Source organism: Aedes albopictus, chromosome 3 (assembly GCF_035046485.1).
Source record: "Aedes albopictus strain Foshan chromosome 3, AalbF5, whole genome shotgun sequence".
Classification (NCBI taxonomy): Eukaryota; Metazoa; Arthropoda; class Insecta; order Diptera; family Culicidae; genus Aedes; species Aedes albopictus.
In genome coordinates, this window is record NC_085138.1 from 213,754,554 (window position 1) to 214,042,911 (window position 288,358).

Genomic DNA, 288,358 nt, shown 5'->3' on the forward strand with positions numbered 1-288,358 from the left:
TAATTTTAGGTGATAGTGGTAGGCATATTGAGGGAAGTTGGTTCCTCCCAATAGGTGTTCGGTAATTTTAGGTGATAGTGGTAGGCATTCTGAGGGAAGTTGGTTCCTCCCAATAAGTGTTCGGTAATTTTAGGTGATGTTGGAGGGCATTCTGAGGGAAGTTGGTTCCTCCCAATAAGTGTTCGGTAATTTTAGGTGATATTGGGGGGCATTCTGAGGGAAGTTGGTTCCTCCCAATAAGTGTTCGGTAATTTTAGGTGATAGTGGTAGGCATATTGAGGGAAGTTGGTTCCTCCCAATAGGTGTTCGGTAATTTTAGGTGATAGTGGTAGGCATTCTGAGGGAAGTTGGTTCCTCCCAATAAGTGTTCGGTAATTTTTGGTGATATTGGAGGGCATTCTGAGGGAAGTTGGTTCCTCCCAATAAGTGTTCGGTAATTTTAGGTGATATTGGGGGGCATTCTGAGGGAAGTTGGTTCCTCCCAATAAGTGTTCGGTAATTTTAGGTGATAGTGGTAGGCATATTGAGGGAAGTTGGTTCCTCCCAATAGGTGTTCGGTAATTTTAGGTGATAGTGGGAGGCATTCTGAGGGACGTCGGTTCATCCCAATAAGTGTTCGGTAATTTTAGGTGATATTAGGGGGCATTCTGAGGGAAGTCGGTTCCTTTCAATAAGTGTTCGGTAATTTTAGGTGATAGTGGTAGGCATTCTGAGGGAAGTTGGTTCCTCCCAATAAGTGTTCGGTAATTTTAGGTGATATTGGGGGGCATTCTGAGGGAAGTTGGTTCCTCCCAATAAGTGTTCGGTAATTTTAGGTGATAGTGGTAGGCATATTGAGGGAAGTTGGTTCCTCCCAATAGGTGTTCGGTAATTTTAGGTGATAGTGGGAGGCATTCTGAGGGACGTCGGTTCATCCCAATAAGTGTTCGGTAATTTTAGGTGATATTAGGGGGCATTCTGAGGGAAGTCGGTTCCTTTCAATAAGTGTTCGGTAATTTTAGGTGAAATTAGGGGGCATTCTGAGGGAAGTCGGTTCCTCCCAATAAGTGTTCGGTAATTTTAGGTGATATTAATGGGCATTCTGAGGGAAGTCGGTTCCTCCCAATAAGTGTTCGGTAATTTTAGGTGAAATTAGGGGGCATTCTGAGGGAAGTCGGTTCCTCCCAATAAGTGTTCGGTAATTTTAGGTGATATTAATGGGCATTCTGAGGGAAGTCGGTTCCTCCCAATAAGTGTTCGGTAATTTTAGGTGATATAAGGGGCATTCTGAGGGAAGTTGGTTCCTCCCAATAAGTGTTCGGTAATTATAGGTGATAGTGGGAGGCATTCTTAGGGAAGTTGATTCCTCCCAATAAGTTTTCGGTAATTTTAGGTGATGGTGGTAGGCATTCTGAGGGAAGTTGGTTCCTCCCAATAGGTGTTCGGTAATTTTAGGTGTTAGTGGGAGGCATTCTGAGGGAAGTCGGTTCCTCCCAATAAGTGTTCGGTAATTTTAAGTGATATTGGGAGCCATTCTGAGGGACGTCGGTTCATCCCAATAAGTGTTCGGTAATTTTAGGTGATATTAGGGGGCATTCTGAGGGAAGTCGGTTCCTCCCAATAAGTGTTCGGTAATTTTAGGTGATATTGGGGGCCATCTGAGGGAAGTCGGTTCCTCCCAATAAGTGTTCGGTAATTTTAGGTGAAATTGGAGTGCATTCTGAGGGAAGTTGGTTCGTCCCAATAAGTGTTCGGTAATTTTAGGTGATATTAGGGGGCATTCTGAAGGAAGTCGGTTCCTCCCAATAAGTGTTCGGTAATTTTAGGTGATATTAGGGGGCATCCTGAGGGAAGTTTGTTCCTCCCAATAAGTGTTCGGTAATTTAAGGTGATATTGGGAGGCATTCTGAGGGACGTCGGTTCATCCCAATAAGTGTTCGGTAATTTTAGGTGATATTGGGGGGCATTCTGAGGGAAGTTGGTTTCTCCCAATAAGTGTTCGGTAATTTTAGGTGATATTAGGGGGCATTCTGAGGGAAGTCGGTTCCTCCCAATAAGTGTTCGGTAATTTTAGGTGATATTAGGGGGCATTCTGAGGGAAGTCGGTTCCTCCCAATAAGTGTTCGGTAATTTTAGGTGATATTGGGGGCCATCTGAGGGAAGTCGGTTCCTTCCAATAAGTGTTCGGTAATTTTAGGTGATAGTGGGAGGCATTCTTAGGGAAGTCGGTTCCTCCCAATTAGTGTTCGGTAATTTTAGGTGATATAAGGGGGCATACTGAGGGAAGTTGGTTCCTCCCAATAAGTGTTCGGTAATTTTAGGTGATATTGAGGGGCATTCTGAGGGAAGTTGGTTCCTCCCAATAAGTGTTCGGTAATTTTAGGTGATATTAGGGGGCATTCTGAGGGAAGTCGGTTCCTCCCAATAAGTGTTCGGTAATTTTAGGTGATATTAGGGGGCATTCTGAGGGAAGTCGGTTCCTCCCAATAAGTGTTCGGTAATTTTAGGTGATATTAGGGGGCATTCTGAGGGAAGTCGGTTCCTCCCAATAAGTGTTTGGTAATTTTAGGTGATATTGGGGGGCATTCTGAGGGAAGTCGGTTCCTCCCAATTAGTGTTCGGTAATTTTAGGTGATAGTTGGAAGCATTCTTAGGGAAGTTGGTTCCTCCCAATAAGTGTTCGGTAAGTTTAGGTGATAGTGGGAGGCATTCTGAGGGAAGTTGGCTCCTCCCAATAAGTGTTCGGTAATTTTAGGTGATATTAGGGGGCATTCTGAGGGAAGTCGGTTCCTCCCAATAAGTGTTCGGTAATTTTAGGTGATATTAGGGGGCGTTCTGAGGGAAGTCGGTTCCTCCCAATAAGTGTTCGGTAATTTTAGGTGATATTGGGGGCCATCTGAGGGAAGTCGGTTCCTTCCAATAAGTGTTCGGTAATTTTAGGTGATAGTGGGAGGCATTCTTAGGGAAGTCGGTTCCTCCCAATTAGTTTTCGGTAATTTTAGGTGATATTAGGGGGCATTCTGAGGGAAGTTGGTTCCTCCCAATAAATGTTCGGTAATTTTAGGTGATATTAGGGGCATTCTGAGGGAAGTTGGTTCCTCCCAATAAGTGTTCGGTAATTTTAGGTGATATTAGGGGGCATTCTGAGGGAAGTCGGTTCCTCCCAATAAGTGTTCGGTAATTTTAGGTGATATTGGGGGGCATTCTGAGGGAAGTCGGTTCCTTCCAATAAGTGTTCGGTAATTTTAGGTGATATTAGGGGGCATTCTGAGGGAAGTCGGTTCCTCCCAATAAGTGTTCGGTTATTTTAGGTGATAGTGGAAGGCATTCTGAGGGAAGTTGGTTCCTCCCAATAAGTGTTCGGTAATTTTAGGTGATAGTGGGAGGCATTCTGAGGGAAGTCGGTTCCTCCCAATAAGTGTTCGGTAATTTTAGGTGATAGTGGAAGGCATTCTGAGGGAAGTCGGTTCCTCCCAATAAGTGTTCGGTAATTTTAGGGGATATTAAAGGGCATTCTGAGGGAAGTCGGTTCCTCCCAATAAGTGTTCGGTAATTTTAGGTGATATTAGGGGGCATTCTGAGGGAAGTCGATTCCTCCCAATAAGTGTTCGGTAATTTTAGGTGATATTAATGGGCATTCTGAGGGAAGTCGGTTCCTTCCAATATGTGTTCGGTAATTTTAGGTGATATTAGGGAGCAATCTGAGGGAAGTCGGTTCCTCCCAATAAGTGTTCGGTAATATTAGGTGATATTAGGGGGCATTCTGAGGGAAGTCGGTTCCTCCCAATAAGTGTTCGGTAATTTTAGGTGATATTAGGGGGCATTCTGAGGGAAGTCGGTTCCTCCCAATAAGTGTACGGTAATTTTAGGTGATAGTGGGGGGCATTCTGAGGAAAGTTGGGTCCTCCCAATAAGTGTTCGGTAATTTTAGGTGATATTGGGAGGCATTCTGAGGGAAGTCGGTTCCTACTAATAAGTGTTCGGTAACTTTAGGTGATATTAGGGGGCATTCTGAGGGAAGTCGGTTTCTCCCAATAAGTGTTCGGTAATTTTAGGTGATATTAAGGGGAATTCTGAGGGAAATCGGTTCCTCCCAATAAGTGTTCGGTAATTTTAGGTGATATTGGGGGGCATTCTAAGGAAAGTTAGTTCCTCCCAATAAGTGTTCGGTAATTTTAGGTGATAGTGGTAGGTATTCTGAGGGAAGTCGGTTTCTTCCAATAAGTGTTCGGTAATTTTAGGTGATAGTGGGAGGCATTCTTAGGGAAGCTGATTCCTCCCAATAAGTGTTCGGTAATTTTAGGTGATACTGAGAGGCATTCTGAGGGAAGTCGGTTCCTCCCAATAAGTCTTCGGTAATTTTAAATGATATTAGGGGGCATTCTGAGGGAAATCGGTTCCTCCCAATAAGTGTTCGGTAATTTTAGGTGAAATTGGAGGGCATTCTTAGGGAAGTTGGTTCCTCCCAATAAGTGTTCGGTAATTTTAGGTGATAATGTGAGACATTCTGAGGGAAGTCGGTTTCTCCCAATAAGTGTTCGGTTATTTTAGGTGATAGTGGAAGGCATTCTGAGGGAAGTTGGTTCCTCCCAATAAGTGTTCGGTAATTTTAGGTGATAGTGGGAGGCATTCTGAGGGAAGTCGATGCCTCCCAATAAGTGTTCGGTAATTTTAGGTGATAGTGGAAGGCATTCTGAGGGAAGTCGGTTCCTCCCAATAAGTGTTCGGTAATTTTAGGTGATATTAGGGGGCATTCTGAGGGAAGTCGGTTCCTCCCAATAAGTGTTCGGTAATTTTAGGTGATATTAGGGGGCATTCTGGAGGAAGTCGGTTCCTCCCAATAAGTGTTCGGTAATTTAAGGTGATACAGTCGAACCTCCATGAGTCGATGTTCTTTGACTCGATATAAAAAGACACGGACACGTTTAGTACTTCCAGTGAACTATTCGTTCTTTGAAGGAAGCACGACACTAGACAACGGACTAGCATGCAACGCCCAGTGGCACAGCCGAAAACTTTTCCTGACAGCTGCGGCGGGAATCGAACCCGCGCTCCTAGCACGATGCGACTAAATGCTTGGTGACACTAGCCGCACGACCACGAAGCCACGATATCGACTCATGGAGGAAAATTTTTCCATACTGAAAAATAATTTCTGGGTTACTATGATGGTCCCCCTAAAAAGCTTTCCAAAGGATTTTTGTTCCACTACTCGATATTTCCTTGAGTCGATGGTCCCTTCAATATTGACTCATGGAGGTTTTACTGTAGTTGGAGGCATTCTTAGGGAAGTTGGTTCCTCCCAATAAGTGTTCGGTAATTTTAGGTGATAGTTGGAGGCATTCTTAGGGAAGTTGGTTCCTCCCAATAAGTGTTCGGTAAGTTTAGGTGATAGTGGGAGGCATTCTGAGGGAAGTTGGTTCCTCCCAAAAAGTGTTCGGTAAGTTTAGGTGATAGTGGGAGGCATTCTTAGGGAAGTTGGTTCCTCCCAATAAGTGTTCGATAATTTTAGGTGATAGTGGGAGGCATTCTGAAGGAAGTTGGTTCCTCCCAATAAGTGTTAGGTAATTTTAGGTGATATTGGAGGGCATTCTGAGGGAAGTTGGTTCCTTCCAATAAGTGTTCGGTAATTTTAGGTGATAGTGGGAGGCATTCTGAGGGAAGTTGGTTACTCCCAATAAGTGTTCGGTAATTTTAGGTGATATTGGGGTATATTTTGGGGGAAGTTGGATCCTCCCAATAAGTGTTCGGTAATTTTAGGTGATATTGGGGGACAGTCTGAGGGAAGTCGGTTCCTCCCAATAAGTGTTTGTTTTTTTTAGGTGATATTGGGGGGAATTCTGAGGGAAGTTGGGTCCTCTCAATAAGTGTTCGGTAATTTTAGGTGATATTGGGGGGGGGGGGGCATTCTGATGGAAGTCGGTTCCTCCCAAAAAGTGTACGGTAATTTTAGGTGATATTGGAGGACATTCTAAGGGAAGTTGGGTCCTCCCAATGAGTGTTTGAAAATTTTAGGTGATATTGGAGGGCATTCTTAGGAAAGTTGGGTCCTTCCAATGAGTTTTTGGTAATTTCAGGTGATATTAAGGGTCATCCTGAGGGAAGTTGGGTCTTCCCAATGAGTGTTAGGAAATTTTATGTGATACTGGAGGGCATCCTGAGTGAAGTTGGGTCCTCCCAATAAGTCTTCGGTAATTTTAGGCAATTTAGTGTTTGGAAATTTTAGGTGATATTGGAGGGCATTTTGAGGAAGGTTGAGTCCTCCCAATAAGTGTTCGGTAATTGGGAGGCATTCTGAGGAAGTTGGTTTCGATTTGACGATATGCGTACATTTTACATGCGCCTAAATGGAGGCATGCACGCATATGGCCTCAACTTTATCATCTTTTGCAACATCTTATATGATTACTGGTTGTCTGGGAAGTGGTTGGTAATTTTTGGTGATATTGGGAGCATCCTGAGGGAAGTTAGGTCCTCCCAATTGGTGTTTGAAAATTTTAGGCGATATTGAAGGACACCCTGAGGGAAGTTGAGTCCTCCCAATGGGTGTTTGAAAATTTTAAGTGTTTTTGAGAGGCATTCTGAGGGAAGTTGGGTCCTCCCAATGAGTGTTTGAAAATTTTAGGTTACATTGAGGGGCATTCTGAGGGAAGTTGAATCGACTCTATACCATTACCCGGAATGCCATTTACCATTTACCGCAATGTACCATTTACCGGAATGTTTAATTTACCGGAAACATATTTACCCTCAACCCTCAAGTAACACACTTGTCACAGAAGAGTCACGGTGGCGCAGAGTTTTGTTGCACAGAATTCATTGTGACTTACTTCTAGCAAGTAAGTATTCATATGATAAAAATAAGTTACAATGACAGCTGCGCAACAAACCCTGCGCCACCGTGACTCTTCTGTGACAAGTGTTTTACTTGAGAGATAATATGTTTCCGGTAAATTAAATATTCCGGTAAACGGGTTTCCGGTAAAAAGTACATTCCGGTGAATGGTACATTACCGTAAATGGTAAATGGCATTCCTGGTAATGGTTTTCCGGGTAATGGTATGAAATCGACCCAACTTCCCTCAGAACGCCCCTCAATGTCACCCAAAATTACCGAACACATATTGGGAGGAACCGACTTCCCTCAGAACGCCCCCCAATATCACCTAAAATTATCGAACACTTATTGGGAGGAACCCACTTCCCTCAGAATGCCCCCCAATATCACCTAAAATTATCGAACACTTATTGGGAGGACACAACTTCCCTCAGAATGCCCCCCACTATCACCTAAAATTACCGAACACTTATTAGTAGGAACCGACTTCCCTCAGAATGTCCCCCAATATAACCTAAAATTACCGAACACTTATTGGCAGGACCCAACTTCCTTCAGAATGCCTATCAATATCACCTAAAATTACCGAACATTTATTGGGAGGACCCAACTTCCCTAAGAATTCCCCCCAATATCACCTAAAATTACCGAACACTTATAGGAAGGAACCACCTTCCCTCAGAATGCCCCCTAATATCACCTAAAATTACCGAACACTTATTGGGAGGAACCAACTTCCCTCAGAATGCCCCCCAATATCACCTAAAATGACCGAACACTTATTGGGAGGACCCAACTTCTATCAATATCACCTAAAATTACCAAACATTTATTGGGAGGACCCAACTTCCCTAAGAATTCCCCCCAATATCACCTTAAATTACCGAACACTTATTGGGAGGAACCAACTTCCCTCAGAATGCCTCCCAATATCACCTAAAATTACCGAACACTCATTGGAAGGACCCAACTTCCCTCAGAATGCCCCCCAATATCACCTAAAATTACCGAACATTTATTGGGAGGATCCAACTTCCCTAAGAATTCCCCCCAATATCACCTAAAATTACCGAACACTTATAGGAAGGAACCGACTTCCCTCCGAATGCCCCCCAATATCACTAAAATTACCGAACACTTATTAGGAGGAACCAACTTCCCTCAGAATGCCCTCCAATATCACCTAAAATTACCGAACACTTATTGGGAGGAACCAACTTCCCTCAGAATGCCTCCCACTATCACCTAAAATTACCGAACACTTATTGGGAGGAACCAACTTCCCTCAGAATGCCCCCCAATATCACCTAAAATGACCGAACACTTATTGGGAGGACCCAACTTCTATCAATATCACCTAAAATTACCAAACATTTATTGGGAGGACCCAACTTCCCTAAGAATTCCCCCTAATATCACCTTAAATTACCGAACACTTATTGGGAGGAACCAACTTCCCTCCGAATGCCCCCCAATATCACTAAAATTACCGAACACTTATTAGGAGGAACCAACTTCCCTCAGAATGCCCTCCAATATCACCTAAAATTACCGAACACTTATTGGGAGGAACCAACTTCCCTCAGAATGCCCTCCAATATCACCTTAAATTACCGAACACTTATTGGGAAGAACCCACTTCCCTCAGAATGCCTCCCAATATCACCTAAAATTACCGAACACTCATTGGGAGGACCCAACTTCCCTCAGAATGCCCCCCAATATCACCTAAAATTACCGAACACTTATTGGGAGGAACCAACTTCCCTCAGAATGCCTCCCAATATCACCTAAAATTACCGAACACTTATTGGGAGGACCCAACTTCCCTCAGAATGCCCCCCACTATCACCTAAAATTACCGAACACTTATTAGTAGGAACCGACTTCCCTCAGAATGCCCCCCAATATCACCTAAAATTATCGAACACTTATTGGGAGGAACCCACTTCCCTCAGAATGCCTCCCACTATCACCTAAAATTACCGTACACTTATTAGGAGGAACCGACTTCCCTCAGAATGCCCTCCAATATCACCTAAAATAACCGAACACTTATTGGGAGGAACCAACTTCCCTCAGAATGCCCTCCAATATCACCTAAAATTACCGAACACTTATTGGGAGGAACCGACTTCCCTCAGAATGCCCCCTAATATCACCTAAAATTACCGAACACTTATTTGGAGGCATCGACTTCCCTCAGAATGCCCCCTAATATCACCTAAAATTACCGAACACTTATTTGGAGGCATCGACTTCCCTCAGAATGCCCCCTAATATCACCTAAAATTACCGAACACTTATTGGGAGTAACCGACTTCCCTCAGAATGCCCTCCAATATCTCCTTAAATTACCGAACACTTATTGGGAGGAACCAACTTTCCTCAGAATGCCTCCCACTATCACCTAAAATTACCGAACACTTATTGGGAGGAACCAACTTCCCTCAGAATGCCCTCCAATTTCACCTAAAATTACCGAACACTTATTGGGAGGAACCAACTTCCCTCAGAATGCCTCCCACTATCACCTAAAATTACCGAACACTTATTGGGAGGAACCTACTTCCCTCAGAATGCCTCCCACTATCACCTAAAATTACCGAACACTTATTGGGATGAACCAACGTCCCTCAGAATGCCTCCCACTATCACCTAAAATTACCGAACACTTATTGGGAGGAACCAACTTCCCTCAGATTGCCCTCCAATATCACCTGAAATTACCGAACACTTATTGGGAGGAACCAGCTTCCCTCAGAATGCCTACCACTATCACCTTAAATTACCGAACACCTATTGGGAGGAACCAACTTCCCTCAGTATGCCTACCACTATCACCTAAAATTACCGAACACTTATTGGGAGGAACCAACTTCCCTCAGAATGCCCCCCAATATCACCTAAAATTACCGAACACTTATTGGGAGGAACCAACTTCCCTCAGAATGCCCCCTAATATCACCTAAAATTACCGAACACTTATTGGGAGGAACCTACTTCCCTCAGAATGCCTCCCACTATCACCTAAAATTACCGAACACTTATTGGGAGGAACCAACTTCCCTCAGAATGCCCTCCAATTTCACATAAAATTACCGAACACTTATTGGGAGGAACCGATTTCCCTCAGAATGCCCCTCAATATCACCTAAAATTACCGAACACTTATTGGGAGGAACCGACTTCCCTCAGAATGCCTCCCACTATCACCTAAAATTACCGAACACTTATTGGGAAGAACCGACTTCCCGCAGAATGCCCCCTAATATCACCTAAAATTACCGAACACTTATTGGGAGGAACCCACTTTCTTCAGAATGCCCCCTAATATCACCTAAAATTACCGAACACTTATTGGGAGGAACCAACTTCCCTCAGAATGCCCTCCAATATCACCTGAAATTACCGAACACTTATTGGGAGGAACCAGCTTCCCTCAGAATGCCTACCACTATCACCTTAAATTACCGAACACCTATTGGGAGGAACCAACTTCCCTCAGTATGCCTACCACTATCACCTAAAATTACCGAACACTTATTGGGAGGAACCAACTTCCCTCAGAATGCCCCCCAATATCACCTAAAATTACCGAACACTTATTGGGAGGAACCAACTTCCCTCAGAATGCCCCTAATATCACCTAAAATTACCGAACACTTATTGGGAGGAACCTACTTCCCTCAGAATGCCTCCCACTATCACCTAAAATTACCGAACACTTATTGGGAGGAACCAACTTCCCTCAGAATGCCCTCCAATTTCACATAAAATTACCGAACACTTATTGGGAGGAACCGATTTCCCTCAGAATGCCCCTCAATATCACCTAAAATTACCGAACACTTATTGGGAGGAACCGACTTCCCGCAGAATGCCCCCTAATATCACCTAAAATTACCGAACACTTATTGGGAGGAACCCACTTTCTTCAGAATGCCCCCTAATATCACCTAAAATTACCGAACACTTATTGGGAGGAACCAACTTCCCTCAGAATGCCCCCTAATATCACCTAAAATTACCGAACACTTATTGGGAGGAACCGACTTCCCTCAGAATGCCCCCTAATATCACCTAAAATTAACGAACACTTATTGGGAGGAACCGACTTCCCTCAGAATGCCCCCTAATATCACCTAAAATTACCGAACACTTATTGGGAGGAACCTACTTCCCTCAGAATTCGCTCCAATATCACCTAAAATTACCGAACACTTATTGGGAGGAACCGACTTCCCTCAGAATGCCCCCTAATATCACCTAAAATTACCGAACACTTATTGGGAGGAACCGACTTCCCTCAGAATGCCTCCCACTATCACCTAAAATTAACGAACACTTATTGGGAGGAACGGACTTCCCTCAGAATGCCCTCCAACATCACCTAAAATTACCGAACACTTATTGGGGGGAACCGACTTCCCTCAGAATGCTCCCTAATATCACCTAAAATTACCGAACACTTATTGGGAGGAACCGACTTCCCTCAGAATGCCCCCTAATATCACCTAAAATTACCGAACACTTATTGGGAGGAACCTACTTCCCTCAGAATTCGCTCCAATATCACCTAAAATTACCGAACACTTATTGGGAGGAACCGACTTCCCTCAGAATGCCCCCTAATATCACCTAAAATTACCGAACACTTATTGGGAGGAACCGACTTCCCTCAGAATGCCTCCCACTATCACCTAAAATTAACGAACACTTATTGGGAGGAACGGACTTCCCTCAGAATGCCCTCCAACATCACCTAAAATTACCGAACACTTATTGGGAGGAACCGACTTCCCTCAGAATGCTCCCTAATATCACCTAAAATTACCGAACACTTATTGGGAGGAACCGACTTCCCTCAGAATGCCCCCTAATATCACCTAAAATTACCGAACACTTATTGGGAGGAACCAACTTCCCTAAGAATGCCTCCCACTATCACCTAAAATTACCGAACACTTATTGGGAGGAACCAACTTCCCTCAGAATGCCCCCTAATATCACATAAAATTACCGAACACTTATTGGGAGGAACCGACTTCCCTCAGAATGCCCCCTAATATCACCTAAAATTACCGAACACTTATTGGGAGGAACCAACTTCCCTAAGAATGCCTCCCACTATCACCTAAAATTACCGAACACTTATTGGGAGGAACCAACTTCCCTCAGAATGCCCCCTAATATCACATAAAATTACCGAACACTTATTGGGAGGAACCAACTTCCCTCAGAATGCCCCCTAATATCACCTAAAATTACCGAACACTTATTGGGAGGAACCGACTTCCCTCAGAATGCTCCCTAATATCACCTAAAATTACCGAACACTTATTGGGAGGAACCGACTTCCCTCAGAATGCCCCCTAATATCACCTAAAGTTACCGAACACTTATTGGGAGGAACCGACTTCCCTCAGAATGCCCCCTAATATCACCTAAAATTACCGAACACTTATTGGGAGGAACCAACTTCCCTCAGAATGCCCCCTAATATCACCTAAAATTACCGAACACTTATTGGGAGGAACCGACTTCCCTCAGAATGCCCCCTAATATCACCTAAAGTTACCGAACACTTATTGGGAGGAACCTACTTCCCTCAGAATGCCTCCCACTATCACCTAAAATTACCGAACACTTATTGGGAGGAACCAACTTCCCTCAGAATGCCCTCCAATTTCACATAAAATTACCGAACACTTATTGGGAGGAACCGATTTCCCTCAGAATGCCCCTCAATATCACCTAAAATTACCAAACACTTATTGGGAGGAACCGACTTCCCTCAGAATGCCTCCCACTATCACCTAAAATTACCGAACACTTATTGGGAAGAACCGACTTCCCGCAGAATGCCCCCTAATATCACCTAAAATTACCGAACACTTATTGGGAGGAACCCACTTTCTTCAGAATGCCCCCTAATATCACCTAAAATTACCGAACACTTATTGGGAGGAACCAACTTCCCTCAGAATGCCCCCTAATATCACCTAAAATTACCGAACACTTATTGGGAGGAACCGACTTCCCTCAGAATGCCCCCTAATATCACCTAAAATTAACGAACACTTATTGGGAGGAACCGACTTCCCTCAGAATGCCCCCTAATATCACCTAAAATTACCGAACACTTATTGGGAGGAACCTACTTCCCTCAGAATTCGCTCCAATATCACCTAAAATTACCGAACACTTATTGGGAGGAACCGACTTCCCTCAGAATGCTCCCTAATATCACCTAAAATTACCGAACACTTATTGGGAGGAACCGACTTCCCTCAGAATGCCCCCTAATATCACCTAAAATTACCGAACACTTATTGGGAGGAACCGACTTCCCTCAGAATGCCTCCCACTATCACCTAAAATTAACGAACACTTATTGGGAGGAACGGACTTCCCTCAGAATGCCCTCCAACATCACCTAAAATTACCGAACACTTATTGGGAGGAACCGACTTCCCTCAGAATGCTCCCTAATATCACCTAAAATTACCGAACACTTATTGGGAGGAACCGACTTCCCTCAGAATGCCCCCTAATATCACCTAAAATTACCGAACACTTATTGGGAGGAACCAACTTCCCTAAGAATGCCTCCCACTATCACCTAAAATTACCGAACACTTATTGGGAGGAACCAACTTCCCTCAGAATGCCCCCTAATATCACATAAAATTACCGAACACTTATTGGGAGGAACCGACTTCCCTCAGAATGCCCCCTAATATCACCTAAAATTACCGAACACTTATTGGGAGGAACCAACTTCCCTAAGAATGCCTCCCACTATCACCTAAAATTACCGAACACTTATTGGGAGGAACCAACTTCCCTCAGAATGCCCCCTAATATCACATAAAATTACCGAACACTTATTGGGAGGAACCAACTTCCCTCAGAATGCCCCCTAATATCACCTAAAATTACCGAACACTTATTGGGAGGAACCGACTTCCCTCAGAATGCTCTCTAATATCACCTAAAATTACCGAACACTTATTGGGAGGAACCGACTTCCCTCAGAATGCCCCCTAATATCACCTAAAGTTACCGAACACTTATTGGGAGGAACCGACTTCCCTCAGAATGCCCCCTAATATCACCTAAAGTTACCGAACACTTATTGGGAGGAACCTACTTCCCTCAGAATGCCTCCCACTATCACCTAAAATTACCGAACACTTATTGGGAGGAACCAACTTCCCTCAGAATGCCCTCCAATTTCACATAAAATTACCGAACACTTATTGGGAGGAACCGATTTCCCTCAGAATGCCCCTCAATATCACCTAAAATTACCGAACACTTATTGGGAGGAACCAACTTCCCTCAGAATGCCCTCCAATATCACCTAAAATTACCGAACACTTATTGGGAGGCATCGACTTCTCTCAGAATGCCCCCTAATATCACCTAAAATTACCGAACACTTATTGGGAGGAACCAACTTCCCTAAGAATGCCTCCCACTATCACCTAAAATTACCGAACACTTATTGGGAGGAACCAACTTCCCTCAGAATGCCCCCTAATATCACATAAAATTACCGAACACTTATTGGGAGGAACCAACTTCCCTCAGAATGCCCCCTAATATCACCTAAAATTACCGAACACTTATTGGGAGGAACCGACTTCCCTCAGAATGCCCCCTAATATCACCTAAAATTACCGAACACTTATTGGGAGGAACCAACTTCCCTAAGAATGCCTCCCACTATCACCTAAAATTACCGAACACTTATTGGGAGGAACCAACTTCCCTCAGAATGCCCCCTAATATCACATAAAATTACCGAACACTTATTGGGAGGAACCAACTTCCCTCAGAATGCCCCCTAATATCACCTAAAATTACCGAACACTTATTGGGAGGAACCGACTTCCCTCAGAATGCTCCCTAATATCACCTAAAATTACCGAACACTTATTGGGAGGAACCGACTTCCCTCAGAATGCCCCCTAATATCACCTAAAATTACCGAACACTTATTGGGAGGAATCGACTTCCCTCAAAATGCCTCCCACTATCACCTAAAATTACCGAACACTTATTGGGAGGAACCAACTTCCCTCAGAATGCCCTCCAATATCACCTAAAATTACCGAACACTTATTGGGAGGCATCGACTTCTCTCAGAATGCCCCCTAATTTGACGTGTGCGCCGAATATTTGGCGTAAAATCGGCGTGCATCGGCGTGGGGCTTCTCAAACAATTATAAACAAAGTAAACTACTTTTTAATGATTGGATTGCAACAAATGGACATCTAGCTATGTGCTGCTGCAGAAATTTTTTGGTTTTGATGATGGTAGCCTTTCTGAGAAGGGATACGCCGATCGGCGTGCGGTTTTCACGCCGCCGCCTCCGCCGTTTGCCACGCCGACACGCCGATGCTTCCTGGATCGGCTTCAAACAACATAACCATAAACTTTTTCCACCAGTGCATGGGTATAACCCCCCGTTTCCTATCCCCGTTTAAAAAATATAGTATTTTTGATTCTCGTTGGCTTGGGGAGCCGCACGCCGATTCACGCCGATTTCTCATCGGCGCGGCGCGGCGCGGCGGCGCACACCTCTACCCCTAATATCACCTAAAATTACCGAACACTTATTGGGAGGAACCAACTTCCCTCAGAATGCCTCCCACTATCACCTAAAATTAACGAACACTTATTGGGAGGAACGGACTTCTCTCAGAATGCCCTCCAACATCACCTAAAATTACCGAACACTTATTGGGAGGAACCAACTTCCCTAAGAATGCCTCCCACTATCACCTAAAATTACCGAACACTTATTGGGAGGAACCAACTTCCCTCAGAATGCCTCCCACTATCACCTAATATTACCGAACACTTATTGGGAGGAACCAACTTCCCTAAGAATGCCTCCCACTATCACCTAAAATTACCGAACACTTATTGGGAGGAACCAACTTCCCTCAGAATGCCCCCCAATATCACCTAAAATTACCGAACACTTATTGGGAGGAACCAACTTCCCTCAGAATGCCTCCCACTATCACCTAAAATTACCGAACACTTATTGGGAGGAACCGACTTCCCTCAGAATGCCTCCCACTATCACCTAAAATACGAACACTTATTGGGAGGAACGGACTTCTCTCAGAATGCCCTCCAACATCACCTAAAATTACCGAACACTTATTGGGAGGAACCGACTTCCCTCAGAATGCCCCCTAATATCACCTAAAAATACCGAACACTTATTGGGAGGAACCGACTTCTCTCAGAATGCCCCCTAATATCACCTAAAATTACCGAACACTTATTGGGAGGAACCAACTTCCCTCAGAATGCCCCCTAATATCACCTAAAATTACCGAACACTTATTGGGAGGAACCAACTTCCCTAAGAATGCCCCCTAATATCACCTAAAATTACCGAACACTTATTGGGAGGAACAAACTTCCCTCAGAATGCCCCCTAATATCACCTAAAATTACCGAACACTTATTGGGAGGAACCGACTTCTCTCAGAATGCCCCCTAATATCACCTAAAATTACCGAACACTTATTGGGAGGAACCGACTTCTCTCAGAATGCCCCCTAATATCACCTAAAATTACCAAACACTTATTGGGAGGAACCGACTTCCCTCAGAATGCCCCCTAATATCACCTAAAATTACCGAACACTTATTGGGAGGAACCAACTTCCCTAAGAATGCCCCCTAATATCACCTAAAATTACCGAACACTTATTGGGAGGAACAAACTTCCCTCAGAATGCCCCCTAATATCACCTAAAATTACCGAACACTTATTGGGAGGAACCAACTTCCCTAAGAATGCCCCCTAATATCACCTAAAATTACCGAACACTTATTGGGAGGAACAAACTTCCCTCAGAATGCCCCCTAATATCACCTAAAATTACCGAACACTTATTGGGAGGAACCGACTTCTCTCAGAATGCCCCCTAATATCACCTAAAATTACCGAACACTTATTGGGAGGAACCGACTTCTCTCAGAATGCCCCCTAATATCACCTAAAATTACCAAACACTTATTGGGAGGAACCGACTTCCCTCAGAATGCCCCCTAATATCACCTAAAATTACCGAACACTTATTGGGAGGAACCAACTTCCCTAAGAATGCCCCCTAATATCACCTAAAATTACCGAACACTTATTGGGAGGAACAAACTTCCCTCAGAATGCCCCCTAATATCACCTAAAATTACCGAACACTTATTGGGAGGAACCAACTTCCCTAAGAATGCCTCCCACTATCACCTAAAATTACCGAACACTTATTGGGAGGAACCAACTTCCCTCAGAATGCCTCCCACTATCACCTAATATTACCGAACACTTATTGGGAGGAACCGACTTCCCTCAGAATGCCTCCCACTATCACCTAAAATTAACGAACACTTATTGGGAGGAACGGACTTCTCTCAGAATGCCCTCCAACATCACCTAAAATTACCGAACACTTATTGGGAGGAACCAACTTCCCTAAGAATGCCCCCTAATATCACCTAAAATTACCGAACACTTATTGGGAGGAACAAACTTCCCTCAGAATGCCCCCTAATATCACCTAAAATTACCGAACACTTATTGGGAGGAACCGACTTCTCTCAGAATGCCCCCTAATATCACCTAAAATTACCGAACACTTATTGGGAGGAACCAACTTCCCTCAGAATGCCCCCTAATATCACCTAAAATTACCGAACACTTATTGGGAGGAACGGACTTCTCTCAGAATGCCCTCCAACATCACCTAAAATTACCGAACACTTATTGGGAGGAACCAACTTCCCTAAGAATGCCTCCCACTATCACCTAAAATTACCGAACACTTATTGGGAGGAACCAACTTCCCTCAGAATGCCTCCCACTATCACCTAAAATTAACGAACACTTATTGGGAGGAACGGACTTCTCTCAGAATGCCCTCCAACATCACCTAAAATTACCGAACACTTATTGGGAGGAACCAACTTCCCTAAGAATGCCCCCTAATATCACCTAAAATTACCGAACACTTATTGGGAGGAACAAACTTCCCTCAGAATGCCCCCTAATATCACCTAAAATTACCGAACACTTATTGGGAGGAACCAACTTCCCTAAGAATGCCTCCCACTATCACCTAAAATTACCGAACACTTATTGGGAGGAACCAACTTCCCTCAGAATGCCTCCCACTATCACCTAAAATACGAACACTTATTGGGAGGAACGGACTTCTCTCAGAATGCCCTCCAACATCACCTAAAATTACCGAACACTTATTGGGAGGAACCAACTTCCCTAAGAATGCCTCCCACTATCACCTAAAATTACCGAACACTTATTGGGAGGAACCAACTTCCCTCAGAATGCGTCCCACTATCACCTAAAATACGAACACTTATTGGGAGGAACGGACTTCTCTCAGAATGCCCTCCAACATCACCTAAAATTACCGAACACTTATTGGGAGGAACCGACTTCCCTCAGAATGCCCCCTAATATCACCTAAAAATACCGAACACTTATTGGGAGGAACCGACTTCTCTCAGAATGCCCCCTAATATCACCTAAAATTACCGAACACTTATTGGGAGGAACCAACTTCCCTCAGAATGCCCCCTAATATCACCTAAAATTACCGAACACTTATTGGGAGGAACCAACTTCCCTAAGAATGCCCCCTAATATCACCTAAAATTACCGAACACTTATTGGGAGGAACAAACTTCCCTCAGAATGCCCCCTAATATCACCTAAAATTACCGAACACTTATTGGGAGGAACCGACTTCTCTCAGAATGCCCCCTAATATCACCTAAAATTACCGAACACTTATTGGGAGGAACCGACTTCTCTCAGAATGCCCCCTAATATCACCTAAAATTACCAAACACTTATTGGGAGGAACCGACTTCCCTCAGAATGCCCCCTAATATCACCTAAAATTACCGAACACTTATTGGGAGGAACCAACTTCCCTAAGAATGCCCCCTAATATCACCTAAAATTACCGAACACTTATTGGGAGGAACAAACTTCCCTCAGAATGCCCCCTAATATCACCTAAAATTACCGAACACTTATTGGGAGGAACCAACTTCCCTAAGAATGCCTCCCACTATCACCTAAAATTACCGAACACTTATTGGGAGGAACCAACTTCCCTCAGAATGCCTCCCACTATCACCTAATATTACCGAACACTTATTGGGAGGAACCGACTTCCCTCAGAATGCCTCCCACTATCACCTAAAATTAACGAACACTTATTGGGAGGAACGGACTTCTCTCAGAATGCCCTCCAACATCACCTAAAATTACCGAACACTTATTGGGAGGAACCAACTTCCCTAAGAATGCCCCCTAATATCACCTAAAATTACCGAACACTTATTGGGAGGAACAAACTTCCCTCAGAATGCCCCCTAATATCACCTAAAATTACCGAACACTTATTGGGAGGAACCGACTTTCCTCAGAATGCCCCCTAATATCACCTAAAATTACCGAACACTTATTGGGAGGAACCAACTTCCCTAAGAATGCCCCCTAATATCACCTAAAATTACCGAACACTTATTGGGAGGAACAAACTTCCCTCAGAATGCCCCCTAATATCACCTAAAATTACCGAACACTTATTGGGAGGAACCGACTTCTCTCAGAATGCCCCCTAATATCACCTAAAATTACCAAACACTTATTGGGAGGAACCGACTTCCCTCAGAATGCCCCCTAATATCACCTAAAATTACCGAACACTTATTGGGAGGAACCGACTTCCCTCAGAATGCCCCCTAATATCACCTAAAATGACCGAACACTTATTGGGAGGAACCAACTTCCCTCAGAATGCTCCCCAATATTATCTTAAATTACCGAACATTTATTAAAAACCCCCAACTTCCCGCAATAATCCACCTTAATATCTCCCATTCATTCCTTAAATAGTACAGAACAGACTGTGTACCCGATGGTATGTAATGCCAGAAAAAAGAATAATCACAGCTTATTTAGCAAATTAGCTGTAATTATACAACACTAATAAATTAACACACATTAGTAATGGAATTATTCATTAAATTACTTTTTTAAAATCAATAAAATAATATCTGACTTCGTCAGCATAACCCCACCCCATCTGAATAGCACCGCAGTTCGACTGCGAGTGCAAGGAAACCCAACTCGGCAGAGGATTTTAAACACCACGCAGCTCGTCTTGCTCTCCGCGACCAACATTGGTATCGCTACTAGCATAGCAATGTTTTAAAAATCTTGCGCGCGTCCTTTCGCACGCAACCTCCGCATTGCTTTCCGCCATAGCGGAAATTCGATGCACCGCTTTGAACTGTGCGCATTCCCCACATCAACAATAACAGAGGCATGGTCATGGCTACAAACTTCTCCGGCTCTCCACCCGAACGACCAACTCGCCCAGATTGGTGCAATGTTTGTTATGCACGACCAAACATAACACCAATCAGGACCAGTTGGTTGGTTGTGTGGCAATGTTTGGCTATTCATGTGCGTTGCAAGAGTTTCGCTTGCCTGCTGGTGGGAGAGAAAACAGCAAGCACACGAACGGGAAGTGCTGCCAAAGCACGGTTCAATGAAATCGAGGCGATGTTTTTCGCAATTCGATGAGTTTCTTACCTAACTTTGAATTAATTATTGTGGCCAAACTACAAAAAATTCAATGTTGGTCCCAAAGAGAGTTTGGTAGAAAACAACATAAACAATCTTTTGTAGAATATCACTTTTCTACTTTACTACGTGTTTTTATTAAAAAACAACAAAAATACCTAAAAAAAGAGCATTTTTTTCTGCTTTTGCCGCAAACTTTCCAAAATTTAAGCATGTTAATCACTTTAGATCGAGTTTTTGTCCAAGAAGCATAACAGCACAATGGTTCACGCTTTCAATTCATGCAAAAAGATTGAGATTTTGATCAAAGATAGCTGAGATACATTTTTTTGAAGTTTTGCATGTTAAAAATCATAGAATTTTGAATAACTCACTTAGCAGTGATTTGCGACCCCATGTTCCTTGGGCACTTTTTCATGCCTCATTAAGACCTATCTGCCCCCAAATTATTTAAAGTCCGGAAACAAACACCCTGTATATTGTTATCGGTGTTAGGTGTTAGGGTTAGTTAAAAAAAATGGTTTCAATTTTTTTCTCCTCGGTGTGGGCGAGATTGTTACCCGCGGTTACAGTTTTGTGTACTTTTGTTGTTACGTGCATTTCACCCACCTACACCACTGTGTTTTGTATCATTTAATTTGCTTATTTCATAAATTTTTATTTGAAATTAGTTTTGTCCAAATGTAGGGAATTTAATTCGCACACATTGTATCGGTGAGGCATTTGACCCCAATCTCCCACCCCATTGCACACATTGAAAGCAGCAGCAGCAGCAGAAACTATCGAGTGCAGTGTGTGGTGTTTTTTGTTTTGATCGGGAGATCGTTACGAACCGCGAATGAAGTGTGGCGCGTTTTTGGTGACCGTTTTCCACCCGTGAAAAGTGCCATTTAGTGCCGTCCGGGAACGCGTTACGCCAATGGGAATAGTCCCAAAAGTATTTGGGAGTGATCGCGTGTCATCCCCGTCAAAGTGCCGGCCCGGTTCGTGAACGGTAGTGCAGTGCAAAAGTGCAGTGCTTGGGTGTAGGACCACCGCCATAGTGGGAAGCTAATCGTCAAGGATTATTCGCTTCCCGGCGGTATAGTCGAGTGTCCTGAAACCTACCGTCCTCGCTACACGGGCTCAGTCAGTAGAGCTAGTCTCGCCCGTGTAGCTAAACGTCAAGGAGGACGAAGACAGGTAGGTGTAAAGGGGCTCACCACCTGTGGTAGTTTACTGCGGTTATTACCAGGGCTGTCCACGGCGAGTGGACTAGCCAGGTGTTTTACACCACAGTCGCTAGGGGGATCCGACAAAGGAGCCCGCTCTTCCCCCCTAGCTAATTATCAAGGACCGTCGCTTCGGCGGCGTTTTATTGCCCAAGAAGAAGAAGTGTAGAAGAAGAAAGAAGAAAAAGAGAAGAAGCTCCGCATAGTCCGTGCGAGAGCGAAGCCAACGACGACCACCACCACCGTTTTGCAGCAAAGGGCCCCAACGAGCAACAGCAACGATCAGTGCGAAGAGGAGGACGGGGTAAAACGCACTTTGGTTAAAGTAGATTAAAAGTATTTAAAATTGCAAAATTATTTATTTTCCCATTTAATGCCATCCGAAGTCCTAATTTAGTGGAGGTACCCTGCTTTAGGCCGGCCTGTCGGGCAACAGCTGGTAAGGGCTGAAAGCCTCTCTCTCTCTCTCTTCTTGGCGTAACGTCCTCATTGGGACAAAGCCTGCTTCTCAACTTAGTGTTCTATGAGCATTTCCACAGTTATTAACTGAGAGCTTCCTCTGCCAATGACCATTTTTGCATGCGTATATCGTGTGGCAGGCACGAACATACTCTATGCCCAAGGAAGTCAAGGAAAGGCTGAAAGCCTCTCCTTACAGACATTATGTTTTGGGCTGGTGGTTCAAACACGTACGTGACCACATCATCGCACATGCAGTGTGACTGAATCCCCTACACGCACAAAATCATGTTGAGGTGAAATTTTGCATCGCCTATAATCGCCAAGCAAAGTAATCATTGAAATATTTTGTTTTCAATTTATTTTTGACAGCACAGGAGAAATAATTCGGAGTGAATTTTGGCTTCAGAATTTATCTCGGATAGCAATACTTTCCTCGTTTTAGGTAACGTAATCAAACGGACTACAACTGACAGCTGCATTTGAGCTTACACTTGATGTTGCTTTTTTCCTCTTCGCGAGTCTCGTCTCAGCTCCATGAGCCATTATACGAGACGTTTCGGATCAGCTGATCGCTCATTTCATGAATGAAAATTTGACAAGAGGTTGCGCCCAAGCCCGTGAGTGTTAATATCAATATCAACACTGTTGTCGTTTCGTAAAATAGACTATAGGTAGCCGATTTGACAGTTTGCGGGTCTCTGATATAACTCGTTGTGTTCTGTTCATTCTTGCCAGAGCGAGATCCTCGAACGTGAGCCTTCTCCACCCATCCATTGTGCCTGTCAATCTTCGCTGAAGGACCGTCCAAGCCGGGCCGACGCGAGTGCAGTCTTTATTATTCTTTATTCTTTATTTATTAATCTTTAAGTATCAACACAATACAATGCCGGGGCCCGTGGCGTAGTTGGTCACACGTTCGCTTCATATGCGGATGGTCATGGATTTGATTCCCAGCCCCGGCACGTGCAATTTTTCGTCAGATGCTTTTCCCCCGAGAGCAACTGACACTGACCCTCTTCTGAGCCCCATGGCTCAAACGGACCCGGATACCTGGACATCGGCGAACTGTTACTCATAATGGACTGAATCAGACTGAAAAGGAACAACGGCCATCCATCATCATCATTGTGCTCATCATTCTACTAGGTATAAAGTAGAAAAAGTGAAAGCAGCAGAAAGGCAACTGTTACGGAGGATACTGCCGTCGCTCTTTGTACCCCTCGATCTAGCAAAAACGCGTCGCTTCAATAAATGACCGATGTCATGACAGGTGTTTATGACACTTCGGTACGAACGGTAGAGGTCAAAAGCTTATCCGTCATGTGTCGACTACAACTAAAGCAGTCCATAATTGATTTTTCCATTAAATTACACTATTAATTGATTAGTATAAACTAAAACTGAATCCATGTTATCCAAAAATACCTTTTTGTAAGTACTACTGCATAAGACATGAATTACATAACTGAATTCCGAATTGATACTGAAAATATCTATTTGATTAGATTTGCATTCCACCGATAACGCCAGAAAGCTGCATGATTCAGCAAATTGACAGTTTAGGACCCATAAAGTAAGTGATACTTATATGATATGTGGAGTCAGAGGTTAACCTTGAATCCTTACAGTTTAGCTGGTCAGAGTAGTGATTAGGAACTGTTGGTATCAAATTAGGAGTGTGGACCAAATTTGTAAGTTAAGTTGAAAACTAATGGAACCCAAATAACTAATAAATTACTTAGCCTTTAGCGCATCAAACCACCAAAATCATCGGTGTTGCAGCTTAGAAGAATCCGAACTCTCTTACGCCAACAAATCTAAAAGAAATTTGACACTATGCCAAGGAGTACTCGCAGTGCACCCGGTGGAAAATCGGACTGCATGGCATGTAACAGGCCAGATACGTTGCGAATGGTGTCTTGCTGTCAATGCGGGACTTGGTGGCATTTTGAGTGCGTCAATGTAAACGACAGTATTGCCGAAACAGATCGTACGTTCTTTTGCCCAAAATGTCAAAAGCCTTCACCGACAATTCCGTCTCAACTGAAGCCTACGTCCGAAGCAAGCAGGAGAAAGGCCGTCAGTTTATCTGGAGTTTCGTCCACCTCCAGCATTAGAGCTAGGAGGGCTCGCCTACAGCTGGAAAAACTCGAGGCAGAGAAAGCTCTGATGGAGAGGCGTCTAGAGCAAGCACGTCGAGAACAACTAATTAGGCACGAGCAGGAGAAACGGATGCAGGAAGCTGAAATAGAGCAAGCGCGCTTAAAGATGGAGCAGGCCATAATCGAAGAAAATTTTCGCGTTAGAGAGGAGGAGTTGATGGAGGAAGAAAGTGACGGAAGGAGCGTTTCATCCGAGCAGAGCAGCATCAGCAAGGTGCAACAGTGGCAGAAAGAGCAACCCTATTCTGCACGGACTTCAACGATGACGGAAGCGGCGCCGACCACCGGCGGTTTGGTACATACTCAGGTAGCCCTCACAATTGGATCCGAAGGTAACATTGTAGACGAGGAATTAGAAGGTACGTCATTGAATCCATGCTATGTTGAGCCAGTTTTAGGAGGTATTATTGATAGGGCAGCTAGTATGTTAGGCACTATTCCCGAGGTAGATTCCCTTGCACGCAATAGTAATCCGGGCCCAAGCCGGGGCACTGCATTGCTATTAACCCTTAGTAAGCAATCAGATACGAATATCCTCCAAAACTCAAATAGTGTAAGCTTCCAACCGCCATGCCGCTCTTCGTTGGCAAACGCGAATTTGGCCGCGATTCGTTCTAATGCATCTCAGCGAGACGGTCGAAATGCAGCGTGTGTATCGAGTGGTGAAGTGCATTTAAGTGATGATCGAGTGAGTCAAGTTTCGGAGTGTGAAGTGCGGCCGCAGCGTCAGATTTCTGCAAATCCAGGAGCACCTTTACCACGTCCGCGACGAATGGGACCGGAAGCATCCTTCCCACGGCAACGAAGCAGTATTGTAGATCCGCCGAGGTTCCAACCGCAATCTTCGGTACTGTGGGCACCTCAAGCAAGTGCGATTGTAGGAGAACAGCGAATGCCGAATCACCCAGCTCCCATCGAGAATCAACCTTTCCAATCATGGGGGCCGACTCCGCAGCAGCTAGCTGCCCGACATGTGATGTCGAAGGAACTACCGACTTTCTCTGGTAACCCGGAAGACTGGCCACTTTTTATCAGTTCCTACAACAATACAACTCAAGCGTGTGGATACTCGGAAGCGGAGAATCTTGCCAGATTGCAGCGGAGCCTTAAGGGACATGCGTTGGAGTCAGTGCGTAGCCGCCTTTTGCTGCCGCAAGCGGTGCCTCACGTGATTGCCACACTGGAAACACTGTACGGTAGACCGGAGCTATTGATTCACACCCTTCTGCAGAAGGTCCGAGGAGTCCCTGCACCGAAGCACGATAGACTGGACACGCTCATCGGATTCGGAATGGCAGTGCAGAATCTTTGCGACCATTTGGAAGCCGGAGGTCAAGAAGCCCATCTTAACAACCCAATGCTTCTTTTCGAATTGGTGGAGAAGTTACCTGCCAATATGAAATTAGACTGGTCGTTATACAAGCAGCGATGTGGTGATGTGAATCTTCGCGAGTTTGCCCAGTATATGTCTACCCTGGTACGAGCCGCAACGGATGTGACCTTGCACTACGGTCCCCGAGCAATACAGCAGAACCGAGAAGGCAGACCTGAAAAAAGCGGTAGGGATAAACATTTCTGTGGTGCACATTCGACGGAAGATTCCCCAATGCCGAGAAGGAAGGATGCAGAAGAAGCGATGGGTAAACGAACAACCACATCCCCTTCAACACCAGCGTGCCTCATCTGCAAAGACCCAAAGCATCGAGTGAAGGAGTGCGCAGAGTTCACGAAAAGGAGTTTAGATGAACGATGGAAGGCTATTCAACATTTTGGATTGTGTCGAAATTGTCTCGGGGCGCATGGCCGCCGACCCTGCAAGCTTTTCAAGCGATGCGAAGTAGATGGTTGTCAGTTGAAACATCACCCGCTATTGCACTCAAAACTGGATAAACGAGATGTTAGACTGGACAGGAATGAGGATCAACCGCAAAGCTCGAGAGCTGTGACTAACTACCATTGCACGGGAAAAACTACGCTTTTTCGCATCATCACTGTGACGCTGTTTGGGAATAATCGAGCTGTTTCAGTATACGCTTTCCTAGATGACGGTTCGGAGCGGACACTGATCGAGGAAGAGATCATCAATGAACTTGGAGTTCAAGGCGAACATCTTCCTTTGTGCCTGCAATGGACTGCAAACGTAAAACGGACAGAAAGCGACTCCCAACAAGTCGCATTGCAAATATCCGGTGCCAACGGGCTGAAGCATACGTTGTCAGATGTCCGTACAGTTAGCCGATTGGACCTACCACAGCAATCATTAAACTATTCCAAGCTTACGGATGAGTTTCCGTATTTGCAAGGACTTCCGATACAAGACTACGACCATGCATTGCCTCGTATCTTAATTGGGAATGATAATGCTCACATAACTGCTACTCTCAAGTTGCGGGAAGGGCAACCTGGTGAACCCATAGCGGCAAAAACACGATTAGGATGGACGGTCTACGGGATTAATCCAGGAAATCCAGTTGATTCGGCTCACATCTACCACATTTGTGAATGCCGGAATGAAGACTCTCTCCATGAATTAGTAGCACAGTTCTTCAGTGTAGAAAGTTTAGGAATATCGACCGTCACTTGTCCGGAGCCAGAAGATATGCAGCGAGCCAATCGGATACTTCGGGATACTACCAAGCGGGTGGGAGCACGGTACGAGACCGGGCTTCTCTGGAAATTCGACAACTAGGAATTCCCGGATAGCTACCCGATGGCAATGAAACGGCTACAATGCTTGGAACGACGAATTCAGAGTGATCCGGTGATAGGTGAGAGCGTGAAAAGGCAGTTGGCGGAGTACACAATGAAAGGATATATTCACAAGGCAACGGAACATGAGCTGAGCGAAGCAGATCCACGTCATATTTGGTATTTACCTCTCGGCGTTGTTCTGAACCCTAAAAAGCCGTCAAAGATACGTATTTTCTGTGATGCTGCAGCCAAGGTGGATGGTATTTCATTGAATACATGCTCCTGAAAGGACCGGACCTACTCAACTCTCTGTTGGACGTTCTCTTCAGTTTTCGCGAAAAACGAATCTTTCTGCGCTGACCTGAAGGAAATGTTTCATCAGATACAGATACGGAAAGAGGATCGACAATCACAGCGCTTGCTCTGGCGCGAAGACCCAACATGTTCTCCGGAGGTATACCTGATGGACGTAGCTACGTTTGGAGCTACGTGCTCCCCATCATCGGCACAATTTGTTAAAAACTTAAACGCCACGGAGCATGCGAAGGAGTATCCAGTTGCAGCAATAGGGTCCTAAAATTAAAGACGAAATCTCGCTTATATTGAATAATACGATCAAGCATGATATTCTAATCGGAATTGTACTTTACTCGAACTTGAAAAACAAAGAAATAATGAGGGAATTCGAAATAAGTAAAATGGTAAATAGTTCTACTTTGACATTTGAGGTCAACCTTGTGTGACTGAGCTCGACATTTTTCGCACTGGGATTTCAAAAATGTTCCTATCTGACATACACGACGAAAAAAAATCATTCAAAGTATGTGTTATAAGCTAGGGACGAGACAAAAGGCTAAAAAATTAAAAATTATATATTTTCAACTACGGTTAATAAAAACGTCAAAAAATGAGTAAATATGTACTCTTGAACCATATATTGTGGTTTAAAGCAAGAATCCCGATAGGACTTTAGGAGCCTATTGCCATACACAAAAAACACTATGTGGATGATTATCTGGATAGCGCAGACAGCCTGGATGAAGCTGTGAAGATAGCAGAAGAAGTACGGTTCGCGCACTCAAGAGGTGGATTTCACTTAAGAAACTGGTTGTCAAACTCTAAAGAGTTTCTCGTACGGGTCGGGGAGCGCGACCCTGCATCTGGGAAAAATATACAACTGGCTACAGGAAGTTCAACGGAACGTGTTCTTGGACTCTTTTGGAGACCCGAAGGAGATGACTTTACATTTTCCACGGATTCCACCAGGCATGTGGTGCAACCGACTAAGCGTCAAGCGTTGAGTGTGGTCATGAGTACGTTCGACCCACTAGGATTTCTCGGATTCTTCCTAATCCATGGTAAAATCCTCATTCAAGAGTTGTGGAGAGCGAAAGTTTCATGAGATCAACAGGTACCGGAGGAGATACAAGAGCGTTGGGCTCGGTGGATGGAGTATTTTCAATGTCTGGATCAGATAAGCGTCCCGCGTTGTTACTTTCCATGGCATTCGGTCAAGGATGTCCGATCGCTGCAGCTTCAAGTTTTTGTAGACGCAAGTGAAGAGGCATTTGCTTGCGTGGCGTACCTGCGAGCAGAGATTGCGGATAGGGTTGAAGTAGCATTGGTGGCCAGTAAATCCAAAGTGGCTCCTCTTAAAGCTTTGTCTGTACCGAGACTGGAACTAATGGCGGCAGTGATTGGAGCACGTCTGCAAGAAACCATAACTAGTGGGCATTCATTCCGTATTGATCAAATCTATATTTGGAGCGATTCCAAGACAGTGCTTGCATGGATAAAATCTGATCATAGAAACTACCGTCAATTCGTGGCCTGTCGAGTAGGAGAGATACTTTCGAAGACAAAAACCGATCAGTGGCGGTGGATACCATCCAAGGAGAATGTTGCGGATGAAGCTACCAAATGGGGTAAGGGGCCCAGTTTTTCGCCGAGTAGTAGATGGTTTAGAGGCCCAGACTTCCTGTATCTGTCAGAGGAACACTGGCTAACGGATATCCAGCTGGAAAACGAACATACGAATGAAGAACTCCGTGCTTGCTTGGTGCACCGCGAAGCAATAGCTGAGCACTATGTGGATTGGAGACGTTTTTCGAAATGGACACGCTTGTGGCGTGCGACGGCGTACGTTCATCGTTTTGTACAAAACTTGAGACGAAAATTGGAGAAAACTCCGCTGGTTTTTAAACCGTTAACCCAAGACGAACTGGCCAGCGCGGAGACAACTATCTGGCGATGGGTGCAAAACGAGGTGTATCCGGACGAAGTGGTCATGCTTTCCAGAGCCCGCAGCGGGCCTAGGAGTTTCGGAAGTTTGGAACGAAGCAGCAAAATTCGTAAGCTGTCGCCGTTCATAGACGACGCCGGAATAATACGCATGGAGAGTCGAATAGCTGCAGCTACTTTTGCTTCGTTCGACACCCGTTACCCTATTATTTTGCCAAAAGATCATCTGGTAACTGAGCTGTTGATCGAGTGGTATCACCGAAAATATCTTCACGGGAATAAAGAAACCGTCGTGAATGAGGTGAGACAGCGTTTTCATGTACCTAATCTACGAACGGCGATACGCAAACAAAAAAAGAAGTGTACATGGTGTAAGTTGAAATTAGCTGTGCCAGCAATTCCACGGACGGCTCCGCTACCGGGAGCTAGATTGAAGGCTTTCGAACGACCTTTTTCGTATGTCGGAGTTGATTACTTTGGACCGGTAGCCGTTCGCGTAAATCGAAACAGCGTTAAAAGATGGATAGCTTTGTTTACGTGTCTCACCGTCCGTGCTATCCATCTGGAGGTCGTACACTCGCTCACCACTGAGTCCTGCAAGATGGCCTTCCGCAGATTTATAGCACGCAGGGGTGCGCCTGTAGAAATCTACAGCGATCGGGGAACCAACTTTGTCGGGTCCAGTAACGAACTACAACGGCAAAAGTGCGCAATAGACCATGAGCTCGCCGAAACTTTCACCAACGCGAAGACCAAGTGGATCTTCAACCCGCCCGCAGCCCCGCATATGGGCGGCGCGTGGGAACGGTTAGTGAGATCTGTGAAGACAGCTCTAGCGGCGATGTACACAGCTAGAGTTCCCAATGAAGAAACATTAGCAACGCTGGTAGCAGAAGCAGAAGGTATAGTGAACTCGAGGCCACTAACTTTCATTCCGCTCGAAGAGGAACAACAGGAAGCGTTAATCCCAAATCATTTCCTGCTGCTAAGCTCCAACGGTGTTGTTCAATCTCCAAGAACGATAACAGATTCTACTGAAGCTTGCAGAAACCAATGGAACCTCTGTCGCGTCATGGTGGACGCATTCTGGCGAAGATGTGTTCGAGAATACCTGCCAGATTTAACTCGCCGTACCAAGTGGTTCGAAGAGGTGCCACCCATCCAAACAGGCGATTTAGTAATCGTCGTAGAAGACAACGTGCGCAACGGGTGGATACGAGGACGGATCGCTGAGGTGATCCCAGGATGTGATGGCCGTATACGCCAGGCAACGATACAGACAGCTGCGGGGCTGATGCGACGACCGATTGCCAAGTTGGCTAAGTTGGACGTACAGAGAGGTAAGGCTGATCCAGGAGAGCCAGAACAGCTTACGGGTCGGGGAGATGTTACGGAGGATACTGCTGTCGCTCTTTGTACCCCTCGATCTAGCAAAAACGCGTCGCTTCAATAAATGATCGATGTCATGACAGGTGTTTATGACACTTCGGTACGAACGGTAGAGGTCAAAAGCTAATCCGTCATGTGTCGACTACAACTAAAGCAGTCCATAATTGATTTTTCCATTAAATTACACTATTAATTGATTAGTATAAACTAAAACTGAATTCGTGTTATCCAAAAATACCTTTTTGTAAGTACTACTGCATAAGACATGAATTACATAACTGAATTCCGAATTGATACTGAAAATATCTATTTGATTAGATTTGCATTCCACCGATAACGCCAGAAAGCTGCATGATTCAGCAAATTGACAGTTTAGGACCCATAAAGTAAGTGATACTTATATGATATGTGGAGTCAGAGGTTAACCTTGAATCCTTACAGTTTAGCTGGTCAGAGTAGTGATTAGGAACTGTTGGTATCAAATTAGGAGTGTGGACCAAATTTGTAAGTTAAGTTGAAAACTAATGGAACCCAAATAACTAATAAATTACTTAGCTTTTAGCGCATCAAACCGCCAAAATCATCGGTGTTGCAGCTTAGAAGAATCCGAACTCTCTTACGCCAACAGCAACCAGTTCGATAAAGTAGAATAGAATCTAGGCGCTGTACAAAAATGTAAGTGCAGCTGTCAATTGAAATTGCTCACGAAGTGCCCCAGTGGACAATAGAGCTGTAAATTAGGTTAAGTGATTAAGAATAAAAAAAACACAATACAATCAACTCCAAATGGTACAATACAACTTAAAACTAAAAATTAAACCATCTACATACATCTACATACATCTTAAAATTATCATAGCAACACTTAAAGTATACTTCTCGATATATATTTGAAAGTACATTAGAGAATTTCCTGCGCAACACATTTCGAGAAAGGGGAAAGTCGAATTCATTGGAGAATTGATTTAATACCCTACACATACACAAATAAGGCTCATTATGACTGTTGGCCTACCCCATTAGGCCAGCGCGCACATCTATAGACACGGTATCTACACTGTTCGTTACCACACGAGCGCTGCGATGGATGACATCGGAGCGACAGGTATACGACCTGTCACCGGGTGAGTCTACGAAGAGATGACAAAAACGAACTGTGTTATGCAGATGTGTAGTGATAAATCTCTCCCTAAAATTAGCTTATTTCTATTATGCCCCTTGAATTAAAACCTAAAATAAGTAAATTTTAAATACTATTTTCCCCATCCATAATTTCAACGCTGAATTGGTAAGCTTAGTTCCGTTAAAAGTGCTTTACATCAGTTCTAATATTGACTTGTATTAGGTAACCTAAATCACACAACATCTCCCTCCCATTGAATTTCGCCCAGAGCAACCAAATCACTATCGATCCCGGTAAGATAAACTGTAGAACATCTTCCAAAACAATTAATAGATCTGTAACAAAACTCGCCTAGATCACTACACATAAGGGAACTAAACGTAAGTAAAAATGATAATCAATTTAATTCACTGTTACCATATATTGGACTGCCTGTATGTTGCTAGACAGGGGTTCACAAAGCAATCTTCACGTAGCATTTGTTCAATATTGTTATCTATTCCTAAAATCAAATGATTGTAATTCTAAGATGATCCGTATTTCCCTTTAGGAAAATTATATTCTCTACGTTATTACCACAAACCGGATCGCGTGTTCTTATTTCACTTCCGGTGGAGAATCATAATTCCGGAAAATCCCTCACGTTGGACCAAATCCAACATCATATAATTTTCGTTTATTGGCGAGTAGAGCGTGATGCCTAGTCGCGGTGTTATCAAATCGGGTGCGAAGGGTGATAAGGGTGCGCAGCCGAAGGAAATATCAGTAAGTGGTCATAGTGCTGATGGCGGTGGTAGAAACGATGACATACCGGAAGTATTGATTATGGAAGATACTGTGGAAGGACACACGTGCAAGACGTGTCGAGGATCGGATTCTGAGCATATGGTTCAATGTGACAGATGCGATGGATGGTACCATTTCTCCTGTGTGGGCGTATCGGAAGAAGTTGGTGACAAGAGCTGGAGTTGCACTAACTGCGTTACCGCAAATTGGGTCCAGCGAACTAAGACAGCTTTGGAAGAAAGTGCCAGACAAGGAAACGAGAACCACGATCGAAGGTCAACTAGAGGCCAGCCAGTTGGAAACATCGCGACAAGCACCCGCGTCTAAAGACACTATATGCAAAGACACAAAATGTTCCAATTGGAATTCCAAATTTGCTGTCAATGTCATTCCAATCGAGCAGGAGACCTGTCAAACGCGCTTTAAAAGCATTGCTCGACAGCATCATCGTCATGACGCGACAATCATCATCAATAGATTTCGTGTCTTTAGCATACAGTGTCTTTACCCGCGTCAACCCAGTGATTCCTCCAACGGTATTCCAGAAGCCAATTTCATCTGAGCCAGTTCCAGCCTACAGCGATGGTGGTCAAATAGCTGTGCCGGGTGCAGCAGCCGAACAAGCCAAGCCTGACCGACAGCAGCAGCAATCAGCATCGTCAGCTGGTGGTATCGATGCAAGAAAAGTAGTTCCATTACGAGAAACAGAAAAAGCACTGTCAGAGATTTCCGTCTCTTCGTTGCAGAAGTCTGCAGTGCAGCGCGCAAAGTTACAGTTAATGCGACTGGAGGAAGAGCGACAGTTTCAGCAGCAGCAAGAAGAACGTCGACGAGCTGTGGAAGAGCGAGCAGCGCAGGAGCATCAACAGTATTTGGAGAGGAAGTATCACCTGCTGGAAGAAGTCGTGAGCGAGAAGGGAAGTCGGAGTCGCAGCGAGGCTTCGAGTCGGATCAACGATTGGGTTAAAGAGGCTAGCCAAGTACAACGGACAATCATGCCAGAGGTGGATAGTTCCAACGTGGGGCGTCGTCAAGCTCCTCGAAGTGGCGTAGAACCAGCCCAAGCTAGTGAGCCGTTCGGGGAAACTCGTATTCGATTTGAGGCCAGTGCCAACACGGGACCTTTCAATGCGCAGGCTGGTCAGCGATCCAGTCATTGCCCTCAGATTCAGCAGTCAGATCTTGAATTTGCCAGTCACTACAGGCATACAGGACAAACGATGCCGATGCATCCTTCCGGCCAGCAAGTCGGAATATCCTCGAGATACCCTCAGTCAAGTTTCATACCAGCGCCAGCTACGTTCAATACCAACAGGAGAGTCATATCGCAACAATCTGCGATTCTCAGGCCCCCCTTCAACTCTACTTCCTTCGACGGGCAAGTATTGGCTCCACCGGCGTGTTCTACTGGTTTTCACCCTCGGAATCCTCGGGATAGTGTCTGTGCATCAAACCACGGAATGTACGACGATGAGTTCCAGCTTTCACGCTCGCAAGTGGCAGTCAGACAAGCAGTTTCACGAGATCTACCGCCGTTTAATGGGAATCCGGAGGAGTGGCCAGAGTTCCTGTCGATGTACAACCGTACGACCGCGATGTGTGGATTCACCGACGAGGAAAACATAGACCGACTGCAGAAGAGCCTGAAAGGCAAAGCCTACGAGGCCGTCAAGAGCCGTCTGATACATCCAGAAATGTTCCGGGCATACTGTCTACCTTAACACTTATGTGGCCGGCAGGGTACCCGGGTACCTTTTTCAATTTCAAATCTCGATATTTTTATGGTTATTGAGACTAGGATGTTGAAACTCTGTTAGATCTTAGAACTCGTGAATATACATCTATTAATGGGGTTGACCGAATTTTAAAGTGAGGAGGGGCAGGGGGAGGGGCTCCTGCATTTTTTATTACGTGGAAGGCCGACAGGGTACCCGGGTACCCACGAAATTGAAATGATCATGTCTCCGTCAATTTTTCATCGATTTTGGAAATGTTTTAGCTCATTCAACTCAGAAACTCATCATCTATCGGAAAAATATTTGGTTGGACCGATCTAATCACCGTGGTTTTCAGAAAATCCATATTTTTGGGAGCATGTCCTTATACCATATTGAAACCCACATTGTTGAGGCTAGGATATCTTAAAGAGTTTATGGTCAACCATGGCCCCACGGAAAGCGTGTTCCGAAAACACAGTTTCAAAGTCAACACGTTTTATGATTCCAGGCCGGTCATATTATACGATGCTTGGTACCGAAATTGCTACTAACCTACCGAAAATCCCGTATATTGTATTGTATAAAAACATGGATCCGGAAATCCGGATTTTTCGGTACCTATGGTGATTGGACCGGTCCAACCAAATACGATCTCGATAGATAATGAGTTTCTGAGTTGAATGAGGCAAAAACTTTTAAAATCGGTGGAAAAATCGCTGAGATATGATTATTTTCATTTCGTGGGTACCCGGGTACCCTGCCGGCCTTCTACGGGTGTTTTTTTTTGCTGGCCACACTACGGTTAAAGATGCTGTTCGGACAACCCGAAGTCATCGTCCAATCGCTAATTGAAAAAATTAGCTCTCTACCAGCAATTCGCGAAGAAAGGCTAGACACTCTGGTCGATTTCGCTGTACACGTGCAAAACTTTTACGCTACAGTACACGCCTGTGGACTGCAGGAGTACATGTACAACATCTCGCTCCTTCATCAGTTGGTTGGCAAGCTACCTCCCTCGCTTAAACTCAATTGGGTGCAGCATCGACTAACGGTGCAAACGGTCGACCTGACGACCTTCAGTGGGTGGATCTAGCGGAGGCCGCAAGCGTCGTTACTTTTCCATCTCGAAAAATCTGCCCGAACTGAAACTCGAGGCACCAAGAAAGGAAATGGGTATCTTAACGCCCATTCCGAGACTCCGTCCGAAGATTGCAACGAGATTCCATCGACGAACCATATCGCAGAAAACAGAACGCCGCTGAGACCAGTTTGTCCAATCTGTACAGAGAATTGCAAATCCGCTGATAAGTGCAAACGATTCTTGGAGCTCTCCAGAGATTCACGATGGGCCGCTGTAAGAGAAATCGGATTTTGCCGTACCTGTCTCCGAGTGCATAAGGGAAGCTGCTTTGCCAAACCATGTGGCAGAAACGGGTGCGGCTTCCGACATCACGAGTTATTACACAGTGATTCTCCATAGAAGCCACAGATTTCCACAACCGAAAGTGCGAACACTGCGTCACCTCAACCTAGTCTGAATTCGCCCGACTGCAATACTCAGCGGACAGTTGTTAGCTCAGTCCTGTTCCGATACTTACCAGTTGTGTTGTACGGAAAAACAGGAACAGTGTATACATATGCCTTTATCGATGAGGGCTCTGAGCTTACTCTACTCGACCAAGAGATCGCCGACAAGCTGCAGTTGGAAGGTACCGAACGTCCGCTATGCTTGCGATGGACCGGCGGGACCGAACGATGTGAAACGAACTCCCGTATCTACAACCTTCAAATTGCTGGCGTAAAGGAAGGTAACAAACGCTTCGACCTGAACGATGTACGAACGGTAAAAGACTTGATGCTGCCGCAGCAAACGCTGGATATGGTCAGACTATCCGAGCAGTTCCAACATCTCCGAGGACTGCCTGTCGATTTGTACCGTGATATACGTCCTCGGATCTTGATAGGAACGAAGCATGCACATCTTGGTCTCGCGCTGAAAAACCGTGAAGGAGAATTTGGACAGCCCATTGCAGTCAAGTCACGTTTGGGATGGATGATTTGCGGTGGATCGGGACCAACTCGTGGAACAAACCTACTCCATTACAGTTTCCACATTTGTCCTTGTAACAATACAGAGGACGACGATCTGCACCAGGCGATGAAGAACTACTTCTCCTTTGACAGCCTTGGGCTAACCAAAACAAACCATCCGCATTTGCCCATCGAAGATCAGCGTGCGCTCTCTTTGCTGCAGTTACTCACCCGGCGAAAAGAAGAGCGCTTCGAATCCGGGCTGCTCTGACGGTACGACGATGTCCGTCTGTCGGACAGTCAATCTATGGCTATGCGCAGATTCGAATGTTTGAAAAAACTGATGGTAAAAGAACCGGAGCTGCAGGTGATTTTGCAAGCCGAGATCGCTGAATATACGGCAAAAGTATATATTCGAAAGCTCAGTGAGGAGGAAATCAACCGAAAGGTCCCTAAGCGGTGGTACCTACCCGTTTTTCCCGTAAACAACCCCAACAAACCTGGGAAGGTACGCATAGTATGGGACGCAGCGGCCAGCGCCCACGGAACATCACTAAACTCAGTTCTCTTAAAAGGGCCGGATATGTTGTGCTTAATGGGATTCAGGTTGGCAGTGATACCGGAAATAAAACGCGGAACACGCGAAATTACAGAAAAAGGTAACTTTGTTTATTTCGATAATGTTACATTGATTACGTTAGAAACACAACTGATCAAGTTTGACTAAAAAGGCGCGCACACCGCTGCGCTCGTGTTTTGGGTTGACAGCTCATCGCTTGGTGGGTTCGGCCGCTTAGGTCGAACAGACAGGGTTCGGATATTGCCTATCCCAACACCCCCGCTCAATGTCCGAAACGTGCCAACCCCAGGCTGGCTCGATGCTTCTGGAACGCACTTACTGGCAATCCTTTTGTCATAATATCCGTTACCTGCTCGCCGGTACGGATGTACTGAACCGCTATATTCCCCCGCTGAATCTCTTCACGGACGAACCGATGCCTAACGTCGACATGCTTCAAGCGACCGGTATCCCGTTCTTCTTCGACCACCTTAATCGTAGATTGATTGTCTTCGTGGTACACGACCGGATGCTCCGGCTCGACATCCAAATCTTTCAGTAGACGCTCCAGCCAAATTCCGTGACAAACAGCCGTGCTCAGGGCCACCAGCTCCGCTTCCGTGGAAGACAACGAGATGGTAGACTGCTTCCTGGTCAGCCAGCTAACAGTCGATCCATGAACTCGAAAAACGAATCCTGTAAGCGAACGCCTATCGACAGGGTCATTCGCCCAATCCGCATCGGCAAATGCTTCGATTACCGGTGCCGATTCCTCCGCCGAGAACACCAGTCCCAAATCCAGCGTTCCCCGAATGTATCGCAGCACTCTTTTCGCATGCACCCAGTGCACCTCTGAGGAACAGCTCTGGAACTGACTCAGGTAGCTAACCGCTGCACACAAGTCCGGTCTAGACGTCAGTGTCACGTACGTAAGACAACCGATTAGCTCTCGGTACGGTTTATCAGTACGCTCAGCTTCTTCCCCTTTCTTTAGTCGCAGACGACACTCAATGGGTGCGAGGTAGCCTTGCACTCATGCATGTTGAAACGTCGAAGCAAATTCTCCAGAAAACCTCGCTGACTGATCCGAAGAATCCGTCTCTCTAAGTCCCGGTCAATCCTCATGCCGAGAAACGCTTGAACCTCTCCTATATCCGTTATTTCGAACTCGTTTGCTAGGCACCGCTTCACCACCTCAACCGCCTTCAGCTGACGTCCAACCACGAGCAAGTCATCCACGTGCAATACCAGTATGACTTGGTTGCACCCGCGGCCTTTCACGTACAGGCACGGGTCGCTCGAACTCCGACGAAATCCCAATCTCTCGACGAAACTGTGGAATCTTGTATTCCAGGCTCTCGAGGCCTGTTTGAGGCCGTACAGTGACCTGTTGAGTCGGCATACCAGCTGCTTTCCACGCTCAAAGCCCTCCGGTTGGGTCATATATATCTCTTCCTCCAAATGCCCGTTTAGGAAGGCAGTTTTCACGTCCATTTGGTGCACTGCCATCCGCTGCTCGTTCGCTACCGCCAACACGACCCGAACGGTGTCCAACCGCGCAACGGGAGAATAGGTTTCGGCGTAGTCGAAACCTGCCTTCTGACTGAACCCGCGAGCCACAAGTCTGGCTTTGTAGCGGTCTTCCTCATCGCCTTCGTTGTGCTTCACCTTGAACAGCCACTTGCACGTAATGGGCACTCGCCCCTCTGGTAGCTTGACTAACGTCCACGTTTGGTTCCGCTCTAGGGAATCCATCTCTTCGCGAACAGCCGCTTGCCACTTATCCCAGTCCGGCCTTTTCTTCATTTCCGCCAGCGATGTTGGCAAGTTATCGACGAAGCTTGAGGCGTTCAACGCAAATCCCGTGTAGTTCATCTCGTACTCTTGATGCCATCCCGGCGGCTTCCGGTCCCGTCCAGACCGGCGAGCCGGCGACTCTGCCTCCGCTTGCTCTTCAGTCTCTTCTCGAATTGTCCTATCGGCACAACTGTCGTAGCTATCCTCCTCAGCGCTTTCATCCGAATCTGCTTCCGAATTGTCCTCGTCATCAGCATCTGCGGAAACGTTCTCCCTTACAGCTTCACTGTCTTCTTCGGAATCTTCCCGCATCACACGAATCCGAAAGTCTGCAGAACTGCACTGGGTATTCGGAATCTCTTCCGAACTCGCTTTGGAATCGTTCTCAACGAAAACAACGTCCCGCACTACAACGATCTTCTTCTGTTTAGGATCCCACACTCGGTATCCGCAGGGAGCGTACCCTACGAAAATCCCTTTCCAGGATTTCGCATCCAATTTTCTGCTACGTTCCTTGGGGATGTGCACGTGAACCGCCGCGCCGAATGCGCGCAGACCACGAACATTAGGTCGCCGACCTTCCCAAACTTCGTACGGTGTCTTCCGTTGACCGATCGCACTAGCAGGACTGCGATTCACCAGGAACGCTGCAGTCTGGATCGCAGGACCCCAGAACTCCTTCCCGATACCGCAGTCTTCGAGCATGGAACGAAGCTTTTCCACGAGCGTTCGGTTCATCCGCTCGCTCACACCGTTCTGCTCTGGAGAGTAGGGAACGGTGTACTCGAACTTGATCCCCTTCTGCTTGCAGAATCTTCGAAACTCGCGACCGACGTATTCGCCACCGTTATCGCAGCGCAATCGAGATATACGTTTACCGAACTTCGCACTTACTAACGCTTCGTATTCTCTGAAGTTTTCCAGTACTTCTTCTTTTGAGTTCATCAGAAATACGACCGTGAACCGACTGAAGTCGTCAACGAATGTCACGAAATACCTTTCGTCGTCAATGCCCACCTGCGTTACAGGGCCACAAACATCTGAGTGGACTAATTCCAGCACTCGCGTCGTTTGTCTGTCCTCGCACGCGAACGGTTTACGCGTTTGTTTACCGGCGAGACACGGTTCACACGCGAAATCACCACCGGACTTTTTCGAGCTAGCACTCATCCCATCGACCATCTCGTTATCGATCAGCACTTTCAAGTTTTTCGCACTTAAGTGTCCGTATCGACGATGCCACAACTCAAGTTCTTTTGGAACACAACCGCACGAATAGAGAACCGATTCGGTCGGCCTTTCCCGGTGAAAGTCCAGTTCATAGAGTTTACCGCGACGCTCGCCAACGGCGATCACTTCAGAATCCCGCTCGATACTAACGACACCATCCGCGAACACAACTTTTAGACCTGCCATTTCCATCTTCCGAACGGATAACAAGTTCACTCTCGCATCCGGGATGTATAGAACGTTTTTGAGTGTAATTGGAACAGACTTACCCCTCGCCACGGCGAACACATTCACCTCACCGTACTCTCGGGCGACGATGGACTCTCCTTCCTTTGCCACCGAGATGTGCATCGGCTCCTTTTCATCGGAACTAGTTTCGCAAATAGCTTCCGATCATTCGTCAGGTGCTCGGACGATCCAGAGTCGATTATCCAGCTCGTTCTGGGTAGTCTTCCATTCTCACTGCCGTGGAAACAAACACTCTTTTCGCTTTTCCCCAAATGCGCACTTGTTTTCTTCGGTTCGTTCTTCTTCGCACTGTAGTTTTTCTCCGGGCAATCGGCAATTTTGTGCCCTTCGCGATTGCAACCGAAGCACTTCCACTTAACACTCGTTTTCTTCTTCTTTTGCTGCTTCGTACCAGTGCCACTGAATGCGGCGGCTTCACCCGGTTCACGCGATCTTCCACTTTCACCACTGCGCTTGATTTCCTCATCAAGCAATCTGCACTTGACGAAATCCAACGACAGCTTGTCCTCCGGCATCGTCTCCAGGGCAGTAACAACGGTCGCAAATTCCGGACCGAGCGTCAAAAGCGAATAGCAGACAACATCGATGTCTTCCAATTTCGCTCCGGTCGACTTGTACTCCCGAACAATCCTCTCGAACGTGAGAAAGTGGTCTTGTAAACAACCACCGCCGTGTCGAAGTGTCAGCAGCTTCTTTTGCAGGTGGAGTCGGCTTGCAATGCTCTTTCGCTGGAAAACCCCTTCCAGCGCCTGCCAGATGGCTTTAGGTGATTCCTTATCCTGGATATACTCGAGCATATTGTCGTTGATCCGCGAAATCAGCAGCGACTTGCAGCGACGATCCTGTTTCGACCGCTTCTCGGCTGCTTTGGTCTTCGCCTCCCGGACGGCCACAGAGTCCTCTTCTTTCACGTTCATTTCCTCCACTTCCGCCTGCTCCAACGCGATGCACTCCTGCAGAAGCACCAACATCCGGAACTTCCATTGCGGATAGTTTGATCCGTTGAACTGTGGTACTCGAGCGACTTCTGCTTCCCGTTCCATTTTTGCGACTTCAGCTCACTTTTTACACTTTTCCGGCACTCGCGATCACTGGGCCCATAACCTAATGGGATTCAGGTTGGCAGTGATACCGGAAATAAAACGCGGAACACGCGAAATTACAGAAAAAGTAACTTTGTTTTATTTCTATAATGTTACATTGATTACGTTAGAAACACAACTGATCAAGTTTGACTAAAAAGGCGCGCACACCGCTGCGCTCGTGTTTTGGGTTGACAGCTCATCGCTTGGTGGGTTTGGCCGCTTAGGTCGAACAGACAGGGTTCGGATATTGCCTATCCCAACAGTGCTCTCTCCTCGCGATCCTTCTACAGTTTCGAGAGCGTCGCATCGGACTAACTGGTGACATTCGTGAAATGTTTTACCAGGTGTTGATTAGAGAAGAAGACCAACTCTGTCAGCGTTTCTTCTGGATGAGCGAACGTGGTGATACGGAGGTATATGCCATGCAGGTAATGACGTCCGGAGCTTGCTGCTCACCTACTACAGCGCAGTTCGTGAAGAATACCAACGCCGATAGATTTGTCAACGAATACCCAATAGCGCATCAAGTCATTACGAAGTCACACTACGTCGACGACATGCTTTCTAGTGTTGATACCGAGGAGCAAGCTATTCAGTTAGCCAAAGACGTGAGATACGTTCACCAGCAGGGCGGTTTTGAAATACGAAACTGGGTTAGCAACTCCAAAACCGTTCTCGCTGCTTTGCAAGGGGAGAATACCGACGAGAAATGCCTCGATATGTCCACTGAGCTAGCCACTGAAAAGGTATTAGGCATGTGGTGGAATACGAATGATGATGTCTTCATTTACAAAGATGGGGAGTCACTCCTAGCAGCCCAACGACGACCAACGAAGCGAGAAGTTCTGCGTGTCTTGATTGTAGAGAATAACGAATAATAAAACGACCATGAATATCAGTACGGAAATTGTCAGAGTATAATCCTTTAAATATTTCGGAGAAATTATCCCATCCACCTTGTCATAAAATTCCGCTGCGTTAGTTAAATGATGTGACTTATTTCCGCCTGAGAATCGCAAAAAAAACGTCGATAGGGGTTCTGTAAAAGTAAAGCTACCAACATCTGTCTGACGACATGCTATATGGAGAGCCAGTTGAAAAGACGAATATCTTCCCGACGACGTGCAAGCGATAGCGCAGCGAAACAAACATACCCTAACCATGTGAGAAAAGGCGGGGTTGTCGCTTCGGGACGATCATTCCCTGACAACGTGCAAGCAACAGCACGACAAGGCAAACATCCCCCGACCGTGTCAGAGGGGGCGTGGTTGCTGCTTCGGAACGAACATTTTCCGACAACGGGCAAGCGACCGACACCGCACCAAGCCAAACGTTCCTCGACCGTGTGGAAAAGGGCGTAGTCGCAGCACGGTACAAACATTCCCTGACTATGCGCAAGAAAGAAGAATAAATAAGCAGTGCCATTGCGAGCACAGCTCATTCGTGTTTCTGACGGCTTTACGAACGGGTCTCCAACAGAAGAGAAGCAGCTTCGGGACGACTTTTCCCCGACATTGACGAGCACAGCGGCACAGCAGCAGCACCCGGGACGACCATTCCCCGGCCGTGCAAGAAAGAGCACGGTGGCAGCATCGGGAGGAGTATCACCCGACTTCGTAATAAAAAGCGGTACTATTGCGAGCACAATTCATTCGTTTTCCGGACGGCGTAGCGAACGGGTCTCCAACAGCAGAAAAGCAGCATCGGGTCGATCATTCCCCGACATCGGCAAGCGCAGCGATAGCAATCGGGACGATTATTCCCCGACAGTGCGAGAGGACGTGGCGCATCGGACTCTAGCAGACATAGCAGCAGCAACATCGGGTCGATTTTCCCCAACTTGGTGACTGTCTGCATTTCCTAAAGCTACTTGCTTTCAAGGTAGTGTTGCAGTTAAAAAGATTGAGGGGCTAATCGACATTCAAAGAGTTATTCTACTGTTCCTAAAAGAGTTATTCGATTTTCATAAAGAGTTATTTAGGTGTTCATCCTAAAAGAAATTATTTTCCTCTAATAGAGTTATTCGGAAATCTTTCCGTTCACCACAAGTGCAGTTTGGCCGTGATGGACGATCACAGATTCGTCAGACCACCGACCGACCAATCATCCGAAAATCACGACATTGATGACCATCTTCGATCCACTAGGATTGATTTGCCATTTCCTCTCGTATCTGAAGATCCTGCTCCAAGATATCTGGCGATCTGGCATACAGTGGGACGAGGAGATAGCTAATGAAGAATACGAAAAGTGGCTCACATGGTTGAAAGTTCTTCCTCGCGTCGAAAACGTGCGGATTTCTAGGGGGCCGTTCATATACCACGTGGACAGCTTGGAGGGGGGAGGGGGTTAGCGGAAAGTCCACGATTGTCCACGGAGAGGGGGGTGGGGGTTCGTCAAATGTCCACGCACGCTATGTCTGAACTAACAGATTATAAAAATTGAATGTACATCGGGTTTCTTCCCACAGAATGTCAGAATTCATGCTATATTATCATATGCAGAAAGTTTCAAAATATTTCATCGGGGAAATTTTGATTTTTTCGCTTTTTTAGCTGTTTTTCATACAAATTTGCATGAAACTCTCATTTTCGGCCAATTTCTCTCCCATACAAAATGTATGGAAAAATTTTCACCGATAGAATATTTTAAAACCTTCTGCAAATGAAAATATAGCTTGAATGCTGATGTTTGATGAAAAGAAACCTGATGTACATTCATTTTTTATAATCTGCTGGTTCAGACATAGCGTGCCACGTGGACAACATTGACATATAAATTAGGAAACAAAAATCTACAAAGGAAACACATTATGTCACATTATTGATGGGATTCTCTTCAACAGTTCTTTCATACATTTTATTTTATTATACATTGTCTTTTAGTTGTAAGTTAGACCGATGCAAATATTTAATTTGTTTTATGTCATCCCCCCTTTAAAAAATCCCAAAATATTAAAGGGGCAAAAAAAAACATGGCGTCCCATGACTCCATTTTCAATAGAAATGTAAGTAAAAAGAAAATCGGGTTAAGTACGGTTCCTTTGAATTCCACTAAGAATTTGCATCCTTTGACAGATACGTATTTCGACCTCAACTGTAATGTCGTCTTCAGTGTCTTGTACTTGACTCGACTCAAATTAAATTAAAATTAAATTAAAATTAAATTAAAATTAAATTAAAATTAAATTAAAATTTAATTAAAATTTAATTAAAATTTAATTAAAATTTAATTAAAATTTAATTAAAATTTAATTAAAATTTAATTAAAATTTAATTAAAATTTAATTAAAATTTAATTAAAATTTAATTAAAATTTAATTAAAATTTAATTAAAATTTAATTAAAATTTAATTAAAATTTAATTAAAATTTAATTAAAATTTAATTAAAATTTAATTAAAATTTAATTAAAATTTAATTAAAATTTAATTAAAATTTAATTAAAATTTAATTAAAATTAAATTAAAATTTAATTAAAATTTAATTAAAATTTAATTAAAATTTAATTAAAATTTAATTAAAATTTAATTAAAATTTAATTAAAATTTAATTAAAATTTAATTAAAATTTAATTAAAATTTAATTAAAATTTAATTAAAATTTAATTAAAATTTAATTAAAATTTAATTAAAATTTAATTAAAATTTAATTAAAATTTAATTAAAATTTAATTAAAATTTAATTAAAATTAAATTAAAGTTAAATTAAAATTAAATTAAAATTAAATTAAAATTAAATTAAAATTAAATTAAAATTAAATTAAAATTAAATTAAAATTAAATTAAAATTAAATTAAAATTAAATTAAAATTAAATTAAAATTAAATTAAAATTAAATTAAAATTAAATTAAAATTAAATTAAAATTAAATTAAAATTAAATTAAAATTAAATTAAAATTAAATTAAAATTAAATTAAAATTAAATTAAAATTAAATTAAAATTAAATTAAAATTAAATTAAAATTAAATTAAAATTAAATTAAAATTAAATTAAAATTAAATTAAAATTAAATTAAAATTAAATTAAAATTAAATTAAAATTAAATTAAAATTAAATTAAAATTAAATTAAAATTAAATTAAAATTAAATTAAAATTAAATTAAAATTAAATTAAAATTAAATTAAAATTAAATTAAAATTAAATTAAAATTAAATTAAAATTAAATTAAAATTAAATTAAAATTAAATTAAAATTAAATTAAAATTAAATTAAAATTAAATTAAAATTAAATTAAAATTAAATTAAAATTAAATTAAAATTAAATTAAAATTAAATTAAAATTAAATTAAAATTAAATTAAAATTAAATTAAAATTAAATTAAAATTAAATTAAAATTAAATTAAAATTAAATTAAAATTAAATTAAAATTAAATTAAAATTAAATTAAAATTAAATTAAAATTAAATTAAAATTAAATTAAAATTAAATTAAAATTAAATTAAAATTAAATTAAAATTAAATTAAAATTAAATTAAAATTAAATTAAAATTAAATTAAAATTAAATTAAAATTAAATTAAAATTAAATTAAAATTAAATTAAAATTAAATTAAAATTAAATTAAAATTAAATTAAAATTAAATTAAAATTAAATTAAAATTAAATTAAAATTAAATTAAAATTAAATTAAAATTAAATTAAAATTAAATTAAAATTAAATTAAAATTAAATTAAAATTAAATTAAAATTAAATTAAAATTAAATTAAAATTAAATTAAAATTAAATTAAAATTAAATTAAAATTAAATTAAAATTAAATTAAAATTAAATTAAAATTAAATTAAAATTAAATTAAAATTAAATTAAAATTAAATTAAAATTAAATTAAAATTAAATTAAAATTAAATTAAAATTAAATTAAAATTAAATTAAAATTAAATTAAAATTAAATTAAAATTAAATTAAAATTAAATTAAAATTAAATTAAAATTAAATTAAAATTAAATTAAAATTAAATTAAAATTAAATTAAAATTAAATTAAAATTAAATTAAAATTAAATTAAAATTAAATTAAAATTAAATTAAAATTAAATTAAAATTAAATTAAAATTAAATTAAAATTAAATTAAAATTAAATTAAAATTAAATTAAAATTAAATTAAAATTAAATTAAAATTAAATTAAAATTAAATTAAAATTAAATTAAAATTAAATTAAAATTAAATTAAAATTAAATTAAAATTAAATTAAAATTAAATTAAAATTAAATTAAAATTAAATTAAAATTAAATTAAAATTAAATTAAAATTAAATTAAAATTAAATTAAAATTAAATTAAAATTAAATTAAAATTAAATTAAAATTAAATTAAAATTAAATTAAAATTAAATTAAAATTAAATTAAAATTAAATTAAAATTAAATTAAAATTAAATTAAAATTAAATTAAAATTAAATTAAAATTAAATTAAAATTAAATTAAAATTAAATTAAAATTAAATTAAAATTAAATTAAAATTAAATTAAAATTAAATTAAAATTAAATTAAAATTAAATTAAAATTAAATTAAAATTAAATTAAAATTAAATTAAAATTAAATTAAAATTAAATTAAAATTAAATTAAAATTAAATTAAAATTAAATTAAAATTAAATTAAAATTAAATTAAAATTAAATTAAAATTAAATTAAAATTAAATTAAAATTAAATTAAAATTAAATTAAAATTAAATTAAAATTAAATTAAAATTAAATTAAAATTAAATTAAAATTAAATTAAAATTAAATTAAAATTAAATTAAAATTAAATTAAAATTAAATTAAAATTAAATTAAAATTAAATTAAAATTAAATTAAAATTAAATTAAAATTAAATTAAAATTAAATTAAAATTAAATTAAAATTAAATTAAAATTAAATTAAAATTAAATTAAAATTAAATTAAAATTAAATTAAAATTAAATTAAAATTAAATTAAAATTAAATTAAAATTAAATTAAAATTAAATTAAAATTAAATTAAAATTAAATTAAAATTAAATTAAAATTAAATTAAAATTAAATTAAAATTAAATTAAAATTAAATTAAAATTAAATTAAAATTAAATTAAAATTAAATTAAAATTAAATTAAAATTAAATTAAAATTAAATTAAAATTAAATTAAAATTAAATTAAAATTAAATTAAAATTAAATTAAAATTAAATTAAAATTAAATTAAAATTAAATTAAAATTAAATTAAAATTAAATTAAAATTAAATTAAAATTAAATTAAAATTAAATTAAAATTAAATTAAAATTAAATTAAAATTAAATTAAAATTAAATTAAAATTAAATTAAAATTAAATTAAAATTAAATTAAAATTAAATTAAAATTAAATTAAAATTAAATTAAAATTAAATTAAAATTAAATTAAAATTAAATTAAAATTAAATTAAAATTAAATTAAAATTAAATTAAAATTAAATTAAAATTAAATTAAAATTAAATTAAAATTAAATTAAAATTAAATTAAAATTAAATTAAAATTAAATTAAAATTAAATTAAAATTAAATTAAAATTAAATTAAAATTAAATTAAAATTAAATTAAAATTAAATTAAAATTAAATTAAAATTAAATTAAAATTAAATTAAAATTAAATTAAAATTAAATTAAAATTAAATTAAAATTAAATTAAAATTAAATTAAAATTAAATTAAAATTAAATTAAAATTAAATTAAAATTAAATTAAAATTAAATTAAAATTAAATTAAAATTAAATTAAAATTAAATTAAAATTAAATTAAAATTAAATTAAAATTAAATTAAAATTAAATTAAAATTAAATTAAAATTAAATTAAAATTAAATTAAAATTAAATTAAAATTAAATTAAAATTAAATTAAAATTAAATTAAAATTAAATTAAAATTAAATTAAAATTAAATTAAAATTAAATTAAAATTAAATTAAAATTAAATTAAAATTAAATTAAAATTAAATTAAAATTAAATTAAAATTAAATTAAAATTAAATTAAAATTAAATTAAAATTAAATTAAAATTAAATTAAAATTAAATTAAAATTAAATTAAAATTAAATTAAAATTAAATTAAAATTAAATTAAAATTAAATTAAAATTAAATTAAAATTAAATTAAAATTAAATTAAAATTAAATTAAAATTAAATTAAAATTAAATTAAAATTAAATTAAAATTAAATTAAAATTAAATTAAAATTAAATTAAAATTAAATTAAAATTAAATTAAAATTAAATTAAAATTAAATTAAAATTAAATTAAAATTAAATTAAAATTAAATTAAAATTAAATTAAAATTAAATTAAAATTAAATTAAAATTAAATTAAAATTAAATTAAAATTAAATTAAAATTAAATTAAAATTAAATTAAAATTAAATTAAAATTAAATTAAAATTAAATTAAAATTAAATTAAAATTAAATTAAAATTAAATTAAAATTAAATTAAAATTAAATTAAAATTAAATTAAAATTAAATTAAAATTAAATTAAAATTAAATTAAAATTAAATTAAAATTAAATTAAAATTAAATTAAAATTAAATTAAAATTAAATTAAAATTAAATTAAAATTAAATTAAAATTAAATTAAAATTAAATTAAAATTAAATTAAAATTAAATTAAAATTAAATTAAAATTAAATTAAAATTAAATTAAAATTAAATTAAAATTAAATTAAAATTAAATTAAAATTAAATTAAAATTAAATTAAAATTAAATTAAAATTAAATTAAAATTAAATTAAAATTAAATTAAAATTAAATTAAAATTAAATTAAAATTAAATTAAAATTAAATTAAAATTAAATTAAAATTAAATTAAAATTAAATTAAAATTAAATTAAAATTAAATTAAAATTAAATTAAAATTAAATTAAAATTAAATTAAAATTAAATTAAAATTAAATTAAAATTAAATTAAAATTAAATTAAAATTAAATTAAAATTAAATTAAAATTAAATTAAAATTAAATTAAAATTAAATTAAAATTAAATTAAAATTAAATTAAAATTAAATTAAAATTAAATTAAAATTAAATTAAAATTAAATTAAAATTAAATTAAAATTAAATTAAAATTAAATTAAAATTAAATTAAAATTAAATTAAAATTAAATTAAAATTAAATTAAAATTAAATTAAAATTAAATTAAAATTAAATTAAAATTAAATTAAAATTAAATTAAAATTAAATTAAAATTAAATTAAAATTAAATTAAAATTAAATTAAAATTAAATTAAAATTAAATTAAAATTAAATTAAAATTAAATTAAAATTAAATTAAAATTAAATTAAAATTAAATTAAAATTAAATTAAAATTAAATTAAAATTAAATTAAATTTTTTTTTTTTTTTTTTTTTCAAAGTGATTACGGCGGTAGCACACTGTGCTTATGTTCTACACCGCACCCTTTCCCTACATTTGCTTCTAGGAGCCTCTATTTTTATTTCAACACACAGAAGTACGTAGGCGTGTGTGGCCCAAGTCGACACTGTTTTGGCCTGCGTTGAACAAAAATAGTTTTAATAAAAGTTTCCCCTTTTTTTCTTTTTGTCAATTGGTTTTTTGTAGTACATATGGTTCATGTATTTAGTTAGGTTCTTGTCAATTTGTCAGTTATTCGAATTAGATCTCCAAGGTAATAGTCAATTAAGTCATTCTGATCTGTTCTATCATAGCAACTTTAGTCTTTGCTTTATTGAAGTGTAGTTTTATTGGAAATATGCTGAATGTCGTTATTAAAAAGAGACGTCTGAAACTGTGTCCTGCTAGTTGTTCCGTCATGCACATACATCATGTCGTAATAATGCCTAGGAGATTAACAAAAACACGTGTGTTCGGTCAGATGTTCATTGCGTAGAAAGTCAAGGAAAATAGGTTTCTGTACTGTCAACCGGCGAAAAGCCTACGGGTGAATATTAAAAAATGAATAATAATTCTATCTAGCGCATTGTTTCCTATCGGCCACTATTTTAGTCTAGTCCCAACTTCAAGCTTTTTTTTCAATCTTAGCGTCAATTGTCTTCTAGATACTTCTAGATAGATTCATCGAATCAGTCGAACCCTATGTTAACCCTTTGGAGCCGGAGGGGTCATATATGACCCCGGCGATGAAACCGAGCATAACAAACGTGTTCGACACCAGCGAGGTTGCGTCGACAGCGGCGAAAAAAACCGGCTTCAAAAGGTTAAAATATAGTCGATTCTGTGTCAAATTGTTTTCTTGATTTCGCTAATCGTTTTCTCTGTGTTCATCTCCTGTGTCCTTAAATTGTCATCGGTCCAAAACCCACAGAAACATGTAACTGAACTTCTGATATTTTTCTGTTGGTGTCTTAACATCATCTAAGAAATAAACTAAAATACGCCAAGTTGGTCAGTTGATTGGAATAAAACAAAAATGCTTGTCAACTATTTTGTATTCATTCCCCTACAAATACTATGAAAAATATTCAAATTCGTTCAATTGTCCTATCAATCCTTCCTAGATAAACCATGTCATTTTCTCAAGCGTAGCCAAGAAATGTCAACCTAGTCATACACAAGTAACGTTATTCAGTTAATAAAAAGCAGTCAGTATTTGTCAAAAATGTCACGTCGAACGCATTGACGTCAACAATGCGTTTAAGTGTTCGCACGTTAGCTTCGAATCTATCAACACAATTAAGTGCTGCAAATCTCCTTCCCACTATTAATTCTTCGGTCGATTTTAATTGCTTTATTTAAAGAAAAATTGTAAGTGTAAAAATTCAAAAAAGAGACTATGACATTAATAAATTACTAATCAAAATCAACTGAGAAACGTGAGAAATAGAACCCAAACAACATTTTGAAGTCAGCTGGCTGTAAAAGGTTCCAAAACCTGTCACAAATCCTAAAATATCTTTATTAGGATTTGCAACGATCACCAAAACCTTCTCAAATCCAACCGACTTGGAACTGTTGCTTGGGAATAGACTCTACTAAGCCCCGGCGGTTCCTCCGTGTTTATCGAGTATGTCTGATGCATATGATCAGCCATACTCCATCTGCAGCAGCCGGTTCGTGATGAACCGTTGGAGGCGCATTAAAGTGTTAAAAAGGTGATATGTTTCACTAAAGAACACTACATTACAATAATCAAAATGAAACTCCTTCACTTTAATACCGTCAACCCCTGCGAACTTGGCCAGGGAAATTAAAATTAAATTAAATTAAAATTAAATTAAAATTAAATTAAAATTAAATTAAAATTAAATTAAAATTAAATTAAAATTAAATTAAAATTAAATTAAAATTAAATTAAAATTAAATTAAAATTAAATTAAAATTAAATTAAAATTAAATTAAAATTAAATTAAAATTAAATTAAAATTAAATTAAAATTAAATTAAAATTAAATTAAAATTAAATTAAAATTAAATTAAAATTAAATTAAAATTAAATTAAAATTAAATTAAAATTAAATTAAAATTAAATTAAAATTAAATTAAAATTAAATTAAAATTAAATTAAAATTAAATTAAAATTAAATTAAAATTAAATTAAAATTAAATTAAAATTAAATTAAAATTAAATTAAAATTAAATTAAAATTAAATTAAAATTAAATTAAAATTAAATTAAAATTAAATTAAAATTAAATTAAAATTAAATTAAAATTAAATTAAAATTAAATTAAAATTAAATTAAAATTAAATTAAAATTAAATTAAAATTAAATTAAAATTAAATTAAAATTAAATTAAAATTAAATTAAAATTAAATTAAAATTAAATTAAAATTAAATTAAAATTAAATTAAAATTAAATTAAAATTAAATTAAAATTAAATTAAAATTAAATTAAAATTAAATTAAAATTAAATTAAAATTAAATTAAAATTAAATTAAAATTAAATTAAAATTAAATTAAAATTAAATTAAAATTAAATTAAAATTAAATTAAAATTAAATTAAAATTAAATTAAAATTAAATTAAAATTAAATTAAAATTAAATTAAAATTAAATTAAAATTAAATTAAAATTAAATTAAAATTAAATTAAAATTAAATTAAAATTAAATTAAAATTAAATTAAAATTAAATTAAAATTAAATTAAAATTAAATTAAAATTAAATTAAAATTAAATTAAAATTAAATTAAAATTAAATTAAAATTAAATTAAAATTAAATTAAAATTAAATTAAAATTAAATTAAAATTAAATTAAAATTAAATTAAAATTAAATTAAAATTAAATTAAAATTAAATTAAAATTAAATTAAAATTAAATTAAAATTAAATTAAAATTAAATTAAAATTAAATTAAAATTAAATTAAAATTAAATTAAAATTAAATTAAAATTAAATTAAAATTAAATTAAAATTAAATTAAAATTAAATTAAAATTAAATTAAAATTAAATTAAAATTAAATTAAAATTAAATTAAAATTAAATTAAAATTAAATTAAAATTAAATTAAAATTAAATTAAAATTAAATTAAAATTAAATTAAAATTAAATTAAAATTAAATTAAAATTAAATTAAAATTAAATTAAAATTAAATTAAAATTAAATTAAAATTAAATTAAAATTAAATTAAAATTAAATTAAAATTAAATTAAAATTAAATTAAAATTAAATTAAAATTAAATTAAAATTAAATTAAAATTAAATTAAAATTAAATTAAAATTAAATTAAAATTAAATTAAAATTAAATTAAAATTAAATTAAAATTAAATTAAAATTAAATTAAAATTAAATTAAAATTAAATTAAAATTAAATTAAAATTAAATTAAAATTAAATTAAAATTAAATTAAAATTAAATTAAAATTAAATTAAAATTAAATTAAAATTAAATTAAAATTAAATTAAAATTAAATTAAAATTAAATTAAAATTAAATTAAAATTAAATTAAAATTAAATTAAAATTAAATTAAAATTAAATTAAAATTAAATTAAAATTAAATTAAAATTAAATTAAAATTAAATTAAAATTAAATTAAAATTAAATTAAAATTAAATTAAAATTAAATTAAAATTAAATTAAAATTAAATTAAAATTAAATTAAAATTAAATTAAAATTAAATTAAAATTAAATTAAAATTAAATTAAAATTAAATTAAAATTAAATTAAAATTAAATTAAAATTAAATTAAAATTAAATTAAAATTAAATTAAAATTAAATTAAAATTAAATTAAAATTAAATTAAAATTAAATTAAAATTAAATTAAAATTAAATTAAAATTAAATTAAAATTAAATTAAAATTAAATTAAAATTAAATTAAAATTAAATTAAAATTAAATTAAAATTAAATTAAAATTAAATTAAAATTAAATTAAAATTAAATTAAAATTAAATTAAAATTAAATTAAAATTAAATTAAAATTAAATTAAAATTTAATTAAAATTTAATTAAAATTAAATTAAAATTAAATTAAAATTAAATTAAAATTAAATTAAAATTAAATTAAAATTAAATTAAAATTAAATTAAAATTAAATTAAAATTAAATTAAAATTAAATTAAAATTAAATTAAAATTAAATTAAAATTAAATTAAAATTAAATTAAAATTAAATTAAAATTAAATTAAAATTAAATTAAAATTAAATTAAATTAAAATTAAATTAAAATTAAATTAAAATTAAATTAAAATTAAATTAAAATTAAATTAAAATTAAATTAAAATTAAATTAAAATTAAATTAAAATTAAATTAAAATTAAATTAAAATTAAAGTAAAATTTAATTAAAATTAAATAAAAATTTAATTAAAATTAAATTAAAATTAAATTAAAATTTAATTAAATTTAATTAAAATTTAATTAAAATTAAATTAAAATTTAATTAAAATTTATTTAAAATTTATTTAAAATTTGATCAAAATTTAATTAAAATTTAATTTAAATTTAATTAAAATTTAATTTAAATTTAATTGACATTAAATGAAAAATAAATCAAATTAAAAATAAAATGACTCACCGACACGTGGAGCCAAACTTAACGGAATCGCTCACTGTTTTGGAGATGACTGGTACCGGCGACGGTACGACGCGAACGAAACGGACTTAGTGGCCAGGAGCAGCGACGATTAACTGACAGTTTGGACAACGCAACGACGGAAATGGTTCCTACGGGTTTAACTATTGAGACGAGCAATTTTTTTCCTTTTTCTCGACCGACGATCGCGATTTTTAAGCTGCCGCAACGAACAAAGTGTTTTTCCACTGCCATTTGCTCAACTGTCAATGATGCGCGAAAAAATCGAACATTCAGCATAAATTCGGGGTTATGATTTATGCTCTCCAAAAATTTTCGATGAGCAACATAACTAACAAATGCCTAACATTGTCGAACGCCTAACTTCCTCCGTGCTGGGAAACGGTGTAGTTTTTCATCAGCTGTTTGTTCGCTTGATCGCGGTCGCGGTGTTTTTGGTTGGTTTTTGGTTTGCTCTTCTGATTCATTGTCTGGATTTAGCCTAGAGAGAAAATCCGCTACAACGTTATCCTTTCCTTGTTTGTATCGAATATCGCATTCCAATCCTTGCAATTTCAAACGCAAACGTGTGAGGACTGATGAAGTTTCTTTTAGATGCCATATTGAGATCAATGGTCTATGATCTGTGTAAACAATAAACCTCTGATTGTAGATATAATGACGGAAATAATTCACTGCCCATACTATGGCCAGTAATTCTTTCTCAATTGTATGATATTTTCGTTCTGCTCCAATAAGTCCCCTACTAGCGTAAGCTATGGGTCTGTCAATTGATTTTTCATTCGATAAAACTGCTCCAATAGCGTATTCACTGGCATCTGTCGTTAAAACAAATGTGTCCTTGTAATTTGGTCTCACTAGCAAAGAGTCAGACGTTAAAAAGTTTTTCAATTCTTCAAATGCTTTCTGGCACTCTGAGGTCCAGTTAAATTTTACATTTTTCTTCAATAGATCATTCAGAGGTTTTCGTTTTTCTGCAATTCCTGGTATAAACTTACCATAAAAGTTTACTGTTCCTAGGAATGATCGCACTCCTTTTACAGTTTTTGGTATTGCCATTTCTCGTATAGCCTTAATATTACCATCAAGCGGACGAATACCATTTTTATCAACTGTATGTCCTAAAAATATCAATTCGGTTTTCAAAATTTGGCATTTTGTTGGTTCAATTTTTAAATTATGTTTACGAAGAGCTTTCAAAACTTTAATCAGATTCTCGTTATGCTCTTGAATTGTTCTTCCAAAAACAATGATATCATCCAAATAAACGATTGCTTTAACATCTTCAATTTCAAATAAAACTGTGTTCATCATCTCTTGGGTCTATAGGAACTTGATAAAATCCTGATTTCAGATCAATTGTTGAAAAGTATTTGCTATCGCCTAGGCTATCTAATATTTCATTTATTTGTGGAATCGGATATACAAATGGTTTAGTTATCAAATTCAATGCCCTAAAATCTACCACGATTCTATGCTTTTTGTTTCTTTCTTTCGTCTAAATCTTTCTTTGGTATGCATAAAACAGGTGCATTCCAAGGACTTTTACTGGACCTAATAATCCCTTGCCGACGCATTTCTTCAATTTCCTCATTAATTTGTTTCTTTGTTGATTCAGGGAACCTATACTGCCTTTTATTTATTGGCACATTAGATGATGTTTCAATTTCGTGTACTGCTGCATCTGTTACTGTCAGGTGATCCCCTTTCAAATAAAATACATCACTATACCTTGCCATTATATTTTCCACTGCGTCGTAATTAGCGCTTTTCAAATGCTTCAAATCAATTGTATCTAGCAATTTTTCGATACGATTTTTACCTTGTATTTGTTCATAATTCAAATTATCTGTCAAACTTAGATCTTGGTTTGAATCTAAATCCTCCGGCGTATATTGATTCCCGACCTCTAAATTATTATTCCGACATCCATTATCATCATTTTCTTCATCAAAATGTTGATTTATACAATCCTTGTCCCCATAATACTTCCCATAACGGCACATATTGCATGAATATTCTCTATTTGGTACGATTGGCTGCGTAACTATTTCATCATTTATGACTTCATCAATATCAAAGTTTACTTGACAGCTTTTGTCATCGTTATCATATTGTATACAATTATTATTATTTTGCAGATCAGTCTGACAAGATTTTTCTGATGCCATTACGTGCTTTGTTGTTGCAATATTGTTAATATTATATTCTACATTATCTGGCTTGCGTAGGGCTATGTAATCAAAGTTGTGGCTAATATATAATGTGTGCTGTTTCAAAAATTCTGCTCCTATGATACCATGTACATTTAAGTGGTGAACTAAATAAAATTTTATCTTATACTTAGACTTCCCAATTATTAAACTAACTTCAGTAGATCCGAGCGTTCTTGTTTGACTTTCATTGAATCCCGAAATCAAAAACTTTTCAGATTCAGAATAATCTATGTCTGTTGCTCCGATTCTAGGGGCTGCATCCCATCTTAATATGTTTAGTTGTGAGCCTGTGTCTATCATGTAACTGATTTTTGTGTATGGTCTTTCTACAGTGGGGATATTTAACATAAATTGATTGTTGCCCGCCCAATGTATAAATACTTTTTCTTGTGTTGGAATGCATTTATCAAATTGAACCATTTGTTTTTGTGGTATGTTATAACTCTTTTTAATGTTCATGGGCATCATTTTCTTATTACTTGCAGCATATAAGCGCCTTTCTAAATTATTTTCTGATTGACGGAGTGATCGGACGCAATTAACGAACCTCCGGCTATTTAGTTTTTTCGTTCATTATAGTAAATGTTGTTGTTTTGAATTCCAATGTTGCGTTCATCAAAAGTTCTGTGGGTCCAATAAGGTGTTATTTCATTAAAACTTGTCTGGTAATCACCACGATAAATTTCTTGTTGTCCCAGATTTCTATAATTGTTGAAATTTCCCTCATGGACTATTTCGGACTGATTGAATCTAATTTTATCGTAATGAAAGTTGTGGTCGATAACTAGTGGATTACTGAATCTCTGTTCTTCATTTTGTTGCCTGTAAGATTCTGCAATGTGGGAATCCCTCAATCTCTGTTCGACGCGCTCTTGTTGTTCTATTTCGATGCATTCTTCTTGTAGGTAATCTACCAAATCCTCCAATGACTCTTCTTTCTTCGTTTTTGCAAAAAAATTCAAATTTCTATCTTTCAAGCCCGCTAGAAAATGTGTTCTTAAATGTCTTTGAGCATATGACTCAATTGGCTTCTTTAGTGGTGTTGAGATAATTCCATATTCTGAATCTGCATGCCAAACTGAGCCGAAATCCAAACTTTCATCTATTTTGGTGCCCGGGAACCTATTTAAAAATCAATTTGAAATTTGTATGGGAGCGATTTGTTGAATCACCCCTCGTCGCATTTTGTACTGAGCGGAGCTGTCAAGCAGTTGCCCGGCTGTCAAAAAGTGATTTCAAAAAATCTCTTTGAAATTGATTTTAGATACCAAAATAAAGTTCTAAAAATTTGAAAAAAATCATGGCGGCTCAGAAAAAGGTGCTCTTTTGTTTAAAAATAGAAAATCATTGAATTTTTCTTAATTTAAAAACCCAATTGTAGGATTTTTAATATAATCTTTTTCAAATTCATCAATATTTCTCTTAAATTGAAGAACGCCTTTTTTGTAACTTTTAAAACTTTCACACTTGCCTTGCTCAAGGGTCTCTATTTTATTAAACAGTTCTTCCAACTGTAAACTAATTCCGAATTCTTTTTGGAGATTATCTTTCACTTCATCCCAAGTATTTGCAAGAATGTTTTTAAATTTTAACGCTGCTGGGCCTTTAAGTTTGGACAGTGCAATTTGAATGAGTACGGTTTCTGCATTTTTCCTTTCACTAGCATCAGTTATCCGTTTTATGGGTTTCAAAAAACAATTTATTTGATATATGAAAGCATCTAATTCACACGCACTACCATGAAATTCTGGAATACACTGTATAGCAAAATTTATTGGAAATTCAAATCTAGCGTTGTTCGCTCCACTATTGCTGCCTATTTCATCCATTGTATTCGTGGTCATTTTTATGATATTTTTACTGATTTTTTTTTCAAATTAACACGACCTAATTGTTGCCGGTCTGCTGCATAGTTACAAAATTGTTTTTTTTTTCAACTTTTAATTGATTCCATTCTATTGTAATGCTAGTTTACAGCTGAAAATCATGTTTAGTGTAAAATTATGCCCTAAGTTCGAAAGCATAAGGGAAAAAAATACAGTAGAGCTGAACATATTTTCGATATCCCGTACAAAGCTGGCGATTTTGAATCAACATTGCTATAATTGATAAAGATTGAAAGAAAAATACAAATCTTGTTTTATTTATTGAATATTTTGCTACAACTTAAGGAGATTGTTCCCAAAACTCATCAATATCTAATCTGACGAGAAAAAAATAATCAGATATTCAAAACATATTACATTCAGCTTCCTATTATTGCAAAAAAGATATTTAAATTTGGTGAATTGTAACTTGAGATATTTGAATCTTAGTAAATTCTTTAAAAAAAACTTGGTTGCGATTGTCTCGTATAATAAAAAAAAAACTGTACTTCTTAGTTTTCTTATTTTAAACACGGTCTCAAAACCAGCACGTAATTATGCATCAATAATTTTAATCGTTAACAGAAGTCCGCGACTTTCCTTTGATTTTGTTAACTAGTGTTATTTGTTCGTATTTTTCATCCACTTGTTCTTCTTGAAATCATTATTCTTGTTATATTTTTCCATTATTAATTGAAAATCACTATGATTTCCTTTTTTTTATAAATTTTTGAATAACTGCTTTATTTTTCCCACAACAGTATTTTAATTAAAATGTTTTTGTTTATATCGTAAAAATTGTTCATCATTTCAAACCAACTCACAAAAAATTTAAACCATTTCAAAACACTTAATCATTTAAAAGATTAATACTCACGATACCAAATAATGCAGGCTGAATTATGTACACAGGTCCATACACAGGTTGTTGCGTTGCCATTTCCAATTCGGTGCTACTTTGTATTCCACTATCGCTTGCGCTGCCACGAATTTCATCTTTTTCATCCAATCTGTAACATTGTTTTCTTCTCAATTGTTCAAAATTGTTCAATGTTTATGGTTTGCACTGATTCTGACACTGATTTCTTCTTCCAGTCAGAAAATTGGCGTTCCGCTGTTCTAATTGTCGAACAGTTTTGCGCTGTCACCATATTGAACCGCCCTGTACCGTCCAGGGGCTGCATTAAACACTACACGGAATGTGATATCTTTCATTTCATAAGTTGGCGCCTTTGTATGATAGCGCTGAAAATGCATGCAATATTTTTCGAAAATTATGATGTTTTACGCCGCTTTTTTATAAATTGTCCCCTCTTACCATGTATATTAACGCGGTAATCTATGCCATCGGTAACCTACTTGAGCTTACGCAGGAATCCTGCTACACCGAAATATACTCCTCTCGCCAGGCGGTCGTTTTCTTCTCTAGCACTGTATACAACGGCTTCCTTGTCCCAATCATAAGCGAGAGCCGTTCCAGCGGCTGAACCATCTGGTCGTCCACGGATGGTTGATTATTCTGCTGCTGCCTTTCAATTTCCGTCATAACTTCTGTGAGGCTTTTGTCGGGTGGTCGATCGGCATCATTGGCCGAGGTTTTGCTGAAAACGAAAACGCTCTACGGCTGATGCTCTTGGCTGCGACCTTGGCAATCAATTGCGGGGGTCCCGGAATACCGAACCTTGCCCCTTCCAATCCGACTTTCTCGCTTCATCCGACACAGGCTTGCTCGGTGTGCACGGTGGAAATCCATTTTCGAACGGTTCCGTTATCACCTTGGCCACAATGCACGGATGATAGACGTATACAAGATTGCTCACACGTCCTCCCGGACCGTGCGTGGGTTGATGTTGGCGGAGAGTCTTGATTCTCAACAACTTGATTCCCCTTACATAAATCGACGTTGGGCCGGAGATGTCATTCAGGCGGGCAGCCAGATTATGCTCCTCCTTTGTCGAGCTGCTTTTCGGGATGTCACGTCACGTTCTGGGTTGGTGGTTTGCCGACAATTCAGAGGACATCCTGCCGGCGAAAATCGGAGATAAAATTTTGTTGCTGCTGCCGTTGGTTGATGTGAGTGGTAAGGCAGAGTAATACTGGATCTGGATACTGGAGTAATCCTGGATCCGTCACATTTTGTTGCAGCATATTTTGGTCACTGCCGGACTAGCTGCCGGATTAACCTGATTCGGAGCAGAATCCAAAATAACATTGTTGTGTCACCGTGCAAAGCGATCTCTCTGTTCTGATCCCGTGATGCCGTTGTAGAACTCAACCGGAATGTCGAGCTTTGACGGCAGCTCGCTTGGCGAGGGCGGAAATCTAAAACACTTAATATTAGCAAATGTTTCGAAACTTGAAATTGAGTTGAATTACCTGAATTACCTGAACCAGCAACGAATCTGCAGTCACCACCATGCAAACGCGCATTCGAACCTCGAACACGACCAGCGTCACCCGTCGGCCAGCGTTTGTTTTGTTTTTGCTTGAAAGATACACGCTTAAAAATGTTACATTAAAATATGTACGATTTACTTATTTTCGAATTGAAGTAAAAATTTACCAATAAATATTAAAAAATAAAATAATATAAATAAAAAATATTTTTCAATTATTTTACTACTTGTCTTTGATAAATAATGACAAAAACTACATCAATATTACTCTAAGGAAAGAGTACGTATGCAAATAGTATGTAAAACCAAAACTTAACAATTAAATCTAATGTTAATCTATTGTATGCCAATAGAAAGCACTGTAACAATGAAATCTAATGTTATTGTATTGTAATGCCTCAAGTTTGAAAAAGTACTCTACAATACATATACAATAGACATCATGGTTAACATAAGAATCTATTGTTTTTCAACCGTTTTTTCCATAGACTCAATGGTTTGTTTTTATACGGGTTCCGTTCATCTCTATGTAGAGGATTTCTAGCAGCCACTAGATCGTTCAGCTAACCCAAAGTATATAAATATGTACCAAGGTAAGAGATTCCCGTAAATGTCAAAAATGAGACTCACCAACACATCTGCGTTAGTTATGAAAAGTTGGTGTTTTTACACTAAAATGTCATTATTTCAGCAAAGTTTGTGAAGTTTTGTTAGTTTGGATGTTTCTAAATGCTGAAAAAATATGTTTAGAATCAATTAAAAAAAAATTGTTACCGATTTTCAAATAGCGATATTTTCTGTTTTATTGCATGGAGGTCACATTTAATCCAGTCAGATGCAATTAAATAATAGCTTCTAAGATGTGAGTGCTTAATTTCTTAAGAAAGTTTGCTAAATAGTGATGTGCCCATACAAATCAGCGCAAACTTCATAACTATTTTTTGCTTTTTTCCTTTTCTCACTAATCCGTGAATATTAGCGGGAATCTCTTACCTTGGTATTTAGATACTTTGCAGCTAACCGGGCGTAGCAATTCGCCTTGACGGAGGCTCTCTGAGAGAATTGGCTGTGCGTGAAAACAATTTTTTTAACATGGGAAAGGATAGGAGCTGCATTTTCAAATGCTTCTAATTCTTTATAGAAATTTTTTTGAGCAAAACGTTCTTAATGTTATCGAATGAGATTTTGATGCGCTATATTATAGACATAACATTGTGATTCAAAAACTTTTTGTCCAAAACCAGTTATAGTGTAGCAAATTGAAAGTATATTGCAAAACATTAACACTTTTTTCACTCTGAGGTCCCTAAAATATTTTAGAAGCATTTGAAAATGCAGCTCCTATCCTTTCCCATGTTAAAAAAAATTGATTTCACGCACAGCGCAATTCTCTCAGAGAGCCTCCGTCAAGGCGAATGATGATTTCCACGCCACCCTTGACCTTCTTGTTCTGCGCTTTCCGACCGCCACCACCGTACGGACAAATTGCTTTGATGTCCCGAATGGTACTTGAATACTTCCTCGATTTGCAGGGCCAGTTGGTACCATCACTAAAACGTTCGATCCGCCCCGGGCTTCGGCTTGATTTCCTCCAACATTCACGTACAGCCTGCACTAGGTTTGGAATCGGCGCCATCGGTGTGTCCGCATCCTCGAAGGTACGATCCACGACGATATTAGCGCATTTGCCCAAAAGTACACGCGGCAAATCACTGAGGAAAGGAACAGCCGCGTTTTATGCTCCCCTTTTACTCAATTCTTATGGGAGATAACATTGCGGCGTTTCCTCAAGTGCGGTTGTTCCTTTCCAAGAGGATTTGCCGCGTGGAATTTCGTGCAAAAGCGCGTTTGGAACATTACAAAGGCCGCGCGGTGTATCATATTCAGCAAACCAGTCAATATTAGAGCAACATTAACGGCGGCTACTATTCGAGCAACCCGCGCAGCGCTACCATTTTGACTTAACCACCCTTTTCCACACCGGTAGCAATCAAATTAGTCACCCCGATTCGTATCGGGAGGGTTGTCATATTCTCATTGCATTTTTAGCAGCGCAACTGTCGCGCTGTTATATTTGGTCACCCACCCATGGCGCTACTATTTTGCGAGCGCATCTAGCAGCGACCGGTAAAGTTTGCTGCAATGATGGAGGGCTGCCAAACGGGGTATAGAAGCGCACCGTTAAAGGTGCTCTTATCCGCGGCTCGAAACTCACCGTCACCAGAGAAAAGTGCAGTTTGACATTTCTGAATGTAAACATAAGAAGGGGTCCCAGATGTTGCTTATTTTCTGAGGTGAAAAAAGATCACCATTTCAGGGTTGCCAAAAACAACCAAAAACTACTTCGCATGATGATTTTTATTTAAAAACGTGGTGAGTTTCTCAGTTTTTGAAAAATTGTAAGAAAATCAGGATAGCATACAAAAAAATCTGAAAGCGGCAATTATCATCAAAAGCAATTGTCTTTCGAAGAAAAATATAAAAAAGGGGGTTAGGTCAGACGGGAATAGTCTTCAGAACGAGCTTCAGAATAGAATTCATACCAGGGGGAGCGACACTAGTTTTGCCAAGCCAAAAAAACCTCAACAAAAGCTGAAAAAAGCCCAAAAAAGTCGCTAAAACCTGCAAAAGTTTCGCGGGTTTTACCGGGTTTTTTTTCGAATTTTATCGGCTTTTTTTTGGAGTTTTTCGGCTTGGCAAAACTAGTGTCGCTCCCCCCGATTCATACCGAAATCTCGCCACGATAACTATGGCGGGGTAGCAATATTAGTTCACAACAACTACAATTATGTACCGGTTCAATTACCTGACACATCCGACGGCATCCAGGTATGCGCTGTAAAAATTCTACAAGTTGATATCGTTATAGTAGCCATATATCTGAGTCCATCGACAACAAATCAGGACTTCGAAGAAGACATCCAAAAGATTTTCGACGCTCTTAGAGGACATCAGAGGATACTGTTTGGAGGCGACGTTAACGCGCACCACTTCCTGTGGGGAAATGACGACTGCGACAGAAAGGGTACCATTTTTGCCGACGCGTTGGAGGGAAGTGATTTGATCCTACTCAACAGTGGAGAAAATACGTTCATTTCAATTCAACTGAATAGAAAGCCGAGTGCGATAGACGTTACGTTGTGTTCCCCTAGTTTGTACAACGATGCGGAATGGAGGGTCCTAGACTATGGCATATGTAGTCACCACATGGCCATAGAGGTCTCAATAGGAACGAGTTTACAGTCGAGACCGAAATACATATACAACATGAAGAAAATAGGAGATACAATGAGTGCTCTCACGGCAGAAGAAGTAAGTACGATATTGCATCTGAATCAAAACGTGAAAAGGGCGCATAGGGAAAATAAGAAAAAAGACTGTCGGACACCAAAACCATGGTGGTCGGAGGAAGTGGATGCGGCCTGGAAGCAAAAGACAGAGGCGAGGAGGAATTTCAACTCAACATCGAGCCAGGAGAACCTATTGGAATACAAAAGAAAAGCTGCTATTTTTCAAAGATTAAAAAGGGAGGAAACTAAAAAGAAATTTGATGAATTTCCAAAGGAGATCACACCTTTTACTAGTTCTAGGGAATTATGGGCCAAGGTAGGTCGCCTGACAGGGAAAAGAGTGAGACGTAAGGAGACTAACCTACTAGAGGACGACCGGGCGGCAGTAGAAGCTTTTTTGGATACACATTTCGGGCCAAACGACCCATCACCGTATGTTGAAACACTACCTATGGCGCATGACGATATTCTGACTATGGAAAAGTGGAATTCCATACTGGCGGGGAAAAGAAGATCAGCACCAGGCGAAGATCGAATCACATACGAGATGCTGAGTAAGCTAAACCCAGAAGTGAATAAAAACATAATTGGAGAACTCAATGCTATGTAGATGCGAGGATGTATTGAAGACCACCTAAAAATCATCAAAATTGTAGCGATTTCTAAGCCAGGAAAAGATCAAGCGACGCCTGAGGGAAAGAGACCCATATCTCTGGTTCCCACTTTAACTAAAGTGGTGAACACAGCAGTTCTAGAACGATTAAAAGAACAAATAGAAGAAGAGCACCTCTTACCAGAAACATCTTTCGGTTTCCGAAAGGGAACATCCACAACGACCTGTTTAGCATATGTTCTGAATTCCATAAAGCGGAATAAACGTGATAAGTTGCTAACAGCTATGATTTTCATAGATCTGAGCAATGCGTTCAATACCGTCGACTATAGCATACTAGTGAATATGCTGTACGAACGTAAAATTTCACCAGATTTGGTTACCTGGATTAACAGTTTCCTAACGAATCGCAAAATCAATTTCCACATGAGAAATGAAACTGTGTCACGCTGGGTTAACAATGGTTTACCTCAAGGGGACGTACTTTCGCCAACTCTATTTACCATGTACTCGACACCTCTACATGAAATACAAGACGATGACGTGGAGCTCGTCCAATACGCCGATGATTTCGGAATACTAGTAACGGCTAAGGATCTAACAGAGCTGAATAACAAAGCACAGCATAGCGTTGACAACTTCATCGAAATTGCAGAAAGGTTGAAGCTGAAAATCAACGAGTCGAAGACCAAGCCACTCCAGAATAGCAACAATGTACTGAAAATATTCATCAACGGAGTAAAACTGGAAACAGTTCGGACTTATCCGTACCTTGGAATCACCATGGATCGCTACTTGAGTTTCGGACCACATGCTAGAGAGCTTCAGAAGAAGGTAGTGGAAAGGACGAATATGCTGAAAGTGTTATCCGGTATTAGGAAAGGAGCTCATCCATCTACTATGGTACAAATTCACAAGGCTTTAGTGAGGAGCACGATCGAGTACGGAAGCGTTATCCACTGTAACGCTAGCAAAACAAACAGGAAAAAACTTGCCACCACCAACAATGTATCCCTTAGAAGAGCTACTGGTTGTACTCGATCAACGCCCTTGAATGCTCTAGCAGCAATATCAGGGGAAGAGCCAATCGAAATGCGACACGAGTATGTGGCAGCGAAGGAAATAGCGCGATGTTTTGAAAGAAACAACGTAGTAGCGGAACAACTAAGAAAGCTGAATGCCCCTCCAGACGAAGAATCCATGGGAAAATATACGTACCTAGAAAGAACATACTTCCAATACCAGGAAATGTTTGACAAAATTATGCCTACAACTAGGACCAACCAAATTGAAGAGGTACAAATACATGCTTGCCTAGACGGAATGGTTGGTAGCAAAGTGAGCAATAATCCTGCAAGCTTGAAACGTATGGTTCTATTCCTGTTAAATGGTCCATACAAGGGAAAACAAAGAATCTACACGGATGCATCCAAAAGCGGAACCAATTGTGCGGTAGGCATATACGTGGAAGGAAGCAGGAGAAGACTGTACTATAAACTAGAAGAGGAAACAAGCATAACCTCGGCGGAAATAATAGCGATGAATCACATCGATGCAAATGGAATGGGCAACGTTGTTCTACTCACCGACTCAAGGGCTGCATGCGACATGCTGGAGAACGTCCAAGAGCAAATGCGGGGGTCAGAAATACTTGTGGAGATACTCAATCTGGCAAGTAGGTGAAAACAACTTTTCAATGGGTGCCAAGCCACGTATCAATATACGGAAACGAAGTAGCCGACGAGCTGCAAAACTTGGACTCACGAGCGAGGAATCTGCGGTCTACAGCAACAAATATCACAAGCACGGTACTACGTCATAAATCCTATTCGTTTTGCATAGCTCAGTTTAAACGCACACATTCAGCGCACCACGCAGTTCGCCCTGGCTACGGCAAACGCTCTCACTTCGCCCGTTATGCATCGTTGCTCAGAGAGATTGATTCTCTAGCAACCCCGTCTGAAGCATACTCAGCAACTGCTATCGCTGCAACGCTGCGAAGGGTGGAACCCACAACATGTTTGTCATTCCAGGCATGACATGCTATATGGTTCGTATCACCTTGGGAAGGGTGACTCCAGAAAGCGGTTCAAGTGATTGTCTCGTGATGGTCGCGATTGTTCGCAAGACTGGATACAACCAAAGTTCAACCAACCTCCTTGGTATACGAAAGTTGACATGCCAGGTGCGGACATCAGGCTCACAAATCGACTAATGACCGGTCACGATTTCACCAAGTTTTGGCTGGGTAGAATGAAACTTGTAGACAGCGAAGAATGCGAAGCCCCGGAAACTGCTGAACACACGATATTACACTGTCCTGTTTACGGCCATATACGATCTAACTTTAGTTTTAAACTCAAATTTAGAAGTTTAGTTGAGCTTTATCAGACAAAACAAATAGAACTTTACAAGGAAGTCATCAAATTCGTACATCAATCAAAATTAAAGCAAAGCTATGACAGAGAAAAATGACTCAGAACAAAAACAAAGTGCTTTGCGGTTCTGAACCGTTTCGATGGGAAACAAACTGCAACTGGTCATATGGTTTGTGCTACCGGGCCAAAAACAGAAGCTGGATCGATGACAGCTTCGAACGAGAAGGAAGAAGAAGACGAAGAAGTGAGGGAATGCTTGCTGCCCGTGCAGAGCAATCTAGGGTATTTTAGCCAATAGTGGACCCCTTACCTATAGTGGACCCCCTTATATTTTTCCTAATTTTCCTGCTTAAATCTGTTTTTACCGGTGAACTTCCATCGGGAGACGATGGATCATGTTCCTAGCCAGTAGTTACAAGTGGTGGAGCTACGCTGGAAAGCAATAATTTGATTTTTTGAACAAATTTGTAAATGTAAACAAATCTGGGGGACCACTATTGGTTAAATCCAAGGGGGTCCACTATTGTCTCCGTTTTAACATGGTAAGAGAATACGATTTATCCTATAGTGGACCCCAACAATCCTATAGTGGACCCCGGGGGGACCACTATAGGATAATTTGAGCCAGATTTGAAATGATTATTTTATGGGAAATATAGGGTGGTTTGGTAAGGTTTTTGTGTGCAATGTGCTGGAAAGACATAGAACTTGCTGTGCAAACGTTGACAGGGGCAATTTAATTGGAATATCATACTGTTTCAACGATCAGAACCATTTTAAGCAACTAAGGGGTCCACTATTGGTTAAAATACCCTAACTTTCCGAATGATTCTAGAAATATTTGTAATCTCTTCATTAAATCTGTGAACACCGTTGTAAAACGACCCGGAATCCGTTTCGGTCGGTGTTGCGCCATCCGGATGATGAGACTCCTCTCAAAGTTCTGATATTTTTTTTAGTGGTAATTGTAATTGTAATTTTTATTGAAAACGATAACCAGTTAGTTTACACTTTTTATCGGGTCAAGGAAACTGTCGGAGGAAACTAGTAAAACGTTGGAAAGACATAAAATTTACAAAAACTACTTGAACTTGAAAATAATTGAAATTGAAAAGCTACATGGACAAAGTTACACAAAAAAAAGTTAAACTATCAAAAATGGTTGCAATACTTCTAAACTAATCTTTTAACAGTTGCTTTGAAGGACGTCAACGTTGGTTTCATCTTTGCTTCGAGTGGTAGGCCATTCCAGCAGGAGACACCGTATATCAGCAAACTCTTCCCGCTTGACGTTGTGTGGCGAGGGACGATGAAGGAGCGGGTACGTTCCTGGCGTCCTTGCTGCATGTGGTCCATGATGTAACTGGGTAATTGATTGAAATAGGCCTGTCGCATTATGCAACAGATCCGCAGCTTGTAATTAGATGGCAAATCGTGTCCCAAAATTGAACACCGGACGGCTTCGGTTGAGTCTCTACGACGAAGACCGTGCACAAACCGTAGCGTTGACTTGAAGCATCGATGTAGTCGATCCTTAAGGGAAACTGTAAGACCAGGATAATACACAGCATCGCAGTACGTGAAGATGGGCATTATCACCGACTGCACAAGTTTCATCCTGGTCGGCATGGAGAGCACAGGAGCAAAGCGACGAAGTGTTCGCAGGGTGTTGTAGGTTTTCTGTATTACACCGTTAACTTGGTGGGTCCACGACAGATTGTTGTCTAATTCCAATCCCAAATTCGTTACTTTGTTCGAGACTGGTATGATTTCTCCGCAAAACACGATGTTTGTTTGGGGGGTTACGACTCCGGTCCTGCTAAAAATAATTGCCTGCGTTTTTTTAGGATTTGGTGACAAACAGTTCGCCTCAACCCATGTGAAGATTGATCGAAGATCTTCGTTGATGGAATTCACAAGTCGTTCGACTTCCGAGGATGGACCGGAAACATAAACTTGCAAATCCTCCGCGTATAGGTGGTATCTACATCTTAATGTTGACGGAAGGCTGTTTATGTAAAGGCTAAAAAGCAGTGCACTTAGTGATGACCCCTGGGGAGTGCCATCAAGTACATCGCGCTCGGCCGATACAGCATTTCCCAAACGGACCGATTGTTTCCGTCGCGCGAGGAATGAAGATACCAAATCGCAGGCTGCCTGAGAAAACTGGAACTCGTTCCGCAATTTAGTTTCGAGGATCAGGTGATTAACGCAATTAAATGCCAGAGAAAAATCGACAAGAACCATAACCGTACAGAAGCTGTCATCGAAATTACTGTATATGTCATGAACGACTTTTGTCAAAGCAGTCGTCGTACTGAATCCTTTTCGATATGCAGACTGAAATCTAGCCAACAGCGGAGCGTTCGGGTTATCGATGTGGTCAGTTATTTGCACCAAGAGGATTTTTTCCAGCACCTTTGAGATTGCTGGAAGGACGCTGATTGGTCGAAAATCTTTCGGTTGGACGGGACTGGAGACTTTTGGAATTGGTGTAATCATCGCCTTTTTCCAATTTTCAGGAAACGATTAGTGGTGCATCAACAGAAAGTTTTTTTTTTGTGTTTAAAGCGTAATAAGTGACGTGAAAGTTCGACAGTTTATTGTTTTTTTCCACATGTTTTTGATAGTTTTCCGATTGCCAATGTTGTGTGATAGAAATAATTTTATTTTCATTGTGTCGCACGCTCTGTCCAAAGGGAAGTATTATGAAAATCGAATGTACCTCAAATGTTATTCCCTAGGATCATAGTTTTGGACCTCTAGTTTCAGAATCTGTGCGGTTTAAAATATTTCATCTTGGGTTTTTTGATATTTTTGATTTTTTTTCCTATTTTCCCATACAAATATCAAAAAAAGTCATTTTAAGGCCAATTTCGTCCCATATAAAAATGTATGAAAAAAAACCCAAGATGTATTATTTTAAACCACACATTATCTGAATCTAGAGGTCCAAAAATATGGTTCTAGCGAATAAATTTTGAGGTACATTCACTTTTCATAATACTTCCCTTTGGACATAGCGTGTGTCGTCAGGGTGCGTAGGTTTATATCGATGAGCAATTATCGCCAAGCAGTGTCGATGGAGCAATCCACTACAATAACTACAGGAAACAGTTGTGTGGAGATTTTTATTCTGGGGCATCGGAAGGATTTGGGTGATATTGTTTTGATTCTTTTCCTAACAAAATATACTTGATAAGTTCCGGTTTTGAAGACGATGTAGGAACCAGAGGAAATTTTGTTTTGTCAGTGCTACGTGTCTTCAATCATTTTGGTAATCTAAAACAGTAACAAAGATATTGCCAGGAATTATTGTGACGATACGGAAAACAACAAAAGAAAGTTATCCGCGGTTTCTCGTTGCGAGAAGCAACAATCACATACCAATTCGAGGACTACAAACTGGATTGCAGAAGCAAATGGGTGAGATCTTTCCTATATTCATTGTTTAATATTCAATATTCGTACATATTCTATTACATACATTACATCCGGAGCGTTTGGTACGGTATGTCCACGCATCCTTCCTCCCCTGTAGATTCGAGAATTGCTTCGACGAAAGAAAAAAAATCGTTCAAAACTCGAGGCACTTCGGAGAATCATCTTTGCGGCAAATACAATGCAGTAGGCCTGGCCACTTTGACGCTTGTGACATATCTTTGATATGCTGCAAGCCTCAATATTGACAAGAAAAGTAAATGGGCCTAATCTTACCTAATAACTTTCCAGGATGCTTTCTCGTACTGGCTGCGTTTGTATTAGATTAGATTAGAACATACAATTATATTGGTTACCATACTGCCGGTGGACGCATAAATGTCACATGTGCAAAAACAGACAATCGAGAAAATCGCGTTTAACCCTCTCCTTCCCACGACTTTGAACGACTATTTCTATGCCAAGAAAGCGTTTCCGAAAAAAGTGCTTGAACAAAAGTTATTGCAAATTGGCCAAATTTTTCGAAATCAACATAAAAAATTTTAGTTGTAAATCAATAGCATTTTGATTGTTTATCAATAGTTCCACTATTGAAACAAGTAGTTGGGAGTTGGGTTTACCTAATGAGATTGCAATCATATTTTAAAAACTATTGCATCATATTTATCTAATTTTGTTTGTCTCGAGTTCGTCGAAAATTGATGGTGCTCTAGAGCAACCATGGGAAGTAGAGGGTTAAAGTTCGAAAAAGTAAATTGTCTCAACTATGAAGTATAAATACCGGATCGTGTAACATCAACCAATTTTGAATTTGAGGACTATTTTTCCTTTTAAAGCGATTTAAAAATTTCATAGGTTTTCCAATGAAACGTGACACTTATGCGTCCACTTTTCAGAATGTGACAAATCGGCGTTGCATTTTTTCAACAATTTTCGGAACAAACTGCCTATTTATATTTCCCTATTTGGTAGTACACCATGATACATGGTCATGGGCTGCAAAATCTCAATATTGCCAAAAATGCACATGTGACAATTATGCTTCCATCGGCAGCATAATCCGAAGAGAAAATCGATGAAGAGGAATCGATCAACCTGTATACTAAGCTTGAGAAGTCAATTAGGTCTTTCTTCAAATAAAAAATACTGATTTACATTATGTGAAGTTTATTTTTGCAATCTATCCTTTAAATTAATTTTAAATAATTATGTCGTATGTTTCTTCTCAATGTTTTAGTGTTAGAATTAACTTTACATAAGTCATCATGTAGATTAATTTGTTATAACGTGTATGTTATGTTTTCAGTTTATAATGTTGTTTAGTTTATCGCGTTGGCTTTACCATTTTATTTCTTTTTATTCTTACTGTAACCCCTTGGTGGTGTGACCGGTCGACCTGAATTTATGCCACCGTACTGGAATTTGCGTTTGTCAGCTGGTTTTAGAATTTGGAAAGAACACATCAACGTATCGTCTACGGACATCATTGCACCTGGAAAAAAATAATGTAATGTAAGCACACAATTTTCATAAACTTTTTTCTTCGATGTAGCATTAGGTACATTACCTGCATTATCAAATTCACCACAATAGTTGGGTGCAGAAAAGAGGGTTACTAGTTGACGCTTAGCAAAAAATTCATAACCATCTTCGACGACTTGATGAGCCCGACAAATTAGATCGAAGTCATGTTTAGATAAAAATTTGCCGACGATCTGAAATAAATAGAATAGGTATTGAAAACTAAACTTATTTTTACAATTAATGGGTTTCCATTGAAAAATTCATGGGTTTCGCCATTGAAAAAAAAAACACTTTGCACTTTTATTTATCAAATAAATTTCCAAATGACACGCTGAACATATACAGATTTTTCATATTTTTGTAGTGAATATAAAACCTCAAACGAAGCTGCATATGAAAGCCTTATGCTATGTTCAGACTACGCCGTTGTATTTATCATGATACAAGCGGTTTTGGTGATACAAGGCCAATATCATGTTTCTGGAACGTAATACAGCCATACATTTTTGACACCTCCAATATCACCTTCCCGAACGTGATATTCCGAATATCATGATACAACTGCTCGAATTTTCTACTCGAACGATGATTTTCTGGCAACCCTGTACGGATTTGACAGCAATCGCTTTCAAACTTTTTGTTTTTGTTTATCATTTTGTTGTCGCAAAATCGTAAAAAAACTGGTGTGGAAGTGACGATTCTACAGAAGTTTTTCGGATCGAATGTTCCGACCTCGGTTCCGAAGGTGGCCCCATAAAAGGAACCAATTGATAGGGAATCAACTACGAGTAGTATGACTCCGAACCAGTTAGAACATTCATCTCGTAGGAACCGCCCCCAGGAAGCTCGCAGTAGTGGACTCACGGGGAAGGAAAGAAATCGACGTGACCGAACGTTTCCATGTCAATATACGACCACCAGCAAGAACGGAATTCCCGGAGGATCTTCAACTGGCATGCAGCTGCACCGGGTAAGTTGTGCGACCTACCCGCTAATCAACCGACGATAACCACGGATGATGTTTTCTTCCAGAACACTTCCTGTTTTCAACACGGAATCGTTCAATCTTCGATTTGTGGAGAAGCTGGAACTTGGTATATTATACGATGCGATGGTGGTCCGTGGCAGCAGATTACCCAACAGCAAAACGCTGGCTAAATTTAGGACATTTATTCGGTGCTTGATGCAGAATTAAGCTGCTGTTTGTAGTTATGAAGAAGTTATTTCAAGGGATATTGGAATTGTGAACAAAGATAAGTTGAATACTATTGACGTTATGATTTATTACTAGATCATTACAGATTCGTCCGAGCTATCTACCAATAATTTTTAGGTCCATTTCTAAGGAGTTTCTCCATTATCTCCAAAAAATCCTTTCTCCGAAAATTCCTCCAGAGATTATTATTTTTTTTTTATCTTTATTATCGAGACTTTCAGCCCGAGGCTGGTTCGTCTCCGAAGTTGAGTCAATACAAATACCGTAAAACGGGGCGAATAGAAACACCTTCCAGCATACTTAGGCAAGTATCTCTGGAACCGTGTGTAATAAAGTCAGTTGCAAGGGTCTTAACTTTGGGTCCCTCCTCCCTCTTTAATTGCTGTAATTAGGATTCAAAACTAATTTTGATTTCGTTAACTTATTTGAAAAAAGGTTGCTTGTTTCTATTCGCCCCGCAATGGGGCGAATAGAAACAGCTTTAAACAATTTTCGATATTTTTTATAATTTCAAGACAGAAATAACTTTTAATTCAATTAAAACTCTAACACTAGATTATAATAATTCACCTAGTGAAGAAAAAAATGTTGAATGTCGAAAAATACTTTAGTCTGTTAATACATACCAAATCGATAAAACGCAATTTAAATGGCGGAAGTTTTTTTGCCTCCAAATCGATACTTTGATTTTAAAAATTTTCACAAAAAAATTAACGGAATTATCATCTCAAAAAAGGTTTATTGAAACACTAGTAGCATCCAACTAGCTAATAAAATTAAGTGTTGATGAATTTTAAAACATAATTGCCATCTTTTTTTACAATAAGTTATTTGTTTCTATTCGCCCCATTGTTTCTATTCACCCCGTTTTACGGTAACAAATTGTTGAGTCTATTTATGTTTACTTAATAACAGTTCAATTTTTTTCGCCTGTCTTCGGGACATCCGTTCTCGTTTATCGTTCCAAGCTTTGATAGCTTCTGTAGTCGCAACCTTGAAATCAAGCACCTCCAGATCGCTCTCGCTTTCACTTTCCTGTTGAACCTCCAGTTCCCCTATATAGCTGCGATTGCTCTGCATATCATCATCAACGGTGATTATACTGCCGTCGTCGCTCTCATCGACCGTCTCCGCTTTCTTTTTCTCCTGTGGCGAATTTTATCAGAATTTCTTTCAAACAATTGCTTCTGAAGTTCCCTTAAGGATTTTTTCAACGACTCTTTCAAAGATTCCTTCAAGGATTGCTTCCAAAATTCCTTCAAGGATTCCTTCAGGAATTCCTTCAAGGATTCCTTTAGGGAATTTTCCAATCATTCCTTTAGGATCTCCTTCAAGGATTCTTTAGGGAAATTTTGAAGTGATTCCTTCCGGAATTCCTTCATTAATTCTTTTAAGGATTCCATGGGGGATTCCTTCAACATTCAAGGATTATATAAAGAAATTCTTCCAATATTGCTCCTGGAGTTCCTTTAAGGATTCTTTCAAGAACTCTTTCAGGAATTCCTTCAAGGATGTCATCAGAGATTCCTTCTGGTATTCCTTTTAAGATTTCATAAGGTATTTCTTCAAGGTTTCGTTCAGGAACTCCTTCAAAGATTCCTTCAGGAATTTCTTTAAGTATTCCTTTAGGAATTCTTTCAAGGATTCTTTCTCGATTTCATTCAGGGATTTCTTTAGGAATATCCTCAAGGATTCCTTCAGGAATTCTCTCAAGGAATTCTTCAAATATTCCTTCAAGGATTCCTCCAAGTATTCCTTCAGGAGTTCCTTCAAGGATTTTTACAGGATTTCTTCAGCAGTTCCTTCAAGGATTTTTCCAGGAATTCCTTCAAGGATTCCTTCAAGTATTTCTTCATGAGTTTTTTTTTTAATGATTCCTTCGGGAATTCTTCCAAGGATTCATTCATTAAATCCTTCAATGATCCCTTCAGGTATTCCTTTAAGGATTCCTTCGGGAATTCCTCCAAGGATTCCTTAGGGAATTCATCCAAGGATTCCTTCAGGAATTCCTCCAAGGATTCCTTCAGGAATTCCGCCAAGGATTCCTTTAGGAATTCCTCCAAGGATTCCTTTAGGAATTCCTCCAAAGATTCCTTCAGGAATTCCTCCAAAGATTCCTTCAGGAATTCCTTCAAGGATTCCTTCAGGAATTCCTTCAAGGATTCCTTCAGGAATTCCTTCAAGGATTCCTTCAGGAATTCCTTCAAGGATTCCTTCAGGAATTCCTTCAAGGATTCCTTCAGGAATTCCTTCAAGGATTCCTTCAGGAATTCCTTCAAGGATTCCTTCAGGAATTCCTTCAAGGATTCCTTCAGGAATTCCTTCAAGGATTCCTTCAGGAATTCCTTCAAGGATTCCTTCAGGAATTCCTTCAAGGATTCCTTCAGGAATTCCTTCAAGGATTCCTTCTGGAATTCCTTCAAGGATTCCTTCTGGAATTCCTTCAAGGCTTCCTTCAGGAATTCCTTCAAGGATTCCTTCAGGAATTCCTTCAAGGATTCCTTCAGGAATTCCTTCAAGGATTCCTTCAGGAATTCCTTCAAGGATTCCTTCAGGAATTCCTTCAAGGATTCCTTCAGGAATTCCTTCAAGGATTCCTTCAGGAATTCCTTCAAGGATTCCTTCAGGAATTCCTTCAAGGATTCCTTCAGGAATTCCTTCAAGGATTCCTTCAGGAATTCCTTCAAGGATTCCTTCAGGAATTCCTTCAAGGATTCCTTCAGGAATTCCTTCAAGGATTCCTTCAGGAATTCCTTCAAGGATTCCTTCAGGAATTCCTTCAAGGATTCCTTCAGGAATTCCTTCAAGGATTCCTTCAGGAATTCCTTCAAGGATTCCTTCAGGAATTCCTTCAAGGATTCCTTCAGGAATTCCTTCAAGGATTCCTTCTGGAATTCCTTCAAGGATTCCTTCAGGAATTCCTTCAAGGATTCCTTCAGGAATTCCTTCAAGGATTCCTTCAGGAATTCCTTCAAGGATTCCTTCAGGAATTCCTTCAGGAATTCCTTCAAGGATTCCTTCAGGAATTCCTTCAGGAATTCCTTCAAGGATTCCTTCAGGAATTTCTTCAAGGATTCCTTCAGGAATTTCTTCAAGGATTCCTTCAGGAATTCCTTCAAGGATTCCTTCAGGAATTCCTTCAAGGATTCCTTCTGGAATTCCTTCAAGGATTCCTTCTGGAATTCCTTCAAGGATTCCTTCAGGAATTCCTTCAAGAATTCCTTCAAGGATTCCTTCAGAAATTCCTTCAAAAATTTCTTTAGCATTTTTCTCAAGTATTCCTTTTCATCAGAGATTTTTCCGAGGATTTCTTTGGGAAATCCGTCACGGATTCTTTTGGGTATTCCTTCCAGGATTTTCTCTAAAAATTCCTTAAAGAATTCCTGCAGGTATTCCTCCTGAATGAAATACTGAAGGAATCTCTGAAACAACTCCTGGATGAATCCTTGAAAGAATTCCTGGAGAAATCTTTGAAGGAATTTCTGAAAAAATCATTCAAGGAATTCCTGAAAAATATCCTGAAAGAATCCTATAGGATTCTTTAGAATGAATTCCTGAAAGAATCTTTGAAGGAATTCTCGAAGAATTCCTGAAGAAATCCTTGAAGGAATATCTTAAGGAATTCTTCAAGGAGCTGCAGAAGGATTTCTTGAAGAAATTCCTTGAAAGAATCCTTTAAGGAACTCTAGTAGAAATCTTTGAAGGAATTCTTGATAGAATCCTTGAAGGAATTCCTGAAGCAATCCTTAAAAGAATTACTGAAGGAACTGTTAAAGGAATTTCTGAAGAAATCCTTGAAGGAATCCTTGAAGGAATTCCAGAAATAATCCTTGAAGATATTCCTTAAGGAATCCTAGAAGGAGTTTCTGAAGAAATCCTTAAAGAAATTCCTGGTCGAATCCTTGAAGAAATTACTGAAGGGATTATTAAACGAATTCCTGAAGGAATCCTCTAAGGAATCCTTGAAGGGATTCTTGAAGGAATCCTCGAAGGAATTCTAAAAATTCCTTAAGGATTTTCTGACGAAATCCTTGAAGGAATCCCTGAAGAAAATCCTGAAGGAATCCTTGAGAGAATTTCTGAAGGAATCCCTGAAAAAAATCCTGAAGGAAATCTATTAGAAATTCCTGATAGAATGCTTGAAGATTACTCTTGGGATTCCTCTGGAGTTCCCTCTGGGGATTCCATCGGGAGTTCCCTTTGGGGATTCCTTCGCGGATTCCTTCAGGAATTCCTTCGCAGATTCCTTCAGGAATTCCTTCAAAGATTCCTTCAAAGATTCCTTCAGGAATTCCTTCAAGGATTCCTTCAGGAATTCCTTCAAGGATTCCTTCAGGAATTCCTTCAAGGATTCCTTCAGGAATTCCTTCAAGGATTCCTTCAGGAATTCCTTCAAGGATTCCTTCAGGAATTCCTTCAAGGATTCCTTCAGGAATTCCCTCAAGGATTCCTTCAGGAATTCCTTCAAGGATTCCTTCAGGAATTCCTTCAAGGATTCCTTCAAGGATTCCTTCGGGAATTCCTTCAAGGATTCCTTCAGGAATTCCCTCAAGGATTCCTTCTGGAATTCCTTCAGGGATTCCTTCAAGGATTCCTTCAGGGATTCCTTCAAGGATTTCTTCAGGGATTCCTTCAAGGATTCCTTCAAGGAATTCCTTCAGGAATTCCTTTAAGAATTCCTTCAGGAATTCCATCAAGGATTCCTTCAGGAATTCCTTCAAGGATTACTTCAGGAATTCCTTCAAGGATTCCTTCAGGAATTCTTTCAAGGATTGCTTCAGGAATTCCTTCAATGATTCCTTCAGGAATTCCTTCAAAAATTTCTTTAGCATTTTTCTCAAGTATTCCTTTTGTTCAGAGATTCTTCCGAGGATTTCTCTGGGAAATCCCTCACGGATTTGTGATGGAATCCTTGAAGGAATTCCTGAAGGAATCCTTGAAAGAAATCCTGAAGAAATCCTTGAAGTAATTCCTGAAGAAATCCTTGAAGGAATTCCTGAAGTAGTTCTTGAAAGAATATATGAAGGAATCCTTTAACGAATTCTTGACGGAATCCTTGAAAGAATTCCTCAAGAATCCTTAAAGAAATTCTTGAACGAGTCCTTGATGGAATTCCTGAAAGAGTCTTTGAAGGAATTCCTGAAGGAATTCTTGAAGGAATTCCTGAAGAAATCCTTGAAGGAATTCCTGAAGGAATCCTTGAAAAAATCCTGAAAGAATCCTATAGGATTCTAAAGAATGAATTCCTGGAGGAATCTTTGAAGGAATTCTCGAAGAATTTCTGAAGAAATCCTTGAAGGAATATCTTAAGGAATTCTTCAAGGAGCTGCAGAATGATTTCTTGAAGAAATTCCTTAAAAGAATCCTTCAAGGAACTCTAGTAGAAATCTTTGAAGGAATTCTTGATAGAATCCTTGAAGGAATTCCTGAAGCAATCCTTAAAAGAATTACTGAAGGAATTGTTAAAGGAATTTCTGAAGAAATCCTTGAAGGAATTCCAGAAATAATCCTTGAAGAAATTCCTTAAGAAATCCTTGAAGGAGTTTATGAAGAAATCCTTAAAGAAATTCCTGGTCGAATCCTTGAAGAAATTTTTGAAGGGATTATTAAACGAATTCCTGAAGGAATCCTTAAAGGAATCCTTGAAGGGATTCTTGAAGGAATCCTCGAAGGAATTCTAGAAATTCCTTAAGGATTTTCTGACGAAACCCTTGAAGGAATCCCTGAAGAAAATCCTGAAGGAATCCTTGAGAGAATTTCTGAAGGAATCCATGAAGAAATTCCTGAAGGAAATCTTGAAGAAATTCCTGATAGAACACTTGAAGATTCCTCTGGAGTTCCCTCTGGGGATTCCATCGGGAGTTCCCTTTGGGGATTCAAACAGAAGTTCCCTTTGGGGATTCCTCTGGAGATTCCACCGGATGATCCCTCTGGGAATGCTTCCGGAAATTCCCTTTGGGGATTCCTCCGAGAGTGTTCCTCCTGAAGGAATCCCCAAAGGGAACTTCTGGAGGAATCACCAGAGAAAACTTCTGGAGGAACTACTGAAGGAATTCTCAGATGGAACTTCTGGTCATTTGGAGGAATCCCCAGAGGAATCCTCAGAGAAAACTCCTGGAGGAATTCCCCAAAGTGAACTTCTGAACGAACCCTCAGAAGGGACTCCTGGAGGAATCTCCAGAAGGAATTACTGAAACACGAAAACAAAGAATTTCTTCTGGGAATCCATCAGAAATTTATCCCGGGGATTCCACCAGAAACTCCTTCCGAGGATTCCTCCAGGAATTCTTTGTTTTCGAGGATCCCTCTAGGAGTTCCGCGGCAATTGCTCCTGGAATTTCCTGGGAATTCCGGAAGGAACTCCTGGAGGAATCCCGGAAGGAACTCCTGGAGGAATCCCGGAAGGGACTCCTGGAGGAATCCCGGAAGGGACTCCTGGAGGAATCCCGGAAGGAACTCCTGGAGGAATCCCGGAAGGAACTCCTGGAGGAATCTCGGAAGGAACTCCTGGAGGAATCCCGGAAGGAACTCCTGGAGGAATCCCGGAAGGAACTCCTGGAGGAATCCCGGAAGGAACTCCTGGAGGAATCCCGGACGGAACTCCTGGAGGAATCCCGGACGGAACTCCTGGAGGAATCCCGGACGGAACTCCTGGAGGAATCCCGGACGGAACTCCTGGAGGAATCCCGGACGGAACTCCTGGAGGAATCCCGGACGGAACTCCTGGAGGAATCCCGGACGGAACTCCTGGAGGAATCCCGGACGGAACTCCTGGAGGAATCCCGGACGGAACTCCTGGAGGAATCCCGGACGGAACTCCTGGAGGAATCCCGGACGGAACTCCTGGAGGAATCCCGGACGGAACTCCTGGAGGAATCCCGGACGGAACTCCTGGAGGAATCCCGGACGGAACTCCTGGAGGAATCCCGGACGGAACTCCTGGAGGAATCCCGGACGGAACTCCTGGAGGAATCCCGGACGGAACTCCTGGAGGAATCCCGGACGGAACTCCTGGAGGAATCCCGGACGGAACTCCTGGAGGAATCCCGGACGGAACTCCTGGAGGAATCCCGGACGGAACTCCTGGAGGAATCCCGGACGGAACTCCTGGAGGAATCCCGGACGGAACTCCTGGAGGAATCCCGGACGGAACTCCTGGAGGAATCCCGGACGGAACTCCTGGAGGAATCCCGGACGGAACTCCTGGAGGAATCCCGGACGGAACTCCTGGAGGAATCCCGGACGGAACTCCTGGAGGAATCCCGGACGGAACTCCTGGAGGAATCCCGGACGGAACTCCTGGAGGAATCCCGGACGGAACTCCTGGAGGAATCCCGGACGGAACTCCTGGAGGAATCCCGGACGGAACTCCTGGAGGAATCCCGGACGGAACTTCTGGAGGAATCCCGGACGGAACTCCTGGAGGAATCCCGGACGGAACTCCTGGAGGAATCCCGGACGGAACTCCTGGAGGAATCCCGGACGGAACTCCTGGAGGAATCCCAAAAGGGAACTCCTTTAGGAATCCCTGGTGGAATCTCCGAAAACAAAGAATTCCTAGTGGAATCCTCGGAAGAAATTTCTGGCGGAATCTCCGGGATAAATTCCTGATGGCTTCCCCGAAGGAATTCCTGGCGGAGTAACCAGAAGGAATTTCTGACGAAATCCTCGGAAGGAATTGCTGGTGAAATCCCCGGAAGTAATTTCTGGTGGAATACCCGAAGACATTCTTGAAGGAATCCCCGATGGATTTCCTGATAGATTCCCCGAATGAAATTCCTAGTGGAATCCCCTTAAGTATTTCATGGTGGAATCCCCGAATGAATGCCTGGTGGAATCCCAGGAAGGAATTCCCTGAAGGAAACCCTGGTGGAATCCCCGAATGGAATTCCTGGCGAAATCATCGGAAGGAATCTTTGGTGAAATCCCCGGACGGAACTTTTGGTGGAATCCACGGAAGCAATTCCTGGAAGAGATTTTAGAAGGAATCCCCGTATGGAATTTCTATGGGTATTTCCTGAAGGAATCTACGGAAAGAATTTCTGAGGAATCCCCAGAAGGAGTTATTTGAGGAATTCAAGGGAGTATGAACAGCATTTCTGGAAGAATCCTCCTGAATTCTAGACAGAAGCAGTTATTTCCAGGATCCAAGGAATAGATGAACAGCAATCTATTATACCGCTCGCGTTTGTGAACATGCTGGGCAACCGAGTGGGGATTTAAAATCTTTGACCAAATTTCCTTGTCGTTCTTCTGGATGCTGCGGTGTGATCCTATCGGAGTTCAATCGATATGTTCCGACGTAGTTTCCGGGTTGCAGGTTCTTCGATGCCTGCAGACGAAGAATCAGATCGTTTTTGATCACCAAAACACGAAATAAAGTAAAAAGAAAGAAGCTTTGTAAACATGTTTACATTCTAATACCACCTGTTAAGCAATATTACCAAACATCCAGTGTGAACGGTTTCGTGATATTGGAATATCACGTTGCTTGTATCATGTTATAACTTCGTAGTCTGAACAAGGCATAACGAAGACTTTCTACATGGCGAGTGGCTTCGTTCAGGAGCGCTCGCAATTCCTTGTGCGTCTCGGAGGTCATCTTCCTGAGGGACAGCAACCCACGGATGTGAGTCTCCACGATGACACGTTGATTCTCGAAGCGGTCGGTCAAAATATCCCAAGCGTAGTCATAGTCACCATCGCTAAGGACCTTCGTATCCAGTGCACCAGCTGCCTCGCCGATGAGCGCCTTGTCGAGGTGATAGAGCTTTATGGCGTCACTATCCCCCGAGTTGTCCATGAGATCTTGGAAGATCGCCTTGAACTTGGGCCAGGCGGCGTAGGTCCCATCGAACGTCGGAATCGGCGCCTTCAGTGGTTGTTGCTGGATAATCACTTGAGGCGCTGCTGAACTTACCGGAGTTGCTGAAGAACTCGCTGTTTTCGCTGCCAAAATCAGTGCTTCGACAACGTTGGAGGCGGCGTAGTACATGTCTTCGTAGTCTCCATACTCTTTCTCTTGTTCCTCGATCGCTTTATCCGGTACTAGTCCCACTATCTGGGTGTGGATTTGGCTGAACTCGGCGTCGGTAGCGGAGAGCTTTTTGGAAAGCACGCTCAGTTGGGCCAAGCCGATTTCCTGGTTACTGGCCAGTGTACGGCTAATCCTCACCAGCTTCATTTTCACTTGGGCACGCTGCCGAACGGCTTTCTCAAACTCCTTCCTTGTTGCGTCATCCATTGCCGTTTCCCACTCAGCAAAGCCGTGGAACGACGCAGTAGAACTAGCAACGGATGCGGATTCTGGAACCACTTCTTGGTGCTGCTGATCAGCACTGTCGTTTTCTTTTTGCTGCAACCGGGTCACCGGCATTTATCACTGTTTATTTCTTCGCGCTCTTCTTACTCGGGATTGCGCGCAGTTGGTCACTATCGGACGTGTTTCGAGATTGGTTTTGTCGCGACCGCGCACTGCACCAACTTGTGCAAACTTTTCGCAAACGCACTCGAAATCACTCGCGACGATGTTTTTGCGGTTTACTGTTTAGTCCAAACTTTTTTTCTGCTCGGGCACTCACAGCAGCAGCAATGTTTTCATTTGGTCCACTTTCCACTTTGGTCCAACCCCCCCGTAACTTGACAGATGAGCTCAGTTTCGCGTACCTACTTGCAAATCGCAGATGTCGCTACTGTTCGTAAACAACGGGTCCATCCTTCACTGGCGCAACAATTTTTGTCCATGCGAAAACATCTTTTTGTTTCCTGGTGAGTGGAAGCCAACAAGAGGCTAGCGTTTCGTATCAAAAGGACGTATTCAACAGAAGCGCAAAAACTAATGTTCATTAAATTGAAATTATATTTTGATTTTTCTTTTTGTTGTAAGAAATGTAATAAAAGCACATGTTTAAACGGTCTTCCATATTAATTGGTGACTGCGCATGCTAGACCAAACTGATGATCAAACTCGAAAAAAAAAACATCTGCAGATGATTATTTTTAACTTCCATTTTGGCTTGGCCACGAGATATGTAGCTGTAAAATGTTAACATAAGTAACCTAATTTATTACTTGCTGGTGCTTAATAATCGCACTAGAAGAAAACATGAGTTTCTTATTAATTTTATGAAAGCCGACTATTTTGTCTTTACTTGTTTTATAGATATAAATTTCGCTTCTAATAAACAAATTCATCATGCCGCACCTAATTTGCATTTATCTACCACAAAAAAAGCGGAAATAACAAATAAAAGTTTCTGTTTAATATTTCAATATATTTTGTTCGGTTTGTTATTGGCGGTTTTCGTCCTTTTCTAAAGTAGCCCTTGCCGCTTTGAATCTGACAGTACCACCCGGACCAAAATTTTTAGGTACGCTGACGTTGTTCGGCAGCTGTCAAGAAGCTCCCGGGTTGCTTTGGTCCAACCAAGCGTAGCTCGTCTCGTGTTCGTCAAACACGCACAATCATGCACAGCGTCTGTTTCACCACGGAGGATGCCGACGACGCGGGCGGTCGATGGCTCGATCCAGGCAGGATCGTCACACTTTTCCCCTGCGCCACTCGGGCGGCGGCACAGTTGAGGGATTTTCTTTGGGAATTACCACGCGGATGGTGGTGCGACTCAGGCAGAATCGTCTTCACTTTCACTACACTTTTCTTGGCGGATTTGCCACTCGGGCGGCGGCACAATCCAAGGGAATTTCACGGGGTGATCTTGTGGGATTCACCGCTCGGTCGGCGGTCGAATCCGGGCAAAATCTTCACGGGAAATCACTTCACACACTGATGATCCGGTTCGGAACGGACCAGATGTTCGAGCCCAGCGGTGTGGATCGAAAAGCAGCGGACTGTATGGTCAATTTTGCGGGGGCAAACACGGCGGAACACTTCGCGACGGGAGGATCACTCTCGCGGAAGGGGATTTGGCAAGGGCCAACTTTTCTAGGGTGGAGAAAACCAGAACACGGAACGGCTACGCTTACACATTAGATTTATTTCTCTTCTTCACTTCTACATTAATTTTGTAATTTTAACTTTCACTGCTGCGGCTGTGACGCGACCGATCGGTAGTGCGGTTGAAACTTGTCTTTTTACAACCGTTGCGGCTGCTGTTGGTTGGAGGTCGGTGAGGAAAACGAAGCGACATACGTTCGCTGTGTCGAACTGAGTAGCGGACGCGTGGGTGTAGGGTTTTCATGTTTGCTTGCTTGTAGTGGTTCTCGCTTCCGTCGGGAGACGGAACAAAAACTAACATTTTTTGAAGTGGATAATTTTTCTTCGTGAGCACTCTTATGCAATAGATTCTAAATAGACTTTAAAAGGATACATGTATCAAAAAACTAAACTTTTTTGACATCTTGCCAGGTAAAGTTGGCAAAAACCTTAGGGTGTCCATATTGCCCCGCCTACCAAGCATATAAACCATAATTGAAAGCGTTTGCCGTGTACTGAGTACACGACGCGACCGCTCGTGTAACATTTTTTGATGCGACTGATGGAGGGTTAATCTATTCTGGGTACCTGGGCACTGTGGGATTCAAGGAAACGAAAAGGCGGATTTTTTGGCAAGACTTGGATCTTCAAAACCTTTCCTAGGTCCAGAACCATTTTGTGGGGCCTCAGAATGTACCCTCAAACTAGAACTGAAAAACTGGGAAAAGAATATGATAGAAGAAGTTTGAAAAAACACGGTAATAGCACGATAATCTAAAAGATTTATATCTTCAAACAAAAACATTACTCGAAACCTTCTGAGTTTGTCTAAAAAAGATCTGAATACTTTTTTGTGGTTTAGTAACAACAGGTCACTGCTCAAGCAAATACTTTTTAAAACTACTAGGAATATTGGAAGATGACACTTGTCGATTCTGTAGAAGTTGCAAGGAAGATTCGGGGCATTTATTGTGTAACTGTGATGCACTTTTCCATAATGGCTAGTTTCCACCTGGTAAGTACTGTGTAAAAAGATAGGACAAGTAATGGTCACGTAAAACTTTTGCAATCAAAATTACTTAAGCGTTCGCAAGTGTTAAGTAATTTGCAGCCAGAAAGATTTGCCAACAGATGGCACTGTCATGCGATGCTGTCAGTCATGTTGTTAATTTTCCGTACAGAATAATATGTCGATGTTCCGTGAGTTAAAGTGGCATTTCTCTTTCGTTTTTGTTTCTTCTTTCGTACCAAAGACATCAGGGTGCATTAAGCTGTTAGTACACAGGGGCCTTAGGCATGTAGTACACAGCGTCAGATATTTTATTTATTTATTTGATTGCGGAAAACGCAATGGGTTCGGCAATGGAATGCGGAAGCACTGCGGTACGTACTAAAAAAATCTGCAAGTATGCCGCTGCTGCATAGGCGCCAACTTGTGACGTAGTTGGGGGGTCGAAGCTCTCCAAAATTGGACAAAATTCAACTTTTTTTAGTCCAATGCACTAGTTTTCACGTGAATATGCCTGAATAAGATGAATTGCATCGATATTTTCCGCATTCGATTGATTTTGAAAGGCCTTGCCCCCCAACTACGTTACAAGTTGGCGCGTATGCGCGGCAAAACACAATGAGCACGGATATCCTGCGGTTAATTTCAGAACAACTCCAGCTCGGTGAATATGTTTGTTTCCTGGAAGAAAGGAATTATGTGAGAATCTGCAGCATTGCTCTTGCTCTGTTTTGCTCTATCAAAAGAAATCTGAGGTTTTCTAGTTCTCGAAAATTCCTAAAAGAGTTCTCTCAGGAGTTTCCCGATATTTCCGCTAGAATGTCCCCCAGGAGTTCACGGAAATTCAACTAGAAGTTCTCCTCCAGTTCTTTCTCCAGGAGATTATCAGGAATTCTTCGGGATTTTCCCGGATATTTTCGTGGGAGTTCCCCGGAAATTTCTCCAGGAGTGTTCCGGAAATTCCTCCAGGGATTCCCCCGGGAAATCATCCAGAAATTATCAGGTTCCACTTCCAGGAAACCCCCAATAAAACTTCCGGGAGTTCCCCGGGAATGCCTCCAGAAGTTCCCTGTTAATTCCTTCAGGTGTTTGCCGGAAATATATCCAGGAGTTCCCCGTGAATTCTTGTAGGAGTTCCCCGGGATATTCTGCAGAAATTCCCTTGGAATTCCCCAATGAGTTTCCAAGAAATTCCTCCAGGAGTTTCCCACGAACTCATCTAAAATTACCTCGGAAATTCCACCAGAAGTTCACCAATAATTCCACCAGGAATTTTCCGGGAGTTCCTCTGAAATTCCCGTGCAATTCTTCCAGAATTCCTACAGGACTTTCCGAGAGGGATTCCTGGAGGAATTTCCCGGAGGAATCCCCGAAGGAATTTATGGAGCAATCATCAGAGCATCTTCTGGAGCAAATCTCTTCAGAGATTTCTCCAATAATTCCTTCGGAGATTCTTCCAAAAAATCCTCGGGAGATTCCTTCGGAAATTCTTTCGGAGATTCCTCCGGAAATTCTTCCAGACATTTCTCCGGGAATTCCTCCAGAGATTTCTCCGGGAATTCCTCTGGAGATTCCTTCGGGAATTCTTCCGAAGATTCCTCCGGAAGTTTCTCCGGAGATTCCTCCAGAAATTCCTCCAGAAATTCCTCCGCGGATTCCTCCAGAAATCCCTCCAGAGATTCTTCCAGGAATTCCTCATCAAGGAATACCTCCGGGGATTCTTCCTGGAATTTCTCCGGAGATTTCTCCCGGAATTCCTCCAATTCTGGAGATTCCTCCAGGAATTACTTCGGAGATTCCTTCAGGAATTCCTCCCAGAGATTCTTCCGAGGAATCCTCGGAGGAATTCCTGGACCTCCGGAGGAATGCCGGAAGAATCTCCGGAGGAATTTTTGGAGCAATTTTTGGAGGAATCTCCGGAGGAATCCCTGGAGGAATCTTCGGAGGAATTTCTTGAGGAATCTTTAGAGGAATTATTGGAGAAATCTCACTGATGCCACTCCTGGTGTTATCTTTAAAGAAAATCCTGGAGTAATACCAGAAGAAACTAGAGGAGGAACCCAAAAATTTACTCCTAGAGGAGATTGTCGTGACCACGGAAACCATATCTACTACAGAGATCTAGAAGGAGGTTCTGGAGGAATCCCGAAAGATGTTGCTGAAGGAAGGATTTTCTCTGCGAAATCCCAGAGAAAAACCTTCGTGCGGAATGCCAGAAGATTCATCACAATGAATCCTTCGTGAATCTTCATAAAATTTCCCATGAAGCTTTGTCCCAGTATTTCTTCAACAACTCCATAAAGTAACCGCCAGAGTCCCTGCAGAATTCCTTCCATCGTAGTCCGAACGCCCAAATTGCAGATTTTTTTAATGAGTATCTAAACTTAGTTCTCTCTGTAATACCATTAAAAGTTCCCCCAGAATTCCAGCGCAATGTCTCGTAATCAGAATTTTCCCTGGAAAGCTTCACAACTCCGTTGGAATCTCACTATCTGGATTTTCCCCAGAAGCCCACTCAAAAGTTTTAATTTGAATCATTTTCCCTACACGCGCGCAAAATAGTACATTTAAATTTCAATAACATTTCCTGAGGAAAAGAACGAAATTTCTCTAAGTCCAAATCGTAAACAACCTGGTGGCCTTTTCTTCACATCCTTCTTACAGCATCGTTTCGTTAAAATGCTGTCAGTTAAACAAATGTCAAAATTACTTACGAAAAAAGGTAAAATTTTACTTGAGCGCTCTACTTGGCAACAGGAAACTTAGCTTAAGAGTGTAATACAACCATACAATAAAAAGCATTTAGGTATAAACTTTTTCGCCATGACAAGGTGGCACAATCTTTGTTTGCAAACTGAGACTTCTTTCTTGTCTAACTCCAGGGTTTCCACTGTTTAAGAAAATTCCATGTAAACTCACATCATATATCGCATTTGACGAATGCTTGCATGAATCCATAAAATTTCCCCCGAGAATGTTTAAGGACAAACGTCTTGAAATCCCGATTCAACAGTGCATCAGAACTTCAAACGCACAAATCTCAAGAAGCAAGCTTCACACAACAGTGCATTTCATTATTCCGTTCTTTCTCACTAGTAACAAGCTTGAATTAAGAAGATCAGGTGCGCTGGTTTTGTCTACGAAGAGATTTGTGCCCTCGAAATCGTGAGTAGGTGCCAAATTCGGCCATTGTGGCGGCCATTGTGGGATTCTAACAAGTCTGTCCTTAAAACAAGTGGTTAGTCCGGTCGAACTATCAGATCAAAAATTCAAAAATCGTAAATCAGCCTTCAAAGTTCATAAACTAACTTGTTGAGTCGTAATTACATTCACCGGATTGCTAGAAACATAGAATATCCTAATTATAACTATGATGGCATTTATATGATGTTTGTTTAATAATTATATATTCAAAACTTAGTGTTGAAATGTCTGCGCAGAATTAGAACCACCGTTTAATATCGGTTCCTAATTCTGCGCACATAAGAAGAACAAGAAGATTAAAAAAAGAAGAAGAAAACTCAATTGTTTTTTGCCGATTCTGATTCCTCGAAGACAGCAGTACATGATGCGCATGGAAAAGTAGACATTTTCTTCATTATTTATGTCGCAAAATGCTTCAGCTCATGAGGCAACTTTTACGCAGCTTCGCTAACGGACACAGATTTCAGGCAATTTCCAGTACTTGAAACACAATTTTATTTTTTTTACATAATAATGGTTATTAGTTTGAAATTTTTTTCTTCACAAACTTTTTCACTACTATTGACACAATATTCAAAAAATATATTTGAAGCTAATATTGAACTAGCGTCCATGATTTTATGGTACATTTGAGAAAGTGCGCCGAATTAGGGACTGCGCAGAATTAGGGCCGGTCACGGTACCCCGGACAGACATGTGATACGAGTATGATTCCTGTACAACGGTACGCAGTGTCAAGAAAATTCTAACAAGACTGACTTGAACTGAGAGAATTTTTTAGTATGGCACTCATTTCAAGCGCAATTGTACAGTGATTCTTGTATCACATGTGTGTCATAAGTATTATAGGCAAGGATTTTAACATTATAGTGTTATTACGAGCAAATATCTATTTCTTATACGGTATATGTAACAAATTAAGGTAAAAATGTATACATACATACATATCCATAAAAATATTCTACAATGGTTCAAACGTTTAATTACCATTGTACACAGTTGCATGTTGATCTTTAAACCTATCTTGAAAGTTCACAAACTGTTAGTTGCGTTGCTATAAAATGTTTTGTTTTTGACAGATTTGTGAAAATTGTGCAGCACTTGTTTTACGATGAATAACGTTTTAAAAGTGATGTGCAAAATTTACAGAGAAAACGCATATTCTTCTGATGTTGTTCAGTGTACAAGATACTAAAGACTCAACTGACCACGTTTTTCTTTGCAAACGGTTGGAGGGATCCATCCCAATGGCTGTTCCTAATTATTCGCTTCAAAGGCTCTTCATTCATGCGGTATGAGAAGGGCTTTCATCATTATTCCAATACTATGTAATGGAATAGAAGTGAACATATATGCAGTTTTAATGCCAACAATTCTAAATATTTTTAATGAAGAAGGGAAAAAGTATCATTGTTTTCCTTTTGGCATTCAAAAACCCAACAATGTTCCTTCTTTTTAAACAATATTCTTCTTAAAATTAAGGCAATTAGTAAATTTTTTTAAATTAAAACTGCTTACATTTTCAACATAGATTCTCCCTTCTTTTCTACATAGACTGTTCTTCCGAATTGCACTTTTCAGGAAATTATGGGCATTATTACAACCACCGGTGTTAAATTGCTGTTATATTTATTAGGGTGAGGCGGGGCAAGATGGGTCACCTAAGGATGGATCACCATAACTTTGTAAACACAAATCGTATTGGTTTGTATTCGTTCGCTACTCTTTAATACACTACTTAGCTATGCTAAAAGTCGATAAAAAGTTCATTAAATACAAAATCTGATGTTAAACAAGCACTTTTAAAAAGTGATCGATTTTGCGCCGTGAAAAAAGTGCGGGGCAAGATGGGTCACCTTTTAAGTATTTCACATTTTCTCAACGAAAAACGTCAAAATATAAGATTTGTTCCGCATTCATATATGCTCCATATCCATACTGAGTAAACAAGAGCTACTAGTAAACATTTTATAAATTTATTTGGTATATAAAAACCTTTAAGATTTGAGTGGTCCTAAGGCGACTTGAAAATCGATGTTTTCACTAAAAAAAAAATCATAATTTTATGTTATAATTTTGAGCGTTCATTCCGCTTGATTGAAGTCATTTATGAGATAGTCTTGTAATAAAAAATAAATAACTTTTGAATTGTAATTGTAATTGTAATTGCTCAGTCCACACCCAGGCCGACAACTGTCAGCCCATCTGCTTGTAGGCAGATGTGGACCTACTAAGCCTCCCCCGTTAACATGTCCTACACCGAATTAGCACGCTTCTTTGTTTGATCACGAAAAGTATCGGTTCTTGTTGGCACCACGAGTGTGCATCTTTCTCTGTAGAGTAAAGATACATTTAAGCCCCGAGACCTGACAGCAATCAAGCTGATCACAAGGTTGTGCCTTTGCCCAGGGAACATAATCAAAACATGAGTAATGCGCCCGAAAATGGCACTGACCCATCTTGCCCCGCGACCCATCTTGCCCCGCCCCACCCTATATATTTTTTAAAATTTCTAAACACCTGTGCTTGTGGTGCCGATTGTAACTATAGATAGTAGAGTAAACATAGATCCGTGTTGATGAATCCGTTGTATCCAAACGAACTGTCAAAATCTGTATCCAAACGAGCATGATGTCACGATTTGGACAACATCAATGGAGCGCATGACGTCATATTCAATCGTCGCACTCTTGAAAATTACTACTTACACGCTTGAAACATTTTAGTCAACGGTGTCCGCGGATCTAAGGATTGTATCGGAAATTAACTATAAACGTTCACAATTGCCTGAAAAATAATCTGTTCGAAATAAACATAATTTTATTTTTGGAGATACTATATAAATCCCTTAAATAACGAATGGCAGTTCTGATTTTCAAAAAATAATCATTTAACTTGGACTTTTATCTAAAAGTTTGCACATATGTTTTTAAAATTTTGGACACCTCCTAAAATTTTAAAATTGCGAAAACTGTGGGAAAATATTCAATTTTTTCTCTTATTTTTGCGCAAACATATTCTTTTCCAGAATGCTCATGATATAGGAAAAAAAAATTATCAAGAAAAATTCCCTTCGCAGTTTAGGGCAATTCTTAAAAATGAAAAAAGGCCATTTTTCGAGGAACCCTTTTTTTATGCGTCTTTAAAGAACGATTACGCAAATAAAAAAATACATAAAGTTGAAAATTTGCATTTTTTTCGATTGGGTATGTATTTAAATCTATTGAAGAGGTAGTTTTTCCAGAGAACGGAATTTTATAACCTCTGAAGATATTTAAAACAGAGCGTCAAAGTTCGACCAAAAAGTAGATGTTTTTTGGGATAGACCATGTTGGAGGGTTTTCTATCCAAAATAAGAATTTTAACAGTCGGTTTTGAGTGATATGCTATGTGTACATAACTGCTAGTAATAATCATTATTTTCCAGATTTTTCCCCGTACAAATTTTTTTCGCTACAAATGTTTGAAACGTTAAAAAAAATTAAAAAAATGCAGTTTGTACAGATTGTTATTTTGTGTGGTATACTCATAGAACCATATTTTCAATAATACTAAACATATTCCAAATTTCTTCAAGCTTTTCTTAACTTAACTATATTGTGAAGATTTCATAGAAGAACCGAAATGGAAAGACCAACCGTGCGTCGAGATAGAGCATTTTGAATGTTTATAGTTAATTTCCGATACAGTCCTTATGTTTACTCTACTATCTATAATTGTAACTAGCCTAAACATTGTAACTCGAAAGAACAGCCTATGTAGAAAAGAAGGGAAAATCTATGTCGAAAAAGTAAGCAGTTGTGATGCCGATAATTTCCTGAAAAGTGCAATTCGAAAGAACAACCTATGCAGCAAAGAAGAAAAAGTCTGTTGAAAATGAAAGCAGTTATAATTCCAATAATTGTACCAATTGCCTAAATTCTAAAAAAAAAGCTTGTTAAAAAAAAGGAACAGTGTTGGGTTTTTGAATGCCGCAAGGAAAACAATGTCACCACAGACAAACAGACGTAACACTTCGAACATTTTTCGATTTAAATTTTAGTCTCGGAAATAGGTTCGCTTAGTTCTAAAAGGACTGAATTTGGCCAATCATCAACTAGGTGGCAGTAGTGAGCAAACGTCAAACTCAAACAAAAACTATGCGAGCGCCGCGAATTGGCAGTTGGTCAACTCTCAAATTTTCAAATAAACCGTTAAATCGATGTACGATGTCATTTGCTGTCTGCGGTTTCTAGCAAATCGTCTTCGTAGTCCAACTTCACCATCTTCTGCTACAATTGCTTCGTCGCTTTCTTAAATTCGGCTCTGTCATTACCAATGTCCTTCCAATTTCAACGAACATTCGTCCATATCCACCTCTTGTCTACCGCTGGATTTCCACGTGAAATAAGGTCTTTCAACTTTTTTCCCGGGACTAATCTGCTTTATGCATGCTTCCTTTCCTGACACTTCGGAGCACGTCTTGGACATGGCTGAGTACAAACAATGCTCATCTCCAGCGATATTTTTTACCAGCATCGCACCACCGTCGTACTGCATTACTTCCATTTTCACTGCTATCCCTGCTTATTGCTATCACTCATGATACTCAGATACATGAAAATATAAAAGAAATATTAGTAGCGCTTTTGGTGATACTTTCACGACGGCCATTCAGAATGGTTCAACGGATGCAGATGCGAAGATCATCCCTGCTGACTAGCAGCGTTCATCAAACTCAGTTGAAGATAAAACTTCAAATATACGAACACGAAGAGCAACAAATAGACGAACGCGAATATTCTAAAAAAAAAGAATGATCTTCCATCCGATCTTCAAGTGATCCTCACAAGCAACATCTTTCGTTCAGGCACTTTTGAATGTCCGTATGCAACTTGTTCTCACAAGAAATCTGCCTCGTCCAAGTTGGCAGAACGCGCCCATACCCCTTTCTGAACCGAAGGGCAGGGTACTTGTTAGTATTAACTACTATGTACTACTACTTCTACTACTACTGGTACTTACTATAACACCTACTTATGATTAACTACAGCAGATCACAGCCGCTAAAATTGTGACTGCCACTGTTTAACCCTAAAAGGGATACCTGGGGTCCATTGGACCCCAGGCGCCTTTCAGAGCTCGTCTTTGATGGAACACACTCAGCGAGGTGACGAAACTGAGGCCATGAAGGTATCCCTTTTAGGGTTAAATTAAACAGTGCAATGAGTGATTGTTAGCTTCCCAGCCTTTTTAGTAAGGTACCCCGGGGCAAGTGGGACCTAAAAAAATGCTAATTTGGTTTTGTCATGCCAAAAGTTTCAGAACACAAATTCTTTAATAATTCCAATGGACCCAAAAGACGTTGCTGGTATATTTGTACTTATTAACGTGCATTAAAACTGTTTCAAAATTTTTACATTCCATATATTATGCATATAAAGAAAAATGTAGCAGATCTTCACTTACTGCGTTTCACGGGGCAAGTGGGACCTATTCAGAGTTTTTATTCAAAGGGCTTAATATAAGTTGCAACAAATAAGGTAACATAAATCATAAATCTCTTACATGAATGGCTATGTTTAGAGATTAAAATAAGAAGAGGTTTATGGTACTATGCATAAATTACGTAACACATAACAAATCGCCGGGGGGAATTGAATCAACTCTAGCAGCTCATGCAAAATAAATTGATTTTTTTATACAAAAAGCGCCGTAAAGTGAAGAGACAAAAGATTTCGAAACTTGCTCTCTATATTATATACAGGGGATGGCCAGAATGTTTGGGATAGGCAACTTTTTTTCTCCCACAAAAAAATTCAACATGCTGTAACTTTTCATAGAGTGCATCAAAAATTCTCAAATTTTGACTGTTTGTCAACCTATTATATTTGCATCATTGGTACAAATTTGGGCTCGATTGATTATTTTTTCGCGAAGTTAGAACCGTTCGGGTAAAACACTATTATTTAGACAACTAATTTTTGAACTGTCATATTTCGGAAACCAGTGAACCGAATTGAATGATTTTTCTAACGTTTATCAACAATATATTGAAACTCAATACGACGTTATGAAATGTTATATTTTCTCACGGCGAATTAAGTTATACCGGATTGAAATTTTTACCCATATAGAGGAAAATAAGTCAAATTTACAATACCACCCAAAAATTACTAAATGTGTTCTTCCTTTAATCTTAATAGGCTCTAATATATCGGATTAGAGATAACTTGAGAACAGAAATGGAAAATCTTTGGATATCAACACTAAAATTTATTGACATTGACGTAAAAAAAATACATTTTTTCGAGGAAAATCCAAAAAGTGTCAATCCATGATAACTTTTTTCAACGTTTAAAAAGTACCTATGTTTTAATAGTTTGTGAAGCATTTACATATTGTTAGTGTACGTTCAAAATTTCATTCAATTCGGTTCGCTGGTTTCCGAGATATGACACCTCAAAAATGAGTTGTCTGAAAAATAGTGTTTTACGCGAACGGTTCTAACTTTGCGAAATATTAATCAATCGAGCCCAAATTTGTACCAATGATGCACACATAATAGGTTGACAAGCAGTCAAAATTTGAGATTTTTTGATGCGCTCTATGAAAAGTTATAGCTTGTTGAACTTTTTTGTGAGAGAAAAAAAAGTTACCTATCCCAAACATTTTGGCCATCCCCTGTAGTTGATGATTCTCACCACTAGTAAATCTGGGGTTTCGAGATTTTCAGTAATATCTTCTCCCTTACATAATCTTACGATCATTAAACAATGTTTTTTTTTTAATCATGAATTTTGAAAAGGCCATTTCCCTATTTTAATTTTTTATGGACGGTTCCCGAATGCTCAAAAGAATGCATTATGTAGCGTTAAGTGAAACAAAAAATGGAAGATATTTAGAGAAAACAAAAAAATACATGCTTTTGATTTTTTTGTTTTACCCAAGGTTTTACCATTTTTAACAAGAAGTTCATCATCTAAATAGAGGTAATAAAGTATAATTCAACAATAGATTACTTAACGCGTCAATTTTTATTGACTTTCGAGCTGGACAAGGCGAGATGAACCCATAAAATTGTGTTTGTTTATTTTCATAGGTCCCACTTGCCCCAGATAGCGAAATGCACTGGGGCAAGTGAGAGCAAATCAAGCGTATAAATATAATGCGAAAGGCAATGGTATGATTACTAGGATTTGATTTTAGTTTAATTTAATAAAATTATGCCATAACTCTAAACCGAAATATTTTTAAACTCTATTCCATTACTATATTTAATCTTTCTTACTTATCAAGAACTATAAAGACTAAAAATTGCAAAACCTGCGAACGAATTAATTAACTTCATTCATATCATTCATTTATTTAGTATTACATCAAATTCAAGATAAAACTGAATCAACAATATTTCTCCATACGGTTCGTGGCTGCCGCTCTCCATCCTCTGTCGCGCCCGATACTCGCCAAGTCACGCTCCACCTGGTCCGCCCACCGTGCTCTCTGCGCTCCACTCCTTCTTGTGCCAACCGGATCAGTTGCAAACACCAGCTTTGCAGGGTTGTTGTCCGGCATTCTTGCAACATGCCCTGCCCACCGTATCCTTCCGGCTTTGGCCACCTTCTGGATGCTGGGTTCGCCGTAAAGTGCAGCGAGCTCGTGGTTCATTCTTCTCCGCTACACACCGTTCTCCTGCACACCACTGAAGATCGTCCTTAGCACGCGTCGCTCGAAAACTCCGAGTGCTTGCAGGTCCTCCTCGAGCATGGTCCATGTCTCGTGCCCGTAGAGGATTACCGGTCTTATTAGCGTTTTGTACATGGCGCATTTGGTGCGTGGGTGAATCTTTTTCGACCGCAGTTTATTCTGGAGCCCGTAGTAGGCCCGACTTCCGCTGATGATGCGCCTCCGAATTTCACGGCTCACGTTGTTGTCAGCCGTCAGTAAGTAACATTACTGGGTCTGGGTCAGTAAGTAACATTACTGGGTCTGGGTAGTAACATTACTACCCAGACGGATCCGATCGTTTTTGGTTCTACCTACCAGCATGTACTTTGTTTTTGAGGCATTCACCACCAGTCCGACCTTTGCTGCTTTGCGTTTCAGGCGGGTGTACAGCTCTGCCACCGTTCCAAATGTTCTGGCAATAATGTCCATGTCGTCCGCAAAGCACACAAATTGTCCGGATTTTGTGAAAATCGTTCCCCGGCTGTTGAGCCTGGCTCGTCGCATCACACTTTCCAGAGCGATGTTGAAAAGTAGGCATGAGAGTCCATCACCTTGTCGTTGTTCCCTGGCGAGATTCGAATGAACTGGATAGTTCACCCGAAACCCTTACGCAGTTTTGCACACCGTCCATCGTTGCTTTAACCAGTCTAGTCAGCATCCCAGGAAAGCCGTTTTCGTCCATGATTCTCCATAGCTCTGCGCGGTCGATACTGTCGTATGCCGCTTTGAAGTCGATGAACAGGTGATGCGTTGGGACCTGGTATTCACGGCATTTCTGGAGGATTTGCCGTACAGTAAAGATCTGGTCCGTTGTCGACCGGCCGTCGATGAAGCCGGCTTGATAACTTCCCACGAACTCATTTGTTTTAGGTGACAGCAAGGATGGGAACACTCACTTGCAAAGAGTTACACTCACTTGCTATTTTCTCAGCTCAGAAACCTTCAATCAAAAAACGATGCATGGACGACTTTTATCTTGAGGTTTTGTCTAAAAGTTTGCCGAACAGAGTAGGGGTCGCCAAGCATGGGAAAACTCATTCGCTCACCCGAATGCCAACGATGCAAAATAGCAAAAAGAATGCCAACAACCCAATGCTGAGTGACAGCACGGCGCACTAGGAACGAACGCAACCCGAACGGCTCGCCACCGACGCCACCGAAGCGAATCAGGAGAGAAATAAATAGAGTGCGATATGAATCAGCTTGCATCGGTGTCAAGAGCGTTCGCTCTCTCAACTACCGAGTGGCATTCAGCTGATTGAATCAAAACGCACTCACTGATTCAATTCCCAGTACTGAATGCTTCCACTGAACGCCAAATGAACGTTCCAAAATGAATGCTCTCGCACCCGATTCAGAACGCAAACATTCGTTCAATCTTGGTTCGTTCGCCTTCGGCACTCAGATTCGGTAGCGATTCATTCGGCCGTCGTTGCTTGCGTCGCTCGGTGCTCGGCGATTAGAAAGAATGGGCAATGAAAGTGGAAAGATTTTGCTTGGCTGGGGTAGAAGCACACTCGCATCAGATTGTGCGTGGATGTGAGGGATACGCAATAAATTAATGATTTTTTTCCATCCTTGGGGGTCGCACACGCATATTAAAGTCGTGACAGAGCTGTGAAAGCGACTCTCCACGAGGTGAGTGTAATTTACAATCACCTCGTGGAGAGTTGCCTTCACAGCTCCCTCACGACTTTGGTATGCGTGTGCGACTCCTACTCCATTCGGCAAACTTTTAGACAAAACCACAAGGCAAAAGTCGTCCATACATCGTTTTTAGATTGAACGCTTCTGAGCTGAGAAAATAGCAAGTGAGTGTAACTCTTTGCAAGTGAGTGTTCCCATCCCTGGATGACAGACGACGGAAGATGATCTGGGATAGCACTTTGTAGGCAGCATTCAAAATAGTGATCGACCTAAAGTTCTCACATTCCAAATGGTCGCCATTCTTGTGAATGGGGCAGATTACCCCTTCCTTCCACTCCTCCGGTAGCTGTTCGGTTTCCCAGATCCTGACTATCAGCCGATGCAGACAGGTGGCCAACTTTTCTGGGCCCATCTTGATGAATTCAGCTGCGATACCATCCTTACCAGCTGCTTTGTTGGTTTTGAGCTGGTGAATGGCATCCTTAACTTCCCTCAGCGTGGGAGTTGGTTCATTTCCGTCCTCCGCTGGACTGGCGTCGTCGTTTCCTCCGTTGCCGTGGGCTCCCGTGCCTACGTTCTCCACGCCGTTCAGGTGCTGATCGAAGTGCTGCTTCCACCTTTCGATCACCTCACGTCCGTCCGTCAAGAGGCCTCCGTCTTTATCCCTGCATATTTCGGCTCGCGGCACGAAGCCGTTGCGGGATGCTTTGAGCTTCTGATAGAACTTCCGTGTTTCTTGGGAACGGCACAGCAGTTCCATTTCTTCACACTCCGCTTCTTCCAGGCGGCGCTTTTTCCCCCGAAAGAGGCGGGTCTGCTGTTTCCGCTTCTGTTTGTAACGTTCCACGTTCTGTCGAGTCCCTTGCTGCAGCATTACCGCCCTCGCTGCATTCTTCTCCTCCAAAACCGTTCTGCACTCTTCGTCGAACCATTCGTTCCGTCGATTCCGTTTCACGTACCCGATGGTGCTCCCGGCTGCGTCGTTAATGGCTGCTTTCACTGAACTCCAGCAGTCCTCTAGAGGGGCCTCATCGAGCTCGCCCTCGTCTGGCAACGCGGCCTCGAGATTCTGCGCGTATTCTGAGGCGACATCCGGTTGCTTCAGTCGCTCTAGGTTGTACCGTGGCGGTCGCCGGTACCGTACATTGTTGATGGAGAGTTTTGGGCGCAGTTTGACCATCACCAGATAGTGGTCGGAGTCGATGTTGGCGCCACGATAGGTCCTGACGTCGATAATATCGGAGAAATGCCGTCCGTCAATCAGAACGTGGTCGATTTAGGATTCCGTCTGCTGTGGTGATCTCCTGGTGTAACGATAAGGAAGGCTGTGTTGGAAAAAGGTGCTACGTATGGCCATATTTTTGGAGGCGGCGAAATCAATGAGTCGTAGGCCGTTTTCGTTCGTCTGCTGGTGGGCGCTGAACTTACCAATCGTCGGTCTGAATTCCTCCTCCTGGCCTACCTGAGCGTTCAAATCACCTATGATGATCTTGACGTCGTGGCTTGGGCAGCGATCGTACTCGCGTTCGAGCTGCGCGTAAAATGCGTCCTTGTCATCATCAGTACTTCCGGGCTGTGCACGTTTATTATGCTGAAGTTGAAGAATCGGCCTTTGATCCTCAACCTGCACATTCTTTCGTCGATCGGCCACCAACCGATCACGCGCCTCTGCATATCACCCATCACGATGAAAGCTGTTCCCGGCTCGCGTGTGTGGCCGCAGCTCTGGTAGATGGTATGATTACCTCTAAACGTTCGCACCATGGATCCTGTCCAACACACCTCCTGCAGCGCTACGATGCTGAACCGCGGTCCTTCAGTAGATCGGCGAGTATGCGGGTGCTCCCAATGAAGTTGAGAGATCGGCAGTTCCACGTACCGAGTTTCCAATCGCAAGTCCTTTTTGTTCGCTGGGGTCGTTGCCGTTGGTCTCGGTTCGTATTATTCTGTTGCTGATTTTCCGTTACAATGGTTTTTTACGGCTGGCTCGTAGGGCCTGACACCAACCCCCTATTTTCCGGAGGACCATACTGCCCCGATTCGCACAACAGTCCCATGTGAATAGGAACCCCAGCAAACATGGGACTGTTATGCGAATAGGGGCAGCATAGTGCACAGTTGAGCTTAGAGTCCTTCCCTGGCACTCGGACGTAGATCAGCCGCCCCTAACATGGGGATCAGACGCTGTTGTGAGCCGCTACTCCTGGAGAACAGACGCTCAGGTTTACCGAAGCAACCCCCCCATCCCTGTTAGCCTACGACCAAAGTTCCCACCGGGGTTGGCTACCCGATCTTCCTTAAGGTTGCTCATAGTTTCCGGCCGGTACCGCGTGGAGGTTGGGATAGGAGTGAATTAATTAATTAACTATTAAAATCGATTTCCACTATCTGACGACGCTTGATATCGGCACACCCCTACTATCAGTAAATGAATATTGCACGTGAATACATGACTTATGAACCATTTACATATGAAGCGCCCTGTACCGTCCAGGGGCAGCATTAAACACTACACGGAATGTGATATCTTTCATTTCAGTACAGTCCGACACAGTTTTAATAAACTATATTGAAGTATCACAAACCATCACTTATATTACAACGATTCACTTGTTCTTATATTACCTTAACATTTTCTTCACCGAACTACTAGAGACACTTCCAGCTTCTTCTTGATCCGACTACTAAGTCCTACCTGCAGCCTTTTATTTGGACAGTATCTAGAGGTGTCCCACATGGGAGCTCAAGACTTATCCGATGTGCTGCCTGCGTTAACGTTGTCACCGAACTCTCGACAACTGACTGTTCTCTACGAACTGTCTTCACTGACTGCCCCGACTGAAGCCAAAGCCTCCGTATTTATAGCCTAAATTTCCTAGCAATACCCGAACCAGCTTGGGCGTGTCTAAAATTCCTACGATCATTCTCGTCTTGCCGAAGATATCATGATAATTCCTAACAATGCCCGAACCAACTTGGGCGTATCCAAAACCCTACCAAATGAAAATACTAATAAGTCCAAAACCTAGACCTCTACCTATCCTACTTGTCCTCATCGTGATTAAAATCCTTCTCTTCTTGAAAACATCACGACTCTTCTATCTTGGGCGTATCCCAAGCCCTACCAAGAATATTAATACCAACGAAAAACTTAAATCTCCTAACCACGCCTGACTTGGGCGTGTTCGCACAAAACCTACTGAGAATCTTTACACCAAGGCCTACATCTTCTAGCCCCGCCTCACTTGAGCGTATACAAGGCTTGGGTGTGTGAAAGAATTGAACCAACCATCGACGTCATTATCATTCTCCCCATCATCATCATCGTCTTTGGAGTTTGGCACCAAATTCTCCAAAACAAAGCACCCGCTTTGTTATTGAAGTGTGCCTTACTTGGGCACAGTGAACCCTAGCCGAGCACCGGGCGCGGATGTTGGTTGAAATTATACCCCCACATTCTTTTCTTTCAGTTTACTCGAAGTCAAAACAAATCGAGTGCAAAACAAGTCCGGCGCCGTATGCCGCCAATCATTCTTTCGGGTTCATTACCCATCGTTGTCCCAAGCGTAATTGAAATTGCATCACACCGACCGGACCCAACGTGTACGATCATGAACAACGTATCGTTGCGCGATCGTTGCCCCGGCCGACCATCCGTCCGTCGTCACATGAGCGATGATTCATAAAACCAGGTCAGTAATGTATGGTGCGATTTTTCTAGCTGCCGAAATTTTGCGCGTTAGTTGCGATGGGCATTGATATTGGCGTAAATTAAAATTCAAGCACCCGGGCAGCCGTTCTTATGGGAGTGTAGGGTGAAATGCACTTTTATCATTTGAAATAAATTTTAATATCGGAGTGTGTGGGATATTTAGGTCTATGCATGCCCTCCCACTCAGCGGAGTTTGAACGTGTATAAAAATCACGTTCAAATGTAAGTATGTGGGTAAAATGTATCCCCCGTAAAAAAAAAACTCAGCATTTAAATGATGATGCTAACGATGATTGTTAATATATAATCTGAAATTGCTATACTAATCTTCATCTTCCCTGTAAGTGTCTCAAAATGTTTTAAGTTACAGTTTTTCAACTTCCAAAAGAATCGTAAATTTACCGCATTAACTTCCTTACATTCTTCCTCAAGAGATTGACTTCATTGGTACTCGCTGCTGCTCCTCTTGATTCGTCGTAGGGGTTGTTCGTCTGCCTGATATGTGCCTCTGCTTGTTAAACGCCCAGATCAATTGGTTAGTATCACGTCTCAGATGAGTGGTATCGTTGCTTCTCTGTTGTACTGGTTTGTCTTGAAGATGATGTAGTTGATTCTGTTGATGTCGTCTCCTATGGTGACGTGACCATGAGGTTTTGGTATCCGGATATTACCTCGGTTGAATCGTATTTCCCTGCTGGTAATTTCCGCGCTGTCGTTTGCATACAGAAGAACTAGTTTTACTGTTGCTTTCTGTTGTTTCTCGAAAAAGTGTCTTCCGAACTGGATTGTTTATCATTGTCGTTTACGGTGTTGTGGTTGATTAATTATCGCCCTCCTTCTGAATTTTGTTGGTATTGGATCAATCTCAATAGTGATGCGAATATTGTTGTCTTTGACCTGGTGCAAATTGTGGAACTGTTGCACACTCTTTAAAGAGTTTGTAATTAGTTGACTTAAATTCTAAAGCTTTCGATTATGTCGAAATGTTGCATTCCTGATTATGGTTACTGTTAATTGTTGTTGTATGAAGCACAGAGTAAGTGCTTTTTCAATGGTGAATGTAATGCGGTTGGTGAACATTACATTATGTCGGTTAATTTGGGAAACTTTGAAGACGTCCTTCTCTCATCATATGTCTGTATGAATTGTTGTTGTTGTTGTTTTGTTGTTGTTGTCGTTGTTGTTGTAGTTTTTCCCGATGCTCTGCATTGTGTTGGTTCATATTAGCAGATTCGCAGATGTACAATAATATTTGTCTCGATGTGCCACCCGAGTTGACCTTGAATCGTCTCCGGTGAAAAATTATGTTCGCTGAATTCTCTCCTCCGCCATACCAGCACCTTTGACCTTCAACTTTCCATCCGATCTGTTATTCCTCGTCATCGTACCAATTGGCTGTGGTACGTTTTCATAGAGGTACCGTTGAACTGCTCCTCTGATTGCTCTCGCCAGGTGTTGCCTTCTCGTCTTGTCCTCCCGCGTCATCTCTCGAGGAAGTTGTATTTAAATTCTATCGAAACCATCGATTTATAAAATATTGATCTACCATGGCAAACTGAACTTTTAGTCTTCATGTTATTATTATTTGTGTTTCTTGTATGTGCAAAATATAACCTTTACAATAGTATTTATAAAAAACTGCGAAAAAACATTAATCATGCTCTGTTACCGTTACTTTCCTTAATAGTCATAAACTGTTATTTTTTTTTTTACTCAAAAACCCGTAAAATATTAAAATGTGAGTTGTAGCAATGGAAAGCTTCTGTAGGGTCACTATAAACATCTGTATTACCAATTCCAAAAAATCTCACTACAGAATTCTCTCCAGTGTGTTTTTTTTTTCAATTCCTGTTTGCTCCGTTTCCTTTCGCAGGCTCGGCTTGATCGCCTCATTGCTACGACTTCTCCCCCTTACCGAATAAGGCTTTTGGATGGATACCTGTAACGAGACTTAGATCTTGTGTTTAATTCATGATTTGATAAAATATAAATATATTTATGTTTATTTCTAGTTTTTGCTTCTTGACGCAACCTAATGATTCCGAATCTATAAATATTACTTCATTTTTTTATTCACATATTATTATTTTTCTTTTTTTTCAAATTAGTTATTCATTCACCATTCACACTCAACATTCACAAGCATCCTGGGGGGCCCTCCCTTGTCCTCATCATTCAATTTTCATCCGATCTCGTATATACTTTCTAAATTGTTATGTGACATGACCATATTATATAGGAGCGTCCTCCGTAGTTTCATTAGGGTCTAAATTGTTTCTAAATTGTTTTTTTTTTTTTCAATCCGTTTTGCTTTATCGTTTCAGAGAATAATCGTTCGTTTGTTGTCATTGATTCTTTTTATTATTAATACTCTCAATCAACAATTTATGTCTTTTGTTTGTTTGCTCAAACCTCATTTATTATGTATTACATATGTATTAACGTTAAATAGAGCTGCTTCTTTATTCAAGAATCTCTCAAGTTATTATTTTTCTTCTTATACATTCCCCGCTATTGTTACCCGATATACCCCAATGATATTTCCCCTTTCAAGATTACTTTTTATTTCCCATCATATTATTCCCAATATATCAATTCTTCATTCCCAATTTCTATATACTCTTTTCAATTAATCATTTTGCTTAGTTATGTTTACTCCTCCCAAATTACCCCTTTTCAGCTCTTCGGTACATTCAAATCGTTCTTGCATTCAAACTCATGCCGAATTGATGGACGCATTTTTGTTATAATTCAGCTGTACAAAATTTCCCGAAAACTTATTTTCATTATCCTGATTCATTCATCATTATCATTTCTTTATGTCTCTTCATATTCTCATAAAATTTATTTATTTATTTATTGCTATTATCATTATTTTTTTATTTCATTTTTTTTTATCAATTCCTTTTGAGTTGTTACGATATAATTTCAATTAAGGTAATTCGTATGCTCTCCAATCGTTAACCGTTTTGTTGTGAACCTTACTACAGTTATATGTGATAATTGTTTATTTAATATAATAATTCAATTAATATTCCTAGCTATCCTACGCAAGCCTCTATCTTAACATATTATTCCTATGGTATTTTTTTTAACAACATATTTAGTAACTAATATTTACAAAAAATCATTCGTAATAAGGAAATAATTGGTTTTTCAATATTTACATCAATTTATACATTGACGACTACGCATAGCTAATCAATCATTATACTTTTTTAACCTATTATTGTGGACTTTTTCAAATTTGTTCCCATTTTTAATGATTGTGGTTTGTTCGCTGGGTAGGTCAACTACTGCGTATGGGCCTCTCCATTTACTTTGAAGTTTTTGACCTGTTCCTGTTGGGATTGCTTGTACTAAAACCAACTCGCCCCACATAGGTTGCCATTCTTCGGTTTTCTTATCATAAATAATTTTACGTTTCTCTTTCGAAATAATCAAATTTCTTTTGGCGTTTTCATGCAAATTTTTAAGAATTTGTTTCATTTCGCAAAAATAGTCATTATATGTTAGATCTGAATCTGTTGGAGTGTATATAGAGGTCCTTGCCTTTCTTCCATATAAAAGTTCGAACGGACTGTAGCTTGTTGAGCTATTATTTGTAGTATTGTATTCAAAGGTAAAATAATCAAGATGTTGGTCCCATTGTTGCGGGTTTTCTCCAACAAATTGTCGCAAATATGTTTTCAATTCTCTGTTTGATCGTTCTACTAGATTTGCTTGTGGGTGATAAGCACTTGTATTGATTTTTTTGATTTTCAAAATTTTGCATGCGTGTTTAAAAAATTTGCTCATGAAATTTGCTCCTTGGTCTGTCACCAGTTCCAACGGAGTACCGAATTTACAAATGAATTTTTCGACAAAAGTTTTGGATACAGTCTCCGCTTCTTGATTGTCCATTGGAGCTACTACCAAAAATCTTGTAAGGTCGTCCTGCATGACCAGCGCGTATTTGTTGCCCCATTCGGATTCTGGGAGAACAACAATGTCCATATATAATTTTTCAAATGGCTCGGATGACGTTGTAGTTACTTTTAACGGAATTCTGTTGGATTTACAAATTTTATTTTTCTGGCATGAATCACATTGTTTTACGTAATTCTCGATGTCTCTTCTCATGTTTTTCCAATTAAAAATAAGACCAATGCGTTTCCGCATTCGCCTTGCTCCAACATGTCCGCCTAAAGGAGCATCATGGAACTCTCGAAGAATTGTTTCGATATCTTCATTACGTACTTCAGTGCATTCCGAATCTGCGTTATAAAGGCTTAACGTAATTTGATTTTTCAAAGCTAAAAATTGAATCATCTCAAGTACTTCAAATTGTTTAATCTTTCTGAACGAAATCAAATGAATATTTTTGGACGCTGTTATCGGCGCTTTATTTTGATTGAAGCAGTTGCTAAGTTTGTAAAAGAATGTTTTGGTATTAATCATTGAATTACTTTTGCCTTCCACAATAATTCCGAATAAATTACTATCTGGAATAGAAACAACTCCATCTTCGCAAAAATCTTTCAGTCCATGGGGTAAATCAATAATTTTTTTGAAATTTCATTAAATGCTGATCTGCTATTCAAAATTACAATGTTACAATCCGCATCTGCACTTTTCAAATTCCTAGAAATTTTCAATCGATTTATATCAGTCGGATTATTCTTGGACATCTCTAAAAATTCATCATATGCGCTTGCCGCAAATGTGTCATTAGTATGTGTGTTATTGCATAAATCGAAAACGTCGGCCATAATGGATTCCTCAACTTCAGCCTCGTCCGATATCGCACTCGTACTTGCTGGAGGTATATTTGACACCTTGTTTATGCCTCGTAGGTCGGAACCCGTGCAATTATTATTTACGCTATCATTCATATAGGTCATCTTTTGCGTTTTTGTTTTGGTTCCCTCGCTTTCATGGTCCCGGTCAGCGATCGCGCCCCCGTTATTGTCGCCAGAAACGGTGTAGTTTTTCATCAGCTGTTTGTTCGCTTGATCGCGGTCGCGGTGTTTTTTGTTGGATACGTTTTCTTGTTCTGCTCTTTTCGTTTGCTGTCGGGTGACCACAGCAATTAATTTCGACCTTGCGGTTTTAATTTCATCGGCTGGATTACTCTGCTCTTCTGATTCATTGTCTGGATTTAGCCTAGAGAGAAAATCCGCTACAACGTTATCCTTTCCTTGTTTGTATCGAATATCGCATTCCAATCCTTGCAATTTCAAACGCAAACGTGTGAGGACTGATGAAGTTTCTTTTAGATGCCATATTGAGATCAATGGTCTATGATCTGTGTAAACAATAAACCTCTGATTGTAGATATAATGACGGAAATAATTCACTGCCCATACTATGGCCAGTAATTCTTTCTCAATTGTATAATATTTTCGTTCTGCTCCAATAAGTCCCCTACTAGCGTAAGCTATGGGTCTGTCAATTGATTTTTCATTCGATAAAACTGCTCCAATAGCGTATTCACTGGCATCTGTCGTTAAAACAAATGTGTCCTTGTAATTTGGTCTCACTAGCAAAGAGTCAGACGTTAAAAAGTTTTTCAATTCTTCAAATGCTTTCTGGCACTCTGGGGTCCAGTTAAATTTTACATTTTTCTTCAATAGATCATTCAGAGGTTTTCGTTTTTCTGCAATTCCTGGTATAAACTTACCATAAAAGTTTACTGTTCCTAGGAATGATCGCACTCCTTTTACAGTTTTTGGTATTGCCATTTCTCGTATAGCCTTAATATTACCATCAAGCGGACGAATACCATTTTTATCAACTGTATGTCCTAAAAATTTCAATTCGGTTTTCAAAATTTGGCATTTTGTTGGTTCAATTTTTAAATTATGTTTACGAAGAGCTTTCAAAACTTTAATCAGATTCTCGTTATGCTCTTGAATTGTTCTTCCAAAAACAATGATATCATCCAAATAAACGATTGCTTTAACATCTTCAATTTCAAATAAAACTGTGTTCATCAGTCTTTGAAAAGTCGAGGGACTGTTTCTAAGCCCCATAGGCATTCTCGTGAATTCAAAATGACCTTTGGGTGTAGAAAATGCAGTTTTTGCAGCATCTCTTGGGTCTATAGGAACTTGATAAAATCCGGATTTCAGATCAATTGTTGAAAAGTATTTGCTATCGCCTAGGCTATCCAATATTTCATTTATTTGTGGAATCGGATATACAAATGGTTTAGTTATCAAATTCAATGCCCTAAAATCTACCACAATTCTATGCTTTTTGTTTCCTTCTTCGTCTAAATCTTTCTTTGGTATGCATAAAACAGGTGCATTCCAAGGACTTTTACTGGGCCTAATAATCCCTTGCCGACGCATTTCTTCAATTTCCTCATTAATTTGTTTCTTTGTTGATTCAGGGAACCTATACTGCCTTTTATTTATTGGCACATTAGTCGTTGTTTCAATTTCATGTACTGCTGCATCTGTTACTGTCAGGTGATCCCCTTTCAAATAAAATACATCACAATATCTTGCCATTATATTTTCCATTGCGTCGTAATTAGCGCTTTTCAAATGCTTCAAATCAATTGTATCTAGCAATTTTTCGATACGATTTTTACCTTGTATTTGTTCATAATTCAAATTATCTATCAAGCTTAGATCTTGGTTTGAATCTAAATCCTCCGGCGTATATTGATTCCCGGCCTCTACATTCTTATTGTAACATCCATTATTATAATATTCTTCATCAAAATGTTGATTTATGCATTCCTCGTCTTCATAATACTTCTCATAAAGGCACATATTGCATGAATAATCTTTTTTCGGTACGATTGGCTGTGTAACTATTTCATCATGTATGACTTCATCAATATCAAAATTTACTTGACAGCTTTTGTCATTGTTATCATATTGTATACAATTACTATTATCTTGTAGATCAGTCTGACAAGATTTATCTGATACCATTACGTACTTTGTTGTTGTAATATTGTTAATATTATATTCTACACTATCTGGCTTGCGTAGGGCTATGTAATCAAAGTTCTGGCTAATATATAATGTATGCTGTTTCAAAAATTCTGCTCCTATGATACCATGTACATTTAAGTGGTGAACTAAATAAAATTTTATCTTATACTTAGACTTCCCAATTATTAAACTAACTTCAGTAGATCCGAGCGTTCTTGTTTGACTTCCATTGAATCCCGAAATCAAAAACTTTTCAGATTCAGAATAATCTATGTCTGTTGCTCCGATTCTAGGGGCTGCATCCCATCTTAATATGTTTAGTTGTGAGCCTGTGTCTATCATGTAATTGATTTTTGTGTATGGTCTTTCTACAGTGGGTATATTTAACATAAATTGATTATTGCCCGTCCAATGTATAAATACTTTTTCTTGTGCTGGAATGCATTTATCAAATTGAACCATTTGTTTTTGTGGTATGTTATAACTCTTATTTATGTTCATGGGCATCATTTTCTTATTACTTGCAGCATATAAGCGCCTTTCTAAACTATTTTCTGATTGACGGAGTGATCGGACGCAATTAACGAACCTCCGGTTATTTAGTTTTTTCGCTCATCATAGCAAATGTTATTGTTTTGAATTCCCATGTTGCGTTCATCAAAATTTCTGTTGGTCCAATAAGGCATCTGGTAATCACCACGATAAATTTCTTGTTGTCCTAGATATCTATAATTGTTAAAATCTTTTTCATAACCTATTTTGCTCTGGTTGAATCTACTTTTATCGTAATGGAAGTTGTGATCAATACATTGTGGATTACTGAATTTCTGTTTTTCATTTTGTTGCCTGTAAAATTCTGCAGTGTGGGAATCCCTCAATCTCTGCTCGATGCGTTCTTGTTGTTCCACATCGATGCATTCTTCTTGTAGGTAATCTAGCAAATCTTCCAATGAGTCTTCTTTTTTCGTTTTTGCGAAAATTTTCAAATTTATATCTTCCAATCCCGCTAGAAAATGTATTCTTAAATGTCTTTGAGCGTATGACTCAATTGTAGGATCTTTAATATAATCTTTTTCGAATTCATCAATATTCCTCTTAAGTTGAAGAACGCGATCTTTGTAGTTTTTAAAACTTTCACACTTGCCTTGTTCAAGGGTCTCTATTTTATTAAACAGTTCTTCCAAATGTAAACTAATTCCGAATTCTTTTTGGAGATTATCTTTCACTTTATCCCAAGTATTTGCAAGAATGTTTTTAAATTTTAACGCTGCTGGGCCTTTAAGTTTAGACAGTGCAATTTGAATGAGTACGGTTTCTGCATTTTTCCTTTCACTAGCATCAGTTATCCGTTTTATGGGTTTCAAAAAACAATTTATTTGATATATGAAAGCATCTAATTCACATGCACTACCATGAAATTCTGGAATACACTGTATAGCAAAATTTATTGGAAATTCAAATCTAGCGTTGTTCGCTCCACTATTGTTGCCTATTTCATCCATTGTATTAGTGGTCATTTTTATGTTGATATTTTTACTGATTTTTTTTTTCAAATTAACACGACCTTATTATCGCCGGTCTGCTGCATATTTACAAAATTATTATTATTATTTTGTTTTGATTGATTCCATTCCATTGTAATGCTAGCTTACATCTGAAAATCATGTTTAGTGTAAAATTATGCCCTAAGTTCGAAAGCATAAGGGAAAAAAATACAGTAGAGCTGAAAATATTTTCGATATCCCGTACAAAGCTGGCGATTTTGAATCAACATTGCTATAACTGATAAAGATTTTTTTTTTTGAAAGAAAAATGCAAATCTTGTTTTATTTATTGAATATTTTGCTACAATTTAAGGAGATTGTTCCCAACACTCATCAATATCTAATCTGACGAGAAAAAAAAATAATTAGATATTCAAAACATATTACATTCAGCTTCCTATTATTCCTAAAAAGATATTTAAATTTGGTGAATTGTAACTTGAGATATTTAAATTTTAGTAAATTCTAAAAAAAACTTGGTTGCGATTGTCTCGTATAATAAAAAAAACTGTACTTCTTAGTTTTCTTATTTTAAACACGGTCTCAAAATCAGCACGTAATTATGCATCAATAATTTTAATCGTTAACAGAAGTCCGCGACTTTCCTTTGATTTTGTTAACTAGTGTTTGTTTGTATTTTTGTGTTTGTTCGTATTTTTCATCCACTTGTTCTTCTTGAAATCATTATTCTTGTTATATTTTTCCATTATTTATTGAAAATCAGTATGATTTCCTTTTTTTTAATAAATTTTTGAATAACTTCTTTATTTTTCCCACAACAGTATTTCAATTAAAATGTTTTTGTATAAATCGTAAAAAAAATTTTTATCATTTCAAACCAACTCACAAAAAATTTAAACCATCTCAAAACACTTAATCATTTAAAAGGTTAATACTCACGATACCATCAAATAATGCAGGCTGAATGATGTCCATTGGTCCAGACACTCGGTTCCATACACAGGTTGTAGCGTTGCCATTTCCAATTCGGTGCTACGTTGTATTCCACTATCACTTGCGCTGCCACGAATTTCATCTTTTCCATCCAGTCTGTAACATTGTTTTCTTCTCAATTGTTCAAAACTGTTCAATGTTCATGGTTTGCACTGATTCTGACACTGATTTCTTCTTCCAGTCAGAAAATTGGCGTTCCGCTGTTCTAATTGTCGAACAGTTTTGCGCTGTCACCATATTGAAGCGCCCTGTACCGTCCAGGGGCAGCATTAAACACTACACGGAATGTGATATCTTTCATTTCAGTACAGTCCGACACAGTTTTAATAAACTATATTGAAGTATCACAAACCATCACTTATATTACAACGATTCACTTGTTCTTATATTACCTTAACATTTTCTTCACCGAACTACTAGAGACACTTCCAGCTTCTTCTTGATCCGACTACTAAGTCCTACCTGCAGCCTTTTATTTGGACAGTATCTAGAGGTGTCCCACATGGGAGCTCAAGACTTATCCGATGTGCTGCCTGCGTTAACGTTGTCACCGAACTCTCGACAACTGACTGTTCTCTACGAACTGTCTTCACTGACTGCCCCGACTGAAGCCAAAGCCTCCGTATTTATAGCCTAAATTTCCTAGCAATACCCGAACCAGCTTGGGCGTGTCTAAAATTCCTACGATCATTCTCGTCTTGCCGAAGATATCATGATAATTCCTAACAATGCCCGAACCAACTTGGGCGTATCCAAAACCCTACCAAATGAAAATACTAATAAGTCCAAAACCTAGACCTCTACCTATCCTACTTGTCCTCATCGTGATTAAAATCCTTCTCTTCTTGAAAACATCACGACTCTTCTATCTTGGGCGTATCCCAAGCCCTACCAAGAATATTAATACCAACGAAAAACTTAAATCTCCTAACCACGCCTGACTTGGGCGTGTTCGCACAAAACCTACTGAGAATCTTTACACCAAGGCCTACATCTTCTAGCCCCGCCTCACTTGAGCGTATACAAGGCTTGGGTGTGTGAAAGAATTGAACCAACCATCGACGTCATTATCATTCTCCCCATCATCATCATCGTCTTTGGAGTTTGGCACCAAATTCTCCAAAACAAAGCACCCGCTTTGTTATTGAAGTGTGCCTTACTTGGGCACAGTGAACCCTAGCCGAGCACCGGGCGCGGATGTTGGTTGAAATTATACCCCCACATTCTTTTCTTTCAGTTTACTCGAAGTCAAAACAAATCGAGTGCAAAACAAGTCCGGCGCCGTATGCCGCCAATCATTCTTTCGGGTTCATTACCCATCGTTGTCCCAAGCGTAATTGAAATTGCATCACACCGACCGGACCCAACGTGTACGATCATGAACAACGTATCGTTGCGCGATCGTTGCCCCGGCCGACCATCCGTCCGTCGTCACATGAGCGATGATTCATAAAACCAGGTCAGTAATGTATGGTGCGATTTTTCTAGCTGCCGAAATTTTGCGCGTTAGTTGCGATGGGCATTGATATTGGCGTAAATTAAAATTCAAGCACCCGGGCAGCCGTTCTTATGGGAGTGTAGGGTGAAATGCACTTTTATCATTTGAAATAAATTTTAATATCGGAGTGTGTGGGATATTTAGGTCTATGCACATATTATGTAACACTAGTACTGACAATTTCAGGCCTCTCTCTCCTCCATGTAACAGATTTTGTATAGAAATTAGTAGAAAAATGTATGAACCCTAGCAATATGGCAGGCTCCCTCTGTCTACAATGTGGCGTAGTTTGTGAACAGTCCTTTATTTGGATTTTCCAGTGGTCAAAGTTAGGTACGATTCAAATGTGACGTCCGCCATTTTTCAGGATTTTTAGACCCTCGCCTCCTCTTGTCACGCTTTATCGCTTACATAATACATGGAGCATCACACTTTCTCAGACACTCCCCCCAACGATGGACGTCATTTTTGAATGACCCCTTATTGTCCTACCAGTAACGGTTACTTCATTCACCGGGAAGTTGTTTGTATTCCACGGTAAAGGCACGGTGTAGGCACGGTAAAGGCTGGGTATGCTGCGCAATTCAGATCCCATTGTGATCCACTAGCCTCTGCCCAGCAACTCCTATCCCTACCTCCACGCGGTACCGGCCGGAAACTATGAGCAACCTTAGGGAAGATCGGGTAACCAACCCCGGTGGGAACTTTGGTCGTAGGCTGACAGGGAAGGGGGGGTTTGCTTCGGCAAACCTGAGCGTCTGTTCTCCAGGAGGAGCGGCTCACAACAGCGTCTGATCCCCATGTTAGGGGCGGCTGATCTACGTCCGAGTGCCAGGGAAGGACTCTAAGCTCAACTGTGCACTATGGTCCTCCGGAAAGTAGGGGGTTGGTGTCAGGCCCTACGAGCCAGCCGTAAAAAACCATTGTAACGGAAAATCAGCAACAGAATAATACGAACCGAGACCAACGGCAACGACCCCAGCGAACAAAAAGGACTTGCGATTGGAAACTCGGTACGTGGAACTGCCGATCTCTCAACTTCATTGGGAGCACCCGCATACTCGCCGATCTACTGAAGGACCGCGGGTTTGGCATCGTAGCGCTGCAGGAGGTGTGTTGGACAGGATCCATGGTGCGAACGTTTAGAGGTAATCATACCATCTACCAGAGCTGCGGCAACACACGCGAGCTGGGAACAGCTTTCATCGTGATGGGTGATATGCAGAGGCGCGTGATCGGTTGGTGGCCGATCGACGAAAGAATGTGCAGGTTGAGGATCAAGGGCCGATTCTTCAACTTCAGCATAATAAACGTGCACAGCCCACACTCCGGAAGTACTGATGATGACAAGGACGCATTTTACGCGCAGCTCGAACGCGAGTACGATCGCTGCCCAAGTCACGACGTCAAGATCATCATAGGTGATTTGAACGCTCAGGTAGGCCAGGAGGAGGAATTCAGACCGACGATTGGTAAGTTCAGCGCCCACCAGCAGACGAACGAAAACGGCCTACGACTCATTGATTTCGCCGCCTCCAAAAATATGGCCATACGTAGCACCTTTTTCCAACACAGCCTCCCTTATCGTTACACCTGGAGATCACCACAGCAGACGGAATCCCAAATCGACCACGTTCTGATTGACGGACGGCACTTCTCCGACATTATCGACGTCAGGACCTATCGTGGCGCCAACATCGACTCCGACCACTATCTGGTGATGGTCAAACTGCGCCCAAAACTCTCCGTCATCAACAATGTACGGTACCGGCGACCGCCACGGTACAACCTAGAGCGACTGAAGCAACCGGATGTCGCCTCAACATACGCGCAGAATCTCGAAGCCGCGTTGCCAGACGAGGGCGAGCTCGATGAGGCCCCTCTAGAGGACTGCTGGAGTACAGTGAAAGCAGCCATCAACGACGCAGCCGAGAGCACCATCGGGTACGTGGAACGGAATCGACGGAACGAATGGTTTGACGAAGAGTGCAGAACGGTTTTGGAGGAGAAGAACGCAGCGAGGGCGGTAATGCTGCAGCAAGGGACTCGACAGAACGTGGAACGTTACAAACAGAAGCGGAAACAGCAGACCCGCCTCTTTCGGGAGAAAAAGCGCCGCCTGGAAGAAGCGGAGTGTGAAGAAATGGAACTGCTGTGCCGTTCCCAAGAAACACGGAAGTTCTATCAGAAGCTCAACGCATCCCGCAACGGCTTCGTGCCGCGAGCCGAAATATGCAGGGATAAAGACGGAGGCCTCTTGACGGATGGACGTGAGGTGATCGAAAGGTGGAAGCAGCACTTCGATCAGCACCTGAACGGCGTGGAGAACGTAGGCACGGGAGCCCACGGCAACGGAAGGAACGACGACGCCAGTGCAGCGGAGGACGGAAATGAACCAACTCCCACGCTGAGGGAAGTTAAGGATGCCATTCACCAGCTCAAAACCAACAAAGCAGCTGGTAAGGATGGTATCGCAGCTGAACTCATCAAGATGGGCCCAGAAAAGTTGGCCACCTGTCTGCATCGGCTGATAGTCAGGATCTGGGAAACCGAACAGCTACCGGAGGAGTGGAAGGAAGGGGTAATCTGCCCCATTCACAAGAAAGGCGACCATTTGGAATGTGAGAACTTCAGGGCGATCACTATTTTGAATGCTGCCTACAAAGTGCTATCCCAGATCATCTTCCGTCGTCTGTCACCTAAAACAAATGAGTTCGTGGGAAGTTATCAAGCCGGCTTCATCGACGGCCGGTCGACAACGGACCAGATCTTTACCGTACGGCAAATCCTCCAGAAATGCCGTGAATACCAGGTCCCAACGCACCACCTGTTCATCGACTTCAAAGCGGCATACGATAGTATCGACCGCGCAGAGCTATGGAGAATCATGGACGAAAACGGCTTTCCTGGGAAGCTGACTAGACTGATTAAAGCAACGATGGACGGTGTGCAAAACTGCGTAAGGGTTTCGGGTGAACTATCTAGTTCATTCGAATCTCGCCGGGGACTGCGACAAGGTGATGGACTCTCATGCCTACTCTTCAACATCGCTCTGGAAGGTGTGATGCGACGAGCCGGGCTCAACAGCCGGGGAACGATTTTCACAAAATCCGGTCAATTTGTGTGCTTTGCGGACGACATGGACATTATCGCTAGAACATTTGGAACGGTGGCAGAACTGTACACCCGCCTGAAACGCGAAGCAGCAAAGGTCGGACTGGTGGTGAATGCCTCAAAAACAAAGTACATGCTGGTAGGCGGAACCGAAAACGACCGGATCCGTCTGGGTAGGAATGTTACGATAGACGGGGATACTTTCGAGGTGGTGGAGGAATTCGTCTACCTCGGATCCTTACTGACGGCTGACAACAACGTGAGCCGTGAAATTCGGAGGCGCATCATCAGCGGAAGTCGGGCCTACTACGGGCTCCAGAAGAAACTGCGGTCGAAAAAGATTCACCCACGCACCAAATGCACCATGTACAAAACGCTTATAAGACCGGTGATCCTCTACGGGCACGAGGAGGACCTACAAGCACTCGGAGTTTTCGAGCGACGCGTGCTAAGAACGATCTTCGGCGGTGTGCAGGAGAACGGTGTGTGGCGGAGAAGAATGAACCACGAGCTCGCTGCACTTTACGGCGAACCCAGCATCCAGAAGGTGGCCAAAGCCGGAAGGATACGGTGGGCAGGGCATGTTGCAAGAATGCCGGACAACAACCCTGCAAAGCTGGTGTTTGCAACAGATCCGGTTGGCACAAGAAGGCGTGGAGCGCAGAGAGCACGATGGGCGGACCAGGTGGAGCGTGACTTGGCGAGCATTGGGCGCGACCGAGGATGGAGAGCGGCAGCCACAAACCGAGTATTGTGGCGTACTATTGTTGATTATGTCTTGTCTTAATGATGTTGAACAAATAAATGTATGTATGTATGTTGTTTGTATTCCTCGCGTTTAGTTTCATACAGGCGTATCTACAATGATCGATTTCTCTTCGTCGATTTTCTCTTCGGATTATTCCGAAAAATACGACCAATATTCGGATGATCTCTCTGTATATTCCGGTGAAGGACGACTAGGACTAGCATCTAAAACAACAAAAACAATCAAAAATGATTTGCAGGCCAAGTTATTTGCCAAAGAGAAAATCGATGAAATCAATCATTGTAGATACGCCCGTATGATACTGAGCTCGAGATTTGATCTTACGGAGCCACGTTTTGCATGATGGCCACTGAATAATCCCTCCTGAAGATATTTTGGATTGTTCACACGGTAGTATGAAACGCAAACGAATTCAAGAATCCCTCGGTTCCCCCTTTCTTCTAGGACAAAGTATGCTTTAATGATGATCAATTAAGGACACACTTTCTGAGCATCTTTAGTTTAATGTCAAAGCATTGAATAATAGTATTTTTGATGACTTTTTGTGTTATTCAGAGCATGCGCAAAGTTTGGCACACCATGCGCAAAGTTAGGAACAATCGAAGATTTTGTGCGCAAAGTTAAGAACAATTATTTATTTGGTTAATATTATTACTTTTTCATTAGTGCAGATTCAAAGCAGGGCCATAAGCTTATCGTGTGAGGAAGTTGTTCATGAAATATTTGGTTTGTTTGTATTTTTTAGAACGACACGAAGTTTGATTTTTTTAATTGCGCAAAGTTTGGTGCGTACACGATAATCACTGAAGAATAATTATATTGTAAATATGTAATGACGCATTTTTCAGGCCAGCGGATTTCAACTATAAAAATAATTATAATGAATATAATAATACTTACATCAACGCCAAAAGTAAAACTGACCCCACGATCGTTTTCACCATATCCATTGGTATCCTTGTCTGGGTCGGACCAAAGAAGATCACAAAGTAATCCTTGGTCTGGGACATCCGTCGGTCTCATGATACGACGAATCTGTTCCATCGATTGAAGATCAGGACTAAGCCCGCCGTGACAGCAGAAAATCTTCTCGTCCACAATTGCTGCCACTGGTAAACAATTGAAGCAATCGGTGAATGTTTTCCACATCTTAATATTGTAACGCCGCTTGCATTCATCATAGAACCTAAAACGTAAAAAATATTACGCGTTGCAAGAAAAACTATGATTCCTGGAAAATTTAAACCCATACCCATTCGTAGGGATATTTTCCTGGACACCAACCATAAAAGACCAAGGAATTGGCATCCCTATCCCACACGCTATGTCCAAAAGGAAGTATTATGAAAAATGAATGTACCTTAAATGTTATTCCCTAGGATCATAGGTTTGGACCTCTGGTTTCAGAATCTATGCGGGTTAAAATATTTCATCTTGGGTTTTTAGATATTTTTGTTTTTGTTTTTTTCCTATTTTCCCATACAAATGTCGAAAAAAGTCATTTTAAGGTCAAATTTATCTCATACAAAAATGTATGGAACAAAAACCCAAGATAGATGATTTTAAATCGCACATATTCTGAATCTAGAGGTCCAAAAATACGGTTCTAGCAAAAAAAATTGAGGTACATTCACTTTTCATAATACTTTCCTTAGGACATAGCGTGAACGGGTCTGTGTCATTTGGCATAAAGTCATTTGGCATAAGGCCGTTTGGCATAAGGTCACTTGGCATAAAGCCATTTGGCATAACGGTCATTTGGCATAATAAAGAAGGGTGCATGCCAAGTGACCTTATGCCAAACGACCTTATGCCAAATGTCCCGCTCCCATTGAAAACAGAACAATATTATTATTGAAAACAGAACAATACATAGGCAGTCGGGTGCCTGAAACTTTTGCTAGTCTTGGTAAGGTGGTATGAACTAGGGGAAGACGGGGTAAGACGGCCACCCTAACCCAAAAAAATCATAACCTAAACTGACAATGAATTAGACTAGTTTCAACAAAGCCAATGGGGCAATATGAGCACCTCATGAAAAACACATAAAATCTAGTAATTTCTGCAAATTTACCTTGCAGATCTAACACCGGCTTGATATCCCTTTCGGGACGAACCAGCACAATCGTGCTGTTTTTCGGCAGTGGTTTTACACATTTTTTTCAATTGTTTTTTCCTCAAAATATGTGATGTAAATATTTTTTTTGATCGAGTTATTACTCTAACTTGTATTTCTGAGCCTCAGCTTTGGTTGGAATTGTTTATGAAAAACGCCACAATAAGTTAAATAAAATGTAAACAATCACCCTAGAAGTTGAAAAAGTTGTATCTGTCGTATTTTTACAAATATTTGTTTAATCCAGGTATGCAGAGATAAAAATCGATAGAAAAAGAGTAGTTCTGCAAAATGGCGAAGAAAAAGTGGCGCTTTGTTGAAAAGCACAGATATCTGGGTGGTCAAAGTGGGACCAGCACAATTGTGCTATTCCGTCCCCAAGGCGGTCCAAGTTCCACCGAAAATTGCCTATTCTTTGGCGTTTTATGGTAGGGTTTCGAACTACTTCGGCACCCGCGTCAATTCCCGGCACCTCACAGCAAAACAAATCAAAATATCACTTGCCGCATATTTTCCAAACACCCTTCCGTAGGTAATCGTCTCCCGCAACCTTTTCGCAACGGAATCCACAGTCAATGAGCTACACTTTCACTCTGAAGCCGCACAAGTGCTCAAAACAAATATTACTCGCAGACGGATGCACTTCGGCAGCACAAAGATGGGTGCCCAAGTGATTTTCCATTTGATTTTGCTGGAAGTTCGGCACTGATGCCGAGAATTGGTGCTGGACTAGGTGCAGTAAACTCGTTCAAAATCAACTTTCCGGCAGAAAATCTTCACAACAATCACTGTTAACAACAAGTTCAATCAATAAGGTATCTGATTCAGACGGAAGAAGTGGTTGAAAACAGTCGTTTCGTTGTGAATTTAGGTTCTAAATAATTTTGCTTACATGTTGTGCCGGGAATAGGGCAAAAAACCCTATAGAAGATTGATTTGAATTATTAAATCACTACAAAGTGATAGTTTGTAAAAACTTAGACGTATAATTTCATTTCAAGGAACACGATATCAGCTTGTACGAGTTTTTTAAAGAACTTTGAATACTTGGGTGAATAGTGTTACTTGGTTGGAACAGGGACTTGCTGTTCTTATTATCTTCTTCTTATTCACTTTTATGATTTGAATACCCTGTCAAGCTGATCTCGTGTTCCTAGATTTAAAATTTGACGTCTAAATTTCTACAAGCTAACATTTTGCAGTGATTTAACAATTACAATCAGTTTTGGCCCATAGTGCCTCGGTGCATTAACGCGTTTTTTGATCTCGTATAAAAAAATCAATTAATTAGTGTCCCCGGTGTGTCCGCCAACAACCTGGGGAAGGAGAAGGCTACTAAGCCGCCTCCGCGGCCAGGCGATGGACACGGGTCCTCGCAGATCGTGATTCGGATGAACTACGGCTCGAAAAAGATCCGCAAACAACAGAAGGAATCCGTGATGAAGCCTCCGGTTGCTGATAAAGTTGCGCATCGCCGCCGCAGGAATTCGTTCGGCGGATTGCCGTCAACAGTTGACCAGTGCAGTGTACAGTTGCCGCTGACCCAGCAGGAGGGCTGTTCCGGAATGTTTTCGACGTCGAACCAGTTTGCGCTGCTTTCCGATGACGATGATGAGGATATCAACAATGGCGATGGCGATGCTTCTGCCACTGCACAGTGGGCTAGAGAGTGTACTAGTGGTGATGCAAATAGTAACGGTGTGAAAAGTTCGGTTTCAAAAGTGAGATGCCCGCCGATCTTCGTATACGGTTCTAGTGTTCCGACACTCAATCGAATTATTTCTACGACGACAGTGGCGAAAAGTAACTATCACCTGCGGGTGAAGAAAAATAACATTCAGATTAAAGTGAAAACTAAGCCACACTTTACTGAAATAGTGAACACTCTGGAAGCTTCGCGAACTCAGTTCTACACGCACGGAACCAGTGACCAAGTTCCTGTGAAGATAGTTCTCTCTGGCCTGCCGGTGTTTCCGGTTGAAGAAGTGACGCAAGAGCTTGCGGCAGTGAATGTTCGTCCGGCCAGTGTCCGTCAACTAGCAACATCGAAACACGGTGATTACGCACTATACCTGCTACAGTTTTCGAATGGAACCGTGAAACTACAGGACCTCCAAAAAGTTACTTCCCTGTTCAACGTCATTGTGTGGTGGAGGTACTATTCTAAAAAGAAGGCCGACGTCGTGCAGTGTTTTCGGTGCCAGCAATACGGACATGGGATGCGAAATTGCCATCTGGAGGCAAAATGCGTCAAGTGTGGCGAACGTCACCAAACGTCGGAATGCACTCTTCCAGGAAGGAGCGCTTCCGCTGTCAGCGAGGACCGCTCGTTAATCCGCTGTGCAAACTGCAGTCAGAACCACACAGCAAGTTTCAAGGGTTGCCCTATGCGCCTCAAGTATTTGCAGGAGTTGAAGGCCAAAAAGAGGACGAGACCGGTCCTCGGGAACAACCGTGCGAAGGTTTCCACAGTACCTGTATCTGCTCCCAGAGGAGCGAGTGGTGACATCAGCCAACTGCTAGGCAGCATAACAAACCCTAACGTTTCGTACTCCCAGATCGTCCAGGGTAACTCGCAGCCCGGGTCCCCCAATTTGTTCACCGTGGAGGAGTTTATGTGTCTTGCTCGTGAGCTGTTCCACAGTCTCTCGAACTGCCAATCCAAGGCAATGCAATTTCTTGCTCTCAGCGAACTAATCATCAAATACGTCTACAATGGCCACCCGTGGATCGCACAAATTGGTGAATTGGAACTGCCGTTCCATCCGGAACAAGACTGTGGAATGTTTTCACTTTCTTGAAACCCACGAAATAGACATCGCTGTAATCACGGAAACGTGGCTGCAGCTCAACAACTCATTGTACCACGAAAACTACTCTGTTGTTAGAGCGGATCGAGACTCACCGGAAGCCACCCGAGGGGGAGGAGTAGCAATTCTGGTGAGGAAAGGAATCTCTTACTCCATACTGGAAAATTCGGCGCGGGCAATCGAAACAGTCGGGATCTTGGTCAGGGTAGATCCAACACCCGTGAGCATTATAGCAGTCTACTATCCTGGCTCTAATCAGAGGGCAGCGCTCTGTCAATACAGAAGAGATATCCACCAGCTCATCAACACCGACGAACCCTTCTTTCTAGTGGGAGATATGAATGCGCGGCACAGGATGTGGAACTGTGCTAGGGCCAACAAAGCAGGACGTATCTTGCAACAAGTCTATGAGTCCACGGATATCTACATTCACGTTCCTGATACTCCCACCCGCTACCCGTCTGGTCGAGGAAAGCCAGCAACCTTAGATCTGGTGATCTCGAACAACCGGATACAAATGTCGAGGCCAGTATCGCATGCCGAATTATCGTCGGACCACTTGCCCGCAACCTTTACTATCGATGCTGACATTCCAGTACTTCCGGCGGGAAGGCTCATCCGCTGCTACGACAAAGCGAACTGGAGTACCTTCGCTCGAAGGATTGATCAAGTCATCGACCTCACAGCAGGTTGGCTGAACAATCTAGATCGTCCGGAGAAAATCGATGAGGCCATCGACAAAGTCACCGACATCGTCAGGGCGGCTGAGGAAGCAGCTGTCCCAACACGAAGGATTTTGCCAAAGAAAAAGGACATCCCCGACGAGCTGAAACTTCTGATTCGGCTGAGAAATGTGCGCCGAAGGCAGTTCATTCGCAGACGGGATCCACTGATTGGTGCGGTGGTCAACCATTTGAATAACGTCATCAGCGTTAAAAGCGCAGAACACCGTTACAGGGACTTCGGTTCGATGGTGAAAAATCTGGACAACGGCAGCAACAAATTCTGGAAGCTAACCCGCAGCCTCCGAAATACGGTCAAGTACAGCCCACCGCTCAACGTCGATGAAAATCTGATTGTGAGTCCATCACAGAAATCCGAAGCGCTTGCAAGGGCGTTTGCAACTGCTCACAACAACGAGGAGCCGGGAGATCCTGAAACTTCGGCTGCAGTGGAAAATGCACTCGTCCAGATCCGTGCTGCAAGCTCTCCAGTGCCTCACGCTGCTCTGGTAAAGCCGAAAGAGGTGAAGTCAATCATCCGAACGCTAAAAAATCGGAAATCTCCCGGGCAGGATGGCATTCGAAATATCTGCCTTAAGCGCTTGCCAAGAAAAGGGCTGGTGGTGCTGACGAAAATCTTCAACGCATGCCTGGTCCTGAGTTACTTCCCAATTAGATGGAAACACGCCAACGTGATAGCTATCCCGAAAGCGAACAAGGATATCACCAATCCAGGTAACTACCGACCGATAAGCCTCCTAAGCAGCCTGAGCAAAGTGCTCGAAAGGGTAATCCTCGCCCGTTTGAACCGTCACCTGGAGACAGTGCAATGCATTCCACCCGAGCAGTTCGGCTTCAAAACGGGGCACTCAACGGTGCATCAACTCGCTCGCATAACGCAAAAAGTGAAGCGCGGGTTCCACACGGGAAAGTCGACTGGTATGGTTCTCCTGGATGTCGAAAAAGCCTACGACTCGGTTTGGCAGGAAGCCGTGATTTTCAAGCTCTTCCGCTCGAATCTACCTCTCTACCTAGTTAAGATCGTTCAGTCCTTCCTTTCGAACCGATCTTTCTCGGTAACGGTAAATGGTGAATACTCCCGTGCCCACAACATTCCGTTTGGCGTGCCCCAAGGTTCAGTGCTAAGCCCGACTCTTTACAACGTCCTTACCTCTGACGTACTGATGGTCGATGGCGTAACATACGCATTTTTTGCGGATGACACCGCTTTCCTGGCGTCAGACAAAGACCCGCACATCGTCGTCACTCACCTACAAGCGGCAATGAACAACCTTGAGGAATTTCAACGCAAATGGCGGATCAAGCTCAACGCGGGGAAAACACAGTCCATCTACTTCACCAGGAGACGAGTCGCTCGTCACCTCCCACGTCGATCAATCATGGTCAACGGCCAGCAAACTACGTGGGATGACGAAGTAAAGTATTTGGGAGTGATTTTTGACCAGAAGCTCAAGTTCGATAAGCACGTAAACTACATCGCTGGAAAGGTGGATCGGTCGACCAAAGCCCTATACTCTTTGCTGAGTCGCCGATCGAAGCTGCGCGTGAAGAACAAGCTGTTGGTGGTCAAGTGTATCATCCGGCCAATGCTAATCTATGCGTCCGCGGTTTGGGGCAACTGCGCCAAATCGCACCGTAAACGACTACAGGTGAAGCAGAACAAGCTGCTCAAGATGGTCTACAACCTGAACCCGTGGTATCCGACCGATGATCTCCACAAGCTGGCTGGTGTCGATACAATTGACGCAAGCATCGAACGTGCTACAAGATCCTTTAGGACTTCCTGTGCGATGTCCGCAAATCCGCTCATCGAAGCACTCCACCTTCAACATCTGTGATATTAGCGTTAAGAATCATGAAATCTAGGGTTTTTTCAATCTTAAACTCGTTTTCCCTAAAAAAGCTACTCGTAGCTAGCAATTTCTAAATGTTGTACATACGTCTCTATTATTGAAATTGAATTGTTCTCAGTTGTAAGGTTATCCAAATCTCTGAATTGTTAATGTTAAGTTCTTTCTTTAAAATAGTGTTATTGACTACAGAAAAATAAATTGAATTGAATTGAATTAAAAAAAAAATTACAATAAATCTTCTGTACCATAAAACGCCTAAAAGTAGGCAATTTTTAGCAATTACTTAGAGAACATCGACCGGCTTGAGGACGGACCAGCACAATTGTACTGGTCCTAATTTGACCCCAAAAAGTGCATAGGTGGATAAAGTAGCCGAATTAAAGAAAATTTTATTCTAGAGATCGTTAAGTTTATAAGTTTGACATAATCATTCTTTTATGGTCCGTCACGAAAGGGATATTGAAGCGATTGAGACGTTAGAACGATGTACCGTGCCATGCCCTAATACCGTGACCTTAAGAATGCTCTTCACTTCAAAGAGCCCTGTAAAAATCAATTATTCGTGTTTCTTGATTTTTCAAACGCTATATTATTGGTTATTCTGTATATTATGTATAATAAATATAATTAATAATATTCCAAATGTTTAAACCATTGTTAAAAACAAAATGGTAAAACATAGCATTGTGCCTAATACCGTGTATGTGACCCGCGTACATTGGTGGTCCTTTGAATCATCACTATATCAATCATACTAAGTTCATACTTAAAAGAATCTGTGCGTTAAACGTTGCCTAGAGGTTTGTACAATAGATTCATAAAGTAAAAAAGTATCAATAATATTTTCAGCTTGCAGTTTTAGCCGAAACACGGTATTTGGAACACAAAAGGAACCATGCCCTAATACCGTGTATTGGTACTTCGCACTCACATTTTGTGAATATTTTTAATTGCTTGTTTTTGTAAATATGTGCCAAATGTATTACGCCTAACTTAAGAAGGTTTAATATGCTAATGATTGAATTAGTTACTTAGTTAAAAAAATAATACACTTAGTAAAATATTTGAGTTTTTTGTCAAATACACGGTATTAGGAGGCACACGGTATTAGGGCATGGCACGGTATTGGAAGTTTACATTAAATTAGAAAACTAATTTTCAAAAACATTGGCCAAATTACCCCGACGAGCGCAGACGATAAACACCACATAAGATTCATCTTGTTTTAATACCTTAGATTAGATAGCTTTTAAACTTATTTATTTTCTATATATTTCAAGTTGATACTATCGGATTTGATGCACAATGATGCATATCAAGTTTGTATTTCATTATGTGGGATGAATTCTTCTTCAAAAATCGAGTGCTCATATTACCCCGTCGGTTCAAAATCGACCCAAAAACACAGCTTTTTCCAAAAATCTTTCATTGACATGTAAACACAATTTAACTAAAATTTTCACATCAATATACAGTATGCGGCAGGAAAAAATGCGAAAGTGTTTTTCAACTTCAAACCTCATTTTCGTCCATTTGACATTAATCAATCTATGTTTCAACGTTCCATGATCTATAATATGCTAGTTTTTGAAAAGTTAATTAAAAATTTTCCCATTTTGGTCACTAACCTTTACAGGGCGGCGCCTGAAGATGAAGACAACCAGAATTTTCAAACCGAAGAAAATCGCACAGGTCGCTAAATTTCGCATCTGATAAAACAAATTTTTTGATTTTCTCTACAATATCATCAAATATATGTAGGGTAGGGCGGGGCAAGATGAGCACCCTAAGGGTCACGTTGAGTTTATTGGAAGATCACAATTTTTCAAAGTACCTCTCAGTTGTTCTTTCCTATATCATGTTTTCTACCACCCATAAACATGGCAGGGTTCAAAATGCACAAGGTTTTTTTTTGACTAAACAAAAAAGATGTTTTATGGTCAGTCCGAACATGCTGCGGGGTAAGACGAGCACCCCTACGGGGCCAGAAGAGCACTTCATTAAAATCTTAATATTTTAACAATAAATTGGCCACACAGTGATTGATATAGTAAATCTTGTTTATAGCTATGGTATCACGATCTAAAATGATCAGTTTCTTTTTCGAATATTGAAAAAAATGTAGTTATAATACTTTATACAAAATGTCCCGAAAACCAATAAACGATTATTAAGTGGCTTATTTTTTTAAATTTGCGCAACTAAATAGTTCTAGAGGATACGAAAACTTGTGTTCGGCACAGTTCGGCACTATTGACTGGATTACAATAATTTCAAAATATTTTCTATATTCCCATCAGGGGTGCTCAACTTGCCCCACTATAGGGTAATAACTTATATTGAATAAATTTTCATGTTTGTTTTTAGAAAATATTTTCTATTGTAAGTTAAAATGCTTTGCAGTAAGCTAGTAATTTTGGCTGATAACCAGAATTACGGTAAAAAATATATTGTGACATAAAAACCTTATTTCATTCTGATGATTTCTTATAAGAAAATGCTCAAAATCCATGCTAATGACTAATTTGACGATATTTTTCAATTAGTTCGTTATGAAGTACCTTATATCAGGTTCACAAACAGGATGAACTTTATTCTAATGGATTATGAAGTTGTTTGGACAAAAATCACCATAAAAGTAGTAAAACAGAGGGGTGCTCATCTTGCCCCGGGGGCCATCTTCCCCGTCCTACCCTACTTATTTCATCTGGTATGTGAAACTACATGGCTCTGGATCAGTGTGGTCTGGTTGTTCATCGAATTTGAGCTAATTTTGTTACTGTTATAGTCATTTTGTTTAATGACCATTGGGCGCGCAGTTTATTGATATCCGCTTATTAGGCCTACATTATTTTTTTTTTGGAAAGGTTCCTAGCGGCACGCCGACGGACGTAGAAACCTCTCCCATCACTGTGCGCACAAGCGTCTCGCGTTTGCGCGGACAACGACAGTTCACTAGGCCTTTGGATAGGATAGAGAACGTAATCCTTCAGAAGCAGTTCACCAGCCGTGCACGGAACATGTCGTCCAGTAAGACACTGTTGTGTACTGACTCCGAAGGTTACGGTAGAAGGTGTGAAAGTTTCGGTTTTGTCATATCGTCGATTTTGTATTTGTTTTGTTTTTGTCATGTCAAGGTTTAATGAATGTTATTGTTCAAATTTATGTTGTGCCCTATAATTCAGTAATCTTTGGTGTGCCTATGATCTGTTAGATAGTCGATGTGTTTGTTATGTCCATTTTCGTTGATCCTCATTTTAGTATTGTTTTTATTATCTTTGAAAGTTGTCTTTCGTCCACATCCCCCTAGCACTATCAGCATCGGTCCAAATAAGTCCATATTAAAGAAAACCTTTCATACACTTAGTCGAAAAATGTAAAAATATCTAATTTGTCATAAATAGTCTACGTTAGTCAAAGTCGAAGTAGTCAGTTTTTGTCGATTTCGACTTGATCACACGTTAGCTTCGAATCTATAAGCAAGCACTGTTAAATGCTGCACTTCCCACTATTAGTTTCTTAGTTATTTTAAATTGATATTGAAAATTATAGAGAAAATTGAATCACGAAAGCACATCAAATATTGAGAACTATGTATTAGCAAATTGAATACGCGAGATACTACTAATTATTTCATATTTGAATTAAATTTGTATTTGTATAGTGTATTTGTTAAAATTAACCGAATAGTGGGAAGCCCAGGAAACAGTTCAAAGTCTGCTGACTCAAAAAAGATTCCGAGACTCGTCACAAAACACAAAAAAAATGCATTATGATTCACAACGACTCTCGAAACCTTACCAGACTCAATCGACCGGAACTGTTTACTGGGTATAGAAACTACTAGGCCCCAGCAGGTCCCTCCTGTTTATCGAGCATTTCTGATAAATCAGCCATACTCCATCTGTAGCAGCCGGTTCGCAATGAACCGTTGGAGGCGCATTTAAGTGTTAAAGGTGATATTTTCATTACAAGAATTACAATTAACATCCTTCACTTTAATACCGTCGAACCCTGTGATCTTGGCCAGGGCTTATTAGGCCTACATTATCACATGTTAAACATCAAATGTGTTCATTTTTATTTTTCAGTGCTAGAATATAGATTATAGACATTGAGTGATACACTGTCATGAAAAAATAGTCATATATATCCCATATTTAGCGTGTAATAGTGCCTTGAACTTTTCGCATTTTTTCCTGCCGCACCCTGTAGTTAAGTATTATCAAAATCATTAAGGGCATACGATGTGCGGATGTTTAAACCTTGCTTTCTGCATCTTTTATTGACTTTTCCTTAAGGTGGCCAAATTACCCCGGTTTACCCTATAATTTTTTTAAAGTGTTGGGCATGCAAGAAAATTATTTTTCGATTCGTGCTGTTGAAACTTTTATAATTTTGAGCCATTTGAAAATGTGATTAAAAAGCACTTTTTTTTACGACGGGGTAAGACGGCCCACCAGCGGGGTAAGAAGGATCATCACTATTTTTTTAAATAATAGTGATTAGAAATGTTTGAATTCCATACGTTGAAATAAGATATGACTCCCTTAAGTCCCTCACATGGAAAATTGGTTTACATAATTTTCCGGGGCTTACCATTTATTATTTTTATTGGGGTATCGCAAATATGGATACTCACTCAAACACCCATTTACATCACAAAAATGTTGTTTCTGGTTACGTCCAGCGCAAACAACGCAAATATGAGTTTATTTATGTGAAATGGCATATTTGCAACAAACAATTTTCGATAAATTGGGTGCAGCCATATTATTCAATGATCTGGGGGGTGGCCGTCTTACCCCGTTCGAGGTGGTCGCTTTTACCCCGCTTGGGCAGATTTTACTTATGAGGCTAGTTCATAAGGATTTTTGTTTTGAATCTCAATCCGGTTCCTCTTGTTTTGTTAACATTCCTGGTAAGTTATGAACGGGTTACTTTTTTGGTTTGAAAACGTTATTCCGAATCAAAATCCTTAAGGTTATATGCGACAAAATTAAATCAAATACATCATCATGGAGCAAAACCTTTGTTTTGTTTATTTGTTTTGAAAATTTCAATATAAACATTGCACAAAATGGCTCAAAATGACAAATATGTTTTACTAGAACACAGTACTAGGTGAAAGTTTATTATTTAAACGGCATTTTCATGGAGAACTGCAGGTGGTCCGTCTTACCCCGCTTAACCTTCTTACCCCGTCTTCCCCTACCAACCGATCTGTTTAAAAGTTCAGGTCGTACGGCAGATGTTTCACGCATACGATGTATTCGTTCAATACATAGCCTTCATACCTAATTTCTCCTTCTATAAATTTTCACACTCTTTTGCAACCTAGCGAATACTATTGTAGTGTCTACCTAATGGTTGTGTGTATAGGATATCTACCTACATGAAATACTATTCATTGCAGTACCTAAATGTCTAGGTATGATTCATTATGTTTACCTAAGGTAGTATAAATACGGGTGGTAATTGGACCACACAGCAGAGACTGCACAAGCCTTGGACTTGTCAACATCTTTAATATTCTTCTTTTGAAGGATATAAAAGTGGCGACGAGGATCAAGGAACGTGTAATTTCTTTTGAGTTATTCCGAAATGATTTCCTTTCGGTTTTCAAGTTGTTGTAATAACAAATTGTTATTTTTGTGGAGAACGGAATTGTTCTTTTATGCTAGAATTGCCATTATGTTGTGAACAGAATGTTCTTTTTGCCCGATGTTGCATTGACGAAATTGTCTTTTTGTTTTGGTAATAACGAAATGTTATTTTTTGTGGTGAACGAAATTGTTCTTTAGTGACGTCATATGTTATGTTTTGGTGAATGGATTTGTGTTATTTGTACTTTTTTTGGTAAAGTTGCCGATGTTGGGATAGCGAAATCGTCTTTTTGTTTTTGTAGTTTTGTTAGCGAACAGATATGTTCTTTGAAAGTGACGGATTCGTCAGTTTATTTGTGCCATCATTATTTTGGTGATGACTTTCTGATTTTTCTAAAGGGGAAAGGACTGTAGTGTCTACCTAATGGTTGTGTGTATAGGATATCTACCTACATGAAATACTATTCATTACAGTACCTAAATGTCTAGGTATGATTCATTATGTTTACCTAAGGTAGTATAAATACGGGTGGTAATTGGACCACACAGCAGAGACTGCACAAGCCTTGGACTTGTCAACATCTTTAATATTCTTCTTTTGAAGGATATAAAAACTATCATTATCTAATATTTCATTATCCACTTTGATCTCTACTCTCTTACACTCTGAGTAGAAAATTATCGATAATTAACTATTGATAAGTGTAAATGGCACTACATCTTGGTAGTCTTAAAATCCACTGGATCAATAAACAAAATATTAAAGACTTACCCATAGATTCTGTTGATACTGGCGCATTCGTGGTTTCCTCTAAGCAAAAAAAAGTTTTCTGGATATTTAATTTTATACGCAAGCAGCAAGCATATAGTTTCCAATGATTGCTTTCCTCTGTCAACGTAATCGCCCAGGAAGAGATAGTTTGATTCTGGTGGAAAACTACCATATTCGAAAAGACGCAGCAGATCGTAATACTGACCATGTATATCACCTGAAAGTTAAAAAACATGTAATATTAAAAATATATAAGTAAATAAGGTTCTACTAGCGGTGAGAAGAGGATACCGCATCATACAATGAGGGTGTTACGGATCATTCGCTTCATTTCATCTCTTTTCAATGTATATTTTATTTTTCTTTGAATGCTAAGTAAGCTCATTGGAAAATTTATGTTTTGACATACTGTTTTCTGCTTCAGGGGGTTGTGGGGCAAGATGGCCACCCTAAGCTTAGGAGCTTAGGAAGCATATACTTTCATTAGAATATGAAGAAAATCGCGTTAAGTACTGTTCCTTTGAATTCCACTAAGAATTCTTCTTTCTCGCGATTTTCTTTTTATTTACAGATATTCCCCTAACAAGCCCAGGTTAACCTTCACATACCCGCCCTCCGACAGCTCATTTTCAAAATCCTGGCATTTCGTCAGTTTTCATCCTATTTTTTCGAAGTCGCCCTTAATCGATCATAAATTGGTGCAAGTTTATTACATCCTAGTGGTCATGTAATATCCGGAACCATTCCGGAGATATTCCGGATTGTACTGGGGTCAGAGGATGGTGGAGGGGTCTGTTTTGTCAAAGACTAAAAGTGATTATTTCGTGTGTTATTGTGTTTGAGAGGCTCCCGCGGAATGGCACAAATGTCCCAAATGGAGGATAACGTGCCTCTGGAGCCGGCCTTCTGATAGTCATTCGAAATCATGAAGTTTGATATGTCGCACGACATGTTTTGGATGAAAATCAGAAGTGTCCCCAATGAGGCCCCCGCGGAACCTGCCACGGTGGTCCGGATGGGTCAACTTTTTCAAATCTGATTATCACAGTTGTGTTTCATTGTTTGCAATGAAAATTCAGCTGAAAATCGATTGTTCAAACACAATAACACACGAAATAATCATTTTTAGCCATTTCGGCACCTTTCCTGACCCCAGTACAATCCGGAATATCTCCGAAATGGTTCCGGATATTGCATGACCACTTGGGTGTAACAAACTTGCACCAATGAATTACCTACATCGGCTGTTTTCCTACTCTTCGCATCTACCAATGTGGCGCTAGCTTCTATGCGCGAAAAATCGCTAAAAGTAAATCGCAAAAAAATTGTATGGCAAATAGCCTCTAAAGGCTAATTTATCGAAGTGGAATACATTATTCGAAAAAATATTTGGTAGTGGTTGTGCACAATGGTGACCACTGTTAGGCCTACCAATTATTTTTTCAGGAAAAGCATTCTATTTCAAGTAATTCAAGTTTAGATGCCTTTCACCATACAAAATAAAATGGATTTACTCCTGCTGATCAACTGTGGGCGTGCGCCAAGCGGGTAGTCCATTTAAGATCGATTGAGGACGACTTCAAAAAATTGGATGAAAATTGACGAAATGCCAGCATTTTGAAAATGAGATGTGGGGGATCGGGTACGTGAAGGTTAATCATCATTAGAATATTTTTTTTTGCTAGGTTTCTAGCTACACTCTGAATAGAGTTGAAACCTCTACACTAGACCCGAAGATAGAAAAGAGTACGTAATCTTTCAGAAGCAGTTTGCCAGCCGTACGCGGAAAATGATATCCATTAAGACACTGTTGCAACTGACTCAGAAAATTACGGTAGAAGATTGGAAAGTTTACAATTGGTCAGTCAGTCAGGATTTGCCTATGTAGTGTTATGGTCACACGGTTTGTGTTTGTCTCCTTGTTTAATTTTGTGGTATGGTTAAATATGTTTTTCTCCTCGTTAAGTCAGTTGTCGTATGTTGTTTTTTTTCATCGAATCAATCGAACCCTGTATGTTAAAATATAGTCGATCCTGTGTCAAATTGTTTTCTTGATTTGGCTAATCGTTTTCTACTTGTGTTCATCTCTTGTGTCCTTAACCCTCTCTTTCCCATGGTAGCACAGGTGATCCACTAATTTGCACTGTTCATACATACATGCTGATAAGGCTAGACATAGTAGGAAACGCAGAAAACAACAACGCGCCCGCATAAACAGTCAACAGCTCGCGAAAAAAACCAACAACAATAAGCCACACTTGGGAACGGACAAGGAACTACTGGCCACCGCAAAAACTCAATTTTCCGTTCCACCTTCTTCAATCGATCACCCGATTGCAGGCCTCTCGGTGCCAAAACCCATCAGCTTCAGAAAGGGTGAAATCATAAACCCATACCGAGCAGAGAAGCAGATGCATCCTACCAACAACATCGCATCACTACCAACGGGAAATGCTACACCTTCATTATCACTTCAAGGACCGAATCAGCAAAACCAACAACAGCAACAACCTCAAAACCAAGCCTTATGCAGCAGTGAAACCCGGTTCGATTTGGACCCAATGCGACCTCCCATCGTGCGACTCACTGAGCAATCTACGGAGGGTGACGGTCGATTCTTGAAAGCACGTTTACGCGACCCTAAAATAATGGGCATCGTTCGGCTGTTCCTAGCTTATATGAAGGATCAGCCTGCGACAGTCTGTGTGGAAGGATTGACCCCGACTAGCATTCGAATGTTGCTGGCATCTGAAGGTCTACCGACGGATCCTCAACATCTTCTTCGCATCTTTAGTGATGTGCACCAGGAGTATGGATTGGACCCTACGGCAGCCATGGCGGATCTGCAGTCATACCGGCAGTACCTATCAAGCGAGCGTACCCATCGACTGCAGCAACTGCGCGAGAGTGCAAACAAGTTCAGCTCTCCTTCGCCTTTTCGCAAGTAACGACGCTTTCTTCTCCCGAAGAAATAAGTAGCATATCATCAACCGACGAACTTCCGGAAACTTGTTCGCATTTTAAACAGAATGTGATCGAAGTTTTGATATATTGTCAAAATTTCAATCGCATGAAAAGCCCAGCCAAAATGAAGGAAATTTATAAAAACATACTAAGCTCATCCTTCTCGGCTATTCTGGGAACTGAAACGAGCTGGGATGAAAGTGTAAAAAGCGAGGAAGTTTTCGGAAGCAGCTATAATGTATTTAGAGACGACCGTAATTTTCTGGAGTCTCAGAAAAAGTCTGGCGGTGGAGTTTTAATTGCTATTTCGGCAAATTATAATTCTGAATTAATAAGCACTTCAAAATTCAAAACGTTTGAGCATATCTGGGTGAAATCACACATAGCAGGTGAAACGCACGTGTTTGCCTCAGTGTATTTTCCTCCAGACCATGCTCATAAAAGCACATACGAAAGTTTTTTCCAATGTGCTGAACAAATTTTATCACAGCTTCCTCCTGAGGTTAAAGTTCACATCTATGGAGACTTTAATCAACGCCATGCAGACTTCATTCTGGACTCAGAAAATGAAAGCATCTTACTCCCAGTCGTTGGGGATAATGAAACATTGCAGTTTATTTTTGAAAAATCCGCAATTTTAGGACTGAACCAAATTAATCACATTAAAAACCAACAGAACTGCTATCTGGACTTTTTATTAACAAATATTAACGAAGATTTCTGTGTGACCGAATCATTAACTCCATTGTGGAAAAATGAGGCTTTCCATACAGCAATCGAATATTCTTTATTCATACATAAAAACCAAAGACCCAACGACTGTGAATACGAGGAAATCTTTGAATACCAATTGGCGAACTATAAAAATATTAAACGTAGGTTAAGTAGTGTGAATTGGCAAGTAGTTTTAAGAAACGAAGGAAATGTCGATACTGCTGTAGACGTATTTTACAAAATTTTATCGGAAATAATTATCCAAGAAATTCCTTCAAGGAAAAAACGTCGTAGCAGAAATTTAAAAAACCCAATCTGGTATAATAGACAGATAAAAAATTTGAAGAACCGCAAACAAAAAGCCCATAAAAATTACAAGACACACAATACCAATGAAAATCTAGCAAATTATTTGGATATATGCGAGCAACTGAACTTAGCCATCAGTAATGCATTTGAAGAATATAATTCAAAAACTGAAAGCGAAATAAAGTCCTGTCCAAAGAACTTCTTCAACTACGTAAAATCCAAATTAAAATCTGACAATTTTCCATCCGTTATGCATCTTGATGAATCTGTTGGTGATAACTCGGAAAAAATTTGCAATCCTTTTGCAAATTTCTTCCAAGAAATCTATACAACATTTTCTGAAGAAGATCGTGACCGCGATTATTTTGCATTTTACCCAGAATTCCCTAGGGACATTGGCGTAAACCAACTCCAAGTGCAGGATATTTTACATGCTCTTAAGAATCTAGACGCCTCAAAAGGTCCTGGTCCTGACGGGATCCCCCCAGTATTCATGAAAACTTTAGCACAGGAACTGACTGCTCCTTTGTTTTGGCTTTTTAATATGTCGCTGGAATCTGGTAATTTCCCAAAACTATGGAAAAGCTCTTTTCTAGTACCTATTTTCAAATCTGGCCGAAAATCAGACGTACGTAATTATCGTGGTATAGCCATTATCTCTTGCATTCCGAAACTTTTCGAGGCAATTGTCAACGAAAAGCTATTTCTCCAAACCAAAAACAGAATTACTGATATGCAACACGGCTTCTTCAAAGGTCGGTCGACCTCAACAAATTTACTGCAATTCATAGACTATTCATTAAACGCAATGGATAATGGAAACCACGTGGAAGCTCTCTACACGGACTTTAGTAAGGCATTTGATCGCATTGACATACCAATGCTACTTTTCAAACTACAAAAAAACGGAATTGAGCCAATTCTCCTGAAATGGATTGAATCATATCTAACTGACCGTCAACAAATAATTAAATTCAATGGAAACAAGTCAAACCCAATTCAAGTCACTTCAGGTGTCCCCCAAGGCTCTCATTTAGGACCTCTTCTCTTTATTATGTATGTAAACGACATTTCCTTCATTTTAAACAAATTAAAAGTTCTAATTTATGCCGATGACATGAAGCTCTTTCTGGAGATACGAAATGAAGAAGACATCAATGTATTCCACAATGAAATTCACATATTCTACGTATGGTGCAAAAAAAGCCTTTTAGAATTAAATGTAAAAAAATGCAACTTAATATCATTTAGCAGAAAAAGAACAACACCAAACATTTCAGTTGCATTAGGAAATCAAAATGTGGAAAAATGTGAAAGAGTAAGAGACTTAGGAGTAATCTTAGACTCTAAGCTTACTTTCGTAGACCACTACAACACAATAATTCACAGGGCTAATAACATGCTAGGGTTTATTAAGCGTTTCTGCTACAACTTTAATGACCCATACACAATCAAAACTCTGTATATTGCATATGTAAGATCAATACTGGAATATTGCAGCATTGTATGGTCTCCTTTTTCAATCACGCACGAAGAAAGATTAGAATCAGTACAAAAACAATTTATATTATATGCTCTTCGTAAATTAGGTTGGACTTCATTTCCACTTCCATCATATGAAGCACGCTGCAAGCTTATCGACATACAAACATTGAAAGAGCGGCGTGAAATTGCAATGGTTTCTTTTGTTAACGATATCGTTTCACAACGTATTGATTCAACAAAAATCTTATCCTCATTAAATTTTTACATACCTTCTCGGCAACTACGAAATCGAAACATATTCATAACAAACCACCGTAGAACAAACTACGCCAAATTTGGGCCTCTTAATCGAATGATGGACATTTATAATCAACACTGCGAAACCATTGACTTTACAATGTCTCGGCATAACCTTAGAAAATACTTTTACAGTCTTCGAAGTCCCAACACCTAAAAACATTATAAATACACTACCTATCCTAATTTAATTTTTTAATATTTTTTATGTATTTCTTAGACTAAACTATAGCATTAAGAAACAAAAAATATGTATATGTAAATGTACTAGTCTACGTCGGTTGACGAAATAAATAAATAAATAAATACAAACACAGTATAAGTTAGATCATTTCCATTTTTTCGTCAGATGTTTGTATATGTTTATTGAACTATTATGCCAAGTTTGGTTTTTTTTTATTTTAATTCAAACAATATTTGAATATTCAATATTCCCAAACATGAACATTATTTTCAGCGGAAAAAAAATACTAGCATGCCCTAACAGTATGTATATTAGCACAATAAAATACCGTTTCACAAACAAGTTGACGATAAAACACTAATTTTATGAACAAACATGTGGATCATCAGTGATCCATTAGGAACATAACGACATTTTTATCCTTCCTGATCTAACCTGTTCCTTGTTAAAATGTTTGTTTACATCTAAGACATTTGCCATTATTAACAGTGTTTCATGTAAAAATGTCATTATTTCATATAATGTAATCTATTTAGCGCCGGCAATAAGTCGCAAATGAATCCAGGAGGGTTTATATGGTACGAGGAGAATCCAGATTCGAAGCGAACCATGTCCGAATAACTACTTATGATAACTGCAAGAAGTTCGACAAGTTTCATTAAGTTTTACAGAAGGGCTAGATAAGAATTTCGAGATAAATTAAAGGTGTAATAGACGATTTATAAATATATAGTTTGAAAAAAAAAATAAACAAATTAAAAACAAAATTTATATATGTGCCTTCAGTGCATCCATCTTCCCAATGGATCACAGGTGATCCACCTCAAATATTAAATTTTTCATTTCTAACGATATTTTGGAGCAAAACTATACATCTTTTGTTCCAGTGATTTGTTTAGAAACCATTTTATCTATTTTTAAATGTCAAAAAACCTTGTGGGAAAGAAAGGGTTAAGCACTTTGAGTGCAGGCATCGTCGTGAAAGATATAATAACCACCCAAGTAATAGAACTAGCTGAATAACAGTTTCTTAACCCTCATGCAGTCGCGTCTTTGATTACCTGCAGCAACGCCGCGCTCACGCTGTGTACCACATGCGTGCATTTTTCGTGGTGCGTGTACTCAGTACACGACGCGACCACTCCCGGGTTAAGCTAAAGTTTGCGTAGGAGAAGTTTGTTCCACTCTTGTACAACAAAAATGTTTGTTGGGCATTTAACGCGTTATCGAGCTCCACGAGTCTGAAAACCACATATCCGATCCAAATTGCGACATGCAAATATAATTTTCCACGTTTAGTACCTTCCATAGCCCGTAGGGTCTAGCTGCAACGATCGATTTTCCAAACTACCAAGAAATATGATCAATAGTTGAATGATCTCTTGGTAAAGTCCTGGTATGACTAGGAAAACTACAGTATTTTGAACAACAACAATAGGGTATTTAAACACTGTCAAAAGTACGACTCCATCAAGGCGCAGCATTGGTAAAGTTAACTTTTTTCACTGCTCCATAGAAATACAAACGAGCCATTTCTGTACAGAAAAGTAAATTCTCTTCCAGATGCGTCTACAACACATTATACGATCAAATAGAGGAGCTTTAATCCGATGAATGTCAGCATGGGCATCAAGAATGATGATATTAAAAGCCATTGTCAAAAGAAAATAACAACCACCAGGGAAAAATATAAGTTAACTTTGAGGATGGAAAATTAAAATTATGATGTTAAACGATTTCGGTGTCGTTACAATGAGGGAGCATTCAAATTCTTCTATAGATGTATTATGTTTCCAGTTCAAAACCGAATTAGCGACATTTTTTCTTTTACTTCCGCTGCTTTTGCCTTGCGTTATACACTATGTCGGAAGTGGGGCGCTGTATAGAATACCAGGTGTACAATACAGCGCCCCACTTCCGACATTATGTTTAACGCAAGGCAAAAGCAGCGCAAGTAAAAGAAAAAATGTCGCTAATTCGGTTTTGAACTGGAAACATAATATTCCTAAATGTCATCTAATGTTTTGTTGGCGTATATTTTAAATCGATTAAGGTACTCCGGGGCAAGTGGGACCTAAAAAAGTGCTAGTTTGATTTTGCCATGCCAAAAAATTCTGAACATTAATTATTTTATAATTTCAATAGTTCTAAAAGACATTGTTGGTATATTTCTTCATATTAACGGGCATTAAAACTGTTTCAAATTTCTTAAATTCTATATATCATGCATATAAAGAAAAGTGTAGCAGATCTTCATTTACTCTATTTCACGGGGAAAGTGAGACCTATTCGAAATGTTTGTACATATGGCTAAATATAGTTGCTGCTTGTAAGGTAGCATAAGTATAAATATGACATATGTCATATGACATATGTATATACAATAACTATGTTCAGAAATTTGTGTTCGAAGAGTTTTGTGGTACCGTGCAAAAATTACGTAACACATATAATAAAGAATTACTGAGAAAATAAGATAATTGACCTCTAGCAGCTCGTGCAAAACCAATTGATTTTTTTACACAAAAAGCGCCATAATGTTAAATGATGGAAGATTTCAAAACTTGCTTTTCATATTACATAGATGACGAATCTCACCAAAGGATGTTTCAACAAGATATACAGATGTTATGTTTTCTCTTACATAATTTTACGATCATTAAATAAAGATTTTTTGAAATCGTGAAATTTGAATAGGTCGTTTTCCTATTTTTTTATACTTTATGGACGGTTCCTTAACACTCAGAAAAACTCTTTTTGCAGTGAATAACGAAGAAGGAATAGAATAATAAACGAAAATGTGAAAAATATATGGTTTCGAAAAAAAAAACATGTTTTACTTCACCAATTTAAACAATAGTTCATCATCAAAATAGAAGTATTTAAGTATAATTCAACGATTGATTACTTAAGATTCCGATTTTTACTTCACTTTTGTGTCAATTTCGACTAATATTGAAGAAAGCGAGATCAAACTATGAAATTGTGTTTGTTTACCCTCATAGGTCTCACTGGCCCCAGACGCTGAAATGCACTGGGGCAAGTGAGAGCAGTTAACTAAAGGTAATAAATGAAAATAAATTACGGCATTTTCGCTTGAAATAATTTGCAAGCACTCCAAATATTATCCTGAAACCGGAAAAGTTTGACTTTATCTGTTATTCTATTTTTAAACGACGAATGTAGTAGAGTACGTTAATCTCACTTAGTGAATTGAAAATGATATATGAACAACAATAACATATATGGTCTCTTTATGGTAAAAACAATAAGTGTTTTTGTATTCAAAGTATCTGTTGGTGTGATAACTATGTTTTCCTCGAAGAACGTTTGCCCTAAAAATAGATAATAATAAAAATAATAGCTGTAGGTCTCACTTGCCCCGGGGTACCTTATATATTAACAAAAAACTTCAACACCTCTAAGATCTTTTTCAAGAAATGTCGCATTGAACGGTAAACTAAAATTGATCAAAATACATTTATTGACTTTTTCTGACAACAGGTGGTGCTGAAATCATTCACTAACGGTGTCTCTAGTAATCCTACATTATAGAGATCTGCGGAGGCGGCCATTGTAAGCCAATCGTGCAGAAAGAACTGTCAAAGTGTGAGCCAAATGAACAGGCTGATCGTTCGTAAGAAGGCGTCGATTGAACGGTATTGCAATCCGAGCTAAATAAATTAAAATTATTTATTTTTAATATCGAGAAATTGACGGTATATGTAAGTTTAGTAAAAAGATAGAATTTAATTAATTCTGCTTTCAAAAGCTCAAGCTTATGACGAAACTTTTGTTGCTGCACTTCTCGAAAAAACTTTCATTGCTGCTTCTTGCTTCAGTTCTGCCGATATGTTTAGCTTAACACTTTACAATAAATTTCAGATTTCATCGATTGCTCCGCTATTTTTTTTTTTTCAAAATTTAAAAAAAAAATCTATTATAATTAGAAAATGTAAACAAAACAACTTGAACCACTACGAAGTCACGCACAAAGTTTGAACATCTAGCTTTGCAGCAAGTCTTGGCAGCTGATGTAAACAAAATGAACAGAGTTGCCGAATCGACATACATATGTAACTTCCGCTTATCTCTATGTAGAGGATTTCTAGTTGTACGTAAAAACATGAAGTGACCTATATTGTTAATATAGTATATTTGGTGTGGATGTGTTTTTTTTATTTTAAATTGATTTTTTTTTTCGGATCGCCAACTTTTTCACTCGTTTTACGCGATCTTGTTTTATTTTTTTTAGATATGATATGTTTTTTGTTGTTGTTTAACGAGATTTTTTGTGTTTTTTTTTTCTTTTTTTTTTTTGTTTATTTTTTATTTCTCGAATCGCCATTTTTTTTCTCGCGTTTATTTAAACATTTATTGCAAAGTTCCGATGACCCGGGAGGGATCGGTTCTGCTTGTGCCCTGCACTCAGCCGAAACATACTTATGTATTTATACAATAAATAGAAAAAAATATCCTTTGATTTTATTTTTGTTCAACTCGTTTTACGTGATTTTTTAAATAAATTGAGATTTTTTTTTCGTTGCTTTCGCATTTTTGAGCTTGAGCTAGAACTTGATTGACCGCCCGTACATGCTACTCCAGTATCGCCAGACTAGAAATCCTCTACATAGAGATGAGCGGAAGTTACATACCTAGATTGAGTTTAAATAAGGGCGAAAGTAACATGAGAGAGTTCTCTTCATCGACTCTCTCTTCTGCAAATTAAAGTGACAAGATGCAAATTCAATCGAACTTTTTTACACTTAGACGCTAGATTGCATCACAACCTAGCGATTTATGACCAAAAAGTGCAGCCATTCTTGCATCTTGTCACTTTAATTTGAAGAAGAGAGAGTCGATGAAGAGAACTCTCTCATGTTACTTTCGCCCTTATTTAAACTCAATCTAGATACATCGATTCGGTAACGCTGCTTGTTTTGTTTACAACAGCTGCCAACACTTGCTACAAAGCTAGATGTTTAAACTTTGTGCGTGACTTCGTTGTGGTTCAAGTTGTTTTGTTTACATTTTCTAATTACGGTAGAATTTTTTTTTTCAAAATTTTGTTGAAATAGCGAAGCAATCGAAGAAATCTGAAATTCAATGCAAAAGTGTTACGCTAATCACATACATATGCCGCCAATATCTCGATATTAAAAATAAATAATTTTAATTTATTTAGTTCCGATTGCAATAACGTCCGAACGACGCCTTCCTACGAACGATAAGCATGTTCATTTGGCTCAAACTTTGATAGTTCTCTCTGCACGATTGGCTCACAATGGCCGCCTCCGCAGATCTCTATAATGTAGGATTACTACGCCAGACCAGCTACACTCACACAAGGAACCAATGAGATATCTGCCGAGGACTAGCAGGCATCTTCAGTGTGTGAGCGTTGGTGATCTTCTGTTTTTTAGGCGACAATGGCGCCTGCTACGTCAGGTTGCAGGTCAAATTCATGCGGATGTCGGAGTGTTGGTGGGACTTGGTTGATAGAAGGTTCACACATTGGTGTGTGGATACTAGGGTAAGGTGATGGAATTGTGTGTTTTTATTATTCTGGAGATGTGCGACACAGTTCGCTTGATTACATAACTTGTAGGCGTTATCTAACAGGATTGAGACACTGTGCTGTGAAAGTTTGGAAGGAAGGGAAACGGCTTTTTCGACCCGTTTCTGTTCTAGCGATGGCTATGAACATGTGAATATAGGGGAATCAACGTATTTTGGACACAGCGTTATGCCTACATGAGTTAGAAAGCAGAGAGAAAGTATATAGAAAGATACAAAGTAGCAGGAAAGGGACGGGCCAGGGATTGAACCCAGGACCTTCTGCATATAAATCAAAAGCGGTAGCCACTAGACCACCAAGCCCGTCGTTTTTTCGTTGTTTTCGCTTTTTTTTTATGTAAATTGAGTTTTTTTTTCTCGGATCGCCAACTTTTTTTTTCACGCATTTCAAATATTTATTGTATTGTTCCGATGACCCTGGAGGGATCGGTTCTGCTTGGGCCTCTCACTGAGCAGAAACATAATTATTTAATTGTAATTGTAATTTGTTTATTTATTCTTAACGATAACCTGTTGGTGAGTACCTTATATCAGGTCAAGGAAGCAACTGTTATAATAATTTAGTACATTAGGAGGAATAGATTAACTGAATTACTGACTACTAAAACAAAACAAATAAAAACAAAAAGAAAAGAGCAAAATACAAAATGAACATTGAATTTGACTACAAAGACATTTTACAACTTAAACTAGATTTTTCATGGCAGTTTTAAAGGATGATATTGTTGGTTTTTGTTTCAGCTCGAGCGATAGACCATTCCAGCAGGTAGCACCATATACTAACAGGCTTTTTCCACTTGATGTTGTGTGTCGGGGGATAATAAAACAACGAGTCCGTTCTAGTTGTCCACGCTGTAGATGCTGTAGAATGTACTCAGGTTGTTCATTGTAGTAGGCCTGCCTCATAAACGCGCAGATACGTAGCTGGTAGTTGAACGGCAAGTCATGTCCAAGGATCGAGTTTCTTACTGCTGCAGTTGAATCCCTACGTCGCAAGTTGAACACAAACCTCACAGCCGATTTGTAGCACCTATGAAGTTGTTCTTTAAGGCTAACTGCAAGCCCGGGATAATATACAACATCGGCGTATGTGAAGACGGGTACGATTACGGCTTGAACCAGCTTTTTCCGCGTGGGCAATGAAAGCACTGGAGCGAATCTACGAAACGTACGCAAGATGTTGTAAGTTTTCCTTACCACGTCGTTAACTTGGTGGGTCCATGATAAGTTATTATCTAGCTGCAATCCGAGGTTTGTCACATTGGTGGACAAAGGCACTATTTCACCGCAAAACGTAATAGCAGTAGTGGGAGTAACAGTCCCAGCTTTGCTAAAAATTATAGCTTGGGTCTTCTTTGGATTAGGAGACAACCTGTTTATGCTAGCCCAGTTGTTTATTGCCTCGAGGTCTTCGTTGATTGATTGGACGAGTGCGCCGACGTCACTTGCCGGTCCGGAAATGTATATTTGAAGGTCGTCGGCATAAAGATGATGGCTACATGTCAGAGATGACGGCAAGCTGTTAATGTACATGCTGAACAGTAAAGCGCTCAAACATGACCCCTGCGGTGTACCGTCAACGACATCACGTTCTTCGGACATCCCGTCATGCATTCGAACAGATTGTCTCCTGCGTTCCAAAAACGATGATATCAGGCTACAGGCAGCTTGGGAGAAACGGAATTCATCACGGAGTTTTGCTTTCAAGATCCGATGGTTTACACAGTTGAATGCCAGGGAAAAGTCGACTAGCACCATAACTGTGCAATGATTTCTGCTAAAACCGTCGTAGATATCGTGGACTACCTTCCCTAGGGCAGTGGTCGTACTGTATCCTTTACGATATCCCGATTGAAACCTTGCTAAGAGTGGGGAAGTAGGATTGTTGATGTGCTCTGTGATTTGTCCAAGCAAAATCTTCTCCAGTATCTTCGAAATTGCCGGTAGGACACTGATAGGCCGGAAGTTTTTAAGTTGGGTAGGATTACAAACTTTGGGGATCGGTGTAATAATCGCTTTTTTCCAGCAGGGCGGAAAGGACTTGGAGTCGATGATCGAATTGAAAAGATGGCAAAGTGTGGGTAGTATGTAAGGACATAGGAGCTTAATAAAGGAGATCGATATACAATCTGAGCCAGTAGCGTTAGTATCGATTTCATAGATTTTATGACAGATTTCTTCCACGTTCGTGTGACGAAAGTCGAAACGTGGCTCTCCACGATCAACAGCAGTACGATGGGGTGGTTCAGTCAGTGTATCAAACCGTGTTCCATTTTGTAGCTGCCTGTGGCCTTCACTGAAGAAAACATTTAGTTCGTCAGGGTTGATATTTTCTGCAGGTGTCCCTTTTTTCGGATTGTTGTGAACCCCTTCTCTCCTTAAGTTGCTCCATAGCTTCTTCGCTGGCAAGGTATGGTTGAAATGCATCTCGGCATACCGCTTTTTTGCTGTGTAGATAAGAGAGTTCGCCCTGTCTCTCTTCATGGTGTAGTCCAACCACTGGTTATCTCCACGAATCCTGTTTGGGTTGCGTGAATACAGAGTGTACGCCAAATTTCTGATTTCGATCGCTCGTTTGATTTCTTCCGTTATCCAGGGTGTTTGTTTATCCCGTACCACCAGCGTACGCTCCGGAGCATGATGTTGTAACAGGGGTTTCAGCTCAGACGTCAGGAATTCGGCTTTGGTCGACGCATCCTCAGCAGCATAGAAAGGCCCCCAATCCTTCGCTTGAAAATCCGCTTGTAGCCGGAGAGGGTCGATGGCTTGCATGTTTCGTACTTTGATGGTTTGGGGACTTGGTCGGCGTATCCTCATGTTGGCTAGAAGGTGACCACTTCGTGATCGGAAATTGTGTTTGCAGTCGATGTTTTTGATTTGATCACGTTTTCCGGTGAGTCTACAATCAGCAGGTCTATTGTCGTCGCAGTGTTTTCGGTTATACGTGTGGGGCCTGTTGGTAGAATCGTGAGATTGAACGTTGAGTTTATGCGGTTTAGTGCTGTTAGATTTAACGATGGTTGGGAAGACTTGACGTTGATGTTGAAGTCCCCTACAATGAACAGCTTGTCGAATCCGAAGTCCAGCAAATCGATAAGAACTTTTTCGTAAACCTGACTGAAATGAGGATTTGTGCAAAGCGGATTGTAAAAAGACACTACGCAGATGTTTAGCTCGTTGACCCTGAATTGGATTGCAAGAAATTCTATCCTAAGGCTAACGGGAATCGCCGGATCGAAGACAGATTTGGCAACTAGTGTGGCTTTTATACCCTTGCGAACGTAAATTCCAATTCCACCACAGGCTCTTGTTCCACCTCTTCTCCATGGTAGTGAATGCCGGACGAAATTGTAGGCGGGGATGCGTACAGGACCGACCGGACTAGACGATTTAAGCTTGGTTTCAGTTTCAGTAATTTATTTATAAACAATAAATAGAAAAAAAATCTCTTTTGATTGCCGGCTTTCAAAAGATTAAATTTTACCCAAGTAAACAACCAATGCCGTGGGTCCATCGCCAGCTTTTCAGGCGAATCCTTGACCTACATAACACAACTCCCAACCACCCACTCCGTAGTAATTATGGGAGTGTCGGAGGCCCTATCCCAAGTTACGGTAAAGATGGGCGTGGCCGGGAATAATGACATTTGTGCTTTTGGTATTCTTGCATAAGATTGGAGCAAAGTTAACTCCCCGGTCTTGTTCCGAAAAGCAATCCGAGCAAGATTAGTAAAAGGTACATGAAAGTTGTTAGTATCCAATCTTAATCTACGATGAAGTATACCGTAACTACGCTAACGCTAACTATGGGGTTGCGGCAAAAAAAAAAACTCAAATTTGGGTAGTTTGGCGGCTCCGTGCATACATTTTCAGGTCAGACCAGTTTTGTAATTGTAATTTTTATAAACGTAATTTTAACGTAAATTTAATTAGTAAATTTTCATATTTTGGAAGAAACTATGTAAATGCGTCTTGTTTGAAAATTAATCATTTCAGAGATTATAACAAATGTCTACTTACCGCATATTTTAAGAGGCGCTTCCAATTCCAGCAGAATCGGTTGAGATAAAAATATTTCCCGAGATTTTAGGCACAAGCCTCTTATCTCATTTTCCGATAGTTGAACGTTTTTTCCTGGTCTTGCACCACGAACTGAAATAAAGCACAATATAAACATACTAGAAAAACAGATGAACGATCAAGGTATGAATTCTCATCCAATGTTGAGTAATACACTGTCGTTCGTATTTATGTGCGACTTAATATTTTACTAGCTTCATTTTTTTTTCGCCCCAAATTACAGATTCAATAATTAAGTCGTAAAATAAAATCCACATATTTATCTAACGCAGGTTATAACCAAAATGATTTTTCTAAATTAGTAGCTTTACCTTCTAACAGCATAGCAATCAAATGATCGATGTTTAATGCGTCTGGATCCGACATTTTGTAGAATGGGATTTTTCACTTTTGATATTCACTCGACAAACTACTTCTTCTTCCGTTATTTTTTCTTCATACACACAATTTTCTTCTTTCAGACTTTCAAATCCGGCACGCGTCAATCCGAGAAATCTAAATTTAAGGAATTAAATAATCTTTAACACGGTGACTCAGGCGGTTGCTGTCTAACGAAAATCGAACGATATTTTTTGATTTTTACCAATCGTCGAGGTATAAGCAGCTACCACTCAGCAACGCGAATTTTTCTTTGGTAGGAAAAACTGCGATAGACACCAGCGTTGCCATCATCACAAAATTTTGAGCTGAAGCGTAATTGCAAATGGACGGACATTTGCACGGAAAAATGAAATTGCCCAGGTATTTATTTTTCATAAGCGCCAGTCACACGATGCATTATTCTGGAGCTCGATTTGAAGATTTGAATAGGTCGTATGTACATTTCTCGGATACTTATTCAAAACGACGTATCAACATAGGATTTGCGTATATTATACGTCGTTTTGAAAAAGTATCCGAGATTTGTCGATATAAAATTCGATCAGTTTATTTTAGTTAATGTAGCAATAGAGAAGATATTTTGGAGACTTTTAATGATGGAACGGATAGCCTGTTTTGTGATGATTCTACTGTATGTATCAACTTTGTTCAATTTCAACGGTTTATTTTATGCTATTATAAGCGAATCCAACTGATCGAATTTTTAATCGACAAAAGCACATACGACCTTTTCAAATCGAGCTCCAGTAAAAATTCGATCAGTTGTGTTGGAAACGTTTGTTCAGACTAAAGACACTGTATGCTAAAGACACGAAATCTGATGATTGTTGCTATTGATGATGATTGTCGCGTCATGACGATGATGCTGTCCAGCAATGCTTTTAAAGCGCGTTTGACAGGTCTCCTGCTCGATTGGAATGACATTGACAGCAAATTTGGAATTCCAATTGGAACATTTCGTGTCTTTGCATATAGTGTCTTTAGTTCAGACTCCTCAGAGAAATACGCACTTATGTCGGTGTAGTAATTCTTGAAGCTGCAAAGGGTACTCTCTAAAATAAAAGCTCTCATTTTTGAGTAGCGCCCATGCCGCACAGGGACTGTGTTGGAAACACACATTTTTTTAAATTGCTCGTACGCTCAGATTTTTGCAAAATATCAATATTTTTCGATATTTGAAGGTGGTTTATAAACCCAGTGAGGAAACGATGTCGAAATTATTGCAAAATACATGCTCATGTGAGCGTACGAGCAATTTAAAAAAAATGTGTGTTTCCAACACAGTCATGTGCGGCATGGATGTTTACTAAAAATGTGCAGGCCGAACACATTTTTGAGCGTAGCCGTTTTTGCGTGTATTTTATTTTAAAAAACGATAATGAGCCTCTGTACGAATTTGCCCTGTCCTGCTCACTCCCACAGAAAATTTGAAAACAGCGCGCACAGTAAAAGTCACATTTGACTTTTACTGTGCGCGCTGTTATCAAATTTTCTGTGGGAGTGAGCAGTACACCAGATTCGTGCAGAGGCTCATTCAGTCGGTAATTATGTCACACGACTTACAAATTGGTCCTTCTACGCAATGTTGCTGAACACTGATGAAACATGCGAAGGGCGATGAATATTGCTTCGCCATGTACAAGTGAACTGCGAGTGAACAGGTTTGCCAATGCTTGAGCTTTGTTCGTCATCAACAAAGCGTCGTCGTCGCTCGTTATGACTGAAAAAAAAAACTTCATCGCCCGAAGACATGATTGCTTCGATGCATCATGCGTGCTCTTCGCGAAGATCAGAAAACCATTCGCACGAGCAGCTTCGTGAACGGCACCCGCTGCACGGCGTTCTAGCTAACATGGTACCCTGGTACCTGCTAAATAAAAATGGTCATATTTTTGCCATTTTATCGCCGATTTTAGCAATCTTGGGCTAATTCGATTCAAAAGATCACCTTCTACTGAGTGCGGGAGCCGGAGCGGTCACCGAGGATTGCGGAAAATCCGGATTTCGGCGTAGAATTTTAACGCCTGATGCCAGGTCTTTCCCAACCAGATTAGCCGCAACGCAACTGTCAAAATGCACTCGCAACGAAGAGGACGATTGAAGGAGTGAGCACCATGAACGAATGGAAGTCGCATGTGGTCTGCACAAATGATCAACTTCCTTCCTCGTTCACTGCTCCCATTGACTTGCTAAAGTGTTCTTCGCGAAGCATAAATTAAAAAACGAATGCTTGTGAATAATGGATCGCGAAGATGCAAAAATGAATGCTCGCGAGGAAGATCCAACGCAACATTGCTTCTACGTGTACTGAATCCAACAAATAACTTCTAGCTGGCGTGCGATTGTGATCTACCTAAATTTCCAAACTAAATTAACAAACTGTAGGGAAAATAAGATTATGGGTAACTTACAGTTCAAGCAGAAATAAAACTGACTGACTGCGCACTAAACGGATAGAAATAATTAAACTGTAACTGCTACAACTCATTTAGCTGGGACTACTAATTCAAGTGATTGGCACCTTTCATTAACTAGAAATTCAGTATCCAGAACGTTGACAATGACACAGCAACTCTTTCGCATCGTTTTCTTCATCTGATGTTGTGGGGTATGAACAAAACTGAGTAGCATTCACCATGCGTGTATTTCCCCTAGCAAGCATCAGTGACAGCCAGCACCATGACGGGGTCGTCGTCAGTGTGATGCTGCCTCATTGAAGAGTGGACTGTTGGCGGAGCAAGTCGCCATCACCGTGAGGTTCCATATTATGCCAAGTGATTCTACTGCAGTTTGCTAAGATGGCTGGGAACGGATTGTTCCAGTGAGTTGCTCGGTATTCACATTGGCGATCCTGCCAGGAGTGCATCATAATCAATAACAAGTTAATCATAAAATAGGTAGAATCACTTGGCATAAAAACAGTGAGAGAAAACAAATCGTTTTGGTGTGTGAAGTGTGTGGTGGTGCTGCCAGTGAAGTGGGTGTTGCAATTCTGCGGTTCCTGACGAATGCTAGAGCGCGGAAAGTTTTTGTTTGTCCAACCGCGTTCTGTTTTAGCCTTGGTTCTAGCACAAACACATGAACAAAGGCGCGGTGACGTGGTTGATTTTTGTTGTCGACTGGTAGCACGCTGTGGATAGGTGGTCGGTCGATGATTGCATGCATGTTTCTTCATGTTCTTGCTCGGCATGGATGGTCGCGCTTTCGTTGAATCCTCGGATCGTACATGCTCGTGTTGTCGCTCGGTTGAACGGTAAATGCAAACGGGTTTATGTGCATGATGGTAGAGGTGTTTGACTATTGTGAATGTTGCCGTAAAATACTCGCGGCGTTGGTTGGTTGGGTTGGTTTTTGCTCGGGTTTTTGGTTGAGCAAATTAATGGCGTGTCGAACCGCCGAAAATTTTTCTGCATAAGGAATATGCAGGGACGTGTAATGAAAACCGTCCAAGGAAACGGCATTTTTTTTAGATAACCGCCGAAAATTATTCTGCATAAAGAAAATGCAAGGACGTGTAATGAAAACCGTCCAAGGTAAAGGCGTTGTTGGATAACCGCCGACAATTTTTCTGCATAAGGAAAATGCAGGGACGTGTAATGAAAACCGTCCAAGGAAACGGCATTTTTAGATAACCGCCGAAAATTATTCTGCATAAAGAAAATGCAGGGACGTGTAGTGGAAACCGTCCAAGGTAAAGGCGTTGTTGGATAACCGCCGACAATTTTTCTGCATAAGGAAAATGCAGGGGCGTGTAATGAAAACCGTCCAAGGAAACGGCATTTTTGGATAACCGCCGAAAATTATTCTGCATAAAGAAAATGCAGGGACGTGTAGTGAAACCCGTCCAAGGCAAAGGCGTTGTTGGATAACCGCCGAAAATTTTTCTGCATGAGGAAAATACAGGGACATGAAATGAAATCCGTCCAAGGAAATGGCGTTATTGAAAAACTGCCGAAAATTGTTTGCATCAGGAAAATGCAGCGATGTGTAAAGAAACCCGTCTAAGGAAATGGCGTTGCATGATAACTGCCGAAAGCTGTGCGTGAGGAAAATGCAGGGACGTGTAATGAAAACTGCCCATAAAAATTGCATATCGTAAAACAGTTTAAAATTCGAAGTACGCAATGAAAACATATCTACTGAAAATATGTTGTAGAACCTCTTTCGAACTTGTTTTGTAGAATCTATTTTCGTATAATGAAGGACATTTGTGTGTTATATATGGTCCATCTGTACCATCACATTGAAACATTGAAAATGGAGTTGTATGATATACGGAATTTTTAGTCTGATAAATCTCAAATTCGTTAATCTCTTGTTTTTTTTTATTTTTTGACATATTGACCGTCCAGTTCCAAACTGTTCACGACCGTTTGAAACAGTCGACGTTTCAAACGGTCGGTGAACGGTCGCTGACGGATTTGACAGCAAAAACGAGCGATAAAGATTTCGCGCGCAAACGCGTATCTAAAAACATTCAATTGGTGAAACAAGGACAGCTGATCGGGCGCCAACTGATTCTTTGATCAGCTGTTGCCGGCAGCCAAGCCGCCAGCTTTTTGGCGCGGAAGTCAGGGGGTGTTCAGATGCAATGTTTATCAATGAATAAATTTATGAGGATATTTTTTCCGCGATAAATGTTGTGTATTTTCTAAAATAAGGTATAGTAAAGGCAATTTACCCAATAACCAAGGTAATTACCTATGTTTGAAGTTCTTGAAGACCTGAATGTTTGAAATAATGATGTGCTCGAAACTAATTTGCTGATTGATCGATTTCTATAGAATACATCGAGAATCCCCTCGATATTCGACGACTGTTCTGAACAGTTTCACAAACAGTCGGGATAATCCAACTTTGAACTGAATACACAATAACCCGTGAAAATCAATATCATCATCAACTTACCACATTAAATACATTGTTGTCACTTCGTGAAATGGCTCATACCTGTTAATAAGGCAACCCATGAGACAGATGCGATCATCAGATCTTTACCCAAATTCAGCGAATCTGGGTTTTCGGGTTACCCGGATTTTGACAACTGCTAACAACATAAAAATCCGGGTCGAATCGACCCAGTCGATGGGTAGTTTCAGGTTAGCGTGTAGGCTAACTTTTTGTCTTACTTTTGGCTAATAATCTAAAATTAGACAGATATGACACACTTTTGTTAGACATGTTGCAAATTCGAAACATTGGGGACTATACGAAGGTGATGATTTTGTTTGCGGTTTTCTGTGAGAAAGTGAAGGAGGGAAGATTTTTTGCTTTTTTTTCACTCATACTCCCATAAGAAACCCCGTAGGAAGAAAGAGTGTTTCCCGGCTCATCAACCTTCGTAGTCCCCAATGTTGTTAGTCTAACATTAGACTAACGTTAGACTAGTAATCCTACATTACACGCTAAGATCAGTTTACCTTTTTTCCAAAAAGTGCACAACCGCAAATATGCGTAAATGATACTCAAATATAGGTAAACAAGACTCAAATTTGGGTAATGTGTACCCAAATATGAGTAATCGTAACCCAAATATGGGTAAATATTACCCATAAATGCGAATGTGCACTTTTCCAAAATATGAGTTTTATTTACCCATATTTGCGTAAAGTTTACGCAAATTTGAGTAAAATTTACCCATATTTTAGAAAAATAAGTAAACTGACCTTAGCACACTGGGAAAAAAATCTTCATTCCTTCTATGTGTCCGGGGCATGGATTTTTGCAATAGGGGTAAACAAATGTTTTCCATTAGTGCGACTCATACTTTTGATGAGGCACCATACAGCAGCGACTCATACAATTTAGAGCACATACTATTCATGTGCTAATTTGCCTGCGTAATCGGGTATTGGTTGCATATACTTTGGATGTGGTTTGGCACATGGATATTTGCCATTAAGTATGGGGCAATTTTCCTGAGTGCATGTATAGAGATCTGCGGAGGCGGCCATAGTCTATTTTACGAGCCGATTTTATGAATGAATTTTGACAGAAGGTAGCGTCCAATAACCCGTGAAAATCAATATCATCATCAACATTGTTGTCACTTCGTAAAATGGCTCCTTGTGAGCCAATCCAGTGTTGCCACATTTAAATCTGTATTTTGCCTTTCAAAAATCTTTATTATCTGTATCACCATTTTTTGTCAAAAATCTGTATGAAATCTGTAATATTTCGCGAAAAATCTGTTTGAAATTCTGTAAGTTTCTGAAAAATCTGTATAATCTGTATCATTTCCAAAAATCTGTATATATTAGTATACAGAATTCTGTATGAAAAGCTGCAAGAAAATCTGCATGATTACAGAAAAATCTGTATATGTGGCATCCCTGAGCCAATCGTGCAGAGAGAACTGTCAAAGTGTGAGCCAAATGTACATGCTTATCCCAGCACGGAGGAAGTTAGGCATTAGACACTGTTAGGCATTTGTCTCGGCATTTGTTAGATATGTTGCTAATCGAAAATTTTCGGAGAGCATAAAACATAACCCGAATTTATGCTGAATGTTCGATTTTTTCGTGCATCGTTGACAGTTTAAAAAAACTTTGTTGAATGCAGCAGTAATAAAAATCGCGTCCATCGGTCGACAAAATAAAATAAAATACGCGTCTCAATTAGTACACTGGGAAAAAAATCTTCATTCCTTCTATGTGTCCGGGGCATGGATTTTTGCAATAGGGGTAAACAAATGTTTTCCATTAGTGCGACTCATACTTTTGATGAGGCACCATACAGCAGCGACTCATACAATTTAGAGCACATACTATTCATGTGCTAATTTGCCTGCGTAATCGGGTATTGGTTGCATATACTTTGGATGTGGTTTGGCACATGGATATTTGCCATTAAGTATGGGGCAATTTTCCTGAGTGTACTATTTCAGTACTTCCGTCGTCCGATCCGTTCCGCCAGCTGCCCTCGTCGCTGCTGCTTGTCCGGTTTGTCGTCGCCGGGACCAGAGTCATCACCAAAACAGTGTCCGATTACGGTAAGTTGTCGTCGTTGTTTGGCCTCGTTGTGTCGGTTGAGTCACCGTTTGTTCCCGGATCTGACCTCGTTGTCGCCGCTGCTGCTATTGTTCACTTCCAAAAGAAAAACATCCAGTCAAAGACGGTCGTGCGTGTCTCTGTGGTAAGGTGTCAAAGAGGTTTAATTTTTTTGCTGCTTAATTTAAGTGTTGTAAGAAATCGATTGAAGTGCATCGGAAATTCTTTTGGTGGTGTTAAGCTAAATATTTCTAGAATTTGCGTAATCTTTATGTATGTATTCCTCAATCGAAAGCTCCTAAGTGAAAAGTTGAGTTCGGTATTTAGTTTTGACCATGGAAGTGATGGTTACCAGTCGATGCATCATAGATGGCATTGATTCCAAAAAGAAGCGCTCCAAGTTGAATCGGAAACGGAATTCCTGGTTCCTGGTTTATATTTAACCTTCTTGGTGTAATTCTAATTAATTTATTTAAATTATTTTGAGATTTTATTTATGTTAAGAATTGTTGTCGTAAGATCACAGTTATTTATTGCAATTATTTTTTAAATTTATTTATATTAAGAATTGTTGTCGTAAGATCACAGTTCTTACACACTTAAATTTGATTCTTGAGCTCGGCAGAAAATTTTGCTGATCTTGAACGGCAATGTACGATTTTGCCGATATTTCGGCAATCAAAACAGCTTTACTGAGATTTACCAAACAAATTTGCTGAGATATCAGCAAACCATCTTCAAGTTGCAAAGTTTGACAGATCTATTTGCTGAGAAAATCAGCAAACAAATAAAATGCTGAAATCAGTAATGTTCTTTACCGAGTTCTCGGCATTTATTCCATGCATTGCCGAATTTCAGTAATAAATAGAGCTGTCAATTTGGATTGCACCATCGGAACCAAATTCTGCAGAACTTGAAGTGGCAGAATCAAATGTGTCTTCGCTAAGATTTTCACTTAATTTATTCGCGGAAATATACGGCTGCCTTTACCAACCAGTTAAAGGAAAACGGGAAATTGTAAGAAAGGAAGAAATTGTTTATACGTAAGTAGATGAATGTTCTAATCTGATTTTTTTATTGCAGAACGAAAGAAGTTGTGTTGAGAGACCTGGTGCATGTAGTGTTTGACCTGAACCTTTTGGACAATGATGACGAATTCCGGTGTGGTACAGTGGCAATAAAAGAATAAATTTCACAATTTACGCCTTAGTCAAGCAATAAATATGATGAAAATGTTTGATTTTATTACTTTTTCATTGAATCTAATATTGTTCATGTTCTTTTTCTTCTTCTTTTCTAAACGCAATCAAAACAAATAAAAACTGCCGAGATTCAGTAATTTGGTTTACTGAGAATCTCGGCAAAAAAGTAACAGCTGCCAGTTTTGCGATTGCCGAGATCCCGGTAAATTCATTTTTTGCTGAGATGATTGCCGAGCACTCGGCGGTGCCAATCTCGGCAAATTATTTGCCGAGATTCGGCGAAAAAATCTTAGTGTGTAGGAAACTCCTTGGTGTGATTCATATAAATTTATTTAAATTATTTTGAGATTTTATTTATGTTAAGAATTGTTGTCGAAGGATCACAGTTATTTATTGCAATTGTTTTAGAAATTTATTTATGTTAAGAATTGTTGTCGTAAGATCACAGTTCAAAGGAAACTCCTTGGTGTGATTCTGATAAATTTATTTAAATAATTTTGAGATTTTATTTATGTTAAGAATTGTTGTCGTAAGATCACAGTTCTTAGGATACTTCTTGGCATGATTCTGATTAATTTATTTAAATTATTTTGAGTTTTGATTTATGTTAAGAATTGTTGTCGCAAGATCACAGTTATGTATTGCAATTATTTTTGAAATTTATTTATGTTAAGAATTGTTGTCGTGAGATCACAGTTCTTAGAAAACTCCCTGAAGCAATTTTTATTAATTTACTAGCTGACCCGGCAAACCTTGTATTGCCCATTTTAATTTTTGCTCATGCACTACGTCTCATTTTTTTAATTTTCTGAACTTATTCTACATATGAACGGTGGCTATGAGCTTATTGGCTGATTTTTTTATGTGAAGGCCCACTCTTCCATATCAGTCAATTTTAAAAGAAGGAAAAATCTCAGAATAAGAATGTCGTTTGGTGGTTTGATTGCTAATCAATTCTTTATCAATGTGACTTAAAGGGACAAATCGTATATGACTGTAACAGTTCAACTGCCATAAACTTACTCAACAGTGCCACTCTAAAGAAAAACCTTCGATAAACAGAAGGAAACATTTAGATATGCTGTAAATTGTACACACTTAAATTTGATTCTTGAGCTCGGCAGAAAATTTTGCTGATCTTGAACGGCAATGTACGATTTTGCCGATATTTCGGCAATCAAAACAGCTTTACTGAGATTTACCAAACAAATTTGCTGAGATATCAGCAAACCATCTTCAAGTTGCAAAGTTTGACAGATCTATTTGCTGAGAAAATCAGCAAACAAATAAAATGCTGAAATCAGTAATGTTCTTTACCGAGTTCTCGGCATTTATTCCATGCATTGCCGAATTTCAGTAATAAATAGAGCTGTCAATTTGGATTGCACCATCGGAACCAAATTCTGCAGAACTTGAAGTGGCAGAATCAAATGTGTCTTCGCTAAGATTTTCACTTAATTTATTCGCGGAAATATACGGCTGCCTTTACCAACCAGTTAAAGGAAAACGGGAAATTGTAAGAAAGGAAGAAATTGTTTATACGTAAGTAGATGAATGTTCTAATCTGATTTTTTTATTGCAGAACGAAAGAAGTTGTGTTGAGAGACCTGGTGCATGTAGTGTTTGACCTGAACCTTTTGGACAATGATGACGAATTCCGGTGTGGTACAGTGGCAATAAAAGAATAAATTTCACAATTTACGCCTTAGTCAAGCAATAAATATGATGAAAATGTTTGATTTTATTACTTTTTCATTGAATCTAATATTGTTCATGTTCTTTTTCTTCTTCTTTTCTAAACGCAATCAAAACAAATAAAAACTGCCGAGATTCAGTAATTTGGTTTACTGAGAATCTCGGCAAAAAAGTAACAGCTGCCAGTTTTGCGATTGCCGAGATCCCGGTAAATTCATTTTTTGCTGAGATGATTGCCGAGCACTCGGCGGTGCCAATCTCGGCAAATTATTTGCCGAGATTCGGCGAAAAAATCTTAGTGTGTAGCAGTTGGTCCGTAAAGAAAACGGGACTTGAAGGAACAGCCTATTACTAAAAGAACGAAACACCTGTGATGGAGTGAGCATTATAAGCAGCAGGAAGTCCATTCTGTGTGACAAAGATGGCATGGTGATCATTATGCCTGTGGATTCAATGAACATTCGACCTGATGTCCATTCGAGCTATTCTTCATTCGACTCTATGAACTTCGGCCTAATAACCGTCGGCCGTACACTTTTTCCTAGTTATGCAAACATTTATATTTCATTTGTATGAGAACCTTCTCCACCCTCTGGATGGACTCATAATATCACAGCCATTTCATGCCTTCAAAAATGTCCACATGCCAAATTTAGTTCATTTTGCGCATATAATGCAGACAATTTTGTTTCATTAGGGTGGTGAGGTGCTGCTCCCAGATAAAGCAGGGGTTTACCTTTACTCACTACCATAGAAACATTTCTGGTCTTCAAAAAACTTTCACATTTTGACTAAGAATAAGTTCAAACTTCTATCAGAGCATCCGTATTACCTGAAAACACACAGTTTGTGTTAAATTGTCTGAAATAATTTAATCTTTTGTCTTTTTTTTTCTTGAATGCCCATTCCTTCACAGTAGAGTATACGAAAGAATTACCTATTTTTGAAAGATGGAAAAATCTCAGATGTTATAAGCAGCATAAGTATCAGGAAGTACACCTGTGTCACAATGCGGGAATGATGATCATTTTGCCTGATGGTATTTTGGTTCAATGACCATTCTGCCTAATGTCCATTCGGGATATTGTTCATTCGGCTGCATGACGTTCGGCCTAATGGTATTTTGCTTTTGTTATTCCTGAACGAATTACTGGATTAATTTCCGCAAGAATTCCTGAGGAAATTTTTGCAGGAGTTCCTGGGATAATTCTTGGTTTAGTTGTTAAAGGAATTCCTTGAGGAGTCCAATAATCAAATTCTGAAGAAATGCCTGAATGAATCCCTGATGGAATCTCTATGAAAATACCTGGAGGAACTCCTGGAGCAATGCCCGCAGGTATTCTCAAAAGAATTCCTTGAGGAATTCCAAGAGCGATCCCTAGAGGATTTTCTAGAGAAGCTCCTGAAGGAATGCCTGGAGACATGCTTGTGCGAATTCTTGTAGGAATATCTAGAAAAATTCCTTGAGAAATCACTGGAGGAACGTCTGGAGGAATTTCTGGAGGATTTTCTTGCTGAATCGCTGGAAAACTTTCAGGTAGAATCCCTGGAGGAATCCTTTAATGAATTTCTGGAGAAATTCCTCGAGGATTCCCTAGTAGAATTTCTACAGTAATTTCATGACGTATCTCTAGACAAATATCTGGAGGAATCACTGGCGGAATTCCTCGAGGAATCCTTGAGAAATCTCCAGAGGAACTGCTTAAGAAATCCCTGCAGAAATTCCATTAGGAACTTCCAGAGGAATTTCTGGAGGAATTCCTGGAAAAATTCTTGGAGGAATATCTAGAAGAATTATTTTAGGAATCATCGGAGGAATTCCTGGAGGAATCTTTGGAAGAATCTTTAGAGGAATTTCTGGAATACCTGGATCAATTCCTGAAGGAATTCCTGGAGGAAATGCTGGTGGGATTCCTGGAGGGATCCCTTGAACCAATTCCTTGAGAAATCTCTAGAGGAATACCTGGAGGAGAAATTTGTAGAAAAATTCTTCAAGGAAACCCTGTAAGAATTGCCTCAGGAATTCCTTGAAAAAACTCCTGGAGAATTACTGAAGAAATTCTTGAAAGATTTTCAAAAAGAAATCCCCTGAGGATTTTGTGAATCAATTCGCGGGGTAATTCCTTGAGGTGTTCTTGGTGGCAATCCTGGAGGAAATGCTTTCATGAAATCCAGAATTCCTGAGGTAACTTCTGCAGGGATTCCTGGTGGAATTCTTAAAGGTATTCCTGGAGGAGTCTAAAAGAATTCCTAGAGGAATTCCTAAAAGAATTCGTAGAGAAATTCATAGAGCAATTCCTAGAGGAACTCCTGAAGGAATGTCTGGAGGGCTTCTGAAGGAATTCCAGTAGACATACTTGAGAGAATTTCTGGGAAAACTAGCGAAATTCCTTGAGCTATCTTCTATGGAACTCCTGGAGGAATCTCTAGAGAAATCTCTAGAGGAATTTTTGGAAGATTTTCTTGAGGAATCACTGGAGAATTTTCAGGTACAATCCCTGGAGAAATACTTGGACAAATCCCTGAAAGATTTCCTGGAGGAGTTCCTGGATGAGCCCCTGGTGGAATCTCTAAAGGAATTGCCAGATGTATACGGCTAGAGGAATATCTGGAGTAATTTCTAGAGGAATCTCTAGCGGACTTTATAGAGGAATTCCTGGACGAATTCCTGTAGGTATATAGACGAATCCCTGAAGGAATTCACAGAGGAACCCTGGAACAACTCCTGAATTTCTGAAAGAATCCCAAGAAAAGTGCTTTAAGTCATTTTTAAAATACTCCCGAAAGTTGTTCCTGAAAAATTCACAGAAAGAATTCCCAGGTGAATTTCTGAAGAAACCCCATGAGGAATTCTTTAGGGAATCAAATGAGAGTTTTCTTAGTGAATTCCTGGAAAAATTTCTTTAGAAATCGCAGGATATAAAAATCTGAAGAAATCCATGTCTGCAATAATTTCTAGACGAATTATTGAAGTTACAATTGAATGGATTCCTTAAAGATTTTTTAACAAAATGTTTAAGGAATTTCTGGATCTAAAGATATCTAAATTCCCTCCTTTGGACAAATCCCCAAAGAAATGTCTGGTGTAATCCCTAGATGCATTCTTGAAGGAATCTCTGGGTGAATCCAGTCATTTTCATTCTTCAAAACTGCAATCCAGATTTGCATATTCGCATATCGGGCGACTATACCGCTTAACAGTAATTTCAAGTCAGGTCCCCTGGGCCCCCTCCACAAAAAATCATCCGGTTTTTTCGGGTCGTAGTATCCTCAGAAACCTGCCGGTTAGTGGCTGCTCTTTCAAGCCAGTTGCCCCAGCCCCCAGTCTTCCCGGGCATGTTTCCTTGGGACAAAAACGGCACACCACGGGAGTCAGAAACCACGGCCTTTCCTCGGTGGCTATCGACGCCAACCTTGCCAGCCATCATCGTTGTCGGCTCGCCGTTGGCTCCCCGCCGTTGTTCACGACCCACGCTGCCCGCTGCCAAGCACCCGGTCATTCCAGGCCTGGTTCTTCGGGACGAATCCGTCGTCACACCACTTGCGTGAGTAACCCCTGGCCTTTCCGCTGTTGCTATCGGGGCCCACCTGGCCAGCCACTTCCTTTTTTGTTCCATCATTTGTATTTTCAATTCAAATTTGTCAATTGTCACTGGACTGCGGTCACTGAAGCACCGCACTCTAGATTGGTTTAGTCTGCGACCGTGTTGAAATTCTCTTTCAGCTCATTTCCGGTTCATTCCTTTGGGAGCCCCCCGTTCCCGAGACCGGAGAGGTCCCGCACCAAGCTAAGAACCTTCCCCGGTCCCAACAGTACCCACATACAAAATTTCACACCGATCGGTTCAGTAGTTTCCGAATGCATAGCGGTCAGACAGACAGACAGACAGACAGACAGACAGACAGACCGACAGACAGACAGACAGACAGACAGAAATTCATTTTTATATATATAGATTCATGTAATATTGTTGTCGTAATATCCCAGTTCTAAGGCAACTCCTTGGAGCAGTTTTGATTAATTCATTGAAGTAATTTTTGCAATTTTATTCATGTTAAATATTTTTGTCGCAAGATCACAGTTCTGTGGGAACTCCTTGGCGTGATTCTGATAAATTTATTTAAATTATTTTGAGATTTTATTTATGTTAAGAATTGTTGTCGTAAGATCACAGTTATTTATTGCAATTATTTTTGAAATTTATTTATGTTAAGAATTATTCTCGAAAGATCACAGGTCTTAGGAAACTTCTTGGCGTGATTCGGATTAATTCATTTAAATTATTTTGAGATTTGATTTATGTTAAGAATTGTTGTCGCAAGATCACAGTTCACTATGGCAGATCAGGCGGCCAAAAATCGAAAAACCTTTTCGCTTACATTGTCTTGTCCAGGTAACCAATCAATAGCAAACATATTCACTAAGAGATTTCCAAAATATTAGCGCAAAACAAGTTCTAAACGCAAAGATATAGGGTGTCTAAGTCAAAATATTGAAGAAAATATGTATTTTTTGGTGAAAAACGAGAATATCTTCAAATTGGTTTAACTTTTTTTCTACCCAAGATATTTTAAATCGTTTACCCTCATTCTCAAGAATATAAAAAAAGCTTTCTAATGAGTACATTTTGATGGACAATTTTTTACTTAAAGTATGCATGTATGACAATTGTATGAAAATGTTTGTATTACCAAGAAAAAAGGTTTTTTTTACACATTAAGTACTTTTTTTGTCCCAAGTTGTCCCAGGCTGTGGATCACGTTAAAGCATAGTTTCAGATGTGTGCTTTCATATCCTGAAGAATTTAGCTGCACATACTTGCACTTTTTTTAGTTAGAGCAGTTTGAATATTTTAACATTTTTATTGTTTTTTCGTACGATTTCGAGTTGATACTGTTTCATACTAAACAGTATATTGTTATTACTCATTCAACGGTGTTCATATATGGACATAGTAATATTACATATGAAACAATGTAATTCATGTGCTCATTACAAAATTTACACATAAAAATAACCACAAGATTCTAACATCTTATAGTATGTGAAAGGTGTGTATTATAGTAATTTTATGCTATAAAGAAAAAAATATTCCACTTTAATATAATCCAATCTCAGTAAGCGGTAATATGACGTTACCATGGAAACGACATTTATTATGATTTTTTATTGTAAACTTTCTCCTGTCAAATACATATTGCCATTTCTTGTTCGGTTCAATAATATGGATACAAATAATATTCTCTAGTGTTTCGTGAACAAAATTCATACCATTCAGGAAACTGTTGATTCATCTCACAAGTAAGCAATTATTGTTAGGGAGGATTCAAATATTACGTCCATCGTTTTTCGGGATTTCTAGGCCCCCCCTTCCCCCTCTGTCACGCAATTTTTCTATACTCAATACACGTGCTGTCACACTTTTCTGGACCCCCCCCCCTCCCCCAAATGTTGGACGTAATTTTTGAACGTTCCCTTATAATAGCTGCATATAATAAATAAATTTCGTAATTTTAACAGGTCAGCCATTAAATATCAAACTTTTCATTTGTGAATTAGTCACGTAAGTACAAAACTCATAATTTGGAATTCGTTTAACTTCACCACCTTGTAAATTGTGAAAAATAATGTATTACACAATTCTTTATATGATACCGAAAAGGGTACCGTAAACCGGGGTCAAATTGATCTCTGGGTCGAAATTGATCAGACGTTTTTCAATTAGATCAAGCACTTTTTACATAGTTTACTTCCAAATATCGTGTTGTAGGAATCCTATGTTTAATGATATATGTAAGGAAACTATTTAAAAGATACTTTTTCTAACGGAAAAACGACTGATCAATTTCAACCCGGAGATCAATTTGACCCCGGTTTACGGTAATCCGTATTCGTCCTTTGCGTAATGAAAAACAAAGACATTGCAGATCTTCTAGATTGTCGTCTGGATTGTAATACAAATGTCCAAAATATATTCAAATATTTATTAGTGATAAATATCCCATCAAAGAAGAACAATATCTGCGTCTCACCCATAAAATAACCAAGTTCGAAAGTAAATTTCGATCCAAATGGGAAACAGTACATCGTGTGAAAGATAGATTCAATTCCAAGTTCGAAAGCTGGCTAAAAGCAGATTTTTGCTTGACTGAATTTATCAAAAATGAACAGAGTGCATCAGAGCTCAATGTTAAACGTGGAAGACCAACGAAATCGTTCATGGACTCTTCAGTGAGAAGCAAGCGACGCAAGATAGACGAAGAAAAAATCGACCCAAAAGTCGATTCCACTGAAAAGGCATTACTTATAGCTCGAAGAACAGCTTACAATCGGCGAGATTTGAATCTTGTCAAAGTTATTGGACTCGTGCTGAAAAATCAAGACCAAGCCTCAAGAATGTTCCTGCAGTTATCGGATGTGAAAGAAATGATGACTCCTGAAGAGGCTTTGGAGTTTTTTTTATTGATGTAGGTTTTAGTAAAGCAGGGTATACCAGAACACATAGGGAATGCCCTTCAAGATTTCCTTGCTATGATGTAATTGCGAAGACCAAAAAGCTATGTGCCCCTCCGGCCGAGTTCATTGAAGAATCTTCATCAAAAATAAGGGTTCAACTGCAAGCGCTTGTAAACCACACTGCTAGAAGAATTGTAAAAATGATCGAAACAGATATAGCCGAACACCTGGATTCAAATGACTTGGAAGCTACAGATTTGACTCTTTTGTGTAGTTGGGGAATAGATGGATCGACTGGGTATTCCCAATATCACCAAGCTTTGCCTGAAGGGTGTCAGGACGATTCCGATATTTTTTCTTGCACTATTACTCCAATCCAGCTATGCATAACCGAGGACAAGAAACATATTCTTTGGTATAACCCTATGCCTCAGAGTATCAGATTTTGCAGACCCATTTTCTTGGATTTTGTGAAAGAAAGTAAGCATATAATACTGAAGACAAAATGCGAGATCGAGAATGAAATTTTGGAACTGAATCCTGTAAAAATCATCGTTGTCGGTGACAAATACATTCGTGTTCAATTTAAATTCGTGTTGAGCATGATTGATGGAAAGGTTTTGAGTTACATCACGTAAACATCTTTATTGCAAAACTGTCCAATCTGTGGAGCCACACCTAACGTAATGAGCGATCGAAGGAAATTTGAAGAAGGCTACACTTCAAAAGAAGCGTCCCTCCATTATGGAATTTCGCCACTTCACGCTTGGCTGCGGTTTTTCGGGTGCCTTCTGCATATTGCATACAGAATGGATTTCAAGCAATGGCAGGTATAGTATATAAAATAGTTTATTAAATTAAAAACGTTTTGGTTATTTAGCTCTCTTTTTGCTTTTGCTATATTTTAATGGCAGGTTACCAAACCATTGAAGGAGATGTATTCACAAAGGAAGAAATACATTACAGCTCAACTCTATGAAAAGTTTGGGATTCGCGTAGATCAACCTAGAGCAGGTGGATCTGGAACCAGCACTACAGGAAACGTTTGCCGCCGTGCTTTCTCGAACACTAAACTTTTGGCGAGTATTTTGTGCATCGACGAGGGATTAGTTGAGAGATTTGTTAATATTCTCATAACCATTAACTGTCAGGACCCGGTCAATCCAGAAGCGTTCGATCACTACTGCAAAGAAACGTACCGACTTTATCTAAATCTTTATAATTGGTATAAGATTCCGGCCACGGTACATAAAGTTCTTGCTCACGCCGGAGAAATAATAATTCATTCTCCGGCTCCTCTCGGTATCCTGGCAGAGGAGGCAGCTGAATGCCAGCATAAACAATTGAAGAAATATCGCACCCACCATGCAAGGAAACGATCACGAGTCGAAAACTTACACGATGTATTTATCCGTGCGATGAACGAATCTGACCCATACGTTAGTTCTATTTGGATAGCTAACAGACGACAGAAAAGAGTATGTTTAGATTACCCTGAAGTGGTTAAGGGATTTCTAGTATTCAAAGAACAACCTTTGAATACTACGGAAGATGATGAACACACTAATGTGTTGGAAGAGATGTTAGATCATGTCGATGAGGTGGATGAAGATTTCGACATTGATTATGGTTTGATGCAAAGTGATGATACTAAATCAAAATGATTATATTTTTGAATTGTGTTGAAGTTTTGTTAAAACTTGAACACAGTTTTGGTTTGGTTTGTAGATAATGATTCTGTATTTCATTTGTCAAGTCGTTACAAGTGGTCAATGTTCTATATCGATATGGCTAATTCAACTTTATAGTTCAATATGATTAATATGCTAATCTAACAGAATTACTTGCAACACTGAATTCAAATAGGATGTCACCAGAACATTTGTAGGGTTTCACGTACAACATTGTATGCAAGCTCCCATTGGATCACGTTGGGCATTATAGGAAATGTCATGTTGTACGTCATTGATCCGTCAATGCCGGATTGTTGTTGTTTTGATGTAATCTGGTCGTCGCGATTGCCTCACGATAAGTACGTGATATTTTAACATCTCCCCACAATCCGGACATTAAGGATATTTAGCAGTTTCCTATGCTGAGCAACTGGAAGTGCCTTGGTGAATGCGTCCGCTGGTTGGTCTACCGTTGAGATGTATTCCACCTTCAGCTTCTTGTTCCTGACGAGTTCCCTGATGAACATGTACTTCAGATCAAGGTGTTTCATCCGTTGGTGACTTCGAGGCTCTTCAGTGTATTTGATGCATGGAATATTGTCCTCCATGATTATGAATGAAGTGTTATCCACACCCAGTTCATTCAGAAGGTTTGTTAGCCACAATCCTTCTTTAGCAGCTTGACAGAGTGAAATTAATTCAGCTTCTGTTGACGACAAACTAACCGTTTGCTGTCTTCTGGTTGACCAAGACACAAGATTGCCGAAAATAAGAAAAGAATATCCAGAAATTGATTTCCTATCATCCTTATCATTGGCGAAATCGGCATCAGCAAAGCCCAATAAAACGTTTGCATTTTCTCTTTTGCTGTACACGATTTTTGTGTGCATGGTTCCTCGCAAATAACGCAAAATGCGTTTCAATCCAGTCCAATGCGCATTTGAAGGTGAAGCTTGGTATTTGCTAAGTATGCTTACTGCTGCACAAATATCAGGACGCGATACTAATGCCAGATATTGCAAACAACCAAGTAACTCTTTAAATGGATGTGATGTTAATTCATCATCATTTGACTTAGCCCATCGTACGTTTGGATCTAGCGGAGTGTTAACTGGATTAGATTCGAACATTCCAAATCTTCTCGAGATTTTCTCAACATAACCTGCTTGAGAAATTTCCATGAATTGATTTTGCATATCTCGGTGAATGTCCATACCCAAGAAATGACTGACTTCTTCTAAATCTTTCATTTGGAACAACTTTCCAAGTTCAGATTTTATCCAGTTTAGTTGTGATAATTGTTTTCCAACAATAAGTATATCGTCTACATACAAAATTAAAATCAATCCTTTTGCTTGTGACTTATACACACAACAATCACTCTTCAATGGAACAAAACCCAGCTTTCTTATTTCATCATTGAATTTCTTGTTCCATGATCTGCTAGCTTGCTTTAAACCATACAAACTCTTTTGTAGTCGTACGATTTGAGAATTGCCTATCTCATCGTTTGGAAGTTTCATGAAGATTGTTTCCTCTAAATCTCCATAGAGAAAAGCAGTCTTCACATCCATTTGATGAATCAACAATCCATTCTCATTAGCGAGTGACAGAACTGTCCGAACGCTTTCCATTTTAGCTACTGGCGCAAACGTGTCCTGGTAATCAAAGCCAGGTCTTTGAGAGCAACCTTTTGCAACCAACCGTGCTTTGTAGCGGCCATCATCTTTCACCGAAAAAACCCATTTCGAATGAATAGCCTTTTGATTACTTGGTAAGCAGTTTACCACTGCCCAAGTTTTATTTTCATGAAGAGACTTCAATTCTTCATCGATGGCGGATTTCCAGTTCTTCCAGTCTTCCCGTTTCTTTAATTCGGCTACCGTTTCTGGAACATCTTCGTTGAACGGTGCAGAAGCCATCTTGGCTGAACTTGGTTGAAATCTTTGTGGAACTCTCCTCTCCCGTGCGCCACGTCTAAGTTCTGGTTGCTGCTGATCGGTGTCCTCCTCCTCAGCATCAGTAAACTCCTCCTCAGATGTCTCGACATGGTTTACTGCTTCTTCTTCTCCCTTAGGCTCAGGAAGCTCTTGTTCATCATCTTCAGTGGGCTGATTCTCATCATCAACGCTAGGTCCAACTTGATTTTCTTCTTCCTGAATGTCAATGTCTTCTTCCTCACAGTGTTTCAATTCCTTTACAATAATGGGGAGGTTGATATTTTCCGCCATTGTATTACTGCAAACATTTGATTCGTCAAAAACAACATTTCTGGATAGGTATTTCAATTACTCGGTTGTTTTTATTCCACAACCGATATCCATTATTCGCATAACCTACGAATGTTAACCGTTTCGTTTTGGAATCAAGTTTGTGACGTCTCTCTTTTGGAATTTGCTTATACGCATGGCTACCAAACATCCTCAGATTACTGATGTTTGGTTTTCTGCCATTCCACATTTCAAATGGCGTCTTGAATTCAACAAGAGCATTTGTCGGAGACCTGTTAGTTACGTACGCGGCCACATACAGTGCTTCTTCCCACATTTCTTTCGCTAGTGCGCTCTGATGGAGTAAAGCTCGAACCTTCCCCATTAGCGTTCGATTAATCCTCTCACTCACTCAGTTTTACTGGGGAGTGTAAGGTACAGTGAAGATCATTCGAATACCTTTGCTTCTACAGTAGTCTTGAAAATCCTTGCCTAGGTATTCTCTTCCGTTATCGCCACGGGGGTGCTACGGTGATCTGATTTTGTTGCCGCTTATCATGCGCAACCAGTGCTTACTAATACCAACATTCACTCAATACAGCAGCGGGAGAAAATAACGAAAAACGCACTTTGGCGAACAAAGTTTGCGAAAAGAGGTGTTGTGTGTCTTTTCACAAGCAATTCCCGCTCTACCACTCTACTGTAGGAACTCTACCTATACATCGACACTCTGAAATTGAAAATAATCAACTGATGCCGCATTATCATGATCAACACTTTTACGAGATCTAATGTGATGTAAGCGTATTGCAACGATATCCCTCGTAATAAGGTAAACATTCAAATTTCACGACTGCGTTGGTGAATACCCGTATAAAAACAAACCATTGAGTCTATGGGAAAAACGGTTGAAAAACAATAGATTCTTATGTTAACCATGATGTCTATTGTATATGTATTGTAGAGTACTTTTTCAAACTTGAGGCATTACAATACAATAACATTAGATTTTATTGTTACAGTGCTTTCTATTGGCATACAATAGATTAACATTAGATTTAATTGTTAAGTTTTGGTTTTACATACTATTTGCATACGTACTCTTTCCTTAGAGTAATATTGATGTAGTTTTTGTCATTATTTATCAAAGACAAGTAGTAAAATAATTGAAAAATATTTTTTATTTATATTATTTTATTTTTTAATATTTATTGGTAAATTTTTACTTCAATTCGAAAATAAGTAAATCGTACATATTTTAATGTAACATTTTTAAGCGTGTATCTTTCAAGCAAAAACAAAACAAACGCTGGCCGACGGGTGACGCTGGTCGTGTTCGAGGTTCGAATGCGCGTTTGCATGGTGGTGACTGCAGATTCGTTGCTGGTTCAGGTAATTCAGGTAATTCAGCTCAATTTCAAGTTTCGAAACATTTGCTAATATTAAGTGTTTTAGATTTCCGCCCTCGCCATGCGAGCTGCCGTCAAAGCTCGACATTCCGGTTGAGTTCTACAACGGCATCACGGGATCAGAACAGAGAGATCGCTTTGCACGGTGGCACAACAATGTTATTTTGGATTCTGCTCCGAATCAGGTTAATCCGGCAGCTAGTCCGGCAGTGACCAAAATATGCTGCAACAAAATGTGACGGATCCAGGTGTTATACATTGATTGCCATACCTACTATTATACAACATTGATACTTTGTAAAACACCCTACCTTACACACTACAATACATTGTACCCAACTGTCAGAAGTAAATAAACGAGCGGAGAGTAAAAAACGTGTTTCACCTCGTCCGAAAACTAAAGTCCGCGTTTCGCGATTTGCTTCGTCTTCGTCGTCTCAGCGCTAGTGTTCCGCCCTGCTGTCGCCCCGTTACAACAGTTGGCGAACGAGGATGGTCGACAATGCTGCTGCTGGTGGCGGTGGAAATGTTCCACCAATTGCTGTTGCTGCTGCCGGAGGGAATCTGCCACCAAATTTCCACATCGATGCCTATGACCGGAAGAAAACACGTTGGTCTCGATGGGTGGAAAGGCTCGAGACGGCGTTTACCATTTACGGCGTAGTAGATGGTGACCTTCGACGGAACCTGCTTCTACATCTGATGGGTTCCGAAACATATGAGACGTTGTGCGACAAGATTGCTCCGGATAACCCCCGCACGAAGACCTTCCAAGTGATAGTGGACACCCTCGAACAGCACTTCAACCCAAGGCCACTGGAAATAAGCGAAAATTTCCGGTTCAAGTGCCGACGCCAGGGGGACAAGGATGCCCTCTCCCCGGACGAAACCATCGACGAATATCTAGTGGCCCTCCGTCGCATCGCCGTTACCTGCAACTTCGGCAACTACCTGGACACGGCACTGAGGAACCAACTCGTGTTTGGCTTGCGGCGGAATGACATTCGAGGACGTCTTCTGGAACACAGGCAACTGACGCTGCAGGATGCCCGGGATATTGCGGTCGGCATGGAGCTGTCCCAGAAAGGCGGCGCAGAGATTGCCGGCTCTCTTGCGAAATCGGAGGTAAATGCTGTCCAACACCGACGAGGTAAGGCGTACGATAAGAATGTGGGGGGGAAATCTCCGACAGCTGGCAAATCCACGGGAGAGAAGTTCTGCTTCCGGTGCGGCGACAAATCGCACCTGGCTAAAGCATGCAAACATCAAAATACTGTGTGTTCCTATTGCCACACCAAAGGACACCTTGAGAGGGTTTGTATGAGGAAGTCGTCGGCGAGCAAGGCTTCCGCTGGGAAGTCCGATACTAAATCTGGGGCAGTGAAAGCGATCGATCAGCGATGTGATTCTACAGAGGACATCGATGCGGGCGAGGTTATGTATGGCGAAATTTGTACCCTGAATGGTTCCAGAGCGGCGAAGTTGTGGCTGACCCTGGTGCTGAACGGTGTTCCGATACGGTTCGAGATCGACACTGGCAGCCCCGTGAGCATCATCAGCGCGCAGCTTTTCCAACAGTACTTCAAGGAATGCCAACTTCGGAAGTGTTCTTTGAATCTCGTTAGCTACTGCGATACCAACATTCGTGTATTGGGAGTCCTGGAAGTGACCGTCGATTGCCGCGGGATGCGAGCCACATTGCCGTTGTACGTGGTGGATTCTTCGAAGCATCCGCTACTCGGAAGAGAGTGGCTCAAAGTGCTGAACGTCAACTGGAACGCGATCCTGAAGAAGGAAGCTGCAGTGAACGTCATTGACCAGCCGGTCGGTTCCCGCGATACTGCTGAGCAGCTGAAGCAGATTTTTGCGAAGTATGCGTCGGTCTTCGAGGATTCTATGGGGAAAATTGCAGCCGTTCAAGCGAAGCTGAACTTGAAGCCGAATGCCCAACCTGTATTTCTGAAAGCCAGGAAGGTCCCGTTCAACTTGCGAGCCACAGTGGACAAGGAGCTGGACAAACTGGAATCCGAAGGTGTGCTTACGAAGGTGAGCCACAGTAACTGGGCCACGCCGATCGTGCCAGTGAAGAAAGCTGATAACCGTGTTCGAATTTGCGGGGATTATAAGCAAACAGTGAATCCTCAACTGAAGGTTGATCAGCACCCCCTACCAACGATAGATGAGTTGTTTGCGTCACTGGCGGGTGGTCAGAAGTTCACTAAAATTGACCTTGTGCAGGCATATCTCCAGATGGAGGTTGCGGAGGAGGATCGAGAGATGCTAACGTTATCTACACACCGTGGGCTCTACCGTCCGAACCGTTTGATGTACGGTGTAGCATCTGCTCCGGCGATTTGGCAGCGCCAAATTGAAACGATCCTGCAAGGCATTGAAGGTGTCACTGTCTTCCTCGATGACATCAAGGTCACCGGGCCTACCGATGCGATCCACTTGCAAAGGCTCGAAGAGGTCATGCGCAGGTTGAGCTACTACGGCATACGCGTCAACCGGAAGAAATGCGAGTTCTTCACCGACCAGATTGAGTACTGTGGATATCAAATTGATCATGAAGGAATACACAAGGTCCAGCAGAAAGTTGATGCGATTGTCAACATGCCGCGTCCGAAGAACAAGGATGAAGTACGCTCCCTTGTTGGACTCGTCAACTACTACGGCCGCTTCTACGAGAACCTCAGCACAGTGCTGTACCCGTTGAATAACCTTCTGAAGAACGAAGTCCCATTCGTCTGGACCAAAGACTGCGAGAAGTCGTTCCGGACCGTGAAGGAACAAATGCAGAAGGAAAACTGTCTTGTGCACTATTCGCCTGACTTGCCACTAGTGTTGGCCACCGACGCGTCTCCCTATGGCGTGGGGGCTGTTCTGAGCCATGTTTTCCCGGACGGCACCGAGCACCCCATACAGTTTGCTTCACAAACCTTGAATCGTACCCAGCAACGGTACATGCAGGTGGACAAGGAGGCCTACGCTATCGTGTTCGGAGTGAGGAAGTTCTTCCAATACCTCTACGGTCGGAAATTCGTCTTGATAACCGACAACCAGGCGATTTCGAAGATATTCAACGAAAACAAGGGTCTACCAGTGATGTCTGCACTTCGTATGCAGCATTACGCTACATATTTGCAATCCTTTGACTACGAGATACGCTTCCGAAAGTCGGCGGATCATGCGAATGCGGATGCCCTTTCTCGAATGCCGCTGCAAACCACGGATCCTGAGAACGTGATTGAGGAGTGCGACGTAGTGGAGATCAACCAAATAGAGACTTTGCCGTTAACCGCGGCGGAGCTTGCTGAGGCAACAGCTGCGGATAAGTCTGTGACCATGCTGATCCAGGGACTCAAGCACGGACAGAGCGTCGACGGAAAGCACCGATTCGGAATCGATCAAGCAGAGTTCTCGCTACAAAAAGGATGTCTTCTACGTGGTATTCGTGTCTACGTCCCAGCAGTGTTTCGCAAGCGAGTGCTAGCAGAGCTGCATGCCACACACTTCGGCTCATCCAGAACAAAGTCGCTTGCCAGGGGATACTGTTGGTGGAACGGTATGGACAAGGAGATAGAGGAGATGATTGCCAGCTGCGCTGAATGTCAGTCAGTTCGGCCGATGCCCGAAAAAGTTCAGCCTCATCATTGGGAACATGCGACAGAGCCGTTCCAACGCGTCCATGCGGACTTCGCCGGTCCGTATCTGGACTGCTATTTCTTCATCCTGATTGATGCCTACACAAAGTGGCCAGAAATCAGAGTCTGCCGATCCATCACCGCAGAAAATACAGAAAGCATGTGTCGCGACATATTCAGCACATTCGGCATTCCCGCAGTATTTGTCAGCGACCATGGAGTGCAGTTCACAGCAACATCATTCCAGACATTCCTGAAACAGAATGGCATCGTACACAAGATGGGAGCTCCATATCATCCCGCCACAAACGGACAGGCGGAACGCTATGTTCAAACATTCAAGCAAAAACTCAAGGCCCTCCAGTGTCCGAAATCCCAGCTGAACGTAGAGTTGTCGAAGATCCTGTTGACGTACCGCAAAACCATACATCCAGTGACCGGTCAGTCGCCATCCATGATGATGTTTGGCCGCCAAATACGTTCGCGACTGGACTTGATGCTGCCGAGAAGCACCGAAGAAACGCCTTCAACATCGACGCCACGGGAATTAGAAGCAGGTGACCGAGTTCGCGTACGTGATTTTCTCACCAGCAATAAATGGCAATTCGGCAGCGTGACTTCGAAGCTTGGTACCCTACGCTACGCGGTGAAGCTCGACGATGGAAGAATCTGGGAGAGGCACATCGATCACATCGTGAAGGTCGGTGCAGCTCTAAGATCACCAACAAGCAACGAAACATCAGCGAGTGAACCTCATCGTGTTGAACGCTATTCATCGACAGCAATGACGACTGCGGAGCCATCTGCCATTGCTCCACCTTCTCCGGCACAGGAGACGGCTGGTGCTGAACCGGTGTTTCTTGATCGAACTGGTTCGGTGAGCGATGGACCTCCACGACCAACAGATCAGCCGATGCAACCGGAGATGTCGCAAGGTGCCGCACATGGTGCCGAATCATCGAGAGCAGAAAACGTACCGCCTCTACGGCGTTCTACAAGAATAATAAAACCTCCCCAAAGACTTAATCTCTAATTTTTTGAATTGTATCCTTGTTTGCATTTTTGACAAAGGGGAGAGATGTTATACATTGATTGCCATACCTACTATTATACAACATTGATACTTTGTAAAACACCCTACCTTACACACTACAATACATTGTACCCAACTGTCAGAAGTAAATAAACGAGCGGAGAGTAAAAAACGTGTTTCACCTCGTCCGAAAACTAAAGTCCGCGTTTCGCGATTTGCTTCGTCTTCGTCGTCTCAGCGCTAGTGTTCCGCCCTGCTGTCGCCCCGTTACAACACCAGGATTACTCCAGTATCCAGACCCAGTATTACTCTGCCTTACCACTCACATCAACCAACGGCAGCAGCAACAAAATTTTATCTCCGATTTTCGCCGGCAGGATGTCCTCTGAATTGTCGGCAAACCACCAACCCAGAACGTGACGTGACATCCCGAAAAGCAGCTCGACAAAGGAGGAGCATAATCTGGCTGCCCGCCTGAATGACATCTCCGGCCCAACGTCGATTTATGTAAGGGGAATCAAGTTGTTGAGAATCAAGACTCTCCGCCAACATCAACCCACGCACGGTCCGGGAGGACGTGTGAGCAATCTTGTATACGTCTATCATCCGTGCATTGTGGCCAAGGTGATAACGGAACCGTTCGAAAATGGATTTCCACCGTGCACACCGAGCAAGCCTGTGTCGGATGAAGCGAGAAAGTCGGATTGGAAGGGGCAAGGTTCGGTATTCCGGGACCCCCGCAATTGATTGCCAAGGTCGCAGCCAAGAGCATCAGCCGTAGAGCGTTTTCGTTTTCAGCAAAACCTCGGCCAATGATGCCGATCAACCACCCGACAAAAGCCTCACAGAAGTTATGACGGAAATTGAAAGGCAGCAGCAGAATAATCAACCATCCGTGGACGACCAGATGGTTCAGCCGCTGGAACGGCTCTCGCTTATGATTGGGACAAGGAAGCCGTTGTATACAGTTCTAGAGAAGAAAACGACCGCCTGGCGAGAGGAGTATATTTCGGTGTAGCAGGATTCCTGCGGTAAGCTCAAGTAGGTTACCGATGGCATAGATTACCGCGTTAATATACATGGTAAGAGGGGACAATTTATAAAAAAGCGGCGTAAAACATAATAATTTTCGAAAAATATTGCATGCATTTTCAGCGCTATCATACAAAGGCGCCAACTTATGATGTTTAGTTGGAGGATAGGAGGGGGTGGGGCTGGTATGGAGGCGGAGGTTTTTCCAAAGCAGATTTTCGTAATTATAGACCACTTCACGGCGAAATTCTATCTCTTTTGCTCCTTCAGAGAGTTTAAAAACAACAGGACCAGTACCTGTCAAATTTGACAGGTGTTAGTCCTGTTGTTTTCTAATTTCCCGTAGGAGAAAAAGAGAGCGATTTCTTGATGACGTCACCGTGCAATAGGGCACTGCATGAAATTCTCTCCTTCTCTTTCACTCTTACAGGAATTTTGTAAACAACAAGGCCAAGAAACGTCAAAATCCCATACACAATCAAAACAGTGCAGTGCCCTATGGGCAATTGGGTTGTTTAGGTGTACATATTATCATCGCAACACCAAATCGAAGTCGGCGAAGTAATTTGAATCAATTATTATTGCGCATCATAAAACTTATTAATAGCTACAACATGCACTAATCCGAATCGATTTGCGACTCATAAAAGAAGGTACTTTTACTGAAATTGGTAATCTCTTGCATTTGGACTAAGATTTGGACACTATAGTCTGAAAGGTCTTCTAATATAGGGTCGCTCTTTAAACCTGTAACACATAACATTCGTTGAATGAACTATTTAATTCAAAGTAGCCGTATGCTATATGTTTCAGGCTTTAGTCTAAGTTAGTGTAGTTTTTGATTGTAGAAAAATAATGGTTAAGCACGCTGTAATGTTACTTTTGTACCTCATCACCCACTAAGTGCAACTACACACTAAGATCAGCTCGGTATTTTCCCCATCTTTTTACTGAGTTCTCAACAGCAGATTTAACTCGGTACGCTCGGTTATTTATTTTGCGGATATTCTGTAAATGAGTTACCGAGCTCAGCTCACAAACTGTCAAAAGTAACTGAAGCACGGTAAATATCGTTACTGGTGAACGGTAAATACGATTACCGAGTGTACCGAAATAAATCTGCTGTTGAAAACTCAGTAAAAAGATGGAAAAAATACTGAACTCAGTGAAAAAATTACTGAGCTGGAACATCTGAATCTTAGTGTGTACATTAGTGGTCTAACAACACTTAGCGCGCTGGGCACGGTTCCATCATGCCGCTTATAGTGCTGCCACATATAATGCTTAGTCTGCTAAACCCAGTTATCTGGCTGGTGGGGCATGGGAGCCTAAGCTTCAACCATTAATGCAATTAAACGCTGCTTGAACTATGACATGAGCGATCCGAATATTTGAAGTTCTATTCGAACTATATAGAAGCTTGTGTATAGTCAAAATTTAACGAACCTCATCTATGTAATTATTTGTGCGTCATTTTGGAGATAAGAGTCTTAAAATGACACACATTTATTATTGGATAGGGATCAAGATTAGAATCATCTTTTGTATTTAAACTCGTCGGACGATCTTCTAATACAGGTTCAAGCTGTTGTGTATCGAGTATTTTTAAGTGCTACAACAATGGTTAAGCACGCTGTAATGTTACTTTTGTACCTCATCACCCACTAAATGCAACTACATTAGTGGACTAATAACGCTTAGCGCGCTTAGGCACGGTTCCAACATGCCACTTATAGTGTTGCCACATATAATGCTTAGTCTGCTAAACCCAGTTATCTGGCTGGTGGGGCATGGGAGCCCAATCTTCAACCATCAATGCAATTAAACATTACTCGATTTGCAACATGACTGATCCAAATATTCGATAATTGTTCGATCTGTATTTTTAAAATGTAGTCTAAAATATACAAGCTTCTAGTCCAAATTCATAATGATAGTTCAAAAACAAACAATTTCCAACCTATTGGATTCAACGTAAAAATAGGGCAAAACGGTATGTTCTGTATCATAATAGAAAACAATTGAATTTAACGTGGAGTCAGTAACAAAGTCACTGCTCAAAGCAATACGTTCCCCGTACAATTCACTGTTAAGAACAATTTTAAAACATAAGAATCTTCTGTATCACAATATAAAACATTACTAAAACAATTGAATTCATTGTCAAAAAAAAAAACATAACAAACCTAGTTACAAACAGTATGTTCTGCTTCACATTAGAAAACAATTCCAAAACAATAGAATCAAATGTGGAATTAGTGATAAAATCACTGCTCAAAACAATACGTTTCACTGTTTGCAACAATTCAAAAACATAAGAATCTTCTGTATCACAATAGAAAACAATTCCCAAACCATTGAATCAAACGTGGAACCAGCAATAAAATCACTATACAAAACAATACGTTTACCGTGCATTTCACTGTTTGAGACAATTCGAAAACGTAAGAATCTTCTGTATCACAAAAGAAAACAATACTCAAACAATTGAATTCATTGTAAACACAGTACAAACTGTACGTTTTGCTTCATATTAGAAAACAATTCCAAAACAATAGAATCAAATGTGGAACCAGTGATAAAATCACTGCTCAAAACAATACGTTTACCGTACATTTCACTGTTCGAAACAGTTCGAAAACATAAGAATCTTCTGTATCACAATAGAAAACTATTCGAAACCCATTGAATCTAATGTTAAATCTCAGTTCAAAACAGAATGTTCTTGGCATATTTAACTGTTCAAAACAATACAAATACATAAAAATCTATGGTAATTTCATTCCACGTATCGGCATTAACAACATTTCATTAACATTAGAATTTTCTGTTTTGCGAAAAAAGTTGTATGGAAAAAAGTCTTTTTTTTGTATTGTTACGATACTTAACAACCTATACAATTCAATGTGAAATGCTTATTCACATTTGATTCTATTGTTAGAAACATTTGATTCTATTGTTTTTCTATTGTTATTTTAACATTGAATTCTATTGTAAGAGCATTGTTTTCAATGGTAATGTTACATTTGAATCCTATATTTTTCTATTGTATTTTTTATCCGGGTATTTTGGCTGGAGCATAAATTTATGCTCCACGTAAGGAGGCACAATCCAACCTGTCAAAATCCATAATGAAAAAATAGGTTGCCGTCCTCTTGGTTATCGCAACGCATTTTAGACAACTTTTGACCAAAGTGAGCTGTTGCCATTGCTTCATATTCTTTGAAACGATCAAATACGTCACTTTTTCTTTTGAGAAGATAAACTACTGTGAAATGGGTAAAATCATCGGTAAAAGTTACAAAATACCGATTTCCGTCGTAGGTGGATTTCTCCATGTACCCGCATACATCTGTATGCACAAGTTCAAGTGGCCTACTTGATCTTGGTAATTGCATATCAAGAAACTTCTTGCATGACTGTTTGCCCGCTAAACAACTTTCGCAAACTTCATGTTGCTTAACCAAGTCTTTTGATGGATAATCTATTCCATCAACCATGTTGTTTTTGAGTAGTTTTTCTAGCCCAGAAAAACTCAAATGACCGAGTCGTTTATGCCAATCGGTTAGACTCAGCTTTCTTTGACTAAACAACGCTGCTGGGTCGACAGTATGCTCCAAAAACATATCAACGCAAAACAGACCATTTTCATCTCTTCCCTCAGCGATAACCTCGCCTTTATTCTCAATCCGAACCTCACCATCCTGAAAAGTGACCCTTTTCCCCATGGAATTAATCTTTCTAACTGAAAGGAGGTTTTCTTCTAAATTGGGAATAAAAAGAACGTCGTACAATTCAATACGTTTTATTTTTCTATTTCCAACGATCGATTTCAAAGTTACCTTTCCTTTCTTCACAGCCTGTAAAGTCTCCCCCGACTTTGCTGTGCTGATGGTAACCGGTGTTGCCAGCTTCACCGCATTCTGCAACAATTTCTCATCGTTCACCATGTGACTCGAAGCTCCAGAGTCCACAGCAAACGAAACCTTGCGAGATTCTCTTTTATTTGCGATTCCCGCTAGCAACGCATGACCATGCGAGCGAGAATAATGTTTCTTCTTCTGCTGCTGCTTCTTCAAGGTAGGACATTTGTTCTTGTAGTGTCCCGTTCTTCCACAGGCATAGCATTCGATGTCCCTTTTGTTCGATTTTAGCGCCACGTCTGGCACTGCTGGCTCATCGTCGATCTCCATTGTTTCACTTTGTTCGTCATCTAATTTCATACCATCATAAATGTTTTGAATAATAACCCGCATAACCATGAACCATACTAGTACTGTTCACCATACTGTTCACAACTGTTTATTACAGTATCTCAACAGTATAGCATAGCACCCAAAATAACAATAAACCAACAGTGTGATAAACGGTTTCAACAGTGTGATAGATGGTTATCGAGCAAATTACAGTATGGGGAATAGGCGGTTAAGTTATGTTACAATAAAAAAATGCGCGTTTTCTCGAACAAAATTTTTCAATTACAGTTTGTCAAAAGGTCAATATACTGTCCATTTTTTGCTCAGTTTACTGTTCAGCAGACCGTTCTAAAACAGTTGACCTATAAAATCGTTGAAACATGCAATGTGTGTATAATGACATCTTTACAGTGCATTATGGTGCCACAGTCTTTTAATATATAGTTCTCATATAATTGTACTAGTTATCTAACAGTACGTAGCACAGTTCTTTTACGTTTGTACTATTATTGAAAAATAAAACAATCATTGTTTAATTCTATTTATTATTTTATTATCAACAACAACATATATTAAGGGTTCCTCTACATTCACATTTAATTTTTTTTAATTACTTTCTCGACCAACTATTTCACCGCCTACCCCGCCCTGGCTAGTAATCCTACATTATAGAGATCTGCGGAGGCGGCCATTGTAAGCCAATCGTGCAGAAAGAACTGTCAAAGTGTGAGCCAAATGAACAGGCTGATCGTTCGTAAGAAGGCGTCGATTGAACGGTATTGCAATCCGAACTAAATAAATTAAAATTATTTATTTTTAATATCGAGAAATTGACGGTATATGTAAGTTTAGTAAAAAGATAGAATTTAATTAATTCTGTTTTCAAAAGCTCAAGCTTATGACGAAACTTTTGTTGCTGCACTTCTCGAAAAAACTTTCATTGCTGCTTCTTGCTTCATTTCTGCCGATATGTTTAGCTTAACACTTTGCAATAAATTTCAGATTTCATCGATTGCTCCGCTATTTTTTTCAAAATTTTGAAAAAAAAAATCTACCATAATTAGAAAATGTAAACAAAACAACTTGAACCACTACGAAGTCACGCACAAAGTTTGAACATCTAGCTTTGCAGCAAGTGTTGGCAGCTGATGTAAACAAAATGAACAGCGTTGCCGAATCGACATATGTAACTTCCGCTTATCTCTATGTAGAGGATTTCTAGCCCTGGCTAAACAAATTAACACTATTTCCTCGACTATTTACATAATTTATCACTCACTTCAAACCGTGCCTGGAAATCAACTGAAAGTTTTTGCTTTTACCGTACGTTGAACTGCATCGACTGCTACATATGCATGTGTATCCTCGTGTCCCTTGGTCCAATTTGAGTCCTGCAATTTTCTCCACCAACTCGCAAAAACATCGTTACGTTCCTCTAGCTGGGGTGGTGGGCTCAAACTATTTAAAGTGATTTGCAAATTTTTCAGCGGGGGCCACAGCATCATCTCCTATAGCTCTCGGATCACACCGTTGTCGTCGTCGTTGATTCGATCCATTCCATTTCTGGGTGTCGGAAAAGATTCGCGTTCAACTAATGATTGCATGGGTCCATGGGTGAAGAAAAGGGGTCGAATGACGCTTCGATTCTTAACAGGAACTGCGGATACTGCTTGATGGAGATGTGTTCTACAAATAATTTGTATGTTACTCAATAGATAAATAGCCAAAACATTAAATAATACGCTTACCGATCGTTCTGGCTGGTGGATGGAGGCAGTAGCGGCATCGAACTTAGCTGGTTCGCTTGTAAGCTACCGGACGGCACTAACGCCGGTCATCTCGGTGGACACTCTACTGTAGGGAATACCTAATCGCTACCGGTTACAGGTGTGACAACAATTAAAAGAACATGCCGTACATTAAATAGATTCTAAACCAAAAGTGATGAAAACTAAACTCAATTTGGCAATGTTTGTTTTTGTGTTTTGACCGACAACGTTAAAAAAATCGCACACAAACACTGTTACGTTGAACTGTTTGTCAAATTGTCGAACTAATGTAATATACTGTGACATACACATGTGTTAGTGTGTTGCGCAAAAATGAGCCTAAACCGCTTGGCAAACAGTCAATGTATATTGCAACTATTTCTCGCGAGTTCTCACCCCTATACTAAAGACACTGTATGCTAAAGACACGAAATCTGATGATTGTTGCTATTGATGATGATTGTCGCGTGATGACGATGATGCTGTCGAGCAATGCTTTTAAAGTGCGTTTGACAGGTCTCCTGCTCGATTGGAATGACATTGACAGCAAATTTGGAATTCCAATTGGAACATTTCGTGTCTTTGCATATAGTGTCTTTACCCTATACAATCCAACAAAATGTGGACATTATGACATATTGTAACTGCTTGGTATAAATGGCTCAAACAGTAATTTACAATTAAAAGCGTAAGGCTTCATATTGTTCAACATAAAAGCAACTATATGTGACGAACTAACCCTACCAGGTAGAAGAAATTTATTGTTTGCATATAGTGTCTTTACCCTATACAATCCAACAAAATGTGGACATTATGACATATTGTAACTGCTTGGTATAAATGGCTCAAACAGTAATTTACAATTAAAAGCGTAAGGCTTCATATTGTTCAACATAAAAGCAACTATATGTGACGAACTAACCCTACCAGGTAGAAGAAATTTATTGTTTGCAATGTATGACATACTGTATATTTCTATGCGGGAAATGACAATTCATTCTTAATTTTGATTTTGTTGATTCCCCGGTAAAAAAAGGAAAAATCGTAAAAAAAAACTACTGAAACTCTCCGTATGCAAAAAAAAAACAAAAAAAAAAGTTTACTGATTACTCGGCATTCCCGTTACAAAGTATTCAGCATTTTTTTTGACGAACAGCTCAGTAATTTTTGACATTTTGACAAGCATAGCATATTACCGAGTAATCGGTAGTTGATATCTATTACCGAGGTGACTACCGAGAGCTCAGCTGTTGAGAATTCGGTAATTCGATAACCGAGCCCGGTAATAAAAGCTTAGTGTGCAACGACGCAAAAAGTTCATCCACGGTTGGTAGCGGATGTCTGTCCACAACCAGGTTTGGATTGACCGTTTGTTTATAGTCCCCGCAAATCCGCACACGGCCTTGGGACTTTTTCACCGGGACGATTGGAGTGGCCCAGTTGCTTTGGTTCACCTTCGTCAGCACTCCTTCCGCTTCGAGCTTGTCCAATTCGTCCTCCACCGTCTTCTGCAAGTTGAAGGGAATCTTCCTCGCCTTCAGGAACACCGGCCTGGCATTGTTCTTCAACGGTAGGCTGGCCTGGAAACTGCAAATTTTCCCGATGGAGTCGTCGAACACTTTCGGGAATCTTCCCAAAACCTCCTTCAGCGCAGCAGCACGGGTTAAAGTAGCATTTGTAATCTCGTTGACCGCATCCGGATTCTGGAGTACACTGTTCCAATCGACCGGAATAGCATTTAGCCACTCGCGCCCGAGAAGTGGATGTTTGTCGGAGTCCACGACGTATAACGGTAACGTAACCTGTCCACTTCCGTATTCGACACTCGCATCGATTATCCCCAGTACGTCGATACTGGTACCGCAATAGCTCACAAGGTTTGTGGTGCAACCACGCATTCGCGATTCGGAAAAGTATCTGTCCCGGCACTTCGCACTCACGATACTAACCGGCGATCCAGTGTCCACTTCGAACCGAATGTTCTTTCCGTTCACTCGCATGTCCAACCAGAATCGCGCACTACCGAGTTTAGTGTCCACGGTACACACTTCCCGCACTTGTGTACTTTCGCAATCGTCACCGTGACCGGATTGGTGCAAATAGTTCGCTTGCGCCGCATTCGTTTTGTTCCCGGCACGGCTCGCGTCCGACCTCCCGGAGGCGGATCTCTTCATACACACTTTCGCAAGATGTCCTTTCAGTTTGCAGAACGAACACACGGTATCGTTGTGCCTGCACGTATTTGCAAAGTGCGTCTTTTCCCCACAGCGAAAACAAGAAAAATCGCTTGCACTTTGTTCCACTTTAGTAAAAGACTTTCGCCCAGCGTTTATTTTGTTATGCTTCTCTTTTTTATACCTTTCAATCCAGTCGATCGGTGCACGGCGTTTACCTCCTGCTTGCCGAGGTTCCCCTCGATTTACGCACCTCCTTTCCGGGAAAGCTCCATACTCACGGCTATGTCCCGGGCATCTTGGAGTGACAGCTGCCTCCTCTCTAGCAGCCGGCTTCGGATGTCATTCCGATTGATACCGAAGACCAACTGGTTCCGAAGGGCCGTTTCGAGGTATGCGCCAAAGTTACAGGTGACGGCGATGCGCCGCAATGCCACCAAATACTCATCGACTGTCTCATCGGGCGAAGCCGCATTCGAATCGCCTTGCCGGCGGCACTTGAAACGGAAATTTTCACTAATTTCCAACGGCTGGGGGTTGAAGAATCCTTCCAGGGCATCGACGATCTCGGCATACGTCTTCTGTCGGGAAGTGTCTGGCGCAATCTTGTCGCAGGCGATGTCGTACGTTTCCGATCCCATATGATGCAGAAGCAGGTTTTTCTGCATCGCCGGGTCGACAACTCCGTAGATGGCAAAAGCATTTTCCAGCCGCTCCACCCACCGCATCCACTTCAACTTCTTCTTGTCGAAGGGATCAATGGCAAAGTTTGGTGGCAGAGCTCCAGCAGCAGCGACAGCCGCCGGCACGATTGCACCGGCAATTCCTCCTCCTGCAGCAGCACTTCGACCAGGATTTTCCGCGTTCGCCATCCTCGTCGCCAGAACTGTTGTGACTGGCCGAATAATTAACACAACAGCTAATTGATTTACAACTTAACTATTTATTTATTACTCAACGTTAACAAATTAGTTTGTATGGAAAACTGAGCACATGCTCTCGCGCGCGGGGAAGCAAGAATGAAACGTCAAAATAGCGCGGAGCAAGGTGTATGTGTTTTGAGGTATGAACAAGGTATGGTAGGGTATGTAAGGTAGTAATAATAGCAAAGGTATAACAACAATCTTTAAAAAATAGTTAGCTTTGTTTTCAATGAATTAAATGCTTTGGCTGTTTTCCTACTTACCGCATCGACCAATGTGTCGCTAGCTTCTATGCGCGAAAAATCGCTAAAAGTATTGTGATTTTACTTCGAAGATGAATTCCAAGGGAATTTGCTTGAGCTGGTTGGGAATCGCCGTTTAATTTCAAGGGGCGTTTCAATGCGTTCTTGTAAAATTATAAGGGGGACTCACTCTCTCTCTCTTCTTGGCGTAACGCCCTCACTGGGACAAAGCCTGCTTCTCAGCTTAGTGTTCTATGAGCACTTCCACAGCTATTAACTGAGAGCTTCCTCTGCCAATGACCATTTTGCATGTGTATCGTGTGGCAGGCACGAAGATACTCTATTCCCAAGGAAGTCAAGGAAATTTCCTTTACGAAAAGATCCTGGATCGACCGGGAATCGAACCCGCCACTCTCAGCATGGTCATGCTAAATACCCGTGCGTTTACCGCCTCGGCTATATGGGCCCTCACTAAACAGATTAAATAGACCATTCCCGTCGAAATTTTTTATGTGCTCTACGGCTTTCTGTCAATTTATTGACCAAACTTCCCCAAAGAACCCCTATGTTTTGAAGCCTCTAACTATTGAAAAATAGCAAAAACTCGGCGAAGCTCTATTTTACACCGCTTTCCCCTTTAGTTTTTATGTTGGTGAAAGTGCGTTTGATCCCGTCCTCCCCCCTCTGACGTTTCTCCTCTGAGGTGAATTTAGCGTCAGCTGTTTGGTCTGGCTGGATGTCAGTTTTGCTTTGTTTTGGTAGCGGCATTCCGGTGCGCCTGACCAGATTGGCAAAAAAATACAAAAAAAACAATATTGTAATTGTAATTGTAATTTATTATCATAAACGTAAGCCTGGCGGTATAACCACCGACGAACCGACGTGACAGCTAGAACAAACAAATTCAAATTTGTTGTCCTCGACGCCATGATGAAAAATAGCCGAACACTACCGCCTTCTCTGTAACGGTTCGCGTTGATTTGATAGCTTGACCCCAAACCCCTGTGTTTTCATATAGGAAAAGGTTCGTGTCTGCGCTGATTTGACAGAAGCGTTCGCTCGCTTCACTGGTCGACCGTTAAATTTAGGGGGGACACTTTTGAAACACCACTGTCACGTCGGTTCGTCGGTGGTATAACCATTAATCAGGTCAAGGAAATTTTTATAGAATCATTTCGAAATTGTTATTTATTGTAAAATGTGAAGACCATCAAAAATTGCATCAAAAGTTTCTCCGAAATATAATCCAATCGATTTTGTGTAAGTATGATTAGGCAGTTTTCAAACGGTGTACTCTAAACATGTTCTGTGAATCTTCACCAGATACGCAATGCTTATGACCAAGCCAACACCGGTTACAACGGTTCGATCTGCTGAAGGCCCACCCAAGGCCAGAGCCATCGTCATTGCCGCACAAATGCCGAAAAGCGAAGTCATTTCATTCGCCAGTGACGTCGGTCCAGAAAGAGGAAACACCACGTAGCCGGAGCAACACCGAGGTATTCGGATCGGTTCTTAATTAAATCATCGACAACCTGCCGGAAACAGTTCCTCGAGGATTTGTTTTTCGCTCTGACCCATGGCCAATCTCGAAGGGTTGTCCCCGATGTATGTTCCGGAGTAGAATGTTCCCAAGATCCCGCGGATACAGGATCCGGTTGGGGTGGAGCTGTTCGGTGGGCAAGACGGGGATAAGCCGGCTGGAGGAGATAAGAAGAGAAGGGAGAAGGAGAAGGGTATACTGTTGCTGAGTTCGCGGGTTCGCGAGTAGTTTCAAGACAGTTGGAAACGAGCAAACAGACGGCTATGCTTCCGTTGCGTCAAAAGTTGACCACTCCAAAGTCAAATAGCTCGGTGTAGTAAAAATTGTTCCTCCACCTGTGGCGGACATATGGACGACGAAGAAGGCGACACTCGGCAGCATCGGAAGAATGGACACTCCGGGCGAAGAGAACTTGGACATCGATCAAACCCTATCAAACATCTTTCGTCAAAGCAGAAAAGGATCTGACTCGACTAGAAACAGCGGTGCCTGCAGAAAAAAATCGCTACCAAAGTATATGGAACCATCCCCGATGCTGGCCAAGGACACGCAGGACGCTGGTACCACCGGTGCGAAACCGCTATCCCAGGACGAAATCATCCCGATCGAAGAAACGCAACCGAAAAAGGAAGATTTGTTAATGAAGGACATTCGGCCATTCGACGATCGGTGCTTATCGTAATGGAGCCACCGCCCAAGCGGGAAGTGAAACAGCAAGATACCTTCTTTAGCAAATCGGACTACAATGTGTTTCAGAAGCCCACGATATAAGCACCTGTGGTGCAGGCGGACGCTAAACCACGTCGCTTCACATTGACTGCACGAGACAGTTGAAATTTCTGCTGAACTGTGGCCATCCGTTGGATGAGGACAGCAGTAAGCTACCTCTAAACTGCAGCGAGTGTCGACTGGGCACAGTTGCATGATACTCCGCCCGGGTTCTGGAATGCAGAGTCCACTCCGACCGGAGCCATTTAATTTAGTGGTGAACGTATGCAGAGCCGTAGTGTGATTCAACAGCTCCCTTGGCGAACGCTTAGTTTAGCGCTCCATTAGCTATAGTTTTTCTGTATTTACAAACCGTGTCACAAATAACAATTATGTAGTAAAACCCAATTTATTATCGTTTGATGCATCTTTTATACTCATGTTCATGTTTCTTAAATTGAACACAAATTAATCAGAAAAAAAGAAAGGCACGTGTTTCAAAAATTTAAACATTTCATCTATGACAAATTTCGATGAAGGTTCAATCTCAAGTTTTCGGAAATGTATTCAAAAGTTCTACTAATCTGGGACCATTTGGGCAAGGGGACCTATTTTGAGCATTTGCTGTTATAACTTATAACTCAGTCAATTTCAAACCGATTGACTTGAATTTTTGAACATTGCTAGATACTGCACATATCTGATCGTGTCCCAAAAAGCAAGTGCCCAAAATAGGTCTCCCTGCCGAAATGGTCCCATACCCTATTATGCTTTTGGTTGAAATCCAAAGTAACCTGGGGGCTGTCCATTTATGACGTAGGTTTTTTTTCGATTTTAGGCACCTCCCCCATTGTAAGGTTTTTTTTTTGTTCGAGCGCTTAAATATTAGTGATGTACCGAATATTCGGCCGGCCGAATATTCGGGCCGAATATCAGCCTTTTTTCGATTTTGCCGAATATTTGTTTAGCCGAATATTAAATATATTATTCGACCGAATATGCCGAATAGGCCGAATAATGACTAAACATAGCAACAACACGCTGAATCAAGAATTCCATTAATTGTAAAGTGGATTTTCGGGGCATTTTATTTGAGAAAAGCTACCTTTTCTGTGATGTAAAAACGTTTCTGAAGATCATGGCTGTTAAATTGTACTTCCTTGTAAACGATCTTGCCATCCATAATAATTTCATGAGATTTTTAATAAGAAAATCGGCCGAATATCTGACCAACTATTCGGCCGAATATTCGTTTCGCCGAATAATAAAATTTGAAATATTCGGTATTCGGCCGAAGGCCGAATAGTACTATTCGGTACATCACTATTAAATATTTAAATATTTTTTTATGACGCATAAGATTTCTCAAACCCCCTCCCCCTATACACCCTTACGTAATTAAAGGACGGACCCTGGAGTGTGAAAATGGAGTTTTTACCCACTTTTATGTGTCGCAACTCGATTCGGATGAGTGCGCATATTCATAAGCTTAACTAGGTCATAGGTCTAGGGAGGGCCAAGGCCATGTCGATATAGATTTTTCATTCTATAAGGTTACTTATCGCTTCAATCTGGTGATTTTTTTCCGTAACTTATTCTGGAGGGGCCAGGCTCCCCCTGGCCACTTCCTATCTACGCCAATGTGCATATTGTAGGGTAGAAGCTTCAGTGTTGGTCAGCCCGGAGTTTTGGCCATAGTGCGCTATTCGGCCTGTTACAATCTAAATCGACATGAATTTATTTTTTTTACTAGTAGATTCTAATATAATATGATGATTATAGCTGTGAAAACTTGTGTGAAAACCATGCATTTTGATTAAAAACTGGAAGAAAAAAATAATTTTCCTTAAAAAATTAGCTCCCATATATCTATTTTGGCCAGGGTGCTTCTAATTTGGCCACTCCCATAAGAAATATACGTGATTGGCCAAAATAGAAACCAAAGCTGAGAATATGGCCAAAACTGCGGCAATGCTTCTATTTTGGCCAGTGCCAAATACACAAATCAAGTATTAGCTTGATTTCTGTATTTTTCTAATAAAGTATAGATCGAAACCTTTCATTTGACACATTGGTAGTTTACATTGGATTATCTATATATATAAAAATGCAGTGGCATACGTGAGATCGCGCATAACTTGCGAATGGATGGTCCGATTTGGGTCATCTAAGTATTGTTCTGTTAGTTTTCACCCAAGGAAGGTTTATGAGGCAAAAAACATGGGAAAATTGAGAGTTTTTGAGAATCGGGTTTTCATACATTTTGAACGGGGATTTGGGCTTGGCTAGGGGCTTGAAACGTCAAAAAAACGCAGTAGGCAAGACAAAGTTTGCCGGGGACAGCTAGTTGGTTATATTTATAAAAATGATTTCCTTTAGACTGGCCAAAACCGGTGCTCGAAACCTATAGCTCTTAATTAGCTGAATGATGCGTAACGCCAACAATCGGTTCAAATTTTCTTCCCAGCTGTAACTTTGCATGTCACGCGAGTCGCGACTTCGATTTGGTGCTGCGACGATAATATAAAGGACTATCAACTAATTTATCTCAGAGTTCTTTGAAATTCCATGGAAGTTCATTCATAATATATTCTAAAGGTGAAGGACAAGAAGACTAGAATGATATATTGTAGGATAGGGCTTTCGAGCGAAATGTTAGAACCGTTTACTTCAGTTTGATTGTTCTCCTCAAAAACGTTTATAATGGCATCCGCATTGATGGCCGTTGTTACGTAAGAATATGACTTGCGAACCCCTGTGCGGTGTCAGAGTTATTGTATTTACGTGTGTATTGTTTTACCGTCTGATTTCTCTGTCATCTCCGTTTTGTTTACCATGTCACTGAATCAAAATCAGTGAAAACGAGAGACTGAACGGGCGCATCAGAATTTCTTCAATTCTGATGTGGAGAAATCACCGTAGATGTAAGTGTTTTTTTTTATGTTTTATATAATCTTAATTTTAATAAAGTTGTTTTATAGCTTTGTAGCATACGGCAATATGACCAACTCAGTGTTTTATTTGCCTCGCTGGAAGAACGGTGTCCCGCATAAGTCGTGTTTTCAACACTACAAAGATCTACGACGATCATGGTCGCCTACCGGAAGGCAAATTCATTAAATCTGTTTCGATAGAGACAAGGATGGTAACCGTGGCGGCAATGTATCATCATTGAAATAACGCGTCAGATGGAAATTGGACAACGCGAGACTACAAGCAACTGACTGTTCTACAAGCCTTACAATTGGCACCGTAAAGTCGAACGCGAGTTAGTCGTATACAGCATGTCCCAAAGGTTTTCATGAAAGCACCATTTCAACTGATTCGATTTGTTTTGCTACACGTCGCGGGAACCCATATTCTTACGCAGGCTCATCGATACTGACGATAAAAAGTAGTAAAACTTCGACATGATTTGTAACGAAGTGTTACGGGGGGCAGTGTTACGTAAGAATATGACTTGCGAACCCCTGTGCGGTGTCGGAGTTATTGTCTTTACGTGTGTATTGTTTTACCGTCTGATTTCTCTGTCATCTCCGTTTTGTTTACCATGTCACTGAATCAAAATCAGTGAAAACGAGAGACTGAACGGGCGCATCAGAATTTGTTCAATTCTGATGTGGAGAAATCACCGTAGATGTAAGTGTTTTTTTTATGTTTTATATAATCTTAATTTTAATAAAGTTGTTTTATAGCTTTGTAACATACGGCAATATGACCAACTCAGTGTTTTATTTGCCTCGCTGGAAGAACGGTGTCCCGCATAAGTCGTGTTTTCAACAGCCGTGTATTTCAGGCGCTGACGGATTACGCTGGTGCCTTGGGACCGCTTCTGCGCCATGATCACTAATCGCGGCCCAAATATCTAATGTACCTGGAGACCACATTCTCGGCCTGCAACCTCCGCACGAACGGATCCAGGACTTCGAGGTATTGCTTCCAGCAGCTTCGACCCCAACGGAATTAAAACAATCTGGATGTTCTCCTGATTCTCAATGTGCAAAATAAGATGACTCTCCACCTCAAGGTTTCGGCCCTGGAACAATTTCACTTTGTTCACCGGGAAGTTCTGCAAGGTAAGTAGAGATTCGCCAAGAACAGCTGAGGCTTCGTGTAGAACATCCGTTCACTTTGCCAAGATCCGGTCCAATGCTTCCGTTGTTCTTTCCCCGTCATTTCCGCCGAATCTCCATCCGGAATCGCCATTATAATTAAAGAAATACAATCTGCTGGTTGATTAGCGGCCGGGAGAGGACCCACGAAAATCATCTTTCCCATCGGATGTCACCGGTAAATGTCAACATGTGATGGGAATTCTGGCAAAGTAAACGGGTGTTCTGTGTTAAGCTCCAGCTGGTTTTGACGGATGTCAACTCACCGGATAGAACATGCAGACGAAAGAAGTGAAATTGGCGCTCCCAGGACCGAAACCTTGATGCGAAAACATCTCCTTCACTTCCGGTACCGCACTTGGAACACACAGTGGATCCGGAACGGCCAGCAGTTTCAAATCAACCGGTAGTTGCTCCCTGTGCTTCATCGTTTGCCACCTCCCGTAGGACCCGACGGCCGCCTCTGGCGCTGCTTCTGACGTTTCGGATCCGTTATCGTTTCGTTCTATGTATTCTATCTAAGATAAACTGCTCGCCCGATTTTCTTCTTCGGAACCCGTGGATCAACACTGCGTCCAGCAGCTTGAACCATGGCAGTAGCCACTGCGGCAGTTTCGGCTTTTTACTTCCCGTCTAGAACCCGGGAGCTGATATCCGCTCCTGCATGTATGTGTTCGGGTCAAGGCTGCATCGCACATCTTTCGCATCCAGCTTGCTTTGCTCCTTCTGGACCTTGTAGCCCTGCTTGTAGCTGATCCGGCTGATATCCGTGGTGCGCTTCTGGATATTTTGCTTGTGACGACCTGTGACGACGACCGCTAGTTTTTTTTCTAATTTTTCTTTTGGCAAAGATCTTCATCAATCCAGTCAGTGGTTGAGATGGTCGCGTTGACTAATCCGTGGGACCAATTCGCCGCCGATTCATTTGGAATCTGTTGCTGACCCTTCTGGATCTTCTGAATGGAATCGGAATCGTTTGATTAGCCTGACGTTTCCGATTGTAAACAAATATGACAGCATATAGGGCTCCCATGTGTTTCTCATTTTCTGAGAGGTGAAAAAAAAGTTCACCATTAACAGGGTTACCAAAAACTACTTCGCATGGTGATTTTATTTGAAAATGTGGTGAGATTCGCAGTTTTTGAAAATTTGTAAGAAAATCAGGAGCACATATAAAAAAAATCTGAAAACGGCAATAGTCATAAAAAACAATTGTCTTTCGAAGAAAAATAAGAAACAGAGGGGTTAGGTCAGACGGGAATGGTCTATTGCTGCGTAAGCCATGGTATTTTGCTTATTTGAAATGTTTCATGATTTTGCGAATGAAATAATCAAAGATTGCCTTGGTGATCGCGACGTTTAATCAGAATAAACTTTAATAAGCGGTTTACGCTGTTAAGTGAATCCCCCTATAGACTTTTATGTTAATGCTCTTATTACGTTAAACGACCTCTAGACTGACTCTCTGTAATACTTATGACACACATGTGATACAAGAATCACTGTACAATTGCGCTTGAAATGAGTGCCATACTGAAAATTCCAGGCCCCTGGCATCAATGAAATTTATCGTAGCCAACATCTAACTGACTTATACTCATATTCGTGCAAATTGAAATGAGCGTGTAATCAACAAACGTAGCTTTTGTTTGATGTTGTTAAAGACACTGTATGCTAAAGACACGAAATCTGATGATTGTTGCTATTGATGATGATTGTCGCGTCATGACGATGATGCTGTCGAGCAATGCTTTTAAAGCGCGTTTGACAGGTCTCCTGCTCGATTGGAATGACATTGACAGCAAATTTGGAATTCCAATTGGAACATTTCGTGTCTTTGCATATAGTGTCTTTAGATGTTGTGAGCCACACATGAAATCACATTCACAATGCGTGTTTGTTGTGTAGCTTTATTCAAACCAAATTAAACGTTAAACAAAAAATTGTTGATGTTTTCGCATTTGACAGTGGGCGCTATTTACTAGCGCCCAGGACATCCTGTCTACCATGATTCCAATGCATTGATATAGGCCGTGTCACAGGCCTGGCCTCCACCCATTTATGCAAATGCAATTTACCCATTTATGGGTAAATGCAGTTTATGTCAAACGATGGGTAATTTATTACCCAATTTGCTAAGGAGGCTCGCGTTGGAAAATGGGTGAATAAATACCCATTTTGAGGTTGATAAATGATGGATAATACTAAACATTTCGCAATTATTCTATTGAAGTAAACTAAAAAGAAAATATGTGTATCCGTTCATTTTTATTGGCAAAACAATATTTGTATAAATACATTTCATTATTAATTGCATTCACGTTACTACTGGCGAAAATAATCTTGCACTAAATGATACCCGTGGCTTGATCCGTGGGGCGGAGCAACTCAAGCCATAACCTAGAATTCACAAAAATTGGAAGTGCGAAATACTGAACAATGAATTCATCAATGGGTTACTTACTATTAATATGAATTTTGTTGGCGGACAGGGGGCAGAGACCACAAAACCGCAGGGAAAATACGCGAAAATAAACGAAACTCGAAGACGTACTTCTTACAACGTGGCTTTATTCTAAAACTTCTACAAAGGTACTGAATGGAAATTATCTGTCACTGTTTGTTTACTATTTCTCTTCTTCTTCGCCGTTCGCCGAACGATAACGGCCCAACGACGAACAGGGGTGTATTCGCGTTCCCACTAAGGTGGCATCGCAGACAGACGTTCAAGTTTGACTCAGCAGCTTGTGTAAAAAACATGGCCGCCACAAATTGCCAAGTGGCAATCAGCGAACAGATGGCGTTAGCGACGTTCATATTCAATCGCTGCCTCACATGTGCGTTACGACCAACAACTGTCACCACGGTCGTCTTCCAGCCGGATGGCGGGAAAAGACTACACGTGTTGCACGCTAATAATGTTTCCAAATAATTTGTGCAGAGTAAATGACTTTTATTTAATGTCTAAAATCTTTTGCCCAAATTAGCGCAGGACTCTTGTAAAATATTTTACACATTATTACTTTTACTTTAGAATTATTTTAATAGATTTGCTTGAATAAAACTGCATTTGGATGAACTTCACTCGCATTGGGAAATCTTTGTAAATGTGACGCAAATGTAGGAATGATTTTGACAGTGTTTGTTTTGATTTTATTTTTCGGTGGGTGGTGAATTGGGTGGTAAGTAAGCGGCTGGAAGCACGTGGTTTCTCAAACTGTCAACTGCACGCGACTGCACTGTGGCAATCGGTTGCCTAGGTGTCGCTAGTGAAAATTTACATAGAAAATTTGAATAAATTTGTTCGAGCTAGAACGTCTGTCTGCGGTGGCATGTAGGGATGCCAACACTCCTCCTCGCGAATTCAGCCCTGAGCTCCTCCTAAACCCATCGCGGTCGCGAATCTCTTCAGCTTGACCGAACCAAGCGGCTTGGTCAAGGCATCCGCTATCATCTTCTCCGATGTGCAATACTTCAATTTGATGATGCCTGCTGCACAAAGCTCTCTCGTATAATGATACCGTGTAGCGATATGCTTGGATCGCCGTTTGAGTTGATCCAAGACAACGAAGTCAAGACAGCTTTTGTTATCTTCGAAGATTATCGTCGCCACGTCCTGTTTCGCACCTAACTCCTCCAGTAATCCACACAACCTCCTGCACAGCTTCAGATAAGGCTACATACTCAGCCTCCATGGTTGACGTAGTTACGCAGCACTGCTTTCGGCTTGCCCAGGTTACGGTGGCTCCTCCTACGCGGAACAGGTATCCACTACATGATTTGCGGTCAGCAGTGTCCCCTGCCCAATCAGCGTCGCAATAACCAGTCAACTCCAACTCCTGTGTCGCATCTCCAAGCTTCAACACGTAGTCTTTAGTGTAAACCAGGTACCGCACGATTCTCTTCCCTTCCGTCCAGTCGACTTCCGACGGGCAGCTTACCTTTCGGCTTAGTATTCCAACACTCGCTGCTATATCCGGCCGACTGTTCGTCGCGAGATAGAGTAGAGACCCAATCAAGCTATGAAACTCGACGTTATCACTCAGCTTCTTACTGTCCGAAACAATCTTGAAATAACCCGGATCAACGGGGTACTTTGATCCCTTCGATTCATCCAGTCCGAACCGCTTGGCAACCTTCATGATGAATGCACTTTGGTTGAGACTGTAGATACCGGCAGCATCACGACTGACTCGAATGCCGAGGAAGCAACTGATGGCCCCGAGTCTCGTGATCTTCAAACGTTTCTGCAGCTCCGCTTCTACGATGTGGATGGCTTCTTCCTGCTCGCACACTACCAAGATATCATCTACATATATAAGGAGGTAAATCCATTTACTCCCTCCAATCTGCTTCCTGTACAAGCAGGTGTCCGATTTGCACTGGGTGAATCCAAGGTCTGACAAGATACTGGTTATCGTTTGGTGCCAAACCCTGGCCGCCTGCTTGAGCCCGTAGATGCTCTTCAGTAGCCGGCAGACTTGCTCCTCTCTTCCCTTTTCAACGAAGCCCGGAGGTTGCCGCATATATATCTCTTCGTTGAGGGTACCGTAAAGATATGCGGTTTTAACATCTAAATGTTTGACCATCATTTTCCTGTGCCCAGCCACAGCTAGCAGCGTTCGGAGTGTGGACTGCATGGCGACCGGAGCAAAGGTCTCCTCGTAGTCAGACCCGGCACGCTGGGTAAAACCCTGTGCCACGAGCCTAGCCTTGAACCGTTCCACGTTCCCCTCTGCATCCAGCTTGGTACGAAAGACCCACTTACAGCCGACGATGTTGCGGTTTTTGGGCGGATCCACAAGCTTCCATGTGCTATTCAGCTTTAGGGAATCGTATTCTTCTTCCATTGCACGAATCCATTCCTCCTTCCGGGCACAGCTAACAGCATCCTGGTACGTTTCTGGTTCATCTTGGTTTATCGCAATCAGTCCAACTTCAAAGTCTTTGAATCTAGCCGGCAAGTTGCCTCGTGCTGCTCTACGGGGCATTTCTCGTCGGGCATTCACTTTTACATTTCCGTGCACTTCATCTTCTTGTAGTTCTTCTTCACTCACTGGTTCTTCTTCTTGGTCCAAAGGTCCTTGTTCAATTTCATTCACTTTCGGCTCCACAGAAGGTGGCAGCGCAATCGATTCTTCAGCCAAGCTTGGCTCACTTTTCACATCACTATTGTTCGCCTCATTTCGAAGATCTTCGACGAATTTCACGTCTCGGCTTACTGTGATTCGGTCGGTACTGGTGTCGAGGAACCGGAACGCCTTTTGCTGGCTCGCATATCCCACAAACACCAACTTCCTGGCTTTTACCTCCATCTTCTTCCGGCGTTCTGCAGGAATTTGCACCCACGCTTCGCAGCCGAATATCTTGAAGTGTTCGTATGAAGGCTTCCTACCGAACCACTTCTCATACGGACTGACACCGATCGATCTCGAGGGGACCCGGTTCTGGATGTGCGTTGCTGTTAGTACCGCTTCACCCCAGTACTTTTGCTCCAAGCCTGCTTCCAACAACATACACAACGCCATCTCTTTGAGGTAACGGTTTTTCCTCTCCGCTAGGCCATTCTGTTGGGGAGAGTATGGCGCTGTAAATTGGCTCAGAATGCCCTCGCTACGAAGGAACTGCTGCAATTCTTTGTTAACGTATTCCCCACTACCATCGGACTGCAGAATACGAGGTGTCTTGCCAAACTGTGTTTTGCAGAAGCTTACGAAGTCTCGTATCTTTTCTGCAGCTTCGAATTTCTTCCGCAAGAGATACGTAAACGTCATCCGGGTATAGTCATCCACCATGGTGAGAAAATACAAGTTTCCGCTAGGCGTAGCAGTCATCGGACCACTCAAATCCGAATGAACGATGTCCAATCTCTCCTACGAACCGCGGTCCACCTTTTTAGGAAACGGTGTCCGAGACATTTTTCCCTCGAGGCAACAGTGACAAACTGTCTTTACTCCGCAGTCGACGAGCTTCATTCCCTCCGCATGACCGTTCATGTGTATCGCTTTGACCATTTCCAGATCCCGGTGACCCAGCCGCCGGTGCCAAGTATGTTGGCAATCGGGCGAATGAGTAGGTTGGACGGAAACCATTGCTTGATCGGGAGTGCACAGCCTGTACAGACTGCCGTAACGAATCGCTGTCGCTGAAACATCACCGGATCGATTCCGGATCTCACAGCGATTGTCGTCGAAAACAACATGGAAATTTTTCGTTGTAAGGGTACTCACCGAGATTAAACCGCTAGTGAGCCGGGGGACGAACAGAACCTCACCTAGCACAATGTCGACGGGGTTACCTGCACCGTTCAGTACGACGAGCTTTCCTTGACCGATTCCGGCAACGTCCGCCTTCTCTCCATCAGCCAGAAGTACACTCATTCCTGTGGATTGATCCAACGACGAAAAGAACTTTCTATCGCCCGTCATATGCCTTGACGCTCCACTATCCACGAACCAACTCGTCGGCTCTCCGTGGCCAACCATCCAGGCCAGCGGGCCCTCCGCTACGCTTGCTTGTTTTGCCTTCGCTTCATTTTGTTTCTTCGGCTGATCGTTGCCTTCCTTCTTCCCGGATCCGGACGGACCGTCCCTAGGACCGTCCCGCTGCAAGCTTCGGCAGTTCCGCTTGAGGTGTCCGGGCTTTTTACAGTGGTAGCACACACGAGTTTCTTTCGGTGCACCCCCAGAAGTACTTCCGGAGCCACCTCCACCTCGTCTAAAATCAGTCCGCAACGCTTTTTCTCCTGACACTGAACCGATACCTGCTCTCTCTCGTCGTTTCTCAGCTTCGGCAAGCAGCTTCGATTTGACAAGGTCTAATGTCAGTTCAGCCCGAGGACATTGCTCCAATGCTGTTGCCAAGGGATCAAAGGAATCGGGCAGCGAGCACAGCAACATCGCCACTTGCCATTTGTCCGGTATCGGATCTCCTGTATCTGCAATCCGCTGCAACAAATCGGTGAATTGTTGAAGGTGCTGCTCCATGTCACCGTCCTCCGGCAGCTCCAGCCGGGTAAGCTTCTTCAGCAGATATACTTCGGAGCCTTTGTCGTGGTATTCCTTGAGCGCCGTCCAAGCAGCCTTCGCAGTGGCGCAGTTCCGAACCATACTCGTTTGGTTGTCATCGATGCAGAGACCGATGGTTGCACGAGCCTTCGTGTCCGCCTTCGTCCAGTCAGACGTCACGGGATTCGGGGGAGGATCGGAAATGACATGCCACAACTCATCGCGTATGAGCATCATTTCCATTTTGAACTTCCACGCCTGGTAGTTGTGGTTGTTCAGCTTCGTGAGTGGGAACCGCTGTTGCTCGGCCATCGTAACCTCACTTTTCTTCCACTCGCGGAAAACACTGTGCTTCAACCGGAGCACCTTCCGAATGCGCGATTTTCGGGGACGATAACTACTTTCCGCGTTGAGCGCGACTTGGGCCCATGACCTGTTGGCGGACAGGGGGCAGAGACCACAAAACCGCAGGGAAAATACGCGAAAATAAACGAAACTCGAAGACGTACTTCTTACAACGTGGCTTTATTCTAAAACTTCTACAAAGGTACTGAATGGAAATTATCTGTCACTGTTTGTTTACTATTTCTCTTCTTCTTCGCCGTTCGCCGAACGATAACGGCCCAACGACGAACAGGGGTGTATTCGCGTTCCCACTAGGGTGGCATGTAGGGATGCCAACAAATTTCACTGCATTTTTCTCCGGAACATGATTCGTCAACAGGGGGAACACAAATAAATCAAGCATAATTTTTCAAATCGACGTATCTAACTTTTTCACTGATCTGAGTAAATTCGTGGTCAATGTTGACGACCATTTCACTAAAATAGTTTTTTATAAAAAGACTTTTCATAAGTTTTTTCGTGCTTAACATCACCAGGGATATAGCACGCACTAGGTAAGAAACAAAACCTACTCATTCCATATCATTTTCACAATGAATTTTGATAAAAATACACATACACCGGGTTGGTTAGAGATACGTCATGCCAGATACGTCGCTTTTGTATGGTGCCAGTTTGGTGTATCTGTTACTTTTGATTTTGGCTAGATACGTCGTTTGGTTTTCTCATATATCAAAACGGTGTATCTATCAGTAAAGTTGTAAACATCAAAATAGTTAGATACGTCGTTTCGAATAATATGCTTAGTTAAACAAATTAAGCAATAAATCATCAAACAGTGATATGGATTCTTCAATTTGCTTATTGAATCATGCATGCAGCAGTTAACCCGGATTTGTTTACATTCTCGAGTTACGTCGGATTGAAAAGTTAAGCTTGAAATAGTAAGGGCATCTCCAGGAGCGTTTCAGTTCTAGTTATATTTTTAAAACGGTTACAAAATTTGTAACTGTCAAAAATAGAACTCAAACATGGGCGTCTTCAGCAGCAGTTCTAAATCCTGCAGATTTCTCACGGAAATCGGTAAATTTAATTGTCAACGACCTAATAAATCATAAACCCCATTGGACTCGGTAGAATGATGTTCCCAGAGGGCATACATATGATTTGACATGGCAACAACATAAATAGAACGCGTCAAAATCTTGTTTCAAATTTGTGCAAAAATAGAACGGGGTCGTATGCCAGTTTCAAATTTTGTAACAAAACTGTTCGAATTTATAAATTTGAAACGCCTGCTGAAGATGACCGAGATGCAGTTCTAGATGCATTTTATAACTCCCATACATTTTATAACGCTCCTGGAGATGCCCTAATAAGGCTGACACAAATTTCGATTTTCTCTTATAGCTAGTATGACACTCTTTGACCAATGCCAAATATTTGACCACTTTTGACAGTTAAATTTTGACCAAGGTGTACCTGGCAAACAAAAATATTTGTCACTCTCGAAAAACTAATAGGGACAAACAGAGCCAAACAACCTGCCAAAATTTATCTGTCAAAAGTGGTCAAATATTTGGCGTCTGGGCAAAGAGTGTAATAGCACCCTATGTCACCGCCCCCTCGGAAAATTTTGGTCGAAATCCAACATTTTGAGGGGGGACACCAATAAAATATTCAAGAAATTTTAAAATTTTAAGGTGAAGTTTCTTAACAAATCCGATGAGTTTATAGATTTTGCCGAATTGTATGGGTATTTCTTCGTCAAATACATTTATTATTTATTGTCCTCCCCCTTAGCGAGCCAACGAGTATTGTGACAAAAGAAGAAAATGAGATTTGTTCCGGCCTAACTTACTTCTAAATAGACAAACTGAAACAAAAACTGAAGTCTGCAAACAAGGTCGCGGTGAAACTTTTATAGAGATAAGTGACATTTCAACACACGAACACTAGCGCAAATTTTTCCTCACACAAAAGTGCACGCCGATTGAAAGGCTATTAAGATTGCATATGCAAATATTACCCAATCGAATTGGGTAAAACGGGTAAATAATGATAAAACTAACGTCCGGGGCAAGAGTGCAAATATTTTCCTCGCAGTTTCACAACTACATCTACTAAAAAGGCACGCATACATTTGAACGTGATTACCTCTATAACTTTTTTCACCCATTAATGGGAAGAAGGTCGGTTCAGAAACATGGGTATTTTTTTACTCTTTTTGTATAATCAATTTTACCCATGTTTTGACAGACATGCGAGGTATTCGAAAATGGGTGTTTTTTTACCCATCGATGGGTTTTCACAAACAACCGTGTAAAAGCAATGTCAGATTGAATCAAAACAAACCACACCAACTGAGAGAGAGAATCTCACGCACGTGTTGCTCCTACGTTAAATCGACACATACATTTCAAAAGGGCGTAACTGCTTTTGGAATCATCACCTTCTTTTAAAGCTGTGGATCATGTTTTATGATTTCCATGTTTTTCACAACAAGTATCAGATGGGAAAAACTCTCCTCTTTCCGACAACCACGGTGGTTTGAGTGTAAGGGAGGCAGTACGACCTATAGCTTTGAAAGAAGGTACAGTCCGGATTCGCTGGTTGGGTCACGACTGCGCCCCGATTAGCGAATCGTGTTCGTTCGTTGGGGCAACTGACAACTGATCAAAATGCTCTAGACACACGCAAGTGATGAGAAATACGTCACGGAACACTCACATACTTGCGTAAACGTTCTGTATACAGGAGCTGTGATGCGGCGGCGGTCAGACGTCAAACTCGTTTTGACATCTATTTTGACATTGACAGTGCTTTTTAGTTGGGTTTTGCCCCAACCAGTGAACATTCAACCATCGAGACAGCCCATCTAACGAGCTCTCAACGAACGAATCGTCACTGTATTACTTCCAAATGCAGTTACGCCCTTTTGAAATGTTGGTGCCGAAATATGTCAAAAGTGCCATTTACACTTAGGGAATATTCAAATATTACGTCCATCATTTTTTGGGATTTCTAGACCCCCCCTCCCCCCTCTGTCACGCTATTTTCCTATACCCAATACACGTACTGTCACACTTTTGTAGACCCCCCCCCCTCCCCCAAATGTCGGACGTAATTTTTGAACGTTCCCTTATCAATAAGTTGATTCAACCAAGAGGTTCAATCTTTCCTTCAACTTCATCAAGAAACACAATTTGATGGAAATATTGCTAAATGTATTGCATGCATTTTTATTGAGGAAAACATGGATGATAATGTTGAATCTTGATGTAAATACTGACCAACCTGCAAAAGCGAGGATTGTGGTTGGTGATCATATCCTCAATAAATATTTCCCCTCCGAAAGATTGATCCAACCACCACTATCATCCAGTTTGACCAAACCATCAAGATCATCCAAGTTCGTCAAACTTTCCTCTCGACTTGTTTGATTCGATCAGTCCAGCAGTGCAAAAGAGTCAGCAGATTGAGCGAAGACCATTCCATCAGTGAGGAAGAGATAGCAATTCACCAATGTTCAGCGCGCGGTTCACGGCGTTCATGGTGGCCAGTTCAATTGAATTTTATGGAATGCTTTGAAAGCAAATTTCTAGAAATAAATTGTCACGTTTTTGCTTTGTAAATAAAATAAAGACTTGATCATTAGAAAAGAGAAAATTTCGATATTTCGCTTGCTTATTCAATTCCATTAATGATTATGAAAAAATATTTTTTTGATAGTTTTGGTCATTTACCACGCCATATTCGATTTTTTTTTGTAAGCATTCATAAACTCTTATCTATTGAACCCAATCTCTCCGATTAGCATGATGAATTGTTAAATAGTGGATCTATTTACTAATTCATCATGTTATTTTTCCTAATGTCTTGAGAAGGTTAATGTTTCTTAACTTCTAACACAAGATATGAACTTCTATCGTTGAATCAAAATATTTCATACAAAATGGAGCTTAAACAATAATTATTAACAGTTAGGTTCGAACAAGTTTTGATTTTTGCTAAAGTCATAGTAAATATGTAAAGCAAAATAGGTTTAGAAAACAAAGGCTGATAAGAGGTTAATGCCATATTGATTTGTTTGTTTCGTCTATAATTTAAAATGTTTGCTTTATCCGTTATTATTAATACAGGTTTCTCTATAGCTAGATTGGTAACTGAACGATAATTAAATTATATGTCCTGAGAGTGGCTTTTGGTATTTTTGGCAGTTTTTCTCTCTTTGCCATGCCATAAGGGGTTTTTGTCGTCCGAATAGCTTGAAACACTTTGATTGGCAAAGATGTGACGCCAAGTTGAGGTTTATCAGACTTTAGATGACACCCCATGACGAAGAGAACAAATCTGTCGAAAATATACTGAGTTTCCCTATATAGTTCTAGCATTTATACTAAAGGCACTAGCAAACCGCATATGCGTTAGTGGAAATAAAAGATGTGATATAAAACATGATAAACCAATGTTAAATATTAAACATTATTCCTAAATAATCTAATGAAAATTTACGATGCGCAACTTACTTGAACTTGAAAATATTTATTTGGCAGCGCTTTCTTGTTTCCTTTACCATCATTTCATCAATAATTATTTCTTTCTCAAGGATTATTGATGAAATCACGAGGATCAAACCAAGTATCAATCCAATATCTTCGATATTGCCCCTTTCCAGAGAGATGGATCAAGCCGAGTTTTGAACAGAGAGAAAATCTCCCGGCAGTATGAGAGAAGGGAGAGAAGTTAATGCATAAAGAGAAAAAAAAACAAAGTGTCCGTGCATGCTTATCATACGTGCACAGCTGACAAAGCAAAGCCTTTTATTGAATCAATGCGTCGTCGGTGGGTGCGTGGTTGATTTTCAGTCCTACCGATCCCAATGCCAATAATGCGGAAGACAATGTATACAATGCATTTCCGTCAAATTTTGTTTTGTTTTTTTTTTTTTAATAAATGTGAATGGAAAACATTATTTCTTCTTCTAAGCTTTACCATTTTTACATATTCAAACATATTATACATATTTTTTATTACGAAATATTTTTGGACAGCCCATGGGATGGGACTTGAAATACCTTCAGCGCCGTCTTGCTGAATTACCTTTATATTTCGATATTACACAAAATTACTACTGAAGGGTGTTATTTGTCAGAAGGGGGTATTTCTAATTTATAGGCAACGCAAGTAAGCCACCATGATGTGCAAACTATGAATTAATTTTGTATCAGTATTAACGAGATTTTTAGCATTAGGCTAGTTCATCTCGGGACCCACGCTTTATTTCCCTTACGAAGGAAGAACTCACACTTTGTAAATTTGTCGGGAGTGGGATTCGATCCCAGGTCATCGGCGTGATAGTCACGTGATTCAACCATCACACCAGGTCCGCTCCACGAATTATTAATTAACTGGTGTTAGAGACCGCCAGAGCACCAGTATTTTTTTTTAGCAAAGTTCGGTGGGACACCAACCGACTTATAAGATTACACAAAAAAAGTTGTGAACTGTTTATTACCACTAATGCATTTTAATCGTTGGATTCATTACATTTAAATAAAAAGTCTTGGGGAAAATACTTCTGCATACATTGTTTCTTTTGTTCGATGATTTATTACATCTGAATTCAGTTTTCTTTTTTGTATGTATTATACATTTCAATAGCTGTTTATTTAACTTTAAAAAAATATATATGTATGGCAACACGGCAGAATGTTCTGCAATGATGATGCTCTCGATCACGCGCTGCTGCATTGAAAGGATGATAGGTTGATCTGGAGGGAAAATATTGAACCAATCAATTGATCCATGGAATAATTTGACCCATGGTTTGAGCAATCTTCGAGAGGATTGATGTAAAATTTTTGGAGGTGGGGAACTATATTATAGAGATACTTGAAGTAAAATGCGCTATGGAGGGGAAATATTGCTGCGTGGTTGATCAAACAGAAGATAGGGGAAAAGTTGAATGATTGATATCAATCTATTTTTGAACAATATCATACCTTCAATGTTTCCATAAAACGGCCAACTATTGATCAATATATGCATCGTGTGACTGGCGCTAAAGCGATGTGTCAGTTTGGTTGATGTCTCGCTCTGCAATCGAACGACGATTCCAACGGCGATTCGAACGGCGATTCCAAAAACGACGGTTCTGATTCGTCGTGTTCAGTTAGCAAATCCACGTACAATAAATCGCAAAAATATTGTATGGCGAATAGCATCTAAAGGCGTATTTCTCGAAGTGGAACGCATTATTCGAAAAAATATTGGGTAGCGGTTGTGCACAATGATGATCGGTTTGGTGCCTACCAAATATTTTTTCGGTAAAAGCTTGTCATTTCGAGAAATTCGAGTTTAGATGCTTTTCGCCATACAGAATAAAATGGATTTACTCCTGCTGATCAACTGTGGCCGCGCGCCAAGCTGGTAGTTCATTGCTTGAGAAGTCGAGAAGGTCCGCTCCGTAAGTCCGTCCGATTCTGTCAGCAATAATCCTCGCCATTAATGTATAGATTCTCCAATATTCTCATCCCCGAGAGCTTTACTGATTCATCCAGCGAAGAGCTACCCAACTTTTTTATCAAAATCATCCAAAAGCCTTGTCTTCAAGCTTGACCCGTCTAGAGAATCCCGTCAGAACAGAGACATAACGATCAACCGCAGCAAACTACCGTAGCAACATAGGGCTGCCCTGATAAAAAGTATCATAAAAATACGATAAATTTTATTGTTACAACACCATTTTTTCGAAAAATATTGACCATTAAACATATTGTAATTTACACAACACACTCACCATCACCCCTATAGGTAAATCCAACGGAAGCTAACGATCCCTCCGCATCTGGTGGTAGGAATGAGAACCCTATGAAAAACGGGGCTCCGCCAAAATTTAACCTGGCGCAGCATAGGCAAAGTGCACTTTTTTCACTTTTTCTTATCGAATTCCGCATCGTAGAGAAACAAACGAGCACTTTTTGGAAAGAAAATTTACTCCTCTTTCAGATGCGCTTAGATCCGGTAGGTACTTACGAACAATTTATGTGATTAATTTGAGGAGCTCTTGCTATGCCTCCGGCGGGCGATCTTCCGGATTTTTTGTTAGCTGGCCAATCCGGTGTCTGTCGGCGTGGGCATCAAGAATGATGATAATGGAAGCCATTGCAAATGGAAAATAGCAACTTCTAGAGCAAAAAATGAGTAAAATTTGACGACAAAAAATTGACTTTTTTATGTAAACAAACGATTTTCTCCTTATCTCATCAAGCGCCTCTACAATTGGGGGTCATCTGGATTAGCCTATTGTTCTATACCATTCGGCGAATGGTAAATGGCACTTTTACAATAAAAAATGGTGGTCGTTATGTATCTTAACCATAAAATTTTGAGAAAATTTTCATACACTTTTTCGCGAAAAACAATAGAACGTATTGTGTTTTTATGAGACATTTTTAGGGCAATTTTCAAAAGATAACAATATATCTTAATGTTTTTTCATTGTTCTTACAATACAAATACAATTAATTGAATGGCGTCAAATGAATCGTTGTTACAATAAAAATACAATAATATTTGTTATTTGTAAGCAGTTTTCGCTTTTGAAAATCCATAGAATTTATATTTCCCGCTAACATTTACATCTAGCATTTACGAGCACTAACGTTCGCCAGAATGATATGCACATTTTATGATAAGAATCAAACACTCTAATGTCTGTCTGGTATGTATTGCTTGGCAGCTGTTGATAAGATCTATCTTCAATCTTTTCAAATAACTGCCAAATATCACAAGTCAGACCTCAGGTCGTATGATCCATACCATAAATCGTTCACAATTCATGTGGCCATTAGTATCTGTAAATGCTGGAGAAAAATGTTACCGAGAAATATGAATTCTTTGGTTTTTCAAAGGCGAAATCTGTTTACATAACAACAAATATTATTGCATGTTTATTTTAACATCGGTTCAATTGACCCCATTAAACTAATTGTATTTGTATTGTTATCAATGGTAGTTTACTATTTACTAGATTCCTTTAATTTAATGGAAAATATTAGAAAAATCATTGTTCATCTTTTTCTTGTCTTAACATCCTCACTTGGCTAAACCTGCTTTTCAGCTAGTTTTCTATGAGTACTTCCTCAGTTATTCATTGAGAGCTTCCTCTGCCAACACGGCTTGACGTCTGTCAGTTTTAGCGAATAACATTCGATAACCGAAACATCTACTGTACTGAAATTTAAAACGAAAACTATAAAAAATATGTCAAGTGATTTTGTATTTGATTATACAAACATGATCCAAGCAACAATAATACTTATTGTTATTTATTTGTTACAAATTGTTTTTAAGTGTAATTGAGAAATAAACTCTTTTTTAATAAAAAGTCCATGAGAACTTTGCAGGCCATTTTGCAACTATTTAAAAACAACTTAAATTAATTTTTACTGATAGTAACTTTAAATTATTATAGAACTATTGAAAAACAATCGAATCAATCAGTCACTAATAAAGCTAATGTTCACTTATTGTACGAACTATATGGGCTTGATTTCTATTGTAAAAAGTTACAATGTATCTACTATGTGTTTTATTGTGAACAATAAAACCAGTCATTTGTTAATAATATTTACCATGTGATGAATGGTAATTTTTTATCCGGGTGATTTAAGACGTCAAATGAAAAGGCCCATTTGGCGTCTGGGCAAAGAGTGTAATAGCACCCTTAACCTCACATTTGATCGCCAATAAGGCCCTTGCAACACACAAAATGTGCGGCATGTAAAGAGGGTCGATTTGAGCACGACCAACACAGCCGCTGTGTCGGTGTGAGTTAGCGTGTTCAAACATTGTTGTTTTATGAACTGGGAACGTATGCACTGTCTTAAATGCGAAAAAATGAGAAACTGGAGAAACTCTCGCTTAAGTTTTGAAGTTAAAATTCACTGTTTTCTATCATTTTTCTTATAATAATGTAATATTATTCGCTTCTTGATAGTGGTTACATTGCTTTTGTGATGAGTTGCAGTAATTCTGATCCCAGGTGAAATAAAAACATGAAAAGTGAAATCTGCCAAAATTTCGTCGTGATGTGATAGGTACGCAGGACGCAACAGTGTATCTTATCTTTGATAAGGTAAGTATTCAACGTATTTATCATGATAAATACGATGTTGGTCATATTAATATCCTAGATATTAATTGTAATTGTAATTTATTTAAGAACGATATCCTATTGGTTACAAAACTCAGGTCAAGGAACCGGAACCAAATCAAGCATAATTTTTCAAATCGACGTATCTAACTTTTTCACTGATCTGAGTAAATTCATGGTCAGTGTTGACGACCATTTCACTAAAATTGTTTTTATATAAAAAGATTTTTTATAAGTTTTTTCGTGTTTTACATCACCAGGGACACATGGTAGCATGCACTAGGTAAGAAACAAAATCTAATTATGCCATATCATTTTCACAATGAATTTCGACAAAAATACACATACACCGGGTTCAGTGGCGTAGCCAGAACTTGTATGTGGGAGGGGTTTTCAGCGGTCAATGATAATATCATATATCATATTATACCTTTTTTGATTTGACACTACACTGAACTACAAATCTACCCAAATTTAAGTTGTTTTGACGCAATCCCGGTCTTCCGTGGAATAACTCAAATTTGCGTTAAACAGCGAAAGTGGTGAGTGAGTAGTTCTCGTTTGAGAGCGGCAAAAAAATTAACCCAGTGGTAAGTTATTTTCACCCAACGGAGGCCTCAAATGACGCAAATTTGGGTTAATTCAAGAAACCCCAAATTTGGCTTCTTCCACGGAAGAGCAGCGGATGCGTCGGTGCTTCTCTCTTTGTTTTCGACAACATTGCGGTGGGGCGAGGGAGAAAACAACCCAACTTTGAGTTAAAACTTTAAGCAGTTTAGCCAAATTTGAGTTTTTAAAACTAATTCTTTGGGTTATAATATTTTTCCGTGTAAGTATATCAAATCCATATACTAAAGATAATTTCCGTATATCTTTTATGTGTGAAACTACATATTTTTGCAATAGGCCTTCATTAATGATAATTATGTTTCGGAACATAAAAAATATACGGTTTGACGCAAATGAAATCCATTATCGAAACAAAATGAAAATTATTTATCGTGAGTAATAAAATTTATGTGTGAGTTTTATGATCTTTATAGCCCGTGTTTCAATAATCATTATGATCTGGATTCAAATGAATTTAATATTTTGTGTTTTCATTTGTAATCGAATTTGTAATGAAATAAAACACAAGAACTTAATAATTCATATAGCCTTTAACCCTTTATAAGGCAGTGGCAACTATATTGCCACCTACTGTTTGTATTTGTTTCTGTTTTATAACAATTTATTTCGAACTTATTTTTTGGTTTACGTAAAAATGGGATTAGTAACAACGCCTGGAATTTTTTTGGCACTAAAAAAAGCTTTTACAACAATTTGGGAGCCATTTGTTGTCTCAAAAAATGGCTGAATTTGACCGCGTGAAGAAAATTAGCTCAAACTTATTGTAAAATTATAGATTTGGTAAATATTTTAAGAAATTATCAAATTATGGGTTGAAATGAGCTGAACCACGCAGTTTATATTATGGGTTAAGCCATAATCCACTCTAAAATCTCTTTCCCGGCTTTTTGTCGAAGTCAAAAGAAGAAAAGTATCCTAAACGGGCAGTGGCAAGAATATTGCCACCAGCGCTGGTGGCCTAAACGGGCAGTGGCAACTATATTGCCACCTCAAAAGCTCGTTTTTGGGGTTAACGGGCAGTGGCAACTATATTGCCACCAGCGTTTTTGGATTGAACGGGCAATGGCAACTATATTGCCACCTAAATTTTTGAGAGTTTCTTTCAAACAAAAATTGTTTTGTACATGTAATCATGTATATAATCATTTCCATAATAGTATGCGTTGACAACTCTTCTAGTTTTCTCGGCCTTATAAAGGGTTAATAACATCTTTTTACCCTTCTTACACCCATAACTCAGCTCGACGAATTGAGCAAATGTCTGTATGTGCGTGTGTGTGTGTGTGTGTGTGTGTGTGTGTGTGTGTGTGTGTGTGTGTGTGTGTGTGTGTGTGTGTGTGTGTGTGTGTGTGTGTGTGTGTGTGTGTGTTTTTCCTTCCATCCTTCCCAGCAGAGAAAACCGATTGGAAAAACTCTGCTACACCTTGATGCCTCGATCCCCCTGGTACCACTGATATGCGACTGCTTCAGGGCGGGCAATGCGCTCATGCGCTCTTCTGCTACTGTGCTCATGCACTTTTTGTCGCTCCTAATCTGTACTCATACAGGTCTCGTATTTTGCTTACTCCGGTTGATGTTGGCTCGCCATTAAGCGGACAACATGCTTAGTTTCAAATTTGTTATTCTACACGTTCTAATGTTAGTACCTAACATATCGCCATTCAGCGACACATAGGTACAACATACACACAATTTGTTATTATAATACCACGTAAGGCATTCGGATCCTACTGACTTGCTCCGAACGGTGTCCTCCCCGTGCCGCCGTTGTGCCATTTAGCACTCCAGCTTTTCGCGCACGACTCGTGTAGTCCTCGACGGTGGATCTACCCTACGCCGACAAAGAGTTCCCCGGCAGTGGAACATCTTCCGAAACCGTTTCTTCCCAGACAGGTGCCGAGGTCTCTCCTGCGATTCCGGTTGGAGACTGGCTTCCGGTTCACAGGCGCCCCGACGACCAAATTCCGGTGCTTCTTCGCGATAGACTCGGTCTAGTCCCCGGCGGTGGACCTAGCCTACTCCGACGGAGAAAAACCCCGGCGGTGGAAGTTCTCCCGATACCGATGTTTCTATCCCGACCAGTAAGGTGCCGAAGTCGGTCCGGCGATTCCGGTTGGTGGTGGACTTCCGGTTCACCGGCGCTCCGACGACCAAAAACCGGTGCCACGTTACGGACGACTCAGTCATGTCCCCGGCGGTGGATCATGCCTACCCGGATCGCGTTCCGCCGCTCTCTGGTCTTCGCGCCACTTCCTCTGCAGCGCGGATAGCACCCTCGTTACTGCTCTGTCGACAGCGTTCCACGTGTTTTCATCGCGACACATCTCTTCGACAATGTTGTCGACTGTCACTCCGCGCAGCAAGACGCGAATTTCTTCGAACCTGGGGCATTCGAAAACGACATGTTCCGGTGTCTCCTCCACGTTAACACACTCCGGGCAAAAGGGCGAAAGAGCGTGCCCAAACCGGTGCAGGTACTTCCTGAAGCAGCCATGGCCGGACAGGAATTGCGTCAGATGGAAGTTCACCTCCCCATGCTTCCTATTCATCCACGCTGACACGCTAGGAATAAGTCTTGCTGCTACTTAGCCAACGAGTTCGCTCTGACGATATCTCTTACGCTCATGGTACTTCTGCGATGGTATTATGTTTCCAGTTCAAAACCGAATTAGCGACATTTTTTCTTTTACTTGCGCTGCTTTTGCCTTCCGTTAAACACAATGTCGGAAGTGGGGCGCTGTATTGTACACCTGGTATTCTATACAGCGCCCCACTTCCGACATAGTGTATAACGCAAGGCAAAAGCAGCGGAAGTGAAAGAAAAAATGTCGCTAATTCGGTTTTGAACTGGAAACACAATAGCATTCCACGTCTTCGGCGATGGTGATGCAAATGGGCATCATTCCCGCGATAACACATACTGCCTCCGTCGAGATGGTTCTGTACGCGCTGGCGACCCGAGTGGCCATGAGTCGGAATGCGCTGTCTAGCGCTCTTCTATTCCGCTTCGTACTCAGTGCTTCAGCCCATGCTAGGGCACCATACCTGAGTATTGAGCCTGCTACGCTCGCCAGAAGACGCCTCTTACTACTTCGTGGTCCCCCGACGTTCGGCATTATCGTCGCTATAGCATTGACAGCCTTCGCCGCCTTTCCGCAGGCGTAGTCGACGTGTTCCTTGAAGTTAAGTCGATCATCGACCATCACTCCTAGATGCTTCAAAGCTCGTTTCGATGTGATTACGTGCTCTCCGATGTGTGTGTGTGTGTGTGTGTGTGTGTGTGTGTGTGTGTGTGTGTGTGTGTGTGTGTGTGTGTGTGTGTGTGTGTGTGTGTGTGTGTGTGTGTGTGTGTGTGTGTGTGTGTGTGTGTGTGTGTGTGTGTGTGTGTGTGTGTGTGTGTGTGTGTGTGTGTGTGTGTGTGTGTGTGTGTGTGTGTGTGTGTGTGTGTGTGTGTGTGTGTGTGTGTGTGTGTGTGTGTGTGTGTGTGTGTGTGTGTGTGTGTGTGTGTGTGTGTGTGTGTGTGTGTGTGTGTGTGTGTGTGTGTGTGTGTGTGTGTGTGTGTGTGTGTGTGTGTGTGTGTGTGTGTGTGTGTGTGTGTGTGTGTGTGTGTGTGTGTGTGTGTGTGTGTGTGTGTGTGTGTGTGTGTGTGTGTGTGTGTGTGTGTGTGTGTGTGTGTGTGTGTGTGTGTGTGTGTGTGTGTGTGTGTGTGTGTGTGTGTGTGTGTGTGTGTGTGTGTGTGTGTGTGTGTGTGTGTGTGTGTGTGTATGTGTGTGTGTATGTGTGTGTGTGTGTGTGTGTGTGTTTTCCTCCCAACCTCCCGAGCAGAGAAAACCGATTGGAAAAACTCTGCTACACCTTGACGCCTCGATCCCCATGGTACCACTGATGCGACTGCTTCAGGGGGGGCACTGCGCTCATGCGCTCTTCTGCTATTGTGCTCATGCACATTTTGTCGCTTCTAAATTTGTTATTCTAATCTTTTTAGTGTTCGTACCTAACCTATCGCCATTCAGCGACACAGTTGGTACAAACATACATACACCAAATTTGTTATTCTAATGCCGTCCGTGTGCTATTTAGCACTCCGGCTTTTCGCGCACGACTCGGATAGTCCCCGAAGGTGGATCTACCCTATCCGACGAAGAGTTCCCCGACACTGAAACTTCTTCCGTTACCGATACTTCCCAGGCTGGTGGCAGGGTCGGTTCTGAGATTCCGGTTGAAGACTGGCTTCCGGTTCACAGGCGCCCTGACGACCAAGCACCGGTGCTTTTTCTCGGTCTACTCGGTCTAGTCCCCGGCGGTGGACGGACCTAGCCTACTCCGACAGAGAAAGACCCCGACGGTGGAAGTTCTCTCGACACCGATGTTTTCATCCCGACCAGTAAGGTGCCGAAGTCGGCCCGGTGATTCCGGTTGGTGGAAGACTCCCGGTTCACCGGCGCCCCGACGACCTATAACCGGTACTACGCAACGGACGACTCGGTCAAGTCCCCGGCGGTGGATCAAGCCTACTCCGATCGCGACCCACTACTCCTTGATCTTCTCGCCATCTCCGCTGGAGAGCTGACATGATCCGCGTGACCGCTCTGTTCACCGCATTCCATACGGTTTCGTCCTGACACATTCTCTCTACCACGTTGTTGGGACTCAGATTTCCAGCAGCGCTAGCTAGCATGTCGCCACGTACTTCTTCAAATCGCGGACAGTCGAATATCACGTGCTCCGGTGTCTCCTCGTTGATTGGGCATGTTGGACAGAATGGGGACTCTGCATGGCCGAATCGATACAAATACTGTCTGAAGCATCCATGACCTGACAAGAACTGTATTAGGTAGAGGTTCACATCTCCGTGTTTTCTGGACATCCATACCGACACATCTGGGATAAGCCGGTAGGTCCATCTACCCTTCTCCGCGTCATTCCACTCTTGCTGCCACTTAGCCAACGAGTCCGCTCTGATTGTCTTCCTCACGTTTGCAGTGCCTCTTCTCCGGTAACACTCTACATCCTCTGCCAGAGTGATGTGTATGGGAACCATCCCGGCGATAATGCAGACTGCTTCCGACGATATCGTCCTGTACGCGCTCGCCACACGAATAGCCATGAGCCGGAATGTGCTCGAAAGTTTTGTTCGATTCCGCTTCAGTTTCAGCGCTGTAGCCCAGGCCGGAACTCTGTATCTAAGTATCGAAGAGGATACTCCCGCCAGAAGACGTCTGCTGCTGCTGCTCGCTCCACCGATGTTCGGCATAATCCTGGATACAGCATTAACAACTTTCGCTGCCTTCTCACAGGCATAGTCGACGTGGCAGTTGAAATACAATCGGTCGTCCACCATCACGCCCAGGTGTTTTAACGCACGCTTTGACGGGATAACCTGTCCGCCGACGTTAATTTCGGCCCGTTGAACTGCTTTACAGTTGCTGACTAGCACTACCTCTGTCTTATGGTGAGCCAACCGCAGCTTTACTTGACTCATCCAGGCCTCGATGGAACCGATCGTCTCCGCCGTCAGCATCTCTACTTCTTCCAGGGTCTCACCGGTTATCGAAAGGACGACGTCATCCGCGAAACCGACGATCTCGACTCCTCCGGGTAGTTCAAGTCTTAACACTCCGTCATACATAATTTTCCACAACGTTGGGCCGAGTATGGAACCCTGTGGCACACCCGCCGTGACTCTAACCGATCTCTGACCCTAGTTTGTCTCGTAGACCAAGACTCGATTCTGGAAGTAGCTTTTCAGAACCTTGCACAGATAGTCAGGGACCCTCATTTTGTGTAGTGCAGTGGCGATGGCTTCCCAGCTAACCAAGATGACGAGGACACAGGATGAATTGGGCAAACAACTGATTCAAAGCAGTCTAACAATTGTGTGCATGAATGACCAAGCGTATCCTTTGGAGTTTACCCTTCTACTAACAACAGCTGCACTGTACTCAGTCCAGTAATTTGATGCGTGCGCATAAGCTATAGCCTGAATTCAAGTACCTTGGATGGGACAAATGTGTCATGGTAAAGCGGGAGTCGGATTACGGTCGGTTACGGCATACCATGTGAGAAATTGTAATTTTGTATTTGAGGTGACGACGACGAGTGTCGTCGTTCTGGGTTATTTGAGAATCGTAAGCAATAATTAATATCGGAGTGCTGATTGACATTTGTGTAACTAAGTGGTCAACAGCTAAATTCATGAAGTCAGTTGTGAGAATTTGTGGTTAGAAATGCTGGCATCTGTGTTTTGTAAAAAGTGTTTCCATATGGGTTTAAGAACTGTGGGAAAGTTTGACTCTTGAAACATGTTGTAAAGAATTGGACATTATATGATACTGTGTGTACTGTTGCTATGCTGGATGCTACACTAACAATCCCGTGATACCTAGGCCTGAGAGATCGTAGAGTTGTCTACATTTTTCATAGGTGTCCAAAACTAACCATCCTTTCCCATTCCTCAGCAGTCGCAAGGACGTGGCCAGGACAGTGCTCGACCATTGGAGGATTGCATCAGTCTTGTCTAAGAGTCAGAGATCAGTCCCACATCTTTGTGCTTTGGTTCGGACGGGAAGGAGGCAACCCTCATAACAGCGGTCTAGGACTGTACCACCTACGAATTTGTGCGACTCGCTTAATGCTAATGCAGTGGCGATGGCTTCCCAGCTGGCGCTATTGAATGCGTTCTTCACGTCTATAGCTACCACGGCGCAGTAACGATTACCTCTTCTCTTCTGCTTTGAGGCTTTCTCCGCATTCGCAATGACTGTCCGGATTGCATCCACAGTCGACTTCCCTTTCCGAAACCCGAACTGCCTATTAGACAGTCCGCTCTCGCTTTCCGTACACTTTATCAGCCTGTTCAGGATGATTTTCTCCAGGAGTTTGCCAAGCGTATCCAGCAGGCATATCGGTCGATACGATGCTGGGTCTCCTGGCGGCTTGCCAGGCTTTGGCAGCAACACCAGCTTCTGGATCTTCCAAATGTCTGGGAAGTTGCTATCCACTAGACATTTCTGTATCGTTATCCTGAACATGTTCGGGAACGCTTCGATCGCCGCTTTCAATGCCATGTTGGGGATACCATCTGGACCAGGGGCTTTCTTCACTTTTAGTCCTTTGGCTATTGTAAGGAGTTCCTCGTTAGACACCCGGTTTGCGCCGGCAGCTACTTCCACCCCGTCGACGTACGGCGTAGGTGGCCATGTGGTTAAACCGTGATTCGGAAAGAGGCCGTTCACAATTACCTCCAGCTTTTCAGGGCACATTTCAGCTGGTGTAGCTGGGCCCTTGATCTTCGCCATCACGACGCGATAAGCTTGTCCCCAGGGATTGGCGTCTGCTTCTTTGCACAGCTCCTTGAAGCAATTGGCCTTGCTCAGAGCAATCTCCCGCTTGAAGGCGGTCCTGGCCTCGCGAAAAATCACCTTGCGTTCCTCTCTGCTCGCTTCGGATCTTGCTCTTTGAAATCGTCTTCTAGCTTTAAGGCAGGCAGCACGTAGGGTGCTGAGCGTTTCATTCCACCAGTATGCTGGACGCCGGCGGTTATTCGGTTCGAGTTTCCTGGGCATAGTAACATCACATGCCCTCGCTACTGCTTCCGTTAGTTCCACAGCGGTCATAGCGGGAGTATCGCTGTCTGTCCGAAGTGCCTCGACAAAAAGCTCCTTGTCGAACTGCTTCGTTTTCCACTTCCTTTCGCAGGTCCTCCGGGTGCTCGGCAGAGCGGAGATCCGCCGACCGACGCTGTAGTGGATGGACTGATGGTCACTGTGCGTGTATTCTTCGCTTACTCTCCAGTTCATGTTGTTCATCAGCGACGGGCTGCAGAACGTCACATCAATAATGGATTCTCGTCCGTCCTTACGGAATGTACTCACAGAGCCTTCATTGCACACTTTAACATTCAGCTTCGCTAAGGCTTCCAGCAGACAGTAACCCCTTGCGTTGGTCAGCCTACCAGCCTACTTCCCCACTCCACCGCCCAAGCGTTGAAGTCCCCGCCGATAACAACCGGCGCACGTCCTATCAATTTATCAGTTAGTAGATCCAACATCCGATTGTATTGCTCAGGGGTCCACCTTGGGGGCGCATAGCAGCTGCACACAAAGACACCGTTGATCTTGGCGATAACAAAACCTTCATGATCGTTAGCCACTACTTCTTGAATGGGAAACCCGCCTGTAACTTGGATTGCCGCTATCCTTGCTTTATCCGCCACCCAGTTACCATTATCGATAGGAACTCGGTACGGCTCTGCAATTATTGCGACGTCGCACTTGGTTTCCGTTGTCGACTGCCACAACAGTTGCTGTGCTGCATCGCAATGATTGAGATTCACTTGCGTTATCTCCATCATTGTCATTGTTGACCTGCCTTCGCCTTCTTGTACATCGGGCATTTGAAGCCACCCGTCGAATGATCGTTTCCGTCCTCCGGTTTGCAGAACTTACACCTCGGTTGCTTCGTGCAATCACGAGCAACGTGACCACTTCCGCCGCATCTCCAGCACAATGTGGACCTGTCAGGGCCCTTGCAGCTTCTCGCCTGGTGACCGAACTCTATACACCGGAAGCATCTCTCCATCTGCTTAGCAACTCGAGGAATGACTCTCAGAGTGCCCACCGCCCAACCGACTTTTATCTTGCCGATCTCCACCAGCTTGTTTGCAGCGTCAACCGGTAAGCGAATCGCCGCCGTCTGGGTGCCTCCAAACGCTTTCCTTAATCGAATTTGCACCGGAACATCCAGCTTACACTGCTCGGTTAGGGCAAATCTCAGTTCCTCTTCTGTCGTGACCGCATCCAGATCCCTGCACTCGATCACCGCCTCCTGTGAAAGAGCCCTGACATTTGCATCGCTGCCCAGAGATTTCGCGATGAGTTCCCGGTAATCCAGGCTCTTAACAGCTGGATCTTTCTTTAGCTCGAAGATCATCTCGCCTTTCTGCGTGCGCCGTGTCTTAACCACGTTCTCGCCCAACTCCTTAAGGTCCGGATCCTCCCTCACCTTCCTGAGAAGCGCAGCGTACGTTGTCTTGTCGCTCGCTTCGACAATGAGGGCATCACCTCTGCTTTTCCTCCTAGATGGCCGAAGTTTCTCTTTCTTTTCCGGTTCCGTCTTCCTTTCTATTTTTTCCTTTCGCTTTTTCTTCTTAACTCGCTGGCTTTCAACGGTGCGCCATCCACTGTCTCTTCCATCGTTTCTCTGATTGTCGACGCGCGACTGATCGTTCTTCTGCTTCTTCGGGACTTCCTCGTCTCCAGGCGTGTCCCTACCTCTTTTCTCCGAGCGGTGACTCTTAGGCGTCTCCCGAGTTTCCGCCGTAGCTCTTCCTGCAGCTTCCGTTACAGCCTTTTCAGCTGTTTCATCTCTCAATCTGAGTGCCTTTTGCTCTCGTTCGGCTGCTATAACAGCAGATTTGATGTTCGTCACCATCTGCTTAATTTTCAGGTGCACGTTGTGTCTGTCCTTCACAAACTCGTACAGTTCGTTCACCTTCTTCCTCACCTCTCCCAGACCCGACTCTTGAAGAGCAGCACTGCTCTTCGGCGTCGGTGTGAACACTCGCTGGTTCGAAGACCCTAGCTCCTGTTGGTTTCCTTGGAGCTCGCTTCGGATTGTGCTACTGGTAGCGATCGCTGCGGTTTCCAGCGGTGTCACTGGTGATCTCTGCATCCTCTCGCTTCTTCGGAACGCGTTCGCGTCCTCCTCGACTTCGATATTCGTTAGATTCTCCATTTTGTTGGGTCCCCACTCCGGGCCGCTATCTCCACTCGTTGTAGTAGTTGCTTATGATCCCTTGGTTATCTTTGCAAAGCAGGGAGGCCAAGCGAGGGTTGAACGCGTACCTTTATGTGGTACATGTCCAGAGCCGGATCAGCGTAGGTCAGGAATGTTCCATCTGATCATAATTAATTTTAATTGGCTTTTTTCGGTGATATGAATACTACTCGGAGTAAGAGGGAGTAAGGAAAGTAATGAAAGAATACGATGGATAGATACGCAAGCGAGCGATAAGAGAAATTGAACAGAAATTGAAATTAACAGAGGGCCATTGTTGAGCAACACAATCACAACAACGATCTTCTTGCCATGCGTTCTCGAGTTGAACGGCTAGGTAATAGTAGTTAGATGAATACTACTATCCCTAGACTGGCCAGTCTAGGGATAGTAGTATTCATCTAACTACTATTACCTAGCCGTTCAACTCGAGAACGCATGGCAAGAAGATCGTCGTTGTGATTGTGTTGCTCAACAATGGCCCACTGTTAATTTCAATTTCTGTTCAATTTCTCTTATCGCTCGCTTGCGTATCTATCCATCGTATTCTTTCATTACTTTCCTTACTCCCTCTTACTCCGAGTAGTATTCATATCACCGAAAAAAGCCAATTAAAATTAATTATGATAAAGTCATGCGGTGATTAAACCTAGTAAATATGTTCCATCTGAGCCTACTATCCACCTTTGTTGGTGCGAGTATTGAACGTACCTGGAGGCCTGCCAAGGTTTTAACGGGACGGAGGCAAACGTACTGTTAGCCCGCTCGCCGTTTCAAGTAGGTGTCACTCTTCCTTACTCAGGGAACAGAACAGCACGAATGTCAGCCCATCGTCGCCATCCGATCCATAATCCGTAGTCCGTTGTCGTTTGCGTTTACCAGTATGCCATAATCAGGATGTTACTGGCATCGATCCTGATGTGCCGGTTGGCACTCCGGGTGTTTGGGCTAAGGTACTTTGGAAGCGGTACCAGGTCGCTTGTACGGAGTTGCTTGCAGATGTGTGGCTTTTTATGGGGAACCAACAGAGCCCACTGTTGAGACCCCGCCACATCCTAGGCATCCTCTGCTTGAGCTGTCTGGAACCAGAAGCTCGGTCACTCCCCGAAGGAAGAGCCAAAGGTGGTAATCCACACGGATGTGTGAACGGTTTTCGCTTAGGAAAGATTCCCAAGCTTCCACCCGACTCGCAGAAGGAGGGGTTCGTCAAGCCCCTGGACTCCTGTCCCTGCTGCCCTTGTGTGTGTTTTTTTTCCTCCCAACCTCCCAAGCAGAGAAAACCGATTGGAAAAACTCTGCTACACCTTGACGCACACTGGAGTAACAGGGTCCAATTCATGGCCAAAAAGTTTTAACATGTTTTTATGGTGTATTATGCATGTACTAGCGATAAAAATGTGAATTTAGATGTTGAGGAAGCATTTTGGATTATAAATAGCCATATTAATCCACTTAAAGGCTAGAAATGATTTCTTATAACCTCTCTAAGGACAACGTTTATTTTCACCCCCAAAAATCGCTTGAAGCGTCGAAAATTTAACAACAGAGAACTGAACAATAATTATATTTAAATGAAAAATATTGTTTGGAAACAAGGGCCACCTCGTTTCATAGAAATTCTCCTAGAAGTGTGAGAGAAATTCAATTCTTTTATAAGTGTAGATAACGTGTTTATGTATGATGATGATTAACCTGGGCTTGTTAGGGGAATATCTGTAAATAAAAGAAAATCGGGTTAAGTACGGTTCCTTTGAATTCCACTAAGAATTCGTGTTTATGTATTCAGCAAAGTTGTAAGGAGTGTCATAATTGGGAAACTTGTTGAAAAATTGTTCTATCTTCACAATTTTTGAGAATATGAGCCGTTTTTTTTTTGAACGGCCCCTTAAACTTAGTTTAAATGTTGTACCTTTTTCTAATCTAGAGATTTTGGGAATCACATTTTCATTTTGGGGTAACTTTTATAGTGCCCTGGAAAACATATCAACACTTAAAAATTAATCATGGATTGAAATTTTAGAAGTTTGAACATGATGATAGAAGCCGTGTGGAATATATAAGTTTGATTTTTTCTATTAAAATATGGCATTGTAACACAACTTTATACATAAAAGAAAGTTCGTGGAGTACAGAGTGAAAAACTCAATGAGTTTAGCTATAAATAAACAATATTTATCTGAAAATATTTTCTTAACGGGGCATCAACATATGATTACATGCTACAAATAGTGAGCTCTTTATTTGAATTGTTTTTGATTTTTTTATAACAAATTTTGAACACAACAGTTTTAGCTGCATTAGATTACTACTGCATTGCATACATTCAGGCTTTTATCGGTGTATGGAGGTTTCTGCCCAAATTTACTAATTCAATTCCATTTGACACATTTGGTTAAGAGATACACGACCAGATTTGTATTCCGCTATGATCTATCTACCGAGAATAAGTGACCGTTCATTGAAAAAGTAGTCGAAACGAAGTTGCTTTTTCGAAATTAAACCTAAATTGTTACTAAAAACTAGTCAAAAAGGTGTAAATTTCAAAATGATTTATTTTTTCGTCTGGTACTTTCTGGTACCCGTTCTCTTGCGATTCACAAAGGATATGCCTTATATTTTATTGTAATTTTATCCAGATCGCGGAATGCTGCAGAATCTGAAAACTTTTTGAATGCTGAAAATGGTTCAAAATTGACAAAAAACATGATTTTGAAAACTCTTCTGTAAGAGAGCAAAATAAATGAAACCAGGTGAAGTTTTTTGTTTAAATGATACACCCTTATCAGGAAAACTGTGTTACATACTCAGTTATTTTTTCAAATTGTCAATATTTCGATAATTGAAGTTCTTCCGATGAGTTATGATGCAAATGAAAAAAACAGTGGAGAAAATCATCAAATTTCGGCATTTATTCTTAAAAAAATATGCATCTTAAAGTATTTTATTGATGGCCACATGATGAAGCATTACTTCATTTATCTTTAAAAAATATTAGACTCTGGAAAACCCTGAAAAAAAAATTTCGACTTATGGCCAAGAATTTGGCCCATTTACGCCTGTGTGTGACGCCTCGATCCCCCTGGTACCACTGATATGCGACTGCTTCAGGGGGGGGCAATGCGCTCATGCGCTCTTCTGCTATTGTGCTCATGCACTTTTTGTCGCTTCTAAATTTGTTATTCTAGTCATTCTCATTTTCGTACCTAACCTATCGCCATTCAACGACACAGTTAGTACAAACATACACCAAATTTGTTATTCTAAAATTAAATTTGTTATTCTAGTCGTTCTCGTGTTCGTACCTAACCTATCGCCATTCAGCGACACAGTTAGCACAAACATACACCAAATTTGTTATTCTAATACCACCAGCAAGTACTTCGGATCTTTCTGAGTTTCTCCGAGGAACGGTGCCGTTTTAGCACTCCAGTTTTTCGCGCACGACTCGGATAGTCCCCGACGGTGGATCTACCCTACGCCGACAAAGACTTCCCCGGCAGTGGAACATCTTCCGAAACCGTTTCTTCCCGGACAGGTGCCGAGGTCTCTCTTGCGATTCCGGTTGGAGACTGGCTTCCGGTTCACAGGCGCCCCGACGACCAAGTTCCGGTGCTTCTCCGCGATATACTCGGTCTAGTCCCCGGCGGTGGACGGACCTAGCCTACTCCGACAGAGAAAGACCCCGACGGTGGAAGTTCTCTCGACACCGATGTTTTCATCCCGACCAGTAAGGTGCCGAAGTCGACCCGGCGATTCCGGTTGGTGGTAGACTTCCGGTTCACTGGCGCTCCGACGACCAAAAACCGGTACTACGCAACGGACGACTCAGTCATGTCCCCGGCGGTGGATCAAGCCTACTCCGATCGCGTTCCGGCGCTCTCTGGTCTTCGCGCCACTTCCTTTGCAGCGCGGACAGCATCCTCGTTACTGCTCTGTCGACAGCGTTCCACGTAGCTTCGTCGCGACACATTTCTTCGACAATGTTGTCGACTGTCAGGCCGCGCATATCCCTGCGCATCTCCGAGAACCTAGGGCATTCGAAGACGACGTGCGCCGGTGTTTCCTCCACGTTCACACACTCCGGACACAGAGGGGAAGACGCGTGACCGAATCGAAACAGGTACTTCCGGAAACAGCCGTGCCCGGACAGAAACTGCGTCAGATGGAAGTTCACCTCCCCATGCTTCCTGTTCACCCACGCCGACACATTTGGGATCAGTCGGTGGGTCCACCTTCCGTTCGCCGCATTGTCCCACTCTTGTTGCCACTTCACTAGCGAGTCCATTCTAGCAGCTGCTCTCGCATTCCTTACGTTACTCCGCCGATAGCACTAGACGTCTTCCTCTAGGGTGATGCAGATGGGCATCATCCCAGCGATAACGCATACAGCCTCCGACGAGATTGTTCTGTAGGCACTCGCGACTCTCATAGCCATGAGCCGGAACACACTACCCAGTCTTCCACGGTTTTTCTTCGTTTTTAGCGCCGGAGCCCAGGCTGGCACTCTATACCTAAGTATTGAGGTTGCAACATTTGCCAAGAGGCGCCTCCTACTGCTTCTTGGACCGCCCGCGTTTGGCATAATCCTCGCTACTGTGTTAACCGCCTTCGCCGCCTTTTCGCAGGCGTAGTCAACGTGCGCGTTAAAGTTTAAGCGGTCGTCGACCATCACGCCCAGGTGCTTCAACGCGCGCTGCGATGAAATTCTCTCCTCTCCGATCGTGATCTCCAACCTTTGCACTGCTTTGCGGTTACTGACTACGAGCACTTCTGTCTTGTGGTGGGCTATCTGCAGCTTCACTCCATTCATCCATCTTTCCACTGTGTCGATTGCCTCCGATACCAGCACTTCGACTTCATCGATTGATTCGCCAGATACCGCTAATACAACGTCGTCTGCGAACCCCACGATAATGACACCTGCCGGAAGCTTCAGTGTTAACACACCGTTGTACATTGCGTTCCAGAGCGTAGGGCCAAGTATTGACCCTTGTGGAACACCTGCTGTCACTCTAAACGACCTCTGCCCTACGTTGGTTTCGTACACAAGGACTCTATTCTGGAAGTAGTTCCTTATAATCCTACACAGATAGTCGGGGACCCGCATATTATGCAGGGCTACGGCGATAGCTTCCCAACTGGCGCTGTTAAACGCGTTTTTAACGTCTATCGTTACCACGGCGCAGTAGCGATCTCCTCTCCGCTTTTGTAAGGATGCCCTTTCCGCCATCTCAACGACGGTCCGAATTGCGTCAACCGTCGATTTTCCCTTGCGGAAGCCGAACTGCATCGTGGACAGCCCTCTCACACTTTCGGTATACTCGGTCAGCCTGTTAAGGATAATCCTCTCCAGGAGTTTTCCGAGCGTATCCAACAGACAGATCGGCCTGTACGATGCTGGATCTTCCGGCTGCTTTCCTGGTTTTGGCAGCAGCACTAGTTTTTGGACCTTCCATATATCCGGAAAGATGCCTTCCTCCAGGCATTTCTGCAACACTGACCTGAACATATCGGGATACTCCAGGATCGCTGCTTTCAACGCCACGTTGGGGATTCCATCCGGACCGGGAGCCTTCTTCACCTTCAATGCTTTCGCCACGGCAACGAGCTCGTCGTTGGAGACCAGTCGGTTTACGTCAAATTCCGCATCGCCCTCGCTGTACGGCGTAGGTGGCCACGTTGTTGTATCGTGTTTTGGAAACAAACCATCCACGATACCCTTCAGTTTGTGTGGGCACATTTCGACTGGCGTCATTGGGCCCTTCAGCTTTGCCATTATGATGCGGTAGGCATTTCCCCAGGGGTTAGCGTCGGCTTCCTGACATAGCTCCTTGTAACAGTTCTCCTTGCTCTGCTTGATAGCTCGTTTGAAGGCAGCTCTAGCTTCACGGAACGCAACCTTGCGCTCTTCTCTATCGGCCGCAGTTCTTGCCCTCTGAACTCGTCTCCTAGCTCGGAGGCAAGTCGCACGAAGGGTGCTGAGCGTCGCATTCCACCAGTACGCTGGGCGTCTAGCGTTCCTAGGTTCAATCTTCCTCGGCATTGCTGCATCACATGCCGTTGCTAGCGCTTCCGTCAACCACCCTGGGTCGAGGTTTGCCGCATCGCTATTTGGCCGAAGTGCCTCGATAAAAGTCTCCTTGTCGAAGTCCTTCGTCTTCCACTTCCGCTCATAAGTTCTAGTTATGGACGTAGGAGCTCTCTGGCCTATCTTGTAGAGGATCGCCTGGTGGTCGCTGTGGGAGTACTCCTCACTCACCCTCCAGTCCATGTTTTCCATCAACGATGGACTACAAAATGTAATGTCAATGATGGATTCACGACCGTCTTTGCGGAATGTGCTGACTGTTCCTCTTGCACAGCTTTACGTCCAGCTTCGCCAGAGCTTCAAGTAGACTATATCCTCTTGCATTGGTTTGCCGGCTGCCCCACTCAACGGCCCAGGCGTTGAAATCGCCGCCGATGCTTACTGGCCTACGTCCTACCAGCGTGTCAGTGAGTGCATCCAACATCCGTTTGTATTGCTCCTCGGTCCATCTTGGAGGCGCATAGCAGCTACATACGAAGACACCGTTAACTTTGGCGATCACGAAACCTTCGTAAGAGTTTTCCACCACTTCCTTTATAGGGAATCTGCCCATAACTTGTATAGCTGCCAATCCTGCTATATCCGCTACCCAATTGCCGTTCTCAGGTGGAACCCGATACGGCTCTGCGATGATCGCAACATCGCACTTCGTCTCTGTTGTCGACTGCCACAACAGTTGCTGTGCGATGTCGCAATGATTCAGATTAATTTGCGTTATCTGCATCATTGTTGGCCTGCCTTCGCCTTTTTGTAGGCCGGGCATTTATAGCCTCCCGTCCGGTGGCCATTTCCTTCCTCCGACTTGCACAGCATGCACTTGGGTTGCTTCGTGCAGTCTCGAGCAACGTGTCCGTTTTCGCCGCAGTTCCAGCACCGTTTGGACCTATCTGGACCCTTGCAGTGTCTTGACTGGTGACCAAATTCCATGCACCTGAAACACCTCTCCATTTTCTTGGTGACTCGGGGAGCCAGTCGCAGCGGGCACACCGCCCATCCGACCTTGATCTTGCCGGCTACCGCAATCTTGTTGGCCGCATCTACTGGTAGTCGGATTGCCGCCGAATGGGTACCTGCAAACGATCTCCTGATTCGGATTGTCACCGGTACTTCCAAGTTACACTGCTCGGTCAATGCGACTCTCAGCTCTTCCTCAGTTGTGTCTTTACCACGTTTTCACCCAACTCTTTTAGCTCCGGGTCCTCCCTCACTTTCCTGAGGAGCGCAGCGTACGTCGTCTTGTCCTTCGCCTCGACGATCAGTGCATCACCCTTCTTCCTCTGCCTAGGGGGCCGGCGATTTTCTTTCTTCTCCTGTTCCTTCCTCTTTTCTTCCTTTTTCTGTTCTTCCTTATCCTTTCGCTTCTTCTTCTTCGCCTGCTGACTCTCCACAGTGCGCCATCCATCATCTCTCCGATTGCTGGCGCGCTCCCGTTCACTTCTTTGTTTCTTCGGGACTTCCTCTTCTCCTGGCGTATCTCTGCCTCTTTTCTCCGAGCGAGTATTCCGATGGTTCTTCGGCGTCTCCATATTTTCGACCGTGGCTCGTTGCTGCTGCCGCTGCGTAGCTGCTGCAAGATCGTGTTTAGTCGCTGCTAATGCGCTCTCTGCCTCATCCGCTCTCTGCATCACGCTGTGCCATTCTTTCACAGCAGCACCGAGAGCCCTCCTAATCTTCAACACCAAGTCCTTGATGTCCTTGTGCACGTTGTGCTTTTTGTCGACGAACTCGTCAAGTTCTTCGCCGCAACTACCTTCGGCTGTTGTTGAGGCACGCTCCATCCACTATTCGTCGGCAGCTGCTGCTGCTCCGAGGGTACCGCACTTTGTTGTAAAGCCGCTTCTTGCCGCGGTTCTGCACCTTCTGTTTGCTGAGGCGGAGACCTTAGTAATCCTCCTCTGGCGAACGGATTCGCCACCTTTCCGCTGTTACTTCCGTTTTCTCCTTCCATGTTATTGGGTCCCCCCTCCGGGCCGCTATCTCCACCCGCTGTACGTAGTCGCTTTCGTGATCTCTTGGTTGTCTATGAAACAGGGAGGCCAAGCGAGGGTTGAACACGAACCTTCATGGGGTTCGTGTCCAGAGCCAGATCAGCGTAAGTCGGGAATTTTACATCCGAGCCTAGTACCCATCAAAATTGACGGACAAGTGAAGAACGTTTCCGAAGCCCTGCCAAGGTTTTACCGGGACGGAGGCAGACGCACCATTAGCCCACTCGTCGTTTCAAGAAGGTGTCACCCTTCTTTACTCAGGAAGCAGAATGGCACGAATGTCAGCCCATCGTCGTCATCCGATCCGTAGTCCGTAGTCCGTTGTCGTTTGCGTTGACCAGTATACCATAATCAGGATGTTACTGGCATCAATCCTGATGTGCCGGTTGGCACTCCGGGTGTTTGGGCTAAGGCACTTTGAAAGCGGTACCAGGTCGCTTGTACGGAGTTGCTTGCAGATGTGTGGCTTTTTATGAGGATCCAACAGAGCCCACTGTTGAACCCCCGCCACATCCTAGGCATCCTCCTCTTGAGCTGTGTGTGTGTGTGTGTGTGTGTGTGTGTGTGTGTGTGTGTGTGTGTGTGTGTGTGTGTGTGTGTGTGTGTGTGTGTGTTTTTTTCCTCCCAACCTCCCGAGCAGAGAAAACCGATTGGAAAAACTCTGCTACACCTTGTCGCCTCGATCCCCCTGGTACCACTGATGCGACTGTTTCAGGGGGGGCAATGCGCTCATGCGCTCTTCTTCTTCTGTGCTCATGCACATTTTGTCGCTTCTAAATTTGTTATTCTAATCTTTTTAGTGTTCGTACCTAACCTATCGCCATTCAGCGACACAGTTGGTACAAACATACACCAAATTTGTTATTCTAATGCCGTCCGTGTGCCATTCAGCACTCCGGCTTTTCGCGCACGACTCGGATAGTCCCCGACGGTGGATCTACCCTATCCGACGAAGAGTTCCCCGACACTGAAACTTCTTCCGTTACCGATACTTCCCAGGCTGGTGCCAAGGTCGGTTCTGAGATTCCGGTTGGAGACTGGCTTCCGGTTCACAGGCGCCCTGACGACCAAGCACCGGTGCTTTTTCGCGGTCTACTCGGTCTAGTCCCCGGCGGTGGACGGACCTAGCCTACTCCGACAGAGAAAGACCCCGACGGTGGAAGTTCTTTTTTTTTTTTTTTTTTTCCTTCTAAACCATAGGGGGATAAATCTGCTCATCAGACACCCTAACAGGAAGGTTAGGGTAGTGTGGGGATGAGGCCGTCTTCTACAATGCCGGTAGAAGCCAGGACTACTCTCTCCTCGACCCACTAAAACACATTCCTATGGTCGCCAAACCCTACGTCTCTCCGGAACCACCAAGAAGGTATTGCTTCAGAGAGGGGCTAGTGCATATCGCACCCTCAAGGTTAGCTGCCGTAGCCTAGCAGCAACGAACATCGATGACTCGCACTGGAGAGTCCATCACGATAGCATGCTGGCGCTTAGCCAGTTTCCCGAGTGGTCCTCGCCACTCCCTTTGTCCTCGGAAGGCGGGCAGGGTCAACCCCGCCCGCGCCCTACTGCTGAGCGGACATCAAGAACTGATGCCCACGTGCAACCCGATCTGACCTGCCCGCAAAGGAAGGGTATCACTACCCTTCAGGCCCTATCAGATGCACCCGTAGGTTGCAGACAGCAGGATCTCACCTACCCCGACCCTTGCCGGGGACCCCTTTCCAACCGCGGGCTCAGATCTAACCCAGTAGACCGACGCCACGACAGCACCGCTACCGGGACTTCCTCTCCGCGGCCACTTAATCGCTGTAAGGGTCGATCTCGACCGCAGGGCACCGGTATGACCTACGAAGCCGACTTCGAACCCCTGGACCACCTCTTGTACTGCATCTGGACTAGCCATTCTCCGAGTCCACGCGCCACCTCCTCTGTAGCTCCCAGACGATATGGGTGATTGCCGTTGAAACGGCATTCCAGCTAATCTCATCCCTACACATTCTCTGGACCAAGTTGTCCGGAGTTGTGTCCTCCCCGCATGTGGCAAGCATGCGGTCACGCATTGTGCGAAAACGCGGGCACACGAACAAAACGTGTTCCGCCGTTTCCTCTAAACCATTGCACACTGGGCATTCGGGAGAATCCGCATGCCCGAAACGGTGTAGATACTGTCGGAAGCAACCATGACCTGTAAGGACCTGTGTCAGGTGGAATGAAACTTCCCCATGGCGCCTATTAATCCAACTATCTACCCTCGGTATCAACCTATGGGTCCACCTTCCTTTGGTGGAACTGTCCCACGCGCGCTGCCATTTGACCATAGAGGCCATCCTGACAGTCTTGCGTATGCCTCTTGTGCCGCGCATTTCGAAGCACTCCATATCCTCACTGATAAGAATGCTGATGGGCACCATACCAGTAATGACACAGAGAGCGTCGTGTGACACGGTACGGTACGCGCTTGCAACCCTCAGACACATAAGCCTGTAAGTACTTTCCAGCTTCCGTCGGTAGCATTCAGTACTTAGCGCGGTACCCCACGCCGGGCCGCCATACCTAAGTATGGACGTAGCAACACTAGCCAGAAGCTTGCGCTTACTGGCGTACACCGCTGAGCTATTGGACATCATCCGGGACAGTGCCGCAATAGCTGTGGAGGCTCTTTTACAGGCATAATCGACGTGGCTACCGAAGGTAAGCTTATCGTCGATCATCACGCCCAAGTGCTTGACAGAGCGCTTCGACAGGATAGTGCACTCTCCTACACTGATCTCCGTCTGCTGCGCCGACTGCATGTTGTTAACAACCGTCACCTCTGTCTTGTGGTGAGCCAGCTCCAGTTTTCTGGACCGCATCCACGCCTCCACAACCTTGATCGAGTGGTCGGTAGTCAACTTCACCTCCTCGATCGTTTCACCGTAGACTTCGAGCGTAATATCGTCGGCAAATCCGACAATCACCACTCCCACTGGGTACTCTAACCTCAACACCTCGTCGTACATGACATTCCATAACACCGGACCCAGGATGGAACCTTGCGGGACTCCTGAGGTTATGTGAAAGCACTTCCGACCCACCTCCGTGTCGTATACTAGTACGCGATTCTGGAAGTAGCTTCCGAGAATCTTGTACAAGTACTCCGGTATCCCCAGACGCAAGAGCGCATCAGCAATAGCAGCCCAACTGGCGCTATTAAATGCATTCCTTACATCCAGAGTCACTACCCCACAAAAGCGAATTCCCCTCCTCTTAGGCTCGAGTGCTTTCTCGGCGGTTTTTGTAACCGACAAGATAGCGTCTACGGTGGACCTCCCCTTCCGGAAGCCATACTGGTTGCTCGAGAGACCATTTACGCCCTCAGTGAACTTCAACATTCTATTGAGGATGATCTTTTCGAGCACCTTCCCCGCCGTGTCAATCAAGCATATTGGTCTATATGCCGACGGGTCTCCGGGTGGTTTCCCCGCCTTTGGCAATAGTACCAGGCTCTGCCTCTTCCAAGCTTCTGGGAAAACTCCCTCGTCCAGGCATTTCTGCATAGCAGACCTGAACATCTCGGGAGCTTCTGCAATAGCTACTTTTAAGGCCAGGTTCGGAACTCCGTCCGGACCTGGGGCCTTACCTACGCTAAGGGACTTAGCTATCCCCGCAAGTTCCACATCGGTGACCCTTTCCTCATCGCCAGCCCCAGTCCCCGGCTGTCCTACGAAAGGAGGCCAAGGACTAGGATCATGACGCGGAAAAAGTCCTCCAATGATCCCCTCCAACATCTCTGGAGATTGCTCTGTAGGAGCCATCACACCTCTCGTCTTGGCCATAACGATCCTGTAGGCATCACCCCACGGGGTCGTATTGGCACTCTGACAGAGACCCTCAAAGCAGGCCTTCTTGCTTGCTCTTATCTCGGTCTTGAGCGCGGCTTTTGCAGCGGCGAACACCACCCGCCGTTCGTTTCGCTCTTCCTCTGATCGTGCTCGCTGCATCCGCCGCCTAGCCCGTAGGCAGGCGCGGCGCAGGTCCGCAATCGCGTCGGTCCACCAGTAAGCCGGTGGCCTCCCGTTTCTAGGGTGGACTCTCCTAGGCATGGTCGCATCACACGCACGTGAGAGCACCGCTACCAGCTCGTCGCCGTCTAAACCGAGTAAGTTTCGCTCACGGCGGAGCGCTTCCCTAAATACCTCTTCGTCGAAGTATGATGTCTTCCACCTACGAGGGCTTGGCCTTGGCCTAGCCGCCTCTTCTTCTATCCGCTGTCTGCTGTTGTTGTAGTCGATACTGTAGCGAACCGCCAGGTGGTCGCTGTGAGTGTAGCCATCATCTACTCTCCAGTTCGAACTACTTGTTAGGCCAGGACTACAAAAGGTCACGTCAATAATTGACTCCGCTCCGTTTCGACTATAGGTACTTTTGGTACCGACGTTAGCCAAGTCGACATCTAGGATGGCCAGTGTTTCTAGCAGGATCTGACCCCGCTGGTTCGTGAAACGGCTTCCCCATTCCACAGCCCAGGCATTAAAGTCACCCGCTATTACCACCGGCCTTCGCCCTGTTAGCACGGTCGTTAAGCGGTCCAGCATCTGCGTGAACCGCTCGATCGGCCACCGCGGAGGCGCATAACAGCTACAGAAGAAGACCCCGTTTACTTTGGCGACCACGAAGCCCTCATAGGTAGTAGACACCAACTCCTGCACGGGGTATTTACCCGTCGTCCATATCGCCGCCATTTTCCTGGTCCCATCCGAGGCCCAGTTGCCGTTGCCGGCGGGTACTCGGTATGGGTCCGAAATGATGGCGATATCCGTCTCCCACTCAGAAACCGCCTGACAAAGCAGTTGCTGAGCCGCATCACAGTGGTTCAGGTTCAGCTGCGTTACCTGCACTGTGATTTGTTGCTCACTGCGGCTTTCTTAAAGGCCGGGCACCCTGGACCACCCATCGCATGTCTGTTTTTCGAGGTTTTCCCGGTACAGATCATGCAGATGGGCGGACTCGTGCAGCTTTGGGCCTTATGACCTTCAGCGCCGCATCGCCTACACAGTTTGCGCCTGTCGGGGCCTTTGCAGTCCCACGACTTGTGTCCTGGTTCCAGACACCTGAAGCAAACCTCAGGTGGCTCGTGGAATGTCAGGTGACAAACACACCAGCCCACCTTAATACTCCCTACTTTAACGGATTTTTTAACATCCGCCACAGGTAGCTGAACCAGAGCTATCTGTGTCCCTGCTGGCCCCTTCCGCAGCCTGACGGCTGTGGCGGCCACCTGAACATCGCACTGTTGCCGCAGTGCCGTGACGAGCTCTTCCGCTTCGGTGATCTCGTCTAGGTCTTTGACCTTCAGAGTCGCCTCATGCGTAAGAGCCCTCACCTCCACTCCATCTCCAAGGACCTCTTCTGCCAGCCTCTTATAGGCGGCGCCCTTGTGATCCTTCTGGCGCTTAAGCTCCAGGATCATTTCGCCCGTACGAGTACGTCTGATACTGCGTACATCGGCTCCCAGACCCTCGAGCTTGGCGTCGCACCTCATCGCCTTCAAGACGTCCGAGTATTTCGACTGTTCGGTCTTGATGACGATAGCGTCACCTTTTTCGCGCCTGGCACCTGCCTTCCTACGCCTTGGCTTGGCGACCTGCACTTCTACCTGCGGATTTCCCTTCTTCTTCCTCTTCCGCTCTACCTTTGTCCAAGGAGGGTCCTCTCCTTGGATCGCCCTGCTCTGCGGCTGCTGAGGGCCCACCATTGGTCGCAACCCCTTGTTCCCATCATTCCGGGTGGAAGTTCTGTGTGTGTGTGTGTGTGTGTGTGTGTGTGTGTGTGTGTGTGTGTGTGTGTGTGTGTGTGTTTTTTTCCTCCCAACCTCCCCAGCAGAGAAAACCGATTGGAAAAACTCTGCTACACCTTGATGCCTCGATCCCCCTGGTAGCACTGATATGCGACTGCTTCAGGGGGGGCAATGCGCTCATGCGCTCTTCTGCTACTGTGCTCATGCACTTTTTGTCGCTCCTAATCTGTACTCATAGACGTCTCGTATTTTGCTTACTCCGGTTGATGTTGGCTCGCCATTAAGCGGACAACATGCTTAGTTTCAAATTTGTTATTCTACACGTTCTAATGTTAGTACCTTACATATCGCCATTCAGCGACACATAGGTACAACATACACACAATTTGTTATTCTAATACCACGCAAGGCATTCAGATCCTACTAACTTGCTCCGAACGGTGTCCTCCCCGTGCCGCCGTTGTGCCATTTAGCACTCCAGCTTTTCGCGCACGACTCGTGTAGTCCCCGACGGTGGATCTATCCTACGCCAACAAAGAGTTCCCCGGAAGTGGAACATCTTCCGAAACCGTTTCTTCCCAGACAGGTGCCGAGGTCTCTCCTGCGATTCCGGTTGGAGACTGGCTTCCGGTTCACAGGCGCCCCGACGACCAAATTCCGGTGCTTCTTCGCGATAGACTCGGTCTAGTCCCCGGCGGTGGACCTAGCCTACTCCGACGGAGAAAAACCTCGGCGGTGGAAGTTCTCTCGATACCGATGCTTCTATCCCGACCAGTAAGGTGCCGAAGTCGGTCCGGCGATTCCGGTTGGTGGTGGACTTCCGGTTCACCGGCGCTCCGACGACCAAAAACCGGTGCCACGTTACGGACGACTCAGTCATGTCCCCGGCGGTGGATCATGCCTACCCGGATCGCGTTCCGCCGCTCTCTGGTCTTCGCGCCACTTCCTCTGCAGCGCGGACAGCATCCTCGTTACTGCTCTGTCGACAGCGTTCCACGTGTTTTCATCGCGACACATCTCTTCGACAATGTTCTCGACTGTTACTCCGCGCAGCAAGACGCGAATTTCTTCGAACCTGGGGCATTCGAAAACGACATGTTCCGGTGTCTCCTCCACGTTAACACACTCCGGGCAAAAGGGCGAAAGAGCGTGCCCAAACCGGTGCAGGTACTTCCTGAAGCAGCCATGGCCGGACAGGAACTGCGTCAGATGGAAGTTCACCTCCCCATGCTTCCTATTCACCCACGCTGACACGCTAGGGATAAGCCGGTGAGTCCACCTGCCATTCGCCGAATTGTCCCACTCTTGCTGCCATTTAGCCAACGAGTTCGCTTTGACTATATCTCTTACGCTCCTGGTACTTCTGCGTTGGTAGCATTCCACGTCTTCGGCGATGGTGATGCAAATGGGCATCATTCCCGCGATAACACATACTGCCTCCGTCGAAATGGTTCTGTACGCGCTGGTGACCCGAGTGGCCATGAGTCGGAATGCGCTGTCTAGCGCTCTTCTATTCCGCTTCGTACTCAGTGCTTCAGCCCATGCTGGGGCACCATACCTGAGTATTGAGCCTGCTACGCTTGCCAGAAGACGCCTCTTACTACTTCGTGGTCCCCCGACGTTCGGCATTATCGTCGCTATAGCATTGACAGCCTTCGCCGCCTTTCCGCAGGTGTAGTCGACGTGCTCCTTGAAGTTAAGTCGATCATCGACCATCACTCCTAGATGCTTCAAAGCTCGTTTCGATGTGATTACGTGCTCTCTGATTACGATCTCCATCGTTTGGGCTGCTTTACAGTTGCTGACCAGAAGCACCTCCGTTTTGTGATGGGCAATCTGTAGCTTGACCCCAGTCATCCATCTTTCAACAGTGGACATTGATTCCGTCGCCAGCATTTTAACTTCTTCAAGAGTCTCTCCCATTACCGTCAACACGACGTCGTCTGCGAAGCCCACAATGACGACTCCTTTGGGAAGTTTTAACGACAGTACGCCGTTGTACATGGCATTCCAGAGCGTTGGGCCTAGTATGGACCCTTGTGGAACACCTGCCGTTACTTCTATAGACCTCTGCCCTTCGTTGGTCTCGTACACCAGTACCCTGTTCTGGAAGTAGCTCCGTAAAATCTGGCACAGATAATCGGGAACCCGCATACTGTGTAGCGCTACGGCGATAGCCTCCCAGCTTGCACTGTTAAACGCATTTTTGACGTCTATCGTTACCACAGCGCAGAATCGGTCACCTCTCCGTTTTTTCTTGGACGCCTTCTGGGCATTCTCGATGACTACCCGAATCGCATCCACCGTCGATTTTCCCTTACGGAATCCGAATTGCATCGCTGACAGTCCCCTCTCACTTTCGGCGTATTCTGTCAACCTGTTAAGGATGACCTTCTCTAACAGTTTTCCTAGGGTATCCAGCAGGCAGATCGGTCTATACGATCCTGGGTCCCCCGGCGGCTTTCCTGGTTTCGGTAGAAGCACCAACTTTTGAACCTTCCAACCGTCTTGGAAGTAGCCTTCATCCAGGCATTTTTGGAGCACCATCCTGATCATGTCCGGAAACGCCAATATCGCCGTTTTAACTGCTACGTTCGGGATCCCATCCGGACCGGGAGCTTTCCCGATCTTGAGTTCCTTCGCAATTACCAGGAACTCTGCATTGGATATCCGAGCACCTTCGTTGGGTTCTTCTGCATTCTCTGCGTATGGTGTGGGCGGCCAAAACGTTGGGCCATGGTGCGGAAAAAGACCTTCCACGATCCTCCTTAGTTTGTCCGGGCACATTTCCACGGTTACTGCTGGACCTTTGAGCTTCGATACCACGATTCGGTACGCGTTGCCCCAGGGGTTGGCGTCGGCTTCTCGACACAACTCTTTGTAGCAGTTCGACTTACTCAGCCTTATCTCGCGTTTAAGAGCGGCTCGAGCTCCCCGAAAAACGGTTCGCCTTGCTTCTCTCTCAGCTTTATTTCTGGCCCTCTGGAAACGTCTCCTAGCACGGAGGCAAGCAGCACGGAGGGTACTGATCGTCGCGTTCCACCAATACGCTGGCCGTCTTCTGTTTCTGGGCTCTATCTTCCTCGGCATTGCTATGTCGCATGCCGTAACAATCGCTTCCGTTAGTTCACCTGCATCAAGGGTTGCACCGCCGTATGGCCGCAGCGCCTCGACAAAACCTTCTTTGTCGAAGTATTTAGTCTTCTACCTTCGTTCGCATGTTCGCGTTCTCCTCGTCGAAGTAGAGGCTCGCCGGCCAATGCTGTAGAGGATCGCCTGGTGATCACTGTTGGAATATTCCTCGCTGACTCTCCAGTTCATGTCTTCCGTAAGCGACGGACTACAGAACGTAACATCGATGATGGATTCACGGCCGTCTCTGCGGAATGTGCTGGCCATACCATCGTTGCAAAGCCTCACATCCAGCTTCGCCAGGGCTTTCAGTAGGCTGTACCCCCTAGCATTGGTGAGCCTACTACCCCATTCCACGGCCCAGGCGTTGAAATCTCCTCCGATGACTACCGGCTTCCGCCCGACCAGCGTGTCCGTGAGTGCATCCAACATCCTGTTGTACTCTTCATCTGACCACCTTGGAGGTGCATAGCAACTGCAAACGAAGACTTCATTAATTTTGGCAACCACAAAGCCTTCGTATGAACACTCGATCACTTCTTGAATGGGGAATCTACCCATCACCTGTATGGCCGCTATCTGGGATCTGTCCGTCACCCAATTGCCGTTCTCAGGGGGCACCCGATACGGCTCTGCGATGATTGCAACATCGCACTTAGTCTCTGTTGTCGACTGCCACAACAGTTGCTGTGCGACGTCGCAGTGATTGAGGTTGATTTGGGTTATCTCAATCATTGTTGACCTGCCATCGCCTTTTTATAGGCCGGGCACTTAAGGGGAAGCTTACCGGGCGGGCCGGTAAAACCCGACTTCGGCGCACGTTTCGATTTTTTAAAAATTAACGAAAAGAGATATCGAAATATAAAACAAATCACGCTGTAGCTGAGATGTTGGGCTTCATTTTCATAAAAAAATATTTGATTTTACTCAAAATTTGAAAAAGTTGGACTCTCGAGAACACCAAAATTTTTGGTAGGAGAACCGCTCCCATGCCGCAAATTTTTGTGTTTGCACAACGATTTCTCCCGTAAAAATGTGTTTTATCATATAACTATGTACGGTCATTTTGCTCAGAAACTAATAACGAGTCGAATGGTATATAAATATCAGGGGGTTTCATACAAAAATCTACATTGAGAGGCATTTGTATGAAAACATTTCCAAAATTATTGCGCGCCACCGCGATCGAACAGCAGCTAACGGTTTCTTGGCTGGGCACCCGTGCGGATGATGCAGCGAAACAAAGCAGCAGATTTGCCTCACTGACGTTGATCCGGTAAAATAGTTGGACACAAATTGATTTCAGAAAAAATATGTAATTGATTGCATATTGGTTAACACTCCCACTGCCATGCTATAAATCACTTACACCAACTGCCATGCCTCAAAACAGTGGGAACGGTATTTTTCAACTGCTAATATCTCAGCCGTTTTTCATCCGATTTGCAAAATTTTTGAAGCTATGAATTTTCCCAGCCTTCTAGATGAATATTAAATTTTCAAACTATGGATTTGACCAAAGTTCTATTTTTGAGTACTCAAAAACTCGGAGCAAGTACCTTAAAAAATACTGTTTTTCTGGAGCCATTCCGAATGTAAATTAGTTTCCACGCTTATTTTAATGTTGAATTGCCCATATTAATAAAGCAAAATTATTGCAAAGAAAAATATGGAAATACTCATTATTTAAGACTATGAGATCTTCACAAAATTACGTATAATACAGAAAATTTGTATATTCGATTTGAACTTTGTATTCATCGCGACAACCCCTGTGTTTTATTGCTTGAAACCAATCACGTGCACATGAGAAATCTTTTTCCGAACGATTGTGAAAAGTATGAATCTCAGAAACTACAAAATTTTCATAAAATCACGTATAATACAGGAAATTAGTATTTTCAGTTTGAACTTCACGTCCATCGCGACAATCTCCATGTTATATTGCTTGAAAACAATCACGTGTACATGAGAATACATCTACAGATAAATGGGGACAAGTGTGAATCATAAAATTACAAAATCTTCACAAAATTACGTATAATACAGAAAATTTGTATATTCGGTTTGAACTTTATATTCATCGCGACAACCCCTGTGTTTTATTGCTTGAAAACAATCACGTGTACATGAGAAAACTACTTCCAATCGATTGTGAAAAGTGTGTGTTTTAGTAACTACAAAATTTTCACAAAATCACGTATATTACAGGAAATTTGTCTTTTCAGTTTGAACTTCACGTCCATCTCGACAACCCTTGTGTTTTATTGCTTGAAAACAATCACGTGCACATAGGAAAACTTTTTCAAAGCATTTGTGAGAAGTATGTATCATCAAAACTACAAAATCTTCACAAAATTACGTACAATACAGAAATGTTGTATATTCGGTTCGAACTTTACACTCATCGTGACAATCCTTGTGTTATATTATTTCAAAGCAATCACGTGTATATAAGAATAAATTTACAGATCACTGGAAACATGGATTCCTACATTTTTTTTTCTTCTAGGCATTCCTACAGAAATTGTTTCAAGCATTGTTGAGAAAACTTTCCTGGGATTTCCTAAATAATTCCTCGGACCTGGTATGATGGTTAGTTAAAGCACAGGCATTTCACCCCGAGGACCTGGGATCAAATCCCACTCCCTAAAAAACACACACAACGTGAGTTCTTCCTTCGGAAGGGAAGTAAAGCGTGGGTCCCGAGATGAACTAGCCAAGGGCTAGTCCAAGAATTCCCCAGGAACTCTTTTAAGAATTTATTTAGGACTTCCTCTTGAAATTCTTTCAGGAATTCCTCCAGGAAATAATCCAGTACTTTCTCCAGGAACTTTTTATGGATTCCCTTAGGAATGCCTCGTGGAATTGCTTCCAGGATTCATCCTGGGGTTTCTACAGGAACGCCTGCAGGGATTCCTTCAGGAACTGCTACAGGGATTCATCCAAAAGTTCATCCACTCTTTCTAGAATTACTTCAGGATTTCTCCAAGAATTCCATCTGTGATTTATTCAGGAACTTATCAAGGGATTTCTCAACGAATTTGTTCCTCGATTTTTTTTGTGATTATTTAGGAACTTCAATGAATATTTGAGTTCACTGAGAATGTTTGAGGATTCTTGAAGAGTTTTAGAGTATTCCTCGATATTTTGTGATTATTTAGGAACTCTAATGAATATTTGAGTACACTGAGCTTGCTCGAGAATTTTTGAAGAGTTTGAGAATATTCCTCGACTTTTTGTGATTATTTAAAAATTCTAATGAATATTTGAGCCTGCTGAGCTTATTCGAGGATTCTTGAAGAATGTTAGGAGTTTTCCTCGATTTTACGACAGCTGAGAAATTCTGATGAATATTTGAGTTCACTGTACTTGCTCGAGGATTCTTGAGGAGTTTAAGAGTATTCCCCGATATTTTGTGATTATTTAGAAATTCTAATGAATATTTGAGTACACTGAGCTTGCTCGGGAATTCTTGAAGAATTTGAGAATATTCCTCGACTTTTTGTGATTATTTAGAATACTAATTGAGGAATATTTGAGCCTGCTGAGCATATTCGAGGATTCTTGAAGAATGTTAGGAGTTTTCCTCGATTTTACGATAACTGAAAAATTCAGATGAATATTTGAGTTCACTGAGCTTGCTCGAGGATTCTTGAAGAGTTTTAGAGTATTCCTCGATTTTTTTTGTGATTATTTAGGAACTTCAATGAATATTTGAGTTCACTGAGAATGTTTGAGGATTCTTGAAGAGTTTTAGAGTATTCCTCGATATTTTGTGATTATTTAGGAACTCTAATGAATATTTGAGTACACTGAGCTTGCTCGAGAATTTTTGAAGAGTTTGAGAATATTCCTCGACTTTTTGTGATTATTTAAAAATTCTAATGAATATTTGAGCCTGCTGAGCTTATTCGAGGATTCTTGAAGAATGTTAGGAGTTTTCCTCGATTTTACGACAGCTGAGAAATTCTGATGAATATTTGAGTTCACTGTGCTTGCTCGAGGATTCTTGAGGAGTTTAAGAGTATTCCCCGATATTTTGTGATTATTTAGAAATTCTAATGAATATTTGAGTACACTGAGCTTGCTCGAGAATTCTTGAAGAATTTGAGAATATTCCTCGACTTTTTGTGATTATTTAGAATACTAATGAATATTTGAGCCTGCTGAGCATATTCGAGGATTCTTGAAGAATGTTAGGAGTTTTCCTCGATTTTACGATAACTGAAAAATTCAGATGAATCTTTGAGTTCACTGAGCTTGCTCGAGGATTCTTGAAGAATGTTAGGAGTTTTCCTCGATATTTTGTGATTATTTAGGAATTCTAATGAATATTTGAGTTCACTGAGATTGTTCGAGGATTCTTGAAGAGTTTTAGAGTATTTCCCGATATTTTGTGATTATTTAGAAATTCTAATGAATATTTGAGTACACTGAGCTTGCTCGACAATTCTTGAAGAATTTGAGAATATTCCTCGACTTTTTGTGATTATTTAGGAATACTAATGAATATTTGAGCCTGCTGAGCTTATTCGAGGATTCTTGAAGAATGTTAGGAGTTTTCCTCGATTTTACGATAACTGAAAAATTCAGATGAATATTTGAGTTCACTGAGCTTGCTCGAGGATTCTTGAAGAGTTTTAGAGTATTCCTCGATTTTTTTGTGATTATTTAGGAACTTCAATGAACATTTGAGTTCACTGAGAATGTTTGAGGATTCTTGAAGAGTTTTAGAGTATTCCTCGATATTTTGTGATTATTTAGGAACTCTAATGAATATTTGAGTACACTGAGCTTGCTCGAGAATTTTTGAAGAGTTTGAGAATATTCCTCGATTTTTTGTGATTATTTAAAAATTCTAATGAATATTTGAGCCTGCTGAGCTTATTCGAGGATTCTTGAAGAATGTTAGGAGTTTTCCTCGATTTTACGACAGCTGAGAAATTCTGATGAATATTTGAGTACACTGAGCTTGCTCGAGAATTCTTGAAGAATTTGAGAATATTCCTCGACTTTTTGTGATTATTTAGAATACTAATGAATATTTGAGCCTGCTGAGCATATTCGAGGATTCTTGAAGAATGTTAGGAGTTTTCCTAGATTTTACGATAACTGAAAAATTCAGATGAATATTTGAGTTCACTGAGCTTGCTCGAGGATTCTTGAAGAGTTTTAGAGTATTCCTCGATTTTTTTTTGTGATTATTTAGGAACTTCAATGAATATTTGAGTTCACTGAGAATGTTTGAGGATTCTTGAAGAGTTTTAGAGTATTCCTCGATATGTTGTGATTATTTAGGAACTCTAATGAATATTTGAGTACACTGAGCTTGCTCGAGAATTTTTGAAGAGTTTGAGAATATTCCTCGACTTTTTGTGATTATTTAGGAATTCTAATGAATATTTGAGCCTGCTGAGCTTATTCGAGGATTCTTGAAGAATGTTAGGAGTTTTCCTCGATTTTACGACAGCTGAGAAATTCAGATGAATATTTGAGTTCACTGAGTTTTAGAGTATTCCTCGATTTTTTGTGATTATTTAGGAACTTCAATGAATATTTAAGTACACTGAGCTTGCTCGAGAATTCTTGAAGAATTTGAGAATATTCCTCGACTTTTTGTGATTATTTAGGAATACTAATAAATATTTGAGCCTTCTGAGCTTATTCGAGGATTCTTGAAGAATGTTAGGAGTTTTCCTCGATTTTACGATAATTGAAAAATTCAGATAAATATTTGAGTTCACTGAGCTTGCTCGAGGATTCTTTAAGAGTTTTAGAGTATTCCCCGATATTTTGTGAATATTTAGGAATTCCAATGAATATTTGAGCATGCTCGAGAGTTCTAGAAAAAATTTAAGAATATTCCTCGACTTTTTGTGATTATTTAGGAATACTAGTTAATATTTGAGCCTGCTGAGCTTATTCGAGGATTCTTAAAGAATGTTAGAAGTTTTCCTCGATTTTACGATAATTGAAAAATTCAGATGAATATTTGAGTTCACTGAGCTTGCTCGAGGATTCTTGAAGAGTTTTAGAGTATTCCTCGATATTTTGTGATTATTTAGGAACTCTAATGAATATTTGAGTACACTGAGCTTGCTCGAGAATTCTTGAAGAATTTGAGAATATTCCTCGACGTTTTGTGATTATTTAGGAATTCTAATGAATATTTGAGCCTGCTGAGCTTATTCGAGGATTCTTGAAGAATGTTAGGAGTTTTCCTCGATTTTACGACAGCTGAGAAATTCAGATGAATATTTGAGTTCACTGAGCTTGCTCGAGGATTCTTGAAGAGTTTTAGAGTATTCCTCGATTTTTTGTGATTATTTAGGAATACTAATGAATATTTGAGTTCACTGAGAATGCTCGAGGATTGTTCATTGAATTCAAATATTCACCAGAATTCCCAGGTCATCATAAAAATCAACAAATATTTACAAACACTTCAACAAACCCTCGAGCAAGATGATTGAACTCAAATATTCACCAGAATTCCCAGGTCATCATAAAAATCAACAAATATTCATAAATACTTCAAGATCCCTCGAGTAAAATCATTCAACTCAACTATTCACCAAAATTCCCAGGTCATCATAAAAATCAACAAATCGACACCAACATTTCAAAAGGGCGTAACTGCATTTACAACCAATGCCTTCTCACAAAGCTGTGGAGCGTATCCCATCCCTCTCGAGCAATCCACTAGCACAAATAGAAAGATAAAATCCTCCTCTTTCGATTAATGGATGTGAATTGCGTGAGATGAATGAAATACGACCTACAGCTCTGTGAAAAGGCATTGGTTGCAAAAGCAGTTACGCCCTTTTGAAATGTTGGTGCCGAAATATTCACAAATTCTTCAAGAACCCTCGAGCAAGCTCATTGAACTCAAATATTCACCAGAATTCCTAGGTCATCATAAAAATCAACAAAAATTCACAAATACTTCAAGAACCCTCGAGTAAAATCATTCAACTCAACTATTCACCAAAATTCCCAAGTCATCATGAAAATCAACAAATACTTCAACAAACCCTAGAGCAAGCTCATTCAACTCAAATATTCACCAGAATTTCCAGATCATCATTAACATCAACAAATATTCACAAATACTTCAAGAACCCTCGAACAAGCTGATTGAACTCAAATATTCAATAGAATCACCAGAGGAATTTCCTTTCGGAATTTCCTTTAGGAATTTCCTTTCGGAACTTCCTTTAGGAATTTCCTTTTGGAATTTCCTTTACGAATTTCCTTTCGGAATTCCCTTTAGGAATTTCCTTTCGGAATTTCCCTTACGAATTTCCTTTCGGAAGTTCCTTTACGGATTTCCTTCCGGAATTTCCCTTACTAATTTCCTTTAGGAACGTCCTTTAGGAATTTTCTTTAGGAATGTCCTTTAGGAATTTCCTTCAGGAATTTTCTTTAGGAATTTCCTTTAGGAATATCCTTTAGGAATTTCCTTTAGGATTTTCCTTTAGGATTTTTCTTTAGGAATTTCCTTTGGGAATTTCCTTTAGGAATTTCCTTTAGAAATTTCCTTTAGGTATTTTTTTTAGGAATTTCCTTCAGGAATTTTCTTTAGGAATTTTCTTCAGGAATTTTCTTTGGGATTTTTCTTTGAGGATTTTGTTCAGGAATTTCCTTTAGAAACTTCTTTCAAAGATTTTCTTTTACAAATATTATTTACGAATTTCCTTTCGGAATTTCCCTTACGAATTTCCTTTAGGAATGTCCTTTAGGAGCGAACTTTAGGTATTTTCTTTAGGAATGTCCTTTAGGGATTTCCTTTAGGAATTTCCTTTCGGAATTTCCTTTAGGAATATCCTTTAGGAAATTCCTTTAGCAATGTTCTTTAGGAATTTCCTTTAGTAATTTCTTTTAGGAATTTCCTTTAGGAATTTCCTTTCGGAATTTCCTTTAGGAATTTCCTTTCGGAATTTCCTTTAGGAATTTCCTTTCGGAATTTCCTTTAGGAATTTCCTTTCGGAATTTCCTTTAGGAATTTCCTTTCGGAATTTCCTTTAGGAATTTCCTTTCGGAATTTCCTTTAGGAATTTCCTTTCGGAATTTCCTTTAGGAATTTCCTTTCGGAATTTCCTTTAGGAATTTCCTTTCGGAATTTCCTTTAGGAATTTCCTTTCGGAATTTCCTTTAGGAATTTCCTTTCGGAATTTCCTTTAGGAATTTCCTTTAGGAATTTCCTTTCGGAATTTCCTTTAGGAATTTCCTTTCGGAATTTCCTTCAGGAATTTCCTTTCGGAATTTCCTTTAGGAATTTCCTTTAGGAATTTCCTTAGGAATTTCCTTTCGGAATTTCCTTTCGGAATTTCCTTTAGGAATTTGCTTTCGGAATTTCCTTTAGGAATTTCCTTTAGGAATTTGCTTTCGGAATTTCCTTTAGGAATTTCCTTTAGGAATTTCCTTTCGTAATTTCCTTTAGGAATTTTCTTTTGGAATTTCCTTTAGGAATTTCCTTTAGGAATTTCCTTAAGGAATTTCCTTTCGGAATTTCCTTTAGGAATTTCCTTTCGGAATTTCCTTTAGGAATTTCCTTTCGGAATTTCCATTAGGAATTTCTTTTCGGAATTTCCTTTAGGCATTTCCTTTCGGAATTTCCTTTAGGAATTTCCTTTCGGAATTTCCTTTAGGAAATCCTTTCGGAATTTCCTTTAGGAATTTCCTTTCGGAATTTCCTTTAGGAATTTCCTTTCGGAATTTCCTTTGGGAATTTCCTTTCGGAGAGAAATTCCATAAAACATTCCTTCGAGAGTTCTTCTACGATTTCCTCTAGAAGATTCTTCGGGAATTCCTTGAGGAATTTTTTTGAAATAGATATAAAATATTCCTTGAGGAACTTCTTCGGAGTTTTCGTGAGAAATTCTTCCGAAAATTCCTTGAGGAATACCTTCAAAAATTCTTGGAGGAATTCATCCGGAAATTTCAGTGAGAATTCCTTCCCAAATTCCTGAAGCAATTCTTTCGAAAATATTGAAAAAGTTCCATTAAAAGTCTCATGAGATATCCCTTCTGAAATTCCATAAGGAATTTCTTTAACATTATTTCAAAACTTCCTTGAAAATATATTTCGGAAATTCCTGAAGAAATGCTTTTTGTGATTTTTTATTTCCAAGGGGAACTCATTCGGAAATTCTTTGAAGAAGTCCTTTGAAAATGCCTTGATAAGGAAAATTCGGAAATTGTTAAAGGAGTTTGCTAGGAAATTTTTTTGACATATGTCCTTCGGAAATTTCGTGAGAAATTGTTTGATAAGTTCGTTGAGGAATTTTTTCGTTTTTTTATAAATCTTTTCGAAATTCCTCAAGGAATTCCAGCGAAAGATCCTTGAGCAGTTTCTTCGGAAATTCCTCAAGAAATTCCTTCAAAAATGTATTGCGGAACTCCTACGAAACCTTGAGAAACTTCTTCAAACATTCCTTCAGAAACACGTTTGGGGATTATGTGAGAAAATCCTCAGGAATTTTTTTGAGGACAATCGTCAAAAATTTTTGAAGGAATTCATTCGGAAATTTTTGAAGGTTTTTCAAGGCAAATCGATAAGAAATTTCTTTGGAAATTCCGGGAGGGATTTCATTGGAAATTCGTAGAGGAATTCCATCGGAAATTCAGGAGGAAATCCTTTGAAAATTCCAGGAGAAATTCCTTTGAAAATTCCTGGAGGAATTCCTACGGAAATTCCTGGACAAACTCCTCCGGAAACTCATGGAGGAATTCTTCGGGAAAATTCTGGAGGAATTCCCTCGGAAATTCTTGGAGGAATTCCTTCGAGAATTCGTGGAGGATTTCCTGCTGGAATTGCTGGAGGAATTTCTTCGGAAATTACTGGATGATTCCTTCGGAAATACCTGGAGAAATTTCATCCTGAAATTTCTGGAGGAATTCCTTCGGAAATTAATGGAGGAATTCCTTTAGAAAATCCTTGAGCGATTCCTTCGCAAAAGTCCTGGAGGAATTCCTTCTGAAATTTATGAAGGAACTCCTTCGGAAATTCGTGGTGGAATTCCTGGAGAAATTCTTTCGAAAATTCCTGGTGGAATTCCTTCGGATATTCATGAAAGAATTCTTTCGGAAATTCCGGCAGGAAATCCTTTGAAAATTCCAGGTGAAATTCCTTTGAAAATCCCTGAAGGAATTCCACCAGAAATTACTGCAGGAATCCCCTCGGAAATTCCAGGAGGAATTCCTTCGGAAATTGCTGGAAGATTTCCTTCGGAAATTCCTGAAGGAATTCCTTCGGAAATTTATGAAGGAATTCCTTCGGAAATTCCAGGAGGAGATCCTTCGGAAATTGCAGAAGGAATTTCTTTGAAAATTCCTGGAGGATCTCCTTCGGAAATTCCTGGAGAATTTTCTCCAGAAATTTCTGAAGAAACTCATCAGGAAATTCATGGAGGAATTTCTCAGGAAATTCCTGGAGGAATTCCTTTGAAAATTCGTGGAGGAATTTCTTCAGAAATTCGTAAATGAATTCTTTCGGAAAATTTCTGGAGCAATTCCTTCGGAAATTCATGGAGGAACTCTTTTGGAAAATGCTTTAGGATGTCCTTCGCAAAATTCCTGGAGGAATTCCTTCGGAAATTCTTGGAGAGATTCCGTCGGAAAATTTCTGGAGGAATTCCTTTGGAAATTCATGTAGGAATTCCTTCGGACATTCATGGAGGAATTCCTTCGGAAGTTCCTGAGGAAAAAACCTTTAAAAATTCCAAGAGGAATTCCTTTGAAAATTCCTCCGGAAATTCCTCGAGGAATTTCTTCGGAAATTCGTAGAGGAATTCCGTCGGAAAATTTCTGGAGGAATTCCTTCGGAAATTCATGGAGGCATTCCTTCGGAAAATCTTTTTGAAATTCCTTGGCAAAATTCCTGGAGGAATTTGTTCGGCAATTCATGGAGGAATTCCTTCGAAAATTCATGCAGGGATTTCTTCGGACATTCATGAAGGAATTCCTTCGGAGGAAATCCAGGAGGAAATCCTTTGAAAACCCCAAGAGGAATTCCCTTGAAAATTCCTGGAAGAATTCCTTGAGGGATTCCTCCGGAAATTCCTAGAGTAATTCCTCCAGAAATTTGTGGAGGATTTTTTCCGAAATTTCCTGGAGGAATTTCTCCGGAAGTTCCTGGAGGATTTCCCTCGGAAATTCCTTGAGGAATTGCCACGGAAATTCTTGGAGGAATTCTCTCGGAAATACATGGAGGAATTCATTCGGAAAATCCTTCGCAAAATTCCTGGTGGAATTACATCGAAAATTCATGGAGAAATTCCTTTGGAAATTTCCAAAGGAATTTCTCCAGCAATTTCCGACAGAATTTCTCCTGGAATGTCTGAAGGAATTCTTCCTGGAATTTCAAAAAAAAAAAAATCCTTCAGGAATTTCCAAAAGAGTTTCTCCAGGAATTTCCGAAAGAATTTCCAAAGGAATTCCTTAAGGAATTTCCAATGGAATTCCTCCGGGATTTAAAAAAAAATCCTCCAAGAATTTCCGAAGGAATTCCTCCAGGAATTTCCGATATAATTGATCCACGAATTTCAGAAGGAATGCATCCAAGAGATTCCGGAGGGATTTCTCCAGGAAATTCCGAAGAAATTCCCCTAAGAATTTCAGAAAGAATTCCTGCAGGAATTTCCAAAGGAATTCCTCCATGAATCTTCAAACGAATTCGTCCAGCAATTTCCGAAGGAATGCCTCCCGGAATTTCCCAAAGAATTCCTCCAGGAATTTTTGAAGGAATGCCTCCATGAATTTTCGACGGAATTCCTCTTGGAATTTCCAAAAATAAAATCCAAAAAGACTTTACGAAAGAACACCTCCAGGAATTTCCGAAGGAATTCGTCCAATAATTTCCGAAGAAATTATTCCAGCAATTTCCGAAGGAATTCCTCCTGGAATTTCCAAAGGAAATCGTCCAGTAATTTCCGAAGGAATTCCTCCAGGAATCATAAAAAGCATTCCTCTAAGAAGTTTAGAATGGTTTTTTTCCAGGAATGTCCTAAGAAATTCATCCAAGGATTTTCTCAGGAATTTCTCTATAGATTTCTGAAAGAATTCCTCCAGAAATTTTCGGAGGTATTCATCCAAGATTTTTCGAGGGAACTCCCCAAGGAATTTCCGAAGGAATTCCTGCAGAAATTTCCGAAGGAATTCCTTCAGGAATTTCCAAACGAATTCCTTCAGGAATTTCCGAAGGAATTCTTCCAGGAATTTGCGAAGGGATTCCTCCAAGAATTTTGGAAGGAATTCCTTCTGGATTTTTTAAGGAATTCCTCCAGGATTTTTTGAAGGAATTGCTTCAGGAATTTCCGAAGCAATTCCTCCCGGAATTTCCGAAAGAATTCCTCCAGGAATTCATTCGGAAATTCCAAAAGAAATTTTTTTAGAATTCCTTCTAGAATTTCCGAATGAATTCCTCCAGGAATCTCCACAGGAATTCGTCCAGCAATTTCCGAAGGAATTCCTCCCGGAATTTCTGAAAGAATTCCTCCAGAACTTTCCGAAAGTATTCATCCATGGGCTTCGTGGCCGTGCAGTTAGCGGCGTCAGTCGTCTAGGCGTTACGTAAGTCTCGGAGTGCGGGTTCGATTCCCGCTCCAGTCGGGGAAAACTTTTCGTCAAACGGAAAATTCTCCATTGGGCCACTGGGTGTTAAGTGTGTTGTCCGTTGTCTCGTGTATGTAATGTTCAGTCTGTGCAGCCTCTGGCTGAAGACGGTGTAGTGTCTTTATAAAATTTTTCGAAGGACCTCGCCAAGGAATTTTCGATGGAATTCCTCCAGTAATTTCCGAACGAAGCCCTTCAGGAATTTCCGATGGAATTTTTCCAGAAATTTCCAAAGGAATTCTTCCAGGATTTGCGAAGGATCTCCAAGAATTATGGATGGCATTCCTCCAGAAACTTCCAATGGAATTCGTTCAGCAATTTCCGATGGAATTCCTTCAGGAATTTCCGAAATAATTCATCTAGGAATTCCTAAAGGAATTTCTCCTGGAATTTCTGAATGAATTCCTCCGGGAATCTCCAAAGGAATTCGTCCAGCAATTTCTGAAGGAATTCCTCCCGAAATTTCTGAAAGAATTCCTTCGGAGTTTCCTGGAATCTCCGAAGGATTTCCTCCAGGAATTCCGCTAGGAATTTTCGAAGGAATTCCTGCAAGAATTTCCAAAAATAATCCAAAAAATATTTCCGAAAAAAATCCTCCACGACTCCGGGAATTTTCAATGACATTCGTCCAGCAATTTCCGAAGGAATTCCTCCAGGAATTTCCAAAAGCATTCCTCCAGGAAGTTTGGAATTATTTTGTCCAGGAATTTCGTAAGGAATTCACCTAAGGATTTCCTTACGAATTTCTCTATGGATTTCTGAAAGAATTCCTCCAGGAATCTCCGAAGGTATTTATCCAAGATTTTCCCAAGGAACTGCCCAAGGAATTTCCGAAGGAACCCTTCAGGAATTTCCGAAGGAATTTCATCAGGAATTTACGAAGGGATTCCTCCAGGAATTTTGGATGGAATTCCTTCATGAATTTCCAAAGGAATTCCTCCAGGTATTTCCGAAGGAATACCCTCAGGAATTTGCAAAGATATTCCTGCAAGAATTTCCGAAGGAATTCCTGCATACATTAAAAAAATACAAGGATGCAGGCGAATTTAATTTTTACTAGTCAAAAACAGCTCTGATCATCTAAGTTTTTCGGTTAACTTAGAATATAGTTACTCGGTCAGGGGGGGTAGGAAGGGGTACGGCGCCCCCTGCGCCGTCCCCCCCCCCCCCCCCGCCTGCGCCCTTGATTGCTTTTGTGGATTGATATTTTTTTGAACAATATTGCTTACAAAATAGTTGTCAATGAATGGAACAAGGCCAGGTCTTATTTTTTTTGAAAAATAAAAATCTTTTTCAAGCACGATGCATACCTGTGCTTTCGTTTTTGCTATCATTAAATCTCTCTAAAATGAGTTATAGTTTTATAGGGTATAAATCATTCAAATGAACTCGTATCAATTTGCGGGTTTCGGCAATGTTGTTGAAGATAGATTTTTCGATAAAGATGGAAAATTTGGTGATGATTGAACATATACATCGCTACCTAGACTAAAAAACTGAAAACATGTGGTTTCTCCGTATAACTGGATGGATTTTCTCATACAAACTTCCAGCCCGTTGAGCGCCCCTCTAGACTTGTAGACTTGTCCGATTTCGCTCAAAATTTAACAGTAGTTTCTGAGAGTCAACAATAAAATATTTTTGGGGTAAGACTTTAGATTTTAATAGTTTTATGTTTTCCGTATATATGTACATATACATCGTGTCGGTTTTGTCGGTTTTGGATATGTACGGCGGAAATAGGAGTCATATGACAAAATGGCATGATACCCTATATGTTGAACAATCGCGACAGATGTTTCACATTCTTTTTTATTTCTATATAATACTGAAAGTTAAATCGGACAGAATATATTCGACAAATAATCTTCCTCGGTATTTATTCTGTATAAAAATTAAAAAAATCTCTTATCATAAAAGCCACCAAAATTGTTCAATGAACATTATTAAGATTCTTTCAAGTTTTCCTGCTAGAGTAAGTAATTCAGGCTCCTCTTGAATTTCTCAAAATATTAAGTCAGTAATTCTGACATGTTTTTTTTTAGGAATTTTGTCAACAACTCTGCTCTTAGTGTTGTATAAAAAAATCATTTGGGAGTAACGTATGAGGAGTATTTTAATTTATCCTTCCCAAATTATGCCACACGACGGCTGGTCGCGACGATTATGGTCTAACAAATCAGCAAAACTTTCAATATACCTTTATAGCACATCACCATCACATGTTCCGGTTTGAAAACTTACTTCGCTATTTCTTAAACATTTTGTGTAGAAAATGTGACACAACAGAAAAAAACGTTAAAATATGCTATATTGACCAATACAAATTATCCCCTAGTTCTAGCATCTTTATTACATCCGCGAACTATGCATTTGTTCCATGTGAGCATAGCGACAAATCTTTTGTATTATTTTACCGTTTCATGTTCTTTCCCATCATCCGCACGGGTGCCCACCGCAGGCCAGCCAAGAAACCGTTAGCTGCTGTTCGATCGCGGTGGCGCGCAATAATTTTTGAAATGTTTTCATACAAATGCCTCTCAATGTAGATTTTTGTATGAAACCCCCTGATATTTATATACCATTCGACTCGTTATTAGTTTCTGAGCAAAATGACCGTACATAGTTATATGATAAAACACATTTTTACGGGAGAAATCGTTGTGCAAACACAAAAATTTGCGGCATGGGAGCGGTTCTCCTACCAAAAATTTTGGTGTTCTCGAGAGTCCAACTTTTTCAAATTTTGAGTAAAATCAAATATTTTTTTTATGAAAATGAAGCCCAACATCTCAGCTACAGCGTGATTTGTTTTATATTTCGATATCTCTTTTCGTTAATTTTCAAAAAATCGAAACGTGCGCCGAAGTCGGGTTTTACCGGCCCGCCCGGTAAGCTTCCCCTTAAAGCCTCCCGTCTTATGGTCGTTTCTGTCCTCCGGCTTACACAGCATGCACTTGGGTTGGCTCGTGCAGTCCCGAGCAACGTGGCCGTTTCCACCGCAACTCCAGCATCGTCCGGACCTGTCGGGGCCCTTGCAATTTCTCGCCTGATGACCAAACTCCATGCATTTAAAGCATCGCTCCATCTGCTTGGTGGCTCGGGGAGCCAGTCGCAACGAGCACTCCGCCCATCGAATTTTCACCTTGCCAGTTGCTACCAGCTTATTGGCAATATCGACAGGCAATCGGATTGCCGCCGTCTGAGTGCCTCCATACGACTTCCTTATCCGAATCACCATCGGTCCTTCGACGTTGCACTGCTCCTTTGTGTGTGTGTGTGTGTTTTTTTTTTCCTTCTAAACCATAGGGGGATAATCTGCTCAACAGACACCCTAACAGAAGGTTAGGGTAGTGTAGGTCTGACAGGCCGTCTTCTACAACAAAAGTAAAATCCAGGACTACTCTCTCCTCGTACCCACTAAACCATTCCTATGGTCGCCAAACCCTAAGTCTCTCCGGAACCACCAAGAAGGTATTGCTTCAGAGAGGGGCTAGTGCACATCGCACCCACAAGGTTAGCTGCGTAGCCTGCAGCAACGAACATCGATGACTCGCTTTGGAGAGTCTATCACGGTAGCATGCTGGCGCTTAGCCAGTTTCCCGAGTGGTCCTCGCCACTCCCTTTGTCCTCGGAAGGCGGGCAGGGTCAACCCCGCCCGCGCTCTACTGCTGAGCGGACATCAAGAACTGATGCCCACGTGCAACCCGATCTGACCTGCCCGCAAAGGAAGGGTATCACTACCCTTCAGGCCCTATCAGATGCACCCGTAGGTTGCAGACAGCAGGATCTCACCTACCCCGACCCTTGCCGGGGACCCCTTTCCAACCGCGGGCTCGGATCCAACCCAGTAGACCGACGCCACGACAGCACCGCTACCGGGACTTCCTCTCCGCGGCCACTTAATCGCTGTAAGGGTCGATCTCGACCGCAGGGCACCGGTATGACCTACGAAGCCGACTTCGAACCCCTGGACCACCTCTTGTACTGCATCTGGACTAGCCATTCTCCGAGTCCACGCGCCACCTCCTCTGTAGCTCCCAGACGATGTGGGTAATAGCCGTTGAAACGGCGTTCCAGCCAAACTCATCCCTACACATCCTCTGGACCAAGTTGTCCGGGTTTGTGTCCTCCCCGCATGTGGCAAGCATACGGTCACGCATTGTGCGAAAACGCGGGCACACGAACAAAACGTGTTCCGCCGTTTCCTCTAAACCATTGCACACTGGGCATTCGGGAGAATCCGCATGCCCGAAACGGTGTAGATACTGTCGGAAGCAACCATGACCAGGGTCGTGCAATTTCGAAAGGAAAACATGACGTACGACGACTGTAGCAAATCGTTTCCCATGCGAACGGACTGCTGTGATGCTTCATTTTCACCCAGCAACACACTCGTTCGTTGCTGCTACAGAAACAAGTGTGTATGAAACATGGGATGATACACTTGGATTTTCGTTTCATTTATGAGTCATTGAAATACTTCAACATGCTAAAAATACTATTTAAACCACATTTTTAAATAGTGGTGCACGCCAATAGAATGATAATTATGTTTTATGAAAGAGGATAACAAATTCGACCATTTAAATCCAATTAACCGACGCCCGTAACCATTGAGAGACTAGCGCGCACCAGTGAGACACTAATGCTCTGACGGGTGAAGCACAAGCAATGCGACCGGGTGGGAGACTACCGAGTGCTACGATGAGTGGAAAAGTTTTTTTTAACGACCGAGTCATTAGAAAAATGTATGAAACACTTGAAGTGACTCATTCAAATGTTGCATGAAAGTGTATCATTGAAACGAAATTGTACGCCCCTGACCATGACCTGTAAGGACCTGTGTCAGGTGGAATGTGACTTCCCCATGGCGCCTATTAATCCAACTATCTACCCTCGGTATCAACCTATAGGTCCACCTTCCTTTGGTGTAACTGTCCCACGCGCGCTGCCATTTGACCATAGAGGCCATCCTGACAGTCCTGCGTATGCCTCTTGTGCCGCGCATTTCGAAGCACTCCATGTCCTCACTGATAAGAATGCTGATAGGCACCATACCAGTAATGACGCAGAGAGCGTCGTGTGACACGGTACGGTACGCGCTCGCAACCCTCAGGCACATAAGCCTGTAAGTACTTTCCAGCTTCCGTCGGTAGCATTTAGTACTTAGCACGGTGCCCCACGCCGGGCCGCCATACCTAAGTATGGATGTAGCAACACTAGCCAGAAGCTTGCGCTTACTGGCGTACACCGCAGAGCTATTGGGCATCATCCGGGACAGTGCCGCAATAGCTGTGGAGGCTTGTAACTGAGCAAGGGCCGTGTTACTCCCAGCAAGGATGAAACCCCCGTCTTCAAGCCTCAGGGTCGGCAAGACGCTCGTGACACTCCGCGAAATGAAAACACTTGTAGATTCGGCAAAGCAAAACTCCCTATATTGACGGTCTCGTGTACACCTTTATTCACTTCCTGACGTCCTACTTTCCTTCCTCCTAGCTTTCTCCCTCCTAGCTTTTTGGCGTCCGCCCTTAACACTGGACGACGCCTCCCACGTTCTTAAGGACTAGTCCTACCTTATACACGCTACTTTTCTTCACTGCTTCTGGGGCCCCGCGCACTGCACGCCTACGCTGCCGCTCCTTTCGCCTGTCTACTAGCTCCTTCTCTCCTTCCTGGGCCAGGGGGCGGGCAATTCTTCTCCTTCCTTCTCTCTCGTTGGCTGCAGCCTCTCGCGGACCTTCCTTCTGTCCCGTGCGCCCCTCGAGTGTGGTGACGGACTCGAGGCTTCAGTGATCCGTAGAGTCACTGGAAAAAGCCTGGGTTCGTCGGCGCGCTTGGTGGTTGTATCGGGTACAAGGGTGATGCGGACGCACTACAAAAAGTTGAGTAGGGTCTACGCTGCGGTGTGGCTCCAAAAGATACCGCAAAGTTCGGTTTTAAAATAAAAACCGCGAGGTCCTGTGGGCACAATGGGAGAATCGCGATGGCGGGTTAAGCACTATACGGATGGGCTAGGTTCGGGGTATTGTTACGGAATTTACCTGGATGTCCGGATTGCTCCAACTTCTCCACTTTCCTTTTCTCCTTCTTTCCACTTTTCCGTGCTTTCAACTCTTTCTATTAACTTCTCCCACTAGACTTCCTGCCAACTTTACTTTTCTTCAACAAACTTTCCTTCTACCAACTTTTCAAATGACTGTTGTCTCTGAAGATCACCAGGCTAATGATCCTCCGTTTTGAAGATCGTTGACCCCGAACCATTGGCCATTGACCCGTCGTAAGTACCGAAGTTCCTCCTCATCATGGCCACCCAGTTCGCCTCCCATGGCCGCCCATTTCGCCACCCCCATGGCCGCCCATTCGTGCAGTCCTGTGCAGCCTGGTGGTGACTAGCGGAACTACCGTCGTCCTTACATGGGTCAGTGTAGTGACGGCTGCGTGCGTGGGATTTCGGGACGTGATACTTAACCTAACTACAAACGTTTTCTTTTTTTTTAACAAAATTTAACGAATACTAAACGCGACAAATCTCATCAATACTGGACGTTACACTGACACTTGTTACACTCTCCTCCCGCTCGGGTAAAAAAATATTAGTGAAGCTAATATTTTTTTTGTTTAAAAACACTTAACACCGCGACAACTTAACACGTACCTCTGAACCTGAACTTCACAAACTTCGTTGACAGACACTTATTTTTTTACAATGAAAGCAACAAAATCTTGACACATTGCTCCACTCCTTCAATTTCAAAAATCCACTTGGGTAAGAGAGCATTTTATTTCAGCACAGGTATGGGACGGGGTCATAAGGCATCATCGTTGGATTTTCCAACTCCACGCAATTTAAAGGTAAAACCTTCTACTGACCATCAGCGTACTAAGACTCCGGTCTCCAACGTACCCAAAAGTGCTAATTTTATTGACCAACATTGATGAGAAACGATTTAAAAATATTTACAACAAGTTAAAATTATGTATTTTACAAATTAAAAACCACAAAAACGAATTAAAACTTTTCTAAAAAAAAACTACTATTTTAATGAGCATGCTAAAATTGATAAAACATGCAAAAAAAATTAAACTAAATTCCGGAATTACTATTTACAAAAACAACGTTGCAGAGTCACCCTCTACTACAGTATGAAATGTTTTAGTACAATGAAATATTTCCAGTGTCGGAGTTCACTGTTGATCGGCCGATCTTTTGTACTATTTCTAACGTGCGATACTGTTATCATGATCAACTGTGTGTGCATACTTCGGGAAGATCGAGCTATCAAACAAGGCTATTGTTGAAAAATGGTAAGTGTCCAATGTGGTTCTCGTTGGGAAAAATATGAAAATGGGCATTTTAGTGCATTATTTTATCATTTTAATGACATTTCGTCGACGAAAGTTTGGTCAAATGATCATTTTAATGGTTGAATGTTGCTAAATAGCCTACTATTCAAGTATTTTCCTAACTAGAAGCTCATTAAGATACTCGGCATGAGGCATGATACCAGGTAAGTACCTCTTTATTGATTCTTGTGAACCGTTGAGCTATTGTGAACGTATGAATTGGTTGTTCTTACTATGTCCGGTCTTTTAATTAATGTTCTAAATGTTGTTTATGACTAAATCTGGCCTACTTAAATATGTTGAACCTCCTAAATCTACCATGCTCGCTTTCATTTACCATTGACAATGCAACCTTAGACTGGTTCAAAATTAGGTTTGCAAGCTCAATAACAGAATGCAAATTGCATGTTAAAATTTTTCTAGAACACAAAAATTTTTCTAACAACAAATTAAAATAAGTTAAAACAAATTTAAAAAAATACACGTTAAAATTCAACATCACAAAATTATTAAAATATTCTACGATTTCCTAGGATTTTTATTACTGCCTGACATTCGTGGCGGTTAACGTTTGAATGGACAGATTAATGGGTGGATGCATCTGCAGCTGCATTCCACTGAATGGGTCTATTTGTTCCCTCCTCGAATAAGGATTATCCAAATGGCATCTGACGTGGTTTCCAGATGAGGCTTTTACGGAAACCTGGTCGTTAACCAATTTGACCTCCTGATCCTCAGGAACCAAACGCACCACAGAGATTTGCCGTTTACGCCTTCAAATCTGCCGACGAAAATACGCCAAGCGACTTGCCATTCAGGTCGGAAACTTCATAGGAGCTCGTTCCCTTCTTGGCTACAACGATGCAGGGAGTGTAGACTGGCCCGAGCTTGGCGTTGTAGTCGTGACCAGCCGAGGATTGTCGGAATGACCTTTTATACACTCGCTGTCCTACATCGAAGGTTGGTGAGTACCTTTTATGGCGCAAATCGTATTGCCTTTTTGTACTCTCATGAGTCTTTTTTAGGTTTTGGATGACGGTTTCCCAAACCTTCTTCGACACACCTCTCATCCTCTCCATGCGATCTTCATCGGTGAGTTCCTCATTGTTTTCTAGGCGATGATCTGATCCACGAGTCATGATCTCGTTTCCGAACACGATTCGGTGAGGGGAAAATTTGGTCGAAGAGTGAACTGTGTTATTTAGCACGAATTCCATCTCCGACACTTTAGTGTCCCACAGACGTTGATCTGACCGGACGTATGAACGGATCATCGCGTTTAGCGTACGGTTCAAACGTTCTGCTGGATTCGCCTGACTCCGGTGACGAGCATTCGCCCAATGCTGAATGCCGTACTTTTTCAACAATTCTTGGAACTCCTTCGACAAGAACGTCGTAGCATTGTCGGAGATCAGGTATTGAGGCACCGACAACTTTCGCAGCCACATCTCTTCCACGATCTTGCATAGACTACCAGACGAAATCTTCTTCACCGGGACAAGCAGGCAATACTTAGAGAAGATGTCTAGAATGACCAATAAGTGTGCATTTCCCTGCTTGCTCCGAGTGTTGTCACGTCGGAGTAGCAGTAAAGAAATCACGACTCTTTCAGCAGTTCTGTTTATTCGAAAACGCTATAAAGCTATAAAAACAAATGTAACTTTAGTCTAGAATACAAAATCCGCAATCTATAGTGTTCTTACATTATCGGTGAACTTTCTCACTCTCTGCTACCCCTGGTCGATCAACAAATGGGCAAATATTATTATACTCTCTATCCACGATATGGTGAACAGAGGATAATTACAATTAACGGTGCAATGAACAATTATTTTCGCAACTACACAAGTATGTGAACTACAATTATTTGTTAAAGAAATTCTGTTAATTGCCCAATATGTCCGTAAATATAATGATTTTACTAAATTCAACAAGCTAAGGTGGTTCACTGTTCTACTGTTTGCTTTTTCATTTGTGCCAAATCATCGCTGTCATTCCCATCACCTCTCATTGTTCGACGCTGTTTGGTACAGTAGCCTTCTCGCAACCGGGTGACCGTTTATCCGTGTATCGGCTTAAGCAGGGTATAGCTTGTTCGGGCTAACATTCCCCGCCCCGTAAAGCTGCTCTGAATCTGCAGCATTACTCTCCGGAAGAATATCCATGACTGCTAGTTTTGCCACTGATCTTCGTAACGTTCCAGAAGTAGTTCGGACCTCTGCTCGCCTAATACGTCCGTCCTTGCCTGGAAAAACTGCTGTCACCACTCCTCGAGTCCAGCGATTTCTAACATTTCCGTCTACAATGAAGACTACATCACCTAATTCTATCCTCTTCGTTTCCGCAAACCATTTGGTCCTTCGCGTTATTGTAGGCAGATACTCACGGATCCATCTGCGCCAGAACTGATCCAAAATGTGCTGACAGAGTCTCCAGTTGCTGCGTAGAGCTTCTCTTTCCTCCGTCGACGATTTCTCAGTCTGCGTCACTCCCACTGAATTCAGAAGGAGAAAATGGTTTGGTGTAAGAGCCTCCTGAGACGAACCTTCCAGCGGCATGTATGTTAATGGTCTCGAGTTGACCATAGACTCGGCTTCGCATAAAACGGTGTGAAACACTTCCTCTGTAGGAGTCCGGGGGTGGTTCATGGAGCTCATAGCCGTTTTAACTGCCCTGACCATCCTCTCCCACGCACCGCCCATGTGCGGAGAGGCTGGTGGAATGAAATTCCACCTGGTGTTTGCGTTCGTGAAGCTCTCAGACATCTTCTGGTTCACGTCCTGTAATTGCCTCGCCAACTCCCTTTCGGTACCGACGAAGTTGGTCCCGTTGTCGGTGTAAATCTGCTGCGGCGCTCCACGTCTGGCAATGAATCTACGAAGTGCCAGCATACACGACTCGGTTGATAAGGATGCTGCTATCTCTAAGTGGACCGCCCTTATAGTGAGACAAGTATATAGGACAACCCACCGTTTCACCAAACTTCTGCCAATTTTGATCAAATAAGGACCAAAATAATCTATCCCGATCATCGTGAACGGTCTGACAAACGGTGTCACGCGCTCTTCCGGCAGTGGCGCCATCCTTGGAATCTGCGGTTGAACTTTGTAGGTGCGGCACCATTGGCAACGTTTAGCAGCCTTGCGCACTTCCGCTCGCATGTTGGAGATGTAATATTTTTGTCTCAATTCGTTTACCACAGTTTCTCCGTTCTGGTGCCCAAACAATCTGTGGTAGCTGTCGATGACAAGTTCGGTAATACGGTGTCCTTTCGGCAGGATCACTGGATACTTCGCATCGTACGCAGTGAATGGTGAAGCACCGATGCGACCTCCCAAGCGAAGCTCTCCATGTTCTCCGATAAACGGAGACAGTTTCCTTAAGGGACTGTTCCTTTTTACTTCACTTTCGTTTTCAGCTCTTATTTGCTTCAGCTCTTCTGCGTATTCGTCCTCTTGCGCCAATCGCCACAACGCGCATTCCGCACGTTTGAAATCTTGCTGATCCAATCCTTCTGACATCTGAGATGATCCCGGTATGTTGCGGCATCGTCTGATGAACATAAAGACGTACGAGGCCGACCGTAAGAGGCGTTCCCATTTAGAGAACCGTTGACAATCAATGAAACTGGCAATGGTAACTTCTCTGTGAAAATGAACTGCGCGTAATTCCTCCTGAACTTCCACGTACTGCACCTTCTGCGTTGGCCACTGGTTCTCCGGTTTATACAAAAAATCTGGACCAGAGAACCAACGATTGGTTGGCTGTAGATCCGGAGCTCCCTTCCATTTGGTCGCATCGTCCGCCACATTTAGCCCCGACGGCACGTATCTCCATTCCTGCACCTTGGTCTCGTCCAGAATTTCGCCTACACGCACAGCAACGTATTGTCGGTACTTTCTAGCGTCCGACCGAATCCACAGTAGAACAGTGTTGGAATCGGTCCAGATGAACCTCTTCTGGATTTTTATCGAATGACTGTCGACGATAGACTTCATTAAGCGGCTACCAATAAAAGCCGCCTGCAGCTCCAAACGTGGAACTGACAGCGGCTTCAACGGAGCTACTTTCGCCTTCGAAGCCACCAATGCACATCGTGCTTGTCCACGGTCGATTACACGGAAGAAAGCCACACAAGCCATAGCAGACAAACTCGCATCCACAAACATGTGCAGCTCCAACGTTTCATAGATGCCCTTCTCGTAGCCTGGAAAGTAGCAGCGAGGTACTTGAACCTGATGCAGCTCGCCGAACACGCTGACAAATCTTCTCCATGTTTCGTTGACTTCTTCGGGGATTGGATCGTCCCATCCAACTCCACATCTCCACAGATCTTGAATGATGGTTTTCCCATGTATCAGCACATGAGAGATTAGTCCAATCGGATCATATAGGCTCATAATAAACCGCAAGATCTTCCTCTTCGTAGGCACTGAATCTCCTGATACTAATCGCTGCAGATCCTCCGACACAGATATTCTGAAGGTGAATACATCTTCCTTGGGAAGCCAGGCCATCCCTAGCACACGTTCAATGAGACTAGCTTTATCGCTAGTGAACTCCTTACTTTGAGATGTATGCTGTTCCCCAAGATGCGCCAACACCTGTCCCGAATTCGACTGCCAATTTCTTATTTCGAACCGTGCTTTCGCGTGCACCGTTCGAACATCTGTCGCCAATTTTGCCATTTCTTCTGCTGTGTCCCTGCTATCTAAGTAGTCATCCACATAGTGGTTTTCTACTAGTGCTACTGCTGCTTCCGGAAATTCATTCGCCCAGCTTTTCGCATTCATGTTCTTAATGAACTGTGCCTGACACGGAGAACAGGTGGAGCCGAAGGTCGCTGCATCCATGATGAATACTTCCGGCGGTTGCGAGGGCTCCGGGCTCCACAGGAAGCATTGAGCGGAACGATCTGCGTCACGGATGAAGAACTGGTGGTACATTTCACGCACATCTCCAACAACTGCAATTTGTCGCTGGCGAAACTGAAACAATACCTTCGGCAATGGCGTCAACAGGTCCGGCCCCTTCAACATCATGCTGTTAAACGATACGCCGTTGACTTTCGCAGCGGCGTCCCAAATCATGCGGACCTTTCCAGGTTTTCTTGGATTGCTCACAACCCCTAACGGTAAAAACCATGTCTGCTTGGGATTGAATTCTTCGATCTCTTGCTTTGTAGCCTTGTGCGCATATCCTTTGATCTGGTATTCAGCTATTTGGGTTTCTAGGTTCGCTAGCAGCTCCGGGTTGGCTTTCAGTCGACGATGAAGGCAAGCTAGTCTCCTTTCAGCCATAGCGTAGCTTGGAGGAAACTCCACGACGTCGTTGCGCCACAGTAAACCAGTCTCAAAACGCCCATCTTCTCGCTGTACGGTGGTAGTTTCTAGGATCTCTCTTGCGCGGCGATCTTCGTTTCCTTCCAGCGTACGTGCTGCTGCAATACCCAGACATTCCTCGGAGAAAAAACTTTCAACAAGCTGATGGATTCCATTCAGCTCCACGCATTCGCAAATGTGAAACGAAGGTGAAACAGAGACTTTCGAAGGATCACCAACGCAGCCGAACACCGTCCAACCTAATCTTGTCTTCGCTGCAATTGGTTCTCGTGTTCCTCGTTCCCTTCTTCTCAACGGAACAGACAAATGAACGTTGTCCATGCCTATCAAAATCCTCGGAACCGCTTGCTCGTAGTCCTTGATCGGAAGTCCTTCCAAGTGTGGGTACCGTCTGGCTAGTTCTCCATACTGAAGAGTTTGCGTTGGGAGAGCTAAGCCTTCCACTGTGCGAACGTCGCCCAATACGAATTTGGTGTCGTTCGATGAACCCGAGATATGCAGACTAACTTGTCGCGATTGTGCCTCCCGCCGCTCAATGTTCGCTGTCCACGTAAGACACAATGGATGCACTTCGCCGCTGATGTTCAGTTGATCCGCGATATCGGCGTCCATCAGAGTCAAGGATGACCCCTCATCCAGAAAGGCGAAGGTTGTTATCTGCGTCCCTTTCCCATAGAGCGTCACTGGGATAATGCGGAACAAAATGGGATTCTGAAGCTGGCGATGCACAGAAACGACTGCCGGCGCACTGGTTCCGGAACGTGGAAACTCGTCAGGATGGCCCGGGTGGAGTAACGTGTTATGCCCCTTAGAACAGCCCCCCACTTCACACACTTTATTGGATTTACATGGCCACTTACCGTGCGGCACCAAACAAATTTTGCATAGTTGGTGTGCACTAACTGCTTTCCAGCGATCTCCAATAGGCAATGATTTAAATCTATGGCAGTCTCTTATTCTATGCTTTAAGCTCTGGCAAATATAGCACGGTCTTGCTGAACTTTCTACTGGCTTACCTCTAAAACTGTCTGACTTACGATCATCTGCCGAAGAGTGGGTGTTCATGTACGCCTTCTCCTTGGGACGCTGTCTCTCGACGCGGTTGGTTCGATGGACATCGTGGTCGCTGAACTGCGTGACATCACTGGCCGCCGAAGTTATCGCCATCATATACTCGCTGAAGGTACCCAAGTCGACGAAACCGGCGCGCTGCTTATGTAGTGCCCAGTCCAATCGAATATTAGCCGGTAGCTTTTCAACCAGTTCGCTCAGCAACGATGGATTCATCAGATGTGCCTGCTGGTTTGCGCCTTTCAGATGCCCCACCAGGTTCTGAACGGTGATGCCAAAATTGACCAAAGTCTCCAACCGGTCTGCTTTTGGCGCTGGAACATTACGAACCTTGTTCAACATGGTCTGCAGCAGTCGATCTGGACTGCCAAAGAGCGTTTCTAACGTAGTCAGCACTTGAGGAACGGACGACGGTAGCAGTAGATTGCTGCGGACAGCTTCCAATGCGCTGCCTCTGAGGCACCTCTGCAGCCTCATGAGATTTTCCGCATCTGAGTAGCCGCACATCGCTGTCGAGTTCCGGTAGCTGCTCACGAATAATGGCCAATCCTCCGGGTTACCGGTAAACACCGGAAGTTCCTTTGGGACCACCTGCCTGGCAGCCAGCTGCTGCTGAAACTGACCCCACGCTGCTTGAGATTGATCGGGTTGGAACGATTGTGTACCGTTTAGTTGGTTAGGATTAATCGTGGAATGGTGAAACCCCGGTGGCGGTCGAGAATGATTCACCGCTGGTACACGCTGGTAACCGGGCCGTGGGCCAAACGCAGGATTCTGGATTTGCGGATACACTTGCTGTTGCTCCATCGGAAACGAACCAGAATGGTGATTCGGTGGCCAGACTGTCGGCAACGGAACCTGCTGCTGGATCTCTCGAGGTACCGTTAGCCCTCTGACAACTGGTTGGGAAGTCGATTGACGGGGTTGGTCGAAAACCAGTTTCGAGTTTGGTTGCTCGGCTATCGTTTGCATCTGCAAAAACGATTCTGGTGGTCCCACATGGTCTTTCTGGGTCGGAGTCGACGTCTGTGTGGCCGGTTTGATCGAAACGGTCTCTTTCGGTACTGCGCCTAGTGGTTTACCAACTTTGTCGCCCAATGATGTTAGTGGCGTTTCGTGATTTTTCGCGCCATCCGCATTCACATCCGTCGGCTTTGCTGGAAGCTCCCTTACAACCGGTTCGGGCTGACCGTCTTCATCGGCCAGAATGCCTGCGTGGTCCTTTATCCACCTGTTGACCTTGTCCTTGCTACTCACTCGACTCCTACGGCTCTTGACGCTTTCACCGTCGTCTTCACTCGCTTCAGCCATCAACAGAGCGTACTTTTCTTCGCGGTACCTTTTCTCGATGGACGCTTTCTCGAGCAAAGCCTTTTCTTGGCGCTCCTTTTCAAGCTCTTGCCGTTGCAGCATGAGCTTCTCTTCGGCCTTACGCTCCTCCTCAATCTTCATTAGCTGAAGCTTAATCCTCAACGACCGACTGCTTTTGCTGGACTTGCTGGATTTACCGGATCTCGACACGTCATCCACGAGTATGGCAGAAGCACACCTGCTGCATGACCAGCATCTATCTCGGACGCCGTCGTCCACCGAAGCGCATGAGAAATGGTACCGATCCTTACAGGCATCACAGGCTACCAAATTCTCTTCCCGATCCGGCTTGTTACAGGCAATGCAGTTCTGCCAATCCGTGCTGGTTGCCATCGTGAACTGTCTCTCCAGTGATTCGTTCTGAAGCCTGGACACAATCGATGTATCGGCGATAATCTTTATAGATTTTGTTGTCACGTCGGAGTAGCAGTAAAGAAATCACGACTCTTTCAGCAGTTCTGTTTATTCGAAAACGCTATAAAGCTATAAAAACAAATGTAACTTTAGTCTAGAATACAAAATCCGCAATCTATAGTGTTCTTACATTATCGGTGAACTTTCTCACTCTCTGCTACCCCTGGTCGATCAACAAATGGGCAAATATTATTATACTCTCTATCCACGATATGGTGAACAGAGGATAATTACAATTAACGGTGCAATGAACAATTATTTTCGCAACTACACAAGTATGTGAACTACAATTATTTGTTAAAGAAATTCTGTTAATTGCCCAATATGTCCGTAAATATAATGATTTTACTAAATTCAACAAGCTAAGGTGGTTCACTGTTCTACTGTTTGCTTTTTCATTTGTGCCAAATCATCGCTGTCATTCCCATCACCTCTCATTGTTCGACGCTGTTTGGTACAGTAGCCTTCTCGCAACCGGGTGACCGTTTATCCGTGTATCGGCTTAAGCAGGGTATAGCTTGTTCGGGCTAACACCGAGGAAGAGACTGAATGTAGTCCATGCAAATGGAATGGTTTGGTCGCAATCCGTTGTTGGCCCATTTCGGGTGCGGTTGAAACTGTGGATGGTTTGTTTTCCTTGCAGGAAACGCACCTACCAATGTACTTTTTAAGGTCGGCACTCATTCGAGGCCAATAGTACCGCCTTTTAAGTTTATCGATACATTTTTCGAAGCCGATGTGCAAGTTATCATCATGCTCCTGTGTCATGATTTGTTGGCGAGACGATTCTGGAACACATTCTTTCCACTGGAAGCTGTAGTCCAGGACATCTGACCGAGCTGACACTAGCTTGTACAATTTGCCGCTGTCGATCCGGAAATCCATATTGTTTTCCGGATTTTCTTCGACAGAATTAAACAGATTTATGTACCACTCGTCGTCATCCTCTACTTCTAGAGCTTCGATGGATCGAGACAGGGCATCTGGCACAATGTTGTCCTTGCCTTTCCTGTGCTTCACCTCCATGTCATACTGTTGTAGAGTGATGCTCCACCTACTCAGTCGTGACGATGACCTCCATTTAGCCTTCATGATGAAGGTCAACGCTGATGAATCGGTCATCAAGGTGAAATGTGTGCCCTCAATGTAGCACCTAAATTTATCAATGCAACGAAGGGCGGCTAAACCCTCCTTCTCCGCTGCATGATAATTCAGTTCCGCACCCTTCAACTTCTCGGAATGGTATGCAATTACCCTTTCCTCCCCATTTTGGACCTGCGTGAGAACTCCAGCGATTGCCGTGTCACTTGCGTCTGTTTGGACACAAAAAGACAAACTAAAGTCTGGATTGGCCATCACAGGCGCTGAGATCAGCCTCTCTTTGATGGCCTTGAAAGCTTCATTTGCTGCGTTGTTCCACTGCACTCTCTTCGGCTTGTTTTTAAGCAAGTCTGTGAGAGGTGCAGTGAGTTCACTAAATTTGTCGATGAACCTACGGTAGTAATTGACCATACCGAGGAATCGTCTTAATGAACGTACCGATTTAGGGACCTCAAAGCCCAAGATCGCTTGGACTCGATCTGGGTTAGGTCTAAGACCTTCTCGGGATAAAATGTAGCCCAAGTAGGGCAGTTCTTGGCAGTAAAAGTTCGACTTCTTAAGGTTGATGTACAAATTTGCACCCTTGAGACGTCTCGCGAGTTCTCGCAGTTTTTGTATGTGCTCCTCAAACGTATGACTGGCCACTACAATATCATCCAGGTACACAAAAATAAAGGGTTCCAGGGCACCATACCCTAGCACACGGTCCATTAGTTTGCTTAAGGTGGCTGGGCTGTTCACGAGTCCAAACGGTAAACGCGTAAACTGGTACAAACCCTTCCCTGGAATAGAAAATGCCGTAAATTTACGGGATTCTTGTTCCAAGGGCACCTGTAAAAATGCCTGGGACAGATCGATAGTGGACAGATACTTAAAAGGTCCTAAATGGCTTAAAATTCGGTTTTGATGGGGAAGGGGGTACGCATCCCTTCTGGTGCGCTCATTGAGCTTTCTAGCGTCAAGGCACAACCTGACTTCTTCACTGTCTCGCTTTTTAACTAGCACCACAGGCAGAGCCCAGTCAGAGTCAGAAGGTTCGATGATGTTATCTTGGAGCATTTTGTCGACGGAATTATTAATTTTCTTCTGAATTTCTGGGCTCCAGGGATACGGATTTTTCCGAACGGGCTCCGCACCCTGAAACTCCTCTTTGAACTCGATCCGATGCTTGATCAGATCTGTCTTGCCAAAATTTCCCGGACTTGCTACCAAGAACAACTTTTTCACCTCCTCTAACTGCTGAATTTGCTCTTCACTCAACTGTTCTTCTTCTTCCAGCTCTCTGTGGGTGTCCTCGTCAACGGCTTCGACGGATTGGCTAAACGTCGGACGAATGCCAAATTTACGCCAAAAATCGTACCCTAGGATGCATCTGCGATTGAGTTTTGGAGCAATCACTACGGGTAAGATCTTCGTCTCTCCGTTGAAACTAAATGGAATGTCTACTGCACCTATTACTTCTAAGTTCTCTCCTGCTGCTGTTCTCAGGTTCGTGTTCGTGGGTTTAATTTTCAGCTTTAGCGAACTAATCAGTTTTCTACTCCCTACACCTAACACAGTCCTCTCTGCCCCGCTGTCTAACAACCCAATCACAGGAATACCTAGAATCTCGACCTTTGCAAATGGTCTCGGATCGTTACTCAGAGTGACAATGGTGGCAATCTCCTCACAAACTGAGTGATCCCCGAGTACCTGCTCATAGCCGAGTTCGTTTAATATTTCTGGAGGATTTGACGCGAGATTTTCATGAGGACTTTTAAAGTTGAGTGGGAGACTGGCTTGCCTCATTGAGCAGTCTCTTGCAGGTTTTTTGCCTGACAGTAAGGGCAGTTTTTCAAAGTGAATCCAGGGAACCCACATTTGAAACAAAAAGTATGTTTCTCTTTCGGACATTCCTCAAAACCGTGATCATTTTCATGGCAATTGAAGCAAATGCCCTTTTTAATTGGAATGTATGCCTTGACTATACGCTGCAAGGCATTCGAACCACTCGGTCCAGGAACTGGACTTTTCTGTCTTTGAGGGTTCTGTGGTTTCCCATCAGATTTTTCTACTTTTTTGTACTCTTCCCTCTTGTGATGTTCCTGTCCTGAATCTCGTTGTTTCCAAAAACTCTTCTGTCCATTTCCTTTACTGAACTTCTGTTCAAACCTGCCTGCTTCTTTTCTTCTATCCTGTTCGTCTCTTCTGTATCTGTCTTGTCGGTTTGGGAAATTCTGTCGGTGGTTGTTAATCTCGTCTACCCGAATCGGCCTATTTGGGAACCTATCGTTTCTCTGGTATAGTTGCCAGTTAATTGCGTCAAACTTCTTACCGAACTCTTTCATTTTAGGTACGTCGTTTACACCGGCCGCAAGCATGGCGATACGGACGTCCTCACGCGTATTGCGGAAGAGCACATCAAACTTGCGCCTATCGTCCCAGGAACTGGACATACCGCGGAAAATACGGACCATGTCCAAGTAATAGTCCTGAAACTTTTCCTTGGCACCCTGTTTCCGGTTGTACGCCTGTCGTTCGTATACGTAATCGATGTCAATCGGTAAGAATTCGTTTTTTAGTTCGCGCACTAACTCCTTCCAAGACCCTAATTCATAATTTCCGTTCACCTCCATGAACCAGGCTCTGGCTTTGTGAGTGAACAGATGATGAGCACTCTGAAAGAGTTCATCGTCAGAGAACCCCTCTGAACGAGCATTAAATTCAACCTCCTTCACAAACTCATTCAGGCGTTTTCCGTTGTCCATGCCGTCGTACCGAATCGTCCATTTGTGCACCGGCAACCGGTTGCTGTTTGACCTCGACCTTTCTCTTTCTGACGATTTCGGTTGGCTAGGAACAACCACTACCTTTCTTGGTTCTACTGCATGCTCTGAACTGCTAATCGAACTATTCCTGTCCTTCAACCACTTCAGAAAATCCGTAGGTTCCTGCTGAGAGGATTTTGGTTGGATCCTTTCAGTTTCACCTAATTGGGTACTGTTCAGCGTTTTCGCCGGTTGCTCTGGTACCGGTAAATTCTGTTTTGGCCGTTCAGCCTCAAGAATTTCGATACGCTGCAACAACTGACCGACTACTTCTAACAACTGCTTATTCTCGGCGGTCAGCTTAGCCTGTTCTACCTTCAGCTTTTCTACCTCCTCAGGTGCACCTACTTTTTCTACCTCCTCACTGTGGCTTTCGACCACCGGAATCTCTTTCTCCGCCACCTGAGGTGCCTGAACTCTATCTACTTCCTCTTCTTCAACGTTGACAATCTCCGCTCTATCCTCCTCGCGCTCTTGATTTGTTTGTCCTAAACCTTCTCGCAGTCGACTCAAGCTTTCATTCACGATTGCTAGTTCCGCTGCTCTAACCTCTGGTAAGTGTGAGGCTGCCGAGAAGAATGTACTCAACAGTCTCAAACACTCACCCGCAACTACGGCTAGTCCGTTCAGACTCTCGTCATTCAGCTCCCGATTCCGCAATCTCTCCATTCGGAAAAGAATGTAAATCAATCGGTTTTTGAAACACTGATCCGGAGCTTTCTTTGACCGTCTGTTCTCTAAAAACGCTTTTATGGAATTCAGTTTATCGTCACAGGTTTCTAACTCCTCAACTACGTCTACCTTACTAAAATCGTACGCATTATTCGACTGACCATCTTCTTCTTTCAGCCGGTTTCGCAACGCTCTCTCCAGGCTGGCGCGAGGAGCAATTTTGTCCATCTTGCGGATCATCAACTCATGTTCGAGTTCATCCACGGTGAGGTGAGCAGTATTCAGCGCGTTGTACTGCGCACGCAGCACGGTCATCTCCATGGTTGGAAGATTTATCCACCGGAAATCAGTAGAATTTAAAAAGAACCTAATTATCAGCACGCAGCTGTAAAAAATTAAAAAGTGTCTAGTTTTATAGCCGCTTCCGCTTGTGGAAAGCAATTGAAAAATCCTAAATTTGTTCTCGCTTCCTAATGAAAGCAGCAAATAATTAAAAAAGAGTCCTAAGTATTGTTCACCAACTTCACCTGGTTAAAATTGAAATAAAGTGCCTAGTTTGCTCGGTGTTTTATTACGCTCTTCCGAAACACACTGATCAAGATAAATTCCGGAATTTTTCCGCGAAAGTTAGCTGTAATAATCTCCTGCTGTTTCAAATTATTTCTCAACAATAGTTGGTAGCTATCTTGCCACTTGGGACTTACAAGACCTCCGTTATGAGAACAATGATTACAAGTCCTGCACAACTCCAAAGTAGTTCGTGACGTCAATTCGGTAAGTGATTTCAAGGATTTCCCAGAGACCTCCGCAACGAAAAGTTATCAAATCTTAAGTGTTTCCCTAGCACGGAATGCCAAAGACAATTCACGTTGGGCGCCAAAGTGTAACTGAGCAAGGGCCGTGTTACTCTCAGCAAGGATGAAACCCCCGTCTTCAAGCCTCAGGGTCGGCAAGACGCTCGTGACACTCCGCGAAATGAAAACACTTGTAGATTCGGCAAAGCAAAACTCCTTATATTGACGGTCTCGTGTACACCTTTATTCACTTCCTGACGTCCTACTTTCCTTCCTCCTAGCTTTCTCCCTCCTAGCTTTTTGGCGTCCGCCCTTAACACTGGACGACGCCTCCCACGTTCTTAAGGACTAGTCCTACCTTATACACGCTACTTTTCTTCACTGCTTCTGGGGCCCCGCGCACTGCACGCCTACGCTGCCGCTCCTTTCGCCTGTCCACTAGCTCCTTCTCTCCTTCCTGGGCCAGGGGGCGGGCAATTCTTCTCCTTCCTTCTCTCTCGTTGGCTGCAGCCTCTCGCGGACCTTCCTTCTGTCCCGTGCGCCCCTCGAGTGTGGTGACGGACTCGAGGCTTCAGTGATCCGTAGAGTCACTGGAAAAAGCCTGGGTTCGTCGGCGCGCTTGGTGGTTGTATCGGGTACAAGGGTGATGCGGACGCACTACAAAAAGTTGAGTAGGGTCTACGCTGCGGTGTGGCTCCAAAAGATACCGCAAAGTTCGATTTTAAAATAAAAACCGCGAGGTCCTGTGGGCACAATGGGAGAATCGCGATGGCGGGTTAAGCACTATACGGATGGGCTAGGTTCGGGGTATTGTTACGGAATTTACCTGGATGTCCGGATTGCTCCAACTTCTCCACTTTCCTTTTCTCCTTCTTTCCACTTTTCCGTGCTTTCAACTCTTTCTATTAACTTCTCCCACTAGACTTCCTGCCAACTTTACTTTTCTTCAACAAACTTTCCTTCTACCAACTTTTCAAATGACTGTTGTCTCTGAAGATCACCAGGCTAATGATCCTCCGTTTTGAAGATCGTTGACCCCGAACCATTGGCCATTGACCCGTCGTAAGTACCGAAGTTCCTCCTCATCATGGCCACCCAGTTCGCCTCCCATGGCCGCCCATTTCGCCACCCCCATGGCCGCCCATTCGTGCAGTCCTGTGCAGCCTGGTGGTGACTAGCGGAACTACCGTCGTCCTTACATGGGTCAGTGTAGTGACGGCTGCGTGCGTGGGATTTCGGGACGTGATACTTAACCTAACTACAAACGTTTTCTTTTTTTTTAACAAAATTTAACGAATACTAAACGCGACAAATCTCATCAATACTGGACGTTACACTGACACTTGTTACAGGCTCTTTTACAGGCATAATCGACGTGGCTACCGAAGGTAAGCTTATCGTCGATCATCACGCCCAAGTGTTTGACGGAGCGCTTTGACAGGATAGTACACTCTCCTACACTGATCTCCGTCTGCTGCTCCGACTTCAGGTTGTTAACAACCGTCACCTCTGTCTTGTGGTGAGCCAGCTCCAGTTTCCTGGACCGCATCCACGCCTCCACAACCTTGATCGAGTGGTTGGTAGTCAACTTTACCTCCTCGATCGTTTCACCGTAGACTTCGAGCGTAATGTCGTCGGCAAATCCGACAATCACCACTCCCACTGGATACTCTAACCTCAACACCTCGTCGTACATGACATTCCATAACACCGGACCCAGGATGGAACCTTGCGGGACTCCTGAGGTTATGTGAAAGCACTTCCGACCCACCTCCGTGTCGTAGACTAGTACACGATTCTGAAAGTAACTTCCGAGAATCTTGTACAGGTACTCCGGTATCCCCAGACGCAAGAGCGCATCGGCAATAGCAGACCAGCTGGCGCTATTAAACGCATTCCTTACATCCAGAGTCACTACCGCGCAAAAGCGAATTCCCCTCCTCTTAGGCTCGAGTGCTTTCTCGGCGGTTTTTGTAACCGACAAGATAGCGTCTACGGTGGACCTCCCCTTCCGGAAGCCGTACTGGTTACTCGAAAGACCATTTTCGCCCTCGGTGAACCGCAACATTCTATTGAGGATGATCTTTTCGAGCACCTTCCCCGCCGTGTCAATCAAGCATATTGGTCTATATGCCGACGGGTCTCCGGGTGGTTTCCCCGCCTTTGGCAATAGTACCAGGCTCTGCCTCTTCCAAGCTTCTGGGAAAACTCCCTCGTCCAGGCATTTCTGCATAGCAGACCTGAACATCTCGGGAGCCTCTGCAATAGCTACTTTTAAGGCCAGGTTCGGAACTCCGTCCGGACCTGGGTAAGGCCCCCCGCTAAGGGACTTAGCTATCCCCGCAAGTTCCACATCGGTGACCCTCTCCTCATCGCCAGCCCCAGTCCCCGGCTGTCCTACGAAAGGAGGCCAAGGACTAGGATCATGACGCGGAAAAAGTCCTCCAATGATCCCCTCCAACATCTCTGGAGATTGCTCTGTAGGAGCCATCACACCTCTCGTCTTGGCCATAACGATCCTGTAGGCGTCACCCCACGGGTTCGTATTGGCACTCTGACAGAGACCCTCAAAGCAGGCCTTTTTGCTTGCTCTTATCTCGGTCTTAAGCGCGGCTTTTGCAGCGGCGAACACCACCCGCCGTTCGTTTCGCTCTTCCTCTGATCGTGTGTGTGTGTGTGTGTGTGTGTGTGTGTGTGTGTGTGTGTGTGTGTGTGTGTGTGTGTGTGTGTGTGTGTTTTTTTTTTTCCTTCTAAACCATAGGGGGATAAATCTGCTCATCAGACACCCTAACAGGAAGGTTAGGGTAGTGTGGGGATGAGGCCGTCTTCTACAATGCCGGTAGAAGCCAGGACTACTCTCTCCTCGACCCACTAAAACACATTCCTATGGTCGCCAAACCCTACGTCTCTCCGGAACCACCAAGAAGGTATTGCTTCAGAGAGGGGCTAGTGCATATCGCACCCTCAAGGTTAGCTGCCGTAGCCTAGCAGCAACGAACATCGATGACTCGCACTGGAGAGTCCATCACGATAGCATGCTGGCGCTTAGCCAGTTTCCCGAGTGGTCCTCGCCACTCCCTTTGTCCACGGAAGGCGGGCAGGGTCAACCCCGCCCGCGCCCTACTGCTGAGCGGACATCAAGAACTGATGCCCACATGCAACCCGATCTGACCTGCTGAAGGCAAGGGTATCACTACCCTTCAGGCCTTATCAGCTGCATCCGTAGGTTGCAGACAGCAGGGTCTCACCTACCCCGACCCTTGCCGGGGACCCCTTTCCAACCGCGGGCTCAGATCCAACCCAGTAGACCGACGCCACGACAGCACCGCTACCGGGACTTCCTCTCCGCGGCCACTTAATCGCTGTAAGGGTCGATCTCGACCGCAGGGCACCGGTATGACCTACGAAGCCGACTTCGAACCCCTGGACCACCTCTTGTACTGCATCTGGACTAGCCATTCTCCGAGTCCACGCGCCACCTCCTTTGTAGCTCCCAGACGATATGGGTGATAGCCGTTGAAACGGCATTCCAGCTAATCTCATCCCTACACATTCTCTGGACCAAGTTGTCCGGAGTTGTGTCCTCCCCGCATGTGGCAAGCATGCGGTCACGCATTGTGCGAAAACGCGGGCACACGAACAAAACGTGTTCCGCCGTTTCCTCTAAACCATTGCACACTGGGCATTCGGGAGAATCCGCATGCCCGAAACGGTGTAGATACTGTCGGAAGCAACCATGGCCTGTAAGGACCTGTGTCAGGTGGAATGAAACTTCCCCATGGCGCCTATTAATCCAACTATCTACCCTCGGTATCAACCTATGGGTCCACCTTCCTTTGGTGGAACTGTCCCACGCGCGCTGCCATTTGACCATAGAGGCCATCCTGACAGTCTTGCGTATGCCTCTTGTGCCGCGCATTTCGAAGCACTCCATATCCTCACTGATAAGAATGCTGATGGGCACCATACCAGTAATGACACAGAGAGCGTCGTGTGACACGGTACGGTACGCGCTTGCAACCCTCAGACACATAAGCCTGTAAGTACTTTCCAGCTTCCGTCGGTAGCATTCAGTACTTAGCGCGGTACCCCACGCCGGGCCGCCATACCTAAGTATGGACGTAGCAACACTAGCCAGAAGCTTGCGCTTACTGGCGTACACCGCTGAGCTATTGGACATCATCCGGGACAGTGCCGCAATAGCTGTGGAGGCTCTTTTACAGGCATAATCGACGTGGCTACCGAAGGTAAGCTTATCGTCGATCATCACGCCCAAGTGCTTGACAGAGCGCTTCGACAGGATAGTGCACTCTCCTACACTGATCTCCGTCTGCTGCGCCGACTGCATGTTGTTCACAACCGTCACCTCTGTCTTGTGGTGGGCCAGCTCCAGTTTTCTGGACCGCATCCACGCCTCCACAACCTTGATCGAGTGGTCGGTAGTCAACTTCACCTCCTCGATCGTTTCACCGTAGACTTCGAGCGTAATATCGTCGGCAAATCCGACAATCACCACTCCCACTGGGTACTCTAACCTCAACACCTCGTCGTACATGACATTCCATAACACCGGACCCAGGATGGAACCTTGCGGGACTCCTGAGGTTATGTGAAAGCACTTCCGACCCACCTCCGTGTCGTATACTAGTACGCGATTCTGGAAGTAGCTTCCGAGAATCTTGTACAAGTACTCCGGTATCCCCAGACGCAAGAGCGCATCAGCAATAGCAGCCCAACTGGCGCTATTAAATGCATTCCTTACATCCAGAGTCACTACCCCGCAAAAGCGAATTCCCCTCCTCTTAGGCTCGAGTGCTTTCTCGGCGGTTTTTGTAACCGACAAGATAGCGTCTACGGTGGACCTCCCCTTCCGGAAGCCATACTGGTTGCTCGAGAGACCATTTACGCCCTCAGTGAACTTCAACATTCTATTGAGGATGATCTTTTCGAGCACCTTCCCCGCCGTGTCAATCAAGCATATTGGTCTATATGCCGACGGGTCTCCGGGTGGTTTCCCCGCCTTTGGCAATAGTACCAGGCTCTGCCTCTTCCAAGCTTCTGGGAAAACTCCCTCGTCCAGGCATTTCTGCATAGCAGACCTGAACATCTCGGGAGCTTCTGCAATAGCTACTTTTAAGGCCAGGTTCGGAACTCCGTCCGGACCTGGGGCCTTACCTACGCTAAGGGACTTAGCTATCCCCGCAAGTTCCACATCGGTGACCCTTTCCTCATCGCCAGCCCCAGTCCCCGGCTGTCCTACGAAAGGAGGCCAAGGACTAGGATCATGACGCGGAAAAAGTCCTCCAATGATCCCCTCCAACATCTCTGGAGATTGCTCTGTAGGAGCCATCACACCTCTCGTCTTGGCCATAACGATCCTGTAGGCATCACCCCACGGGGTCGTATTGGCGCTCTGACAGAGACCCTCAAAGCAGGCCTTCTTGCTTGCTCTTATCTCGGTCTTGAGCGCGGCTTTTGCAGCGGCGAACACCACCCGCCGTTCGTTTCGCTCTTCCTCTGATCGTGCTCGCTGCATCCGCCGCCTAGCCCGTAGGCAGGCGCGGCGCAGGTCCGCAATCGCGTCGGTCCACCAGTAAGCCGGTGGCCTCCCATTTCTAGGGTGGACTCTCCTAGGCATGGTCGCATCACACGCACGTGAGAGCACCGCTACCAGCTCGTCGCCGTCTAAACCGAGTAAGTTTCGCTCACGGCGGAGCGCTTCCCTAAATACCTCTTCGTCGAAGTATGATGTCTTCCACCTACGAGGGCTTGGCCTTGGCCTAGCCGCCTCTTCTTCTATCCGCTGTCTGCTGTTGTTGTAGTCGATACTGTAGCGAACCGCCAGGTGGTCGCTGTGAGTGTAGCCATCATCTACTCTCCAGTTCGAACTACTTGTTAGGCCAGGACTACAAAAGGTCACGTCAATAATTGACTCCGCTCCGTTTCGACTATAGGTACTCTTGGTACCGACGTTAGCCAAGTCGACATCTAAGATGGCCAGTGTTTCTAGCAGGATCTGACCCCGCTGGTTCGTGAAACGGCTTCCCCATTCCACAGCCCAGGCATTAAAGTCACCCGCTATTACCACCGGCCTTCGCCCTGTTAGCACGGTCGTTAAGCGGTCCAGCATTTGCGTGAACCGCTCGATCGGCCACCGCGGAGGCGCATAACAGCTACAGAAGAAGACCCCGTTTACTTTGGCGACCACGAAGCCCTCATAGGTAGTAGACACCAACTCCTGCACGGGGTATTTACCCGTCGTCCATATCGCCGCCATTTTCCTGGTCCCATCCGAGGCCCAGTTGCCGTTGCCGGCGGGTACTCGGTATGGATCCGAAATGATGGCGATATCCGTCTCCCACTCAGAAACCGCCTGACAAAGCAGTTGCTGAGCCGCATCACAGTGGTTCAGGTTCAGCTGCGTTACCTGCACTGTGATTTGTTGCTCACTGCGGCTTTCTTAAAGGCCGGGCACCCTGGACCACCCATCGCATGTCTGTTTTTCGAGGTTTTCCCGGTACAGATCATGCAGATGGGCGGACTCGTGCAGCTTTGGGCCTTATGACCTTCAGCGCCGCATCGCCTACACAGTTTGCGCCTGTCGGGGCCTTTGCAGTCCCACGACTTGTGTCCTGGTTCCAGACACCTGAAGCAAACCTCAGGTGGCTCGTGGAATGTCAGGTGACAAACACACCAGCCCACCTTAATACTCCCTACTTTAACGGATTTTTTAACATCCGCCACAGGTAGCTGAACCAGAGCTATCTGTGTCCCTGCTGGCCCCTTCCGCAGCCTGACGGCTGTGGCGGCCACCTGAACATCGCACTGTTGCCGCAGTGCCGTGACGAGCTCTTCCGCTTCGGTGATCTCGTCTAGGTCTTTGACCTTCAGAGTCGCCTCATGCGTAAGAGCCCTCACCTCCACTCCATCACCAAGGACCTCTTCTGCCAGCCTCTTGTAGGCGGCGCCCTTGTGATCCTTCTGGCGCTTAAGCTCCAGGATCATTTCGCCCGTACGAGTACGTCTGATACTGCGTACATCGGCTCCAAGACCCTCGAGCTTGGCGTCGCACCTCATCGCCTTCAAGACGTCCGAGTATTTCGACTGTTCGGTCTTGATGACGATAGCGTCACCTTTTTCGCGCCTGGCACCTGCCTTCCTACGCCTTGGCTTGGCGACCTGCGCTTCTACCTGCGGAATCACCTTCTTCTTCTTCTTCCGCTCTACCTTTGTCCAAGGAGGGTCTTCTCCTTGGACCGCCCTGCTCTGTGGCTGCTGAGGGCCCACCATTGGTCGCAACCCCTTATTCCCTTCATTCCGGGACGGGCCAGCCTTTTCAGGCCCACCCTTCCCAGCTTTCCGGGAACCCTGGCTGGGGTCCGACTTTCCAGCGTTACCACCGGCTTTCGGGGTTATTATACGCCTGGCCTTGCGGGCGCCGCCAGACAGCTCCTCACCTGACGGCTGCCTCGCCCGCTTCTGCGAATGCTTGTCACGTTTGTCACGAGCATTCGCTTCCACACTCCTCGGACTACCTGCGAAGGAGAAGGCCTCTGTTTGTGTAAACTTCGACACATTCTCCTTTGCTGGTTCCGCAGCTGTAGCAGCCAGCAACGCCACCGCGTGCTCCTGCTTGGCCTCATCGACAGACACTCTAAGTCTAAGCAAGGCCGTTTTCAGGTCCTTGCTTATATTCGACTTAGTTGTCGCAAAGTCGATGATTTTGCCAAGCTGGTGCTCAGCAACCTCTAATGCGGGCCGTCCTTTACCAACTTCTTGGCTTATGGCCCTCAGCAGCCACGCTCCGTCCATGACCTCCACCGGCTGGCTTGCCGTGGAGTGGACAGGAGCTCCCACGCTTGAGCTACGTAAGCTACCAGCACCTGACTCCTCGCTTCTCCTTGTCGGAGACCTCATCAACCCACTTCTTGCGAAGGGGTTGATCGCACCACTACTTCCACCTAAGATATTTGATTTTTGATTCTTGCTCATTGTTCCCACGAGTTGCACGAGAAATAATGTCCACCACGCCAGAGCTCTGCATTAACGCGGTAAGGGACAGCATACTGTGGGGGGTGCCCAGGTACCCCACAGGCTCCGTTAAAGATCGAGCATCTTTTTCACCCCCTCGATCACTCATTCCTCGGCACGGGTCGCCTGACACCTTGAATTGGGGTTAGTAGTCCTATTCTTAGCCGGCAACTACGCGGCTGACTCGCAAGCGGGGGGGTGCGTCAGGCCCCAGGACATCCGTCCCTGCTGTGTGTGTGTGTGTGTGTGTGTGTGTGTGTGTGTGTGTGTGTGTGTGTGTGTGTGTGTGTGTGTGTGTGTGTGTGTGTGTGTGTGTGTGTGTGTGTGTGTGTGTGTGTGTGTGTGTGTGTGTGTGTGTTTTTTTTTTTTTTTTTTTTTTTTTTTTTTTTTTTTACTTGGTGGTGTGTGTGTGTGTGTGTGTGTGTGTGTTTTTTTTCCTCCCAACCTCCCCAGCAGAGAAAACCGATTGGAAAAACTCTGCTACACCTTGATGCCTCGATCCCCCTGGTACCACTGATATGCGACTGTTTCAGGGGGGGCAATGCGCTCATGCGCTCTTCTGCTACTGTGCTCATGCACTTTTTGTCGCTCCTAATCTATACTCATACACGTCTCGTATTTTGCTTACTCCGGTTGGTGTTGGCTCGCCATTAAGCGGACAACATGCTTAGTTTCAAATTTGTTATTCTACACGTTCTAATGTTAGTACCTAACATCGCCATTCAGCGACACATAGGTACAACATACACACAATTTGTTATTCTAATACCACGCAAGGCATTCGGATCCTACTAACTTGCTCCGAACGGTGTCCTCCCCGTGCCGCCGTTGCGCCATTTTGCACTCCAGCTTTCCGCGCACGACTCGTGTAGTCCCCGACGGTGGATCTACCCTACGCCGACAAAGAGTTCCCCGGCAGTGGAACATCTTCCGAAACCGTTTCTTCCCAGACAGGTGCCGAGGTCTCTCCTGCGATTCCGGTTGGAGACTGGCTTCCGGTTCACAGGCGCCCCGACGACCAAATTCCGGTGCTTCTTAGCGATAGACTCGGTCTAGTCCCCGGCGGTGGCCCTAGCCTACTCCGACGGAGAAAAACCCCGGCGGTGGAAGTTCTCCCGATACCGATGTTTCTATCCTGACCAGTAAGGTGTCGAAGTCGGTCCGGCGATTCCGGTTGGTGGTGGACTTCCGGTTCACCGGCGCTCCGACGACCAAAAACCGGTGCCACGTTACGGACGACTCATTCATGTCCCCGGCGGTGGATCATGCCTACCCGGATCGCGTTCCGCCGCTCTCTGGTCTTCGCGCCACTTCCTCTGCAGCGCGGACAGCATCCTCGTTACTGCTCTGTCGACAGCGTTCCACGTGTTTTCATCGCGACACATCTCTTCGACAATGTTGTCGACTGTCACTCCGCCCAGCAAGACGCGAATTTCTTCGAACCTGGGGCATTCGAAAACGACATGTTCCGGTGACTCCTCCACGTTAACACACTCCGGGCAAAAGGGCGAAAGAGCATGCCCAAACCGGTGCAGGTACTTCCTGAAGCAGCCATGGCCGGACAGGAACTGCGTCAGATGGAAGTTCACCTCCCCATGCTTCCTATTCACGCTGACACGCTAGGGATAAGCCGGTGAGTCCACCTGCCATTCGCCGAATTGTCCCACTCTTGCTGCCATTTAGCCAACGAGTTCGCTCTGACGATATCTCTTACGCTCCTGGTACTTCTGCGTTGGTAGCATTCCACGTCTTCGGCGATGGTGATGCAAATGGGCATTGTGGTACCGAGAAACATGACCTTGAAAACCCGCGCTGCGAAGACTGGCAATACTCTGAACCGCACCATTCAAACGCCTGCGAGAGACTGAATCGATTCAGCCCGAAGCATGCTACCTATACCTGTGAGAACCCAAAGTAGCCAGAACGAATACATATAAATAGAGTCATCTACCACATCCCCTTTTCCCTGGAGAAAGTCAAATAATATTTATTAAATGATTTAATATGTCTTAGAATCTACGGTTATCAGAGAGCTTATACTTATCTTGAAGGAGTGAATGTTTTCGGAGGTCTCAAAACCCGCGTCGATCTGCGTACATCCGGTCCAGGTTGAGTTGATGAAACTTTCTTCGAATCAGCATTTTTATCCATGATTTGTTTTACTCGACTTCCTGAAAGATGTAAACTAAACGACTCCAGAAAGCCAACGTTCTTTCCAATCAAACTTTACCTGCATTTGATGTTTCACTTGACTCAGGGTGATCTTCTGAAAAGTCCAGCTTACCTCCTCCGTCTTCTGTAGCCGGGATCAGTTTGAAGTGCGAGATATTTCGATCAAACGTTTTTCCAGAAACATCAGATCGAACTGTCATATTAGGACCTCGCTTATCAATCACTGTAAATTTCTCTTTCAAGAAATTCGTGGAAAGCTTGTTTGCTGGAAGGAGGTTCCTCATTAACACGGTGTCACCAACGACGATTTCACTGGTCCTCGCTCTACGTTTGGCATCTTCCCGCTCTTTTCCGAACGTCTTGCGCTCCAAGTCAGTGCTAGGTGGTATCGTTTCCAGGTCGTCGTCCGAACTTTCCGGTTCTGCAATAGTTCGTTCGGTGAGACTCCTGTAACCGAGTGTGGAGTATTGTTGTAGAGCTGCAGATATTGATGAAGTTCTGCTTTCCAATCATCGTACAACGCGTGAGAAATTCTCATTCGTTTTAACAATGATCTATTTTGCCGCTCTACTTCACCGTTGGCTTGTGGCCAGTACGGTGAAGTATGATTCAAATGGACTCCATTATTTTTGCAGAATTCTTCAAACTCGGTCGAAACGAACTGTTTTGCATTATCTAATGTAATCGTCCTTGGAGGTCCCCAGGTTCGGAAAATTCGGTTGAGCCGTTTGATGGTTTCAAAGGCAGTGATCTTGGTCATAATTTCCAATTCCATGAAGCGGCTATAATAATCTATTACTACCAGCACGTATTCGCCGGTTGGCATGGGACCCAAGAAGTCGATTGCAATATCCACCCAAGGTTTATCCGGCAATTGGCGACGCGACATTGGTTCTGGAGGGTCGGGAATTTGAACAAGCCTGCAACCCTCGCAATTCTCACAAACTTTAACGGCATCCTGATCAATACCAGGCCACCAGCAACGATCACGTAACCTTCGCTTCATCATGGATTGACCAGGGTGGCCCTCGTGAGCCAACTGACACATTCTTTGCCGTAAAGACTTCGGAATGACTAGCTTCGTTCCTCGCATAATCAGATTGTTCACATACGAATATTCGAGGCGAAATGCAGAGTAATGTTTTAGAGTATCATCATTCCAGGAATCACTTAGAATACAATCTTTGAGTTTCTGCATTTCGAGGTCTTGACAAGTTTCGGACACAACTTCTGCAATGTCTAATGCCGCGCATTCCTGAACCGATCGAATCACACATTCTGTGTTTGCGTCAAATATTTCGTTGTCATCGCTTTCACTAAGTGATGCAATTGCTTGAACCGTAATACGCCGTATGAATACCTCTGATTCATCAACCCATTGACGATCGTCAACATGGGAACTCAAACGCGAAAGAACGTCGGCAATATTCGTTGACCCTTTTCTGTATACAACCTATAATTGTTTTAAATTTCATTTGAAACACCTAAAACAAATTCCTATTCTAAGACATGTACCTTGAACTTGAAAGCTTGTACGCGTAGAATCCAGCGCTCGATCCTAGCTGTTGGTCGCGATGTTGGTGAGAAGAGAGTCTCCAGAGGGCGATGGTCCGTTTCCAGTTCAAATGTTATGCCCATCAGATATGTTCTGAATCTCTCTATTGCCCAAACTATCCCCAAAGCCTCTTTTTCAATGATGGGATATTTCTTCTCTGTCTCAGATAAGCTCTTGGAGGCGTAGCATATCACACGTGGTTGGTTTCCTTTGAACTGGATCAGCACTGCTCCTAAACCAACGCCAGAAGCGTCGGTGACAACAAGTGTTCGATCGTTAGGATCAAAATAACCTAGATGCGATACCGAGCCAATCCGCATTTTGAGCTCTTCAAAGGATTTTTGATGCTCAGGTTTCCAATCGAAGGTTGCTTCTCGCTTCAAAAGAGTTCGCAGTGGATAGTTGATGGTCGCTAGATCCGGTATGAATTTGGAAACGTACGTCACTAAACCCAAAAAGCTTCGCAATTCTTCTTTCGTTTCTGGGGCTCTGAATTGAAGTATCGATTTCACTTTTTCGTCGGCAGGAGCGATGCCTTCAGCAGACAATTTGTGACCGAGAAACACCGTTTCTTGCTGCTTGAACTGACATTTGTAATCGTTGAGCAATACACCATGTTGATTTAACGCCTTCAAGGTTTCCTTTAACGCAGCATCGTGCTCTTCTTCGGTTGAGCCGAAAATCATAATGTCGTCGATAAATACCACGGTGTTTTTGCAACCAGCCAAAATACTCTCCATGAGATTTTGAAATAGTTCTGGTGCTCAATTTACTCCGAAAAGAAGTCTTTTATATCTGTACAAACCCCAGTTTGTGATAAATGTGGTAATATCGCGACAGTTTTCATCGAGTTCAACCTGGTGGAAGGCTTGTTTGATGTCGAGAATGGTAAAATATTGAGCGTTTCGAAATCTTGGGCTGAAGTCTTCAAATATTGGCAGTGGGTGATTAAGTCTTTGGATTGCATTGTTTTCTCGGCGCATATCGATGCACAGCCGCAGCTCCCCGTGGGAACGTCCATAAATTACGTCACGCAAAAATTTGTCATTTTCAACCCCCCCTCCCCCCTATGTCACACTTTTTGTATGAAACCTCTGAAAGTTTTGTATGGGTCGTCACACTTTGCTGAACCCCCCCTCCCCCCTTAAAGCGTGACGTAATTTATGGACGCTCCCCGTTGTCTTTGATGATCGGTACTAAGGGTGACACCCACGATGTTGGACGCGTAACTTTTTCAATAATATCCATTTCCAGTAATTCGTCCAACTTGGTTTTCACTTTATCAAGCAATGGTATTGGGCAGCGACGAAGCGGCTGAATAACAGATGGAACACTTCTATCGATTGGGAGACTCACACTCACGCCTTTGATTTTGGGAAATTCTTTCTTGGCTTCGACTCTTTTGAACTCAACCCTTTCTACATTACTCTGCTGATTGCTGGGCAAACCAATCCTCAACACCCCTAAACGTTGCGCAGTCGTCTTCCCCATGAGTGGTTGTTGACCTTTTTCGATGACGTAGAATGATGTCGTTGTTCTTAACAATTCACTGCCATCTTCAATTTCCAGTGTAGTGTCAAAAGCCGTGATAAGTTTAAGAGGAATTCGCCCATAAGCTAGAAATCTCTTATCGGAGTCGGTTCTTTGATTTGTAATATTAACGCCCTTCAGTTTCATCAATTCCCAAGTGGTGTCATCGATCAAATTGTGCTTTGAACCTGAGTCGATAAGCATAATAACTTCCACGCCTCCGATACGACAAGTTATCAGCTCTTCCTCCTCGTCCCCAACATTGTACACCGAAAAATCTTTCGAATCTGATGTATCCCGTTCAGTATCATCAACCTTATAGACATTTCTTGGACGTTTGTGAGAACGCGGAAATTCACGATCGTTCGAAAAAAACGCTTTACGTTTTCGATCGGCAGGGGCCTAGTAAATTTCAAAACAAGAAAAAAACGAAATCGGATGAATCACTTATCTTATGCTTTACAAGTTTTCAGCTAAACTCATGTACAAAATACCTACATTGATCACTGCTGGCCTAGATTTACAAACTGATTGAAAGTGTCCAACCATGTTACATTTCAAACACGTTTTCCTGATCGCCGGGCAATGTTCTCTATCGCGATGCCGTTTGTAACCACATCGCATGCATCGTTGTTTAGAATCGGATTGATTCCGAGGATTTTCGTACAATCGGTTCACATCTGACGTTGATGATTTTGGTACCATTTTCGAAGCTTGATAGCGTATAGACTGGTAGGCGTTCACTGTCTTCAAAGTTGTGTCCAGAGTCAAAACATCCTTTTCTAATAGCTTTTGCCGTAAATCATCAGGTGTGAACTGAATAATTTTGTCCATGACAGCAATATTTCTACTCTCCACTTCTGTACTGCCAAACGAACATTTTTCAGCTTTTTGCTGTACTCTTGTAGCAAACTTGTCAATTGTCTCATTTTCTTCGGGTGCCATTGTCCAAAACATGAATCGCTCAAAGCTATCGTGATGCTTTGGCGAGAAAAGATGATTTAGCTTTTCTTTTGCTATGAGGTATGGGTCGTCAGTTGGGTCAATATCGTCAGAACCTGGTAAACCGTAGAATGCGCTTTGCAATTCAAGGCCACCCATTGCTAAGAGTTGTATCTTTTTGCTGGCGCCATCAACAATGTTGGCAGCAGCCATGATGGTTTCAAACCATCTGATCCACGCATTCCACGAATTTCGAACTTCTGAGGGCGGTAAATGCTTGTACTTAAATTGTGGCAAATTGTAAGAAACCGGACTAAACAACGATACATGTTGTTGGACAACTTGTACGACTTCTTCGCGATCCTGATCAAATTGGCCCTCCATCGTGTACGCAGTTCCTGTTGAAATATTTGGACCATGATAAAAACATGACAAAAACATAAGTCATCAGTAAATGTCAGTCACATTCCCCTTCTAAGCTCTTTCATTTATCCATTCATCACAGTCTCGCATCATTGAAGAGCGTACAACTCAATACCGGTTCCCCTTCATGGGCATACATACACATCATTCAAGAGTGTGAATCGCTCGTTCATTCCAACCTACACATCATTCAAGAGTGCACAGTACAATGTCAACACATACACATCATCCAAGAGTGTATATTCTGAGATTAACACATACACATCATTTAAGAGTGTGCCTGGCTTATCTTTACCAACATACACATCATTCAAGAGTGCACATTCCAATGTCAAACACACATCATCCAAGAGTGTACCATCTCGCACCGTCCAAGAGCAAGAAAACAACATTCGCACCATTCGCGACAGCACCGCGTCTACCCGCAATCACAAGCGCAAGAGCGCAAAACATTCTCCGACCATCCAAGAGCGAAGCTTCGCTCTCCCTGTACCCAAGAAAAATGCTCACGGCATACACACCACACAACCAAGTCGCATACGACCCAGCATCCAGGCCGCGCACGACGTCTCTTGAGCGCGCTCCCGTCAAAGTCAAGGTTGAGAGACTCTCAGAGAGTGCCGCCTTCGACGCTTCTGTGGAATAAGGGCCGAACTGGATATAAATAATTCTTGTCGGAATTAAATTAATGTTTTCATATTATATATAGTTCCTTTTCAAACGTTGCGCTTGAAATAAAACGACCCCTCCATCGTTCCCCCGAGAGTGTAGACATTTTGAAACAGCATAGAAAGAGCGAGGAAGAAAGAGAGTGAAACCAGAGAAAACATTTTGGCGCCAAGAGTTCATATTCTCTTGATCGAGCTCTTGATGCTCACGATGCTCACCATTAATGAATGGAGAGATTCTCTCCTACACCACTTGAGGAGGGCAGGAGGTACCCTACAAAGTCGACGGCTTCAGTTGAGTCAGTTTTACGAGAATAGCGAACGATAACGGACGCCTTATGGAGCGCAACCCCGACGATGCAACTGAAGACGGATTGGCCGGAACCTCGGCCGGAGCTTACGTTCTTTCGGCCGATCATCGTAACACAGCGGAAGAGCTTGAAGAACATCAGCCGGGAGATGGATCATTCCCAGTCTCATCCGGTTACGACAGTGGCGCAGCCGGTAGTTCCACCGGTTCGTCGAAAAAGTAAGTATGAAAAAAAAAGTGTGGCTAAAGAAAGGTATGAAGTAATATACCTGAAACGACTCCGGTGGAGATAGACGGAGCTCGTAAAGACAAAGACTCCGGTGGAAATAGACGGAAGTCTTTCTGGAAAATGGAACTCAATCGACTCCGGTGGAGATAGACGGAGCTCGAAAAAAAAAACAGACTCCGGTGGAAATAGACGGAGATCTGCTTAAAAAAAAAAAAAAAACAACTGAATCGACTCCGGTGGAGATAGACGGAGCTCGAAAAAAAAAGAACCGAACCGACTTTAGTGAAATGAAGGAGCAAAAAAGGTGATGAAAGTCTAAGACTTTGCATGAAAAATGAGGAACGGAAAAACTTAAAAAAAAAAAAAATTACTAAAATATTTGAACAAAAATTAAAAGTGGAAAATTGAATTAAAAAAAAAAAGCTTGAAAATGATTGAAATGAAATTGTGAAAAAAGCAAGAGAAATGAAAGAGCATTTTTTTTTCATTTCAGGAAAATCTCGAAAAAAAAACTGCTGAAGGAATTGAAGGAAGCAGTTGAAAAGAATAATTTCCTACGGGAACAGGTAACACGACTTTCCGCCGAGCAGAGTTTGGCTGATTCGCTTCGTCATGTCCGATCAAGCACAACGCCGGAAGAAATCCAAGACTCCAGAAGCGAATCGATGCTCATTTCAACGATGAGCAACTGGACACTGGGAACCTTGAACATACCAGAGTGCACCCCAGCGGAAGGAGAATCTGAGATCGATAAGCGGGCGTACGAGTTCTGGAAAGAAACGCTTGTCGCCTCTCTGCAGCTGGTCAATTCAGCAGACGAAAAAGCGAAGTTCGGTGTGTTCAAAATCAAAGCAGGTGCCAAATTGCGGGAAATCTTCAACACAACCGTTACAACCACAGCGATGCCTGACGAACATACAGCTCCTTTCTCAAACGCTTTGGCCCGGCTTGATGACTATTTCGGATCGAGAAACTACATCCTGTCTCAAAGAGGGAAACTGATGAATTTGTGCCAACTGCCGTCAGAACCCAGTATCGATTTTGTTCGACGTGTTTCCTCCGCCGCCAAATTGTGCAACTACGGAACCGATGCAGAGATGGAAGCAGTCGTAAGAGTAGTTACCTCTGGTGCGAATGACAGCCGAATTCGCATCCTGGCACGTAGAAATTGGGTGAAACAGGGCACCATGAAAGACCTGATTGATCAAGTACGAGAACATGAGCTGGAACAGGCAAACGAGGAGGAATTTCAAAAATCCCGCAGTCGCGGTGGTCTGGCAACTGTCGCAATGGTTGCCCGAAATCCTCAGGAGGTGCAAAAGCAGAATTTTCGAGCGAATTGGCGTGGTAATTGGCGTGGTAGGGGACTGGTACGAAGTAATCGCGGCTCGAGACGAGGAGGAAGAGTTTTCAACCAAGGAATGTCACAAAACCAGCGTGACAACGGCTGCTGGAGATGTGGTAGTATTTTTCACCAACCATCCACGTGTCCGAACGCCAGCAAAGCATGCCACACGTGTGGCCGAACGGGTCACATCGCTCGAATGTGTACGTCAGAGAGAACTCCGGAATTTCGGAACCGACCGTGGAAACGACCAGCTGATTCGGAGGACCGAAGCGTACCGAGGAAAATTGCGGCTATCGAAAACCCAAGACAGGATGAAGAGGTTGTCAACGAGGTACGGAAAACCGAAGATGATCCAGAGTAGACTCATTCTCAGTAGTTAATTTTGATTGACGATTGACTAACCTGAATTCCAATAGTCATTTCACGTTTTTTTTTTCTTTTAACTACTGCGCCTGAGAATAACGACTATTTATACTTTGAAACCACATGATTAATAAAATACAGATAAAAGTGATTAGCTGTCTTTATTCGAAAACTTAATTCTGATTCTCTCACAAACAAACCGATATGTAATATTGTGAACACCCAACAATCCCACGGTTCAGACATAAAATAATAAGTTACAGAGAAGTATTGTTTTTGTTCATTGGATATTATCAATTCGAATAATGAAAGACTACTTAACGATATCGTTCAGATTTAGGTATATTACTTGCATGACAAACAGCTGTCTCACTCTTGTTGTATTCCAAATCTTAATACTGATTTGAATATTCCGTCCGTAGTTCGTCAATCGGTCACTCGCGATATTTGCAATATTTTTCTCTGGATCTCCATCGCAACCGGTAAATGCTTGAAAAACAGCGTGATTGGCATTCAGACTCAGACATTACGTTTTAGCACGATTATTTTTGTGCAACATTTTCTCAGTGACACATCTGTTTGTCTGTGCTCATATTGAAATCGATTCAATTTCCATTTCGTTGATTCCAGCATACAATTAAAATCCATTCCTTTTATTAATCATGTGGTTACAAGATTATACACCTAAATAGTTTCCTGAAAAAAAAAAATGAGAATTAATATTATTTTCAGAAATCAATTCCAACGAAAGAGATTGAACCAAACAACCTCAAAGTAGACAACGTAAACACATACAACCCTCCAGTACTTTCAGACTCAAGCTGTATTATTAATGCCAAGGTGGCTGGCATAGACGTCGAGTTCATGATTGATTCAGGTGCCCAGGTGAACACGGTAACGAAGTTATCGTTCAGCAAAATCGTAGCTGATAAGTTAGCGTCCTCCAAAATACTGGCTTTAAGCTCCAGTACAGATCAACCATTGAAAGGCTATGGTTCCAACAATTCTATCGAAGTCGTTGCTGTGTTTTCAGCTGAGCTGTTTATCTCTGAAGACCGACCCATAATGGTTGAAAAGTTCTATGTCGTAGATGAACTGAGAGCACTACTGGGTTTTAACACCGCCGTAAGGTATAGTGTTCTCGACGTCGGACTGACCGTGCCGGTACGTTACCAACGATTATCATTGACTCAACGCGATTCAAGTATTGCTCAAGTTGAACCTGCATTTCGGCCTACAGAGTTTCCCAAATTTAATGTTCCTCCAATCTCGCTGAAGTACAACACAGATATGCCACCCTCTCGTAATGTATATACCAATATCCCCTCAGCGTTTAAGGAACTAACCAAGCAGAAGCTTAGCGATTTATTGAGTTCGGGTATAATAGAGGAAGTCACCCCCGATATATGGATCGCTCGTTTTGCTCGTCCTTACTTGTAGTGCCCAAGGGCAGAGAGGATATACGCCTTGTAATAGATTTGAGGGGACCCAACCGGAGTATTCATAGGACCCCCTTCAAGATGCCAACCTTCGAGTCCATTCTAATGGAACTCCACGGCGCGGAATGGTTTTCAACCATTGACCTGAAAAACGCGTTTTTTCATATAGAACTACATGAAAACTCGCGCCATCTTACCAATTTTTTTGCTGGCGATGGGATATACAGGTACAAGAGGCTGCCATTCGGCCTTTGCAATGCACCTGATATATTTCAGGAAGCATTACAGACAGTTGTTCTCGCCGGATGTGAAGGAGTTGTTAACTACTTAGATGACATCATGATCTTCGGCAAAACCAAGGAGGAACACGACAGGAACCTTGCGAAGGTTATGGACTGCTTGAAAAACCACAACGTGTTGATCAACGAAGAAAAGTGTAAATTCGGGCAAAAATCCGTGGATTTCTTAGGATTCCTTGTATCGTCCGATGGGTGGAAATTGACAGATGACAAGATTGCGGCACTCAAGAACTTCAGAAGTCCAGCAACCATCGCAGAAGTGAAAAGTTTCTTGGGTCTGATTAATTTCATTGAGAAATTTATTCCTCACCGGGCTCAAAGAACATGGAGATTGCGTGAACTGGCAAAGGGTGACAATTTCTATTGGGACCGTGAATTGGAACAGGAATTCGAATATTTGAAGTGCGATGCCTGGAGGACCGTTACCACACTTGGATACTATAGTAGAGTGGACGAAACAGAACTATACGTCGATGCGTCCCCCTATGGCTTGGGCGCGGTTTTAGTTCAATACGACAAAGACTATCAACCACGAGTAATAGCCTGTGCATCGAAGACCCTAACTCCTGCGGAACAAAAGTACCCCCAGACGCAGAAAGAAGCACTGGCGATGGTTTGGGGGGTTGAGAAATTCTCAATGTACCTAATGAGCATTTCGTTCACCATAAGGACCGACGCCGAGGCCAACGAATTTATTTTTGGTGGCCTACACAGAATTGGCAAGCGAGCTGTAACCAGAGCTGAATCCTGGGCATTAAAGTTGCAACCGTACAGTTTTACCGTGAAAAGAATACCGGGGAACATGAATATTGCGGATGCTCTCTCGAGACTGGTGGTTCAGGATCCGCCGGAAAAGTCTTTTGACGATGAAGCAGACGATAAACACTTGCTATATTTCCTAGACACGGGTGCGATGGAGCTGACATGGGACGAAATTGCGTCATCTTCAGAACAGGATAAAGAACTCTGCAGCGTCAAGGCGGCCATTGAAACCGGGCAGTGGGAAAGTGGACTTCAACGGTACGAATCACAATTCAGAAATCTACGTTCTCTTGGATTCACAATTTTCAAAAACGATCAAGTGATTCTTCCCCAAGCATTGCGGAATAAAGCCATACGCTCAGCCCACCAAGGCCATATGGGAGTATCATCAACCAAAAGAATAATGCGCGAATATTTCTGGTGGCCAGGCATGAGTAGCGACGTTGAAACATACGTAAAGGCCTGTGAAACGTGTCTCTTGCTTTCCAGAAAAAACCCTCCGATCCCGCTTACTAATAGAGAGCTTCCTAGAGGGCCATGGGAAATTATCCAAATTGATTTTTACACTGATAAAGAATTTGGATACGGCGAATTTCTCGTGGTAGTGGATGTGTACTCCAGATACCTACACGTAATGGAGATGAAAGCGATTAATGCCGAATCAACGATCGATGCTTTGAACAAAATCTTCGTGGTATGGGGATACCCGTTTATCATACAAAGCGATAACGGGCCACCATTTCAAAGCGATCTATTCGTCAAAACATGGGAAAACAGAGGTATTGGAGTTCAAAAGTCAATTCCAATGAGTCCCCAGTCGAATGGGGCAATTGAAAGGCAAAACCAGGGCATAAAAAAGGCTCTGGCTGCTTCCAAACTGGACAACTGCAACTGGCGAACCGCACTTGAGAGATATGTGCATAATCATAACAAAGTACGACCTCTATCACGGCTAGGAGTTACGCCATTTGAATTGCTAGTCGGATGGAAGTATCGTGGCACGTTTCCTTGTTTATGGGAAACTAGCTCTACCAACGATCTGGACCGTGATGAAATTAGGGAGAAAGACGCCTTCTCGAAGCAGCAGAGCAAGAGATATACCGATTCAAGACGAGGAGCCAAGGAATCGGACCTGGCCGTTGGAGACAGGATAGTTCTAGTGCAACAGAAGCGATTTAAGTCGGATCCAACGTTCGGCACAGAAAAATTCACGATTTTGGCTAGAGACGGCGCAAAACTTGTCGTTCGAAGTGATCGAGGGGTTGTGTATTCGCGCAATGTTGAAGATGCTAAGAGGGCTGTTCAAAGTCTACCCGACGAGACCACCTCGGATCCGATAACGAACGATAACGAACAGGAAACAGAGGTTCACAATGCTGACGAACCGCCAACAGGTTAAACACGTAATGATGCTTGAATACTATACATCTTAACAAAATCTTTATTTTATAGGTGAAGTGGATGGCACAAGTGACGAAAACCTACAGCAGCCAAACGATCAGTCGTCGCGAGCGAGGGTTAAGCGAAACATCACGAAGCCCACCAAATTTAAAGACATGGTTTTGTATCAAGTGTATGAGTAGAAGCAAACTCTTCATGTTGAAATGATTATTCACTTTTCTAAAACATTGTCAGTGTATATCGAAAAAGATGATTAATACAACATTGTTAAACTTACAGGTTTTGTTCGTCATTCAATATGTGATAGGCACATCACGGTGGGGAAGTGGGTTGTATTTTCGCTTTTGCGGTAGTACGTCTTCAAAATACCATTGCCGGTCAGTTCCGTGCCATAGTTACGGATCACAGTATTGACGATGTAAGCACCACGGCTGAGTGGC

At 41.8% G+C, this 288,358-nt stretch overlaps 4 protein-coding genes across 21 annotated transcripts in view; 2 read left to right on the top strand and 2 right to left on the bottom strand.

The window, feature by feature from the left end:
• Positions 1 to 71,495: 71,495 nt before the first annotated feature.
• Positions 71,496 to 146,351, bottom strand: LOC109412802 (serine/threonine-protein phosphatase alpha-2 isoform). The gene is made up of 7 exons (XM_029877028.2): positions 146,201 to 146,351; positions 145,929 to 146,112; positions 145,558 to 145,689; positions 130,009 to 130,225; positions 117,009 to 117,294; positions 71,913 to 72,060; positions 71,496 to 71,837 (listed from the first exon to the last, which is right to left on the bottom strand). Exons 2-7 carry the CDS (start codon positions 145,981 to 145,983, stop codon positions 71,692 to 71,694), a joined length of 984 nt encoding a protein of 327 aa, XP_029732888.1. The 5' UTR covers positions 145,984 to 146,112; positions 146,201 to 146,351; the 3' UTR covers positions 71,496 to 71,691.
• A 21,077-nt stretch (positions 146,352 to 167,428) lies between these two features.
• Positions 167,429 to 174,250, top strand: LOC115268835 (uncharacterized protein K02A2.6-like). Its single transcript, XM_029877010.2, has 2 exons — positions 167,429 to 167,625; positions 167,680 to 174,250. Exon 2 carries the CDS (start codon positions 168,126 to 168,128, stop codon positions 172,308 to 172,310), a length of 4,185 nt encoding a protein of 1,394 aa, XP_029732870.2. The 5' UTR covers positions 167,429 to 167,625; positions 167,680 to 168,125; the 3' UTR covers positions 172,311 to 174,250.
• Positions 174,251 to 205,200: 30,950 nt separating this feature from the next.
• Positions 205,201 to 288,358, top strand: part of LOC109405099 (unconventional myosin-XVIIIa) — a 1,227,991-nt gene continuing 1,144,833 nt past the window's right edge. For 7 of the 18 annotated variants that reach the window (XR_009999527.1, XR_009999528.1, XM_062861173.1 and 4 more), the window contains exon 1: positions 205,210 to 205,503. The gene's annotated coding sequence lies outside the window, so the exon portion shown is untranslated. Of the gene's footprint in view, positions 205,504 to 205,781; positions 205,805 to 248,815; positions 253,967 to 263,451; positions 264,716 to 288,358 lie in introns of those variants that run through there. The other 11 variants (XM_062861177.1, XM_062861181.1, XM_062861179.1 and 8 more) reach the window with 8 other exon arrangements.
• Positions 276,933 to 277,697, bottom strand: LOC134290595 (uncharacterized protein K02A2.6-like). The gene has a single exon (XM_062857761.1). It carries the CDS (start codon positions 277,695 to 277,697, stop codon positions 276,933 to 276,935), a length of 765 nt encoding a protein of 254 aa, XP_062713745.1.

Excerpts from the sequence above, each read along its gene's own strand:
- LOC115268835 (XM_029877010.2), top strand. The coding sequence starts at position 168,126 with ATGGTCGACAATGCTGCTGCTGGTGGCGGTGGAAATGTTCCACCAATT.
- LOC109412802 (XM_029877028.2), bottom strand. The coding sequence starts at position 145,983 with ATGTCGGATCCAGACGCATTAAACATCGATCATTTGATTGCTATGCTG. Across the intron at positions 130,226-145,557 it reads AGCGCCTCTTAAAATATGCG|GTGATATACATGGTCAGTAT; the intron begins GTAAGTAGACAT and ends TTTAACTTTCAG. Across the intron at positions 72,061-117,008 it reads GTTTTACTTTTGGCGTTGAT|ATCGTCGGCAAATTTTTATC; the intron begins GTAAGTATTATT and ends TATTTATTTCAG.
- LOC134290595 (XM_062857761.1), bottom strand. The coding sequence starts at position 277,697 with ATGTGTCAGTTGGCTCACGAGGGCCACCCTGGTCAATCCATGATGAAG.